General features: G+C 33.3%; 20 protein-coding genes, 2 long non-coding RNA genes and 3 pseudogenes across 37 annotated transcripts; 17 read left to right on the top strand and 8 right to left on the bottom strand.

The window, feature by feature from the left end:
* Positions 1-3,978: 3,978 nt before the first annotated feature.
* On the top strand, positions 3,979-24,419 carry LOC123907653. Of its 2 annotated transcripts, XM_045958004.1 has the most exons (10): positions 3,990-4,129; positions 4,229-4,562; positions 5,395-5,610; positions 19,983-20,389; positions 20,420-20,513; positions 20,672-20,908; positions 21,212-21,391; positions 22,394-22,459; positions 23,219-23,646; positions 23,731-24,419. In XM_045958004.1, exons 2-10 carry the CDS (start codon positions 4,250-4,252, stop codon positions 24,337-24,339), a joined length of 2,550 nt encoding a protein of 849 aa, XP_045813960.1. In that variant the 5' UTR covers positions 3,990-4,129; positions 4,229-4,249; the 3' UTR covers positions 24,340-24,419. The 2 variants fall into 2 exon arrangements, with proteins under 2 accessions (XP_045813959.1, XP_045813960.1); XM_045958003.1 differs by having other exon boundaries at positions 3,979-4,129; positions 19,983-20,513.
* Positions 24,420-27,236: 2,817 nt separating this feature from the next.
* On the top strand, positions 27,237-29,112 carry LOC123907650 (probable rRNA-processing protein EBP2 homolog). Its single transcript, XM_045958000.1, has 2 exons — positions 27,237-27,388; positions 27,911-29,112. The coding sequence occupies exon 2, from the start codon at positions 27,917-27,919 to the stop codon at positions 28,784-28,786; it is 870 nt and encodes a 289-aa protein (XP_045813956.1). The 5' UTR covers positions 27,237-27,388; positions 27,911-27,916; the 3' UTR covers positions 28,787-29,112.
* Positions 29,113-36,668: 7,556 nt separating this feature from the next.
* Positions 36,669-40,608, top strand: LOC123907649 (disease resistance protein RGA2-like). Its single transcript, XM_045957999.1, has one exon. The coding sequence runs from the start codon at positions 36,918-36,920 to the stop codon at positions 40,197-40,199; it is 3,282 nt and encodes a 1,093-aa protein (XP_045813955.1). The 5' UTR covers positions 36,669-36,917; the 3' UTR covers positions 40,200-40,608.
* A 13,002-nt stretch (positions 40,609-53,610) lies between these two features.
* Positions 53,611-60,418, top strand: LOC123907648. 2 transcript variants are annotated; one of them, XM_045957997.1, is made up of 8 exons: positions 53,611-54,310; positions 55,552-56,058; positions 56,239-56,406; positions 56,967-57,062; positions 58,028-58,072; positions 58,311-58,370; positions 59,037-59,470; positions 59,612-60,418. In XM_045957997.1, the coding sequence occupies exons 1-8, from the start codon at positions 53,974-53,976 to the stop codon at positions 60,185-60,187; spliced, it is 2,223 nt and encodes a 740-aa protein (XP_045813953.1). In that variant the 5' UTR covers positions 53,611-53,973; the 3' UTR covers positions 60,188-60,418. The 2 variants fall into 2 exon arrangements, with proteins under 2 accessions (XP_045813953.1, XP_045813954.1); XM_045957998.1 differs by lacking the exon at positions 53,611-54,310 and adding an exon at positions 55,188-55,334.
* A 689-nt stretch (positions 60,419-61,107) lies between these two features.
* On the top strand, positions 61,108-66,843 carry LOC123907647 (disease resistance protein RGA2-like). The gene has a single exon (XM_045957996.1). The coding sequence runs from the start codon at positions 61,511-61,513 to the stop codon at positions 64,853-64,855; it is 3,345 nt and encodes a 1,114-aa protein (XP_045813952.1). The 5' UTR covers positions 61,108-61,510; the 3' UTR covers positions 64,856-66,843.
* Positions 66,844-69,545: 2,702 nt separating this feature from the next.
* On the top strand, positions 69,546-92,499 carry LOC123907645. Of its 3 annotated transcripts, XM_045957993.1 has the most exons (9): positions 69,689-70,145; positions 71,759-72,262; positions 72,418-72,579; positions 72,859-72,960; positions 73,066-73,122; positions 73,234-73,293; positions 73,407-73,739; positions 91,409-91,512; positions 91,621-92,499. In XM_045957993.1, exons 1-9 carry the CDS (start codon positions 69,821-69,823, stop codon positions 92,197-92,199), a joined length of 2,226 nt encoding a protein of 741 aa, XP_045813949.1. In that variant the 5' UTR covers positions 69,689-69,820; the 3' UTR covers positions 92,200-92,499. The 3 variants fall into 3 exon arrangements, with proteins under 3 accessions (XP_045813948.1, XP_045813949.1, XP_045813950.1); XM_045957992.1 differs by lacking the exons at positions 91,409-91,512; positions 91,621-92,499 and adding an exon at positions 73,940-74,673 and having other exon boundaries at positions 69,546-70,145; positions 73,407-73,843; XM_045957994.1 differs by lacking the exons at positions 91,409-91,512; positions 91,621-92,499 and adding an exon at positions 73,930-74,673 and having other exon boundaries at positions 69,691-70,145; positions 73,407-73,843.
* Positions 75,530-79,531, top strand: LOC123907644 (disease resistance protein RGA2-like). Its single transcript, XM_045957991.1, has one exon. The coding sequence runs from the start codon at positions 75,824-75,826 to the stop codon at positions 79,184-79,186; it is 3,363 nt and encodes a 1,120-aa protein (XP_045813947.1). The 5' UTR covers positions 75,530-75,823; the 3' UTR covers positions 79,187-79,531.
* Positions 83,371-91,081, top strand: LOC123907646. Its single transcript, XM_045957995.1, has 6 exons — positions 83,371-83,823; positions 88,242-88,754; positions 88,876-89,031; positions 89,479-89,571; positions 90,445-90,612; positions 90,758-91,081. The coding sequence occupies exons 1-6, from the start codon at positions 83,499-83,501 to the stop codon at positions 90,883-90,885; spliced, it is 1,383 nt and encodes a 460-aa protein (XP_045813951.1). The 5' UTR covers positions 83,371-83,498; the 3' UTR covers positions 90,886-91,081.
* Positions 92,500-94,830: 2,331 nt separating the features above from the next.
* Positions 94,831-97,855, top strand: LOC123904280 (annotated as a pseudogene).
* Positions 97,856-98,625: 770 nt separating this feature from the next.
* On the bottom strand, positions 98,626-102,119 carry LOC123907643 (protein IWS1 homolog 1). Its single transcript, XM_045957990.1, has 11 exons — positions 101,921-102,119; positions 101,322-101,811; positions 100,843-100,956; positions 100,363-100,583; positions 100,139-100,268; positions 99,976-100,038; positions 99,788-99,865; positions 99,570-99,661; positions 99,374-99,436; positions 99,127-99,277; positions 98,626-98,863 (listed from the first exon to the last, which is right to left on the bottom strand). Exons 1-11 carry the CDS (start codon positions 101,938-101,940, stop codon positions 98,765-98,767), a joined length of 1,521 nt encoding a protein of 506 aa, XP_045813946.1. The 5' UTR covers positions 101,941-102,119; the 3' UTR covers positions 98,626-98,764.
* Positions 102,120-108,455: 6,336 nt separating this feature from the next.
* LOC123907638 (UV-B-induced protein At3g17800, chloroplastic) lies at positions 108,456-143,055 on the bottom strand. 3 transcript variants are annotated; one of them, XM_045957980.1, is made up of 4 exons: positions 142,898-143,055; positions 142,660-142,804; positions 110,479-110,756; positions 108,456-109,490 (listed from the first exon to the last, which is right to left on the bottom strand). In XM_045957980.1, the coding sequence occupies exons 2-4, from the start codon at positions 142,792-142,794 to the stop codon at positions 108,674-108,676; spliced, it is 1,230 nt and encodes a 409-aa protein (XP_045813936.1). In that variant the 5' UTR covers positions 142,795-142,804; positions 142,898-143,055; the 3' UTR covers positions 108,456-108,673. The 3 variants fall into 3 exon arrangements, with proteins under 3 accessions (XP_045813936.1, XP_045813938.1, XP_045813937.1); XM_045957982.1 differs by having other exon boundaries at positions 142,660-142,769; positions 142,901-143,032; XM_045957981.1 differs by lacking the exons at positions 142,660-142,804; positions 142,898-143,055 and adding exons at positions 112,479-112,623; positions 112,712-112,877.
* LOC123907641 (protein AE7-like) lies at positions 114,617-155,256 on the top strand. Of its 4 annotated transcripts, none has more exons than XR_006809292.1 (7): positions 114,617-114,743; positions 116,134-116,278; positions 116,620-116,725; positions 116,852-116,951; positions 119,025-119,070; positions 122,643-122,923; positions 155,115-155,256. XR_006809292.1 is itself a non-coding variant. In XM_045957987.1 (7 exons), exons 2-6 carry the CDS (start codon positions 116,152-116,154, stop codon positions 122,741-122,743), a joined length of 480 nt encoding a protein of 159 aa, XP_045813943.1. In that variant the 5' UTR covers positions 114,617-114,743; positions 116,134-116,151; the 3' UTR covers positions 122,744-122,772; positions 122,892-123,119. The 4 variants fall into 4 exon arrangements, 2 of the variants coding, with proteins under 2 accessions (XP_045813943.1, XP_045813942.1); XR_006809291.1 differs by lacking the exon at positions 155,115-155,256 and having other exon boundaries at positions 122,643-122,851; positions 122,914-123,119; XM_045957987.1 differs by lacking the exon at positions 155,115-155,256 and having other exon boundaries at positions 122,643-122,772; positions 122,892-123,119.
* On the top strand, positions 125,582-166,055 carry LOC123907640 (protein AE7-like). Of its 2 annotated transcripts, none has more exons than XM_045957984.1 (6): positions 125,582-125,736; positions 159,474-159,610; positions 159,957-160,062; positions 160,192-160,291; positions 165,055-165,100; positions 165,562-166,055. In XM_045957984.1, exons 2-6 carry the CDS (start codon positions 159,484-159,486, stop codon positions 165,660-165,662), a joined length of 480 nt encoding a protein of 159 aa, XP_045813940.1. In that variant the 5' UTR covers positions 125,582-125,736; positions 159,474-159,483; the 3' UTR covers positions 165,663-166,055. The 2 variants fall into 2 exon arrangements, with proteins under 2 accessions (XP_045813940.1, XP_045813941.1); XM_045957985.1 differs by lacking the exon at positions 125,582-125,736 and adding an exon at positions 157,782-157,931.
* LOC123907642 (protein AE7-like) lies at positions 144,677-155,120 on the top strand. 2 transcript variants are annotated; one of them, XM_045957988.1, is made up of 6 exons: positions 144,677-144,790; positions 148,900-149,050; positions 149,392-149,497; positions 149,625-149,724; positions 154,324-154,369; positions 154,896-155,120. In XM_045957988.1, exons 2-6 carry the CDS (start codon positions 148,924-148,926, stop codon positions 154,994-154,996), a joined length of 480 nt encoding a protein of 159 aa, XP_045813944.1. In that variant the 5' UTR covers positions 144,677-144,790; positions 148,900-148,923; the 3' UTR covers positions 154,997-155,120. The 2 variants fall into 2 exon arrangements, with proteins under 2 accessions (XP_045813944.1, XP_045813945.1); XM_045957989.1 differs by having other exon boundaries at positions 144,678-144,788; positions 148,906-149,050.
* On the bottom strand, positions 150,919-153,957 carry LOC123907637. Its single transcript, XM_045957979.1, has 2 exons — positions 151,612-153,957; positions 150,919-151,501 (listed from the first exon to the last, which is right to left on the bottom strand). The coding sequence occupies exons 1-2, from the start codon at positions 153,674-153,676 to the stop codon at positions 151,488-151,490; spliced, it is 2,079 nt and encodes a 692-aa protein (XP_045813935.1). The 5' UTR covers positions 153,677-153,957; the 3' UTR covers positions 150,919-151,487.
* A 4,908-nt stretch (positions 166,056-170,963) lies between the features above and the next one.
* Positions 170,964-183,593, bottom strand: LOC123907639 (vacuolar protein sorting-associated protein 25). Its single transcript, XM_045957983.1, has 6 exons — positions 183,307-183,593; positions 182,910-183,049; positions 182,304-182,357; positions 182,135-182,223; positions 181,974-182,049; positions 170,964-171,327 (listed from the first exon to the last, which is right to left on the bottom strand). Exons 1-6 carry the CDS (start codon positions 183,363-183,365, stop codon positions 171,206-171,208), a joined length of 540 nt encoding a protein of 179 aa, XP_045813939.1. The 5' UTR covers positions 183,366-183,593; the 3' UTR covers positions 170,964-171,205.
* Positions 183,594-185,752: 2,159 nt separating this feature from the next.
* Positions 185,753-188,126, bottom strand: LOC123907636 (pentatricopeptide repeat-containing protein At1g31920). The gene has a single exon (XM_045957978.1). It carries the CDS (start codon positions 187,724-187,726, stop codon positions 185,909-185,911), a length of 1,818 nt encoding a protein of 605 aa, XP_045813934.1. The 5' UTR covers positions 187,727-188,126; the 3' UTR covers positions 185,753-185,908.
* A 19,623-nt stretch (positions 188,127-207,749) lies between these two features.
* On the top strand, positions 207,750-218,603 carry LOC123904279 (annotated as a pseudogene).
* LOC123907635 lies at positions 208,637-214,083 on the top strand. Its single transcript, XR_006809287.1, has 5 exons — positions 208,637-208,692; positions 208,844-209,151; positions 209,248-209,428; positions 210,152-210,167; positions 213,896-214,083. It is a non-coding gene; the product is annotated as an uncharacterized LOC123907635 (long non-coding RNA).
* A 1,703-nt stretch (positions 218,604-220,306) lies between the features above and the next one.
* On the top strand, positions 220,307-224,972 carry LOC123907634. Of its 2 annotated transcripts, none has more exons than XR_006809286.1 (3): positions 220,307-220,758; positions 221,060-221,484; positions 224,685-224,972. It is a non-coding gene; the product is annotated as an uncharacterized LOC123907634 (long non-coding RNA). The 2 variants fall into 2 exon arrangements; XR_006809285.1 differs by having other exon boundaries at positions 221,065-221,484; positions 224,685-224,971.
* Positions 224,973-225,174: 202 nt separating this feature from the next.
* Positions 225,175-226,492, top strand: LOC123907633 (protein ALWAYS EARLY 3-like). The gene is made up of 3 exons (XM_045957977.1): positions 225,175-225,288; positions 226,118-226,180; positions 226,317-226,492. Exons 1-3 carry the CDS (start codon positions 225,214-225,216, stop codon positions 226,407-226,409), a joined length of 231 nt encoding a protein of 76 aa, XP_045813933.1. The 5' UTR covers positions 225,175-225,213; the 3' UTR covers positions 226,410-226,492.
* Positions 226,493-229,899: 3,407 nt separating this feature from the next.
* On the bottom strand, positions 229,900-253,852 carry LOC123904278 (annotated as a pseudogene).
* Positions 253,853-261,946: 8,094 nt separating this feature from the next.
* Positions 261,947-268,322, top strand: LOC123907632 (extra-large guanine nucleotide-binding protein 3-like). 3 transcript variants are annotated; one of them, XM_045957974.1, is made up of 9 exons: positions 261,947-262,514; positions 263,206-264,207; positions 264,429-264,566; positions 264,681-264,785; positions 264,883-265,062; positions 265,320-265,497; positions 266,299-266,546; positions 266,938-267,110; positions 267,614-268,322. In XM_045957974.1, the coding sequence occupies exons 2-9, from the start codon at positions 263,299-263,301 to the stop codon at positions 268,203-268,205; spliced, it is 2,523 nt and encodes an 840-aa protein (XP_045813930.1). In that variant the 5' UTR covers positions 261,947-262,514; positions 263,206-263,298; the 3' UTR covers positions 268,206-268,322. The 3 variants fall into 3 exon arrangements, with proteins under 3 accessions (XP_045813930.1, XP_045813932.1, XP_045813931.1); XM_045957976.1 differs by having other exon boundaries at positions 262,149-262,514; positions 263,402-264,207; XM_045957975.1 differs by having other exon boundaries at positions 262,512-262,629.
* Positions 268,323-271,546: 3,224 nt separating this feature from the next.
* On the bottom strand, positions 271,547-276,379 carry LOC123907631 (26S proteasome non-ATPase regulatory subunit 13 homolog B). Its single transcript, XM_045957973.1, has 6 exons — positions 276,048-276,379; positions 274,385-274,831; positions 273,118-273,198; positions 272,809-273,005; positions 272,616-272,715; positions 271,547-271,994 (listed from the first exon to the last, which is right to left on the bottom strand). The coding sequence occupies exons 1-6, from the start codon at positions 276,195-276,197 to the stop codon at positions 271,809-271,811; spliced, it is 1,161 nt and encodes a 386-aa protein (XP_045813929.1). The 5' UTR covers positions 276,198-276,379; the 3' UTR covers positions 271,547-271,808.
* Positions 276,380-282,171: 5,792 nt separating this feature from the next.
* LOC123907630 lies at positions 282,172-284,893 on the bottom strand. 2 transcript variants are annotated; one of them, XM_045957971.1, is made up of 3 exons: positions 284,640-284,893; positions 282,846-283,028; positions 282,172-282,568 (listed from the first exon to the last, which is right to left on the bottom strand). In XM_045957971.1, exons 1-3 carry the CDS (start codon positions 284,706-284,708, stop codon positions 282,362-282,364), a joined length of 459 nt encoding a protein of 152 aa, XP_045813927.1. In that variant the 5' UTR covers positions 284,709-284,893; the 3' UTR covers positions 282,172-282,361. The 2 variants fall into 2 exon arrangements, with proteins under 2 accessions (XP_045813927.1, XP_045813928.1); XM_045957972.1 differs by lacking the exon at positions 284,640-284,893 and adding an exon at positions 283,791-284,585.
* Between the last annotated feature and the right edge of the window lie 3,465 nt (positions 284,894-288,358).

Below are 288,358 nucleotides of genomic sequence, written 5' to 3'. Positions count from 1 at the left end.
ACATTTTGATTACGATATTTTTAGTTTTTTCGATCGTAGATGGATAAATAAAGGTAAAATACTTTTTTTTAGGTAAAATAAAGATAAAATACTATCATATCTTGTTTTAAAACTTTTTTAAAAAATAACTTGCTCAAATTAGATTTATATATTTATATATTTATATATTTTAATTCTCAATTTATATGTTTTATAAATATGTAGCGGTGTCCTATGTTTTTTACATTAGCGGTGTCCGTGCTTCATAGACGGAGGGAGTATATATTTTAAAAAAATATACTCTATTCGTCCCAAAATACAAGAGCTATTTTGACTAAATGGTACTATTCATTTATTTTGCTTTGACCATATTTTTTAAATAATATATAGATATAAATATTAACATATAAGATCTTGTTTGATTTTTTTTGATGAGTATTTCCAAAATATCAAGTTTTTATAATTTTTACTAATAGAGAATTAAAGATATTAGTGATCAAAATTGTGTGTTGGCATACGTGCATTAATCAAACTAGCTCTTATATTTTGGGACGGAAGGAGTAATTAAATTATTTAAATAATTTAAAAGTGTAAAATAATGAAAAAAATTAATTGAATCTATTTAAAGAACTCAAATGGTATAATAGAGGTGAGAGGAAGATGAGAGGATATATTGAATGAGAACCATTAAAATTAAATTAATTGGATGTAATTGATTTAACTTATTAAAGAAAAAAAAAATCATGTGTTCTACGTCTCTCTACTATTGATAATACACACATTATCTTCTTAGTTTCACACATCATTTTCTTAGTTTCTTCCCATCTCCTGTTCGCAACATCGCGACCCACTGTTTGTTGACATGTTTACGGTTGTTGCTCAAGACTCAAATTCAATCAACTACTATTGCTCCCATTTTCACACGCAAAATGAAGACATGCTTTACTATATGTTTGAATATAACATACAGTATTTTATATTTTTAAAAGGTTTATATCTAGTTCATTAACCAGTAGAAGTGTACGTGAGCCAGGTTGAATTCAATTTGAGCAAAATCAAAACTTAAACTATATAGGGTACTCGATTTTCATTATAAAAAAATATTTAACGATCAAATAGAAAAACCTTTAGTATTTTCATAAAAAATATTTTAAAAAATCAAAGCACTCATGGGTGAGTGGTATTTTTGTGTTGGATCCGATTTTACCCGGAATCAAATTTTTTTTCATGGATTTTTCATTTGTAAAATTCATATCTACCCAATTACCTGACCCAACCCACTTTTTAGGATTAGATTGGGTTGGTTTTACTAAATCAATCGAATTTGCTCAACTCATGTAGACAGTACACCCCTAATTTGCTATGATGTTTAAATTTAAATGATATGTAATGACTCAATATTTAAATGAAATGTAATGATATGTGATGTTTAAAACCTATGAAAATTCTAATAAGTAAGATACTCGACAAAAAAAAGTGATGTAACAAAAAAAACATGATGTTATTCGTAAATTGTTGTGAATCGCATTAAATAAGATAATGATATTTATTTAAGATATTAGGTTCAAGTGATTAATGAATTTTTCTGAAACGAATTATTTGAAAGAATTCGAGTTCGATTAATTACTGGTGAAAATAATTATTGGTCAAATTAAACTGACGGGGACATATTTGGTGCTTTTGGTGCAAGAATTGTTATGTATAGAATATCTTACCAAAAACAACTATGTATGGAATATTTTTGACAAAGCTATATATTGAATTTTGTTTCTCATAATTTTATTTTTTAAAACCAAATGTATCATCCGCGTGCAACTGTTGAGACTAATCTCCTTGAAGTAACCGAGAATCATTTAAGGAATTGACCACTTCTAACAAGTGTTTTTCCATACGCATCGGTCATGAATCGAACCAATGACTAAATGGTTAAGGGCTCAAATATCTATCACTTGTGTCACACTATGCTGATTAATTTTGTTTCTTATTGTGGTGAAACCACCCATAGTCCGTAGGAAATGAAATTTTGACCTCTTCTTATTGTTGTGAAACCACGTCCTGGTATAACAGATTGAGACTGTCCAATCAATAATCAACAGTTAAGATGACTTTATAATTAATTTTATTATATACAGTTTGAACCGTCCGACCTATAATCAACGACTAAAATTTGTTACTGTGATAAACTGCGTGCTCCTTCTACTGCATGAGATTTAGATTCCTTTTCACCAACTATAACATCCTCACACCTTCATTTACAAATGGGTAAATGCCTATTTATCCCCCTGCAAAATTAGCGATTTTTTATTTACTCCTGTGCAAATTTTTTTCCTGTTTACCCCCTGCAATATGTGCAGATTCTCTCATTTTGTCCCCTAAGTGGACAACTGAGCGTCTGACTGTACATCTTTGCTGACATGACATGCACACGTGGATATACATTTAATTTATATTTATTTTTTAAAATCCATGTCAATTAATTTATTATTTTTTTTGAAAAAAATCCTTAAAATTTATTATTATTTTTTCAAAAAATAATGATTTTTTTTTTTAAAAAAAATTCTTAAAACTTTTTATTCTTTTTGTTCAAGAATTTTAAAAAATAATAAATTTATTTTAAAAATATCTTTTTTATTTTAAAAAATTCTGAAAACTTTATTATTTTTGTATTGACAGTCAAAAAAATTATTAAAAATAACATAATAATAAATTTTTAAGAGTTTGTTTTATACAAAAATATTATTATTTCTTATAGTAAAAAAAAATTATTAAAAAAAACATAATAGTAAAGTTTTAAGGGCTGTTTTTTTTAAGAAAAAATTATTATTTTTTGAAGAAAAAAAATTATTATTCTTGTTGACAGTCAAAAAACATTTTTGAAAAAAAAATAATAAAGTTTTAAGAATTTTTTTTTAAAAAAATATTATTTATTAACTAACGTGGATTTTTTTTAAAAAAACATAAATTTAATGTATTTCCACGTGTACATGCCACATCAACAAAGATGCACAATCAAATGCTCATTTGTCCATCTATGGGGCAAAATGAGAGAATCTTCACATTGAAGGGGGTAACAGAAAAAAAATAAAATCGCGCAAGGACGCAAATGGAAGTTCGCTAATTTTGAAGAGGTTAAATAGGCATTTAACCTTGACAAAAAAAAAAAACGAAGGCATTTAACCTTTACAAATTGACTTAATTGTTGGAGTATTTATAGATACACACGATTCGCACTAAAGAGTTGTCGGTTGATGGGTGGGATGGGTAGCTCAACTGATTCAACTAGTTGAGCTAAAGGTTAAAAGAAATTGGAGCTCCAGGATTCAAGTCCTGACAAGGTGTAAAAAAAAATTAACATACTAACAATTGTCCATTAAAACCAAAAAATTGTCGGTTGTCGTGATCCTCCATATCGTGCTTCTACGCCTTCAACATAAATTCACTTCGGATCAAAAATATTTTCACTTTATCTTTAAAAACATTTTCACTCCGTCTATAAAAACGAATATAGACATATATAAAATATGGTAATCCTACGGTGGACCACTTTCGTAAGTGGTCTACCGTAGACCGGTGTTTAAAATCATATGAAATTCTAACGATTGTCGATAATATTTTTTAAAAATAGAAAATCATGACTCTCCTAATCTTTACGGCTAAAAAAATGACATGATTGATATCAGTTTCATACAAGCTACATTTTTAAATTTTTTTTAATCAAATCAGTATTGATTAAATCATTATTTCAGCCATAAAAATAAAAATGATCATCGACTAATATTTCCAAACAACAATATATATTCATTAAAATTTTAAATAATTTTTAACTATTTATTCACCATAGCCCACTTATAGTATTTTTTAACTATTGATTTACCATAGCCCACTTATTGTAGTGGTTCATATTAGGATTTTCCTATAAAATATAAATTAAAAAAATGACATAAGAATGATAACGTAAGCACTTTTATTTGAAGTACATGTGATCGATGCTTTCATACTACATACAACTAGTAAGTTATAATAATGTAGATATAAAAAAACAATAAACATTGTAAAAATTCAATACATCTAGCTTCATTATAAATAACATCACTTAATTCCTTCCTTCAAGAGCCCAAGTTGTGACATTGATGATCTGTGCTGTAGCCTGGTAATATATAATAATGTGCAAATTAGTCACTTAATTTGATCGTAATTCCAATCAATATAGCTAACTTAATTTCTTCAATGAATTTGTTATATTTTTCAGATTTTTACAAATAAAAGAAGTATGGGGAAATCAACAGGTGTTGCATCGGGTGATATAATTCATCAAGTACTCACTAAAGACAACTATGGAAGATGGAAAAGTGTTATGCAAAACTATCTGCAGGGTCAAGATCTATGGTACGATATTATCGAGAAGAATGTTGATAATGATGATAAACATTCAACTACAAAGGATCCTGATCATCAGACTCCTCCCAAGAAGATGAAGGATGGAAAAACTTTCCGTATCTTTCAACTATCAAAAGCCAGCTTGAATATTAACTTCAACAACCAAAATGGCTTAGAGTCAAAAGCCAACCCTGATATTGAGCAAGGTGATTATCTATAAAATATTCAATGCAAATATATAAGCATATATTGAGCAATGTTATCTTGTACGATATTTGATAAAAAAAAATAATGTTATTTTAGTATTTTAGACAACTTGTGCATATGATAAAAAGTTGTCCCGTAGTTTAGTTGGGGACAACAATTTTAGATTTTGTGGAGTCCATTCTGCCAATTTTTCTAGTTCTAGGATAAGTTTTAAAGTCAAACACAACATAATGGAAGTTGTCATGCCCAATTCCATATTTTTTAATAGATCAAACACACCCTTATGTCAACATAACGAAGTTTATGGTGCGCAAGTGAGACAAGTCTTTTATCATGCATATGATTTTATCAATAAATCAAACGAGATGTATATCTTTATACACACATATTACGGCATGAACTTTGAAGCTTCATTTTTTTTAAACAAAATACTAAACATATAAAATAAACCAATAAATAAAGGGTTTTGTCTTGCTAACAAGTGTCTTGGGGGCAATCTCTCAGCCAATTTTTGATTGGTCAAATTTCTTAATTTTATGAATTCTTTTTTTTCTTGTGTAAATATTTATTTATTACTAAATAGCAATACTATTTTTAAAGTTGTATGTGCATTTATTTTAATGATACTATTTTTAGTAAATTTTAATATAATATATACTATTTATCTTCATATTTTTTATTATATTTATTAATTTTATTTTTTATGAAAAAGAGTAGACATCTATACTATTAAATTATTTTTGCGTGGTTCATATTGGACATGCCTATATCTTAATGTTTCCATTTAGATAATAATTTTGATTAAATGTAAATGTATATGTTTGGAGTTAGGTCTTTTGGGCGTTGTCCAGAGTGTTTCAGAAGTTGAAACTGAGGTATCAAGGAAAATAAAGGATGCAAAAGCTTTGCATATCATTCAACTATCATGTGGACGAGAGATTGTTGATGACATTATTCATTTTGATTCAGCCAAAAAAGCCTGGAATCATTTGAGTGAACAATTCGACAAAGATCAGTCAAAATCAGCCGGAAGATATGCTTCACAAGGTACATATATATATTTACATAGGTTATTGTTGATGCACAAGTGAGTAGGGGTGTACGTGGGCCGGATTGGATTGGGTTTGGCCAAAACCAAAACTCAAACCACATATGATACTTCGGGTTGGGTTTAGTAAAATAACCACCCGTTATAACATTGGGCCGGGTTGGGTAAATCCACTTTTTTCCGGGTTGGATTAGGTTGGGTTGTGGGTTACCCAAATTATTTTTCTATTTTTTTTATATTAAATATCTAAATATTGAATCATCATATTTTTTTATAAAAAATAACTCAATCAATGTATTTTCTTGAAAAATAGGGTAACTTTTTTTCACTATAAAAAATAATCACCCTTTTTTTGTGTAAATCTACTAATTTACGGGTTGGATAGCGTGTTATCCAAATGATTTTTTTGCTTTTTTTAATATCAAATGACTAAACCATGAATCACTATATTTGTTTATGGAAATTATTCAATTTTTTAAAATTTTAAAAAAATAATGCGATGAATTATCATATTTGTTCATAAAAATTATTCAATCTTTTTTATTTTCGTAAAAAATAGTATAACTTATTTTCAATATAAAAATATTTAATAATCAAATGAAAAAATCTTTAGTATTTTCATAAAAAAAATTCAAAAAACATAGCACAAGTGAGTTAGTGGGTTTTTTGGGTTGAGTCCGGTTTTACCCGAAACCCGATTTTTTTAATGGGTTTTTCATTTTTGAAATCCATATCCACCCACTTGTCCGACCCAACCCACTTTTTTGGGTTGGATTAGGTGGGTTTGACCGGATCGACCGGATTTGCCCAACCCATGTACACCCCTACAAGTCAGGTATCTGGTTGATGGTACACAAGTGAGGTCAAATTTAGAAATTTCAACTATGGGCGAAAAAAGTAATTTCTTTCTATAGATATGTGTTCATATTTTTTTTTTCTAAAAAAAATTGCTTTATGATTATTTCATTTTGAATAATGTTTTTATTTTTTTGAATTGCAAATATATATTACCTATATTAATATAAAAAATAAAAAAAGTACAAGAGGAGGTTCAAAATACAAAGAGGTACCGGAAGTACACTCCACCAAAACCCAAAAAACTCTAAGGTAAGACAAGTAAACAAACATACAAATACAAATAAGAGAAAGAATAATAAGTGAATGAATGAATAATAAAAAGACTCCACCATTCCTTCTTTCCCGTCTTTTATGAAGCCTGGTGGTTGTGACACATAAACCTCCTCATCAAGAGGTCCATTTAGGAATGCTGATTTAACATCCATTTGAGACAATGACCACTTCTTCACACTTGCAATTGCAACAACCAGCCTTATTGTCTCAATTCTAGCCACTGGTGCATACATCTTATGATAATCCAAGCTAGCTTTCTGCAAAAATCCCTTTGCCACTAACCTGACCTTGTACTTGGCTATTGAACCATTTGAGTCCAATTTGACTTTAAACACCCATTTCACTGCTATTTGTTGCTTGTTTATTGGTAAGTTAATCAAGTACCAAGTGTTGTTTCTTTCAATTGCCTTAATCTCATCAATACCAGCTTGCTTCCAGACTTCACTTGCTATTGCTTCTTCAAAACTAGCTGGTTCAATGTCTACAAATAATGCAAAATGCACTAAATCTCCTTCCCTATCAATCACATCATCTTTGTAGGTTTCAAAACCTTGCAACCTTGTTGATGGAACTCTGGTTCTCTTTGAGCCACCAACATTATTGTTCATTGTATCTGCAATAACACTTGAGCTTGCACTAGCTTCAGTGTTTGCAGTGGTGTTCTCTCCACCATATTCTTCTTCACTATTGATGAGTTGATTGATGCTAGCACATTTGGCAGGACATTTGCCCTTCTAATCCCAGCTTTCAAGTTCACACACTTTCACATCCCTTCCAAGCTCAACTTTCTCTCTGATTGTATCATATAGTTTATATGCTCCGCTAGGATGATAGCCAACAAGTATCATCTGTCTGCTCTTGTCTTGCAGTTTTGTTCTCTTCTGATCATGAATGTGATTGTAACACATTGAGCCAAAAACTCTTAGATAACTTACTCTTGGTTTCTTTCCACTCCACTTCTCTTCAGGCACTATGTTGTTTAGCTTTTTTGTTGGACATTTGTTCAAAATGTACACAACAGTGTTAACTGCTTCACCCCACAAATTAATTGGCAGATATTTTTCTTTCAACATGCTTCTAACCATGTTCACCACAATTTTATTTCTTCTTTCAGCTAAACCATTGTGTTGAGGAGTATATGGTGCAGTAACTTCATGTTCAATTCCTTGTTCAACAAGAAATTTTCTGAATTCATTTGATGTGTACTCTCCTCCTCCATCAGTCCTTAGGATCTTAATGGATTTTTCACTTTCCTTTTCAACTTTATTTTTAAACTTCTTAAACACATCAAATGATTCACTCTTTGCTCTAATCAAGTAAATCAACATCATTCTACTGAATTCATCAATAAAAGAAATGAATTACTTGTTACCTCCAAGTGATGACACTTCAAATGGACCACACACATCAGAATTAATCACTTCAAGTTGGTTGCTTGATCTTGAAGGTAGCTTAGATTTGAATGAGTTTCTGGTATGCTTTCCCATCATACACACTTTGCACACTTTCTCAGGGACTTTGATGGCCGGTAAACCACTAACCATGTGATTTGTGCTTAATTCTCTCAAGCTCTTGAAATTCAAGTGGCCATATCTAGCATGCCATATCCAATTCTTATCATATGTATCTACTGCACTTAAACGCATTACTTTTGCAGTACTCATATTGATTTGAAAAGTCCCATTCTTTGACAAATGAGTTTTCAAAATCAAGTTTTGTTTGGCATCAAACAGTGTTAGTGAATTGTTCTTCATTTTGACTTCAAATCCCTTTTGAATTAACTGGCCTATGCTTAAGAGATTGCCATCTTCATACCTGGCACATATAGCACATCCTCCATGATCACATGCTTTCCAACATCTCCGTTGATTACCATCTTTCCAATCCCTTCAGATTGCAAGGTTCTATCATCTGCAAATCTGACTTTGCTTTTCCTTGAAGCATCAATTTCTATTAATCAGTCTTTGTGACTTGTGAAGCGGCTGGAAAAATGCGCGGGCGTAAAACGCTCGCTTAGACAGTAAAGTCGCCACCGAACTTTATTTATTCCCGAAGGAAAAGGAAAATATCGATAAAACCTTAAAACAATCGAAAGATGGTCGTCGCAACCATTTCCGGGTTCGGGAGTCGATTATGTGAGGGGAAGGTATTAGCACCCCTCACATCCGTTGTATTCAACGGGAACCTTCTGGTTAATTTTAGGGTTAAAAGAGTGTTTTAACTTATTTGCTTGCCTTTTATTAATTATCAAGGTTATTTACAAGAGGAAAAAAAAATGGTTTTTTATTAGCGTACTTGACAAGATGTTGAATCTTGCTCCTACGTATTCCCCGGTGCGATGGGAAATTCAAAGCTACACGTAGTTCTGGGTAGAAAATGATTGTTGGTTGGTTGATTTTATTTATGAAATTATTTTAGGCCGTGCATGGGCGAAAAATTGTTTGATTGAGAAGACGGACTCGCACTTGGGCGATGATATCCGCTCGAGAAAAAAATAATCAAACGCGCAAGGGCGTGAAAATAATGTTTGATGAGTTGAAATTGATTTTATTGTTTTTTAAGAGAATGACGATTATTCGAATTACGAGTCATACGTCAAGAGTCCAGAAAACCGGGAAGTGGGGTAGTCATACGTCAATCCACTCCCTTTTCATTCATGTTTTGTTTATATTTTTTACAAAAATTTAATTAATGTGAATACACAGAATTGAAATTAAACTTTATTATTTTTTGATGTTTTTATATTTTTGATTTGAATTAAATAACATAAAGCAAATTAAATAAATTAGATGAATAAGTTAAAGAAACAAATGATATCACAGGGAACGCAGAAAGTAAGCAGTCGAGGTGCAGAAAGTAAAAGCAATACAGCCCAAGCGCAGGCAAACCAAAGAACGAATCAGGGGAGATCTAGCCGTCTGATTGATCAGACGGTTTTGATGAGATCAGGAAGCTGCGTACTATCGGCCGTCTGATGGAGATCAACAGCCTGAAAGTGAATGGCGCGTGACTGGTACAGTGAGGACGCGCGCAGGGGATCACAGCCTATATATGTACAACTCCACGGATTACTCCATTTTCCCCAAATTTTCTCTTTCTGTTCTCAGCTTCTCTCTCTCGGTCTCCCTCCCTTTCTCTGCTAGGTTCTTATTATTCAAGAACAAGGATGAAACTTCATCCCTTCCGGTGGAACGCTACCGTGAGTCCCAGATTCCGGTGCGGCGGCTGCCGAACCGGCACGGCGCCGCCGCCGCCGGAAACCCCTTTTTCCTTTTCTTTTTTTTTTTTTAAATTTTTTTAAAATTTCCAAATCTCTTCCCAAGTTCTTAATTACTAATTCTAAACCCAACTAAACAGATTCAAACAAAAAGCTTTAGATCTAATCGTTTTTTAATCTTTTTACTACGAACCCAGTTCAAAAATCAAACAAATACATCATATATACAACAATCAGAGGCTGGAAAATTAAGGAAAAGAGTTACCTGGACTGCAGTGAGTTCCACGAGTTAGAAAACTTTCTCTTGCTACTGGCTTTTTGCGGTTTGGGTAAAGTTGCTGTTTAGATATTATTTTCGGTTCTGGTTTCTCGGTGGTTCTCTCGGAGATTCTTCTGTGTTTGGTGCAAGGTCCGTGTTGCTGAATATGGAGGCGGTGGCTATAGGATTAAGTTTTTTTGTTTCTGGTTGTTGTATAGCTTTTAGTTCTGCGGGTAATTTTCTCACGGTGATTTTTCTTCTTTCCGTGTAATCTCTCCCCCTCCTTTTTTTTGTTGAATGATTGCTATTTATAAGCAAGGAATGAGATTATGGCTCTTCAATTTGATTTTACAAGTGAATGAGAAATTTCCATTTTTGCTTGATTCAGTATCATCCCCTTTTTAATGTGCTTCAATGTACATGATGAAGGAAATTTGGATTTTCCTTTCCTGGGTGATTCATCATCCCCTTTTTAATGTGCTTCAATGTACATGATGAAGGAAATTTGGATTTTCCTTTCCTGGGTGATTCATACGCGGACTACAAAATGGCACCAACAGGTTTCGAACCCTTGACCTTGCAAATCCTTGAGAATTGTTTTTACTACCAAATGGGTTAACACACATATTTGAAACAAAAGTACATCAGACATAATATAACACTAAACATGAGGTCAAAATTTGGGGTATGACAACTTGTCATATGATTGGAGCATCCAGTATCAAGAAACCAATAATCTGCGTGTGTTTAATCATTATTCACCTCATTCAGTGTAGCCATCATTATATTCACTTCATCATCATCATATGATGATTCTTCTTCTTGTACTGCACAAGCCTCGTCAGTATTCTTCTTTTTCTTACTCTTTGTATTTTGACCTTTACCAAACCAGCATTCATCTGCAAAATGGCCAAGTTTCTCACAGTTATATATAGCACTTTAAATTCTTCTTGCTAAACTTCTTTGGATGTTGGAATTGACATAACCTCATCCTCCTTTATTTGAGGATTCAACTTTGTCACTTCCTTTTTCTTGGCTCTCTTTATTCTTGTTCTTTGACCACTATTTCTTGCCACCATCATTCTTTTTTTTTGAATGTGCAAACAATACTTGATCTGCTTTTTTTTTCACCACTTCTTTCACTAAATCTCAATTCTCTTGCTTGAAGTGTCCTTAACAATTCTGTAGGTGTCATAGTTGCTAAATCTTTTGTCTCTTCTGCTGTGCAAACTATGTAATCAAATCTTGGGGTTAAAGATCTTAGAATCTTTTCACAGAATTGTTGGTCAGAAATTACCTCACCATTTTGTGCCATAGAGTTTGTAATCACTCTAACTCTGTTGAAGAATTCTTCAATTTTCTCTTGATCTTCCATCTCCACATGCTCATACTGTCTCCTCAAGGCTTGAAGCTTCACTTTCTTCACCTTTTGACCACCAGTGTTACACCTCTCTAATGTGTCCCATGCCTGTTTTGCAGTTGTGCAAGTTAACATCTTGTCAAAATTTATCTCATCAACTGTTGTGAATTCGTTAATAAAATCACATCAATACGAAACTTGATGTGTGAAGCAATTAAATCAAGCAACCAATATATGAAGTAGATAGAGATGATGATAATAATAATCCAAAGAGCAAGTAAACAAATAAAAAAGAGAGAAGAGACACAAAACATTGTAACAAATATATGCCAAAAAACTAGTAACAAATCTATTTTAAAATAAAACAAATCCAAGTCAGAGTGCCCTCCAAGAAAAGATTTTTTTTTCACAAAAAATCAACAAACCCGCGTATTTTCGCCCGAGGCACAGGAATTTCCGCCCGGGGCGGAAAAACATAAACATTTATCTTTTCCTGCATACAATTATGCCTGGGGCGAAAAAAAAAGCAACTTGAAAAACTTTTGACTTCTTGTTACCAAGATTTCAAGGCATATCCAACAATTCTCCACCTTGCCTTTAAATCGATGGTAATCCCATCAACCACCGTGCTGCCCTCTCCATATTGAACCTCTATTCAAGATCACCGGCCAAGTCCCACTTGAACCTTGACCTAGGCACCATCCTCCACTTGAACCTTCAAGTTGTACCTCACCTTCAACCCTCGGAATGCCTTCCGCCCTCATGAAGATCTTGCCTCCCACTACCATAGGATGTTTGGTAGCACCCACAAGGTTCACCGCACCCTCTTCAGCCCCCAAAGTAGCTAAGTTCGTCCTCCTGAAGAAACGCTTGTTCCCCACTATCACCGGCCATTTAGATAGCCAAACAAGCTTCATCATCCTTCGTCCCCCGGAATGCCTTCCGTCCTCTCGAAGTATTGCTTGGCTCTGAACCCACTCTGGAATTTAAGGCGGTTCCACAAGCTGCAACATCAAACTCCCCTTGCATCCAACTACCTCCAGCAGTCCTACAAGTTCCCTAGTTTGATCACCGTTGCTTTCAATTGCCTCCCTGAAGATCCTCTCAAGGTCCTGCACTTCTTCAGATACAATTGAAACATAACCTACAAGGTCTCCATGGTCGTCCCCCTTTGGTTCAACAATATCATCCTTCTCCCTATCTCCGATTAGATAGCCAAGAGCTAACGTTGACTGTCTACCACTATTGGAAGACTCCACCTCAAACTGAGTTTCCACCAAAGTATACCCAACATGATCTCCACCTTGTAATAAGCAAGACTTCTCCAACTCCTCTGAAACAACCACCTTGAAATCCCCTAACTCTCCACCGTCACGAGCATCATCACTAGACACCACTAGTGCCTCTCCATGCTCATAACCCTCATCTTCCACAACATGCGCGGAATCATCCTTGCCTTTCAACTCCGGACAATCCCTCTTGAAGTGACATTTCTTTTGACAATGGTAACAGTTCCACTTGTCACCGCCCTTTCCCTTAGCGTTCCTACCTCTACCTCCACCTCTCCCACTTGAAACGTTTAAGGCATCCACACCGTTCTCCACCTTCAAGTTATTTAACTTAGTTAGCTCTTTCGACCTCAAGGCTGATTGAACTTCCTCCAAGGTAACAGGGTTTTCCCTGCCATAAAGCATGGTATCCGTAAAACTTTCATAGGAATTAGGTAACATACACATTAGATGTAGGGCTTTATCCTCATCTTCTAGGTTCACCTCAAGGTTGGCTAAATCATCAATAATCTTATTAAATTTCGCCAGTTGTTCCGTCATGGATTTTGTCTCCACCATTCGGTAAAAGAAGAGCTTTTGTTTCAGAAACTGCTTATGTGCCGCCGACTTGGTCATATTCAATGAATCAAGCTTAGCCCACATAGCCGCAGCATTGGTCTCCTTTGCAAATTCTCTCAACACATTGTCTCTGAGACACAAGATGATAGCCCTAACCGCCTTATCATTCAATTCAGCCTTCTCCGCGGCGAAGAGACTCGCCGGCATTCATGCTTCCCCCTTCAAGGTCGCAACACACTTGTTATGGACTAAAACAGCCCTCATCTTCACCTTCCACAACCTGAAGTCGTTACTACCGGTGAACTTCTCAATATCAAACTTCGAACCCATGGCACTTGATTATCGAATGATCCTTGCCCCATGGTGGGCGTCAATTGTTGTGAATTCGTTAATAAAATCACACCAATACAAAACATGATGTATGAAGCAATTGAATCAAGCAGTCAATATATGAAATAGATAGAGATTATGATAATAATAATCCAAAGAGCAAGTAAACAAATAAAAAAAAGAGAAGAGACACAAAACTTTGTTTACCTAGTTCGGTTAATATAACCTATTCTGGGGGAGAGAGCAGCCCTTCGTTCCACTAGAATAAAATAAGTCACTTACAAGAAATTCCAAATTGGGTTACAAGAATTAGCAAACCCTAACTCTACCCAAATCCCGAATTCTTTCCCGTGATGAAGAAACTCAATTTGACCTAAAGTTCATTGAGGATTTGAAACACAGGATTCAATTAACATAATCAAGAACATTCAATCTCTTAAACATACATTGATTACTCATAATTCTAAAGTCTACAATTAAACCATATTCTCACATGCATTCAATTGATCAAATCATTTGTGTAATCAGCTACAAGACACAAAAGCATTAAACACATAAGAAGTTCTGAATTGAATACACTAAACCAATTGGCTTTCATCTTCCATGATCATCATCATCTTCAGCTAAAAGAGTAGAGGAAAGTACGAGATGGAGCTTGATTCTCAATTCTGGATCCCAAAAAGTCCAACCTGCACCAGAAAATAAGAACAAGTATTTATAATAATCGCACCTGCGCCATGCGCAGGCCCCTGCGCCCTGGCGCAAAGAGGCAGTTACAGCTGCGCTGTGGCGCAGGCCTCTTGCGCGGTGGCGCAGCTTCCAGATCAAGAATTCATCTCCCAGGTGTTCATCATGCGCCATGCGCAGCTCTTCTACGCCATGGCGCAGCTCACAGAGTTGGAATCTTCCTCAACAAGGCTCTATTGCGCCATGCGCAGCTATCCTGCGCCTTGGCGCAGGTTCCAGTGGAATTCACCAACAAGAAGATCCAACAATGCGCCATGCGCAGCCTAGTGGCGCCATGGGGCAGCTCACAGCTACAAGGGCTCTAAAATAAGCTCACAATTGCGCCATGCGCAGCCTTGTGGCGCCATGGCGCAACCTCTAGGGGAAAAGAGTCTAACACTGAGGCAGCATTGCGCCATGTGCAACCTCCTGCGCCCTGGCGCAGTAAAAACTCAGATTTTCCCCTGTTTTGCTTGCGCAACACTCAATCTACTATTCGGCTATATTATGATCATTCTACTCAACTTCTTAACATTATTTCCTAAAAATCATCTTAAAAATGCTCAGATAACATGTCATGATGAGGATTCATCACTACCCAAGGTGAACAAAGCCAACAATAAACCTTTGATGAATGATATAAATTGCCTTGCAATCTTTCTTCTTGTTGGCTCTATATGTTGTTCTTTGTGCTTCAATTCCTTCATCACCAACGACTACATAGCCGTTATGAATCACATCCGACACTTCTTGAAAACCAAAGATTGCTTGCATCGGAATATTTCATCGATCCCAATTATCGCCCTTCAATTTTGGTAATTGTGTTGGAATGTTCTGATTCATCTTGAACTATTCAACACCACCCACAATGATGACAAAATTAACAAGTGTACTAGTTTGTCGTTAAGTAATAAAATTTATAAAGTTCGTATCCGCAGGGATTGTTTCATTCTCGACAAAACAATTGAATCGTATTTAGAATGTAAATGTAAGGGGGGGGGGGGGTATGTTTTGCATATATTTGATTATCAAACAATAAACTAAAGATTGCACAAATTGAATCGAATACTTTTTAATAGAGCGAAGCGATTAGGGATTGTTTCGAATCCTCTCTGCATCCCTATTTGGTACTATAGGTTCTAATTCTCAACAACCAAACTCTAATAGTTACGATAATTTAACAAAATAGATTATGTCCAATTCCTTGGCTCATGATCCCTTTTATCTAATAAAATACCCTAATTTCTTTGGCGAAACTAATATTATCAAAAGCGTTATTGAACGTTAAATTCTTAATCATACCAACTAATTCTTTATTCCTAAAGCAATTACAATTGGCAAACAATTAATTTAGTTCCAGTGATAAAACCTAGGGTCAGTAGTGATTTATCTCTTTAGATCAATTCAATATTGGCCAAATAAAGAAAAAGCATTAAACACGAAATTAACTGAATAACTATTAGTTTTGATTGCATAAATAAGAACACGTAGTTACATGGTTCAAATAGTTCTACAGAAAATCATCTAAAACCCCTAATCTGATGAGATTAGTTACTCATAATTAAATTAATAAGCAACATAATAAAGAGAAGAATAAGACCATAAAATTATGTTGCTGCTCGTTGATCTGGTCATTCTCCAGTGATGCGTGATTATTTTCTTTCTCCCAAGTCTGCGTGGACACATCATCATTCAAGGAATTAAATAAGAAGCTGATCGCGTCAGCACGCTTCATAATCTCTATGGCGGTGGCAAATTGCGATGCGATTTGAATTGGATAGTGCCGCGAGAAATACAGTAGCTCCTGGTGTGAGAAGGCTTCAAAGATTTTTTTTTTAAAACTAACCCTGTAATAATTTTTTTTTTCCAAATTACCCTACCTGTTCAGAAAATTTCTGAAATACCCTAGTATTGGCAGAGAGAGAAGGTAGCGCCATTCCCATTGGCGCGTTCAACAAAAGCATTTTTTTTTTTCTGCTTTAGCTTAGGCAACGGTTTTTTAGGTTGCCTTAGGACTTATTAATTGTTCTCTTAGATGGTAACAGGCAACACTTTTGAATCGTTCTTTAAAAATGTTCATTAAAATTCTATTATATAAAAAATATATTACAAACAAAAATTTAAGTCATAATAAATACAAATTTAATTATATAAGAAAATTAAATTGTATACCATAAATAATATTCTATGTACGTCAAGTGATTTAAAATTATCATTGATTTATTTTAAACTAATACTTGCAGAAATTTGATCAGAAAAAAATTATATATTTTATTAAAAGATTGCATAATGAAGGTTTTTTTTTTTTTTAATTTTCTTAATAATATTAATAAGAATAAAATTATCTTCAAATTTTAATATTAATAATAAAATTATGAAAACCAATTTAAGATTATAAATAGAAATACGAATAACCAATTTAAGATTTGTCGTGGTATTCATTAAGATTTGTCGATCTTTGTAAAAAAAACGAAGAAAACAAAATTGTGAAACAAAACAAAGAGAACAAAGGTCGTCCCCGACTACTTGAATATTAAAAATAACCCCTAATAAAAAAAAAGCAAAAAAAATTGTTTTCTATGTAAATTGTAAATAACATAAACAACACATAAAAAAAGGGTAAATGATCATTTACCCCCCTGCAAAATAGTCAAATTTTCGATTATCCCCCTAAGCAGATTTTTTTTCTGTTTACCCCCCTGCAAAAACTAGATTCCCTCATTTTGCCCCTTCAGTGTACGGTAGGACAAGTGACTGTGCAAATTTGCTGACGTGACTTGTACACGTGGAAAAAAATCATCTATATTTATTTTTTAAATTCCACGTCAGATAATATTTTTTTCCTACAAAATTAAAAAAACGAATTTCCTTATTTATTTTTTTTCCAAAATAAAAAAAATCCTACCAAAAAAAAAAAAAATTTTCCTAAAAAATAAAAAAAATTCCTAAAAATAATTTTTTTTCGTACAAAATTATTATTTTTTTCCTAAAATAAAAAAAAAACAAATTTTCTTATTTTGCTCCCAAAATAAAGATCTACTCCCAAATAAATTTTATTTCCAAAATAAAGATTTTAAAGATTTATTTTCAAATCTTTTTGAATTAAAAAAAAACTTCACCAGAATCGTTTGCTTCCACCGTCGTGATCGTATTCGTCGTCAACTTCTTCAATCGCCAGAATCGTCTTCTACTTCGTTATTGTCTTATGCTTCTTTCTATTTTTCTAGTTCTAGGACAAATAGTTTTGGTAGATTAGGAAAACACGAATAAAACTTCTTTTTCTATTTTTTTAATTCAAAGAGATTAACAAAAAAAATAAAGTTTTGTTTTTAAAAAATAAAGATTATGTTTTTTTTTAATTCAAAAAAATTTGAAAATAAATCTTTAAAATTTTTATTTTGGAAATAAACTTTATTTTACAGTAAATCTTTATTTTGGGAGCAAAATAAGAAAATTCATTTTTTTTTATTTTGGGGGGAAGTTTTTTTTATTTTTTTTTGTTGGAAATTTTTTTAAATTTGTTTGTAGGAATTTTTTTTTTGTAGGAATTATTTTAAAAAATTTGTGGGAAAAAAATTTTGGGAAAAAAATTGTTTTTTTATTTTGTAGGATTTTTTTTTAAAAAAATAATATTATCTGACGTGGAATTTAAAAAGTAAATTTAAATAATTTTTCCACTGGTACAAGCCATGTCAGCAGATTTGCACAGTCACTTGTCCTGTTGTACACCCAGGGAGCAAAATGAGAGAATTTATTTTTTGCAGGGGGGTAAACAGAAAAAAAATCTGCTTAGGGGGGTAAACGAAAATTTGCTTATTTTGCAAGGGGGTAAATGATCATTTACCCTAAAAAAAATTATCATCAAATATAACATCAAAGTGAAAAATATATAATAATTATTATAGGGCTCAAAATTTTGATTACGATACCGCTGTACACTCTCGTACATAGGTGTGGGCCGTCCGTGAAAAAGAGAACCCTTGCCTATTGTAACTAAGAACAAAAAAATGTGAAATAAAGCTAAGAGAACATTTTAAGGCTTTAAGGCAACACTTAAAAAGTGTTGCCTATTAAAATAAATAAACAAAAAAAAAAAAACACTGCATGTGTGAACCCGCCATCCACAATGGCACTTTCCATTGATGGACGCGCCATTCCGAATCTAGCGATCACAACAGGTCCCACAAGTAGGGTATTTTGGAAATTTATTTAAAGCTTAGGGTAGTTTTGAGTTTTTTGTATGTGTCAGGGGCCATTAGAAAAAAAATTTAGGCTTCAAAAGTTGCAATATTTTTCTAAATCTTTTCTTTTTGTGGTCTTTTGTCTTCAAACTTTGTATGTCAATTTCTTCAAATATTCTTCTCTTTGACCATGAATTCTTCCTAAAAATTTATTAAACTATTATAAGATTGCAATAAAAATTAACAAATGACTGACTGTTATCACACAACAAGATCAAAAACCAGATTGCTATGGATACAAATTTCTTGTAGATGATTTGTGTAATTGGGATGGTGAAATCAAAAAATGATGATAGAAGAAAAGAGTAAATGCATTGAATTGATAAAATTATGTTTTTACAAGACTTATATACTAGTTACTTAGATAACAAGTAACCGATTCAAGTCTAACTAACTATAGCTAACAAACTAACAAATTATAGTTACCAACCGTAAACTAACTAACTGTACAGACTAAGGATAGATACTCTAACATCTTATAGCACATTTAAATTACACTTTAACAATTTCATGGTAGTAAACAATTATTAAATACTACATTGATTTATAGTTGACCAATTCCTTTCATTGTAGTTAAAAAATTATTCAATGCCCTAAAAGGTAAAATTACACTACATGTCCTTTATCTTATTTTTTTTGTAACACTTTGGTCATTTATCTTTTTTTTTTGTAACATTTTGATCCTTTATCTTTTATTTGTAACACTTTAGTCCTTTATTTTTTTTTATTTGTAACACTTTAGTCCCTTTTTTTGTAATAGTTTGGTCCTATATCTTTTTTATTTGTAACACTTTGATCCTTTATTTTTTATAAATAAATATGATAAGGACCAAAGTGTTACAAAAAAAAAGATAAAGGACCAAATTGTTACAAAAAAAAAGATAAAGAACCAAAGTGTTACAAAAAAATAAGATAAAAGACCTGTAGTGTAATTTTGCCATGCTAAAACAATATTGAATGCTAAATCAATATGAGAGCACAATACATGTGGGAATGTCACGTGTACAATTCACTTTGAAAAAAATACTTTCAAATAATATATAAATAGATTGTAATAAAATTTCTTAGTTTTTTTTTTTTTTAGAATTTAGTTTTTTTTACAAGACAATAGTAAGAGTCCATCTTTAAAATATTTTTTAAAGTTAATACTATTAAATTGACATTTTAAAGAGTGTGTGAGTTTAAACATATGGAGAAGAAAATAATTAGATGAAGAATAACTTACATTTATAGTTTAAACTCTTGAATTTACAATGGCAGACTTGGACGATAGCTTTGGTCAACAACATAAAGAACTGTTCAGGATAGTTACGAGAGGTGGTTTTATTGAAAACATCATTAATTTGATGAAACCTGACCTATGTATAACCTCACCAACATCAGGTAGAACACTTCTTCACGTTGCAGTAATCGCAGGAAATGTGGAGAATGTGAAAATATTAATGACAGAAGGGAGGGAAAGGTTACTACTCATGCAAGATAAAGATGGTGACACAGCTCTTTCTCTTGTTGCTCGTTATACCGGAAACACCGATATGGCAAAGTGTTTGGTTGAGACAAAAAACGGGTCTGGTGAAAAGCTGTTGAATATGCAGAACAAGGATAAAGTTATCCCTATTCTTATGGCTGCTGCTAATGGACACAAAGATCTCACTTCCTATCTTTACATTCAAATGTGTCCAAAAAAAAATCTTTACTCACAAACAACCTACACATCAAAAGTGTTCGATGGAACCGATTCACAGTATCGTATTTTGCTTCTTTCACTGTGTATCACTGCTGAAATATTTGGTAAGCAAATTAATTTACAGGACAAAATTTGTTAGTTTAGTAACCAAATATATTTATTTAAGGTAATTGATAACCGCGAACAGGATCTTTTAGATGTGTATTGATGTGTATAATATATTTTTATTCAAATGTGTGGGTTTGATTTGTCTGTCTATCAGATGTGGCTTTGAAATTACTCAAGCGTTACAAAGACCTACCGAAGGAATCATTATCATTATACAACTTCTCCATCATCTCAAAGTTGCTGAGGGAATCGTTATCATTACCTAAGTTGGATTCAAACCAGAAACCCGCCGTACCTGATAAATTCTCAGCCTTAGTTGCATTGGCTAAAATGCCTTTGGCTTTCCCGAGTGGCTACCAATTCAGTCGTTGGGAACAATTAATTTACGATAGTAAGTTTTTGCATTTTTCGTTCTCAGCCTTAGACAGTTTTATGGTACATGGCTACAGATCCATTAGATTTTGGATCCTTTACGGCAGTTGTATGGTGTAGCAAAAACCGTGTATTTTGTTACAGTAATAGAAATTGTGGATACCTATATCCATTATTTCTGTTGCACCACACAGCTGCCGTAAAGGATCAAAGTCCAAGAGAGAAAGCTTTTGCAACAAATATATGATGGTGGAGAGGATACATAATATATTTATGAACCTCATTGACAAAAACAAACACCCTGTATATATGTTAAATGCAGTTTTGAGCGTAGAAAAGGAATTCAAGGTTAAATATGAAATTCCTGACATCGCAATCATCGTTCGAAGGGTAACAAATATCACAGTTGATAATGACCAAAGACCGCTAAAGACTTCTTCTGTAGTTCGGATTGGCTTTGGCAGACATGTTTTGAATTCTCTTCTCCTTGTAATGCATTATGGTACGTACATTATGTTCTTATAATCACATTTTAACCAGTTGTTGTATTTTTATTTTAGTTCATTAAACAAAGATAAGTCATCATCTAGGCTGGTGTTTCTGCAAACTATTGTTTTCAATATTTCTCGTTTGGCCTGTAAAGCTTTTGGGTAGGTCGACTGCTTAAGGATCGTCTTGAAATACGTAAAGAAACTTGATCCTAACCGCGACCTGCCGATAGAACCAAAATTATCAAAGGAATAAGGAACTTGACCCTAACCGCAACCTGCCGGTAAAACCAAAGTTATCAAGATAAAGAGAAACTTGACCCTAACCGCAACCTTCCGGTAGAACCAAAGTTATCAAATAAAGTGCGACCCTAACTGCGACCTGCCGGTAGAACCAACACTATAAAGTTCTTATCTCAAGAACAATGTTCTTATCACAAGAACAAAGAAAAAGTTCTCAAAGAGAAACTCTCAAATTTGATTATATTCAAAGTTATCCTTTGAGAAGTACATGAGAGTCTTATTTATAGCTTATCCTTATATATTAGGATTTATTGTCCACTACCATACATTCATCATAGGACTTAGAAAATTCTCACTAACATACTTATAAATTCCCACTAGTCACTATAACGACTTAGTGCACCGCTAGGTGCATCTAGAGAACCTAGGGAGCAACTAAAGGTCATCTAAAAATCCTTCCAATACCAAAAACGAAAATTACAATAAAAATAAAGAAAATTGGACTTAATTGTTTTTTATTTAGTCCAATATTATTAGACCACAAATCAGCCCAAAGATGTTTCTATCATGTGAATTGGGTTTCAAGTCGGGCTCAAAGCATCTTCATCCAAAATATTTTTTGTGCATTTTTTATAAGTTTTCTTCCGAATCTTTAGAAAACTCTTCATCGTATCATCGTATTTGGTTGAAATATAGAGAGAAATCAAATTATATTAGTGTAACACTCATGTACTTTAATCAATATTTTATTCTATTTATTCATTGATTTGTAGGTCATGGAATATTCTACGGAATTGCATACTTGTTCATTCAAAGTTTCAAATTCCTGAATATCTTTGGTACGTAAAATCAAACGCAATAGTTTGATTCATCTCCTTAATTATTCCATTAACCTATTAATGACGTGCAATTTAAATTACATAGGAGGTGTTTATTTCGGAGATTAAAAATTTATTCCTAAGAATTTAAGATGGGAATAAAATTACCTATGTTTGTGGAGTATAAGATAATAAATAATAATTATACATGGGAAATTATTATTAATGAGAACTTTTTATTCCTTTAAAGCCTGAAATTTTATTCCCCCATAATAAGCATGGGAACAGATTATTCCAGTCGGTTTTTATGTATAACCGATATATTTTCCACTAGTTGATGCACGTTCTCGTTATAGTGTTGTCAAGGAAGCAGTTTTTTATGTGACAAGTACATAGTATTTTGCCATGTGTCCTACAATGATATCTACTTATTTCAATTATTTATAAAAATTAAAATGAAAGAACAATAATTGTGGGAGTTAAAACACTAACCAGACACCTTTTTTACAAATGTCTGGGAATAAAATGCATATACCATCATAATCTTGGGAATAGATTTCCTCGGAAAGAATTTGGAATCCGAGAAACAAACGCACCCATACAGTATACTATGAGAAAGGCTAATCCTGAATATTGGTGATGATTTACTTATCAAATGTCCTAGCCATCTGGTAACAAAATAATGAGCCTAGTAAATAAGTCCAATTTCCCCTAATGCTTATATTTTGAATTGAGTTTAGTTAACACTCAAACACTGATAAGTTCTTCGAATTGTGTCAGGAGTTAGAAGAATATATGGCATGAAATGTACCCATTATGAAGTTATAGGAATATTGAATTACTTCTGCCAAAGTATTGGTGAATTTAATGATTTACAGCTCCAAAAGGATTCAGATGAAGGCATGTTGCATGCAGCTCAACATGGAATAATTGAGTTCATAAATGCAATGAGAAAGGCTAACCCTGAATCGCTAGAAGCTGTTGATAGATGCAATAGAGGCATATTTTCTTATGCAGTTTTGCATCGTAAACAAAATGTGTTTCAACTCATACATTATCTTCATGGACGGAAAGAGATATTTAGATATCATAAAGATAAGTTTAACAATAACTTGTTGCACTTGGCAGCCCAGTTAGGTCCTTCATCTGATCGTGATACTAGATCTGGTGCTGCTCTACAAATGCAAAGGGAATTTCAATGGTTCAAGGTCACATATCTTATCTAACTATATATTCAAGATATTTTCTATCATCGATTCTTTATTATAAGTTAATTGCTTCTAAAATCGCAGGCAGTGGAGAAAGTTGTGCATCCCAAGTTTAAGGAAGCCAAAAATGTCGATGGTAAAAAGCCTCACGAAATATTCACCGAAAACCACGATGAGCTAGTTAAACTTGGAGAGAAATGGGCAAAAGACACAGCAACATCTTTTACAATTGTAGGTACTCTTATCACTACCATCATGTTCGCCGCAGCCTTTACAGTCCCGGGTGGAAACGATCAAGACACTGGTTTGCCTATCTTCTTGCATGACAACATATTCACTACATTCCTCATAGCAGATGCATTTTCTCTCTTCACATCTGCCGCTTCTGTATTGATTTTCATTGGTATTCTTACATCGCGTTATGCAGAGAATGATTTTCTCAGGAGTTTGCCTTGGAAGTTATTGTTTGGTCTTTGGTTCCTTTTTCTCTCTGTTTGTTCCATGATAGTTGCATTTTGTGCTTCTATTACTATGATCTTAAAGGGATATCGAACCTATAAGTGGTTCATTGTAGGACCAACCTTGTCACTTGGGAGTATTCCTATTATGGTTCTTGTAGTATCGCAGTTGCGCCTCATGTATGAAATTCTTCACTCTACAAGGAAGAATCCCATTAGCAGTATCAGAAACTGATGACAATGTATGTGCTTGAAAATATGCTTACTTCCACATAAGTTTATTTACTCATGAGAGAATGATTGAGATTCTAACTACTAGAGAAAATTTTCTAGCATTCCCTTCTACTGTTTCATCCATTTCCATGAGAAACTCGTTTCTCTGTGATTTTTTTTTTCCATGCAATTAATACTTCTCTTAATATAGGAGGCATTTTTTTTACACAATAAAAATAGTTTATATCTTATTTTACTAGCTTATAGCTTATTTTTCAAATACTATTTCAAGTAATTGTGCCTCAATGGCCATTTCCACTTTACTTTGGGCAGAATTATCAAGAAGATTAATGGACATAGTGGAAGCAGCTCTACTCACACAATGCAATTTCATCAATCACTATAGTATTAGTAACAAACAACATTGTCACAATCCTGAACAATACAATTTTTTAACACCATAAAATCAGAAACCCTAAAAATAACCTGTTGCGAGGTGCCTTCAATAGAAGCTTCATTCGGATTTTGACTGGATGGTTCGCGAACGAGTCGTGAAGGTTTTTGCATAGCATCCATTCGTTGACATCGACAATGGTCTTGGTCTCTTGGACTGGAGTTCAACGAGCGGAATGTCACCGCGTGGCGAATGGGGGACTTCATTGAGTGATAGACTTGACACGGCGGTGGTACCGGCGGCCATTGAAACGTATTCGTGAAGTTTCTTTGCGGTGGAAAATTGGTAAAGGAATGAAATACTATATATAGGAGAAAGAGTGAAGTGATTTTTTACACGTTTGTTTGGTACTCCCTCCGGTCCTATATATATAAGAAACACTTTGGAAATTTTTTTTTTGTCTTTTTTATAAGAAACACTCTTTAAATTTATTCTTTATTAAATAGATAATCCCTTATATACCCTTATTAAATTGTGTAAAATGCAACATATTCCAATGTTATGCATTAATTACACAAACATATTCTCAAGGTTAACTTTGGAATAACACATAACATTTTAGAAATTTTAATAAAAAAATAAGTCTCATTGGTATGTGTGTTTTTCTCAATGTGTTCCTTATATATAGGACCGGAGGGAGTATAAGATAAAGATAAAGATAATGGTTCCCTTTCGAAAAAACAGAGGATAGTTGATAAGCTATCTTATATTGGATGAGTTTATGGTAGATGAGTTTATAAGCTAGCTTTTTTAACTGATTGAATTTGTAGTGTTTGGTAAAATTAGCGATTGAACTAGCTTATAAGTATGAAATGACATAAAAAAATATGTTTGATTAATATTTATTTTTTTCAAGGAAGATGATAGGGGTAAAATTGAAAGAAATGATGATAAGCTATAAGTTCGTAAACTACTTAAAATAGTATTTAAAAAATAAACTATAAGCTAGTAAAATAAGTTATAAACTATTTTTTTTAAAATTGTTATCAAACAGAAACTTTTAGCTTAAGCTAAAAACTCTAAACTATAAGCTATCTTTTTGGCATTCCCAAACACCCAAAGTAAAAGGAAAGAAAGTTAAAAAGTATTGATTTATATTTGAAAAAAAACAAAAGTAACCTTAACCTCAACAATCTTCTTTGATTTTTATTTAATTTTTTATTAATTAAGTTTTTTCTTTTTGGAGATTTTAAACAAAAATGAATTTTTTTCCAATATTAGTCAAAAAGAATTTTAACGAAGAAGAAAAAGTGAGGCCAATAACTTTCACTAGAAAAAGGAGTGTCCATAATTTTTAGGTTTAATTATAATTAGAGTTTGGCTTAATTAGTCTAATAGTCTCTTTTTTATTTTATTTAAAGGATTATTGTAAAACCTAAAATGTCTTTAAGGGACCAAAGAACTAATTAAGCCTTATAGTTTTGGTCTTCTATTTTCACCAGGGATGACAAGTCTGAACCCGTGAGGCCATCTGAACCCAAACCCGAGTTAACTGGTAAAACCCCGAGTTGACTGGAGTTGGGTTTAGGACAACTCAAACCCACACCCGAAATCTGAAACCACGTTCGATTAGATATTAAATTACATAATTACTCATATGTATATATAAGTGTAAAATTAGCTTCAATGTGTTGTACATAATTTATTTACAATTTTACAGTTTTTTTATTGAAAAAAAAAAAAAATCAATGTTGGAATCTTGTCATGAAAAGGGAAAAGACCAATGAATTCGGATCGGGTTCGGGTCATAAGTTAATTCTCCGTGTTCTTGTTGCGGGTTCGGGTTCGAATGGAAAAACCTAAACCCAAACCAATGTGGGTATGAGTTTTTTTGCCACCCGAACAACATTTATGTTTGGGTTCGGGTGGTGGTTTTGCGTGCGGGTCTAGGAAGTGTAAAACCTACACTCATAAATAATCTTAAGTTATTTATGATTGTTTAGATATTGACGTTCCTTAAGATTCTTGAGCTGATGTGAAGGCAAACGTTGCAACAATATCCAAAGGAACATCAATATTAGTTGTGTAAAATCCTGAAAAATTCATATATATGGGGTGTTAATTAGTTAAGTAGCTAACGCAGTTCTTTACTTAAGTATAAAACAATGTAAAATCTTGAAAATTTCATAGTAGTGAACTCAGTTCTTTACTTAAGTAGTAGACTCGTGAAATTTTGAAAATTTCATGTATAGAAGGTGGCAGCTAGTTTAATAAACTTAATTTGCTACTCAAGTACCAAATGGTATTTTTTTTCTACTTAAATAACAGAAGTGTAAAAATATAAAGGCGCCCGAAAAACACAGGGGGCGCCAAATGAAATCCTCTTTGCGGAGGAGCCATCATCTAAATTAATATTTCTGGTAGATTTGAGTCTGGAGGGCCCAAAAGGCCTTTTAAGAGTGACAATAATATTTTGGGCTTTGAATTAAAAACAAAAAAAAAACACTTAAGAGAAATAAAGAATGTGCCAAACAAACAAAACATAAGAGGACTCGGGTATCTCTCAGAAATCAATCACAAAACGGTGTCGTCTATTCCAACTGTGCCTTCCTAAACCTCACTCTAAACCCTAAAAATTTCTCAATCAATTTTCTCAACTGTTCCAACGTAGAAAACGGTGAGTCCCCTTACACGCTTCCATTTTCCTTTTCAACTTCGTATTTTCGTCTTAATTCATGTTTTTGTTGTTACTAAGAAACAAGCTTTGTTCTTAAATTGTAACCTAATTGAGTTTTTTTTTTTTATCTCACTGTGTTGAGCTATGTACCGTGTTGAGCTTTTAGCTACTGTTGTTTGGTTCTGAATGTGTTATTAAGTTGAAGATATTGGGTTCTATTCAATTTTGAATCTTCACTTCTATTTATTTCAATTGGGAATTTGGTTTTCATTTTTGTGGTTGAATTTGCAATTTTACATTATGCATTGACGATTTGATTAATATTATGTCATTTATTCGTCTGAATTCATGTATTATTGTATCTTAAGATTTTGTTTTGAATCTCATGCATTTTCCCTAGGTATTTATGATTTATGTTTATCCTGTAAAATAAAGAGGAAAAAAAATCATAGTTTTGTATGCTAGATTGCAATATTTTGGTGTAAAATGAATTTTTTTCTTCTTTGTTTGATGTTTGTATAGATTGAAATGGTGGGGCCTTTGGTTAACGATGATCCAATGATTGACGGTGAACCCGAAGACTTGGATGAGGAAATATCACAGTCAGAATCAGATTCAGAAGAAGATGTAAAACTAGCTGAACCATCGAAAACTGCAGTGAATAACAGAGATGCTTTATTAGATAAACTTGGAGATATAAGCTGGCCTGAGAATGTGGATTGGAAGCAGAAGCTCTCCATTGATATTGATCAAGAGCAGGAAGTAGATGTGAACGATGATTTGACACGAGAGCTAGCGTTTTACACACAGGCATTGGAGGGAACTAGGCAGGCTTTTGAGAAGCTAGATTCAATGGGTCTCCCTTTCTTGAGACCTGCTGATTATTACGCGGAAATGGTGAAGGCAGATAACCACATGGAAAAGGTGAAAAGTCGGTTATTAGAAGAGAAGCGGAAGATGGAAGAAGCTGAGGAGAGAAGAAAGGCTAGGGAGGCAAAGAGAATTTCTAAAGAGATTCAGTCACAGAAATTGAAAGAAAGGGCTAAGCAGAAAAAGGAAGACATTGAATCTGTTAAGAAGTGGAGGAAGCAGAGACAGCAGAGTGGGTTTGCTGACGGTGCTGAAGGTCCAGATAAGGCTTTCGACTTTGAGGATGGAAAATCGTTTGAGAGATCAAAGAAGAAAAGGCCTGGAGTGTCTCCAGGTGATCGGTCAGGAGGTAAGGCTAAGCAAGCCATTGGAAAGGGAAAGACTAAAAATAGAAGAGATACTAAAAATTCCAAATTTGGTTTTGGAGGCCGGAAGGGATCGAAGAAGCAGAATACAGCTGACACAACTAATGATTTTGGTGGATTCAGTAAGGGTGCTGCTGCTGGAAATAAGAAGAGGAAGAGATAAATACAATCTTTTTTTGTTTCCGTTTTCTCACATCGGGATGTCATGGAATGTGTGGCCATGTTGCATTCTGGGGAACCTTCGTCAAATCTGCAGTTCTATTTCCTACATAGATTATGGTAAGTTGATAAACTTCATTGGCAGTTATAGATTCTTATATATCTACTCCAATTTTGATGCTTTGTTAAACAATTTGTTAGTTTGTGCTGCCTGTTACCAAAAGATTCGTGATAGCTCTTTTAAGTACACAAGCCAGTGTAACGTAGACATATTTGTAGTTCTTATATGTTATGTTATTTATTTATCAATTGAACACTCTTTTTCTTGTACTTGTTTATCCGAGGACTTATATCGGTGCATGTCTTTGTCTCTTTGCTTTAAAATGAAGAATGATGCAATAATTTTAAAATTTCCTCGTTTTTTGTTGCGCCAAAAATTCTTATTATCCTGCTTCTTCCACTCTATTTACCGATAGTAGTATACAACACCATTGCTAATGCTAAGAGGAAACAAGCAAGATTGCAAGGTGCAACCATGTCAAAGATAAGAGTTTTATTGAATCTAGAAGGAATATAGAAATAGCAGGAGGAGAAATACAGGTAGTTGACTATAAGCTCAGTTCTGAATAGCTTCTATGGTTTATGGAAGTTTTTTTTCAACTGAAAAAATACAGTAGTTTCTAACTAAAACCATACAGTAATAAGTTTATAGGTGCTCATAGGGAACTTAAATAAGAAATTCCAACAAAAGAGGTAAAATCATTTACGATAGATGGTTTATGGTTTTGGCTCCTGTAAGAGTTGCTTTGCTTATCTAAATTATGATTATGTATTGATGAATTTATTTTTTTCATATATTTTCTGATATGGCCTCTAGGGATGTAAACTTTATCTGTAAATCCACAAATTTCCTTTACGGTTTTTCTATAAGCTTCTTTTTTACGTTTATCAAGACCAACGGCATCAAAATACATGGTTATTTCTTATTTTTTATGAATACACAATCTTTTTTACACCGTATTTGACAACAGTTTTGTAATGTCCAAACATCATTTTTCTTTCTGAATTTGGGCAACTCTTAATGTGTCTAAAACACTACCTCGTGTACTAAAAATACTTTTGAAACAACGATGCATGTAGTATCTCAAAAGGTTGGGTCGGGACTTCATGCTCAGCCTAAGGGTCTGTTTGGTTCGGCGTAAATGGAGGGGAGGGGAGGGGAGGTGAGGGAATATTTTTAATTATTTGTGTTTGGTTCAATTTTTAAGAGGGGAGGGGAGGGGAGTGGAGGTGAGCAAAATCCCTCCAAATCCAACTTTTTGCTTCCCCCCGATTTGGGGGGATTTGGAGGGGAGGGGAGGGAAGCTCATTAAAATTTTATTAAATTGTCATAATTATCCTCAATTATTTTTATTAATTCCAACATTATCCTTATTATTCTTGATTTATTTTACACTAGTTTTCTTCTTCTCGGTGTCACTGCTACTCATCTTCGCGTCTCTGCTACTCAGTTTGCTTTCACGTTTTCTTCTTTATGTTTCATAATTTTTAATTCCCTGCATCACCTGTTTTTATATATATTGTATACATTCATATTTTTACTTGTTTATTTCCATTGGTTCATCACGTTCTTGTTTTATTTTTTTTGTATATGACTCCTTTTTATCCTGTATAAAAAATGTTCTTTGAGTTGAAGTACAATTCATTGATTTGCACCAATGAATTGTTGTAGTTCAACTCATGTGTGCTATTGTTTATTGTTATGTTCGGATTTTAAGGATAAAAAGGTAAATTAATTTTAAAATCTCTCCCCTCCCTTCGCGAACCAAACATATATTTAACTAAAATTCTTCCCTCCCCTCTCCCTCTTTTGAACCAAACATATATTTAATTGAAATATTTCCCTCCCCTCCCCTCCCTTCCCCCTCCCCTTCATTAAAATCCCTCACCTCCCCTCCCCTCCGTTGAACCAAACAGACCCTAAATGGAAGCACAATGATACATTTAAACCTATTGACTTTGCGCATGTTTATTATGGATTATAATAATGGTCTTGCTGCACCCGATACACTAGTTACCATTTACCGTTTTAAAAATTGATGTTTTGTCTCCCGACTCTCCGCCTTTCTTTTCTACCCTTGAATTTTTGTTTTTGTCCTTGGAGGTACTTCGGTTTGTATGAACCGAATACTTTTGTCATGCTTAAAAAATTCGGTTAATAAAAATTGAAATTTTGTGTTCCAATTTTTTTTCTAGATTTTCTGCATAAATTCAGCATCAGACCCTTAATTTTCACAATTTATTTGAAATACTAAACGATGTCCGATTTGAGTAAACGACCACTCGTTGGAAAGCCTAGGGTGTCAAGATTACAAATATAATTTTTGTTTTGAGGGTTAACTATCCAATTGGTTCAGTTTGACCAAATAATGGGTACTGGTGCAGAAATAGAGCAGAAACTTTTCTCAAACTTGTAGGTAGATTTTCTCACACTATACTTAATGAAATTTAACAATTCTGGTGTCAATCTTATAGTAAATTTTGTCTTCTTTCCACTAGATTAAAAATCATTAGCATACGACATATATTCAGAGAGATATGCTAAATTTACCACAGGTAGCTCTACACGAATTTTCACATAAATCTTTCTTCTTTTCTTAACATTTATGTTATTTCGGTTTATATAAACCAATTTTTTTTTCTATGTTTAAAAATTTTGGTTTGTATAAACCGAAATAAGTTGGCCAAATTTTTTCAAATCACAAGAGCCAAAATGAAATTTTTGGGGTATATAAAAGAAAGGCGGAGTCGAGAGGGAAAACATCTTAAAAATTTGAGGTTAAAATCTTGATTATCCAATCTCCGATTGGATGGTATGGTACAAATAGGTCGATTTTAGCAAGTTAGAGGGTTGTGATTGTGACTACTGTCTAATATTTTAATTTGTATCGTTGTAAGTCATTTTATTTAATGACTTTTAAGTCCTTTTATTTATGGCAACTTCTAACATGAAAGAGTGAGACAAGTGGTGCACGGTGCACCACTTGTCAATATCTCGATAACGGAAATAAATTTTATAAAATCCATCGTTGGATTGAAACTTTATATCATATAGATCATTCATATATATTTTTAGAAAAATTGAACATCATTTGATGTGTTATTGAGACCCATCAAAATTAACGGTATTCAGTAAAAATTCATAAACCGTTAATCTTGATGAGTCTCAATAACATATCAAATGATGTTCAATTTTTCTAAAAATTTATATGAATGATCTATATGATATAAACTTTCAATCAAACGGTAAATTTTATAAAATTTGCTTTCGTTATCGAGATATTGACAAGTGGTGCATGGTGCACCACTTGTCTCACTCTTTCATTTTAGCCAAAGCCTTTATTTAATGAGTAGAAAGGGTAACAGCTTCCTAGATTTAATAACATGTGCTCATATTCTTTTACTTTTTTATTAAATCAAATACGATCCAATATTTTAATTTTCAAATAATATGGTTGTTCTTCAAAAAATAATAATAATATGGTTGTTTGTTTGTCATCGTTTTATTTTAAAGAAAATGTTAAATAATGTCCACGAGACACTAATTGAGCTTACTAATAAGAAAAATTTATTTTAAAATTTGTGCATTCAATACTTAAAAAATATAAAAAGTTATGTTCTTAACATTAATTTTATATTTAATTTTATTTTTTTAGTATACTTAATAAATGTCCGGAGCAATGTTTAGCATATCTATATTACAGTAACTAAAAATATATATATACCTACTGGTACTTTTACAAAAATTGAAACAAGTGTTACATAAAAATATCATCATGATTTGAAGTATAAAAAAATGCAACTTGAATTAATAACCCTAATGTAATATATCATATAAATAACTAATATTTCTACCTTACTGTATTAATATGAGCTTCTCACTTTTAACAATATTCTTAAAAAATTATTTTAAAAATAAATATTTTTTTCTTAAAAAACTGTAACAAACGGCAGTTAACAACTAAACGAAAAATCAAGTTGCATTTATTTATGGCAAATGCTAACTAGTACTTTCGGAACACTCTTTAAGATCTAAATAGTAAGTTTTTTTTTATAGAATATTTATGGGAACGCCTAAAACACATTGAAAATTGTAGTGTTTTTTATTTTTTTTATTTTTATAAGCAATATTAGTTGTTAGTTGTTTGTAATTTAATTTGCCTATTTGTTTTTGTATCTTATTGTAGAGATTGTTAGGTTTTGTACTCCTGATACCTCTTTACTTTTCCGAACTTTCTCCTTTGCCAGGACTTGAACTCCGGACCTCCTGCTCCTTAACCTTTATCTCAACTAGCTCAACTAGTTGAACTACCCATCTTATCTATTGAAAATTATAGTGTTTAATTTTTGAAATAAAATATATTTTTAAAATGGAATGTTTAAATAGTACCCGAGAGCACTCCTTAACAATACCTTTTATTTATTATAATTGACCAAGTGGTGTGCCCTAATGGTTTCCTACATGTTTACAGTATTATCAATCCACAATAAACATAAAAAATGAGCATGATATACAACAATCAGTCATCGATTTAATAGATTTTAATCAGTGTTATAAATTCGCCAAACAAACAAATTTTACGAAGAAAAAATTATTTCTTTATTTTTTTCTTCTGAAATATAATAATTACTCACTAATCATGTATTTTTATGTCATTTTATACTTACAACAACTAAATTTGCCAAATACTTTAATTTCATTCCATTAGTGTTTCAGCTATAATCCATCAACCATCAGCTATAAGTTAACTTTTCGATTATAAATTAACTTTTCAACTATCAGCTAACTTATAGCTTAATTATTTTTACTAAACAGAACCTAAGTCACATTAGAATCGTCAGCAAAATAAATTAGAGTAACCCACTTAAGTTTTAGGACTTGGAGTTGCTCCTTGTAAAATTTCAGATTTCATTCTTCTTTTTTTACCGCCAATTATGGTGCCCACGTAAGACTGTGGTATTGAAACTCTCAAATTAATCGGTCCTTATACTAGAAAAGGATATATCTTTACTATTTAATATTTATTTATTTGTCTTCAAAAAAAATATTTATTTATTAAATTAATATATTTATCAATTAATAATTTTTTTATCTAATGTCTAGAAATTTCACCTTAAAGGAGTTCAAACAGCTCCTACATAATGTATTTAATGTCCCTAGGAACTAAGTTAAACTCGCCAGGACTATTTATCAATTACCATAAAATATTTCATTCATAGACATTTTATTTAATTGTTATATATGTTAGATGAAAATCAGATCATTTTGATATTTTGGTATATGTTTTTGGAGTGATGTGTTTGGGGAGAACATTTGTTCAACTCCCTTCTAACTTGGAAACAAATTCACATTCAAGGGCTTTGATTGTTGGTATGACAATATTATTGTTACTAATGATAATTTAAATCCGAATGTTGCAAATTTTGAGATATTAGATATTTGAATAATCATTGTAACAAAAAAAAAATGATATTTGAATAATCATTCTATTGCAAACTAATAGTCTTTTGCAGAGGTGATTTTTTAAACAAGAAATATAAGCATAAAGGAGGCTCGTTTTCATAATACCCGCGCAAATGGTAGGAAATTTTGTTAATTTGATGAGCATTTTATTTTACCTTCTTTTTTCTAGGTTAGGTTTATGTTTTCTTAGATTTTTGTTTATTTCTCTTTGATAAATTTTAAGCTTAGAAAAAAAATACTATTATTTGATAAACTCCACAAGTTTTTATAAAATTTGATAAATTTTAAACTTTTATAAAATTGAGCGGTGTTAATCTATTCAATATAAGCTTTTAATTTAACTATTAGGTTAGTGAAATACTTCCTCCAGTCCTTATTATAAGGAACAGTTTGACAAAAACACACAGACTAAGGAGACCTATTTTTTTTATTAAAAATTCTAAAATATTATGTTTAATTCCAAAAATAACCTTGGTCTTAATTGATTGTTGTCTCTTGTAATTATCAATATAATAAGCCACTATTCTTAATTCCAATGTAACTCATCTATACACAAGGCTAATTAATTCCAATGTTACATTATCATTTACGTATAGGAAATGTGTGTGTAATTAATGTTAAGCATTGGAATAGGTTATATTGGAGTATACAATTCAATAAGGGTATAAAAGGAATTACTTATTTAATAAAGCATAGATTTAAGGAGTGTTCATTATATAAAGGACAAAAAAAAATCCAAATTGTTCCTTATAATAAGGATCGGAGGGAGTATATTTCTTATAACTAGTTATTACTCTCATCTTTTAATTCTAGTTGTCACTACTTTTTTTGTCTTTTTTAGTCTATCATATATATATGGTCAAATTTTGGCTCGAAATCACCTCTCCAGATAATTTTTTCCATTTCTTAGTATGTTGTATTTTGTTCCTTCTTTGGTGTGGTGTATTTTATTTTCCTATTTTTGTGCATTGTTTATTTGTTTCAGGTTGAAGAATTAATTTTGATCTACCTCAGATTCAATTATTTATTTTGATATCATCAACGCTATCGATCCATAAGCATAGACTCAATATGGACATATTTGCAAGCTTATACAATTTGTCATTTTAAACTATTAATATAGATTTTGTGAGTTTGTTCCCAAATTCATTTTTTTAATTTCTTTTTTAGTTAAAAAACAAGATGTTGCTAGAGTAAGTAGATCACTTTATACAACTCCTAATTAATATAAGAGAAAATGTACGTATATACATTATATTTTCAATGAAGCTAAAAGTATTTTTTTTTTTGGTACAAACAACATTGATTTTTCTTACTAACGAATAATTTTTTGAAATCCTAAAAATCCATAAAGTACTTTGAAATCTTAAAAATCTCTATACAAATCCATTACAATCCTACGTTAAAATTCTTGATTGTAAAAAGTCTTTTAAAAAAAATCTCTTGAAAATCTCACAAAGTCAATATAATCCCACTAAATTCGTTAAAATCTTCAGGATTTGTTTTGCCAAAATTGTTCATCAAAATCTAAATCCAATACACCCCGACGAAAGTAATATAATACCTGTAAGTGTCGCACGATTTAGATGTGCAAGCAGTCTGCAATCTGCATAGACAAAACAGGAAACAAATTTCCTACAATTTATTTTCTCATAATTTTCACACTGATTTACATTACAGCCATCCAATCTATTATTTTAAGTGATTTTATAATTGCATTGATCTAGACCGTCCGATCTACGGTCAACAATAAGGATTCAAAACAGCATAAAAACAGTGTGAATCACTACCGCATCAAATCTGTATCCGACAAAACATAGGCTTTTGTCTTTCAAATAACGAGTCCACCAACTGAAAGGCACAAAAATTAATTTATTTGTTGAAACCATACGTACATTAGAGAAAGAGAAATGGCAAGCATGTTAGCTAGTGGAATAGTACTTGAGCCACTGACAAAAACCAAATTATTACTAAAAGATTTTTGACTTAATTTTATCTTTAAAATATTACAACTAGAAAGGGTTTATCGATGGATGTGATTGCCACATAACGTGCATAATTCTTTTTTTTTCTTCAAATAATATACAGTTGTTATCCATAATTGTAAATTGTTTTATTTAATGAGTAACAATGGTAACGGTCAATCTGATGAACTTAACTTAGTTGACAGAACATTACATTTTATATATATATATATATATATATATATATATATATATATAGACGGGATTCGAGCCATATTTTCTAAACACTGGGTGACAAAAAAAAATGGTAACAGTCACACACGTTACGCTGGAGTCTCGATAAAGCCTTTCAAGTTGCAACATTTTAAAATTAGATTCTCTTGTTTGACTTTGATGGCCAGCAGGCAAGAATGTAGTTGAAACCACGGATTAGGCTTATATGTAAGATTATCAATTAATCATCATCAATTAACAAGTAATAAATCATGATCTACTCTTTTCGTAGTATTTTATTGATTATTAAATCAATACAATCAAGAGAGTGGAAATAGTTGAAGATTAATACGGACAATAGAGAGTAATAGTATCTTCTTCTTCCACACAATTTTTGAACATTATTAAATTTTCACACATAAAACAAAACATCAATGGAGGAAGCCAGAGTTTCCCGTTCAATCGCCGACATCTTACAAAAGTTGAACTCCCTAAAACCTGGAGCAAATTTGCTACCAGGAATTCACATCAGGGGCCTTAAAGACAATCTTATACTAATCCATGAAAAAATCCAGCTCGCGTGTTACTCGGATGAATGCCCCAAATGGCTTCAAAAAGCTGAAGATGTAGTCAAGAATTTGAGATATGTGTTGGACGGTACCACTACCAGTGGCTCAAAACAAGTTGAAGATACTTTGAGATATTTGGTGGACGGTACCAGTGGCTCAAAAAAATCATTTATCAGTCAGCTGGGCTTCAGCTTCAGCTTCAGCCTAAAGAAACGTTTCCAAGCCATGCTCCTTGTCGAGAAAACAATAGAAGAACTCAAGCGCCAGATAGAGGAAGAGGCAAAAGGAAAAGAAGCGGTTGTTAGTCATACAAATGAGGAAAGATACTTTTCATCCGAAATGTTGCTTGACTTTGAGAAAATTCCAGTGTTTGGAAGAGAAAATGAAAAGGAGGAGATTATAGATCAATTGCTGAACCTGAACAATTCTGATGTTGTTCCTCCTGTTATTGTAATTGTTGGTGTTTCTGGATTGGGGAAAACAAAACTTGCACGTCTTGTTTGTAAGGATCTTCGAGTCAAAGCTCGGTTCCAACCAATTTGGTTCGACTTCAACAGCTCTGTCTCAACGGTAAAAGATTTAATTGAGTGTCATCATGAGAAACACGTCTTAATTGTTATAGATAATTTGCAAATTGAGAATGAGAATCATGCTCTCGACAAGTTGCAGCAGAAATTAACGGAGTTGGTTGGCGGTGGTACTGATAGGGCAATACTTATTAGTACACGTAGCAACAAGGTTGCCAACAACATTGTTGCCAGACATGTTTTGCAGTTGCAGGGGCTCAATCAAGAGGACTCATGGTCCTTGTTTCAACATATTCATGGACAAAGCACCACCGAACCTGAATCCAAACCCGAGAGGGATAACATGAGGGATTGTGGTGGAATTCCTCTTCTGATAGTGATCATAGCGACAGTGATGAAGCATCATGGTGGTGGTGGTGACAAATGGACTCTAGAAGCACTACAAATGCTAAAGTTTATCTATTACGACAATCTGCCCACTAATCAGAAGTTATGCTTTGCATACTGTTCATTGTTTCTAGAAGATTATCTGATTGACGCCGAGAAACTAATTCAACTCTGGACTGCTGAAGGATTTCTCGTTGCCTCTAGCAGTGAAACTATTATTGCAGAACAACAATTTGATCGAGCTTGTTTCGATGACTTTGTTCCTTTGGTTTTCCATCAAGCTGAGTTAGAAAACGACCACCACAAATACTGCGGTGTTGTGAGGAACAGCGGCTTATATAGAATGAACAAGTTAATGCATAAACTCGCAAAGCTAGTAACTGCCGATGGCAAAAACATCATATCCGATTCAATGGGGAGTAGAGTTCATGGAGGAACGCTGCGAGTTTCGTTCAATTGCGCTCTAGATCTGTCGTGTGAGGTGCCTGAATCAATGTTTCAGAAAGCAAAGAAACTAACGACCATTCTTTTTCCATACAACACTAACAACCCGCGGCTTCCACACGAGGTAAAGATGACAACATCAACATGTAATAAGATCTTCAACACCTTCAAGGACTCCCTATGCACGTTGGATCTAAATGACTTGGGGATCAAGATGGTTCCAAGCTCTATTGAAGAGATGAAGTACTTGAGATATCTAGATCTTTCCCATAACAACATGGAAAAACTTCCTAGTTGCATCACAACTCTTATCCACTTGCAAACGTTGAAGCTCTCTCAATGTCATGCCCTCAAGAAATTGCCAAAAGACATGGGGAATTTAAGTTCCCTCAACCATCTTGGCATTGAGGGATGCTTGCGCCTAACTCACATGCCAAGTGGAATAAGCAAGCTCACTGATTTGCAAACATTGTCACTTTTTGTGGCCAGCAAGAAACATGTCTCGGGAGGACTAAGATCGCTCACAAATCTTAACAAGTTGAGAGGCTACTTGGAAATTTCTCATCTTGAACAAGTCAAGGAAGCTTCTGAAGATAAAGTTTTGAAAAATAAACAACACATTGAATTCATGACTCTAAGATGGGATCACAAGGAAGAGGACGAGAAGGAAAAATACATTGCCAACGATGAGAAATCACTTGATTGTCTCGAGCCGCATCCGAATCTGAAAGTGCTACTCGTCGTGGGGTACATTGGTTCCAGGTTGTCTGATTGGATCGTTTCACTTCGATGCCTTGTTAAGTTTACCTTGAACAACTGTCCCAAATTCATCACCCTCCCGGCACTGGATGTGCTTCCAAATCTCAAGGTTCTCCAACTTTGGAGATTGGACTCTTTGAATTTCATACATTCCTCTGAACTAGCAATATTATTTCCATCCTTGAAGGAACTTACAATCATTGATTGTCCTCATCTAATAGGTTGGTATGGAAGTCGTGGATTATCTTTCAGTTGCATTTCAAAACTAAATATCCAATATTGTCCTAAATTAGCTTGGGTGCCGCGATATCCCGGCCTTGACGAAGAGCTAGTTCTGGTTGAGTCGAATGTAGAATCCATGAGGAATACAATGCATTATGCTGACGGTACTGAAAGTATTGAAACTTGTAATTCACAAACACAACCCTTCTCCAAATTGAAGTCCATGGTAATTGAGGGTATTGAACAATCTCCACTAGAGAGTAGTTGGCTTAAAAACTTCATTTCACTTGAGGAACTTCACATTAGAGATTGTTCTAATATGAATTCTCTACCACAAGGTTTTGAGTATTTAAGTTCACTTCAATCACTTTCTATTGAAAGATGTGAAGAACTTGTTCTTGATGCTGACATATCCGAAACTGAATGGAAGAATCCAATTGAATTGGAGGGTCTAAGAAACCTTACTTCTCTTACATTAAGTGGTATTCCAAAACTAAAGTCCCTTCCATGGGGAGTTGAAAATATGAAATCATTGAAAGATTTAAGGATTTATGATTGCCATGGTTTAACTCATCTACCAGAAACAATAGGCATCCTCGTTTCACTTGAAAAACTGGTTATTTCTGAATGCAGATGGTTGCAATCGTTGCCCAAAGGAATGGAAAGGATGGAGTCTCTACATACTTTGACTATCATGAACTGCCCTTTGTTATTGCCAAGGTGTCAACCGGACACGGGTGATGATTGGCCACAAATTGCTCATATCAAAAACATACAAGTGAAGCAAACTCCTCAAGAAGGAATGTAGTTTTTTACGAGAATTTTCAAAAGTTACAGGATTCCTCATGATTTCTCTCTCGTTTCTCACTTTGATTTTTGTTTTATTTTTTTATTGATTCTGATGAATGTAATCCATGTTTAAAATGTGTTTTAGTTTGCTTATAGATAGCTTGAAGTAAAGACTTAATAGTGTAGGATCCTGGCTTAGTGAGAGCGGGATTATGCTTGCTGGCCAAGCAAGTTTAGCGTGGCTAAGCGAGCTTAGGAGTTGTTTGTTTTCTGTTTTTCAGTTAGAAGTTTGTTTTAGGGAAGTTATTTTGTTTTGTCTTAGATAGTTATTGCAGTTACTTAACAAGTAACCTCTTTTGTATATAACTACTTTTGCCCCTTGTGGATGAATGCAATTTTATTTTTCCCTTATTATCTTCTTCGTCAATCCAAAATTCATCTCTCTCAATTTGTCCCAACAGATTCTGTTTTTTTGTTCATTTTCATGTTGATCGGTTTTTGATTTTGTCACAATAATCATATTCGTAACATTAAACATTTTGGTTGAAGTTTAGATGTAATCGTCTTGTGTGGCTTTAAAAATGTATGAGTAGTAAAAGGTGTGAGCAACACTGCCATTAACAGGCTCTTCTTTGGATAGCTAAATTTTTCATGAATTACAAGCACAAAGTTGATATAGGGAAAGAAAAGTATATCATATATATGTTACTAATATTTCAAAAAGAGCTTATAGTTTATTTTACTAATTTATAGTTTATTTTTTGAAATCCTATTTCAAGTAGCTTATGAGTTTATAGTTTATAGCTTATTATTTTTTCTTCCAATTTTATCCCGGTCATCTTACTTAAAAATAAATTAAATATTGATTAAACATATATTTTTTATGTCATTTCATATTTATAAACTAGTTCAACCATTAATTTTATCAAACACCACAAATTCAATCAGCAAACTTATAAGTTATCGCTATAAGCTTACTCACTATAAACTATATTTCATCCGTCTCAAAATATAAGCAAAAATGAGTAAAAGAAACTTGATGTATTTGATTAAAAATTTGGACCAAATATATTCACTTCTGTTGACCAACTTTTACTTATATTTTGGGACCGAAGGAGTAGCTTATGGAGATTAAAACTGTAATTAAAACTGTAATTAAACTATAAGCAGTGAAAAAACATTACAACAAACTAGTCTTATTGGAGTAGTTGTTCATTAACAAGGCTATATTCATGTTCTAGTGCCAAAAGTGACATATAACTAGGAACCATGACTATGATTGTGACAATTATTTTTTAAGGGAAATGCTAATGACCGTTTTTTGGGATACTTTTTAACTATTTTAAATAGTAAATTTTGTAAAAAAAATTATGAAAAATGTATGAAGTCAATGTATTGAAAATTAAATTATTTCATTTTTTAAGTAAAAAATTTCTTTAAATAGAATCGTTAACGAGGGCCCTAGGGCGACCCTTATTTTAATATGGATCCTATATATCTCTTGGCATATTAAGGGCTGGGATAAATTTAATTAGCTCTGCAATTTAGATAAAGCTAGTATTGATACGAAGTTTTCACCACCATTATCGATGATCTCTGTCGGGGAAACTGTGGGTAACATATAAGGTAGGTTCTTCCAACCAAATTTTTTCCATATGCATGAATCAGGAACCGAATCCCTCACCACATGCTTAAGAAGACCAAAATTTTTACCAGTTAAACCAATTCATTGTTGGTGTATTAATTTATGTATTTGTGGAGCTTGAATAATGAAAAGAATGGCAAAAAAAAAAAATGAAAGAATAGTAGCTTTCAAAACAAACAAAAGAAAAAATATTTGCCACGGTTAAAAGGGTGGCATTGTTTAATGTGTTGTTTAGCCATGGTTATAACTGTATTCAGATTTTTTTTTCTTAATTTTCTTAGCTACTATTTGCCACGGCTTAACCGTCGCTAATTGATCAATAATTGCAGTTAAAAAGTTTTTACGACATTTTATATTACCGTGATTTTAGCCGAGGATAAAACTTTGTGACGCCCGCCCAAATAAGCCACCCTTAAAATTAAAGCGCTAAACTTATGAGAAAAATGAATATGCACTAACGGTGTAAAATAATTTTACACTGTCAATCAATACTAACCATATTTTCCGCTATGTCACCCCACTTCAGATCACTTTCTTGATATGACATGACAAATGATAGTTTTTTATTCGATGATCATGTAAAATTATTTACACGTTCAGTGCAGCTCCGTTAAACTATAAACTTATTTGCTTTTTTATAGTGTGAGAATAATTGAAAGACAAAGAGAAGAGAAAGAAATTTTAATTTTTTTTAGATTTCCACCCTTTTAAAGATACAGATTAAACTTTTAAGAGTGATCATCTTTAAAAAGAAGTAAAGTATTTTCCATTTCTTTTCTCTCATTTTCTAACCCTAGCCGTTATCTTCAAGGTCAATTTTAACTTGGAATCACCCATCCGAATTGTTTTTTCTTTATCGTTATAATAAATAAGTGTGATTTTTCACATATTTGTTTGTTTTGATTTCCCATTTTCGTACGGTGTATTTTGTTGTTCCGTCTTTGTGCGATGTATTTTGTTTTTGACGAAACTTACACAAACAGTACCATACATACTATTCATCCAGTTGCCCAATAATAACATGACAAGTGGATTAATGTATACACGTCATATCTAACTTAAACGGGGTGAGTTACCTCCGTTATTTATTTATTTTTTTGACAATACCCTCTGTTAGCCTTTAGGAAGAAAAAAAAAAAGCAAAATTGCCAAATAAATCTTAACAACCGTGAATTGTCAACATTAATTTTGAGATTCTCTGTTATATTGTTCTTCAATTTTCTCTTTGATTACCACTAACTGTGAATTATCAAAATCAATTTTTAGATTCTCTATCATGTTCTTCCTCAATTTTCTCTTTGATTATCTTTTTTATATATTATGGTTATAATATGCAATTAGGTTAACCCTAATTTTCTTTATAGTTTAGGCGATAACTTTTTCACATAGTTTTATCAAAAATTAAAAACAATTAGAAATTTGTCAATCATGAGAATCAAACTCAAATCACTTACTTACAATAAAGTCTTTCAACCACTAAGACGTATCAATCAATTCTGATTAAAATTATGTCATCAAAAGTGTTAAGCATCTAGCATTATTATAACTTGGAACAAAATTTTGACTCACATCAAATCAATGGTTATCTTTTTTATATATAATGGTTATAATATGCAACTAGGTTAATCCTAATTACCTTTACATTTTAGGCGAGTACTTTTTCAGATAGCTTTATCTATACCAATAATAAAGGAAAAATTTGAAATTTGGTGTAGCCTCTTTTGTTATTTCCAAATTTACACTTTATTTCAAATTTCAAATCTATACTAATAAATTATTCTTCTACATTTTTTTTTAGAAAATTATACATAGCCTCTTAACTTCTACATGTCACTTAGTTAGAATAAAATCTTTCAACCACCGAGGCATATCAATCAAGCTATGATTAAAATTATGTCATCAAAGTGTTAAACATCTAGCAATATTATAATTTGGAACAAATTTTTGACTCACATCTTTGACCCACGTTAATGGTTATAATGTGGTTGCATATTTCCTGCATAATCAATTATCATCAATCAAATAAGAAAGATTTCATAGGACAATTAAGTCTTTGGGCGAAATCAATTTTTTCATAGTGGAATATCAATTTTATAAGCGAAGCATCACTATTTTTATATATATATATATATATATATATATATATATATATATATATATATATATATATATATATATATATATATATATATATATATATATATATATATATATATATATATATATATATATAGAGGGGAGGGATCAAGTTACACCGGTGTAACATTTGAGTAATGTTACACCGCTCAATAACACTTCAACGAATACAAATTTTACAAAATCCACCGTTGGATTGAAAGTTTATATCATTTATATCATCCGTGTTCAATTTTACAAAAATCTAAAATCGTTTGATATGTTATTGAGACCGATCAAGATTAACGCTTTATATGTTTTTATTGAATACCGTTAAGCTTTATCAATCTCAATAACATATCAAATGATTTTAGATTTTTATAGAATTAAACATGAATGATCTATATGATATAAACTTTCAATCCAACGATGGATTTTGTAAAATTTGTATTCGTTGAAGCGTTATTGAGCGGTGTAACATTACTCAAATGTTACACCGGTGTAATTTGATTCCTCCCCATATATATATATATATATATATATATATATATATATATATATATATATATATATATATATATATATATATATATATTCTTTATCCACCACTCATACTAACACCTTTCACAATATTGAAACCTTATAAAAAAGGGAAATAAAAATTGTAGGATTGTTAATTTGTACTTTCATGTTTATATAATATAATTGATCTACAATTTTTGACATGTGCGTTCGTACGGACATGGTGACTAGTTTATGATAATTGGTCAAGTGGTATTCCCCGGTGGTTTTCTACATGTTTACTAGGGGTGCTCATCGGTGCCGTTCAATCCGTGAACCCGCCGATCCAATCCAACCCAACCTATTATTTACCCGAAAACCCGTTCATTTGCAGGTAGAATCCGACCCAACCCGCCATACTCACAAGCAATCAGTTCCGGTATTGTATTTGAGTTTTTGAACCCGTCAACCCGTGTACCCAACCCGGTCATGTAAATATGTGTTTTTTGGAAATTTGCTACTCTTATTTAGTTTATTAAGTGTTATGATTAAAGATGAATTTTTATATGAAATTAAATGAGGGTGTTATATTCAACTTAATTGTTAGAAATGTGTCACAATTGTGTTAATTGTATTATAGATTTTTTAGAAATTTTTAAAAAATGTATTTTTTTTATTACCAAAAAATGTATTGTAGATTATTAAATTTATTTTTTCGTTACCAAAAAAATAAAAATGTATTTTTTTTCTATCAAAAAGTTATTTTAAAGTTTATGAACAACCCACGAGCCCAACCCAACCCAATCCGTTAATAATTGGGTTGGTTCGGTTCGAATTTTATGATGAAAATGCAGGTTTGATGATGAACCCAACCCAATGAATATTGAACGGATTGGGTAACAGATTAGGCCAAATCTGACCAATCCCAAGTTGCGTATACCTTGTTTACAGTAATATCCACAATAAACATAAAAAATGACCATGATATCCAACAATTAGTTATCGATTTAACAGATTTTAACTAAGGGTTTTATTAACGAGTTTCTCCTGAACACATTTTAAGAATTTTAATTAAAAAATATTTATTTAAAAATTAAATATTTAATTAATCAATAATCATCGTTGATTCGTCAAACAAACAAATTTTACGAAGAAAAAATTGTCAAACAAAAATTAGCATGGAAGAAATGTTGATTTACCCAAAATTATTGTCAAATATTTAAAGAATTACTTAAACACCTTACACCTACTTCTTGTTTACGTAAACACCTTATTACACCTACTTCTTGGTAAACAAGTACTATGGTCTTTTTATACTGTTAAATAAACACGGTATTATATATAAAATTTCTACGAAAACCGTTAGAAATAATATAAAATCATTAATGTGGCTCTATCCTAACAACTTAAGTTTTTGGAATAATCGATTATTTGAGAGAAACCATAAAGGATAAGGCCAACTAGCTCAGTGTCATGTGCCCATGTCGGTTTCCTACTTGTGTTGTTTTTAACGATATATATATACTAGGAAGTACTCCCTCCATCCCACATCTTTAGTCTTTTTACTTTTTTAGTTTTGTCTCAAAACTTTAGTCCTTTAAGAAATCAATGCATATTTGGTAATACTTTACCCTTTGTACCCTTATTAAAGTTAAAACATTAATTAAATATATTTTATCTTTCTTAATAAAGTAAGGATAAAAATGATTTTACTTATCATTTCTTAATCTCTGTGCAAAACTCCAAAAGGACTAAAGTTTTGGGACGGAGTGAGTAACATATAAAAAAAATACCACAATATACAAGAGTCATCGATTAACTATTTATCTTATTTAAGGTGTGATGTGTTAGATAAGTCCAATAAATTAATTAATTTATAACTTATTTAACATAAAAAGTGATGATATACAACAATTAGTCATCGATTTAGGGTCCATTTAAATTAACTTATTTTTGAGCTTATATAAATAATTTATGAAATATAAATTAAGTTTTATGCTATTTTATAAGTTCACATTAGTAAAAATTGTATTTTTATAAGCTATTTTATCATAAACTATCTTAACAAACTTATAATAATACATAAAAATTGCATAAATTGTTTGCATAAACTCAAAAATAAGCTAATTCAAACGGACCCTTAATAGATTTTAATTAGCGTTGATAAATTGATCAAACAAACAAATTTTACGAAGAAAAAATTGTCAAACAAAAATTAGCACGGCATGTTGAGTTACTCAAAATTATTGTAAAATGGACATGTCAAATTAAAGAATTATACTTAAACACCTTACACCTACTTCTTGTCTACTTGAAAAACTTATTCTTGGTAAACAAATATGGTCTTTTTATATTGTAAAAAAAAATGGTCTTTTAAAATTTCTATGGAGATAAGGCCAACTGGCTGAGTGTCATGTGCCCCTACTGGTTTCCTACTTATTAATTTTCGACAAAACTAACAAAGTCGTCATTAAATATTGATCTTATTCAAACTTGATGCAATCTCTAAGTCGCATTAGAATTTAGAATCGTCAGCACAATAGATTAGAGTATTTAATTAGCAATCCACTTGGGTTTTAGGAGAATGCTGCTTTTAAAGTGTTAGGCTAGATTCTTTTTGTGTCAATTATGGTGCGCACGCAAGAAAACAATATTGAGATTAGATTCCTCAAATTAATCGGTCTTTAGACAAGATATTCAGTTTTCAAATTATTTTTACTATTTAATATTTAGTTTATTAAAATAATATATTTATCAATTAATATTATTCGCACCATAAAATATTTCATTCATATACATTTTAATGGTTATGTTACATGAAAATCAGATCATTTTCATATTTTGGTATATGTTTTCATGTGTTTGGGGAGAACATTGTTCAACTCCCTTCTAATTTTGAAACAAATTCACATTCAAGGAAATGATAAATGATTGTTTAAATGATTGTAGGTATGACATATTTAAATATATTATTGTTAATAATGATAACTAGTTTAAAGACTCGTGCATTCGTACAGGTTGACTTTAATTCGATATTTAAGTTTATCATTATATTAATGTAGAAAATTTATTTAGAATAAAATATTTAAATTTATTATAAAATATGTTTAAATTAAATATAAGTGAAATTATTGTGTTATTTTTGGAAAAACTTATTTATTTTATGTTTCAGAGACAAATAATGGTCCCGTATATTTTTTAATCAAAAATTAGAAATTTTATTAGGAACTAGCGGGTCAGGCATCCGCGTTCCATGTCTGCCTGTGTCTAACTTATGTCCAAAAAAAATAAATATATGCCTTATGTTATGGTGAATTTGTTAATAAAAGATTTTTGCTTCTAAAAAAAATATGTATCTTATGTTATGGTGAGTTTGCTAATAAAATTTATGTTTAAATTTATATATTCCTATTTTTATGTATTCAGCTTATTTTTTCTATATTCTTTTCGTAATTTATTTTTATTGACTAAATTTTCTATAATTTTTTTATTGTATTTTTTTCCTATTTAATTTTTATGCATAGATTCATATGTAATATTTTTTTTGCATTGATCTTATTCTTTCTATATTTTTTGGTATTTTTTTTTTGTATTTATCTTTTATAGATTTTAGAGAAATTACAATGAAGGATATAAAACTTGCAACATAGTTAAAAATAATAAGGATAAATTAGTAATTTTGATGGTAGTACTTCGATTTTAATATATTCATAATAGATGTAAATCTGAATATTGCAAAAGATTTGGAGATATTGAAGCAAGTGTTAAAAGATAAGGAAACTAAATATTAGAATATTAGATGTTTGAATAATCATTCTACTATTGTCCATTGCAAGCGAATAGCCTTTTGCTTTAAACAAGGAAAATCATAAGCATATATAAAGGAGGCTTTGGTTAATTTGATGAGCATTTAGGTGAGGTTTATGTTCTCTTAGATTTCTTGTTTATTTCCCTTTAATAAATTTTTAACTTAGAAAAAAAAACTGTATTTGATAAACTCCATAAGTTTTTTTGTTCAAGAACTCCACAAGTTTTTAATGTATAAAATTGGATATATTTTAAAATTTTATAAAAGTTTAACGATTAGATTAGTGAAATATATTATTCCTCTCATCTTTAGGGATGACAATCTGACCCATACCCAACGGATACCCGCAAAAATTATCCACAACGGGTAGGGAAAAAATCCGTATTTTGGATACGGGCACGAGTATGGATAATTACCCGCAAAAATGAACGGGTACGGGTGCGGATACGGGTACCTTAGTACCCACCCCACCCCATACTCACATAATATATATTTATTTATTTTATTTATATTATTATATAATAATATATGTAAATCAATTTAAAACAAAACAACACTATTAAACTATTACTTATTTTTAATAAAAATATTTATTTATAACATAATTATACAAAAATAATGTGAATATTTAACATAAATATGAACTTTAACTTAACATAAGAGGTTAGTAATAATTTTGTTTATAATTTTCATTAGTCAATATTAAAATCTTTGAAATTTTTTTAATTCTGTTAAAAAATGATATGATATTTTATAATTCATCAATTTATTTTTAGTAAAAATGCGGGTAACGGGTATGAGTACTTAGGTACCCATAGGGTATGAGGACGGGAGCAAAAGTTGTTACCACGCGGGTATGGGGATGGGTACATATATTTTTTCAATTCGCGGGTATGGGGATGAGTACTATAATACCCTACCCATTGTCATCCCTACTCATCTTTTAAGAGATTTACTTTTACCATTCTACCAATTTCTCGCGCGTCCTACGCTTTTTCCATTTTACCCTTATAAAAATGATTTTTATTTTGAAAAATACCGTCCGCTATTTAATTATCGGACGTTATAAAGGTATGATGTTTTTGGGGATGTCTGCTACCTAAGTAGCAAACGAGATTCCTAGGGCGCGCGAAAGTAAATTCGTGGCAAAAGTAAATCTCATCTTTTAATTCTAGCTGTCACCACTTTTCTCCTTTTCTTAGTCTATCAAAGATGAATGATTTAAGGTCAATTTTGCCCCGAAATCATCCTTCCTAGCTAATAGATTTTTCCTATTTCTTTGTACGTTGTATTTTGTTCCTTCTTTGGTGTGGTGTGTTTTATTTTCTTGCTTTTGTGCGTTATTTATTTGTTTTAGGTTAAAGGATTAATTTTGATCTAGCGCAAATTCAATTATTGACTTTAGTGTCATCAAAGTTACCGATCCAGAAGCATATACTCAATACAATCATATTTGTAAGTTTATACAATTTGTCATTTTAAACTATCTATACTATATATAAATAGAATAATGAGCTTTATCAGTAGGGGTTCCTTATAATGGTGGGAGTCGTCCATTCAGGTTTGAGGCTGCTTGGTTTACTCATGCTGATTTTCATAGATTAATTGTTGATAAGTGGGAAGTTGATTCTGAGTTGATCCACATGCTCTCAAATCTTACCCCTCACTTAAAAGACTGGAATAAGGATACCTTTGAAAATATTTTCAAGAGGAAAAAAGAGTTACTTTTGAGACTGAATGGTATTCAAAATAGCCCTCACTATGGCTACAACGATTTCCTGGATAACTTGGAAAAAGACCTTCAAGATCAATTGGCCATTACTTTGTACCAAGAAGAGTGCTTATGGTACCAAAAGTCGCGCAGTCAATGGATCACTGATGGTGATCGTAATACCAAATACTATCATTCTAAAACTATCTCTAGGAGAAGGAAGAACAAAATTTTATCGCTTCGAGACACCACAGGAGAGTGGATTGAGGATCCCGAGGCTTTGAAAGATTTGGTGCGTCGGTTATATTTAGATCTTTTCTCAGAGGAAAACATGGTTCGTGACTCGGTGGTGTCCTGGGACACTTATCCTAATAATATTGAGAACCACCATGCTAAGTTAAATGCCACTGTTGACCTTATGGAACGCAAAAAAGCTCATTTTGATATGAGTCCCTACAAAGCTCTAGGGGAAGATGGATATCCTGCCATCTTTTTCCAAAAGTGTTGGGATACAATCGCAGAGTCTCTCTTTCTCTATGTCAACAAGGTTTGGGTAAATCCTTCTCTTGTATCTTTTATTAATAATACTATTCTTGTGATGATTTCTAAAATTGATAAGCCGGAGTTTGTTTCTCAATTTAGGCCTATTTCTCTTTGTAATGTTGTTTATAAAATTATTTCCAAAGTCATTGTGAACAGGATTAAGCCTTTTTTGAATGATATTATATCTCCGTATCAATCGAGCTTTATCCCGGGACGCAACATACATCACAACATTATTGTGGCCCAGGAGGAGATGATTCATACTATGTCACGCATGGAAAAAGCTTATGACCGCCTTAACTAGAACTTCATCAAGAACTGTTTAGAGGAATGCAAGTTTCCAGAAAAACTTATTCAGATTATTCATCATTGCATTATTGGAATGAAGATAAAACTGAAACTTTTATTCCCACTAGAGGTATAAGACAGGGAGACCCATTATCTCCATACCTGTTTGTCATCTGTATGGAGAGACTTTCTCATATTATAGCAGATCAAGTTGCGGCAAATTATTGGAAACCTATGCGTACTGGCAGGTATGATCCACAAATCTCTCATCTACTTTTTGCTGATGATCTTCTTCTTTTTGCAGAGGCTTCAATTGAACAAGTGCATTGTGTTATGCATTGCCTTGATCTTTTTTTTCAAGCATTTGGCCAGAAGATTAACACTCAAAAAACTCAGTTATTCTTTTCCAAGAATGTGGACGAACAACTTCGGGATGATATTTTGCAACATACTGGTTTCTCTCAAGTTAATAGCTTGGGAAAATATTTAGGGGCTAATTTATCTTCGGGAAGAACTAATAGATGTCATTTCAATCATATTGTTCAAAAAATTCAAAAAAACTAAGTGGTTGGAAGCAACAGTGCTTAAGTTTGGCTGGTAGAGTGACTCTCTCTAACTCTGTGCTCAGCACTATTCCGTATTATCATATGCAATATGCGAGCATTCCAAAATCTATTTGTGATGAAATTGAGAAAATCCAATGAAGTTTTGTGTGGGGAGATACCGAGCAAGGTCGCAAGGCCCACCTTATTGGTTGGGATATGTGCTGCCAACAAAAGATACATGGTGAATTAGGAATAAAGAAATGAATGAGGCCTTTATCATGAAAATTCTTTGGAATCTTATTCACAATCCAGATGATCTTTGGTGCAAGTGCTTCTTAGCAATATGGGAGGAATAATGACATCGTTTCATCTTACAGCTGGCAACCCTATGACTCTCAGTTATGGAAAGCTCTTTCGAAGGTGTGGCATAGCTTTCAGCAACATGTGGTGAGACAAATTGGTAATGGTAGAAATACAAATTTTTGGTTGGATAAATGGGTTCCGAATAATGTGGAGCTTCTCCACTCAGCTTCAAGGGATCAAATTGACACTACACTTTCTGTTAGAGATGTTTTGAACGATGATGGAGATTGGGATGTGAGATTTCTTAATGAGAACCTTTCAAATGACATTGTGAGTCAAGTGTTGGCCCTTCCGGCCCCTATTGACGTTGACGGTCCTGATACTTTAGGGTGGGCTGGAACCAACACACACTAGTTTATTGTTCGAAGTGCTTACACTTTGCAACATGCTATTGCTATGCCGCTTGTGGCTGAGGGTGATTGGAAAACTTTATGGGGTTGGAAAGGACCCCATCGTATCCAAACTTTTATGTGGTTAGCTGCCCATGAGCGTATTCTCACCAATGCTCGCAGAAGCAAGTGGGGAGTGGAAATTTCTCCTACATGCGCTAGTTGTATGAGGGAAGATGAAACTACCCTCCATGTGCTGCGCGATTGTGTGCATGCAACTCGAGTTTGGATTCGGCTTGTTCCATCTAATTATATTACTAATTTTTTCTCTTTTAATTGCAGGGAATAGATTTTTGACAACATCAACAAGAAGGGATTTGGAGCTTCCAAGGATGGATGACAAACTACCTTCATGACTACATGTTGGCTACTTTGGACGTGGAGAAATAAATCAATTTTTTAGGACCATTTTCAGCGGCCTCACGACCCGATTCGCATCATTCAGAAATACTCTATGGACATTGATCAGTGTGCATTTCGATGTTTCCTTCAGATTCCTCAACGAAAAGAGACAATATATATTGGTTGGAGGAGACCTCCAGAAGGATGGATAAAACTTAATAATGATGGTGCTTGCAAGGGAAATAACGACATTTCAGGGTGTGGAAGCCTCTTTCGCAATTCAGATGCGAGGTGGATCAAAGGTTATGCAAAGAAGATCGGATCGTGCGACTTTTTTCACGCAGAAATGTGGGATCTATATCTAGGCTTGGATATGGCTCGGAGAGATCATATTTTGCATCTCAATGTTGAAAGTGACTCAAAACTCTTGATTGACATGATTACTGGAAACTGCAATATTGGAGGGGTGAATCCCATTTTGATTAGGCGTATTCGCAATCTTTTGGCTTTGGATTGGCATGTCCAAGTTCGTCATACATGGCGGGAGGGAAACAAAAGTGCTGACTGGCTTGCCAATTATAGCATTTCAATGAGTTCTTTTAGTTGTTCTATAGTGGAGTCTCCTCCGAGTGAACTTCGTAGTTTGCTTTTTGATGATTTATCTGGGGCTTGCATGCCTAGAAATGTTAGACTAGCTCTTTAGCTTTGTTTTTTGTTGGGCTTAGGCCCTCTTTTGTAAAAAAAAAAAAATACACGAGCTTTGGTATGGACTTTTCATAATACCAATAATACCCTTGATTTTTTTTAGTAGCAATAAAAATCTTTTATTAACAAAAGTCACCATAACATAAGACATATCTTTTTTTTTAGCAGAAAAAATCTTTCATTAACAAACTCACCATAATATTGAACATAAGTTAGACACAGGTAGGTGCGGGGCGCGGAACGCGCCTTCCTGACACGCTAGTTGATATAAATTTTGTGAGTTTGTTCCCAAATTTATATTCTTTTTATTTGTTTAAGTTTTTAGTTAAAAAACAAGATGTTACTAGAATAAGTTGATCACTTTTACTACTATATTTATATATTATATTTTCAATGAATTTAAAAAGAAAATTTTATTTTATATTAAGGACAGAAAGAAGTAATATAATACTTGCGAGTGTCGCACGATTTTGATGTGCAGGCAGTCTACATAGATAAAACAGGAAACAGGTTTTCTATAGTTTATTTTCTCAACGTTTTCACATTGTTTTACCGATCTAAATTGTATGATAAGATTGTTTTAAGTGTATGTCAAAAAAGATTGTTTTAAGTGATTTTATATTTGCATTAATCTGAATTGTCCGATCTACAATCAACCGCCATAATTCAAAACAATTTGAAAACAGTGTAAAAAACTGCTGTAGCAAATATGCATCCCACAAAACATAAGTTTTTGTCTTTCAAATAAGAGTCCACCAACTGAAAGGCACAAAAATTACTTTATTTGTTCCAATTTTTTCTTTCATTTCATCATATTCACAATACATACATCAGAAAAATGGCAAGCATTGCTGTTAGTGGAAGTGGGATAGTTCATGAACCACTGACAAAAGACAATTACGATAATTGGAGCTGTCTGGTGAGAAACTATCTTGTGGGGCATGGTCTATGGGAAGTTGTGACTAATTCTAGTAATTCAGGTTCTGATGATTCTGCAAGAGAAGAAGATGAGAAATCGAGGATGATGAATGGAAAGGCTTTGCATATTATTCAATTGGCATGTGGATCTGAGAATCTTACTCATATTAGAGATTTTCATACTGCAAAAGAAGCCTGGAATTATTTTCACACATCATACAACTCAAAATTGAAAGTCAACTCAGATTTGGGGCAAGGTATGTAAGTTAAATTATAAATTCAAAGTACAGTTTTTAGTTTTGGTCAAGTAGTTAATGCCCAGAAATTTCACTAGAAAACTTACGATGTAAAATATGCATTAAATATGATATTGTCAAGTAGGCATGACAATAAAACTCATACTCACGGGTATTTGCCCAAATCATATCCGTTTTGACGGGGAAAACCCGAGTTGACTGGGTTTGGGTTTTCCTCGATTTCAAAAGATGAGTTTGGGGCGGGTAACGGGTACATTGATATCCACCTCGAACCCGTCCCCGAACCCTCCCCGCTTATATTAATAATTAGATTTCACCTCTTTTAAATTAGAAACGCTTAAACAATCTTTTAAATTACATTCATATATTTACTTTTTATTTTAAATTTGAGTATTAAACAAACTATTTTCTCTATTTTTTTTCTTTATTTTAAAAAATATCGTTGAGAAAAAATAATTTTGAACATTTAAATTTTTTTTAATAAAAAAAATACTAAAATACAATCTAAATTCATGTGGAAAGAGGTGTAATGGGGATATCCGAAACCCGATGGGGATACCCGATCCTCGTTGGGTATGGGTTTGGAGTTATCATTTTTATCGCCGTTCGAATTTGAGATGGGTTTGGGGAAACCCGAACTTTATGGGTTTGGGTTTGGGGAGGGCAAAATCCGTCCCTGCCCCGCCCCATTGCCATGTCTATTGTCAAGTTTATAACTTAAGATATATCGTCAAGTTTATGGCTTAAGAGTTAAGATATATGTTAATATGCAGGTGTATCGAAGTAGTTTCTAGATAAAAAAAACCTCGACTCCCTCAGTTCCTTTTACGATTGGGGTATCCACCTTACTTTATGCTGGAACCAATGGAGATTGTTGGGATGTCGTGTTGGGTCTCGATAAGTTAGGGGGATTGAAGATCCTCTTGTTGCTTTGTACTTCCTATGGTTGATCCTTGACTCTCTCTTCTTGAGGGGTATTCTTATTTTCGAAGTGCTGTCTTTGAGGGGTTCTAGTTTGTTAGTGGTGTGACATTCTTGTTCTCTTGTAGTTTTATTTCTTGTAGTTTTATCTAAAGTTCTAGTATAATAACTTTTTTTGACAAATATATTCTTGTTTTTCTTGAAGGTTCTAATAGTGTATTTCCAAACCGATACCTCTTTTTTTTTTTTTTTTTAACCTTCTCTTATATCTTTTTCGTATTAATATATAATATATTTGTCGATAAAAAAAAAAAATGTAGGTGTGTGGGTGGATGATAGTCTCCTTGAATATAAATTGCTCCATAGATTTATTGAGAGCGGTGAGTGGAATGAAGCAAAAGCATTCATGAATAGGGATGAAACAGCTATGTTTTCCACATCTTCTTCAGGGAGGACAATTCTTCATATTGCAGTGATTGTTGGGCATGAGGAAATTGTGAAGAAGTTGATAAAAGAAGGGAAAGACAAGTTACTGAAAATGAGAGACAAACGTGGTTACACAGCTTTAGCTCTTGTTGCTGAGTTGACGGGAAATATAAATATTGCAAAGTGTTTGGTAGAGAAGAAGGGACATGAGGGCATTCGACAAGAGTTGTTATCTATGAAGAACAATGATGGTGAAATTCCTGTTCTTCTTGCGGCCGCTAAGGGAAACAAAGAGATGACTGAATATCTTTATGCTAAAACAAGATTGGAAGACTTGGCTGATAAAAATTCCCACAAGACTGTTTTGCTTCTTACACGATGTATCAATGCAGAAATATTTGGTATTATCTCTAATTAAATTAACGTTTAATTCATTATAATGGTGTGTTTAATCTAATTCGAATGTCAGTTTTGATATCAAATTGTTTCAGTCTCTCTCGATCGCAATTTCAGAAAAATGTGTCTATTGTTTGTTGATCGGATATTTTTGATGAAATGCTATTATGTTTGTTGTCCATTAGGTGTGGCTCTGAGTCTACTCCAACAATTCCCGCATCTACCACTTGCCCACAAATCCGAATCTGGATCTGAATTGGATGGTGTGCAACCATTATATGCATTGGCACGCATGTCTTCAGTCTTCCCAAGTGGTAGTAGATATGGATTCATACACCGATTCATTTACAAAAGTAAGTTTAAATTTTATTCATCTCGATCTTGTTTCATTTGAGTTATACGCAAATTTAAAAAAAAAAATAAAAATTAATGATTTATATTTATAGTGTTAACTTCAATATAAAATATATTTCATTCACTAAAAGTCTAAACCACTTGCTAATACTACATGAATAATAATTTTGTATATGGGAGTTTAACTCAGTTGGTAGGGATATCACACTATATGTACAGGAGCAGGTGTTCGAACACCAGACACTCCACTTATTCACCTCTAAGTGGAATTTTTAACTACTGGACTATTTGACAAAAAAAATATATATTTACTAAATTATTTCATATAACTTATCTTATATATTTATTTTATTATCAATATTATTGTTTTGGACTATATTTTTTCTCTTTTCCATCTATTTTATTATTATTACATTTTTTTTTTAATTTGTGGACAAAATGGTAAATATATACAAGGAGAAACTCACACATCACTATGACTATGAGGTACAGTTTAAGAATATTCACAGGTATGGATTAAGTTGTGGAGACTCAAGGGTTAATCTATTTTTGTTTTCAGTTTTGATATTAAGAGAAGTGCAAAACTTGTATGGAATAACTGTGATTGAAAGAGATGCTGATCTAGAGAGAAAACAAAAGCAAGCATCTTTCGCAGGTATGGATTCCACAACTTCTCTAACTTGAAAACGTTGTAGTATATTTCATGTTATTTTGAATATAGGTGAATAACATGGCATATTACACTCATAATCATTAGTCCTCTTATAAGAAACATTTAAGTTTCAAATAGTACAATAAATTAAATAAAAATTGTTAATTTTAAATTTTCTAAATGAAGAAATATAGTATATATAATTCCAATGCAGAACAATTCAAAAATCCATATCCCATCAATTTCTATTTTAAAAAATTATTAATTAAAAATTCACGAAGACGATGTAAAAATAATTAAATTAAAGAATAGGCTCTGTAGTCAAATGTAGAATTGCTTTTTACAGGTTTTTGTTGCTCTTGATTAGAATTGGTGTTGCCTCTCAATCCCAAAAAATAAAAAATAATTTCCTTTATTGATTATAAAAGTTACAATAATTTGGAATTCTTAATTTTAGAATTGATTTTTCCATTCAAATTAATTGTCCAATATCAAATATCATCCACTTTTTTCGGGTACACTCTTTTTCCGGCTTTACTGATTCGATCAAGTTACCATAATATTGGTACTTTCCACCGTCATTGACGATGACTAATCTTTGCCGGGGAACCTGTGGAGCACACAAAGTGAGTTATCTCCTTCCAACCGAATTTTCTCCGTACGCATGAGTCAGACATCGAACCCTGACTAGATGTTTAAGGACCAAGATCCTTACCACTTGTACCAATTCATTGTTGGTCAAATATCATCTACTTTACTATAAACTATTTTATAACTATTTTTTATTTTTGTTTACAATGAGCTGAGATCGAACCCAGGAGCTATAACGTATTACTCAAATCCCTCACCACTAGACCAAGCCTAGTGGCTTATAACTAAAATTAATTTTAAAGAATCGATTTTTATCACCTCATAACCTTTTTATACTTGAATGAACGACCAAAGCTTATTATCTCTTTCTTCTATAGGATGGATGTGGAATATCTTGCACATGTCGCGAGTACAACTCTTAGGTAGGTATTTTCCAATTCTTAGGGATGAACCACACTATGTTGGTTCCATTATATATAGATATATAGATGATGAAGACTTTTTGGCATCATATTATTTTCCCTTTCATATATATTCTCTCTAGTCACTATTATGAACAAAAAATCACTTTTCATATTTTTTGTTTATAATAGCGACAAGAGGGAGTATATGTGTTGAACAATTCTTTTTCTCTTTCACTTTTGATGATTTTTTTTGCAGGTCAAATACTTGTATATATTCACAGTTCTTTTCAGAATATAGTAATATTAAATCTGCCTGGTAAGTCAACAAAAATTAATAACACTTTTGTCTTCCCTTTTTGGAGAATTATCTGGTGGAATTTATATAGAAAAAATAGTTAAGTAAACAAGTAAAGAAGTAGGTATATACCATCTGCCTTGTCTTGACGTCGCACATGGTGTGCGACGACCTTACCCGACCTCCTCATGCTTCGTGCAAAATATGAGCGAGTCTTGCACAATACATTGACAGCCAATGTGGCCTGTATAAGTCACGTGCTATAAGTGAGTCTTGCACAGTCCTCTTGCTGCATACAAAACATATTGATAGATTAGATTGCTAATTGTATATAAGTGCCATATAATAAAATTTCCGAGGGCCACATGAATTGGAGACCCGACTCCATAGAACTCGATGAACCAGGCCTTGCCCGGCCCAGGTACTATCTAGTTGTGGATGATGCCAAAATTAAGTGCCATTATGTGTGTCATTAAAGGCAATACATATGAAACCCAATTTTGTGCAGTTAATTTGCAGCCCTACTAATTGGTTTTCTGCAAACCATGAATCTAAAATTGCATAACAATAGTGTATCCAAATTTAGTGACGGTCATTATTATTATGTTATGGGTGAAGATAGATTTACCTTAACTTATAAATTGATTTGAGTACTAATTAATTCCTTCCCTCCAATCATGTGATCAGGAATAAGAGAAATATATAAACAGAAAATGACACACCATCTAGTGCTTGAAATATTGAATTGCTTGTACCAAAGAATTAAAATATTCAAGGAATCCGAGCTGAGAGAAGCTTCAGTGTACGATGCAATGTTGCAGGCAGCGAAGTATGGAGTTATTGAGTTCATAGATACAATGAGGAAGGCTAACCCTAGCCTCTTATGGGCTATTGATAAAAATAAAAGAGGCATATTTTCACATGCAATTTTGAATCGTAGAAAAGAAGTTTTCCAACTCATACATGATGCAACTGTAATTGGACCAAAGGAAGTTGTTAGATGTAGCGTAGATACATCTAATAACTCCCTCTTGCACTTGGCAGCAAATTTAGGGCCTTCCTCTGATCATCGCAGATCAGGTCCTGCTCTCCAAATGCAAGGACAAATTCTATGGTATAAGGTACTCCCTCCGTTTCTTTTTACGTGTCATTTTTTACCACTGCACACATGCCAATGCGTTTGATCACTAATATGTTTATAAAAAATATTAGTCGATTACAGATGATACAGATCCTTTAATTTATGAAATGGATCAATGCAGGAAGTGGAGGCAATAGTGCACCCCAAGTGTAAAGAAGCCAAAAATACAGAAAATAAAAAGCCTCGCGAGATATTTACCGAAAGCCACAAGGAGCTAGTGAAAGAAGGGGAAAAATGGGCAAAAGAGACAGCAGGTTCATTTACACTTGTAGCTACACTCATCACAACCATCATGTTTGCTGCAGCTTTCACCGTCCCTGGTGGATACAATGATAGTGGAGTTCCCATCTTTTTGGAGGACAAAATATTTAATGTGTTTATTATAGCAGATGCAATATCTCTTTTCACTTCTTCAACTGCAGTCCTTCTTTTCATTGGAATTCTTACAGCGCGTTATGCCGAAAATGATTTCCTAAAGTCTTTGCCGATAAAGTTACTTTTCGGGCTCATTATGCTCTTTTTCTCTGTGGTGTCCATGATGGTTGCTTTCTGTGCTGCACTTGCTATGCTCTTAAAGGGACATCAAAGAGTTGCAATAATAGCAATGTCATTTGCTAGTATTCCTGTTATTGTTCTTCTGCCTTCTCAGTTGCAACTCTTCATTGAGATTTTCAATTCCACATTATTATCCAATTGAAAATTGGTGTCATTTCAGTGGTAAATTGTTGACTTTTTAACTTTAAGGTTAAGGTTGGAGTTCAAATTCCTTGTGGTAAAGCTGTAAAATGGTTATTAACTCTCTAGAGTATTGTTCTTGGACATCAATGTGCTTTAGAATTCCACAAGTATGAAGTATTTGTCACTGGCCAGTTGCAATACTTTTGGAAATCTATTCAAATATATATTGTGGGGAAAAAGAATTGTAGAATCTGATAGAATTTATGCAGAACCTATGTTTACTCACAAATATTATTACCATCCATGGAAGAATAAAAGTATCCCTGAGAGCTAGTTTTATCCCACGATAATTTTTTAAAAGGTGATGTTAACTTGTGTCCCAAGACACGTGCATGTGAAGCTATCTAAATGCACACATTACAATATTTAGTTTATCAATTTCTGCTCTTAGGACAAATGCCAGCGAAATTGGGACAATTTTTTCACACGTGTGAAATTAAATAGACCAACCACAAAATGCAATTCCAAAAGGTTTAGCGGCGCAGCTTGTTGCCCGTCTAGTCTACCTTTTGTTAACACTAATAAACTACGTACCATCACCAATACTGAAAATCAAACTACAAATGGAACCTTCACAGAATTCCTGCTGTAAAAAAGTGCCACAGTTTCACGCAACAACGAATCTGAACTATTTATTTAAGATCATTTGGCCGGTTGATACTACACTTTTATAAAATCTATACGAAACAATCTCTATTATTGATTCGCGATCGGACAGCTGTAATTGATAACAGCGGCACACCAGTTTCCGTACCAACAACCTAATAAGAGAAGGTAAAGCTACTAGGTAAATATATTAAAATTATTCTTTCTTCTGTCTAGTGCTTCTGTTTCAGGTTGCTACATTACTTATTTCAATTTCAATTAGGCATTAAAGTATCCCTTAGTAAGGTATCCCTAACTACCCTGTGCGGGTAGTTCACTTAGGAGTACCCTTTCATAGGGTAGTAAAAGGTCGCACACGTTACGCGGCAATCACATGTGTCTGACCGGATTCAATAAACCCTTTCAGGTTGCAATTAGATTCTCTTGTTTGACTTTGGTGGCCAGCAGGTAAGTTGTTGAAACCACCAATAAGATAACGCTGTCGTGTCAGATTGCCAATTAATGGAATTATGCTACAGTACTACTTAGTATTTTATTGATTAAATCAATAGAGTGGAAAAGCAAGCTTAATGATTAGTACAGATAGATAATAGAGAGTAATAGTATCTTCTTCTTCTAACACCATTTTTGAATTTGAACATTATTATTAAATTTTCACACACAAAACAAAATATCAATGGATGTAGCCATGCTTTCTCATTCAATTTCCAACATCCTACAATGGACAAACTACTTAAAACCTCTAGCAAATCGTTTATCAGGAATTGACATCAACCAACTTGAAATCATTCTTAAACAAATCAATGAAAAAGTTCAAAAACAGAGCAACTCTAAGTGGCTTCAAAATGTTAAAGATGTAGTCATTGATTTGAGTGATTTGATGGAAGATCTTCGTTATAAGGAAAGTACCAGTGGTTCAACAAAATCGCTTATCAGATCGGGCTTAAACGTTAAGAATCGTTTCAAAGCTACACTTCAAGTTAAGAAAGCCACAGAGGAACTCAAAAGGTTGATTGAAGAAGTGGCAAAGGGAGAAGAACAAGAAGAAGTGGTTGGTAGTAATGTGAATGAGGAAAGAAAGTTTGCATATGAAGTGTTTGAGAAAATTACTATGTGTGGTAGAGAAAATGAAAAGAAGGAGATTATACATCAATTGCTGAACATGAACAAGAACAACTCCGACGATGTTCCTGTTCCTGTTGTTATTGTAATTGTTGGTGTTCCGGGGATTGGGAAGACGAAACTTGCACGTCTTGTTTGTGAGGATGATCAAGTCAAAGCAAATTTTGGGTTCCAACCAATTTGGATCAATGATCTCCACAAAAAGTTTGACGTTGAATCCATAGCAAAACGCGTCACCAACACCGAAGGTAAACGTCTTTTACTTGTTATAGATGATTTGCGTGTTGAGATTGAGCATGATGATCTTGAGAAGTTGCAGAAGAAATTAAAGGAAACCGTTGGTGGTACTGATATCACGATGCTCGTTACTACACGGAGCAACCATGTTGCCAACAACATTGCTGCTGTACATGTTCTAAAGTTGCAGGGGCTTAATCAAGAGGAATCTTGGTCCTTGTTTCAGTGTGTTAATGAGCCAATTATTTCAACCAAAAAAGAACAAAGTACCAATGAATCTGAATCCAAGCTTGAACCCGAATGGGAGATTGTGAGGGATTATGGCGGAGGAGTCCCTCTTCTGATAGTGATCATAGCGATGGTGATCAAGAAGAACCATAGCGGTTGTGGTGGTGACGACTGGATTCCAGAAGCACTACAAATGCTCAAGTTTATCTATTATGACGATCTTCCCACTTATCAAAAGCTATGTTTTGCATATTGTTCATTGTTTCCAGAAGATTACTTGATTGATTCCGAGAGATTAATTCAACTATGGACTGCTGAAGGGTTTCTCCTCAGTACCATTTCCTCCAACAGTGATACTCTAATTGCAGAACAACAATTTGGTCAAGCTTGTCTCAACGACTTTGATCCGTTGGTTTTCCATCAAGTGGAAGAAGAAAACAATCACCACCAATACTGCGGTGTTGTGAGGAACAACATGAACAACTACTTATATAGGATGAACCGGTTAATGCATAAACTCGCAAGGCAAGTAACTGCTCGTGGCGAAAACATCACTATGGATTCGATGGTAGAAACAGTTCACGGCGGAATGCTGCGAGTTTCGTTCAATTTTTCTCTAGATCTGTCGTGTGAGATCCCTGATTCGGTGTTTGAGAAAGCAAAAAAACTAAGAACCATTCTTTTGCCATACAACACTAACAACCCTCGGCTTCCACATGAGGTAAAGATGACAACATCAACCTGTGATAAAATCTTCAACACCTTCAAGTACTCCCTACGCGTGTTGGATCTACATGACTTGGGAATCAAGACGGTTCCAAGCTCTATTGAGGAGGTGAAGTACTTAAGGTATCTTGATCTTTCCCATAACAACATGGAAAAGCTTCCTAGTTGCATCACAACTCTTATCCACTTGCAAACGTTGAAACTTTCTCAATGTCACGTCCTCAAGGAATTGCCAAAAGATATGGAGGATTTGAGTAGTCTCAACCATCTTGACATCGAGGGATGTTTGGATCTAACTCACCTGCCAAGTGGGATAAATAAGCTCACTTCTTTACAAACATTGTCACTTTTCGTGGCTAGCAAGAAGCAAGTCACGGGAGGATTAAGATCACTCACAGATCTTAACAATCTGAGAGGCCAGTTGGAAATTTCACATCTTGAACAAGTCAAGTTCTCTCCGTCCAAAGAAGCTGCTAAAGATGAATTTTTGAAAAATAAACAACACCTTGAGTTCTTGACTCTAAGATGGGATCACGATGAAGAGGACGAGGATGAAAGCGATGTTGACAAAGACAAGAAGTCACTTGAATGTCTCCAGCCACATCCAAAGTTGAGAGTGCTATTAATTGTCGGGTACAATGGTACCACGTTGTCTAACTGGCTCGATTCACTTCAATGCCTTGTTAAGTTTACCTTGAACGACTGCCCGAAATGCAAATTTCTCCCACCAATGGATCATCTTCCACATCTCAAGGTTCTCCAACTTCGGAGATTGGACTCTTTGGAATTCATTGCAAAAAACAATCAAGTTGGTTCCTCCGCACCAATATTCTTTCCATCCTTGAAGGAACTTACAATCGCGGATTGTCCTAAGCTTAAAAGTTGGTGGGAAAAAGACATATGGGGAAATGATAGACCATCTTTCAATTGCATTTCAAAGCTAAATATCCAATTTTGTCCTCAATTAGCTTGCATGCCGCTATATCCTGGCCTAGATGAAGAGCTTGTTCTGGTGGAGTCAAATGTAAGATCAATGAGGGATACAATGCATTATGCTGACAATACTGAAAGTACTGAAACTTCTAATTCACAGTCGCAACCGTTCTCCAAATTGAAGTACATGACAATTGAGCGTATTGAACATTCTCCACCAGAGAGTTGGCTTAAAAACTTCATTTCACTTGAGGAACTTCACATTCGCGATTGTCCTAATTTTACGTCTCTACCACAAGGTTTTAAGTCTTTAAGTTCACTCCTATCACTTTCTATTGAAAGATGTCCAAAACTTGTTCTTGATGTCGACATGTCTGGAACGAACTGGAATAAACCAACTGAATGGGAGGGTCTAAAAAACCTGAGTTCTCTTGTATTAAGGAGTATTTCAAAATTGAAGTCCCTTCCATGGGGAGTTGAAAATGTGAAATCTTTGAAAGAGTTAAGAATTTATGATTGTCAGGCTTTAACTTCTCTACCTGAAAGCATTGGTAACCTCACTTCACTTGAAAAACTGGTTATTTCTGAATGCAGAAAATTAGATTCTCTGCCCAAAGGAATGGCAGACCTCAGTTCACTACATACCTTGAGTATTACGGACTGCCCCTTGTTATTGCCTAGGTGTCAACCGGAAACAGGTGATGATTGGCCACAAATTGCACATATCATGAATAAATCAGTGAGGGAGACTCCTCAAGATTTAAGGGAGCTGTGAAATCAAGCAAAAACTATCGGACTGGCTTACCAAGTAAGCGAATTAGCTAGAAATCATAGGTTTTAATTAAATTATATTTTTACTGATGCTACTATCATGTGAACGTCAGCGGAGCTATGCATGCAATTGAAATAGCTTCAAAAAAATTGTTGGATCTATCTTTCGTTGGAAACAAATGTTCAATTGGTTACTCTTGCTTTCAAGAATCATGATTTTGTTTTCTTGAAGGTTGAGAAACGGGTGGTTGAATTGTGATGAATTAACTTGGAATATGCGTTTCATCATTTATGATATCCATAGAGAAGGATTATGGTTTTGTTCTACATCAATTCTTGTGTTTCAAATTTAATTTGCCATAATAGGTTAGGACTTCCTGATTATTGTTTTTGTTGATGTTTTATTTTAGACAAGAGTTTAGTCTTTTGTTTGCTTTGCACTCTTTTTTCCTTCACCATGATTTTATCCTATTGGATTTTTCTGGTAAGGTTTTTAACGAGGCAGGTGTTGTTTATTTTTTTGGTTGTTTACTTTGGGTTTTGGCCTAGTCCCCCCCAATAATTATAATTTTACTTCTTTTTAGTTTGAATAAATTTTTAGGGTATTACAAATATCATACTTATACCTTACATACCTATTGATAGTGTTTGGAGATTGCTTTAAATTTATAGAATAATGTATCTCCTTTTTACTATTCTACATTATACAGTCTTTGAAGTTTTTTGAGCCTCAATTATAAGAAAATGATGTACTCCTACCTTCTTAATTTTCCTTCGTTTGATAATCAATCCAAATTGAAAGAGATGCACACATTCTACAAGAACTTGCACGAAAAGAACAAGTGATCCATCAAGGCTTTCGTCTGCAATATCAAAATAGAATATTTATCAACTCTCTTACCTGTCTATATTCTCCTCCAAAATAATTCGATTCTTGTTCGAATATGGTTTTGTAGCAAAGACGATACAAACACTGCAATCTTAGACAGTATCTGACTTTCCCACACCCTTTTATAAGCCTTCAACATATCATCATGAATTTGCATATAAATCTTTGCTTCTACCAGCAAGATTTTAACTCTAGGGACAAGATATTAGGGGTGACAAGATTAAGTTATCATGTTCTAATGACTTTTCAAACAATAGATTGAGACAAAATATGATAACTTATCATATCATGTCTCTTATGTCAAATGCTATTTGGATAGAGGAGACATTCATGAGCATCAAATCAACTGTAACATGATGGATTCAAGATATGAGTATTCTCAATATACTTTGATGTCCTAAATTAATGTAATTAGATCATTACATAACATGAAACTACGATATGTATGTTTAATAGTTTCTAAAAAGGAATGCATTGTGCTTGTGACTGTGACTGTGTTAGCTGCAGTAACCATTGGGAGCATGGGATTCATTGTTTCTGAAATGTAAAGTGGCTAAAGAAGTCTGGCTGGAGTTGAGCCTGTACATGGAATATCATAAGTCCTTTTGTGTAGCTTATGGTGGAGGAGGAATGACATAATTTGGGAGAATGTGAACCGGTCCACCATAGAGGTTTCTAGCAGAGCTATAACAGTCCTACAGGACTGGATATCTGTCTGTCAAAGGAGCAGACCAGCAGCAGATTGCTGAAATCATGCGATGGGAAAAGCCAAAATTCGGGACCTTAAAATGTAATGTAGATGCAACTTTGTTTGAAGATGAAAACAGCTTCAGTTGCGGCATGTGTATTGATAATGATTAGGGAGTTATGGTCCAAGCACGGACTGCGTGGTTTATATAGGAACAGCTTCACCAAGTGAAGCTGAAGCAAACAGTTTATTAGAAATTTTAGTAGTTAGTTACTTTGTTCTACAAGTTTATTAGAGAAACGAACAATGTTTGTTAGTTTGAGACCTGTTAGTTTTGTCAGTTTACTTGTTTAGCAAGTAACTGGTTGTATGCATAAGAGATTGTTTGTTTGCATAATTGAGAGTTTTGGTCCAACACAAATAATGAACTAATAAATAAATTAAATGTATTTATACATAAGGCAGATCCCAACAAAGGAAAAGACCCAGGACCAACTACAAGAAAATAAGCAAACATTATCTCCTTAAAGAAACAACCAATACTACTAATTAAAGTTAGGCATTATTATTGATATCAAGGAACAAATGGTTACCGGTATTGGCTTGGGACCTAGGAGTGTGCTCCTTCTTAAGATTTCAAGTTTAATTCTCTCTGGTGCCAATTTAGGTGGGCTAATTTAGCTTCTTAGAAAAATGAACAAATGCTTACTAAATATAAACTTACATAATGGCATATTGTAATCTGCGTGACAACTCTTTCAACTGCTCTCAATTGCTCTATTGACGAATATTAAGAAGCATATTGGCATGGATCAACCAAGAACACATTCTGAAAAGGCATTGAAAATAAAAATATCATTCACTGTTACCATTTGAGAAAAACTTTGTATTTGTTTAACACAAACTTGAATTTGTATTGTTTTTTTTTTTTTTGATAATTTACAATTTTTTTTTGGAAGACTGATAATTTACAAACTTGAATTTGTAAATCTCTCAGTAGTGCCGAATTGAATTATTTTTAATTAATAAAAATAAAGTGATTTTTTAAGAAAAAATATGTAACAAACAAGGCAATAAACTGTGCATAAAAATTGATCAAGTTTTTTTAGATTATAATAAATAAATGAAAAAATCAAGTTGCGATTGTTTATAATTATTATTATAGAAAAATTGGCCAAGTGGTGCCCTGCTGGTGTCTTATTGAGATTAATTGTTATACATTTACGTTAAAAAACTTTTTTACACATGTATGCTTTCAATCAAATCACATTATAGTGTCTTTTGTAAGTAAATTTCTAAAATATCTTAGTAAAAATCTAAATAGCGTGATTTGCTTGAATGCATGTGTAACAAAAATTTACATTGTTCTACATAAATTAAATCCTTTATTTTTTTTAATAAAATATTAAATCCTTTTTCGTATTACATGTTTATTAAATAGTATTTTCGACAATAAACATAAAAAAAGACCAGGATACAGCAAGTCGTCGATTAAATAGATTTCAATTAGCATTGATAAAATTTGTCAAACAAACAAATTCTACCAAGAAAAAAATAAGAAGAATTTGTCAAACAAAAATTTGCAAAAATGAACAAATAAAATACTTATTTGCCTGTTTTCTAGGAGGTCACCTAGTTGAGGATTTATTCTTCAACCAAGAGGTACTCAGTTTGAGACCCGACACCGAAAAAAAATAAATTTAAACACTTATTTTTTTCTACGAAAATCATAAGGCCAACTTGTGTCATGTGCCCATGCTGGTTTCATACTTGTGTTGCTTTCAACGATACTAATAAAAAAAGATCAGGATATACAAGTCATTGATTAAATATTTATCTTATTCAAACTTGTTGCAATTATGAACAAAGTGTATATTTTCTACATTATTATTATACTGTACATATAATTAATTTGCTTCTATTCTATCCGTTAAAATCGGATCTAATGATTTGTTTTACTGTTTTGATAATAATTGTGTAGAAAATTGCCAGCTAAAACCTAAGAAGCTAGAAGCTAATCGTTGAAATTTATATAGCTGATGTGACCATTGAAAGAAAAAAACTAGAAAAAATAAACGTAAGTAAAACGTGGATGGAATGTTTAAATAAGGTTCAAGCTAATGCTAACGTATAGAAGGGTTAAGAAATTAAGAGCATCTCCAATGGTGACAGTGACGACTTACTCTCTATTTGTTAATTTTGTTTAAGAAAAACTACACTTGTTTGGCAAAAGTCTTAAAAAACTACACTCCTTTTGTAAAAGATTTGCTTGACTCCCAATGGTGACCTAGGATTTAATGTAAAAGGCAAGTTTGTTGCAAGGTTTGAATTAAATTGTTGCCTTGCGTTCAATTTCCAACATTTTCTTGATATGTAAATCTTTGTGGCAGCTCTACTAATATCATCACTGATTTACGGGCATAAAATAGTTATATATATCTTGGACAATACTTCTTACATTATTGTTGCTGCTTCAACAGTTGCATTTAAAATCGCAAAAACTTTTAACTTTTTGAATTTGACATCCACAAACTAACATTCATAGCGCTAGAATTAGCACTTACAAAACTTGTCATCATCTTGCCTCAGTATATTTAAGAAAGGGTATTTTTCGATTTTGACGTAGTAGTTTGTTCTCTTAAAACTATTGTAAAATTAATCTATAGTAGATTAATGGTCAAGCTTTGCATTTTTATAGTCAACAGTCAACGTACCCAAAGATTTTGAGTAGTGGAGGCCAATGCACTTGTGTGAAAGCTGCCAAAATTTGTTTCCTTAAAATGAATAAATAAAGAATCTTAAATTCAATTCTAGACCTCCGAATATTTTAATATCTTTATCAATTAAACTATATTCACGTAAACAAGAAGATTGAGATTTGAGACACACACGACTCACAAAAAACAAGACTTGTACGGGCCACACATTAGCTAATGAGTACAAAACTTAATTTTTCTTCTCTCTTTTCATGTTCAATCCTTCCAATTATATAATACTTCCTTCGATCTTTTTTACAAGAGATATTTAAGTCAATAAAATTGATATATCTGGACTCTATTAAAATCAAGATACATAAATTTCTATTAACTTAAATGTCTCTTATTAAAAAATGGGGTAGTATATGGTAATTAGAAAAATCCCCAAATGATAGTGTGGGCCATTGCTTACAAAAGCACAAGTGTAGGTCCTTCCCTGCATACACACACATATAGTCAAAAGTCAACACATACACACATAGTTGCCATTTCCTATTAGTTGCTCTTGCTTCATTATAAACTTTTAATTTGTTGTTCCATTTTTGTCTTTCATTTCATCATTAACATATATATATATAAAATAAAAATAAAAAACAGAGTGTTCTGTTTCTCTATCTGCAGAACAGAACCATTAGAATGGCAAACATTGCAGCTAGTGGAATAGTTCTTGAACCACTAACAAAAGACAACTATGATAATTGGAGTTGTCTGGTGAGAAACTATCTTTTGGGGCATGGTCTATGGGAAGTTGTTATTTCTGTTGCTGAAATGGGTGTGGGATCAAAGGAAGAAATTGAGAAATGGAATATGAAGAATGCAAAGGCTTTGCATATTATTCAACTAGCATGTGGATCAGAGAATCTTGCACATATTAAAGATCTTCATACTGCCAAAGAAGCCTGGAACTATTTTAGCGCATCTTACGGCTCAGAATTGAAAGCAGACTCAGATATTGAGCAAGGTATGTCAAAATCATTCAATATGACTAATTCACAGCGATCTTTTCAATGATATATCCCAATGTTTGAAAGAATATTTCGGGAATGTGGGTTCGGCTCCTAAGTCGTTCTTCTGGGAGGTAGCTGACCTCTCATAAAAATAAATTAGACGTCTCCCGCTTTTAATTTGAGGATCAGTTCGCATGTTCTTTGTGAGTTTTTTTTCTTTTTAAAACCAAAGGTATCCTTCGCGCGCAAATACAGAGAGTAATCCCTTAAAGGCACCTGAAATCCATTTAATGGGTTGACATCTCCCAACAAATGTTTTTCTATATGCACCGGTCGAGAATCGAACCTTGGATCAAATTGGTTAAGGGGCCACACTATGTTAGTTTTGTGAAAATATTTTGAAATGACTGTTTGAGCTAAAATATCATATTATGGTGAGTTAGAAAAATAATTCATTTTTACTTGAAATGGCAAAAATTTATGTTTGAACTCTTTTTGAGACTTACGTATTATATTTAAGCTAAATTACATTTTTTGCCCCATAATTTTCACAAAATAGTGATTTTGGCCTCTTAACTTTCAAAATAATATTTTTGACCCTCTAATTTTCACAAACTTGCGATTTTGGCCACCTGACCAAGTCAACACAATGTGATAAGTCATGCTGACGTGTCATGTGAGTCATTGTCCATGTGGCAAGACACGGTGACGTAGCATGTGAGTCACTTACCACATTAGCGTTGACATGGTCAAAATCAGGGGAGTCATCCTTTTGCAAAAGGGGCTAAAGTTAGGGGCCAAAATTGCAAGTTTGTGAAAGTTAAGGCGCCAAAAGTGCTATTTTAAAAGTTAAGAGGCAAAAAACACAAGTTTGTGAAAATTAGAGGCCAAAAATGCAATTTAACCTTATATTCATATTGTTCGCTCTGGGGCACTGATAAGCGCATAATAGGCTAAGTGCACAGCCACTGAGGATAGGCTCGGTTTGAGCTCAAGAATGGAATTCACACACAAACCTTGATATGAGTAAGGAAGGATAAAAGGAGATATGAGATAAAAGAGAAGGAGTATTATTCACTTATCACTTAATCACAATTGTCAAGTTACAGGGTACGTATATGAGTGTAACTTACATAACAAATCACTAATTAATAGCAACCAACTCAAAACTAACTCAACCAATTTACAATTGTCATTTAACTACCTTCAACTGAATTTTAAAACTCTAACTAACATGTTACTTCTCGTACAAGTAACCAAGTTAGCTCTTATGAATTAAAAACAACAGACGTCACCCTATATAGAAATTCTACCATGCATATTCATACGTTTTGACTATATTGGTATATTGACAAAAGAATTTGATCATAAATGAGTGTCCTTGCTGATTTGTTATGTTGGTCGTTCGGGTGGAGTAGGTAGTTCAACTGGTTTGAGTTAAGGGTTAAAGAGGTGTTAAGGTGTAAAAGTTCTCGGGTTCATGTCCGGGTGAAGGAGAAAAATACCAACATTAACAACTAATTACTTTTTTTTTAAAATTTTGGTTTGTGCGTCAAAATATCATTTGTCATTCAATTACTAGTATGATATATAGATTTTTTGGCTTAAAATATATGCTAATTTGCAGGTGTGGTGGACGATAGTCTCCATCACTATAGATCCCTCCATAGGTTTATTGAGAGTGGTGAGTGGAACGATGCAAAAGCGTTCATGAATAGGGACGAAACAGCCATGTTTTCCACGTCTTCTTCAGGGAGGACTGTTCTTCATGTTGCAGTGATTGCTGGCCATGACGAAATTGTGAAGAAATTGGTGAAGGAAGGGAAAGACAAGTTAGTGAAAATGAAAGACAAACGTGGTTACACAGCCCTAGCTCTTGTTGCTGAATTGACAGGAAACACCAATATAGCAAAGTGTATGGTTGAAAAGAAGGGAGGGGAACTCATCGGACAAGACTTGTTATCTATGAAGAACAATGATGGTGAAATTCCTGTTCTTCTCGCGGCCGCTAAGGGGCACAAAGAAATGACTAGTTATCTTTTTGCTAGAACTAGGATGGAAGACATGGCTAATAATAATTACCACAACGGTGTTTTGCTTCTAACTCGATGTATCAATGCAGAAATATTTGGTAAGTGGCTTTACAAGAATTTTGCGAATTTCCTACTAATATTTCCGAGGAAAATGTGTTCCTCGCAATGCACATGGTGACATATCTGATTAAATTAAAGTCTAGTAAATTTTAATGGAAGCTTTTACGCAATATGTTAATATGTTGTTAATTAGGTGTGGCTTTGAGTTTACTCCAACAGTTTCCGCATTTGCCACTTGCCCACAAATCCAAATCCAAATCCGATGGTGTGCAACCCTTATACGCATTGGCGCGCATGCCTTCTATGTTCCTAAGTGGAAGTAGTTATGGATTCATACGGCGATTCCTTTACAAAAGTAAGTTTATATTAGTTTGTAGATGTATTCACTATTATTATAAATGGAAAGTAAAAACTATGACGTCGAAACTATTTGTTCATTTTCAATGTTACCTTACCTCTTCTGTTCTTGGTGTTAGAGTGCTCCTAAGTTCTTATCTCTTTTAGTTTTTGTATCTATTTGTTTGACTATTAATACATCAATATGCCCCCACTTGGATATGTTTAATATGTATTTAGAGCTAATGGAGAGTCAAGATCACTAATCTTCTTGTTTTTTCTTTCTTTCTTTCTTCAGTTTTGAGATTACCAGAAAAAAAAGTGCAGAACTTGTATGGGATAGCTGTGATTGTAACAAATGGTTCTCTACATGAAAAACAAATCAAAACATCGTTCATGGGTACAGATTCAACAAATTTTATCTAACCTGCAAATGTGTATATTTTCATTGTTTTACTGTATAGTTAAGCAATTCATGTTTTCTCCATTTTATTTTCTTTTTTAGGAAGGATCTTTGGATGGATATTCAATATTTTGAAAATTTCGCAAGTACAACTCTTTGGTAAGTATTTTTCAATTCTTAGAGATGAACCACATTCACAAATTTGACGGTGATCAGTACACATTTGCTGATCAATGTTTTCTTTTTCACTTTTGATGACTCTTTTTTCAGGTCGATTAGTTATACATGTTTACATGTCATTTCAGGATTTAGTAATATCAAATCTATCTGGTAGGTTTTGTAAACTTATTTACATTTCATTTTGCTTCAATGTTGTTTATTAATTAATCTATATAGACTTTGAGTACTAACTAATTTCCTCCATCAAATTATGTGATCTTCAGGAATAAGAGAAATATATAATAAGAAAATGACACACCGTCTAGTACTCGAAATATTAAATTGCTTGTACCAAAGAATTCAGAAATTTAAGGAATCAGAATTGAGAGAAGCTTCAGCATATGATGCAATGTTGCAAGCAGCAAAACATGGAAATATTGAGTTCATAGATGCAATGAGGAAGGCTAACCCTGATCTCTTATGGGCTATTGATAAAAATAAAAGAGGCATATTTTCGCATGCAATTTTGAACCGTCAAAAAGTAGTCTTCCAACTCATACACGATGAAACTGTTAATGGACGAAAGGAGATTGTTAGATGTCGTGTAGATGCATTTGGTAATTCTCTGTTGCATCTAGCAGGAAATTTAGGACCTTCAGCTGATCTTCACCGTAGATCTGGTCCTGCTCTCCAAATGCAAAGAGAAATTTTATGGTTTAAGGTAAGTAACTCATGTCACATAGTATATAATTTTTTCAAGCTGCGCACGCACGCACACATATGTGCGACATATAATTTATGAAATAGATCAATACAGGCAGTGGAGAAAATTGTGCACCCCAAGTGTAAAGAAGCCAAAAATGCAGAAGACAGAAAGCCTCGTGAAATATTTACCGAAAGCCACAAGGAGCTTGTAAAATCAGGGGAAAAATGGGCAAAAGATACCGCTGGTTCGTTTACACTTGTGGCTACACTCATCACAACCATCATGTTTGCTGCAGCTTTCACCGTTCCTGGTGGAAACAATCAAGATAGTGGAATTCCCTTGTTCTTGAAAGACCAAACATTTAATGTGTTTATCATAGCAGATGCAATATCCCTATTCACTTCTTCAACTTCGGTCCTTCTTTTCATTGGAATTCTCACGGCGCGTTATGCTGAAAAGGATTTCTTAAAGTCTTTGCCACTTAAGTTACTTTTCGGTCTCATTGCGCTTTTTTTCTCTGTGGTGTCCATGATGGTTGCTTTTTGTGCTTCTCTAGCTATGCTTTTAAAGGGACATCAAGGAGTCATAATAACAGCCATGTCGTTTGCTAGTATTCCGGTTATTGTTCTTGTACCTTCACAGTTGCGGCTCTTCATTGAGATTTTCAAGTCTACGGTATTATCCAATTGAAATTGCTAATTAACTCTCTAGAGTACTTTTGTTGGACTTGAATGTACTTATTTTGTGTTTGTTTTCATCTAATAAGGAACAAGCATCTAATAGTTGTCGCATGTATGCAATTCTTTGGGACAAGTGAATAAATTGGCAAGATAATTGTAGAAATGGTTCAAGTATTATGGCAAAAAAAATGTGGAATCCGATAAAATTACAAACAGTAATATCTGTTATTGCATTGTTTACTCACAAACATTAAGCTTAAATATTGTGCACAATTTTTTTTATATATATTTTTTCATCTTGGTGAAGGTATTCCCATAATTCCCTGATCGTTCTGAATACACATGCCGTAACTGAAGTTGTTTTCATCTTCAAACGGAGCTGCATCTATATTAGTATATTTTAACTCCCGAACTTTGGTTTCTTAGATCGCATAATGACAGCATTCTGCTGCTGATCTGCTCATTTGACAGACAGATTTCCAGGCCTCGAGGATCGTTTTGGCTCTCTTAGCAACCTCAATGGTGGAACGATTCACATATTCATTCTCCACCATAAGCTCTAATAAAATCCCATGGCAAGAAGGTAGCTAACATAGTCACAAGCACACTGACTGCACTCGTTTTTGAGAAAGTATAAACTATTAAACATACATATCATTAGTTGGTCCAGTGGTGATTGACGTTGGACTTGGTAGGGAGGGACAACATTTGATCCCTGCAACTGCAATCGGAAAGGAGCTGAAACCACTTGATTTCAAAACTGACCTCTAAAACAGATTATGCAGTCCAATAAACCATATATTGGTGATGAAAGCAACCAAAATTAGACACGTCAACTTGTTTTACGGTTAATGATATAAATTAACGTCATATACTAAAATGACTAACGGAGCCAAAGATTATTTTGAATGTGAATCAAGGACTTGACAGGAATAGAGAGACCAAAAGTGGCAGCTCCCCCAATAAATCATGAAGATAGATCAGATGTATTTTTTCATTAATGCGACATCACTGTGGACAAACTAACCATCCATATGTATGTATTTATAAAGGCAACCTAACACTCACCAATCTTTCTAAGAAGGTACTAGTCCGATCAATGTATGTTAATGTGGTTGTCTGTCTCTCTTGCTTGATTTTAATGGCCAATAGGAAAGTAGTTGAAACCACAGATTGTCAATTAATCAATTTATTTACGTACAGTACATGAATTTTATGTAAATACAGACAATAGAGAGTTATAATAGTATATCTTCTTCTTCCACATTATTTTTGAACGTTATTATTAAATTTTCAAACACAAAACAAAACATCAATGGACGTAGCCATGATTTCCCATTCAATCTCCAACATCCTACAATGGATGAACTCCACAAAACATCTAACAATTGACATCAACCAACTTGAAACCAATCTTAAACAAATCAATGAAAAAGTCCAAAATCAGAGCAACTCTGAGTGGCTTCAAAAAGTTAAAGATGTTGTAATCGATTTGAATGATTTGATAGAAGATCTTCGTTACAAGGAGAATAGCAGTAGCTCATCAAAATCGCTTATCAGGTCGGGCTTAAACGTCAGGAATCGTTTCAAAGCTACACATCAAGTCAAGAAAGCCACAGAGGAACTCAAAAGGTTGATTGAGGAAGTGCCAAAGGGAGAACAACAAGAAGTGGTTCGTAGTAATGCTAATGAGAGAAGAAAGTTTGCAATTGCATATGCAGAGTTTGAGAAAATTACTATGATTGGTAGAGAAAATGAGAAGAAGGAGATCATTGATCAATTGCTGAACATGAACAACTCTGATGTTGTTATTGTAATTGCGGGTGTTCCTGGAATTGGGAAAACAAAACTTGCAAGTCTTGTTTGTGAGGATGAGAAAGTCAAAGCGAAGTTTGGGTTCCAAAAAATTGGGATCAATGATCTCCGCGAAAATTTTGATGTTGAATCCATAGCAAAACGCGTCACCACCACCAAAGGTAAAGGTCTGTTACTTTTATTAGATGATTTGCGTGTTGAGATTCAGCGTGGTGATCTTGAGATGTTGCAGAAGGAATTAACCAAGGTGATTGGCAGCCATACTGATACGGCGATAGTCATTACTACACGTAGCAACATGGTTGCCAACACCATTGCTGCTGAACATGTTACTACCTGTGGCAACCAGGTTGCAATCAACATTGCTGCTAGAACCATAGTGGTTTTGAAGTTGCAGGGGCTTAATCAAGAGGAATCTTGGTCCTTGTTTCAGTGTGTTAATGAGCTAATTACTTCAACCAAAAAAGAAGAACAAACTAGTACCAATGAATCTGAATCCAAACCTGAACCCGAACGGGAGATTGTGAGGCATTATGGCGGAGGAGTCCCTCTTCTGATAGTGATCATAGCGATGGTGATCAAGAAGAACCATAGCGGTTGTGGTGGTGACGACTGGATTCCAGAAGCACTACAAATGCTCAAGTATATCTATTATGATGATCTTCCCACTTATCAAAAGCTATGTTTTGCATATTGTTCATTGTTTCCAGAAGATTATTTGATTGATGCCGACAGATTAATTCAACTATGGACTGCTGAAGGATTTCTCCTCAGCACAATTTCCTCCAACAGTGATACTAATACTGCTGAGCAGCATTTTGGTCGAGCTTGTTTCAACGACTTTGTTCCTTTGGTTTTCCATCAAGTGGAAGAAGAAAATGATCACCATCAATACCGCGGTGTTGTGAGGAATAACATAAACAACGACTTATATAGAATGAACAAGTTAATGCATAAACTCGCAAGGGAAATACCTGCCGGTTGCGAAAACATCACTGTGAGTTCGATGGTGGACAGAGTTCAAGGCAGAACGCTGCGAGTTTCGTTCAATTTCGCTCTAGATGTGTCGTGTGAGATCCCTGATTCAGTGTTTGAGACAGCAAAAAAATTAAGAACCATTCTTTTGCCATACAACACTGATAACCCTCGGCTTCCACGTGAGGTAAAGATGACAACATCAACCTGTGATAAGATCTTCAACACCTTCAAGTACTCCCTACGCGCATTGGATCTACATGACTTGGGGATCAAGATGGTTCCAAGCTCTATTGAAGATGTGAAGTACTTGAGGTTTCTAGATCTTTCCCATAACAACATGGAAAAGCTTCCTAGTAGCATCACGAATCTTATCCACTTGCAAACGTTGAAACTTTCTCAATGTCATGTCCTTAAGGAATTGCCAAAAGACATGGAGGATTTGAGTAGTCTCAGCCATCTTGACATTGAGGGATGTTTGGATCTAACTCACCTGCCAAGTGGTATAAATAAGCTCACTTCTTTACAAACATTGTCACTTTTTGTGGCTAGCAAGAAGCAAGTCACGGGAGGACTAAGGTCACTCACGGATCTTAACAATTTGAGAGGCCACTTGGAAATTTCGCATCTTGAGCGAGTCAAGTTCTCTCCATCCAAGGAAGCTGCTAAAGATGAATTTTTGAAACATAAACAATATCTTGAGTTCTTGACACTAAGATGGGATCACGATGAAGAGGACGAGGAAGAAAGCAAGGTTGACAAAGACGAGAAGTTACTTGAATATCTCCAGCCACATCCAAAGTTGAGAATGCTATTAATTTTTGGGTACAATGGTCCCACGTTGTCTAACTTGCTCGATTCACTTCAATGCCTCGTTAAGTTTGCCTTGAACGACTGCCCCAAATGCAAATTTATCCCTCCAATGGATCATCTTCCACATCTCAAAGTTCTCCAACTTCGGAGATTGGACTCTTTGTCATTCATTGCAGAAAACAATCAGGGTGGTTCTTCTACACCAATATTCTTTCCATCCTTGAAGGAACTTACAATCTCCGATTGTCCTAATCTTAAAAGTTGGTGGGAAAAAGAGATATGTGAAAATGACAGACCTTCTTTCAGTTCCATTTCAAAAATAAATATCCAATATTGTCCTCAATTAGCTTGCATGCCGCTATATCCTGACCTAGATGAAGAGCTCGTTCTGGTGAAGTCAAATGTAAGATCAATGAGGGATACAATGCATTATGCTGACAATACTGAAAGTACTGAAACTTCTAATTCACAGTCGCAACCGTTCACCAAATTGAAGTACATGACAATTGAGCGTATTGAACATTCTCCACCAAAGAGTTGGCTTGAAAACTTCATTTCACTTGAGGAACTTCACATTCGAGATTGTCCTAATTTTGAGTCTCTACCACAAGGTTTCAAGTCTTTAAGTTCACTCCTATCACTTTCTATTGAAAGATGTCCAAACCTTGTTCTTGATGTCGACATGTCTGGAACGAACTGCAATAAACCAACTGAATGGGAGGGTCTAAAAAACCTGAGTTCTCTTACATTAAGGAGTATTTCAAAACTGAAGTCCCTTCCATGGGGAGTTGAAAATGTGAAATCTTTGAAAGAGTTAAGAATTTATGATTGTCAGGCTTTAACTTCTCTACCTGAAAGCATCAGTAACCTCACTTCACTTGAAAAATTGGTTATTTATGAATGCAGAAAATTAGATTCTCTGCCCAAAGGAATGGCAGACCTCAGTTCACTACATACCTTGAATATTACGGACTGCCCCTTGTTATTGCCTAGGTGTCAACCGGAAACGGGTGATGATTGGCCACAAATTGCACATATCAGGAATATATCAGTGTGGGAGACTCCTCAAGATTGAAGGGAGTTGTGAAATCAAGCAAAAACTTGATAGGTTTTGTTGAAGATTTTCATTATCGTTTTTGTTGATGTTTTACTTTAAGCAAAGATTTAGACTTTTGTTTATTTTGCACTCTTTTTTCCTTCACCTAGATCCTATTGAATTTTTCTGGTAAGGTTTTTAACGAGGCAAATGTTGTTTATGTTCTTGGTTGTTTACTTTGGGTTTTCTCCTAGTCCCCAATAATTGCAATTTTTCTTCTTTTTAGTTCGAATAAATTTTTAGTGTGTTGCAAATATCATACCTATTTATAGTGTTTGGAAATTTGTGCTCGAAATTTATAGAATAATGCATCTCTTTTTTACTATTCTACATTATACGGTCTTTGAAATTTTTTGAGCCACAATTATATTGAAGGATTAAAATATTTAAATCTTGTTAAAAAAATATAAAAAAACTAGGTGGAAAGATTTGATATGCTTTGATTTATTGTGGAACATGATTGATGATTATATTAATGTGAAGGATACATTTGCAAATATTAAAAAGTAGTGTTTAAAATAGAAAACTTAATAAAGAAATAAAATATGCATTAAATACTTGCCACTTTCAGCAATGTACCAGTACACATCCACATAATAGGTGTACCGACGAAGAATTGACCTTTTGTTAATTCATCGTGATATTAAACAAGTAATTGTAAGAAATAAATGCAACTACCATATAGCTGAAAATAGAGGATTCAAAGATCGCTTTATTTTTTTTTTGTCTTAGATCTAATCGCTTTTAATTCCTTCTTATTTTCAAACCAATTTAATTTCTCATTTCAAACCAAATGCTTATTCAAACCCCCAAATTTTATTTCCACCTAGGTGAATTCTTTGATTGTGGTGATATAGATTAAGGATTAGATTTTAGTATATTGTTTGACGATATTTAGTAGAGTTGCTAAAAAAAAAATTGGTAAGTCAAAAGTATTCTTCGGGCGTAACTATATAGACTAATTCCCTCGAAGTAACTGAGATTTATTTAAGGGGTTAACCTCTTAAATATTTTTCCATACGCACCAATCAGGGATCGAACATAAAACCAAATGATTAAAAGACTCAAATATCTAACACATGTGCCACACTATGTTGGTAGTATCCTTGCTAAATTGTCTACCAAGTTTTTGGCACTATTGTCAATTCATTGTAATTTTTTACATGTGTTCCTTTAAAGATAAGCAACGCTTGTACCCAAAAAAAAAAAAATAAAGTAACATTTAGGTTGCCTCTATTTATTATTCTTTTATTTGTTCTCAATAAACACAATTGAAGATTAGTGGAATCCATTAAAAATAAATCCCACTAATTTGCGGATGTCATTAATCTTCACTTGTGTCTATCTCTCTTTAAATAAAGAATAAATAAATGGATAATAAATGGAGAGAACCCAAATTCAAACTTAAGATTAACGGGATACAATATTTTCAGTAAGTCAGTCAACTTAAAAGGGTAATAAATTTGCCAGGTTTCCATCAATCAATTATCAATCCGTTTTCTGTTTGATAATAATTGTGTACAGTATTTCCTACCAATATTTCCATCCATCAACTCGTACATACGCGGTAGTAATAAGTTTGCTACATTAGTATTAATAAATCTGCTTCTATCCATATTAAAATCGGAGTACGATTTGTTTTGTTTCTTTTTTGACAATAATTGTGTAGAAAATTGCCAGCTAAAACCTAAGAACCTTTGTCAAAAAAAAAACCCTAAGAAGCTAGTCATATAAAAACAAAGCTGATATATGATGACTATGACAAATCTATTGAAAAAGATAGCTTCCAATATTTTCTGAGTTTTCTTCATTGATGAGAGTGTGATTTTAGGTCTTTTTAGCCTAAATTCACTCATCTACATTTTTTTCCTTCGTTTTTAATTTAAATTAGTGATTTTCACATATATATTTAGTTTTTTTAATTTTTCCTGTTGTGATTTTGTCGTCTGAGTGCAGCGTTGTGTTGTTCATCATTTTCGTACCGTATTGTTTGATTTGTCATTTTGTTGGTCGTGTTCGTTTAGTTCATATTGAAAGATCAACTTTAATTGTTTGTAGATTCAATCAATAATTCAGATGTCAATGTTGCTAAACATATCCACGAAATCCACGAACAAGCATTATTCCACGCGTTGCTCAACCTTCTTTCTTCTCTTAGCTTCATTTTCTTCCTTCTTTTTTCTAATGCACAAAAATACTAATCACCCTGCCTTCTCTTGCACAGTTCCACCCATATATCACCCTCCCTTAAATTCCTATCTTTGGCACCTCTTTCATGATTTTTGTTTGTTGAGTTTTGAAATCTGAGATAATATGGAATATTAGTTTTAGGAAGTTCACAACACTGATGATGATATGGTGGTTGTTTGATAGGAGCAGATTAAAGAGTAACCATGGGGGTAGTAGTACTGGTAATGATAGAATAAAATATAGGCAAAGGAATATTAAGGCGGTGATTAATTAATTATAAGAAAATAGGATTAATTAATTACCAACAAAGAAAAAACACGGGTATCACATGATTTCGCTGTTTTCGTTGAAATGGTTTTCGTAGTGGTGCTGAAACATGTAAACATAAGAAAAAGAAAAAAAAAACAAAAGTGGGTCCCCTCCAATTCGTGGAATTCGCAAAAAAACAATAATTTTGGTGCTCTTAAAAGGTTGGTGCCCTCCCAAACACCTTTCGGAATCCCTCTAAGGGTCTGTTTGGTAAAAATAAGCTATAAGCTAGCTGATAGCTGAAAAACTAGCTTATAGCTGATAGCTGAAAAGCTAGCTTATTGAAATTAAAGTGTTTGGTAAAATTAGCTTTTAAAGTGGTTATTAAATATAAAATTACATAATTGATAGTGAGTAGTTTATTTTTTAGAGTGGGTAGTTATTAAATTAAAGGGTAAAAATGGAATAAAGTGTAAAAAGCTATAACTATAAGCTTAAATGCTACTTGAAATAGCATATGAAAAAAAGCTATAAGCTAGTACAAAAAGCTTGTTACCAAACACCTCTAATTTTTTGAAACAAGCTTATAAGCTCATATAATAAGCTATAAGCTAGCTTATTTGTGTTACCAAACAGAGCCTAAATCTATACATGTGCCAAACACAAGGTTATTTTAGAAGTAAGAGACTTCTAAAATAAGAGACGAATATCTCCTCTATTGTGCACGTTGTAGCATTCAGTAAGAGACTTTCCTTCATTATGTTCGGGACTGTATTTTTTCTAGAAGCCTCTGTCATCATATTGTATTCAATGACCCTAATTTCTTCTTGTTGATGGATGCGCGTGAGTGGATCAAGGTTGGTTCCATATATGGGCTTCCAAGCTTATACATTCTCAGCTGGTGTCTGGTGGGTTGAAAACATCATAATTTGATGTGATTTAATAATGAATCATAGTCCCTTAATCGACTATCTTTCAATATCCAGAGCATGGTTGACATTTAGCATCGTCTTTTTCCTCTAATAACGAACATTACTATTAATAACCAAAGCTTAGTCTCAACCAAGATATTGAGTTCACGTGGTTAATGAACTCCCCTTAGGACGAATCGTTCGGGTAGTATCCGAGTTCGATTTTGAAAGAGAATAATTTTTTGTCAGACTTTACTTACCATACAACCGAACTCTGGATTATCGGATACACTTTCCTTAAAAACACTAGAGTGTTAAAATCAAAACAAAAATGCTTTGCATAGTCTCAAGACACATATTGACATGACTTCAATATAATCACTACATATAAAAACACATAAATCAATTATACTCAGTAATTATTGTATAACGTCCAATCAGAAATAAAATAAAATAAAAAAAAAAGCTTTTCAAAGTTTCAATACACACATATTGACTTGACTTTAATATAATCACTATATATAAAACACTGATTATACGCAGTTACAGCATTAATGCAGTAATTATTGTAGACCGTTCGATTAGAAATAAACGGTTAAAATCAAAACTGTATTGAATAAATTGTAGCCGTCTGATTAATTTTTAGTGGCCAAAATTGACTACTACGTAAAACTGCGTGTGGCGGTTACAACGGACAATCCGGGTAATATAAAACATCTATGAGTTTCGTACAATTTTGATGCGCAAGCTTTTCTATAATTCTAACGCATTGTAAGTAACATTTTTTTTTATTATTTCCTCTTAGATAATTATTAGTTGCTACCTTTCTCATCCATAAACTTTTAATTTCTTGTACTGTTTTTCTCTTTCATTTCATCATCCACATAAAATAAAACAGAGTGTTCTGTATCTCTAATTGCAGAACAGAACAGAACAGTATAATGGCAAACATTGCAGCTAGTGGGATAGTTCATGAACCACTAACAAAAGACAACTACGATAATTGGAGCTGTCTAGTGAGAAACTATCTTTTGGGGCATGGTCTATGGGGAGTTGTGATTTCTAATGCTGAAATGGGTGTAGGATCCAAAGAAGAAATTGAGATGTGGGAGATGAAGAATGCGAAGGCTTTGCATATTATTCAACTAGCATGTGGATCAGAGAATCTTGCAGATATTAAAGATCTCCATACTGCCAAAGAAGCTTGGAACAATTTTAGCACATCATACAGCTCAGAATTGAAAGCAGAGTCAGACATTGAACAAGGTATGTCAAAATCCCTCATTTTTTTATTATCTAACATCTTAAAAACAACTTATAAATTCACTACCAAAAAAAAACTTATAAATTAGAGGTTTAATGTGGACCTAATTCATATGTGAACCATTTTAATTTCGGTAAATTTTCATAAAATATTACATCAATTCTTTATTTTATATTTTTATAAAATTTTATTTTATATTTTTGTTATACCTATTTAATATTATAAAAAATTATGCTCAAATATTTTTTGGTTCCTATAATATTATGTTCTTTTAAGTTTAGTACCTGTTAAATTTTAGTAATAATTTAAATCCTCCATAATATTACAGTTTGTAAGATTGGTCCCTATTATGATTTTTTTTTATATATAAAAAGTGGGTAGTTTTAGTCCTTCAAAATATTCAGTTTAAAATGCAATTAGGGATTAAATGTGAATAAATATGTTTGAAGGAGTAAATTTAAAAGCTCGTGATTTTGTAGGGATTACAAAGTTATTTAATCCAAAAAATAGTACTTCCTCCGTTCAAAATATATGATCTAGTTGACCATTACACATATAAATACATAATTTTTTGATCACTAATATCTTTAATTGTCTATTAGTAAAAATTATAAAAACTTGATATTTTGAAAATATTCATCAAAAGAAATCAAACAAGATCTTATATGCTAATATTTACATCTATATATTATTAAAAAATATTAACAGTGCATTTAGTCAAATGAGGTCTTATAAAATGGGACAAATGGAGTAATATGCAGGAAACATGGAAATGGAACGACCCGATCCATTAAGTTTTTCAAAAATTGTTAATTAAAAACATTTCTTATGAATTTTTATTTTTTTTAACAAGCAAAAACTATTATGAATTTTTTAGTAAAAAGAAGTTTTTTATGCGTTGTAAAACTATTATTGTGTATAGGGGTGCTCGCGGTTCGGTTTGGATCGGTTTTGAGGCAAAAACTCATCCGATCCAAAAATAAATTCATTTGCGGTTTGGTTCGGTTTTGGATGACAAATAAAAAAAATCCGATCCAATCCGATCCAATATTATGCGGTTTAATTTGGATCGGTTTTTGGATATCCAAATTATAAATTATAATTTTTTTAATAAATATAAATATTATAAAAAATGCTACAAAATAATAGTTTGACATTTTTGACAAAATAAATATTAAGTTTGATGTAAAATATAACATATAATATATTGAAAATTAATATTTTGGAATGACAATTACCAATTATATTCGAAACATACAAAAAGTAAAAAAAAAATAGATTAAATTAAACTAACATATAGTATTAACAAAATTTAAAATAGATTAAATTAAACTAACCTATAGTATTAACAAAATTTAAAATGAAAAAAGGTTAATGCAATATATGTATTTATACTAATAAAAACATAAATAAATATTAAAATATATGTATGCGGTTTGGTTTGGTTTGAATCGGTTTTAAGAAATCAATCCGAAATCCGATCCGATCCAGCGGTTTTCACAAAAGAACATCCAAACACATCCAAAAAACTTCGATTTTTTGCGGTTTTCGGTTTTTTTGGATCGGTTTTCGGTTTTTATTTGGATTGGTTTGGATTTGAGCACCCCTAATTGTGTATCTATTTTTTTTGTCAAGTAGTCTAATGGCTAGAAAATCCACCTTAAAGGTGAATAAGTGCAGTGTCTCGGGTTCGAACCCGATCTCCTGCACATATAATGTGATGTCCCTACCAACTGAGCTAAGCTCACATATAATATTTTATTGTTTAAATTCAATTAATAACAGAGTTTAAACACTACGCACCGTCGTTAGTGTAAATTAATTTTACACTAACAACCAATAAGAATGAATCATTCTTCCATATTATATTAAGAAAGTGGGGTTTAATACGGTGATGTCAAAAATATGAATTTTGATTGGTTGAGTGTGTAAAGGTGTTTTTAGACTTTCTGCTTATATTCTTTAAATCCTAATATATACTATTAAGGTTATGATCAAATGACACCAATATGTCAAATTTTTTATATGACACCTCCGATAATTCTTTACCGGATAATCGTATCACAAAATCGACCGTTGGATTGAAAGATACTATAACATAGATCATATATATAAAATATAACATTAATCGAAAATCATTTGATACGTCAATGAGATTCGTCAAAATTAACGTCTTATAAACATTCAAAAAATGAGTTAATTTTGATGTATCTTGTTGACCTATCAAATGATTTCCGGTTAATGTTATATTCAATATATATAACCTGTGTTAAAGTATCTTCCAATCCAACGGTCAATTTTATAATACGATTATCTGGTAAAGAATAATCGAATGTGTCATATTTTTAAGTTTGACACATTTGTGTCATTTGATCATGACCCATACTATTACTATTATTACTAGTCCCACACCCGTGCGATGCACGGTGTTATGCGGTATTTATATTATAATAACGTTGAATTCACTTCTTTCAATCACATGCGCAATAACATCTAAAACAATTAAAATAGAGACATATTATTTAGATTAAAATATCAATCAATATATGAGATTTAAATTAAAACGAAAGCTAATAATCATTACCAACTGTTTTTTCTTCTTCAGTTGAATTCAAAATATCTTGGAATGTCATAAAATCAAAATGGTTCAATGGAATGTGTGGAGCATCGATCTTGGTAAATGTAGTAGTGTGCGATGCACGGACATTATGCGTTGTTTTATAATGAAGCGTCAAAAAATTATTTGTATAAATAGTAAATTAATAATTGAAACAATAAATGTTATCAAAATAATATTAGCAATAAAACTTAATTAAAAATATTAACAATATGAATTATATTTGTAATTGCATTTCAAACAATTTATTTGTAGTGTTTCGTAAATATCATGCAAAGTTCCACTACATAAATATCATAAATTAGACAATATGAATGCTAAGGGAAAAAAAATATTGAATATTAAAAGGGAAAGAAATGAAGAAATGAGATGAGAAAGAGGGTTGGGTAGAAGGGTTGTACAATGACTATGATAAAGTGTTAAAATAGAATAAAGAGCATCAAAATCTATATATACTTGCAAAATCAACAATATAGTCTCACTCGTTAAATACAAAGAAAAAGAAAGATACAATAAAATTATAAAATTTCAGAAACATATTATTCTTCTACAACACTAATAACCCTTTCAAATAGAAATTTCACATGCCCATATATTATGAGGAGGGATATAAGACATATATATTATAAAATAATTAATTCACAAAACCGTTTTTATTATAGTGGGAATGTCAATCAAAAGGCTTGACACTAAAAAAACATTAAAAGAGGTGATTGATTCACTTATTATCCACAAAAAGAAATGATTTAAAGGTTATGATTGATTGATACAATTAGGGTTAGGATTAGTGGTAGGAGAACTATCTAGGATTTATATATATAGATTATTATTATTGAAAAGCCTATATTAGATAAGTTAAAGCAGTATGGTTAAAAATATGCGTAGTTAGAGTAAATTAGTACGCACAGTTTAATCACAAATTATTATCGTGACACATGCTTGTACGTATGCACAGTTTTACTATTATGATGAATGATGATGATATGTTTGGGGATAAATTTGAACCCTAATTGTGGAATCGGGATCGTTGTTCCTAATATTCTCATCGCCGTCGTTCAATTCATCTTCACTTCTTCTTTTAGTTTACATTTGTTGATGTGTAATCCTAATTTACCACATGGCATTGCTACATCAGCATTTTTCATGCCAACTAGTTAAAAAATAGGGTGGGAACCAAAAGTGTAAAACAAATTCAAATAGGGGGCAAGAATGTTTGATTTTAAAACAGGGGACCAAAATCACTGATCTTGCAATTGGTTCTTAATATAAGAAAACTTTTACTTTTTAGATACATGGAGTGATTGATGTATGTGGTCCATTTCTTAGACCAAATACATCAACCATTCTATGAATCTAAAATGTAAAAATTTTCTTATATTAAGGACTCGAGTAGGAGGACCAAAAGTGCAATTAAGCCTATTAATTATAATTTATTTTAAACCCATTTGGGGTTGGTCAAGTGGTGTTGACTTGTGTCATTGAAGTATACTTTTCTCAAGGTCTCAAAATGGGCCCCCGCAAGTGGACGGTGGGATTGGTCTCCTTGGATTAGTCGATCCTAAGGCCGGATACCAAGTTTTCAAAAAAAAAATTATAATTTATTTTAAAAAATACTAAAAATATACATGAGACTATAACTTTAATAAATGTCTCATAAGTCCTAGCTCAACTGACAATTATATGTGAGTTTAATTTCAGTAGATTATCCATTCATCTAAAACCAAAAAATAAAAAATAACTTTAATAAATTTTAAACTGCACAATAGTTGGTTGGAGCATAAACTATATGCTTAAAATTTGCAGGTGTGGTGGACGATACTCTCCATGGCAATAGATTGCTCCATAGGAATATTGAGAGTGGTGAATGGAGTAATGCAAAAGCAATCATGATTAATGATGAAACGGGCATGGCTATGTTTTCCACCTCTACTTCAGGTAGGACTATTCTTCATGTTGCAGTGATTGCTGGCCACAAGGAAATTGTGAAGAATTTGTTGAAGCTGAAAAGGAAAGATGAGTTAGTGAAAATGCAAGACAATCGTGGTTACACAGCCCTAGCTCTTGTTGCTGAGTTGTCTGGAAACACCGATATAGCAAAGTGTATGGTTGAAATGAAAGGAGGGGAACTCATCGGACAAGACTTGTTATCTATGAAGAACAATGATGGTGAAATTCCTATTCTTCTTGCGGCAGCTAAGGGGCACAAAGAAATGACTAGTTATCTTTTTACTAAAACTGAGTTGAAAGACATGACTCATGATAACTTCCACAACGGTGTTTTGCTTTTAACTCGATGTATTAATGCGGAAATATTTGGTAAGTGGTGGCATATTTGTTTAAATTAAGGCGAGGTCTATTCTACTGCTTCATAATTTAAAGTCTAATGATTAATTTTAATGGAATATTTTTTACGAAATGTTGATGTATTTTCAAATAGATGTGGCTTTGAGTTTACTCCAACTATTTCCGGATTTGCCACTTGCCCACAAATCCAAATCCGATGGTGTGCAACCCTTGTACGCATTGGCGCGCATGTCTTCTATGTTCCGTAGTGGCAGCAGATATGGACTAATACAGCAATTCCTTTACAAAAGTAAGTTTATATTCGTATTATTTTGTATCGATATTTTTTTTTTGGTACTGTATCGATATGTTCACTATCACTATTATTATAAATGCAAAACAAAAAGTATGACATCTATGTACGAAAAAAAAATAAAAAATATTAGCGTGTTTGGTTACACGGTAAGCTGCCGCAACCGCACGTATGGAACCTCTCAAACATGAAAAATGAGAAGCTAGGGTTTGGCGGGTCAACAAAACGCACATTTGCATGCTCCCTGCCTGGACGTAAAAACAAACACTCATTTGTTCATTTTCAATGTTATCGCCAGAGTGCTATCTAAGTTTTTATCTTCTTTTTTTTTATCTATTTATTTGACTATTAATACATCAATTTATGAATGGAAAAAATATATTTATTATGTATTTAAAGATAATGGAGAGTCAAGACTTATCTTTCTTTAATTTTTCTTTTCAGTTTTGAGAGAAAAAAAAGTCCAACTCCCTGGGATAGCTGTGACTGTAACAAAGGTTGCTCAACAAGAAAAACAACCCAAAACATCTTTCACGGGTACAGATTCAACAACTTATACCTAACTTGCAAACGTTACAGTATATTTTCATTGTTTTACTGTATAGTTATACATTTTTTTTTTACAGAAAGTTTATAACAATGCGGAACGTCCTTTATTATTGAATGTGAAATTCTTTTAGCAAGGAAGTTTAATCGCATAAATAGTCAAATTTTCTAAAATATTAATGACTTTTTAGCAAGTGTACTAAAATTATCGTAAAATAATACTGTAATATTTATAATAAGTTTGCCCACAAAGATTATGAATTTCGACAAAACAAAACAAACTTGGGGTTTTCAGATTGATTGAGCAACAATGTAAAAACTTAAAAACAAAGACTTTTACGATGCAAAAGACAATTATGAATTGTTTCGAATCCTCTCCTTGTCTCTATTTGTACTCTAGGAGTCTAGGTTCTAGCCTCAACAATAAAACTCTAATAATAGTTACGATAATTTAACAAAGTAGACCGAGTTCAATTCCTTAACCCATCCCGTAATTTATCGAATATTGCCAGGGTACAGTTCATAAATCGGTACATAGAGAACCGATGTTTTTTTAAATGAACCAAAATTTGATGTTACACTTAATGGTCCTTGAATTTTCTAACACAATGTTTGAGGAGACATATATAATTTTGAATTTTTGAATTGTCTTTTTTATGATAACTAAGTAAGTTCTCTTGTACCCCTGCATTTAACTTTTCATGAGCAACCCTAAACTTATAATGTTGTCGAACTGGATCCATTATATGTATCATGTATGTATGTTTTCTCTTTTTTATTTTATTTTCTACACTTGAATGAAAAGGTTCTAAATCGTATTCTCTCTTTCTTTATTTTTCTGAATGGCAAAATACATATATAAAGAAATGAAGAAAACAACAATCGAGTCCATTACAACAAAAGAACAAAAGAAAAATAAGGAAAGTATAAGAAATACTACTCAAATACAACAAAAATTCTCTCTTTCTTCTTTAGGAAGGATCTTTGGATGGATGCTCAATATTCTGAAAATTTCGCAAGTACAACTCTTACGTAAGTATTTCTCAATTCTTTGAGATATATAAACCACATCCACAAATATGAGGGTGGTCAACACATATTGTGTTGGTACGTTCATATATGATTTGTTGATCTGACCATTCTTTTTCTTTTCCACTTTTGATGACTCTTTTTTCAGGTCGATTACTTATGCATGTTTACATGAAATTTCAGGATTTAGTAATACTAAATCTGTCCGGTAAGTTTTGTAAGCTTTTGACTCTTTTTCATATAAGACCAACCACTACTATGGGAGGAGGGAAATAGATTTGCTGTACACTGAATCAACGGATAAGATTATTTATCCATATATTTAATTTGGACCGACTGATTTAAATTTAATGGCTAAGATTTAAATTTGATGGCCAATGATATATATTGATTTCATTCTTGTTGTACTATTAATTAATCTATATATATCAACTTGAGCACACTAACTAATTCCTTCCATCAAATTATGTAATGACCAGGAATAAGAGAAATATATGAGAAGAAAAGGACCCACCGTCTAGTACGTGATATATTGAATTGCTTGTCCCAAAGAATTCAGAAATTTAAGGAAACAGAATTGAGAGAAGCTTCAGCATATGATGCAATGTTGCAAGCAGCAAAGCATGGAAATATTGAGTTCATAAATGCAATGAGGAATGCTAACCCTGATCTTTTATGGGCCGCTATTGATAAAAATAAAAGAGACATATTTTCACATGCAATTTTGAACCGTCGAAAAGTAGTCTTCCAACTCATACACGATGAAAGGAGATTGTTAGATGTCGTGTAGATGCATTTGGTAATTCTCTGTTGCATCTAGCAGGAAAATTAGGACCTTTATCTGATCTTCACCGCAGATCCGGTCCTGCTCTCCAAATGCAAAGAGAACTTTTATGGTTTAAGGTATAAGTAACTAATGTCATATAGTATAGTATAGTATACATTTTATCAAGCTGCGCACGCATGCACGCACATGTACGCACATATAATTTATGAAATTGATCAATACAGGAGGTGGAGAAACTTGTGCACCCCAAGTGTAAAGAAGCCAAAAACGCAGAAGGCAAAAAGCCTCGTCACATATTTACCGAAAACCACAAGGAGCTCGTAAAAGCAGGGGAAAAATGGGCAAAACACACTGCAGGTTCATTTACACTTGTGGCTACACTCATCACAACCATCATGTTTGCTGCAGCTTTTACTGTCCCAGGTGGAAACAATCAAAATAGTGGAATTCCCCTCTTCTTGAAAGACAAAATATTTAATGTGTTTATTATAGCAGATGCAATATCTCTTTTCACTTCTTCAACTGCAGTCCTTCTCTTCATTGGAATTCTCACAGCGCGTTATGCTGAAAATGATTTCCTAAAGTCTTTGCCACTCAAGTTACTTTTCGGCCTCATTGCGCTTTTCTTCTCTGTGGTGTCCATGATGGTTGCTTTTTGTGCTTCACTTGCTATGCTCTTAAAGGGACATGAAGGAATCATAATTACAGCAATGTCATTTGCCTGTATTCCAGTTATTGTTCTTTTACCTTCCCAATTGCGGCTCTTCATTGAGATTTTCAAGTCTATGGTATTATCCAATTGAAACTTGCTGATTACTAATTAAGATCATGCATTCATCAAGTGATAATTAACTATGTAAAGTACTTTTGTTGGACTTGAATGTATGTACTTATTTGGAACAAGTATATTACAGTTGTTGCATGTATGCAGTACTTTAGGACGAGTGAATAATTTCACCATCAAATGGTAGAAATTATTCAAGTATTGTGGCAAAAGGTGTGTGGAATCGGATAGAATTTATGCAGGAGATTACAAATATTAATATCTGTTTTTGCATTGTTTACTCACAAATATTAAGCTTCCTTCCATGGAAGAATAAAGGTATTTTAATGAACCATTGACCAGTGTTGTGCACAAAAGCTTTTATATATTCTCATTTTTTTTTTTTTGAAAACAAAGGGGCCTAAGCCCAAACAAGGAAACACAAACTAAGCAACAATAACTCTAGGGGTAGAAATCCCATAGTATCCGCTATTAACAAGTTATTCAAACTAATAGGGCACTGCTCATATACTCGAAGTCCAGGACCATATGATCACAACCCATGTTGACAAGAGCGTCGGCACAAGCATTTGCTTCGCGATACGAATGACACAGTTTGATCTCCCATTCCAAAGCGAGCATCTGACGGATTTCCTTAATGAGTCTCCACCCCATAACACTACCCTCCATTGTGCTATTTAGAGTCTGAACAACAACTTGAGAGTCTACATGCACTTTCAGCTTTGCGATACCCCTGTCACGCGCCAAACGGAGACCGTCGAAAACTCCTCATAGCTCTACTAGATAAGCATTACACCTTCCCAAATTTCTGGAAAAACCATTAATCCATTGACCATGTGAGTTTCTAAGAATTCTGCCACAACCTGATGTGACTCCATTCTTGCTTGCTCCATCTGTGTTTAGAAGAATCCATCCATCTTCTGGTCTTTGCCAAGCTATATTCACTGATGTCTTATGTTCTGTCCCGCTAGTAATATCATTGACATCCGCTCTTTTGTACTGATCCACCCAATTCAAGATGAAATTCCAAGGTTGCGCGGGTCTCAGTCGCGTATCTCCGTGAGCTTCTCGATTACGCCACATCCACAAGAAGTAGTGATTGACTATTTGCAAGTGTACAATTTCGTCAATTGAGTAATAAAAAAGATATCGATCCTCAGGGATTGCGCGATTGTAACAAAGTAATTGTGTCTATAAACATACTAAAATTAGCACACATTTAGGGGGTTTGTTTGAGTAGTTTGGTTTGTAAGAAAACGTTTCGAGTTCAAATAGTAGACGAGTGAGGTTGGATCATCGGAACCACCTAAGCTATAGTAATCACATGCAATCAATTATATCGAATTGAATCACTCAAGCGTTACAACTAGATCAACAATATGGTGAATCTCAATCTCTTGATAAATTCACCCTATCCTTTGTCGATACTCCTCCGATCTCTCGGATGAAAGCTACCGACAACGGAGTAATTGAAAACGCGTTGATCGTGTGCTACACTCTATGTTTCAATCTCTCGACCGGAAACACTCAAATGCCTCATGAATTCATGTCGGATTCTAACTCATATTCTCATACATAATTAGAATCTAAGATCATTGCAAAGTTGATCAAAAATTGAAATGCATTAAGTACAGTCATTCATGAAATAACACTTATAAGAGAGATTCAATTCAATAAGTAAGATTACATCATATTACAAGCTTAAGTTTCATTCCTAGATCCAACCTCTATGAGGGATTTAGCTCCTCATAGCTTCTTGATTCAATCCAAGCTCCAACTTCATGGTGAAAGCTCTCATGCTGCTGAATCCCTTGAATCTATCCACTGGAATGCAAGATCGGAGCTCAATTCTTGCCTAAGATCTCTGAAATGTAGTGATGAACTCTGGATTTTCGAACCCTTTCTCAAAAAAATGAATTTTCAATATATACTGATTGCCGCGCGTCAGATCCATCACGTCGCGCGTGGTTGCTTCTTCTCCCACTACGCCGCGCGTGTAACTGCTCCACGCCGCGCGTGATTAAGTCAGAGGAGAACTGATCTTCAGCCAAGTTATTACGCCGAGCGTGACTGGTTCCACGCCCCCGGCGTAGTTCAACTCCTCCATCACGCCGCGTGTGGTTCTTCTCACGCCGCGCGTGATGATGTCAGTGGCAAACCATCTTCTGATCAAGGTATTACGCCGCGCGTGGACAGGTCCCCACGCCACGCGTAATTGAAGCAGGATGTGATCTTCTCTGTGAGGTTCATTACGCGGCGCGTGATGATTCACGCCCCCAGCGTAGTTGAAATGCATAAATTTCTGCATAATTTCCTGCTTTCTTGTATTCCAAGTAACCTTGCTTCTGAGTTGATTTCTCTTGATTTATTGCTTAAAAACCTCTAAAATAAGTCTAATGTTCCTCAAATAAGCACGGATTATGAGAGTGTGACGATACGTCATCAAGTAGCAACCCGTCGCCCACACAGAAGGCCAGCTCCTATTCATGCTTCTGCCCAGGTTCTGATGCAAATGAATACGGACCCATTCTTTAATGTTAACAGTGAAAAACATGTTTCTAACATCATTTGTTAACAAACTGCACCACACACTCTTAGCTAGGGGACAGTCACGCAGGACATGACTTGTATCCTCCACAATATCAACACAATGATTACACCAAGGCGCACCTATATGCATTTTACTCTTCCGGTAATTTGTAATTAATCGATCATGCCGAACTAACCAATTAAAACTTCGAACCCGTTCGGGGACTCTTAACTTCCAAATATTCTACCACTCTACCTCCCTATATGATTCACAATATCCTCATATATTCTCATGTTTTGCCTACTAACAAAAATCCTTCACCTCATCATTTATAATATGTTGCATTCACAATATCACAATTCACCTTTGTCAAAAAAAAAAAATCTCACAATTCACCTTCCAAGGCTAGAGTAGATTTTTCCTTAAACAATTTTTTATTAAACAGTATTCAAACCCCTGACCACTTACTTAAGAGCTCAAATTTCTTACCACTTGAACTAATTTATTATTGTTAATAAATAATTCTAGCCATTATTTCATTAGTAGTCATAACTCTTTAACATATCAATCAAGATCCTTCCCTTAAGAATTGCAATGTTTCGTTTCGTCCATCGTGAATTTATTCAACTATAGACTAGTATTTTTTAAGCACACTTATCATGTAAAGTCCGACTTCTATTGTTCATTGTTTCCAGAAGATTATTTGATTGACGACGAGAGATTAATTCAACTCTGGACTGCTGAAGGATTTCTCACCATTCCCACCAACAACAATCCAGAACAATTTGGTCAAGCTTGTTTCAACGACTTTGTTCCTTTCATTTTCCAACAAGTGGAAGAAAAAGAAGAAAAAGGCGTATATAGAATGAACCAGTTAATGCACAAACTCGCAAAGGAAGTTGCTGGTGACGAAAACATCGCTGTGGATTCAATGGGGGAAAGAGTTAAAGAAGGAACGCTGCATGCTTCGTTTGATTTTGGTTTGGATTTGATAAAGCAAAGAAACTGAGAACCATTCTTTTGAGCATCTATTACGACATCACAAAGCTTCCACACGAGGTGAAGATGACGACATCAACATGTGATAAGATTTTTACAACCTTCAAGTCCCTCCGCGTGTTGGATCTACATGACTTGGGGATCAAGATTGTTCCAACCTCTATTCAGGAGATGAAATACTTGAGGTATCTAGATCTATCCCATAACAACATAGAGAAGCTTCCTAATTGCATCACAAAGCTTATCCACTTGCAAACATTGAAACTCTCTTACTGTCACGTCCTCAAGGAATTGCCAAAAGATTTGCAGGACGTAACTCGACTCAATCATCTTGACATCGAGGCTTGCTTGGATCTAACTCACATGCCAGCTGGGATAGATAAATTGACTTCTTTACAAACATTATCACTTTTCGTGGCCAGCAAGAAACATGTTGTCACCGGAGGACTAAGAGAACTCACGGTTCTCAACAACCTCCAGGGCAACTTGGAAATTTTGCATCTGGAGCAAGTCAAGTTCTCTCCATCCATCGAAGCGGATAAAGATGAATTTTTGAAAAATAAAGAACACCTTTCAGCAATTGACTCTAAGATGGGATCGCGGTGATGATGAAGAGAGAACCGGCAGTAGCAGCGTTGATGTAGAGAATGAAGAGAGGCTACTTGAACGTCTCCAGCCACATCAAAATTTGAAAGTGCTATTTGTTGTGGGGTACAATGGCAAAACCTTGTCTAACTGGATCCATTCACTTCATTGCCTTGTTAAGTTTACCTTGAGTGACTCTCCCAAATGCGAATTTCTACCGCCAATGGAACGTCTTCCATATCTCAAGGTTCTTCATCTTCGGAGGTTGAACTCTCTTAAATTCATTGCAGAAAACAGTGCTACACCAGCATTCTTTAAATCCTTGAAGGAACTTGCAATTTCAGATTGTCCTGATCTCAAAAGTTGGTGGGAAAATGATGAGTTGCCGAAAAACAACAGACCATCTTTCCCTTGCTTTTCAAAACTAAACATCCGATGTTGTCCTAACTTAACATGCATGCCACTTTGTACTAATCTTGATGAAGAGTTGGTTCTCGTAGATTCCAACGAAAGATCAATGAGGGAAACCAAAACCGAAACAGAAACTACTTCAGAAACCTTACTACTTCCTCTATCCAAACTGAAGTCCATGATTATCGAGCGTATAGAGGAATCTCCACCACAGAGCTGGCTTAATGACTTCACTTCCCTTAAAGAACTTCACATTCGAGATTGTATTAACTTAAAGTCTTTACCACAAGGTTTAAAGACTTTGAGTTCACTCCAGTCTCTCACTATCGAGAGATGTGACGAATTCAATCTTGAAAACTCTGAAGATGAATGGAAAGGTCTGATAAACCTTCATTCACTAACATTAAGGAATATTCCAAATCTAATGACGCTAACAATTGGATTTGGAAACTTGATATCTTTGAAAGAGTTAATAATTTATGATTTTTCTAGTTTTGTTAAGAGTCCCACATCGGTTGAGATATGGCCTGACTAAGTGTTTATATACTAGAGGCAATCCTCACCTTACAAGCCGGTTTTGTAAGGATGAGTTAGGCCCAATATCCATTTCTAAGATGGTATCAGAGCCTCTCCAAGATCCGTTGGGCCACCTGATATCGGGCCACCTACCATTTATATCCGCGTACCAAGCCCACAATAGCGCTGGACGTGAGGGGGTGTGTTAAGAAGTCCCACATCGGTTGCGAGATGGTCTGACTAAGTGTTTATATACTAGAGGCAATTCTCACCTTACAAGCCGGTTTTGTAAGGATGAGTTAGGCCCAATATCCATTTCTAAGATGGTATCAGAGCCTCTCCAAGATCCGTTGGGCAAACTCATATCACTTCGCATGCTGGTTATATCTGAATGCAAAAGCACGGATTCTCTTCCCAAAGAAATGATAAAGATCGCGTCGCTGCATAACTTGGAAATTACGGACTGTCCATTGTTATTGCCAAGGTGTCAACCTGAAACAGGTGATGATTGGCCACAAATTGCTCAAATCAAAAATAAATTGGTGAGGGAGACTCCTCGAGACTTAAGTGGCCTGCTGTGAATTACAAGATTATCAGTCAGGTACTAATACTTGTCAAGATCGGATGACCGAGATTCGTGTCTACCACTGCGCCTAATCCCAAATCCCTTGCACTAGCTGCATTAGTTTAAAAAGTGTAGAGTTTGCTAGTTTTTTCTGGATTTCTTGCATGATGTGTGTCTTTTAAATCTAAATTTGATTGTATAGAAGTAAGAATGGTTTTTCTGTAACATGTTATAGCTATAAATTATTTACCTTGTTTACTATTGATTAATAGATTAATGTTTATCAGAGAATCTATTGATCACATAGTCTTATCCTTGTCTATGGAACCATTTTTTACTTTGAAAATTTGTTTAAGGTTCTGTCTAGATATTTTAAAACGGTCGGAATGGAGTTGAATTATGATATGAGGTGGAATATAATAGAGATTTTATTTCATTGATTAGATATTTTATAACATAAAGTTCACACTTCATTAAAGCGTGAATGAAATATAATGTATGGATCTATCAAAAAAAAATATAATGTATGGTAAGTTTTTTATTGCATTTCTACCCTACGGGTTAAAAAACACTATCTTAAAGAAAATTTTATAAAAAAAATGGTTGCTTCAAGATTATTGTCCTTACGATTTTACTGACGAAATCTACCGATTCTAACAGTGATTTGGATCATTTGCTTTGAGATTATTGACAGTGATTCTGACAATAATGTAATGTGCAAATTGGTGGCAAAATTCGAACAAATGCATATTTTGAAAAATGTGGAGAGCATGACAAGAAATCACCTTCAACAAAGTGTTACACTCAATTTTTTTATATTTCTTTCATTAATATTCATATTACTTAAATTTCTGAATTAAAAATAAAATTATTAATTTCAAGCGTAAGTATTACACTCAATTTAATCCATTGATCCATTTTACATCAAACAATTACAATCCATTGATCCACTTGTAATTTGATCCCTCCAAGTCTCATTCATAGGTATTTGACCATACCACGACCTTCCACACTCAGCTTTGTAGCCTGAAGCTGCTTCTTTTTTGGAGCTCTCAACTGCTGCAATTTCTTATTCATCTGCAGTTAACACAATCCACACGGGTCAAATTCTAGAATTTTACTGATGCAATAGACATATTCTTATCAACATATAGACATCCCTACTGGCATGTGCCTCCATTCTCACACTCAAATTATTTTGGTCCTAACAAAGTAAATACACAACAAATAATATGTTGCATGCAGGAAAAACAATAACATTGCATGGAGGACAGCACTTTTATCAACCAAAGTAAAGGGATATAAAAGGATGGGGAAAAACAGGACTTAAAAACACCAACCTTCATGCGATGCTGGTCTTGTGAACATTGTTTTGCACGTGCTCTAATTTCATCAGGATCAATTTTAGATTGCGGGCGGATCACAAAATCCAAAGGTGTTGCTTCTGGCCTTGATGTAAGTTGTCTGGCAGACGACTGTCCAGACCTAGGCCTGCATTACAATTAGAATTTACCATCCAAATATAAATCAGTGATTCCTGAAGTGAAACTGAACAAAATAAGTTTATAAACATCACTCAAACCGTACTGTGAAAGATCCAAATCAAGATCACCATCTCTAGATGCCATCCCTGCAGCTTTATTTGCTGGCCTGTAAAATTTCAATAAAACTATATAAATCCAACTATTTACAATTTTTTGGTAACAAACCACCTGTTACAATGCAATAAGTAAATCTAATAATGCGTGAACCAGGCAATTAGAAGAAAAATGTATAAGCTTACTTTTTAACCGATGGCCTCCTGTAAGGAACCCTATCATCCTCACTATTTCGCATGTCTTCAAACCGAGTACTCTTATTAAATATAGGTCGGCTCTGAAATCATAAAAAATATGACAATAACATAAGATAATAGTAAAATAATGTCTTCCGAAAACAGGAATTTATGGTGATAGTAAAGCTCAAAAAAGATAATGTCAACACAAGTTTTCTTCTACTTACCCATTTATCAACCAATTCCTTGGCTAATTTCCTATTTAGATTGATTTCTTCATCAGACCTTGATAAAAACATAATAACCTGTCAAAACAATGAAAATGTCAGTCTTAAGATATTACATCCAAATTCTAATAAAAGCCTACATGTAGACACCCCCTATTGATTTGTTCACATCATCAACAGAAACCCACCTTTCCAAGACCACTTTTCTTCAGCTGTTCTCTTCTATCATACTGCTCTAGGTCTATAGGAAACTGCATGACAAGAAAAATGAATACAATGCTAAATATTAATAATCTTGGTAAAAAAAAATATAACTGCATCTAAATCAATATAATGGTATCAACTCATTACATCATTCAAAATCTTCAAAATTGCTGTCCTTATGTTAATATTTGGCAGACTTCCATCAGGAAGTGGCTCAAGCCAATTCTTCAATAAAGCTAGCACTCCGTGATCTAAAAACTCTAGTTGAAGTTGTTTCCTGTGAAATAGTAAGTGAAAAGTTAATACAACAACGAGAAAAGAAAAAGATTAACAAAACACCAGTCTAAAGTAGAAGGAAATCAACAGCTTACTTTGAGAGGACTTCTGTAAGAAGAGGCAACTTCCTGAGTTTATTGATAGCGGGCTTGTTATGGCGATTAAGCTCAGCATCCTCTTCTGCTGTAAGCTCGAGCTCAGCCATGACATTCTCAACTAATAAAGAAATTTCTGCAGGACTCCTTTCATTCTTCTTCTTTTTCTTACCCACCTTGAAAAGATCCTTCATTTCATCCTCCTCATCACCTTCCTCTGCCTAGAAAATCACATAACAGAAAAAAGTTATCAGAAAACTCGTGATAAATATTGCAAGAAATCCTATAATTGACTTTGTACCCAAAATAAAACCTATGACTAAATTATAACCGAGAAAGCTTGACCACAAAAAAAACATTGCATATTTCATCGTCCAACATTCTACTTGTAATGACAATGTTATCAAACAAAGTGTATCTAATTTCAGTAAAATTTAAGCAGGAAATCTTACTAAAAAATTAAGGGAATAAATCACCAACCTGTGGAGCATCACCAGGAGACCGTGGCTCATCGTAACCATACAAAGCAGGTTCCACTCCAGTGTCATCTATAAAGTTATCATCATCCACATTTCTGTTACCCTCTTGATCATCCTTGATGACAGAAACATAAAAGTAAAGCAACATCAGATACAATTCACAACCAAAAGTGTAGTCCAAACCATCACCAGCATTAGAAAAAGATAAGCAATGTGCCCAATAAAAACACATAACTAATAATGCTTCAAAGTAAGTTGTAAGTTGAAACCACTATACTCATACACTTAAAATCCCCAATCTCTCAAATATACAATTTGAAACTATAAAAATATCTAAAACTTGATTATTATATGATAAAGAATAAATTTTTAAGATTAGGCATGAGACTTAAGTCTGATAAGTGATTATTAGATTGATAAGCATCAAAATCAATAAACTTAAAACTGAATAATAATGAAAAATCACAAAGAAAAAAATACCTCAGAATCTCCTCCGGCAATTGTATCCCACATCTCCTTAACTTCACCATCATGATCATTCCCACCTTTACCACCAAACCCGTTCTTCGAACCCCCAGATTTTGACCCACTCTTTCCGCTGCTACTTCCAACCCTCTTTTCCCCTTTCAGCCTCTTCTCCTTCTTCCCTGATCCAATATCCTTCCCTTTCTTCCTCTTCCTCCCTTCCTCCTCATTAGCCCGAAAACGGTCCTCCTCCAACTCATCCTCAAGCTCCGGTGGCGGAGCCACCACCGACTGTTTCCCGGTATCACTCTTCTTAATCAGTCTTTTCCTCGGCTTCGATTTCGATGGATCCGTGTCGTAAACCGGAGTCTGTGATCGATCCCGACTAGGAAAATCATCAACGTCTTCCTCGAAATCGTCGAGCTGTTGTGGCTCCGGTGTCGCCTCGCGATCGGATTGAACATCGTCGTAATCCATCAATGGCTCACCATCCTCATCACGATAACTACAAATATCACATGAAAATTAAAGGAAATCGAATTAAATCAAATTGAATCTGAAAAAACAAAACCCTAGTACAAATACGAGAAAAATTTTGAGATAAAAGAACTCACGGGTTGTCTTCATAACCCATGGTGACTGCGGCGGCAGTTACACGGTGGTGCGATTGAAAACTGGGGATTGCGGCAATTACACAATGGCTTGCGATTGAAAATTGATATAGAATTGGCAAACAGTGAATTATATCAAATTTATTTTGACAGCAACTAGGTATATATAGATAGGATATAGGAGTATAGGATAACAAATCTTTTATTTATCAAATAGAAAGATATATGCTTAACCAAAAACATTATTAATTTTTAAAATTTTAACTATTAAATTTTTTTTTATTATATTTGGAGTTAAAATTTAACGAAAATGACCAATATAGCAAAAATAGATTTTGCTGGACTATATTGATTTTGTGAGATTTTAAAGATTTTTTTTACAAGACTTTTTATGATCAAGATTTTTAACGCATAATTTGAATGGATTTTAAGAGATTTTTTTCAAAAGACTTTTTACAATCAAGATTTTATAATACTTTATATATTATGAAACTTTTGTATATTTGAAAAATTTTAAAAGAATCAATAAATTTTAATAAAAGAATTTTTTTTTTTTTTGGGAATACAAATATTTTAAACAAAAAATAAAAAATCGTTACTTTTTTTTACGTATATGTTTCTAATCACCAATAAAAAGGTCACCATCATTGATGGGAAACAGAAGCAGATGAATGTGACGAAAAAAATTCGTTTCGTTTGCTGTAAAAATTTGTAATGAATCAAAAGTTTGTAAAAAAGATGTAGAATTTGTTAAAATATTTTTTGCAAAAAAGCATATTTTATAGGTAATGCAGAAGAAGAAAAAAAAACTGATACAATGATGATGAAAGTAAAAAGTCTTGTAGAGTTTGAAAAAATCTCAAGGCTTTTAGTGAGATTGTTGAAAAAGTGAACAAAAAGAAAAGAATAAGAAAACAGTGATGATGAACCGAGAAAGTAATAAAGAAGAAGAAGAAATTTGATACAGTGATGATGAAAATAAAAAGTCTTGGAGAGTTCAAAAAAGTTTGAAGGCTTTTGGTGAGATTGTTGAAAAAGTCTATCAAGTGTATTTTCAACTAAAAAGTCTCTCAAAATCCATTCCAAAGAAGAATCCATTAAAATCGGTAGACTTTTGAATACCAATAGACATTTTAAAAGTAGTAACAAATCTCAATTGAATACCAACGAATTTTGTTGCCCTGAAAAAAAAAATCATGTTTGTCTTAATTGAATACCACAAGATTTACTAAATTTTGTAAAAGTCTTGATTTAATACCTCAAGATTTTTTGTCATAAAAAAATCTTTTAAAATCCCATGAAATTTCAATCCAATACACCCCCCTTATTGTCAAAAATGAGGTGGTGGATGAGGCCCGCAAGTCTAAAAAGGAGTTGCTTCTCTTTAAAGTAGATTTTGAGAAAGCTTATGATTCTGTTGACTGGGTTATCTGGATGGTGTTATGGGGAGAATGGGTTTTCCAATCCTTTGGAGGAAGTGGATTAAAGAATTTGTGTGTACGGCTACAGCTTCTGTTTTAGTCAATGGTAGTCCGATTGATAAATTCCCTCTTGAGTGGGGTCTAAGACATGGGGGATCTGTTATCTCCTTTTCTTTTCTTATTGGTTGCGGAGGGTTTACATGTGTTAATGGAGGCCATGGTGGAGCGTAATTTGTTCATGGGGTACAATGTTGGTGAGCTAGCCCCCGTGTATGTGTCGCACCTTCAGTTCGCTGACGATACGTTGTTGATGGAGACAAAAAGTTGGGCGAATGTCCGTGCTCTGCGGGCGGTCCTTGTGCTGTTTGAGTCTATGTCGGGTCTGCAGGTTAACTTTCACAAAAGCATGCTGGTTGGGGTTAACATCTCTGATTCGTGGTGAGGTGAGGCGGCGTCAACTCTTTGTTGTAAAGTGGAAAAAATCTCTTTCCTTTATTTGGGTCTTCTTATTGGGGGTGATCTGAGGCGTTTAGGTTTTTGGGAACCGGTTCTGGATCGTTTAAAGAATCGTTTATCGGGTTGGAGGAGTCGCTTCCTTTCTTTTGGTGGTCGTTTAGTTCTACTTAAATCCGTGTTGACCTCATTACCTGTCTATGTTCTTTCCTTCTTTAAAGCTCCCTCAGGTACTATCTCTTCTATTGAATCTATTTTGATTAAATTTTTTTGGGGGGGAAGTGAGGATTTTAGGAAAATCTCTTGGATTAACTGAAAAACTATTTGTTTACGTAAGGAGTACGGGGGTTTGGGGTTAGGCAGTTGAGGGAGTTTAACTTGGCCCTGTTAGGCAAGTGGTGTTGGAGGATGCTAGTGGAGAGAGATGGTTTATGGTTTCGAGTGTTGGCAGGACGTTACGGGGTTGAGAGAGGTAGGTTGTGTGAGGGTGGAGCGCGTGGGTCTACGTGGTGGAGGGAGCTTACACGTATTCGGGATAGTGGAGGTGAGGCAGGGGGTGGTTTAGAGAGCATGTTTCGAGGAAGGTGGGGGATGAGTCCGACACTTTTTTCTGGACTGATCTCTAGGTGGATGAGACTTCGTTGAGGGAGCAGTTTGGTCGGCTGTTTGACCTGGCATAAAACAAACCGGCTTCAGTGGCTGAGATGTTTATGCAATATTGGGGGGTTAGATGGGAGGTGTGGGTGTGGCGGCGTCGGTTGAGGGCGTGGGAGGAGGAGATGATGAGAGAGTGTCAGTCTTTACTTTTACCATCTCTTTGCAGGATCATGTTTCAGATAGGTGGCAGTGGCAGTCTGATTTGGATGATGGTTATACTGTTTGTGGTGCTTATCAGCTTTTGACGACACATGATGTAGTTTCTTTGGATGTTGTGTCAGGTCTTATTTGACACCGTTAGGTTCCTTTGAAGGTTTCCATTTGTGTTTGGCGACTCTTGCGGGACAGGTTGCCTACCAAAGCAAACCTGGTTACTCGAGGAATTTTATCTTCGGCGACCCACCATTGTGTTTCTGGTTGCGGAGAGGTTGAGTCGGCTCAACACTTGTTCCTTTTTTGCAGTACTTTTGGTGCCCTTTGGTCCCTTGTCAGCTCTCGGATTGGCTCTCATTTGGTGACTGCTCAACTCTTTCCGATCATTTTGTCAGTTTACAGCTTCAGCAGGTGGTCTTCGAGCACGACGTTCTTTCATGCAGCTCATTTGGCTTGCTTGTGTGTGGGTGTTGTAGACCGAAAGAAATCACAGATTGTTTAGAGGCTCAGCAAACACAGTGCATCATATGTTGGACAAGATCAAGACTTTTTCCTACAGGTGGCTAAAAGCGACGAGTAGTACTCTAGCTGTGAACTGTCATAGTTGGTGGTCTAGTCTTATGTTTTTGCTTGGGCCTTGTTTAGTTTAGTTTCTTTTGGTTCTTGTACTTTGACTCTTTTGAAATCTTTCTTAGTCTCTCTTGGCACGTCTTGTGTTGAGAAGACTATTTTGTTTATATATATATATATATATATATATATATATATATATATATATCATTTTGGTTTGTTTAAAAAAAAAATCTTATTGTAAAAAAAAATCAAATAGATAATCTTTTCTTCGTTCTTTCTATTTAGATATATTTATCTCAACGGACTAGTATAATATGAGTCGCTTAGGACTTAGGAAGTCATTGAAAAAAAACTATATTTACTTTTCATTAAACGTTTTCTTTTGAAAAATGAATTGGTCCATGTTATTTGTTCAGTATTTTATTATTATAGTAGTGATTTGGACTTTGAAAAATTTTCACCTGTTCAAATTTACAAGTTTACTTCCGCTGTGTTTTCTTTAAATGTTTATTAATCAGTCACGTCGGAGATTAATAACACTCCTTTTGAAATAAAATAATCAACGATTTTACAAATAAAATCAATGGAAATCTAGGATATTACATATCTAATTGGTCCTTACTCTTTGAATTGTCTCATGATTAATTTAGCCACTAATTTGGTGCAATTTGAGTTAACGATTTGAGGCACATTGGTCCAATTTAATTACTATATTTAATTGATCCAACAAAGGATTTGGAGGAAACTTTTAGTAGAGTTTTCAAGAGGACATTTGCCTCTTGGGTGACGCAGGCCTCAATCACTTTTTATGTGCGGAGATTTTGTTAAGTCAAAGAAGGGTGGGCGTGTAAGTCATTTGATATGATTTTTTTTTTTTGACACATTTTTTTTACACAAAGTCATTTGATATGGTTACGTACTAGTAATTGGTGTATTTGGAGATTGAGGAACAACATTATATTTTGAGGGGATGTGGCTGATGTCTCTATGTTGGTTGATAATATTACGGCGATCTCATGGATTTGGTTTAGTGGCCGGGCCGGTCGTAAGTCTTTTCATTCTTTCTCTAATTGGTGTGCTAATCTTATAGCTTGTTTACAAGACTTGTAATATTTCGCCTTGAATTATAAGGGTTTGAGTACTCGTTGTACTCCTTTATAATTCAAATTTGCTTATAAAAAAAAATGACATTTGCCACCATATGTGTATTAGTTATTGGTCATTTTTAATATTTAGTTATTCATTTAGTGTTTTATATCCTTATTGGGATCTTCACCAATCTTTCTTTTATGTATAAATTTTCAGGTTGTCACTTAAGATTTGGAAGGATCTTTACCAAATAGGTCTTGATAATTTTTTTATGTAGACATTACTCCCTCTGTGACACTATATAAGCAAAAAACACATTTTTAGGTTCATTGCTTTATTAATATATTTGCAATATAGACTAAATTCATTAATAAAGCAATGAACCTAAAAATGAGTTTTTTTACTTATATAGTGTTACGGAGGGAGTACTTTCGATTTGTTAGACATATATTGAAGTGTGTTAAAAAATGTGACCAATTATTATTGGAATGTGTTAAAAAAAGTGTTAAATTTGATCCCAGAAAAAAAAAAAGTGTTAAATAAATAGTGTAACCCTAACATTTCTCTTTAAAAATATACCGCAAATGTTATATAAATTTAATCAATTTATATCTAATGTATTTTCTCTCTATTGATAAAAAAAAATCAGTGCATTGTTTTTGAAAATGTATAATGATAAACTTACTCAAATTCAAGTAAACAAAGTTAGAACATTAGGAACTTTAGGAATATTAGGAATTTGTGGTGCTATTCCGACTTCGTGACGGCTGTTAAATTAATAACTGAAACGGTTGATGAGTGACACCACTATGCAGCCATCATTAATAACATAAAGGACACCCTGAATAGGAATTGGCAGGTTACCATCCTCCACCCTTACCATGAAGGCAATGCCTGCGCCGACTTTTTAGCTAAGCAATTCCTTAACTGTCCCGCCTGCTGATTTAAATCTTTATCTGCTAACTAATGTTGGTGGGGTTTATTTTACTAGATAGTTTTCTTTAATTTTTTCTCTTTTGTCTTTGCCTTCTTATACAAAAAAAAGAAGTAAACAAAGTTAGAAACCAAACCCCCGAAACAAAATAAAGTTTGTCTACTCTCTCTTGACTCTCTAATTGATTGAAATTATTGTGAGTCCTTTTAGTTTAGAAATATGTCGCATATAAAGTGGTGAAACCCACATCACATGAATTTTACGTCAATTAAAGAGTAGTGTCAAAGAGTGTTGAAAAGAGACACTTACTAGCACTTCTCTTGTCTAGTTGTCTTGTATTCAAAAATATAATACTTACTATTTTGGGAATTAAAAGGACTCTTAAAAGACAAAACAAAAGTTTGAAGATTCCAAATTATAAAAAATGTGAATCAAAGTAGAAACTCTTTAAATTAATAATGTCAGGATCGGATAAATTTATTAATTTAGAGAGTTATTAATTTATCGATAAATTAATAATTATTAATTTAAAGAGTTTTTAAGTAATTATACTGTACATACCAAACAAAAAGGCAAATTAGTCTATGCCTCTTAGGATTACGTTGCAGTGAACCTTGGGACTCAACGTAAATTAGTAACTACGGTGTACATATGCATTGGAAATCAATAATGACTTTTGAAGTACAGTAAATGTAAACAAGAGGAACAAATGTGTTCAATGTATTCTTAAGCAAGTTTGGCATATATAAATTACATGAATGTGTTAGAGTATTCAAATAGACTTGAACTTACAGACAATTGTTGAATCATATTTCAATAGAGTGTAATATTTTTTTTTTCCTAGTTTCTATGAATCATTAATTTATGATTTTCTTGGGACCGAAAATTATAAAGGGATCTACTGAAAAATTATTATCTTATTATTTTATTGAGTTTTTTCAATTTTTTACATTGGCCCAAGTCGGGACCGGACAAATTTATTATTTTAGAGAATTTATTAATTTACTCAAGCGTGACTAAATATTGCTCTTATTTTCGTTATAAAAAAATTACATTATGAAAAATAATATTGCTCTAACTTGGAAATATTTAGACGTGTTGCAGACGCATGAAATCCCCTTAATTGTTATATAATTTATAGGTTGGAGAGGCTAAGATGTAAATAAATACTCCTCAGTGCATATGAGAGTTATGCCTCTGTGCATCCATTTATTAAACGATGTGAATCCATGGATAAGAAAAGAAACATTGCATGAGATTCCAGGCCATTATTTGAAATTTAAAATAAAATAAAAAAAAGTTAAAATTTTACACAAAAATTGATATTCTACATGAATTACAGAAGTCCATTCTTCCATTGATGAGAAAATTATCCTGCAGTTTTGTCTAATGCACTGTACATACATTTACTACATTTGTTATGCTTGTGGTTTTTCTCAAGTTATGAAATATTGCAACTTCAATAGGCAGAGCCTTCTATTTTTCCAGAAAAGAATACTTGAAATCAACATAGTTTTCTTGGTCCCATAGGAATGATCCAAAAGCAACGGCTTCCAAAACAAGCATACTCAAGTCTGAGATGGTAAGTGAAAAAACTTCATCATTAGCAGTTTCAATCGAACCATCCTCAGAGACGCGAATATCAGGCCTTCCAAAGAGAGCCTGAGTTTGCTTTTCGATCAATGATATAGCTTCCTTGGAGCGCACAGTAGCGAGTCTCTGAAGTGTATCTGGATCCAACTTCACTACATAAGTTCTCAATTTGTATGATTTGCCTTCACTAGTATCCATGTAATCCGCTTCATTATAACCTTCTTCATCAGGATAAATCCTAATCAAGGAATCAGAATCCCAGAGCTTATTTGGTGGTGACGGTTCATCAAAAGTTATATTTTCTTTACCACCGTCCTTTGGAAGTATTCCCATTGATCTATCAAGTTGAAACCGCTCATCAACCCGTTTGAGAAAATATCCGTACATTATAGAAGCAGCATATAATTTTCCCAGTTTGATTTTGCTAATCTGAACAATTGTCTGGAGAGGACCCACAGTCCGTTCTCCAAGCACCTGAGATAAGTGACTCAGTACCATCTCAAATACCTCTGGAGAATGAATAGCTTCTAGCTTAAACTCTTGATTTGGCCATAAATCCACTTGAACATTAGGATCTGAGGTTGCTGATATTTTTGGAATCATTGAAATTTTGTTATCTTTAAATCGGTTTACGATTGAGAAGTACATTATCTCTTCCAATGTTGTACGCTTTTCTTTCTCTTTAATTTCAGATATCCTCCTAAAATTCATATTTGACAAGATTAATCATATTTGAAATAAATAAATAAACAAGTAACCACTTTGATGCAAATATATTCTACTTTAAGTTGTTTCAATCTTCCAGAGGTTTGCATACGAAGGGTAAAGAGCACGCAATTCCTAATTAATTAGTTCAGGAGTATTGCTTACTCGTCAGTATGTGTGCGCACACTTACACATGATTGTAAATTAATAATAATATAAGTAACTAGCTCCATAATGCCAAGATGAAAAGATCTTACTAGCATGAACTATGAATTATTATACTAACTACACAAGAGTGGGCATGCACGTGTGTAGCCAATCTCATAAAGCTGGCAGGAAAATATCGTTCATGTAAGCACTAACTAAGCACTGTATTAAACAAATTGACATTTCATGGAAAATATGGAATAATACAGTGTTTGGAATTTGGATATGCCGCTAACTTTTCAATCTCACATTCCAATTCTAATTCCAACGTGTTTTTCAAAGCTATAAATTACATAGCCTAACTAATGCACATTGTGACTGTGGTTCCATTGGATACCAAACACACGCTAACTAATAATTGATCCAAGTTTTGTTTTACCATTCTTATATTACTCGTGGCTGCCTTCTTTTTAAGTCGCACACACACATAAACTTTTAAAAGTAGTTTATCCAAAAAATAAAGCATTTTTCATTACACTAAGGCTTCAATCATTAACCATTTATGCATGTCGGTAAGAAAATTAAAAACTCAAGAAGAAAAAAGTATGTTACATAGTATGATAATTTTTTTTTTTGGAATTACATAGTATGATAACTTAATATGTGCCCAGAGCAGTAAAAAAATTTAAAACCATGAGAAGAGCTTCCAAGATTAATCACGGCTATGGTTGCAATAGTTGTTCAAAAAGCTCTTTGATTTTCTTAAGTTTTCCTTTCCACATAGATAGTTCTTGTCAAATCATGGGAAAAAGGAAACAAAGGATTGCTATACTTACTTATAAAGGGAATCCTCATATGAAGTAGAAGATTCTTCTTTGTTGGCATCTCTTTCAGCCTGAAGTTTCTCTAGCTGCTGATCAATGGTTGCTGAAATTAAATGAGGATGGGTTTGCAAAATTTGTTCCAATAGCTGACAAACTGGTGACTCAAATTGGAGAGGAGGGGAAGGCACAAAATTATCACTTGAATTTGTAGACGCTCTCACAACTAAACCTTTAGCTCGAAAATTGTAGGGTTCATAGCAGTGTTTAGCATTGTAAGATGGAGGACAACTCTGCAAAGAAAATATATTTGATAGTTGTTTAGTTATTTAGAATAACACGAAAATAATCATTACTAAATCACAATAACTTAGCCACAAAAGCTTCTTCAAAAAAAACTTAGCCACAAAATCATAAACAGTCGCTACAATAGGTGATATGAGTGGTTATCGAATTGAGTTCCAAACTGTGAATCAGAAACCATATTTTCCAAATCGTTAATCAAATCTAATTATGAATTGTAAGATACATAATAAAATATGACATTTTTAGGTAAAACAAGTGACATACGCGGAAAAAAAAAAAACAACAATGTGATAAATGAAAATAGAGCAAATGAGGACCAACGACAAAGGGACCAAAGAGAAACGAAAATAGATTATCTTTCTCATCTAAATGAATTAAGACTCCTGCTGACATTCAATATTCATGTCCAAAATATATATACACAATGGTCTGTATTAGTTAGGTTCAGGCTTGTTTTAAATCGAGATACGACTAGCATGTAACATGAGATACTGAAAACCATCATGCAACAAGCAGGTGTTAAACTAGATGGAAATTTATTGCATTTAAATGCTGCCATGGTATGTACATAGGAAATTTTGACCTCAATTCTTTAATATTGGTACAGAATGCATATGCAATTATGAATTCAATTTTGTGGTTAAGTACTTAAGTGTTGCTAAATCAGCCTTCAACTTTAAGTGGGACGATGTGTGACTTTCATCAAGTTATATTTTCACTATAAAATGATAATTTCACTCAAAAATGCTTATATTATTCTTTATTTCCATATCACAAAATGACATAAATTTAGTAATATGTGACCAGTTTGAAAAGACAATAAGCCATACTAGTCTATAAAAGAAGCTCATATATGAATCAAACCCAGCATCTTGTTAACTTTAACAAACTTCATTGTGCAAGTTGTAAGGCAACTATCAAGAAGTAAGTTTAACCATGATATAAACATTGATGATTAAGCTATGAAGCACGGACACTTGACACGACACGAACACTGACACATCGACACTGGTAATAATTTGAGAAAATGACATAATTCAGTGTAATCATAAGTGTCGATGTCATGTTGACACGTGTCCGACACCGGACACGCCTAATCCGAGGAGTGTCCGCGCTTCATAGTGATTAAGTTATTTTGTGTAGTGTAGGTACTCAATTTTAATGGAGAAAAGGGTTCAAGAATAAAACAGTCTAGACTAAAACATCGACATAGGCAGAAATCAATATAGCCTACCTAGTTATAAGTTATAGATGGATGAAATCAATATTATAACATTTTTTCAAAGAAGCTTAAATACATGAACTAAATCATCAAAATTACACCACTACAAGATATTCAACTCACAATCATCAGAACAGTCATATACCAAGAATTCATTTTAATTAACACCTAAATTTTGAGACATCACAAATCGCCGATTATGCAGAAAAAAACTCATAATATTTTCCAATTCAGCATGTAGATTACAAGAATTCAGCATGTTAGTTAGCTTCTAAGGGAAAATATTAATTCAGCACTTTTAACTGCTTTCTTTACCGAACTTGCAACTAACTTAACTGATACAGCAATGAAATTCTATCTTCAAACTTCAGACATATTTGATCATAATAATGTTTAATCTTTGATTATGCGTATAAATTCATCATATTTTCCAATTCATCATGTAGATTACAAGAAAGTAAAGATTAAATGAAGTAATTAAGCTTACCTTAAGAAATCCACAACCGGAAAGAAAAGTCTTGGCGTCAGAAGCATGCAAATGGCGGAATTCCGGTAACCGGAGCGATGAGGAAGATGGAAGCACCACTACCATAACGTCGCTGATTACACCAGAAACTTGCATTTTCTTGCAACTTTTTTTAGAATTAAAGTAAATAAAATTAATTAAATAATAATAATAATGAAAGAGAAAAGAAAAATAAGAGTTGAGAAAGTAGTTACCGTTTTGTCTTTGAACTCTGAAACTTGTGAGTGAGAAATTGGTGAGGAAGACGAGAAGAACACGGATAACGCAATGCGAAAATGTGTGTGTGACTGTGAGTGTGAAAATTGATTTTTTTTTTATTTCGTTTTTATTCATGAGAGAGAGAATATTAGACAGAAATCCAACTCCTCGTTATTGGGCACAATTAATAAAAACGTTTTTTTCTTACTATGAGCTGAAAATCCAACTGATAGTCGAGTTGAATTATCTCAATTTTTAATTATTTTTATTTCTTTTATTATCAAAGTTTTAAAATATTTTTGGTGCGTAAAAGTAATTTCACCTCATTTAATGTCACATTTTTATATTTATATTTTCAAAACTATATAGTAATGAAATAAATGGAAATAATTGAAAATTGAGAGAATCTCAACTCTATAGCGTACTACCAAATTTCTCACAACTAGACCGAACTCAGTGCCTTCAATTAATAAAAACTTTGTTTGCATAAATTGTTTTTTTTTGTTTTGTTTTTTTTTAAGAATTTTTATTTTGTTTTCTTTTATTTTTATTGTCTTTTGTTAAAATTGAATAATTGGTCTTTAACTAATTTATTGATTTTATATCGATTCATTAACTAATTCATGCATATGACTATTCAAGGTATTAGAATTGTTGGTTTGATTTTAAGAAAATACTCTTATGCGGTCACGTGACCAAATAATTTTGGAACACTCACAAAACAATATCAAATTATTTAATAATTTAAGAAAATATTATTTAATTATATTTTTTAAAAATATTTATTTCACTTTTGTGAGTGTGCCAAATCCAAATTATTTGGTCACATGACCAAGTAAGTGTATCTCTAATTTTAAGTTATCTTATACTCTTGAAAACTTTTCGTAGCGGATTGAACAATATCACTAGGGACGGAGTTTGATGATTCCCCCCATTTTTTTTTTAAATTTAAAAATGATCCTTGTATAAGATTTTTGCTTAGATGTCAAATTTAAATTTTCATAGATTTAACTTTCTTGCCAACGTCAATATTTTAATAACGTTTTCATTTAAATTTTCAAAAATGTTTCATGGTGAAAATTCTATTGTGCCCTTGGTGAATAATAAAAATTACAACACATATCCACGCCATGCTTGTCGGCCTGTGCAACCCATTGTGATATGGTTTTTTGTGTTTTTTGGTATTGTGGAATTTGGTGGAATATAATTTTAGGGATAAAATTTTCCTTAAATATAGGGTTATATGAAGAATACTAAAGTTCTTGTTTTATTCATCATGTTTATGGATTTATATATAAATCTACATAAAAACAAATCATATATTTAAAAAAAAAAAAACTAATTCGGTGGGAGAAACAAAGAGTGAGATGGATAAAATGTAACGTTGATGTTGAGTTTGTAGTTGGGTCTAATGTTACTTCTATGGATCTTGGTTTTCCTGATACCAATAGACATTTTGTGGCTGATTTGACTCAATGGCAGCAACATTTTTATTCCATAGTGAAAGGAGAAGCATGAACACTATTACATTTTATGAAAGAGGCTATCCATCGTGCATTTAAGCGAGTTCATTTTGAAAGTGACTCAAAATTGTTGATTGACGCTATCCATTCGAGAAGACAGAGTAATTCGGAATTTAGTTTAATTGTTAACGACATTATTCTTCTTATGTCATTTTCTTATGTAAACTTTGAGGTTAAATTTGTTAGAAGACAAACAAATTTAGTTGCTTATACACTTGCTAGGACGGCCAATGTTTGGGCTAATTTCCATAAATTTGAGATTATATGTATTGAACAGTTAATACTTAATAAGATGAATTAAGTTTGTTTGGTTAAAAAAAAAATAATCCTAAAATAAATTCTAAACAAAACTTAAATATTCTAAACACAAATATAAATTATAAACCCTACTATAACTTTTAAAATCTTCAAAAAAAAAAGAAAAATACTCAACTCACCGCACCACCCTTCCACCGTCGTCCACCGTCGTTGTCTCATCTCTCTGATTTCTTGCTCCCTCTAGCAGGTCTCTTTCTACCGCAAAACCCCCTTTTTTTTTCCTCAGTTTCTGATTTCTGATTTTTTTTTGTTAACTTTTTATTGATTTATGGTTATCTCTATAACTCTATTGTTGACTGTTGTTGGTATTGAATGTGTTGAGTTGCTGATTTGTTATTGAATGTTGATTTATTGCTGTAAGGTGTTGTTATTGTTATTAAGTTATCGAAACTGCTACGTTGATTGATCTATTCATCTATTGTTATTGTTATTGAAAATCTCTATTGATGAAGCTGATTCTACTACTTTTATTGTTGAGTTGCTGATTTGTGCATAAGCTATGTTGTTATTCAAAAGAAATGTTGATGAAGTTAAATTCCTCTGTAACCGTGCATAAGTGAGGTTGGGAACGAACATGTATGAAATTGAGTTGTTTATTGTTATTTGCTTTATTGATTTGATGAGGTGGGGAATGGTTTTCCATAAGTTGCTCAAAAGTTCATATTTATTGATTTATTGTTGTTGTTATTTATTGTCAATTTTTCCATAAGCTGTGATTTGGGATACTGTGATATCATCTATACTAGGAATGATTTGGAATAGCCAAGCTCTGAATTGAATATGTGGAATGTTAGAAAAATCGATACTAAGGGCAGAACCAAAACCAACTTTTAATGGCTCTAGGGCAAGATTAGAAAAAATGATATATTGTTTCTTCTTTCTGGTGGCATCTTGAGAAAACCGTGTTTGCACATGATGCCTCCCTGGCAAAGCTCCGTTGATAATGCGCCAAAACATCATTTGGTGTCTAGGAATAGTATTCAACTTCCAAATTCTGTTCCACACTTTCCCCTGTTGATCCTGATTTGCTACACCCTCCCTCTCTCCCTGTCCTTCCAGTGCTTGATGATCTGATAGCCTGATTTGATAGTGTACTGACCATCTTTACCCAATCCTGGTCCATATCCACATCAACGTATCCTGAACATTCTCATGAATAATAGGTAATAGCTTGATCATGTCCCTTTCAAACTCTAGGAATTCTTGATCTATAATCCTCTGATTCCCAATGAAGAGGCTGGCCTTGCATCAGATCTCTTACACAAACAACGTTGTTAATCCCTGTATCAGGAAAGAGGATTTTATGGCCATTGAGATTAGGCAACGTTTGACACCTTTATCTGCCTTTATTAAAGATGTCCTTGGAATGCCATATGCTACGCCAAGCATAGCTTGGGTTAGAACCAATTTTAGCTTTCAATGTCTTCTTGTAGATAGTATTTTGCTTAGTAATTTTAGCAAGCAAGGAATTGGGGTCGATATGTAGTCTCCAAATGTTAGCAATAATGCAGGATCGTACAAAATGAAAACTTGTTATACTCAATCCGTAATTTCAATTTCTTTTGACCTAATTTCAGGCTTTCAGTATTTAAAAAATGGTGTCGGGATTAATAAATGCAAACCCTATCATATACGAAAAGAAGCAGCGTCAACAACGTTCTACTCAATCCCTTCAAGGTGATGAATACACTGTCGAACCAATTGATCAACTAGAGGTTTTTGATATCCTTTTTTCTAATTTCTGTTTCACTTTCACTTTCATTGGATTTAGGTCTCTTTGGATAGACAACTTATTTTGAAGTGCTTATTAATAATCTATTTGTATACGACAAGATAAAATAAATTCAAACTATTTTTGTATAATGTATAAGTTGTTTTCATAAGCCATCCTGGAGAACTTATGAAAATAAGCTGAAAACAGCTTATGAACATGTCATAAGCTGTTTCATAAGTTCTCCCAAACAGGGTTGCAAGTACTTATGTCAGTAGATAAATAGGCCCTTATCTGCCCCAAAAATAAACAAATCTTGATTTAATGTTAATATTTCCTTAATAATTCTCAAATCATATAAGAGATATCAAGGATCCTGAGCATCCATACTCTTTGGAAGAACTCAAGGTGATAACGGAAGAAGCTGTTGAAGTCAATGATCAGAATAGTTATGTCAGGTACTAGGTTTTTTTGGTTTTTCTTTTTTTATTCTAGTATTTGGTTTATTGAATTTCGGTTCATACTTGGTGTGAATTATGGAATGTCTAATGTGCTTGTTTTATTGGATGGTGATTTTGATTTAGGGTAACATTTACTCCAACAGTGAAACATTGTAGTATGGCACCGATTATAGGTCTTTGCTTAAGGGTCAAGCTCTTGAGAAGTTTGCCTTCGCGGTACAAGGTAATATTATTATTTTTTTAAATTCCTTTTCCTGAGTTTTGTTCAATGATGTAACTTAGTTTACTAATAGATAGATTGTTTTTGTTGGATATTCCGCCTTCATTGCGGTCCGCCCCCATCTGCCTAATTGCGGCATTTGAGTTGCCTTCATTGCAGCCTCCAACACCTTCATTGTGTTGGGTGTGAAGGGGTGGATTTAGTCCCACATTGCAAAGAGATATGGTCTGTGTAGCGTTTATATAGCTTTGGCAACCCTCACCTTACAAGCCGGTTTTGTGAGGATGAGTTAGGCCCAATATAAAATCTAAGATGGTATCAGAGCCTATCCTAGATCTATTGTTGGGCTTCCCGCATCGTCCACGCTTCAGGCCCATTGGGCCTGAGCGTGAGGGGGTGTGTTGGATATTCCGCCTTCATTGCGGTCCGCCCCCATCTGCCTAATTGCGGCATTTGAGTTGCCTTCATTGCAGCCTCCAACACCTTCATTGTGTTGGGTGTGAAGGGGTGGATTTAGCCCCACATTGCTAAGAGATATGGCCTGTGTAGTGTTTATATACTAGAGGCAATCCTCACCTTACAAGCCGGTTTTGTAGGGATGAGTTAGGCCCAATATAAAATCTGAGAGTTTTGTTACGTGATAAGATGTGTTCAAATATAGTAATGACATTTGTTTCACTTGTGAATTGTTTAGAGTAGTTAGAGAGAGGCAGATATATTTATTGTTTAGAGTAGTTAGAGAGAGGCAGATTGGTTGTTCACGGTGGTGTTTAGAGTAGTTAGAGAGAGGCAGATATATCTTGTGAATTGTTTGGTAGGGAAGAGAGTATGAATTGTAACTTTAATATTGCATGGTGCTTGACTGCTCTGTATATCTTGTTCTTGCTCGAATAATTTTTTGGGTCCTTACATATTATGTGGGAGAGGCAGCACAGTTTTTTTCTTATTGATGTGAGTTTGTTGTTTTTTATCTTTACAATTCACTGAGAGAGGGAAACAAATGGTGCAGGAGGGTCAGAATTCCTCCTAGAACAGAAACAATAACAAAATATCCCCTTAAAAAAGAATATCAGTCTTTGTTTTTCTTAAAGACAAATAATATTTATGGACGCAAATCCATGCACAAGACGTGCAAAGATTAGAATGTTACACAGTCGCTGCTAATGCACAGAAAACACCAAAACTATGATATCAGTAAGCAACCAATATAGACACCCAACAACTAAACAGCCTGTGGCATCATAACTCACTTATAGCTCTTTAAATTTCATGCTGTCATGAGATCCACTTTTGTTGCAGCCCAATTTCTACATGTTGTCATGACACCCAAATTTCATATTTTAGTCACTAAAAGTATGAACACCGTGACTGCCCTCTGCTGCTCCTATCTTGCCTGCACCATTCAATTTCAAATTCTTACCCCACAAAGCATGGTCACATCGGTTGCACTAAGTGTATATTGCAGTGCTTTTATATTCTCCTATACAAACAGGTTTGATTACGATAAAATGACAAAATCGAATCCCCTTGATCCCAAATCCTGAAAGAAAACCTTCAGCTAAAAACCAAACAAGATGCTCGAGACATAATACATGCATTATGCCATCAGCAACCAAAATCCTAGTTCTACTCTGAAGGGTCGAAGGCTCGTGATACCAATTGTAACGGATTTGTTACTTTGGATTATTTGGGAAACCGAAATAATCCTAGTTCTACTCTGGAACTCCAATGGAATTTGGTGAAATAGAGCTAAATGTAAAGATAAATTGAGAGTTTTTGAGAGAAGATATTTGTTGAATTGTTTGATCGATTAAGTTTCAAATGAGGTACAATGCCTTTAAATATAGCCACAAAGGCTACAAAGGTAAATTGACATAATAAAAAACTAATATTTAAAATACTAATAACCTAATACTTATATTTCCTGTTACAATGATAATATATACTGTCAATCTATTATTGCCTCCATATTTTTTATACAGAGAATACATTCCATGTGATTACCGATTGCATGAAAGATTCAACTGATCTTTGAAACCCCTTATGTTTGTCTTGATGATATTTTAATTTTGTTAGGTGGACATCAGAGTAGCACCTGGATCTCATGCAACTGAAGCTACAGGTTTTTCTTCATCTTTCTTTCTTTCTTTTCTCCCTCCGTGGTTATGTATAACCCATGTTTTCAGTGAGGCTTTTATTTGTGTACCGAAGCCTTCTCTAGTACTTTACATGTTTGGTCTAGAAAAGTTGTACAAATGTGCCAAGGGCACGGCACGGGTAAAATGTGCACAACTTCTTTAGTACTTTACGTTTTTGTGATTATGGAATTCTATGAAGAAGTGATACGATCATGAGTTCCCTAAACATGTGGAAGGAAACTTATAAAAAAATGCATAAAAAAATATTTGGATGAAGATGCTTGAGCCCAACTTGAAGCCCAATTCATATGATAAGAAGCATCTTTGGGCTGAATTGTGGTCTAATAATATTGGACTAAATAAAAAAACAATTAAGTCCAATTTTCTTTATTTTTATTGTAATTTTCGTTTTTGGTATTAGGAGAGTTTTTAGATGACCTTTAGTTGCTCCTTAGGCTCTCTAGATGCTTCCTAGTGGTGCACTAAGTCATTATAGTGGCTAGTGGGAATTTATAAGCATGTTAGTGGGAATTTTCTAAGTCCTATGGTGAATGTATGGTAGTGGACAATAAATCCTACTATGTAAGGATATGCTATAAATAGGACTATCATGTATTTTTCAAACAACTTGAAGTTTAATATAATTTGAGAGTTCTCTTGTGAAAAAAAAAAAACAAAAAAAAATAAAAATAAAAAAAGAAAATATTGAGAGAAAAGAAGAAAAGAAAAATGAATGTAAAGTGAAGGAAATTTATGAGAGGAAAATAAACGAGAAAGTTGAAAAGGATGACAACTTTGAGAAGATTGAAGGAAAAAAATTCAACTTGCAAAAAGAAAGGGAATATCCAAAAGAGAGATTTTTTTTTACTAATCCTTTAGTTATTTATGCAGGTTTGGATTTGAGGACAAATCCTCTTGAAGAGGGAGAGAATGATACGATCACGAGTTCCCTAAACATGTGGAAGGAAACTTATAAAAAAATGCATAAAAAAAAAAAATATTTGGATGAAGATGTTTGAGCCCAACTTGAAGCCCAATTCATATGATAAGAAGCATCCTTGGGCTGAATTGTGGTCTAATAATATTGGACTAAATAAAAAAATCAATTAAGTCCAATTTTCTTTATTTTTATTGTAATTTTCGTTTTTGGTATTAGAAGGGTTTTTAGATGACCTTTAGTTGCTCCCTAGGCTCTCTAGATGCTTCCTAGTGGTGCACTAAGTCATTATAGTGGCTAATGGTTATTTATAAGCATGTTAGTGGGAATTTTCTAAGTCCTATGGTGAATGTATGGTAGTGGACAATAAATCCTACTATGTAAGGATATGCTATAAATAGGACTATCATGTACTTTTCAAACAACTTGGAATATAATCTAATTTGAGAGTTTCTCTTGTGAGAACTTTTTCTTTGTTCTTGTGATAAGAACATTGTTCTTGAGATAAGAACTTTATAGTGTTGGTTCTACCGGCAGGTCGCGGTTAGGGTCGCACTTTCTTTGATAACTTTGGTTCTACCGGCAGGTCGCGGTTAGGGTCAAGTTCCTCTTTTCCTTGATAACTTTGGTTCTACCGGCAGGTCGCGGTTAGGGTCAAGTTCCTCTTTTACCTGTTTTCAAGACGATCCTAAGCGGTCGCTTATCAGTTGGTATCAGAGCTTCGGCTCTTAAAATCAGGTTTGATCTATCATTTTTTTATTTTGTTAAAAAAAAAGAGTTGAAAAAAAAAATATGGAGGAAGAAAAGCATGTCTCCATGAAACATTTGGAGAAGTTATTATTTCAAGAATTTCAAAAGCTTCATGAAAAGTTTGATCGCATAGAGATGAATTGTAGAAAAAATTATAAAAAAAGAGATGGAGAAAAGGTGATAGAAGATAGAAGAATGAAAAGTGAGGGACAAACAAAAAAACATATTGCAAATTTTGATGTATTTTGGGGTAACTTCCAAAATAAAGGGATTGGTAGAGAGAAAGAAAACAAGAGAGCAAGGAGAAACTTGAAAGTGAAGTGAAGGGAGAAGAGATTATTGAAAAAGAAATTGAGAACATTTTTGTGACTATCGAAAATGTCACCTTTCCTAAGAGTGAGCAAGAAAAAGAAGAGGTTATTGAAAAAGAAATTGATAGCGTTTTTGTGGCTACCGAAAATGTCATCATTCCTTTTAATAATGTTTATTTTACTTCTTGTACTCTAGAGTCTTTATCTCCGGGAGAAGTTAGTGAAGAAGATAGAAATCTTACTTTTGAGAGAAGTAAAGAAAAGGAAGTAGAGAAGATTGAAAATTGTGAGAGAAAATATAATGATGTTATAGAAGTGGAGGAGAAAGAAAATATTGAGAGAAAAGAAGAAAAGAAACATGAATGTGAAGCGAAGGAAATGTATATGAGAAAAATAAATGAGGAGGTTGAAAAAGATGTCAACTTTGAGAAGATTGAAGAAGAAAAATTCAACTTGCAAAAAGAAAGGGAATATCCAAAAGAGAGAATTTTTTTTACTAATCCTTTAGTTATTTATGCAGGTTTGGATTTGAGGACAAATCCTCTTGAAGAGGGAGAGAATGATACGATCATGAGTTCCCTAAACATGTGGAAGGAAACTTATAAAAAAATGCATAAAAAAATATTTGGATGAAGATGCTTGAGCCCAACTTGAAGCCCAATTCATATGATAAGAAGCATCTTTGGGCTGAATTGTGGTCTAATAATATTGGACTAAATAAAAAAACAATTAAGTCCAATTTTCTTTATTTTTATTGTAATTTTCGTTTTTGGTATTAGGAGAGTTTTTAGATGACCTTTAGTTGCTCCTTAGGCTCTCTAGATGCTTCCTAGTGGTGCACTAAGTCATTATAGTGGCTAGTGGGAATTTATAAGCATGTTAGTGGGAATTTTCTAAGTCCTATGGTGAATGTATGGTAGTGGACAATAAATCCTACTATGTAAGGATATGCTATAAATAGGACTATCATGTATTTTTCAAACAACTTGAAGTTTAATATAATTTGAGAGTTTTCTTGTGAGAACTTTTCCTTTGTTCTTGAGATAAGAACTTTATAGTGTTGGTTCTACCGGCAGGTCGCGGTTAGGGTCGCACTTTATTTGATAACTTTGGTTCTACCGGCAGGTCGCGGTTAGGGTCAAGTTCCTCTATATCTTGATAACTTTGGTTCTACCGGCAGGTCGCGGTTAGGGTCAAGTTCCTCTTTTACCTGTTTTCAAGACGATCCTAAGCGGTCGCTTATCAAGAAGTACCAAGGGCACGACACGGGTAAAATGTGCACAACTTCTTTCTTGAAGCAATACACCTATCACGCTGCTGATGTACCTTTTACAGAAAAATTGCCTTATAAATATTTAGATTTATTTGGGGTGGAAAATATGATTTATATTTGCTGCTTCATTTTATTGGATAATTCTGAAGGAGCAAATCAATGAATTGCCACACATTTCTTTAAATTTGGCTAATGATTTTGAATTCTCAATTATGAATCATAGATCATAAATTGGACATTCACACTTATTATATTCATTAATCTTGGTCAAAAATATGTTTGCAGTTAACAAAATACTGAATGATAAAGAGCGTGTAGCAGCTGCACTTGAAAACCCAAACCTTGTGGTTATGGTTGATGAATGCCTTGCGCCATCTTATGATTGAAGGAGCTTTCTTTATTCCCAATTCTACGAGTATGTCGATGCTTTTGAACCTGTGCTAGTAGTTGCTCAATTTTATTTGTATGATATTTTTGTTTAGATTGCTGAGTACATATTTTTCACGCAATCTGTGCCTACTACATTAATTGTAGGTTAATAGGATTATAGGAGTACACAGTTGAAGGTTTTGATAGTTGTGTGAGGGATCATGGTCTTTGATTATTAGCTCTAGTGAAGAAAAGGAAAATTCTTTTTAAAAGTTGTCAGCTTATGTTTCATGGTCATAGATTATAGAGCTGTTGAGTTTATACTCAATTTCTGTCTACATTCTTATAATAGATTGAAGTTTATTTAAAATTAAAATATATCATTTTGCAGAATATAATTTCTCTATAGTACCTTTTTTTTTCACTCACCATGTTTAGAATGATATATCTTGAACTATTATGGCGATTACTGGTACAACTGGCCATGGTTGAATACTTAACCCACTATTTTATGTCTCCATGAAAGGAAATATAAGAAATGTAAAAATGTATGCACAATATTACAGTAAGTGCTGTAGTCCGTAGATGATGTTCTTCAATAGAAATAGGACAAACCATCATTTAGTTCCTAAAAGTGTAACACATTGTCATAACAGTCCCTGACTTTCATGAAAACATAAATCAATCCTCCATGCAGGACTTTGTTAGTCATTTTTGTCCCGGATGATAAGTAGGGATATTAACTCTTTGAAAATTGCTGACATGACCATTTTGATGTGTCATTAGGGACCAAAATGAAAGAAAGACACAATTATTTTCCTCCTTAAAAACCCAAAATCTGAATAACAGAAACCCTATTTTCTTCATGTTCCTTGCTTTATAGCCCAAAAACATTTATTTACACTTGCATTGAAAGAAGAATCTTGACTAAAGTATAAGAAGTAAAATCAGCAACATTATATTTGATTGACTGTCCTCCTTGGGGCATTGTATAGAGCCTCTAGATTGGCTTAACTGTTAATGTCATAATATAAACAAGAAGCAGAATAAGGGGTAGGGGTATTGATTGCTCAATTGATACTCACTACTCAGTTCAAGTAGTGTGAATTAAATGCAACAGACTTTTTTATGATATGGAAATTGGTAATACTAGTGGTATAAAGCTTATGTTATTTCCAATGCTCAAAAGGAACAAGAGACCATGAGGATTGAGGACTGACCTACAGACCTAGTAGTACATTTACACTTAAAAATTCTGGTTCAATTATCTAAGTAGCACAAAATAAAGATACTGTCACACCTCTTACTTTGGTTGCAAGGAATGATACTGAGTGCCAATGCTTTATTCCAATGCCTAATGTTGAAAACATGCCTTCTCAAATTCACCGGATGAAACCTTTTCTCCGATGCCTAATGTTGAAAACATGACTTCTCAAATGCAAAAGGGTGGTACAACCATGTAAAAGGTCTAAAATGTGTTTAATTCTAAATCTGCAGCAAATAGTAGTAGATGTGCTTGCAAAAAGTGCAATTTCTATTAGCAATGATTCAATCTCTCAATGTGATTCAAATCTGCTTCTTGGTCGAATTCCAGGTGATGAACTTCCAAGTTTAACAAATAGCTCCTTTATGTATTAAATATGGACACTATCGCAGTACTGATGCAGAAACTGAATATCTGGAAACAGAAATTGTTTCTAATAATTGAAAATCATGGAGTGATGCGTCCACGAAACTTCTCTAATACACATTATGCCTTTCTTTCCGTTTGGTCTCCGTGGCCGACCCAACACATATTGAGATCCGAGACAAATTATAAAATGAGGCTTTTTAATTCTATTATAAAATTTTATTTGTCAAGTTTTTTGGGATGCAAAATCATCTATTAAATTGTAATAATATTGTTGAATATTTATTTTTCAATCAATAACAAAGTTTATCCATTTAATATTTGTTGAGAGACATTGTTGATCTTGCGAATATATTAATCATCTTTGATGTTTTTCTCTATTTGACAACTTTTGAGTATAAAATGAGAAAGAAAAGTATAACCGAGCCATAGAAACATATACTTAGTATGTATAATCATAAAATAGACTCACATTTTAGCTTAACCAATGTTATTTTATAGGAAATATAAAACTACAGTATACTCAGTACCAAGTCTAGGCAAAGGCCTATTTTTCCCTCCCACGAGTATATTTTTGCAAGGTAGTTGCCCTTCAAAATGGTCACGTAAACAATTTTTAAAGAGCACATTAACGTCAAATACCAAAATGATAATGAAGTGCAGAGTTGAAAATTAATTTGTATTTTGTATAAGTCAAAGACTGGTATGATAACACAGTATAATTTCAAGGATCAAATGGTGATTTGCCTATAAAAAAATATAATGTACAAATACTACACCATCTTTTGGCACAATTTGTTGAATCTTGTGCTTATATCTATTGTGACTTGTGTTCATGTTCAAAATTTTGCTTTTTTTAAATTTTTTTTTTTTAATACGCAAATATTGAATTATAATTAAGTTCAAAATTTTGTAATTAATAGGTTATACTGAAAATTTTATATACGCAAATATTGAATTATAATTAAGTTCAAAATTTTGTAATTGATAGGTTATACTGAAAATTTTATTGTAAACCCTCTTTGAAGTTGATGGTTCTCTCTAATCTTTTATGAGAATGTGTCTTCTCTAATTTCAGATAATTTGGGAGATGTTAAGTAGACTTCGTTTGCCGACGTGAATATTTTAATAATATTTTTTATATAAATTATTTAAAATGTTTTATGGTGAAAGTTACTATTGTGCCCTTGGTGAATAATGAAAATTACAGCAAAACCATTCAACTCCTCTTCAATCCTTCTCTTCACACGGTCACACACGAACCGCGTAGCAACACATATCCACGCCATCGTCTGCCGGCCTGCGCAACCCACCGCACCACCCTTCCACCGTCGACCACCGTCGTTATCTCAACTCTCTGATTTCTGCTCCCTCTCTTAGGTCTCTCTCTTCCGCAAAACCCCCTTTTTTTTCCTCAATTTCTGATTTTTTTTTTTGTTAACCTTTTATTGATTTATGGTTAGCTCTATAGAATGGGTAGCCAAACAGCAAACAGCACCTGTTCTAACAGAAACCTAACAGGTTGAAAAAACCACACAGAACAGAAACAACACAAAAACGAGTAGCATGCACTACAGGCAATGCAGGTTCTTCTTCCTCTTCCCCACTCAGCAATCCTTATTCGCAGTTCTTGTTTGAATATAAGGCGCTTCTCTCTCGCAAACAACCATTCTCAATCCTTCAAACCTGCCTTTCCTTTTCCTCCTAATAACTACCAATGCGACGAGTCTCAGCTCCTTCACTACCTTACAAAAGGGTTACTTCACGAAGCACGAAATATGCTTCACTATTTTCCATATGGAAACCTCCACCGTCGTGTTGTTCGTTGGACCTCTTTGCTCACCAACTATGCAAAACATGGTTACCTAGAAGAAGCTCGAAACCTGTTTGACATAATGCCTCACAGAAATATTGTCACTTACAATGCAATGTTGTCTGCATATCTGCAATCTGGTATGATTGATAAGGGTCGGAGGTTTTTCAATGATATGCCGGAGAGGAATGTTGTTTCTTGGACTGCAATGGTTAGTGGGTTTGCTGATGCGGGGAGGATTGAAGATGCGAGAAAGGTGTTTGATGAAATGCCTGAGAAGAATGTTGTTTCGTGGAACTCGATGGTGGTTGGGTTGATTAGGAATGGTGATTTGGAGGAAGCGAGAAAAGTTTTTGAAAATACCCCTTTTAAAAATGTGGTGTCTTGGAATGCTATGATTGAGGGTTATGTTGAAAATGGTAGAATGGACGAAGCAAGAGTTTTGTTTGATCAAATGGGTTATTGGAATGTGATCACTTGGACTAGTATGATATTTGGGTATTGTCGTGTGGGTGATGTGGACGAGGCTTGTTGTTTATTCCGGAGTATGCCTGAGAAAAATGTTGTTTCTTGGACTGCAATGATTGGTGGGTTCACTTGGAATGGATTCTATCGAGAGGCGTTGTTGCTTTTTCTTCAGATGATGACACTTTCTGATGCAAAGCCTAATGGGGAGACCTTTGTTTCTCTTGTCTATGCATGTGCTGGCTTGGGGTTTCCTTGTCTTGGCAAGCAATTGCATGCTCAGATGATTGTTAACAGTTGGAAGCTTGATGATTATGATGGTAGGTTAGGGAGAAGTCTTGTTAGGATGTACTCTGTGTGTGGGCTGATGGACTCTGCACGCAGTGTGTTTGAAGGTGATCTGAAAATTTGTGATGATCAGTCTTTCAATTCTATGATAAATGGTTATGTTCAGGCTGGTCAGTTAGATAAGGCTCAAGAGTTGTTTGACTTGGTCCCTATTCGAAACAAATTTTCCTCGACTTGCATGATTTCTGGGTATCTTAGTGTTGGACAAGTATTGAAGGCATGCAATCTCTTTGGTGACATGCCTGAAAGTGATAAAGATCCCATTGCATGGACTTCAATGATTTATGGGTATGTCCAAAATGAGCTAATTGCTGAAGCGATCAGCTTATTTGCTAAAATGATGGCTCAAGGTGCTTCTCCTATAAATTCTACTTATGCTGTTCTTTTTGGAGCCGTGGGATCTGTTGCATATCTTGATTTGGGGAAGCAATTACATGCTATGCAGTTAAAGACTGTTTGTGATTATGAATGTGATGTGTATCTTGAGAACTCTCTGATTTCGATGTATGCAAAATGTGGGGAGATAGAGGACGCGTATAGGATATTCTCAAACATGACTGGTCGAGACAAAATTTCGTGGAACTCCATGATCATGGGCCTTTCGGATCATGGAAGAGCCGGTGAAGCTTTGAAGATGTACGAAACCATGCTTGAATTTGGGGTATACCCAGATGCTGTTACTTTCCTTGGTGTCCTAACAGCATGTGCTCATGCTGGTCTTGTTGATAAAGGGTGCGAGTTGTTTAGTGTTATGATCAATGATTATGCACTTCAACCTGGCTTGGAGCATTATGTTAGCATGATCAATCTTCTGGGCCGATCTGGAAGAGTGAAGGATGCAGAGGAGTTTGTGTTGAGGCTACCTGTTGAACCAAATCATACCATTTGGGGGGCATTGATTGGAGTGTGTGGTTTGAGTAAAATAGATGTAGATGTTGCTAGGCGTGCAGCCACACGACTGCTTGAGTTGGATCCTCTGAACGCACCAGGTCATGTGACCCTTTGCAACATTTACGCTGCAAATGATTTGCACATTGAAGAGACGATTTTAAGAAGAGAAATGAGGATGAAAGGTGTTAGGAAGACACCTGGATGTAGTTGGATATTAGTGAAGGGTAGAGTTCATGTTTTCTCGTTGGGAGATAGATTAGAACCACAAGGAGAATATATGTTGCTACATATTTAAGAAGAAGAAAAAATATACTTTTAGCCTAACATATGTACATAAAAAGGTTGTTTTTGGCACACAAAGATGTAACTGTAAAGTGATAACTGACAAAGGTAACATCCTTGTTATTTCGCTAACACCAAGAGTAGTTGCTTAGGGTACAAATTAGACGCCTCTTGAATTCTCACGTCTCTGTCAAATTCACCACAATAATTATGAGTTTATCGTTTTGGCTTGAATTTATTTCATATTTACACCAAATACAAATCTCACATTGTATTTGGTGGATCGTCATCTATCATGAGTTGAGACTTGAGATCCTCTTTATTTTTCAAAAGAAATGGACGACTTTATTTTAAAAAGTAGTACTAGTAACTAATTTGAATCACAAATATTCAACTTTTTTGAAAATTTCAAAATTTAATTGTCTTAAGTGTCTCTGTGCAAAACAAAAAGCACGAGGTATTGTAAAAACCATCACATTTGTGATTTGTCCACTGTCTATGCATATCAAACAATTTAATCTAGCACAAAGTTGTTGGCAATGAGCATTGATCGTCAAATAATATACGGACAAAGAGTTATGAGCAAGAATCATGATCTATCCGGAGTATATGAATAATGTAAGAGTGTTGAATTCCCTCCTCCCTCACTCTCTCTCACACATCGTGAGATTTCCTTGGAATTAACTTTCATAGCCAAGTCACATTATTACAAAATACAAGTAAAACATTACTGTTTGCTCCATTCCTAAGCAACAATGATTATGGACCAGTATAATAATATTGGCCTCCTGGTGAATTTAATTTAATATGAAAACTGCTACTTGTTTTTACCAAGAAATTTTGTCAGTGACACTAGTAATTCAAAATTTTAATGAGAACCAGACTTGTCAAGTTCTTCCAAAGCTGCCCACAATTTTGGATCATCATAATCCTTAATCAGAAAGGCAGGTTTTGCTCCCATCAGTAAATCCTCTGGATTTCTGGTAGATATACCTATAACAGGCATCCCAGCAGCCACTCCAGCTTTGATTCCTGAAACAGAATCCTGTGACGACGAAACATGTCCGTCAGAAGCAGAATAAGAACAAAATCCATAGCAAGACATAGAAAAGAAAACACAGACCTCAAATATAAATGTGTGATCCTTAGATGCTTTCAGTGCTTTAAGACCTTTCAAGTAGGGTTCTGGATGAGGCTTGGCATGTTCACATTCACCACCAATAATAACAGCCTCAAAGAAATCTGCGAGACCAAGTATTGAGAGCATGAGTTCTGCATTTACAGCGGAATATTCATTTTTAAGACAATCAAAAAAAAGATGACATTTTTTTAAGCAAATAAGTAGAGATATCTCTCTTTCTAACTCACTGGTTATCTTTTGCTTAAAACATAATTAAGGAAAATAAGTGGAAGACCCTCTTGTCCAATCAGAAAATCAAGACTCACTCCCTTAAGCAAGTGCACCACACTTGCTAGAGGAGGCTTATCAGCTCGCGCCACATATCTCATTCACTTTCTCACTTTCCCACTTTCCCACTCTCCCTCTTTCAACCCACTTTCTCACTTTTCTCTCATTCAGCAGAGGGGGTGGTATGCTTGTAGTTGAAATATGCTTTGCATTGTTAGATATTTCATGTATCTTAACACAAACAGCATAAGGTTTTGAGGATAGTTGCTTCATAAGGCGGTATTAGAGGCGCAAGAGTCGCCAGATGATTCATAACCATAATTAATTTTGAAGTTTTTTTTTTTTTTTTTTTGAACGGCTCTATAAGGTGTTAGTTGAATGGTACGAGCTTTAACTTTCTAACTCCGAGAGACGTGTTGTTGGGAGATAGTTTGTAATTGTTTTTAAAAATATTACACAATAGTTATAAATTAAAAGTGATTTTGATTAAAAATGTATCTCTCAATTATTTCTTAAATGGACATAAACTGTTCACTTTTTTATGATTTAACTATTGTTATGAATCTTAGGGTTGGAAAATAAAAATTGCAAGACTACATAATCATAAAGTGAAAGTTATACTCTTTTAAGTTTTGGCTAACTTTGGTTGCAAGTCTGGTATATATTTATACTCTATTTTAAGTTTTCATCATTTTATATCTGTTGTTTTCTGTTCCTCAATCTTTCAAATATGATCATAGAACTGTATTAGGCACACATTTTTCTTGGTTACTTTTATGATATAACTATTGTTGATGGATCTTAGGGTAGGAAAATAAAAATTGCAAGATTACATAATCTTAGAGATATACTCTATTTTCAGTTTTGGCAAACCTTTCTTAATTGATCATGTGATTATTAAATTATGCTTTGTACAAGCCTTGTCATCATTGATTCAATTCTATGAAAAGCTCTGTTGCCTTTATAGGTCTAGATCTTCTTACATCACACATTTTGTGTCTCTTATTAAGTACACTACTTATCATACAAGTATATTTGTTCTTGGCTACTGCATTTACAGATGATTTGCATGCATTTAACCTCTAATTTACCGATAACTTTGTTTTCATTTAATCTGTTGTCTCTGATATATGTTTTTGTCAACCATTTTTAGCTGACAAAGATGATGAATATGCTACTGATGAAACCGAAAAAGCTATGGAAGCTAAAGCTCAGGTCCTTGAAGGATGGGCTCGTTATGGTGAGCCTACTTTTGGAGAGTTGTCTGCAGATGGATTTTGTTGTTTGATGTAGGGAGCAATGAGGGTTTTGAATGATTTGCCATGAGATTTGATGCTGTTGAAATACTGTATGGCTATTCCATAGGTTAAATACTGTAAAAAAATATATCTGTTAATTTTGCTGTGTGATGCTGATAAAATACTGTATGGTTAAATACTGTAAAAAATATATATGTTAATTTTCACTCTATGATTACTGTTAAGATATAGATATATTTCCATAGGTTAAATACTGTAAAAAAATATCTGTTAAATTTCTGCGTCAGATTTGGTATAAGATTTGATGCTGTTAAAATACTGTATGGCTATTCCTTATTTCCTTAGCTTAAATACTGTAAAAAATATATCTGTTAATTTTTAGAACAAAATTATGGCAATGAAAATCTTCGGCAGTAAATTTTAGAACAAATAAGCCATACAGTATTTCAACAACATCAAATCTCATGGCAAATCATTCAACAAAGAGGATAATACGGAGTAATGTTTCTTCATAGGGATTTTGATATAATTCACACGACTTTTTGTTCCTTTTATATCATATTTTCAATTTGAGTTTCATCATAGTATTATTAGGTGCCTAAATTTCTAATATATATATACACACACTAGATTGTGAATTGTGATTTTTTTTTCCTTCCTAATGGATATATACCGATTTATTTTATAATATGTAAAATAAATAATCATTCAAAAGTACACATAAGTTTAACGATATAGATTAAAACTACATGTATAATTATTTTTTATGACTAAAACATATCACTTTTTTATAGGACTAAAAACAATTTGATAATTTTATATCACCAAAAACATTTATCTCTTTCATGTATAGGGAATGATTGCTAATTAGGATGCGAACACAATTCATATGTTAAGTAGCGAATATTTTTTTCTTCCAAACTAGCGAACATTGTTTTTCTAAAATTTCTTTTTTTGTAACGTCCACTATTTAAGTAACACATGAAATAAAAATAGTAATGTAAGAAGTTTCCATCACTTACATTTTGGGCTTGGTCCAATTTGTCTCACAAGAAAATCCCGAAATTTTTTTTTACCCAACATTTATCTCTTTATCTCAACATATTTTAAATTTTTTTTTTTACCCTTTACCCCAATATTTATCTATTTTTTTTATTATTAAAATCATCATGGTCAACCACCAATCCACCATACTCCCAAATCATGTTTCTCTGTTAAATCCATAAAAAAACCACACAACCTTCATCAATCCACTATAATCTTTACCACCAATCCAACAACCCACTCAATCAAAATCAAACCGCTCGTTCTTAAGTCAAGCACAAACGAGAAAATTGAAAAAGGGAAAGAAAGAAGAAAAACGCAAACTCAACCACCACCACCATCTAAAACTGAACAAAAACAAACAAACCAAAATAGAATCGAAAGGAATAAGAAGTAGAACAAGAACTCGCGATTTTGGCAAACAGTTTTGCCTTTTAGTGACAGTTTTGTCTGTCACTATAAGCCAAAAATCTGGATCTCGTTATCCTATACCCACCTATACCGGTACTCTTTTTCAAATAATACCGGAACAGTTCTTTCTCGAACTAATCCGGTTCACTATTTCAAAGTAAATTTAATTTTTAGTGGCAGTTTTGTCTGTCACTATAATTCAAAATTTTGGATCTCGTCTTCCCCTATACCCACCTATACTAGTACAATTTTTTAAAGTAATCCGTTTCATTATTTCTTACCGGAGCACTTCTTTTTCAAACTAACGTGGTTCATTATTTCAAAGTAAATTTGGCTTTTAATGCCAGTTTTGTCTGTCACTATAAAAATAACAAACAATAAAATTATTCTACCAAAAAATAAAGGGTAAAAATGGAAATAAAATTATTTTTTAGGGGTAGAGGTATAATTGTTGGGATAGAAAAAAAATCGAGTCCCTGTGAGTTTGACTCAGTTGGTAGGGATATCGCACTATATGTGCAGCCCGGGTTCGAACCCGGGACACTCCACTTATTCACCTTTAAGGTGGATTTTCTAGCCACTAAGCTACTTAACAAAAAAAAAAAGGGTTTTGCTAACGAGTGCCCCCTGGGCACTCTTTAAGCATAATATTTATGGAAATTATTCATTCAAAAAGTAGAACATTACAATTTTCAATGCGTTGACTTCACGCATTTCAATAAAAATTTCATAAAAAATTACTATTTCAAGTGCTTAAAGAGTGTCCCAGGGACACTTGTTAGCATTTTCCAAAAAAAAATTATGAACACTTCGCTTGGACTACAAGATGAACGTTGACCAATATTTTTCTATAATTTAATTTTTCAAAAGATTTTTCTATAATTGCAAATTTGCACATGTTAAAAATTTAGAAATAGTAAATTTGTATTAGAATTTATTTATTTTATATTAAATGTGTGCCTGCTTCCAGGGAGTAGATGAATTCGGCAAAATCGGTCAATCCGATCAAACCCATCCAATTTAACCCAAATTAATATTGGCATCACGGAGTATCAGAGTTATACTATAAAGTTTTTATTTTATTTTCAAATTTATACAAAGGTATGCACATAATATGTTTTGCTGTTGTGACCAATGCATTTTCTCACATCATTCCAAAGGTGACTTTTAGTTGAGGAAGTGTTTCGTATTTATTATTAGGTGTTCAAAATCAAAACTCTAACTCTCATATTCTTGTTTGTCTCATTCTTCTTATAAATCATCCATATACGGCTTTATATATAAAGCTATAAATAAAATAAATTTCTAAATCATATTTTCTACAAAAAAAAATTAATCATATAAATTTTAAACAAATCTTAAATATTTTAAACTGAAATATAAATTTTAATATCATCTTTTTTTAACTATAAATCTAAAATATATTTAAATATAAAATCTTCAAAAAAATATAGTATCAACATTTTATTTATTTACTGTTAGAATAAAAGATTTGATTTATTTAATAAAAAAACAAATCATACTAACAAATAAAAAAAAACAATTATATATATAAGAAGCGTAGAATTAGAATCAAAGGAGTTTCTCTATCAAAAAAAAAAGTATTCTCTTTCACTTCCACAAGGTATGCATACATACTTACACATTGTATTCTTAATATTATTAATTACTTTAGCATATCATAGATCCTGATCATTCATGCCTATCGAATTTATGGTTAATTTGTTCACATGATCATGATCATGTGCCTAAGTAAGAAACCCTAACTTCCATCTTCTTATTGTGGCAAAAGTATAATGATAAAACGTCGTTATAACTTTCCACTACGTGTTAAGATATATCAATTGTACGATGATTTTAAAAGGTCAAGATCTTTTATTTGATATAAGATCACATAGACTATTATAAGGGGAATGGATTCTCTCAAGTGTAAATCACACTTGAGAGAATAAAGTGTCATCTATCACCATCCAATTCACTTTATTTAAATTTTATCTATGTTTCTCTCTCTTGATCAATGGTGGCAAACCACAATTTATTCTCTCAAGTGTAAATTACACTTGAGAGAACCATTCCCTATTATAAGTACAAGTTAGTTTCATTGTATTTCACAAGTCAAAAAGACAGAACACATGTATGACATCACCTAAAAGTGGATGCTTTTAGCAACTTTAACAACATAGTACGAGACACTCTTTACAACCGAAGAAACATGAGTACTATTTTTTAATAGATAATTGTTGAAGGAATAATTTTATTATTTAATATTATTGTGCATGTTAAACAATTGACCTCATACATTAATCTATTTTTTTTATCTTATATAAAAGAGTTGTTTATTTAATAAAGAAAAGAAGTAAGGAACGACAAAAGGGGGTTTTAACTAAGCAGAAAAGAAAAGACAATGTCGACGACGCCGAATCAACCGGAAAAGGTCCAATCTGATGCCAAACCAGCATATCCATCTCCCGATCAACCGAATAAAGAAGAGGAGGAAGAAGGAGAGTGCGGACTTTGCCTATACATGAAAGCAGGCGGTTGCAAAGACGCCTTTATTGATTGGGATAATTGTGCCAAAGAAGCAGAAGACAAAAACGAAGACTTTGTTGAAAAGTGCTCTCAGGTTACCGCAAGGTTGATGCAGTGTATGAATGCTCATTCCAATTACTACTACCCAATTCTTATGTCTGAAAAGCACGCCGAAGAACAAGCTGTTATTGAATTGGAGAAAGAAAAGCAAGATTCATCTGCTAATGCCTCCCCTTATGAGTCTAACCAAAAGTGATTTTCAATTTTTTATTTTAATTTAGTATTTGTTATCAACAACAATTCATTGTTTTTGTTGTGCAGTAGCTTCACATTCTATTAGTTTAATATTGGTACTTGACATTATATTAGTATTAATAAGTGGAATTATTGATAGTTAATCTTCTATCTAGAAATTTCAATAATTTTTTGTTTTTGTTTTTATGATATGCCGTATCCGCACTGGTTATGTATCAGATCTTTTGATTTATGTGCCCTCGATAGGTAGCTAAGGTGATTTTATGGAAGAATAATCCTTTACAATGCATACTCCTAGTGCTCTGTTTCGATAAACAACTTATTTGCATTTTATTTTATAGGCAATAGATAAGTGCTTATAAGTCCCGTGAACATAGCTCAATTGGTTGAACATCGTAGGTTTCGAATCCCGATCATCCCACTTATCCACCTTATGGGTGGAATTTCTAGTCATTTGACTACTCGACTAAAAAAAAAAAAAGATAAGTGCTTATAAAATGTAAATAAGCTGAAAATTGTCTTTAGGTTTTGACTTTCCCAGACTTAGCTTCTCTTCAACAATTTATTTTTCACCACATTGTTGTTTTTTTTTTTTTTTGAAACAGCAAATTTTATTAAAAGAGCATCCTCAAGCAACAAAAGGTGTACTAGAGGAGCTAACATAAAAACAATACAATAAGTAAGTGGCTAGCAGCATCTTCTATTCTAATTTTTATACTTTAACAAAGGAAATCAGAAATTTGTGACCCTTGAGATAAAATATCCCCAGACCTAATAATGTCACTCTGTTTTCTAATCTCAGTATTGGTGTTGCAGCTTAATTCTATGTAGTGGTGATGTTCATATTTTCCTGTAGTGTTATGAGAGGTGTATACCATGTATTAGACAATGAATTCCTGTACTATTATTTCTTCACCTTAGCATTCCTTATGCTTGGGTTTATTAATATATTAGCTTTTGCCTTTCCAAAAAAAAAAAACATGTGCGATGGTCATCGCCGGATAATAGTAAGCTTAATTTTGCCAAAGGAATTTTTGTAAACCCCTCCTTTGTCTATGGAAACCTCATGAGGTAAAATTCTACTCAACTTTTAATGAGGTTATGTGTGGAACAAAGTGAAAGAAGTGATTTTGAAAACGAAAATCATAAAATTAAGCGAAGCTTGAGGCGTTCAGATTATCGAAGAACAGTTACTAGTTCATTGTAGTATAAATAGCTATTTTTTATTCGAATCAAGGGTCACAAATTTTATGTGTATAAAAATTAGAATAGAATGTGAATTTCTTGTGCGATGACCATCATGATACAAGTGAGGAAATAAAAGTCAAAATAGAAACTATTATATAACATGAGGTTTCTTTAATACATCGACGGATAATAGTAAGCTTTGATTGGTGAATATGCTCAAATCTCTAGAAAGGTAAATTGGTATATAATTACAACACAAAAATCTTACTCCCTCCGGTCCTAAATATAACATGATAATTGAATCAACTCTAAAGTTCCTGGACAAATTTTGTCCAGGGAGGTGAGAAGACTTGTTGTAACAAAAATGGTTCTAAAATCCCTACCTTATATTAAAGTTTTGTTGATAACAAAAGTATTAAATGCACAATTGGTAGTACTAATTGTTATTCTGAAGTGTGCAGGATCACAAAAATAATTTTTGTAATCTCTCAGAATATCAGTAGAATTTTTTATGAAGATAAGTTTTGAAGACTCTAAGAAGCAATAAAGTTAAACAAGTTCTGAAGACTAGATTATGTATTGATGCAACAGTTTGCCACTCTTTTGAGAGTTTATTAACCAGAGCGGAGTACGGAGTCGTGATCCAACTCGAAATCAATTTAAACGAAAATACATTGAAACGTCTGGTTGGATGCAGGTTGGGTCTGGGGTTAACAATTCCAAGAAATTGTGCATCGACGGTTTGTTACCAATTCTTCAACGTGGAGGGGTTCAAGTGGCAAAATTACCAATTCTTCAACGTGGAGGTTTGATTCGCTTAATTAAGGGTCATCTTCTTCAACGTGGTCGTGGTCATCGCAAAAAATCAGTAAGCTATGGAAAAATCCCTCGATGATACAAGTAGCAAAATACGCAATCGGATAATTGGCAAATTTTTGAATTATCAGAAATTTGAACCCCTTAATTAACAAACTGTTTACTGTGGAAAATGGTAAACAACCGCTAGTTTCGATTAAAAGCTTGAGAGATCAACTAGTAAATCTCAGGACAATTTTGTACTTGTTTTTTATAAAGATTTGGTTTTCCACAAAGTTTAAAACAAGTTTTACCAGAAAACAAACACTAAGTCTTTGATTCGAATCGCCTCAAAACAAAGGGAACTTAGCAATTTTCAGGATACAATAAATAAAACTTGACTGAAAAGTAAATTGCATTAATGATAAAAGCAACTACAAGATAAATGGTTCACAAACATACATCAAAAGATGTATCGATGCAACAGTTTAACGAAACCCCTCCTTTGACTAAATTAAGCGTTAAATTTAGTCTATGGAAACCCCTCCTTTGTCTGATTTCTGAGTAAAATTAACAAAATTAGAATAGAAACAAAATTAATGTTTATGGTGAACCATTAGTATAAACATCTTTTGATTCTGTATTAAAGAAACCTCATGTTAATTTTCTATCATCGCAAAATTTAACATTAGATTCATTGGCAAAATTACAATACAATAAGTTTGTTCGAAGATTTGGAATTTTGTTTATGAAAATGTGAATGTAGATGAAAAACAAATGAAGGGAGAAGATGAATGAAGAAAACCAAATTGTATGTTGGTGGTACACCATTAGTAATGGTGGACTTGTGCAAAACTAACAGTTTTTGAAAAAATTAACGGAAAGGACCATTATGACTAATAGATTACTGATATCCGAGTAAAAATGGAAATAAAATTATTTTTTAGGGGTAGAGGTATAATTGTTGGGATAGAAAAAAAATCGAGTCCCTGTGAGTTTGACTCAGTTGGTAGGGATATCGCACTATATGTGCAGCCCGGGTTCGAACCCGGGACACTCCACTTATTCACCTTTAAGGTGGATTTTCTAGCCACTAAGCTACTTAACAAAAAAAAAAAAAAGGTTTTGCTAACGAGTGCCCCCTGGGCACTCTTTAAGCATAATATTTATGGAAATTATTCATTCAAAAAGTAGAACATTACAATTTTCAATGCGTTGACTTCACGCATTTCAATAAAAATTTCATAAAAAATTACTATTTCAAGTGCTTAAAGAGTGTCCCAGAGACACTTGTTAGCATTTTCCAAAAAAAAATTATGAACACTTCGCTTGGACTACAAGATGAACGTTGACCAATATTTTTCTATAATTTAATTTTTCAAAAGGTTTTTCTATCATTGCAAATTTGCACATGTTAAAAATTTAGAAATAGTAAATTTGTATTAGAATTTATTTATTTTATATTAAATGTGTGCCTGCTTCCAGGGAGTAGATGAATTCGGCAAAATCGGTCAATCCGATCAAACCCATCCAATTTAACCCAAATTAATATTGGCATCACGGAGTATCAGAGTTATACTATAAAGTTTTTATTTTATTTTCAAATTTATACAAAGGTATGCACATAATATGTTTTGCTGTTGTGACCAATGCATTTTCTCACATCATTCCAAAGGTGGCTTTTAGTTGAGGAAGTGTTTCATATTTATTATTAGGTGTTCAAAATCAAAACTCTAACTCTCATATTCTTGTTTGTCTCATTCTTCTTATAAATCATCCATATACGGCTTTATATATAAAGCTATAAATAAAATAAATTTCTAAATCATATTATCTACAAAAAAAAATTAATCATATAAATTTTAAACAAATCTTAAATATTTTAAACTGAAATATAAATTTTAATATCATCTTTTTTTAACTATAAATCTAAAATATATTTAAATATAAAATCTTCAAAAAAATATAGTATCAACATTTTATTTATTTACTGTTAGAATAAAAGATTTGATTTATTTAATAAAAAAACAAATCATACTAACAAATAAAAAAAAAACAATTATATATATAAGAAGCGTAGAATTAGAATCAAAGGAGTTTCTCTATCAAAAAAAAAAAAAGAATCAAAGGAGATCCCTTTGCTTTGTTATTCGGAGAGTATTCTCTTTCACTTCCACAAGGTATGCATACATACTTACACATTGTATTCTTAATATTATTAATTACTTTAGCATATCATAGATCCTGATCATTCATGCCTATCGAATTTATGGTTAATTTGTTCACATGATCATGATCATGTGCCTAAGTAAGAAACCCTAACTTCCATCTTCTTATTGTGGCAAAAGTATAATGATAAAACGTCGTTATAACTTTCCACTATGTGTTAAGATATATCAATTGTACGATGATTTTAAAAGGTCAATATCTTTTATTTGATATAAGATCACATAGACTATTATAAGGGGAATGGATTCTCTCAAGTGTAAATCACACTTGAGAGAATAAAGTGTCATCTATCACCATCCAATTCACTTTATTTAAATTTTATCTATGTTTCTCTCTCTTGATCAATGGTGGCAAACCACAATTTATTCTCTCAAGTGTAAATTACACTTGAGAGAACCATTAATAAGTACAAGTTAGTTTCATTGTATTTCACAAGTCAAAAAGACAGAACACGTGTATGACATCACCTAAAAGTGGATGCTTTTAGCAACTTTAACAACATAGTACGAGACACTCTTTACAACTGAAGAAACATGAGTACTATTTTTTAATAGATAATTGTTGACGGAATAATTTTATTATTTAATATTATTGTGCATGTTAAACAATTGACCTCATACATTAATCTATTTTTTTTATCTTATATAAGAGTTGTTTATTTAATAAAGAAAAGAAGTAAGGAACAGCAAAAGGGGGTTTTAACTAAGCAGAAAAGAAAAGACAATGTCGACGACGCCGAATCAACCGGAAAAGGTCCAATCTGATGCCAAACCAGCATATCCATCTCCCGATCAACCGAATAAAGAAGAGGAGGAAGAAGGAGAGTGCGGACTTTGCCTATACATGAAAGCAGGCGGTTGCAAAGACGCCTTTATTGATTGGGATAATTGTGTCAAAGAAGCAGAAGACAAAAACGAAGACTTTGTTGAAAAGTGCTCTCAGGTTACCGCAAGGTTGATGCAGTGTATGAATGCTCATTCCAATTACTACTACCCAATTCTTATGTCTGAAAAGCACGCCGAAGAACAAGCTGTTATTGAATTGGAGAAAGAAAAGCAAGATTCATCTGCTAATGCCTCCCCTTATGAGTCTAACCAAAAGTGATTTTCAATTTTTTATTTTAATTTAGTATTTGTTATCAACAACAATTCATTGTTTTTGTTGTGCAGTAGCTTCACATTCTATTAGTTTAATATTGGTACTTGACATTATATTAGTATTAATAAGTGGAATTATTGATAGTTAATCTTCTATCTAGAAATTTCAATAATTTTTTGTTTTTGTTTTTATGATATGCCGTATCCGCACTGGTTATGTATCAGATCTTTTGATTTATGTGCCCTCGATAGGTAGCTAAGGTGATTTTATGGAAGAATAATCCTTTACAATGCATACTCCTAGTGCTCTGTTTCGATAAACAACTTATTTGCATTTTATTTTATAGGCAATAGATAAGTGCTTATAAGTCCCGTGAACATAGCTCAATTGGTTGAACATCGTAGGTTTCGAATCCCGATCATCCCACTTATCCACCTTATGGGTGGAATTTCTAGTCATTTGACTACTCGACTAAAAAAAAAAAAGATAAGTGCTTATAAAATGTAAATAAGCTGAAAATTGTCTTTAGGTTTTGACTTTCCCAGACTTAGCTTCTCTTCAACAATTTATTTTTCACCACATTGTTAAAAAACGCGTTAAAAAACATGAATAGTTTCAAGAGCTAATCGACGGGAAGGGTAATTATTTTTCAGTTGGACCGAATTGGATATAATCACTTGGGACAAGCATTCAGAACTTAGTGATATCTTCCTAAGATTCATAACAATATTACATTTTATTGTATTTAAAAGAACTCGCCATACATTTATTATGACATTTAATTGTATACTATTTTTCCAAATCGTTAATCAAATCTAATTATGAATTGTAAGATACATAATCAATAAAAATATGACATTTTTAGGTAAAACGAGTGACATACGCGGAAAAAAAAAACAACAATGTGGCAAATGAAAATAGAGCAAATGAGGACCAACGACAAAGGGACCAAAGAGAAACGAAAATAGATTATCGTTCTCATCTAAATTAATTAAGACTCCTGCTGACATTCATGTCCAAGATATATATACACAATGGTCTGTATCAGTTAGGTTCAAGCTTGTTTTAAATCGAGATACGACTAGCATGTAACATGAGATACTGAAAACCGTCATGCAACAAGCAGGTGTTAAACTAGATGGAAATGTATTGCATTTAAATGCTGCCATGGTATGTACATAGGAAATTTTGACCTCAATTCTTTAATAATGGTACAGAATGCATATGCAATTTTGTGGTTACCTGTTGCTAAATCAGCCTTCAACTTTAAGTGGGACGACACCAAGTTACATTTTCACTATAAAATGATAATTTCACTCAAAAATGCTTATATCATTCTTTATTTCCGGATCATAAAATGACATAAGTTTAGTAATATGTGACCAGTTTGAAAAGACAATAAGCCATACTAGTCTATAAAAGAAGCTCCTATATGAGTCAAACCGGCATCTAGTTTAACTTTAACAAACTTCATTGTGCAAGTTGTAAGGCAATTATAAAGAAGTAAGTTTAACCATGATATAAACATTGATGATTAAGCTATGAAGCACGAACACCTGACACGACACAAACACTGACACATCGACACGGATAATAATTTGAGAAAATGACATAATTCAGTGTAATCATAAGTGTCGATGTCGTGTTGACACGTGTCCGACACCGGACACGCCTAATCCGAGGAGTGTCCGCGCTTCATAGTGATTAAGTTATTTTGTGTAGTGTAGGTACTCAATTTTAATGGAGAAAAGGGTTCAAGAATAAAACAGTCTAGACTAAAACATCGACATAGGCAGAAATCAATATAGCCTACCTAGTTATAAGTTATAGATGGATGAAATCAATATTATAACATTTTTTGAAAGAAGCTTAAATACATGAACTAAATCATCAAAATTACACCACTACAAGATATTCAACTCACAATCATCAGAACAGTCATATACCAAGAATTCATTTTAATTAACACCTAAATTTTGAGACATCACAAATCGCCGATTATGCAGAAAAAAACTCATAATATTTTCCAATTCAGCATGTAGATTACAAGAATTCAGCATGTTAGTTAGCTTCTAAGGGAAAATATTAATTCAGCACTTTTAACTGTTTTCTTTACCGAACTTGCAACTAACTTAACTGATACAGCAATGAAATTCTATCTTCAAACTTCAGACATGTTTGATCATAATAATGTTTAATCTTTGATTATGCGTATAAATTCATCATATTTTCCAATTCATCATGTAGATTACAAGAAAGTAAAGATTAAATGAAGTAATTAAGCTTACCTTAAGAAATCCACCACCGGAAAGAAAAGTCTTGGCGTCAGAAGCATGCAAATGGCGGAATTCCGGTAACCGGAGCGATGAGGAAGATGGAAGCACCACCACCATAACGTCGCTGATTACACCAGAAAATTGCATTTTCTTGCAACTTTTTTTAGAATTAAAGTAAATAAAATTAATTAAATAATATAATAATAATAATGAAAGAGAAAAGAAAAATAAGAGTTGAGAAAGTAGTTACCGTTTTGTCTTTGAACTCTGAGACTTGTGAGTGAGAAATTGGTGAGGAAGACGAGAAGAACACGGATAACGCAATGAACGAAAATGTGTGTGTGACTGTGAGTGTGAAAATTGATATTTTTATTTCGTTTTAATTCAAGAGAGAAAGAATATTAGACAGAAATCCAACTCCTCATTGTTGGGCACAATTAATAAAAACGTTTTTTTTAGATGAGCTGGAAATCCAACTCATTCATAGTTGAGTTGGATTATCTCTATTTTTAATTATTTTAATTTCTTCCATTATCAAAATTTTAAAATTGATATTTTTGTTTTATTTTTTTTTACGAATTTTTATTTTCTTTTGTTAAAATTGAATAATTGGTCTTTAACTAATTTATTTGGTTTTATATCGATTCATTAACTAATTCATGCATATGCTTATTCAAGGTATTAGAATTGGTGGTTTGATTTTAAGAAGAAACTCTTATGCGGTCACGTGACCAAGTAATTTGGAACACTCACAAAACAATATCAAATTATTTAATAATTTAAGAAGATATTATTTAATTATATTTTTAAAAAATATTTATTTCACTTTTGTGAGTGTGACCAAATCCAAATTATTTGCTCACATGACCACATAAGTGTATCTCTAATTTTAAGTTCTCTTGTATTCTTGAAAAATTTTCATAGCGGATTGAACAATATCACTATCACTGGAGACGGAGTTTGATGATTCCCCCCATTTTTTTAAAAATGATCCTTGTACAAGATTTTTTGCTTACATGTTAAATTTAAATTTTCATAGATTTAAATTTCTTGCCAACGTGAAAATTTTAATAACATTTTCATATAAATTTTCAAAAATGTTTCATGGTGAAAATTACTATTATGCCCTTGGTGAATAATAAAAATTACAACACATATCCACGTACGCCATCGCTTGCCAGCCTGCGCAACCCATCGTGATATGATTTTTTTGTTTTTGGTATTGCAAAATTTGGTGGAATATAATTTTAGGGAGAAAATTTTCATCAAATATATGGTTATATGAAGAATACTAAAGTTCTTGTTTTTTTTTTTAACAACTAAAGTTCTTGTTTTATTCATCATGTTTATGACTCTATATATAGAGCTACATAAAAACAAATCATATATTTTTTTAAAAAAAACTAATTCGGTGGGAGAAACAAGGAGTGAGATGGATAAAATGTAACGTTGATGTTGCGTTTGTAGTTGAGTCCGGTATTACTTTTATGAGTCTTTGCTTTCGTGATACCAATGGATATTTTGTGGCTGATTTGACTCAATGACAGCAGCCGTTTTATTCCATAGTGAAAGGAGAAACATGGACACTATTACATGTTATGAAAGAGGCTATCCATCGTGGATTTGAGCGAGTTCATTTTGAAAGTGACTCAAAATTGTTGGTTGACGCTATCCATTCGAGAAGATGAGGCAATTCGGAATTTAGTTTAATTGTTAACGACATTATTCTTCTTATGTCATTGTCTTATGTATACTTTGAGGTTAAATTTGTCAGGAGACAAACGAATTTGATTACTTATACTCTTGTTAGGGCGGCCAATGTTTGAGCTAGTTTTGATAGATTTTAGATTATATGTATTGAACATTTAATAATTAATACTTAATAATATAAATTAAGTTTGTTTGGTTAAAAAAAAAATTAATCCGATAATAAATTCTAAGCAAATCTTAAATATTCTAAACACAAATATAAATTATAAACTCTACTATTATTTTATTTCAAATAAAATGCTTAACTATATTTAAATATAAAATCTCCAAAAAAAAAATATTGAGGGCATTATTCTCAACTCACCGCACCACCGTTCCACCGTCGTCCGCCGTCGTTGTCTCATCTCTCTGATTTCTGCTCCCTCTAGCAGGTCTCTTTCTACCGCAAAACCCCCCCTTTTTTTCCCTCAATTTCTGATATCTGATTTTTTTTTTGTTAACTTTTTATTGATTTATGGTTATCTCTATAACTCTATTGTTGACTGTTGTTGGTATTGAATTTGTTGAGTTGCTGATTTGTTATTGAATGTTGATTTTGATACAGGTGTTTGGATATTAGGGATTAGATCCGGTAATACCCTGTAACTATACCAGGAGTAGCAATATTTCAGAATACCACTCGTTGATGTAGAAACGATGAACACAAATAGAGATTTTAGGGTTAAGAAGAATTTGTTGAAATATTGGATTCCTTATTCTCTTGGCCACAACGGCTTATAAATAGCAAGCTGGTTACAACATCAACCAATCATTGCAGAGGAAATAATAATACGACAAAATACATAAAGGGCAAAACAGTAATGTATTATTTGCTTCAAATTGTAAAATAACTAAAATTGTAAAATAACTAATTATTCTATGACAGATTTATTGCTGTAAGGTGTTGTTATTGTTATTAAGTTATCGAAACTGCTACGTTGATGAAGTTGATTGATCTATTCATCTATTGTTATTGTTGGTGTTATTGAAAATCTCTATTGATGAAGCTGATTCTACTGCTTTTATTGTTGAGTTGCTGATTTGTGCATAAGCTATGTTGTTATTCAAAAGAAATGTTGATGAAGTTAATTCTTCTGTAACCGTGCATAAGTTGGGGAATGGTTTTCCATAAGTTGCTCAAAAGTTCATATTTATTGATTTATTGTTGTTGTTATTTATTGTCAATTTTTCCATAAGCTGTGATTTGGGATAGTGTGATATCATCTATACTAGGAATGATTTGGAATAGCCAAGCTCTGAATTGAATATGTGGAATGTTAGAAAACTCGATACTAAGGGCAGAACCAAAACCAACTTTTAATGGCTCTAGGGCAAGATTAGAAAAAATGATATATTGTTTCTTCTTTCTGGTGGCATCTTGAGAAAACCGTGTTTGCACATGATGCCTCCCTGGCAAAGCTCCGTTGATAATGCGCCAAAACATTATTTGGTGTCTAGGAATAGTATTCAACTTCCAAATTCTGTTCCACACTTTCCCCTGTTGATCCTGATTTGCCACACCCTCCCTCTCTCCCTGTCCTTCCAGTGCTTGATGATCTGATAGCCTGATTTGATAGTGTAGTGACCATCTTTAGTATATATATCCACATCAACTTATCCTGAACATTCTCATGAATAATAGGTAATTGCTTGATCATGTCTGTAACGCCCCGACTTTTAGAATTATTCGTTTATTTAGAATTTAGTTAATCCTTGTCTATTTTGTTAGGAATTAATGGTTTAGATGTGTTTGCGTGATTATCTAATTATTTTAGTATGTTAAATAATTAGTTGACGGAAATTTGAAGTACACAAGATGAAGTAGGAAAATAAATGATTTAGAAGTAGTTAGAGAAATTGGGCCTTGTAGCATGAATTGGGAGGTGATAAAATAATAATAAATATTAAATAATAAAACAAAATCCTCATAACTTGGAGAGATAAAATAACCTAGGTTTTTTTCTATAAATAGGCTAAAGTAGTGACAAATTAGGATTGCCCACTATTTTACCGAAACAGAAAAATAAAATAGAGAAGAAAAGAGAGGATTCACGAGAGAAAGAAAGAGGAGAAAAACCACGGAGATCACTACTAGACGACAGGTATGTTCAACTCACTTAGGGAATTCTGAGTTTATAGTTGTATGAATGCAGCCGTACTTTCTTTCTCGGGTTATCAATTGCTTGTGTTATGGGTGTTGTGTTGTTTTTACTACCATATGTGTGTTGTTTTCTAATCATGTTGTGTGCCATATGATGTTGCTATCCCGGTGTGTTGTCTTGATGTTTGAAAATTTGTATCTTATGTACTGATAAGGTTGAGTGTGTTGCCGAGTTAATAGTCGAGTTATTCTAAAAGAAAAGAAAAAAAAAATATAAAAACTCAAGAAGTCACAAATCCGGGTTTGAGTTTATTAATTCGAGGGGTCGAGTTTTTTATGGGTTTTGAGAGTCATGATTGGCCGTAAAACAATCCTGAGTTTTCTGAGTCGAGAAAACATCATCACAGGGAACTTTTGGGAGTTTTTAACGTTGTTATTGTTCAATTTTAAGGAGATACTCTAACCTCTTTTAACATGCGATTCGATTGCCGAATATTAAAAATAATTACGGGTATCTCTTTAAAATCGAACGACGATCAAAACGATATATAGAACGTTGAATATCGTTGAGAAACGAGAGAGAAATAACCGGGTCGGAGTCCGGGTCGCACGACCCGTTTTACAGCAAACCGGGTGAAGAAGGAGGTGAACAGTGTCACTTCCCTTCGCCCAGTCGCAGCCCCGGAGAGTGGTGGCGCGTGAGACCTTTAGAGGACTCCAATTGTTTTATTTCTTTTTACAGTAAAATAGTAAATAATTTTACGAGAATTTTGGTACCACTTTGATAATTTTTGGACACTCGTAGCTATTTTTAATTAATTATTTGTAGTAAAAATGTGATTAAAAATATTATAATTTCGTGAAAATTTCCCAAAAAAATTATGTACAGTATTTTGAATATTTAGAACCCTTTGGTGTGATTCACTCTCTCTGGTTCCTAGATTTGAAATTATTTTATAATTGTTGTCTATTAAATTGAGTTAATTTTCTAATTAAAATTGCAAATCAGTTTTTAATTAAATTACTTTAGTCGGGGCTGTTTCGGGTATTAGTCGGTATCTGTTAAGAAGAGTAAACTAATTAGTTTGACTAAGATTGGACTATCGTTGGTGTTGTCTTAAATCGTTGTTCATTTTTAGTAGCAGTGTCGTTTTAGTCATGTTGTTGTAGTTGGTTATTAATAAGTGTTGAGCTATATTATTAATAACGATGTTGAATTATAATATTATAATGATTATAATGTTGTTGAAGTATCATTATTATTATTATTACTATTATTATTATTATGAGGTAGTCATGAGGTAGTAAAGATGTCGTAATGATGTCGTAATGATGTCGTATATATATTATTATTATTATGAGGTAGCCATGAGGTAGTAAAGATATCAAAATGATGTCGTATATATTATTATTATTATGAGGTAGCTATGAGGTAGCAAAGATGTCATAATGATATCGAATTATATATTTATAATGATGTAGTAATGATGTAGCAATGAAGTTGATGAATCGTTGGTAGCGTGTGTGTATTAGCTTGTTGAGTTGTGGTATCTAAGAGTTGTGTTGTGTGAGTATTCAGTCGTCCAAAAGGATAATATGTTGCTTGTTGTTACTATGTGTTTGGCTACGTCTTATATTATTATAGAATTCAGTTAATTGTGTGACGTTGTTACTCACCCCTTTTCTGGTTCGCCCCTATGATGTGCAATCGTAGGTTTTCAGGTAAACAATGATGCTTAGCTGAGAGTCCGGAGATGGCATTAGGAGCTGTCTTCCTTTGCGTTTTCAATAATTGAGTCGCTCTGCTAGGAAGTCCTATGGGGAAACTCTAAATTTTATTTTAGTTGTTTTATTGCTTTACGAATTTTTAAATTGAACCGTGGTGTTTACCTTAGTAATTTGAATCTTTCGGACAAATTAGTTTTGTTTATGAGTTTGTTTCCGCTGCATTTTTATTAAAGAGACATTTTACAAATGAAATTAAAGGGTAAAAATTAAGGGTGTTACAATGTCCCTTTCAAACTCTAGGAATTCTTGATCTATAATCCTCTGATTCCCAATGAAGAGGCTGGCCTTGCATCAGATCTCTTACACAAACAACGTTGTTAATCCCTGTATCAGGAAAGAGGATTTTATGGCCATTGAGATTAGGCAACGTTTGACACCTTTATCTGCCTTTATTAAAGATGTCCTTGGAATGCCATATGCTACGCCAAGCATAGCTTGGGTTAAAACCAATTTTAGCTTTCAATGTCTTCTTGTAGATAGTATTTTGCTTAGTAATTTTAGCAAGCAAGGAATTGGGGTCGATATATAGTCTCCAAATGTTAGCAATAATGCAGGATCGTACAAAATGAAAACTTGTTTTACTCAATCCGTAATTTCAATTTCTTTTGACCTAATTTCAGGCTTTCAGCATTTAAAAAATGGTGTCGGGATTAATAAATGCAAACCCTATCATATACGAAAAGAAGCAGCGTCAACAACGTTCTACTCAATCCCTTCAAGGTGATGAATACACTGTCGAACCAATTGATCAACTAGAGGTTTTTGATATCCTTTTTTCTAATTTCTGTTTCCCTTTCACTTTCATTGGATTTAGGTCTCTTTGGATAGACAACTTATTTTGAAGTGCTTATTAATAAGCTATTTGTATACGACAAGATAAAATAAATTCAAACTATTTTTGTATAATGTATAAGTTGTTTTCATAAGCCATCCTGGAGAACTTATGAAAATAAGCTGAAAACAGCTTATGAACATGTAATAAGCTGTTTCATAAGTTCTCCCAAACAGGGTTGCAAGTACTTGTGTCAGTAGATAAATAGGCCCTTAACTGCCCAAAAAATAAACAAATCTTGATTTAATGTTAATATTTCCTTAATAATTCTCAAATCATATAAGAGATATCAAGGATCCTGAGCATCCATACTCTTTGGAAGAACTCAAGGTGATAACGGAAGAAGCTGTCGAAGTCAATGATCAGAATAGTTATGTCAGGTACTAGGTTTTTTTTGGTTTTTCTTTTTTTATTCTAGTATTTGGTTTATTGAATTTCGGTTCATACTTGGTGTGAATTATGGAATGTCTAATGTGCTTGTTTTATTGGACGGTGATTTTGATTTAGGGTAACATTTACTCCAACAGTGAAACATTGTAGTATGGCACCGATTATAGGTCTTTGCTTAAGGGTCAAGCTCTTGAGAAGTTTGCCTTCGCGGTACAAGGTAATATTATTTTTTTTTAAAATTCCTTTTCCTGAGTTTTGTTCAATGATGTAACTTAGTTTACTAATAGATAGATTGTTTTGTTACGTGATAAGATATGTTCGAATATAGTAATGACATTTGTTTCACTTGTGAATTGTTTAGAGTAGTTAGAGAGAGGCAGATATATTTATTGTTTAGAGTAGTTAGAGAGAGGCAGATTGGTTGTTCACGGGTGGTATTTAGAGTAGTTAGAGAGAGGCAGATATATCTTGTGAATTGTTTGGTAGGGAAGAGAGTATGAATTGTAACTTTAATATTGCATGGTGCTTGACTGCTCTGTATATCTTGTTCTTGCTCGAATAATTTTTTGGGTCCTTACATATTATGTGGGAGAGGCAGCACAGTTTTTTTCTTATTGATGTGAGTTTGTTGTTTTTTATCTTTACAATTCACTGAGAGAGGGAAACAAATGGTGCAGGAGGGTCAGAATTCCTCCTAGAACAGAAACAATAACAAAATATCCCCTTAAAAAAGAATATCAGTCTTTGTTTTTCTTAAAGACAAATAATATTTATGGACGCAAATCCATGCACAAGACGTGCAAAGATTAGAATGTTACACAGTCGCTGCTAATGCACAGAAAACACCAAAACTATGATATCAGTAAGCAACCAATATAGACACCCAACAACTAAATAGCCTGTGGCATCATAACTCACTTATAGCTCTTTAAATTTCATGCTGTCATGAGATCCACTTTTGTTGCAGCCCAATTTCTACATGTTGTCATGACACCCAAATTTCATATTTTAGTCACTAAAAGTATGAACACCGTGACTGCCCTCTGCTGCTCTTATCTTGCCTGCACCATTCAATTTCAAATTCTTACCCCACAAAGCATGGTCACATCGGTTGCACTAAGTGTATATTGCAGTGCTTTTATATTCTCCAATACAAACAGGTTTGATTACGATAAAATGACAAAATCGAATCCCCTTGATCCCAAATCCTGAAAGAAAACCTTCAGCTAAAAACCAAACAAGATGCTCGAGACATAATACATGCATTATGCCATCAGCAACCAAAATCCTAGTTCTACTCTGAAGGGTCGAAGGCTCGTGATACCAATTGTAACGGATTTGTTACTTTGGATTATTTGGGAAACCGAAATAATCCTAGTTCTATGAAATGATACTAAAATTGAATAGGAAATAAAGCTAAGATAGGAATCATTCTTATTGAACTTAGATCAAATAGTTGCAATACAAAAGGAATTTGAGATGTGAAAAGAGAGTTTGGGAGAGAAGAATAACAACTTCACCAATCACATAACTCACAAAATACTCCTATTACACTATTAATAGTAACTCATTTCTCCACATAGTCCCATTATTTGGGCTGAAGTTGACTAACTCCTATTTGGGCCTACCCAATATGGTGGGTTCATTACAATACCTTCCCCTTTAAAACCAACCTTGTCCTCAAGGTTGTAAAAATTGCTCATAACACAAATTTTACCCGGATCCCATTGTTTGAATGGTGACCACATAACTGCCGTATAGTTTCTCAAATGTCCACCATCTATCCTCATCAACATGATGGAAAAAACAATGGCAAGATTGCCAGGAAACAAATCAGTAAAATGATTTTTGTGAATAACTAGCTGATCCTTAGGAGTGTAATATATTGCTGGAAGATATGCCTCACTAATACCTTGTTCATGACCATTCCAAAGTGCGGTGCATTTATGATTAAAACAAAACCAAGTATTTGCAAACGTCTCAAGAATCCACTCCTGCACAAGTAGCAAACTCTCATAGTCTGAAGCATATTCACTGCCTAAAGATATGAGTGGACTTATCCATGTTGTGAAAGTAAGAATGTTGTGAGTAGTAACATAACCACCTTGGCAAATTTGCTTTTGTTCTAAGTCCCTGCAAGCCTTTTCAACAACAATACAATAGTTTCCTCTTATAAACCATTCACCACATGCATATTGATAAGTGTATCCCAAAAACCATTTCACACCACTTCGAGAAATGTTAGATCCACAACTGTGACACTTTGTGCATTTTGGGAATAAATAGAACCCAATATTAACATTCTTATGACAAGGTAGAAGTTGCAGACAATAACAAATATGACATGTCCCTTTCTCTGTACCACTAGCAAGAGACAACAAGTTGTTATGGGTATATGTAAACCACGCAAGAAAGCCATAAACCCAATTTCCATTCCGGAGTTTAAAGGGAAACTTCACTCCACAAATGTGAGAAAATTCAAGATATTTATCAGCAACAACACACTGATATATTTGAAAAATTCCACAGTGTGATTTTGGCGGCACTCTCTTATTATGCATAAACACATGGCTTCTACAATGTGGTGAAGTACAAAACAAATTACCAGGATTCGACTGTTTCATGTCATAATCCTTGCCCTCATCTATGAGAGGAGGCCCAAGCAGAGGTAGCAGACTAATAACATAGTCTGGTGATGGCATATTGGTTTCCAAAGCAACCCGAGCAGCAAACACATCCTCGTGTGGTTTCAGCAGTAGACTCATTGTGACATTGCGAGAAATTGAGAGCATCGTTTGTGTTGTGATCTTCAGACCAACAGAGCAAGTAAGAGCATAACTAGCATCTGACAGTAACTTCATTGTTGATAAGACGGAAACCATGGTATAAAGATTGTTGTCAAAAATATTAATAACCACAAGTTGAGACAAGATGCTCAAGCTCACAGATATCAAACCAGTCACACTATATCTATTTCGATAAAAGCTCCTAAAGCCAATCAATTTGGGAAACGTAAGTGTAACAAATTCCTGCAAAACCACCACTATGTGTTCTATGTCGGGAGGCTCAGGAGGTGGTGGAAGAACAGCGGTTGCTCGCGTCACTTGCAATTCCCCTTGGGTCGATTGAAATTTGTGACCACCAGGTTTTGGCGACGGTGGAAACATTAAGTGGTTCTCAATGGCTACACCATTAGGTGGTTCAAGTGATAGTTGAGGGTTCCATAATGCACAATCTGGTGGTTTTGGTGGTGGTGAATGTGTTGGGACATTTTGTCGAACATAAGATAGGCATGTTTGAATTGAGGCAGTCAATGACACCATTGTGTTCTCCTCCAAAATTTTATCACAGTGCAATTGAAACTTAGGTTCCAGACAACTAGCTTGTTTATTCCCTATACTCATAAAATGCAACACAGGAGGAATTTCACAGTGCAAAGACAAACCTTGATTTCTCACAACATCCTTGTTGCTGGCATCGACATGCTCTGAGTCAGATATTGTAGAGTCTTCATTAGGGAAGAAATGCATGGCAATCAAGTCCTGGGAAGAGGAAAATATTGTCGTAACTGGAAGAGCTTTGATCAACGACGATTCTACGATTTTCCCGATGCAATCACCGATTGTATTCACCATGGATTTCAGTTCACTTTGAACCATAAACTCATCTGCTCGTGGGATTTCTTCTTTCCTCTGCACATTATCAGCAGTTGATTTGTCGATATCGTCAGCAACAATGACAGGCAAATTTGCAACCAAACTGTCCAAATACAGCGTCGACGGTTTTGCAATTGGATTTTCTCCGTTCACCGATTTGGAAGAAACAATTTCTTTGTGCGACAGGTCCATGGTTCTTGTACACAACAATAGTTTAATTTCATGATGAGATTTAGCTAAACGCTTATCAATTTCATGAAATGATGCCGCCTTGGGTGAATTGAGGTGAGAGTGAATCGGTTGTATCAGCGTTGAATTGGATGAGTTCGTAACACCATGGGAAGAGCTCCGTGAAAAATATTTTCGTCGTAGATCGGCCTTAGCTTCAATACGGTCCCAGACAGTGTAACCGGGTCCGTCCAAATACGCTATTTTCGCCCATTCAGCATTATACTCTGCTTCGATGTCTTTCCAATGAGCTCCTACGGCATTCGCCCATGTATACTCTGCCATGGTGAGAATGAAAGCACCAATGAAATGATACTAAAATTGAATAGGAAATAAAGCTAAGATAGGAATCATTCTTATTGAACTTAGATCAAATAGTTGCAATACAAAAGGAATTTGAGATGTGAAAAGAGAGTTTGGGAGAGAAGAATAACAACTTCACCAATCACATAACTCACAAAATACTCCTATTACACTATTAATAGTAACTCATTTCTCCACATAGTCCCATTATTTGGGCTGAAGTTGACTAACTCCTATTTGGGCCTACCCAATATGGTGGGTTCATTACATTCTACTCTGGAACTCCAATGGAATTTGGTGAAATAGAGCTAAATGTAAAGATAATTTGAGAGTTTTTGAGAGAAGATATTTGTTGAATTGTTTGATCGATTAAGTTTCAAATGAGGTACAATGCCTTTAAATATAGCCACAAAGGCTACAAAGGTAAATTGACATAATAAAAAACTAATATTTAAAATACTAATAACCTAATATTTCCTGTTACAATGATAATATATACTGTCAATCTATTATTGCCTCCATATTTTTTATACAGAGAATACATTCCATGTAATTACCGATTGCATGAAAGATTCAACTGATCTTTGAAACCCCTTATGTTTGTCTTGATGATATTTTAATTTTGTTAGGTGGACATCAGAGTAGCACCTGGATCTCACGCAACTGAAGCTACAGGTTTTTCTTCATCTTTCTTTCTTTTTTTTCTCCCTCCGTGGTTATGTATAACCCATGTTTTCAGTGAGGCTTTTATTTGTGTACCGAAGCCTTCTCTAGTACTTTACATGTTTGGTCTAGAAAAGTTGTACAAATGTGCCAAGGGCACGGCACGGGTAAAATGTGCACAACTTCTTTAGTACTTTACGTTTTTGTGATTATGGGATTCTATGAAGAAGTACCAAGGGCACGACACGGGTAAAATGTGCACAACTTCTTTCTTGAAGCAATACACCTATCACGCTGCTGATGTACCTTTTACAGAAAAATTGCCTTATAAATATTTAGATTTATTTGGGGTGGAAAATATGATTTATATTTGCTGCTTCATTTTATTGGATAAATCTGAAGGAGCAAATCAATGAATTGCCACACATTTCTTTAAATTTGGCTAATGATTTTGAATTCTCAATTATGAATCATAGATCATAAATTGGACATTCACACTTATTATATTCATTAATCTTGGTCAAAAATATGTTTGCAGTTAACAAACAACTGAATGATAAAGAGCGTGTAGCAGCTGCACTTGAAAACCCAAACCTTGTGGTTATGGTTGATGAATGCCTTGCGCCATCTTATGATTGAAGGAGCTTTCTTTATTCCCAATTCTACGAGTATGTAGATGCTTTTGAACCTGTGCTAGTAGTTGCTCAATTTTATTTGTATGATATTTTTGTTTAGATTGCTGAGTACACAGTTGAAGGTTTTGATAGTTGTGTGAGGGATCATGGTCTTTGATTATTAGCTCTAGTGAAGAAAAGGAAAATTCTTTTTAAAAGTTGTCAGCTTATGTTTCATGGTCATAGATTATAGAGCTGTTGAGTTTATACTCAATTTCTGTCTACATTCTTATAATAGATTGAAGTTTATTTAAAATTAAAATATATCATTTTGCAGAATATAATTTTTCTATAGTACCTTTTTTTTTCACTCACCATGTTTAGAATGATATATCTTGAACTATTATGGCGATTACTGGTACAACTGGCCATGGTTGAATACTTAACCCACTATTTTATGTCTCCATGAAAGGAAATATAAGAAATGTAAAAATGTATGCACAATATTACAGTAAGTGCTGTAGTCCGTAGATGATGTTCTTCAATAGAAATAGGACAAACCATCATTTAGTTCCTAAAAGTGTAACACATTGTCATAACAGTCCCTGACTTTCATGAAAACATAAATCAATCCTCCATGCAGGACTTTGTTAGTCATTTTTGTCCCGGATGATAAGTAGGGATATTAACTCTTTGAAAATTGCTGACATGACCATTTTGATGTGTCATTAGGGACCAAAATGAAAGAAAGACACAATTATTTTCCTCCTTAAAAACCCAAAATCTGAATAACAGAAACCCTATTTTCTTCATGTTCCTTGCTTTATAGCCCAAAAACATTAATGTACACTTGCATTGAAAGAAGAATCTTGACTAAAGTATAAGAAGTAAAATCAGCAACATTATATTTGATTGACTGTCCTCCTTGGGGCATTGTATAGAGCCTCTAGATTGGCTTAACTGTTAATGTCATAATATAAACAAGAAGCAGAATAAGGAGTAGGGGTATTGATTGCTCAATTGATACTCACTACTCAGTTCAAGTAGTGTGAATTAAATGCAACAGACTTTTTTATAATATGGAAATTGGTAATACTAGTGGTATAAAGCTTGATGTTATTTCCAATGCTCAAAAGGAACAAGAGACCATGAGGACTGACCTACAGACCTAGTAGTACATTTACACTTACGAAATTCTGGTTCAATTATCTAAGTAGCACAAAATAAAGCTACTGTCATACCTCTTACTTTGGTTGCAACGAATGATACTGAGTGCCAATGCTTTATTCCAATGCCTAATGTTGAAAACATGCCTTCTCAAATTCACCGGATGAAACCTTTTCTCCGATGCCTAATGTTGAAAACATGACTTCTCAAATGCAAAAGGGTGGTACAACCATGTAAAAGGTCTAAAATGTGTTTAATTCTAAATCTGCAGCAAATAGTAGTAGATGTGCATGCAAAAAGTGCAATTTCTATTAGCAATGATTCAATCTCTCAATGTGATTCAAATCTGCTTCTTGGTCGAATTCCAGGTGATGAACTTCCAAGTTTAACAAATAGCTCCTTTATGTATTAAATATGGACACTATCATAGTACGGATGCAGAAACTGAATATCTGGAAACAGAAATTGTTTCTAATAATTGAAAATCATGGAGTGATGCGTCCACGAAACTTCTCTAATACACATTATGCCTTTCTTTCCGTTTGGTCTCCGTGGCCGACCCAACACATATTGAGATCCGAGACAAATTATAAAATGAGGCTTTTTAATTCTATTATAAAATTTTATTTGTCAAGTTTTTTGGGATGCAAAATCATCTATTAAATTGTAATAATATTGTTGAATATTTATTTTTCAATCAATAACAAAGTTTATCCATTTAATATTTGTTGAGAGACATTGTTGATCTTGCGAATATATTAATCATCTTTGATGTTTTTCTCTATTTGACAACTTTTGAGTATAAAATGAGAAAGAAAAGTATAACCGAGCCATAGAAACATATACTTAGTATGTATAATCATAAAATAGACTCACATTTTAGCTTAACCAATGTTATTTTATAGGAAATATAAAACTACAGTATACTCAGTACCAAGTCTAGGCAAAGGCCTATTTTTCCCTCTCACGAGTATATTTTTGCAAGGTAGTTGCCCTTCAAAATGGTCACGTAAACAATTTTTAAAGAGCACATTAACGTCAAATACCAAAATGATAATGAAGTGCAGAGTTGGAAATTAATTTGTATTTTGTATAAGTCAAAGACTAGTATGATAACACAGTATAATTTCAAGGATCAAATGGTGATTTGCCTATAAAAAAATATAATGTACAAATACTACACCATCTTTTGGCACAATTTGTTGAATCTTGTGCTTATATCTATTGTGACTTGTGTTCATGTTCAAAATTTTGCTTTTTTTAAATTTTTTTTTTTTTAATACGCAAATATTGAATTATAATTAAGTTCAAAATTTTGTAATTGATAGGTTATACTGAAAATTTTATATACGCAAATATTGAATTATAATTAAGTTCAAAATTTTGTAATTGATAGGTTATACTGAAAATTTTATTGTAAACCCTCTTTGAAGTTGATGGTTCTCTCTAATCTTTTATGAGAATGTGTCTTCTCTAATTTCAGATAATTTGGGAGATGTTAAGTAGACTTCGTTTGCCGATGTGAATATTTTAATAATATTTTTTATATAAATTATTTAAAATGTTTTATGGTGAAAGTTACTATTGTGCCCTTGGTGAATAATGAAAATTACAGCAAAACCATTCAACTCCTCTTCAATCCTTCTCTTCACACGGTCACACACGAACCGCGTAGCAACACATATCCACGCCATCGTCTGCCAGCCTGCCAGCCTGCGCAACCCACCGCACCACCCTTCCACCGTCGACCACCGTCGTTATCTCAACTCTCTGATTTCTGCTCCCTCTCTTAGGTCTCTCTCTTCCGCAAAACCCCCTTTTTTTTCCTCAATTTCTGATTTTTTTTTTTGTTAACCTTTTATTGATTTATGGTTAGCTCTATAACTCTATTGTTGACTGTTGTTGGTATTGAATGTGTTGAGTTGCTGATTTGTTATTGAATGTTGATTTATTGCTGTAAGTTGTTGTTATTGTCATTAAGTTATCCAAAAGCTATGTTGATGAAGTTGATTCTGTTATTGTTAGTGTTGGTGTTATTATTGAATGTTAAGAAGTTTCACATCGGTTGCGATATGGCTTGATTAAGTGTTTATAAATTAGAGACAATCCTCACTTTACAAGCCGGTTTTATAAGGATGAGTTAAGCCCAACTCAATTTTAAGATTGAAAAGCTGTATTGATGAAGCTGATTCTACTATTTTTATTGTTGAGTTGCTGATTTGTGCATAAGCTATGTTGTTATTGAAAAGAAATGTTGATGAAGTTAATTCTTCTGTAACCGTGCATAAGTGAGGTTGGGAACGAACATGTATGAAATTGAGTTGATTTATTGTTATTTTTGCTTTATTGATTTGATGAGGTGGGGAATGGTTTTCCATAAGTTGCTCAAAAGTTCAAATTTATTAATTTATTGTTGTTGTTATTTATTGTCAATTTTTCCATAAGCTGTGATTTGGGATAGTGTGATATCATCTATACTAGGAATGATTTGGAATAGCCACGCTCTGAATTGAATATGTGTAATGTTAGAAAAATTGATACTAAGGTAAGGGCAGAACCAAAACCAACTTTTAATGGCTCTAGGGCAAGATTAGAAAAATATGATATATTGTTTCTTCTTTCTGGTGGCATCTTGAGCAAATCGTGTTGCACATGATGCCTCTCTTTGCAAGCTCGCTCCTGACCGTTAAAGCTCTGTTGATAAATGGGCCAAAACATCACTTGGTATCTAGGAATAGTATTCAACTTCCAAATTCTGTTCCACACTTTACCCTGTTGATCCTGATTACCCTTTTAATCACATCCAAATTAACTTATTTAGAGTGAGCTTAAGAAAGCCCATCCTGATTACACTTGGTATCTTTAGTATATATATCCATATCAACTTATCCTGAACATTCTCAGGAATAATAGGTAATTGCTTGATCATGTCCCGTTCAAACTCTAGGAATTCTGGATCTATAATCCTCTGATTCCCAATTAAGAGGCTGGCCTTGCATCAGATCTTTGACACAAACAACATTGTTAATCCCTGTATCAGGAGAGAGGATTTTATGGCCATTGAGATTAGGCAACCATTGATCTTTCCTCACCTTTATCTGCCTTTATTAATGATGTCCTTGGAATGCCATATGCTATGCCAAGCATAGCTTGGGTTAGAACCAATTCTAGCTTTCAATGTCTTCTTGTAGATAGTATTTTGCTTATTAATTTTAACAAGCAAGGAATTGGGGTTGATATGTAGTCTCCAAATGTTAGCAATAATGCAGGATCGTACAAAATGAAAACTTGTTATACTCAATCCCTGATTTTAATTTCTTTTGACCTAATTTCAGCATTTCAAAAATGGTGACGGGATTAATCAACGCAAACCCTATCATATACGAAAAGAAGCAGCGTCAACAACGTTCTACTCAATCCCTTCAAGGTGATGAATACACTGTTGAACCAATTGATCACCTAGAGGTTTTTGATATCCTTTTTGCTAATTTCCATTTCTGTTTCGCTTTCACTTTCATTGGATATAGGTCTCTTTGGATAAACAACTTATTTTGAATGCTTATGAATAAGCTATTTGTATACGACAAGATAAAATAAATTCAAACTATTTTTGTATAATGTATAAGTTGTTTTCATAAGCCATCCTGGAGAAATTATGAAAATATGCTGAAAACAGCTTATGAACATGTCATAAGCTGTTTCATAAGTTCTCCCAAACAAGGACACAAGTACTTATGTCAGTAGATAAATAGGCCCTTAACTGCCCAAAAACTAAACAAATCTTGATTTAATGTTAATATATCCTTAATAATTCTCAAATCATATAAGAGATATCAAGGATCCTGAGCATCCATACTCTTTGGAAGAACTCAAGGTGATAACGGAGGAAGCTGTTGAAGTCAATGATCAGAATAGTTATGTCAGGTACTAGGTTTTTTTTTTTGTTTTTCTTTTTTTATTCTAGTATTTGGTTTATTGAATTTTGGTTCATACTTGGTGTGAATTATGGAATGTCTAATGTGCTTGTTTTATCTGATGGTGATTTTGATTTAGGGTAACATTTACTCCAACAGTGGAACATTGTAGTATGGCAACGATTATAGGTCTTTGCTTAAGGGTCAAGCTCTTGAGAAGCTTGCCTTCGCGGTACAAGGTAATATATATTTTTTTTTTAAATTCTTTTTCCCGAGTTTTGTTCAATGATGTAACTTAGTTTACTAATAGATAGATTGTTTTGTTACGTGATAAGATATGTTCGAATATAGTAATGACATTTGTTTCACCTGTGAATTGTTTAGAGTAGTTAGAGAAAGGCAGATATATTTATAGATACGAATGTGATGAACTGCCCATTTGCAATGGTCATTTATGACATAACACAATGTGGTAGGGAAGAGAGTATGAATTGTAACTTTAATATTGCATGGTGCTTGACTGCTCTGTATATCTTGTTCTTGCTCGAATATTTTTTTGGGTCCTTACATATTATGTGGGAGGGGCAGCGCAGTTTTTTTCTTATTGATGTGAGTTTGTTGTTTTTTATCTTTACAATTCACTGAGAGAGGGAAACAAATGGTGCAGGAGGATCAGAATTCCTCCTAGAACAGAAACAATAACAAAATATCCCCTTAAAAAAGAATATCAGTCTTTGTTTTTCTTAAAGACAAATAATATTTATGGACACAAATCCATGCACAAGACGTGCAAAGATTAGAATGTTACACTGGCTGCTAATGCACAGAAAACACCAAAACTATGACATCAGTAAGCAACCAATATAGACACCCAACAACTAAACAGCCTATGACATCATAACTCACTTATAGCTCTTTAAATTTCATGCTGTCATGAGATCCTCTTTTGTTGCAGCCCAATTCCTACATGTTGTCATGACACCCAAATTTCATATTTTAGTCACTAAAAGTATGAACACCATGACTGCCCTCTGCTGCTCATATCTTGCCTGCACCATTCAATTTCAAATTCTTACCCCACGAAGCATGGTCACATCGGTTGCACTAAGTGTATATTGCAGTGATTTTATATTCTCCAATACAAACAGGTTTGATTACGATAAAATGACAAAATCGAATCCCCTTGATCCCAAATCATGAAAGAAAACCTTCAGCTAAAAACCAAACAAGATGCTCGAGACATAATACATGCATTATGCCATCAGCAACCAGCCCCCATCCACTTCCACCAATCTTTACCAAGCCTTCCCCAACAGTTCGTGGAGCTGCTTGCTCATGCCACCAGCCTGACAGTCATGGTGCATTTACGCTTACGCCCATCGCCTCTAAACTCCAGACCTGGCCGAATGGGTTAGCGTCACATGCCCATTCCTCCCTATCATGAAACATTACACAGAATAATATATGGACCCATGTGCCTGATTACTCCCATCCGTGAGCAGATGATGCATTAATTCACTGCTGTACCAACTCCATAACAGACCAAAGGGTTAGAGCACCACTGTTTGATTGCATAATTGAATCATACTCGATAATTTGATGTATATTGCATTATTTTTTACGAAATATTATCATATTCCTTAGTTTCCAAATTGCCCAAACACCTGCAAAACAGACCACTTTTAATAATCCAATCTTTGGCTTTGTATCCTTCCTCCATTCACCAGAATATCAGTCTTTGATTATCAGATAAAGCCAGATAGATCTTCAAGTAACCAATGAGCTGAAAGCCTGAAACTCAAACCCTCAAAGCATTTGAGAAAAAAGCCTATCCCAAAATATTTAAGAAGGAAGACCTCTAGCTAAAATTTAGAATCCAGGCTGGAACTATGAAGTCATATATATAATATCTAGAGTTTAAGCTTCGGTTAGTGTGCCTCTAAGCCAATCCCCTCTTAGCACCAATGCTCTATTAATTTGAAATGATGTTACTTTGTGAGATTTACTTTGATAGGAACATATTCTATCACTGGTATATTTGTTACTTGTGTGATATCCTACATTTGCTACCATCTATCGGGCATCTCAACCATAATCAACAATTCCACACTTTGTTTTTATCTGGTCTATTACATTTTCTATTATTTACTAATTGTATGATTGTAACAGGAAATATAAGTATTAGGTTATTAGTATTTTAAATATTAGTTTTATATTATGTCAATTTACCTTTGTAGCCTTTGTGCTTGTATTTAAAGGCATTGTGCCTCATTTGAAACTTAATCCATCAAACCTTTCAACAAATATCTTCTTCTCTCAAAAACTCTTAATTTATCTTTACATTTAGCTCTATTTCACCCTTTTCTTTGTCTAAACTTGGAAAAAGCTTGTTGTCAAAACTCTATAATAACTATCCATTTGTCTATAAATATTTGGTACTTTCATATCCTTTCCATCATTAATCTTTACTAGCGTATGTGTCCCAATACTTTAACCAAGGGCCACTAAATAGAGATTGAGACTCCTCATAAACAAGATTCATGATCCCAATTTTAGAGCCAAAGATAGCAAGAAGGAATAATAAAAATCTGGAGCATAAAACCTGACTTCTTTTTCTTCAAACCTTTGAATAATTAAGTGCTCATACAATAACTCTCCTATGGTATGTTTAATTCCACTAGCTTTAGATACAAAATCAAATCTTCTAATACTGTCATTTGTATAGTAGTGAATATTTGCCAAAACATATCTACAACCATCATTAAAAAGATCACTCAAGTAGCTCCAAATGTGGACATGTTGAAGCTCAACTGCCCTGTGAAAATTGCAAGTAGCAGCCTCCAAATCTTTTTTGAACTTAGCTAAGCACAACAGAGCTCCTTGTTGGTATACTTGAGTAAAGCACTTGTTAATCAATTTAATCCCAACAAAAAAAATGCCATTTCTATGATAGTAACAGCACGTTGCAAAACCAATTTGCTCCTTTCAACAAAAGTTTGCCTATATAGACCAAGTACCTTTAACCAATATCCTTTCAACATATTTCCATGAGCATTACCTTTCGAATTGTATAACTGACAGTGACTATTCATCGTAAAAAGGTATGACAAAGTGATATCTTCAAAGATAATCAGCCCATCTTCCAATGGTTGCAAATCAAGAAATGTTTTAGTTCCAATATAATGATAAGATTTTTATCCTTGACATATGTACTAGACAACTCACTTCCAACAATAAGAGCTCAAAGATTAGGCCTCTGTCGCGCAGCTTGTCCACAGAAGTCTCAGTTCAACTAGTTGTTACCAATTCTTTTCTCCTATCAAGAGAATCATGTTGGCAATCTAATTCAATTAGTTCACTACCTGCTGCACCTTCTGAAACTTCAATACATTCTCGATCTAGTAAAGGTTCAATTACTTTCATGAGTGGGTAGTCTGAGACTCTAATCAAAATCTCCAATGACCATTTCAATTTTTTGATATATCTACCACTCATACTTACATCTTTGTGTACCTTTGCTTTTACACATTCATGTTGTTTGTCATCTATCTCCCTCACTAAAATCTGAATACTCGTATCGTATGCTTCATTTCATGGTCTAAAGTAAAAGACTCGGCACCTAATATACACAAACTTTTTGTCAATTTATCTGCCATTTCTGATGCATTAAAGCTCCTAGGTACCTTGTTAACGATGGGTATAGTAATCTGGATCTGAACATGGGTATGGTTATTCATCATAGGTGTTTTTGAGATGGGTTCAGCTCTAAAACATGGTATGTTTCTCATAGCCACAGTGGGTTCTGAGGTCTCGTGGATAGCAGGAAATTTATCTTCAAAGTGTTTGAGTGTGTGGGGTTAGACATTAACAGCTATTTGTGTATTATCACCCAATCTAGTTGTGAAAATTTTCAGACAATGTTCAAGATAGGCAGTTACCTGGGAATTAACCGTAAAATTCTGGGAAGAGAGCATATTGCAATTTGGGGATGAAAGATTTTGACAACAAACCCTATCTGCATCCATGACCCATCCTTTCTGGCGAGGTGACGGATTCTGAAACAATGGTTTAACTGTGTTTGGGATCCGAAATTGGGGTTTGCTGGGTTGGCTTCATTGGTTGCCAAAAATTACGTACAACTCCCTGAAGTTCTTCGCATTCTTCTGTTTGTGTTATTCCGATGCCGTTCGCCGAAGAGCCACCCACATGATGTTGTAGTTGCAATCGATTTCACAGCATGGTTTCTGAATAGCAATATTGAGAGGAAGTTGGATTTTGTTGGTTTGTTATTGTGGAGTTCAATCTTGGGGTTTGTAGGTTAAAAAGATTGTTGTGACTTGTGAATCTCCAGCAACTTCCTGAACTTGCTCGCATCTTCCTCATCCATTTCTATCACTACGAGTCGGATGCCCTTGTGCTTCATTGCGTGATCTACTGTAAAAGACTCATCACATATCAAACATAAACCCATTGCTATCTTGTTTTCCACTTCTAGGGCACTCAAAATTTTCTTCGGAGCAGCCATTAAGAGCGCCGGATCGAAGGCTCGTGATACCAATTGTAACGGATTTGTTACTTTGGATTATTCGGGAAGCCGAAATAATCCTAGATCTACTCTGGAACTCCAATGGAAGAATGGAATTCGGTGAAATAGAGCTAAATGTCAAGATAAATTGAGAGTTTTTGAGAGAAGATATTTGTTGAAATGTTTGATTGATTAAGTTTCAAATGAGGCACAACGCTTTTAAATACAACCACAAAGGCTACAAAGGTAAATTGACATAATAAAAAACTAATATTTAAAACACTAATAACCTAATACGTATATTTCCTGTTACAATGATATTATATACTGTCAAACTATTATTGTCTCCATATTTTTTATACAGAGAATACATTCCATGTAATTACAGATTGCATGAAAGATTCAACTGAGCTTTGAAACCCCTATGCTGTTAATATTTTATTATGTTTGTCTTGATGATATTTAAATTTTGGTTAGGTGGACATCAGAGTAGCACCTGGATCTCATGCAACTGAAGCTGCAGGTTTTTCTTCACCTTTCTTTCTTTTCTCCCTCTGTTTATGTATAACCCTTGTTATTAGCGAGGCTTTTATTTGTGTATCGAAGCATTCTCTAGTACTTTACATGTTTGGTCTAGAAAAGTTGTACTATTTTTGTGACTACGAGATTCGATGAAGAAGTACCAAGGCACGGCATGGGTAAAACGTGCAAAACTTTTTTGAAGCAATACACTTATCACTCTGCTGATGTACCTTTTACAGAAAAATTGCCTTATAAATATTTATATTTATTTGGGGTGGAAAATATGATTTATATTTGCTGCTTCATTTTATTGGATGATTCTGAAGGAGCAAATCAATGAATTGCCACACGTTTCTTTAAATTTGGCTAATGATTTTGAATTCTCAATTATGAATCATAGATCATAAATTGGACATTCACACTTATTATATTCATTAATTTTGGTCAAAAATATGTTTGCAGTTAACAAACAACTGAATGATAAAGAGCGTGTAGCAGCTGCACTTGAAAACCCAAACCTTGTGGATATGGTTGATGAATGCCTTGCGCCATCTTATGAATGATGGAGGTTTCTTTCTTCCCAATTCCCAATTCTACGAGTATGTAGATGCTTTTGAACCTGTGCTAGTAGTTGCTCAACTTTATTTGTATGATATTTTTGTTTTAGATTGCAGAGGACATATTTGTCATGCAATCTGTGCGTACTACATTAATTGTAGTTTAATAGGATTATAGGAGTACACAGTTGAAGGTTTTGATAGCTGGGTGAGGTATCATGGTCTTTGATTGTTTGCTTTAGGGAAGAAAAGGAAAATTCTTTTTAAAAGTTGTCAGCTTATGTTTCATGGTTATAGATTATAGATCTGTTGAGTTTATACTCAATTTCTGTCTACATTCTTATAATTGCTCTGTATTTTCTCACGATTATTGATTGAAGTTTATTTAAAATTAAAGTAGATCATTTTGCAGAATATAATTTCTCTGTAGTAACTTTTTTTTTACACACCGTGTTTAGAATGATATATCTTGAACTATTATGGCGATTACCGCTACAACTGGCCGTGGTTGAATACTTAACCCACTATTTTAACGTCTCCATGAAAGGGAATATAAGAAATGTACAAATGTATATTATAGTAGGTACTGTAGTCCGTAGATGATGTTCTTCAATAGAAATAGGACAAACCATCATTTAGTTCCTAAAAGTGTAACGCATTGTCATAACAGTCCTGACTTTCATGAAAACATAAATCAATCCTCCATGCAGCACTTTTTTAGTCATTTTTGTCCCGGATGTTAAGTAGGGATGTTAACTCTTTGAAAATTGCTGACATGACCATTTTGAAGTTGACTTGTTAATGTGTCATTAGGGACCAAAATGAAAGAAAGACAATTATTTTCCTCCTTAAAAACCCCAAATCTGAATAACAGAAACCCTATTTTCTTCATGTTCCTTCCTTTATAGCCCAAAAACATTTATGTACACTTGCATTGAAAGAAGAATCTTGACTAAAGTATAAGAAGTATAATCAGCATCATGTATGTTTGATTGGCTGTCCTCCTTTGGGCATTGTATAGAGCCTCTAGATTGGCTTAACTGTTCATGTCATAATATAAACAAGAAGCAGAATAAGGGGTATTGATTGCTCAAATGATACTCACTACTCAGTTCAAGTAGTGTGAATTAAATGTAACAGACTTTCCAATGCTCAAAAGGAACAAGAGACCATGAGGACTGACCTACAGACCTAGTAGTACATTTACACTTAAAAATCTGGTTCAATTATCTAAGTAGCATAAAATAAAGATACTGTCACACCTCTTACTTTGGTTGCAAGGAATGATACTCAGGGTCAATGCCATTGTCCAATGTCAAATGCCTAAAGTTGAAAACATGCCTTCTCAAATAAACCTGTAGATGAAACATTTTCTCCAATGCCTAATGTTGAAAACACGACTTCTCAAATGCAAAAGGGTGATACAACCATATATAAGGTCTAAAATGTGTTTAATTCTAAATCTGCAGCAATAGTAGTAGATGTGCATGCAAAAAGTGCAATTTCTATTTGCAATTATTCAATCTCTCAATGTGATTCAAATCTCCTTCTTGGTCGAATTCCAGGCGATGAACTTCGAAGTGTAACAAATAGCTCCTCTATGTATTAAATATGGACACTATCACAGTACTGATGCAGAAACTGAATATCTGGAAACAAATTGTTTCTAATAATTGAAAGTTATGCCTTGTTCAAAAAAAACAAAAAAAATTGAAAGTTATGCTGTGATGCATACACGAAACTTCTTTAATCTTTTATGAGAACGTGTCTTCTCTAATCTAAATTTTTGTTTCATAAAAATAAGTTTGAGACAGTTTTGGAAATTTTAGATACATGATAAATCAACCAATTTGAGATATGGTTCAACCGAGCAACTAACCAATGAACAAAGATAATTTTCAAGAGAGTATATGCAAGTCAAATGATTAAAGTAAAAAAAATAAACCTAAAAATCGTTTATTGAGGAACCAAAAAAAGATTATGATTTTCTTATAATAACCAATCGTTGCACTTTGGGAGCAAATCAATTAAATTTATTTTATTCCATAAAAAATTAATTTAATTGTTAGATTACTTTACCACCACGCTTCAAACTCGTTAGGTTTTTTTTTTCTTCAGCATCCATTCCCGCATTAAGCAAAGCTCAAATGTTGCATGTATCCATCCCTAATGAACTTATCATAGAAGTTCTATCATTCCTTCAGGTAAAATCTCTGATGAGACTAAAGTGCTTGAGCAAATAATGGAAAACCCTAATCTCTGATCCCACATTCGTCAAACTTCACCTTAAGTGATCGGCAAGAAACAAGCACCTAGCACTATTCTCGCAGTTTAAGCAAAAAAGCTGTAATTTCAGGGTCGCACATTTCCCAATGTCTCGTTTATTGGAGAACACATCTGGCACTATCACGGTCCCTTACTTCCGAATTAACGAAAACCGTGTTTACCTCAATGTTGTTGGTTCCTACGACATATTGTTAAATACATTATCTTGTTTTATTTATGGAACCCAACAACCAGGACATCATCTAACAAAATAGAGTTTTATGGCAAGGACTGTTTTTGGTGGAGTTTCGTGTTTGGTTCTGATAATTCAACCGAGACTTATAAGATTGTGGTGTTTAATACACATAGTAGTTGTGAGGTGGAAGTTTTTAGTTTTGGTGATAATGTTTGGAAAAATATTCGAAGTTATCTGTTGGATCCTCTTGACTATGTTCCTAATTTTTATCAACGTGTGTATGCATATGTTAATGACGGTTTTTTTTTTTTTAATGACAAATTGTTAGTCGTTAGTATATTTCAATGTTATGTTAGTTTTTCTCCTTGCCAGGACTTACCCTGGACCTCCAACTCCTTTAACCCTTAGCTCAACTAGTTTATCTAGTTGAGCTACCCATCCCACCCCTTAATGCCAATCTTAATTGGTTGGCCATAGGAAATGAGTCCCAATTTGTGATCATCTCGCTTGATTTGAGTTCGAAATACCGTCAATTGCTTCTCCCTCAAGGAGTCTTAATTGATTAATTGGTTATAATTGGTTGTGCTGACTCTTGCTGTGTTGATGGACTCCCTTTGTTTTTGTCATAATTTTAATGGAACAAATTTAATTATATGGCAGATGAAGTAATTTGGAGTTCAAGAGTCCTGGATTTAGTTCCTTAAAATTAGTTATCAGGGTCTTCTAATGTGTTTATAATATCATTTGTTCTCGATCGGTATTGTTCTCATTATGTCTTTCTGAGAATGGTGATACATTGATATTGTATTGACCGTTAAATATGCTTGGATCTTATCCTTCAAAGGGTGAGGTTGCCCTCACATATTTATACACTTCACATCTCGGGAACCTAAGCAATGTGAAACTTCCAACACAACAACACAACAACCAACATATTCAACATTGACATGGGATACAGGTAAGCAACCAATTCTCTATAATTCGAGAGATAATCCAGTAGAGAAAATTGAATATACCAATAGTTTTCCGTGGTTTGTTTCCAAGGAGTATGTTGAAAGTTTCGTTTCAATTTGTTGAAAGTAAGTTTCTTTTCCATTATTTACTTGTTTGAATTTATTATGATGTGGATTGAAAATTCTTTATGTTGTTTTAAAGTCCTTGTCAATTCATAATCATTTTTTTTGGCTTCTAATCTATACAGTACTATATACTTGTTCAAACTGTAGAACCATTGTTGTGTTGATCGATAGCTTATTTTGTTTATTTCTTTTACAAATATGATGTGGTAATGTTGAGAGTATTTCATTTGTTACATTGGCATATTTTCGGTGCTTATAATTGTTGAGAGAAAACTTTACTATTTTATTTATGTTTATTTGGCAGGTTATGGATCTAGTTGATACATTGTTTATCACTGTCTTCGATAGTTTGGACCAAGATTGTAAGATCTCCAAATTGTAATTTTATTTATACCAATTTTTGGCTTCGGTAATTTTTTACGATGCCTTGTCACAGCGATCGAAGATGTATCTTCGATTGTCATGACAAGGCATCGTAAAAAAATGTCATGACGGCTTGAGTTTTAAGCCTTAGGAACGGAGGGAATATTTGATAACATTAGGAAAACGTCACTTTTCCCACGAGATGTTCAAAAGCTGATCCACGATGATGTCAAGTATAGACTTAGGTTATAAAATGTGAAACTCTCCCCCATGCACTATTTCCATTTTTATTAAATAAAAAATGTGAATATTTAGTTTAACTAGTTTGTTTGTTGTCTTTTTTAGTTATTTTTGAATCACATTTATATTTACTTAATCTGGTTAACTTTTGATTACATTACTGGGAGATATTCATGGAATTTTTATGGTCATGAGATTTCATGAAAATTAACACTCCAAGGTTAATCATTGGATCCGGTGAGGGTGGCTGTTGCGGCGCGAAAAAAACCTCGAGTGTAAACATTCGAAAAACAGAGTTGCCACCGAATTTTATTTATTCCAATAAAGGGAAAGAGAAATATCGAGAAAACCTTAAAAAGATGGTCCGAGAACCATGAGATGAGTTCGGGAGTTGGTTATGCGAGAGGAAGGTATTAGCACCCCTCAGGCTCTCACATCCGTTATACCTAACGGGAACCTTTTAGAGGGAAAAAGTTTGTTTGCTTTAATGTGTTTTGAATTAATTGCTTTTATATCTGTTTCGTATTTTATCAATATGGGGGAAAAAATTTGTTTTTTATTATTGTGCTCGACAAGATGTTTGAATCTTGCTCCTACGTATTCCCGGGTGCAGTGAGAAACTCAAAGCTACGTAGTTCTAGGTAAAAAATGTTTATAGGTTGGTTGCTTTTAGACGAATGGTGTCTAAGTTGCATTCTCGTATTTAAACGCTGCTTGCATGCTCGCACTTTGGAAGCTTAAACATTGTTTGTGTTACGGAGAAAGGACAAAAACGTCACCTGTTTTTGCGAAAAGAGTTTTGACGGGCCGCGCAAGGGCGGAAGAAAAAATTTGAGTGTGTTTAGTTATTTTTAGGAGTTTTTAAGAAAACGCCCGAGAGTGAGGATGATTAAGTCGTTTTCGAGTTAATTTAAGGAAATCAAAAGAAAAGGACGAAGGTGAGATGAGAAACAGATAAAAGGCGTATCCGGTGATTATTATTGGCAAACATGTAATTAAAAGTTAAGTGGGGATTCCTTAGAGTTTTTTTTTAAGACGAGGATTACCCGAGCCGTGAGTCATACGTCAAGGGCTCGGATGAATCCGAGGGAAAGGCATACGCCAGTCACCCCTTTTCATCTTGATTATTATTAAGTTTTAATCTTTAATTGTTGCGCAAAATAATAAGGAGTCATATGATGTTTACTGCCTTCAAATGCCTTGTTACATTGTTAACCAAGATTATGCAACAAAGCCAAGCACTTATCACAAACAAAACCTCAAAATAAAAGATGATAGCTTGTTTCGCCAGCTTGATCTTAGATATCGTGCACGATAACAAACTCAACAAGTCAGATGGGTATAGTAAGATCTCACAAGAATATCATTTGAAATTTCTCAAGATTCAACAGATTAACAAACAACAATTATACAGAAAACTTAATTCCTTCATCATCTGTTGAAGTTCCTTTAAAGACCACAAGCTTCCCCTTCTGTTCTAATAGTTTCAATGCCCGATTCAATATAGTCCGGTCTATCCCTTGAAGTTCTGCAATATAACAAAAACAATGAGAGCCAATGTCAAACAATTGCAAGGTCAAGCATACAAGAAGTAACAATATATATATATATATATATATATATATATATATATATATATATATATATATATATATAATCATAATAAAAAGTAAAAAACACTCTAAAAGGACAGCTGATAAATTTATAAATGTAAGTTTGTGAAGTAAGTCAAGGGCTATTTGACAATAACTACAACACTCAACGTGAAGGAAATGTAAGCCACTTCTTGTTTCACGGCGAGGAATGGGGTCAATAAGCAAGTTTACTTGGCACCATATGATGTATATAGTATCTATCATGAAATTACATGCTAAGTTATGTTACTTAGAAACATATTCGCTTTTGAATTCAGACAGAGTTCATCACAAAGTTCTCCCATAAGCTACTTGAATACAATGCGTATAGCCTGATGCAGACACTAGAAGTGATGATGTGTGCAAGTCTATATTTACAAGGTAACATGGCAATCACCAATAAAACATGTCCATTATTTTGAAATTGGTTCCACTTTATTTATATAACTGTGTGTCAGAGACACACTTCTACTTGTATTTTAAAATTTCTCATTTTTATTTTTTGAATTTTTATATCAAGATCGAAACACCACAATAATCAGATCAAAAGTATTTAATTATGTTCACAATGACTTGTTCTAACCTTTAGATTATTGACTCACTCTTTAGGTTTAATGTCATGCTTTGATATTAATTTTATACCAGCTTTTATGTGATTGTAACAGTCGAGTGTGTCTGATGATTTTCAAAATCTGTTATATGATATCCCTGAGTCAATGTCTGATGATTTTCAAAATCTGTTATATGATATCCCTGAGTCAATGTCGTACTAGATTGTGTGTGCTGTTCATAAAAACTAAAACCTCTTTCCATATTTGATTTTCAACTCAACTTAAATGTTAGAAAAGAAAATTTGAATCCTCACCCACCATATTTGATCCTACTTCCCATCTTTCCATCAGAAAAATAGGAAATGAAATTATTACTATTTTAAAGTAATCATAGAGAATCGGATCATACATCAACTTACATTTGAGTAACTTCATAAAGTTTAAAAACTTCATGATTTACACTTTATTTCAATTTTGTTTATATTTAAAATAATCACAACTCCTCCACCATAAGTAAAACTGTTCCCTATATAAGCACACCACGGGTGCCACTGCTAGTGAGTTAATGACATATCATTTGCTGACATGAGATTATCTTTGTAGTAGTCCGTTTCATTTTATTCTTAGCTTGTTAACACAGCCTATAATGGTTAATTGTCTGTGTTGTAGTATATTGTTCTTAGATTACATACTAGTCTATACCCTAAACCTTATACGGCACTTCATGAATAAATCGATTCAAAAATATTTAACCAATAGTATACCAATAAACTAGTAGTCTATACCCTATTTTCACCGTATACGGCTCTTCATGAATAAATCATTTCAAATATTAAACAGCGCAAGGTTCTATCATCTTTTCTACCATTTTCTTAGTCTGTTTTTGTTAGGCCCAGTGAGAAAGAATTAGGTCCGATTAGTGAGACTTTGGTGCATGATGGGAGAAAGGGGTGCAAGGAGTGGATTGTGTATTCTGTAGAGGCAAGAAAGGAATTAGCAACATGAATGAATGACGTGGTCAGTAGTTTGTTAGAGTCTGTTAGCAGCTCCAAGGATATAAGGAGATAGTGGAGGATAGAGAATTGTATTGTATTATGGTTAGTGTTGTAAATAAATAGTAAATATTCTATTATTAGGAGTAATCTTCTATTAGTAATTTGTATTTGGCCCATGAGCCCATTAGGTTAGAATAGCCTATATAAACACATTAGTGATTGTAAATTATTCATAACTTGAAATATAATAATATATTCAGTTTTCACATGGCATCAGAGCTCTCGTTCTTTGAGGGCCTTGCTTCCGCATAAACCCTAGCCGCCTTCATTGCGGTCATAAACCCTAACTGCCTTCATTGCAGGATTAGGATTTGTTACTACTGCCTTTATTGCAGTTTCAGCAAACAGTTGCGAAATCACTGTTCACGTGGTACTGTTCATCCGCGACACTGTTCACGCGCGTACTGTTCATAGCAGTACTGCGCGTCACTGTTCATTCAAAAAAAAAAACTTGGATTTTTTGCTATTTTGTTCTCCTTATTAAGACAATCACATGACATCGGTCAATATGTCAAAAAAAGGATTTGTTCCACTCAACCAAGATGAAATAAAGAGGTTGAAATCTTTTCTTAGTGAATTGGAGACACCAACAACGGTTACAACTTCTCTGACATATTCAGGTATGTTTCCGTTTCCACTTTCTCTTGGTAAGTCTCAATTTTCTGTTGGATTTAATGCTTCGGATAAACCCTATAACCAATATTGGATACTGGATTCTGGAGCCACTGACCACATGACACCCTTACCCACACAATTTTCCACTTATTCACCTTGTCTCAGTAACAAGAAAATATCCACAGCAGATGGTACCCTTTTAACTGTAGCAGGTCAAGGAGATATCCAAATAAGTCCATCTATAATCCTACGAAATGTCCTTCACATTCCCAAATTGTCTACTAGCCTAATTTCCATACAAAAACTCACCAAAAACCTATCATGTAATGCTATTTTTTATGACAATGCTTGTGTTTTTCAAGATAAGCATTCGGGGAGGACAATTGGAAATGCGAAAGAATTGAATGGTCTTTATTACTTGGATAACCAAAATCTCCCCCCAAATCCACTCAACAACAACAACTCACTTTTTTCGGAATCAATTAAGACCAACAGGGAGAAAGTCTTTCTATACCACCGTCGCCTTGGTCATCCTTCATTTAGAGTCATGAAACAAATATTTCCTTCCTTTTTTAAAAATTTAGATGTTGAGAGTCTTTGTTGTGAGGTGTGTGAACTTGCTAAACACAAACGTGCCTCTTTCCCGGTCAGTAACAAAGTGAGTACTTCTCCATTTTATTTAATTCATACTGATGTGTGGGGTCCTTCTAATGTTCCAAATATATCGGGTGCTCGATGGTTTGTAACCTTCATCGATGATTGCACTCGGGTTACATGGGTCTACTTACTAAGACAAAAGTCCGAGGTTACCTCTGTGTTTCTACATTTTTTCTCATTGGTAAAAAACCAGTTTGGAGTGAGTATTAAGAGGGTCAGGTCTGATAATGCCAAAGATTACTTCAATCAAGGACTTAATTCCTTTTGTCAAAAAGAGGGTATTATTCATGAGTCCTCTTGTGTCAAAACACCCCAACAAAATGGGATTGCTGAGAGAAAAAACAGGCATTTGTTAGATCAAACACGTGCTATATTATTCCAAAATAAGGTTCCCAAGAAGTATTGGGGAGAGGCGGTTTTAACCGCATCGTATCTCATAAATCGTTTACCTTCTAGTGTCCTTGCCTCTAAAACTCCTATGGAGGTTCTATCCTCATTTTATCCTGATGTGTCCACCTCTTGTAATCTCATTCCTAGAATATTTGGGTGTAAGTCGTTCGTCCATATCCATAGTGATGGTAGAGGGAAACTTGATCCTAGAGCCTTAAAGTGTGTCTTTATATGGTATTCTTCCACCCAAAAGGGTTACAAATGTTATCATCCACCGTCTCATAAATTCTTTGTCTCTCGAGATGTCACCTTCCATGAACATGAAAGTTACTTCATTCAAACTCATCTTCAGGGGGAGAGCACAAGTAAGGAAGATGAGTCTCTTATACTCCCTGACCTTAATTTCGGGCCAGAAGTTGAGGCTGAAACTAGAGGTGACAATGTTGAGACTGAAATTGATCTTGAAAATATTGAAACTAAAGTTGACAATGTTGAGACTGAAATTGATTCTGAGAAAGATGAAAATGTTGGTGTTGATGTGAGATATGGGAAGAATTTAGTATACACAAGAAAAAAGACCATTCCTGAATCTACTCATATCCATGAGTCCGATCCAACATTACATGAGGTAACTTTCCTTGACCCTTCAAACTCTAGTGATTCAATTTCAGAATTTTCTCATACCCAGGAACCAGAATCTAGCTCAACCATACAAAGGGAACCAGAATCCATTCTGATAAAACATAAAAACCCAAAATCCAGAGAAATAACACCAGTAGACTCTAAAGATTTACATCTCCCAATTGCCCATAGGAAAAATACTAGAACCTGCACCAACAAGCCACTTTACCCTCTATCCAATTACTTATGCTTTGAACAATTATCAACTACCCATAAAGCCTTCCTCACAAGTCTAAACACTACCACAATACCTACTTCCGTGTCTGAGGCATTGTCTGACAGGAAATGGAAACAAGCCATGGATTTGGAAATGGAGGCACTTGATAAGAACAATACTTGGGAATTGGTCTCTCTACCAAATGGAAAGAAACCTGTAGGGTGCAAATGGGTATACACTGTAAAATACAAGGCTGATGGATCTATTGAGAGGTACAAGGCAAGATTGGTAGCCAAAGGGTTCACTCAGACTTATGGAATAGATTACTCTGAGACATTTGCTCCAGTTGCAAAAATGAACACTGTTAGGGTGATATTATCTTTAGCAGCTAATTACAATTGGAACTTGCAGCAATTTGATGTAAAAAATGCTTTCCTTCATGGAGAACTTGAAGAAGAGATCTACATGGATGTACCCCCTGGATATCGTGAAGATATTGCTGCCAACACCGTGTGTAAGTTAAAAAAGGCTTTATATGGACTAAAGCAATCACCACGAGCTTGGTTTGGAAGATTCACCAAAGTTATGGTTGGTTTGGGCTTCAAACAAAGTCAAGGAGACCATACTTTATTTGTTAAACACTCTAAGTCAGGGGGAGTCACAGTGTTATTGGTGTATGTGGACGACATTATCGTAACAGGCGATAATGAAGAGGAGCAGCAAATGTTAAGTCAACACTTAGCCAAGGAATTTGAGATTAAGACCTTGGGAAAATTGAAGTATTTTTTGGGAATAGAAGTGGCTCACTCTAAGAAAGGAATTTTCATATCCCAACAAAAATACATTACCGACCTTTTGCAAGAGACTGGCAAGACAGCATGCAAGCCTGCATGTACACCAATTGATCCAAATATAAAGTTGGGGAATGCAGAAGAAGATGTTGCGGTTAATAAGGAAAGGTATCAAAGATTGGTCGGCAAACTAATATATTTATCACATACTAGACCTGATGTTGCTTTTGCTGTAAGCTTGGTCAGCCAATTCATGCATCAACCAAAGGAGATTCATCTACAAGCTGCACTCCGAATTGTTCAATATTTGAAAGGAACTCCAGGTAGAGGAATTTTGTTCGAACGAAATGGAAGTGTGGGACTTGAAGCATATACTGATGCTGACTATGCAGGGTCAATTGTGGATAGGAGATCAACTACAGGATATTGCACTTTTTTAGGTGGAAATCTTGTGACTTGGAAGAGTAAAAAACAAAGTGTGGTATCCAAATCTAGTGCTGAAGCAGAGTTCAGGGCAATGGCACAAGGTATATGTGAATTACTATGGCTGAAAAGCATCTTGGAAGACTTGAGGATAAAGAGTGATGAACCAATGAAACTCTATTGTGATAATAAATCTGCTATTAGCATAGCTCATAATCCAGTGCAACATGATAGGACCAAACATATTGAAGTTGACCGACACTTCATCAAAGAAAAATTAGATAGTGGTCTAATTTGCACTCCATATGTCTCTTCCCAAGGCAACCTTGCAGATCTTCTAACTAAGGGGCTGAACGGCAATAACTTTGAAAGAATTGTTTCCAAGTTGGGAATGATAAATATTCATTCACCAGCTTGAGGGGGAGTGTTGTAAATAAATAGTAAATATTCTATTATTAGGAGTAATCTTCTATTAGTAATTTGTATTTGGCCCATGAGCCCATTAGGTTAGAATAGCCTATATAAACACATTAGTGATTGTAAATTATTCATAACTTGAAATATAATAATATATTCAGTTTTCACTTAGGAAGTTATAGCTTCCTAAACGGAGCGCAGCTCTGGGCAGAAAAGGGTGTATTCCTCATCTGTAAACATTTTCTGATTCCAATTAATAATAACTCAGTCTCTTTTATTTCTTCATTGCTTTATTTTTCTGTTACTACTGTTCATCTGTTTGGGCATGTAACAAACTGGTCCGACCTACCGGATTATTATCGGAGGAAAACCAGTGCTCCAGGGTTGAATGCCAAGGAAGAAGACCGTGGTGAATTGGGGTCAGAACCTGGGTTCCAGATCCGGGTCCACAAGTAAACCGGGTCAAGCTGGAGCGGGTCGAAGTAGTGAATCTGATTGGGTTTATGTCAAGGGATACGGAAAGTGGATCTGGGGGTGGAAACAAGTTTGGGCCTAGTGGGCCTAAAGGTGGGAAAGGAGACCTGGAGGATAAGAGGAGGGGTGTCCCTACTGTCCCAAGAGATAGGGGGTTTACACACTTATCTTACCAAGAGTTGATGGACAGTACGCAAAAGGGCTTGTGTTTTAAATGTGGGGGCCCATTCCACCCAATGCACAAGTGTCAAGACAAGCAGTTGCGAGTCTTGGTGTTAGCAGACAACGAGAATGAAGACGACGCAGGGAAGGTGCTGGCGATGGAAGTTTCCGACGAGGAGGGAGGTCGACGGCGAGATGAGTATGTTGAGCCTCAACAACTTAGCCACAACACAACAGAGCCAATCACAAACCATGAAGCTACAGGGAACCATTAAGGGAGTACCGGTGTTGATATTGGTATTGATAGATAGCGGAGCAACCCAGAATTTCATTTCACAGAAATTGATTCATAAGTTGGGTTGGCAGGTGGAAGACACGCCGGAGATGACGATTAAGATGGAGGACGGGTTTCAAACAGCGACAAGGGGTAAATGCTCTGATGTGGTTATGACTGTAGGTGAAGTGAAAGTGTCAGTCAATACGTATCTGTTTGAATTGGGGGAACTGGATGTTGGTGTTGGGTATGGAGTGGTTGAGGACTTTTGGGGATACAGTAGTTAATTGGACAAAGCAGACCATGAATTTTTGGCATGGTGGTAGGTGGGTGACTTTGCAAGGTCCGGGAGGTCGAACGGAGGAGCTGAGGACCCTTCAATGCATTCTTAGGAGGCAGGGTCATGGCTGGGGAGGTAGGTGGTGTTCTATGGCGCGCCAGGTAGGGGGAGAAAGAGGGCAGAAAGCTTTGAGCCAAATGCAACAAACAGAAGTGTAGCTTTGCTCGAAATTCTGTAGAGTACTTGGGACATCTAATTTCGGGGGAAGGTGTAGCTGTGGATCCAAACAAAGTGGCGAGTGTTACGACGTGGCCAACTCCTAAGAATGTAAAAGGGGTGAGAGGATTCTTAGGACTTACCGGCTACTATTGTAAATTCATTTGTGACTATGGGAAGTTAGCTAGACCTTTAACAGAGCTTACGAATAAGGATGTGTTCCATTGGGGGTTAGAGGCACAAGCTGCTTTTGATGCTTTGAAGGGTAAATTAACATCAGCCCCTGTACTTGCTCTTCCTAATTTTGATAGGCCTTTTGTCATTGAGTATGATGTGTCGGGTGGAGGAGTAGGCGCAATCTTAATGCTAGACAAAAAGCCGGTAGCTTATTTTAGTAAGGCATTGGGGGTAAGGAATCTAACCAAGTCCGCTTATGAGAAGGAATTGATGGCCGCGGTGCTTGCTATACAACATTGGAGACCGTATCTTTTGGGCCGTCGTTTTGTGGTTTCTACCGACCAAAAATGTTTGAAGCAATTGTTACAGCAAAGGATTATCACCATGGAACAACAAAATTGGGCAGCTAAGTTGCTTGGCTATGATTTCAACATGTTTACAAACTGGGAAAAGAGAATAGAGGTCCAGATGCGTTGTCTAGAGTCAATGAAGGGAGTGAGCTGAATAGTTTGATGTCTTTTCCCATTTGGCAGGACTTACAACAGGCACGAGAGGAGACTTTACATGATGCTAAGTTAGTGACCATAATGCAAGAGTTGCAGCATATCCTGATAAGCATCCAGGTTTTAGTCTTAAACAGGGTGTACTGTTTTATGAAGGGAGGCTTGTGATATCTACTGAATCTGAGCTGATACCAGAATTATTAAAAGAGTTTCACATCACGCCTCAAGGAGGACATTCAGGGTTCCATCGGACATACCGTCGTCTGGCTGCAAATGTTTATTGGCTGGGCATGAAGAACAGAGTTCAAGCATTTGTCCGTGCGTGTGATGTGTCAGAGACAAAAGTATTTAGCATTGTCCCCAGGAGGGTTGTTACAACTGTTAGTTGTTCCGGACTGTGTGTGGGAATATGTCTCAATGGACTTCATTACGGGGCTTCCCAAATCAAAAGGATTTGAGGCTATTTTTGTGGTGGTGGATCGTTTGTCAAAATATAGTCACTTTATTCCTTTGAAACATCCCTATACGGCTAAGGGAATAGCGGAAGTCTTTACTAAGGAAGTGGTTCGTTTACATGGAGTACCTTCATCCATTGTTAGTGACCGTGACCCTATTTTTGTGAGCCATTTTTGGAAAGATTTATTCAAATTGCAAGGGACTTGTTAACAAGTCCCACATCAGTTGCGAGATGGCCTGAATATGTGTTTATAAAGAAGAGGCAATCCTCACTTACAAGCCGGTTTTGTAGGGTTGAGTTAGGCCCAACTCTCAATTCTAAGAGGACTCAACTCAAAATGAGCTTCGCCTATCACCCCGAGACCGATGGCCAAACGGAAGTAGTGAATAGGTGCCTTGAGACATACTAGAGGTGCTTTATTGCATATCAGAGACTACCTATCACACATCTACAGGTCTGACACCGTTTGAGGTGGTTTATGGGCGTGCTGCTCCAACTATTATGAGGTGGGGACTTGGAGAAACACGAGTGGAAGCTGTGCAGCGTGATTTGGTAGAGCATGACGAGGCTTTGAAGCAGCTGCGTGCTCATTTGCAGCGTGCGCAAGACAGGATGAAAGAACAGGCAGACAGGAAGGGAATGGAGAGAAGTTTCGAAGTAAGGGAGTGGGTGTTTGTTAAGTTGAGGGCTCACAGACAGCAATCGGTGGTGGCACACATCAATGCAAAACTTGCAGCTCATTATTATGGTCCGTATGAGATGTTGGAAAGGGTGGGAGCAGTGGCTTATCGTCTCAAACTTCCTCCAAGTGCAAAGGTTAATCCGGTGTTTCATGTCTTGCTGTTAAAAAAAGCTGTAGGGGATTACCAAGGTGAAGATGAACTACCAGATGGGATGACAGGGGATCAGCCAGAAATGTTTGAACTAGAGAGGGTGTTGGCTACTCGTGGTATTCAGAACAAGGGAGAAACCATTCTGCAGGTTCTAATTCAATGGAAGGGGAAGTTGGCAGAGGAAGCAACATGGGAAGATGTGATTACCATCAAAAGTCAGTTTCCAAAATTTAGCCTTGAGGACAAGGCTAATCTTATAGGGGGAAGTATTGTTAGGCCCAATGAGAAAGAATTAGGCCCAATTAGTGAGTCTTTGGTGCATGATGGGAGAAAGGGGTGCAAGGAGTGGATTGTGTATTCTCGTAGGGGCAAGAAAGGAATTAGCAACGTGAATGAATGACATGGTCAGTAGTTTGTTAGAGACTGTTGGCAGCTCCAAGGATATAGGGAGCTAGTGGAGGATAGAGAATTCATTCTGATATTTTGTGTATTGCATTATGGTTAGGAAGTTATAGCTTCCTAAATGGAGTGCAGCTCTGGGAAGTAAAGGGTGTATTCATTATCTGTAAACATTTCCTGATTCCAATTAATAATAACTCAGTCTCTTTTATTCCTTCATTGCTATATTTTTCTGTTATTACTGTTCATCTGTTTGGGTACGTAACAGTTTTGAGAAGGTTTCATTTTATAGTACAGCACCCAAACTTGCAGTGGCAAAGGTCAAATGTTAGATGAAAGACAATAGAGCTCTGACATCAAAGGACCACTTGTACTGAGTTTCAGCAATTAATATACGCACAATGATGATTTAAACTAGTTTAACATGGATGATTTCCAATCATAAGAATAAAATCATTTAGAATATATGGCAGAAAAGTTATGTCAAGTTCAAGCCTAGAATTTTCATTGACATATATATTGGTATTACTATTTACTAGTGCCTTCTAACAATGAGATTAACGTAACATTTTAACATTGAGCTTATATTTTACCAATTTGGAGGGTTGGCCATTTACATTAACACAAGTAAACAAGAAATGTGGCATGCCATTGCAGCTCAAGTCTTTCACTTGAAGAATTTGTTTATAAAACAGTTTTAAACAACTTTTGTAATGGTGTCAAGCTCTTTAAATTGTTAATGGATTTGTAAGCCCTTTAAATTTAACATCTTGTATTTAATATCATTTTATTGCTTGCACACTTTCCACCATCACTGTTAAGAAAGATAAAAATAAAAGTATAACCATTTTTCAGTACTATTTCACTGACTCCTATACTAAGGGTAATATCCAAAAACACATTTTTGGCATACTGGTTCTCTATCATGATGACTTTCATCTTATCTTATGACAGCTATAATGAACCAGATTGACCTATCTGAAAATATAGTACTAAACACAACCTACAGGCAACATTCAACACGTTACCTGTTCCTTGAGATTCAGTCCCAAAGCGTATTTCCTCTATCGTCACAACACCATCTTCCAGTCCATTATCTTTTGCCTATCGATATTACAGTAAATTCAATCACAAGGCAATAAATACATATTTGCATTAAGTGAATATCAAACTAGACATTTAAACTTACAAACTGTAGTAAAATGTCAGCCCATTCTTGAATCCGATGCCAGAGAATAAGACATTTTCTATGTCCTTTATCCATCCATTCTGCTCGTCCTGTCAAACAGAACACAAAAATTAGACACTTTCCCCCAACCCAATTACAAGCATTGCAAATCCAAAAACATGAAGCATACCCTCAGAAACTAAGGCCAAAAGAAAAGCTTCTCTGGCTTCAAACGTAAGAGATCCTGCACTATCGAAAATCAGAAAACAATCATTCAACAAAAAGGTGGAAATAAACAAAAACACAAAATTAAAGGCCTATTTGGATAAACAACTTAGGGCCCGTTTGAATTTGGCTTATTTTTGAGCTTATAAAAATAGCTTATGCAAATAAATAAACTTTTATGTTAATTCATAAGTTTTAACTAACAAAAATGGTATCTTTATAAGCTATTTTCTCATAAACTACCTTGAAAAACTTATAATAATACATAAAAGCTTATTTATTTGTATAAGTTGTTTTGCATAAGCTCAAAAATAAGTCAATCCAAACGGGCCCTTACGCTACAAGTGCTTATGGATAAGCTATTTCTATAGCAAGAAGAAAAATGTTGTCAGACTAATTTTATATAAGCTGTTTTCATAAACTACAAGTGCTAAATAGTCTCACAAGTCACAAGTGCTTTTGTCAGTGTATAAGCTCAAATAAGTCAATCCAAACAGGTATTTATAAATAGGACATATCGACTCAACAAGTACCACCAGAATCATCAAGAAAGCATGAAATTCAAACTTACTTTCAATTACAGTGTTTGTAAATAAAGGAAACTCTTCTTCAAGTCCAATTACAAAAACCTTCTGTGTTTTACAATAATCTAAAATAAGCTCTTTCCATAATTGTATCTGTTTCTCTCTAGTATCCCTTACTGGCTGCAAACTGAAAAGCAGAAACCAAAATCACAATCCTAATCAATCACTTTATTACTATCAACAAATCATAACAGCAACCATTATTATGCACTAAAATTTGCAAATAAATGAGTGGAAAAAATTGAATTACACAAGAATGTTACTAAACCCTAAATAAAATATGCACAAAAAGGGGAATTAACCAACAAGATTCTATTTTTGAAAATTTGAAAAGTAAAAAAATAAAATTAGAAGAAAATAAGTGAAGAAAAAAAATGGAATTACGTGAAGTAAGGTGGGTAATTGAAGAAATGAGGTAATTTGAATTCTCCTAATTTCTGCATCTTTCAAGTGTTTTCAATTTCAAAAGCTCGAAATTTTTATCAATCAGTTGCAGACACGTGACGAATTTTGTATTGTGTCACGTGATTGAGTTGATTTCGCGGGTTACATTAACGAACGAAAAGAGGAAAAGGGGGAAATTGGAACTCTGTAAATCCTAGCACGATGATAGTGGAGGAAGAAGACGATGAAAGGGGAAAATTTTCTACTATTTCGTTTTTGAAACAAAATTTCGTTTTTTTATAAGTAGTAAACAAAAAGTTTTTTTTTTATCAAAAAAAGAAAAAGTTGTTTTTTTCTTTTAAAATAATATAGTATATAACATTTTTTTAGTAAACATCACATAATTCATACATACAATTTGATCTAAAACTCAGTGGAAGAAAAACTGTAATTATCCATTAAATTGTTAATTTATGAGCATTCAAGGGTTGATTGAAAAATTGTTTTTTTTTTTTATAATCAAAATTTTATTATAAGGGAGTGCAAAGGGGTACTCAAACCCTTACAACAAAGAGCACTAAACTAAGTGCTCAGAATACAAGACACAGGATTTAAACACCAAAAAGGAAAAGGAGTACAAGTCCTACGCCCATACCGACTAGTGAACCACATTTGAGAAACTATTGAAAAATTGTTATTTTGATGAACTATGTATCTTGGTTTTATAATTTTGAGAAATTACGCGTAATTTTTTTTAATGATTAAATGAGGTGTCACATTTTATTCTCATTTACTAAAATTGTGTCACATTTTTTTTCTCATTTACTAAAATTGAAATTCACTTTTTACATTTTCTATGGCTTTTTGTGCTTCACTTCTGCACATAAGGTATGATCAGGAACAAATAGTTCCTCTTAAATATATTTATCCATCACCTTCTTCATTTTCTTCGCAAGAGTTTTCAGTGGCAATGTTTTGCGCTAAATAGACAGTCGTTAGCTGCGATTATTGGAGTGAGATAGATAGTTGATGCTGGAAACTGGAAAGTATCTTGGTCTCTCTTCAATGATTGGACAGAATAAAAAGATGCATTCAACTTTGGCAATGGCAAGGACCATATGTGAATGTGAATAAGTTCCTGACAGATCCATGATAGGTCGCGGCGCAATCCTCATTAAATTTGTGGCCATCAATCTGATCCTACTTACATGAGCATGTATCTTATCCCAACCTCGCTTAGTGATGAAATGGAGAGAATGTTGAACTCGTGGGATTGAATAGTGGTGATTCAAGAGGAATTCGTTAACTTTCGTGGGATAAACTCACAATACCAAAAGAGTTTGGAGGTATGTCGCTTAATTAGTAATTTATATGCTTTTAATATTGCTATCTTGAGTAAACAAGTTTGAAAATTTATGCATCAACTTCAATCTCCGGTGGTTGCTCGGTTGTTCAATGCCCTGTATTTTTGGAATGGACTTGCATGTGTTGGATGCATCTAATCAAAGCCGGCTAACGCGCTAGTCAAAGCCGGCTACAAGTGGGGTATAGGCTCAAAATAATCAATCCCTGTTTATGGATTTCTTTGGCTCTGGGATGGTCATATTTTACAGACAAATTAGAATGTTCCAGCACTTCTGTCACTGACACTCTGACAGTGAATAATCTTATGCAAAATGGGGCCAAAACTTGGAGTAATGATATTATTGATCAGCTTTTTGGCCCTACTGAAGCAAGTTTGATTAAAAAAAAAAAAAAAACTTCAATGGTTGAAGTGAACATGACTAGCTCGTATGGGCTCATAATGCAAGTGGAATTTACACTGTCAGATATGCATATAAATTTCTAGCCGCAATAATCGTTGGCATGTCTTCGCTGAAAGAGCAAGACAAGTGGAATAAAGTCTGGCAGTTGAAAGTTTCCCTTGTGTGAAGCTTTTTGGTCGGAGATGTTGCAAGAGTTATGTACCAACAAGGGAGGGCTTCCAAGATTGGTGTCCAGTGTCCTGATACTTGTTTCCTATGTGATAATATTGATGCAGGTACAGAAATCTGGAGCTATTAAGACAGTCTACGAGACCACGACAGTGCTCCTGTCAACCCAGTGCAGCGGGAAGCTCTTCCTGCAGAAACTGGTAAGCATAATATTGATGCGGATTTTGTTGAGCATCAAGCCATCACTACCTTTGGCATGTGTATCCGGGACGAGCAAGGTGTTTTACTCTTGGCTAGAACTGATCAGGTACCATACTACATCCAAGGTGTTGAGGGAGAGGCATTGGGACTCTTTCGACTTTCGAACTCTTCAATGAGTGCTTTTGAGATGAATTCAAAATTGGCAGTTGATCAATTATGTAATAAACATGGCAATATGTCTGAGTGTAGACAGATTGTTTATATAAGCCAGGAACTTTTGTGACTTAATTTTGTTATCTTGTACTCAAATATAAGAAGGAAAAAATGAGTTACAAAAGGAACTTGAAAATATATACAGACATAACAGCAATAACAAATGTGTGTGGGAAACGTGAATTGAGGCAGGAAAATACCGCCCTTAATTTCTAAACGAACCCTTAACAACAAAATCATAAACATAATGAAATTCACCAATAATCTTTACAAGAGCAAGTTCCATTTTTAAAATGGTGAAAACGATGACGATCTCTTATAGTAATTTCCCTTTCATAGATCATGGAAATGTATTTAGTGTAAGTATGACAGTCACTACACATCCTAAGATTTCTTGTTATTCTCAAAGGAGATCCTTCAGATGTATGTATCAATCCAAAAGCAATTGCTAACTTCTGACTATGATATTTCAATCTCTCTTTCTTTTCTTCTTCCTCTACATCAAGCAAAATTTGTGATGTGTCTGGTATATACCCTTCAAACTTCAATTGCCATTCCATTTGGTGAATCATGTCATAGATGGTGTTCCATTGAGGTATAGACCTGTCTTGTGAAACAAACTTGTATACCTTCCTCTTTGCTTCGATTAAACTAAACCCGGGCGTTTGCACCAAGCTTTTTTCAGCCATTTTTTTTCTGATCTTGGCTACATCATCCCACTTTTGCACCTTTGCGTACATATTTGCTAGCACCAAATAATCACCAGGATTGCTTTGATTCAACACGAAAAGATTCTCGGCCGCAATCTCAGCAATTTCTAAGTTAAGATGAACCTTACAAGCACTTAGAAGGCTCCTCCAAATCACGTCATTAGGTTTAATTGACATGCTCTTTATGAGTTCATAGGCTTCCTTTAACATCCCAATTCTTCCCAAGAGATCCACCATGCAACCATAATGCTGAACCGTTGGATTAATCTTCTTCTCAAATTGCATGGTTTTGAAACATTGTAGACCCTCGTCAACAAGACCGGCATGACTACAAGCACTCAATACACCGACAAAGACAACATGATCTGGTTCGAAACCTTCTTCCACCATTTGTGTGAAAACTTTAAGAGCTTCTTTACCATGTCCATGAATCGCAAGCCCGGATATCATTACAGTGTAAGAAAATATATTCTTCTCCGACATATTTTCAAACACACGCAAACCTTTCTCAAGACATCCACACTTGACATACATATCAATTAATGAAGTTTCCACAACAACATTGAGTTCACTAATGTTCCTCAACAAGATCCCATGTATACACTTTCCAAGATTAGGAGAACCCAAATGAGTGCAAGCAGAAAGCACATTCACTAATGTGCTTTCTTCAACCCTACACCTTCCTTCACTACTCATTTCCCCAAGAAGCATCAAACACTCATGCCACATTTCCACACAAGCATAAGCCCCAATAATAGCACTCCACGAAGCAACGCTCTTCTCACCTATTTTATCAAACACATCACGAGCACAATTTATCGCTCCACACTTACCATACATGTTAACCAAACTATTTTGCACAAAGACATCACCTTCAAAACCGATCTTAAAAACATGTCCATGAACTTGAATTCCTTCGTCACACGCGCCTAATAAAGAACAAGCCTTTAAAACAAAAGGATATGTGAATTTATCAGGCTCAACACCTTCTTCAATCATCTCAACATAAAGCAACAAAGCTTCTTCTAATTTCATCTTATTAACATTCCCTCTAATCATTGTGTTATAATCAAAGCTACAAGGTTCATCAATTTGATTGAAAATTGAACAAGCATAATCCATACTACCCCATTTTGTTAAAGCACAAGTTGCAACAAGATTACTCATACAAAATGAATCAAAGAAAATACCCCATTTCAAAACATGGGCATGAACTTGTTTAAATTCTTCCATGTTTTTGCATCTTTTGAGTAAACATAACCAACCCTTTTCATTGAAACTATTGCTCAATTCAATGCTATTAGGTTGATTATTTGGTAGCGACAAAAAATGGGTTTGGCTTAGGACAATTGTCCTAGTCATTCTTTCACTAACACCACCATGTTATGTTCAACAAATTGAAAATACACTATGAAACATATGTAATAAAATTTGAAAATAAGCAAGAATGAATGAGCTCGAAATCTGATATCATAGAAATTTAAGAAAAGATATAGTCTTTCACCAGATATGATACATGTTGAAATGAAATTCAGCTGGCTAAAATTCTGAAGTATGTATGAAGCTTTATTGGTGTAGTTTTGGATGGTTTTCTTTTTGAGCCAAAAAAGAAAAAAATGTGGAATTTGAGAAGAGTGTGTTTTATTTATGTTTGAGAGAGGGTTTGAGAGAGGATTTGAGTGTGATTCATGAAATTTGAAAGAGCATTTTTGAGACCACATACAATGTTGCATTATGGGAGGGATTATGGGACAAAGGATTTCTGGATAGGATAATGTTTGGTCCCATTAAGCCTTTTTGCAAGTTAGAAGACCTCTCATATGTTGCCATGTGTGTATGTTTGGATTTAGATACTATACTTCATACCCTTTTACGATTTAATAATTTTCTCTTCAAATTTTTAGATAATACTCTCACTTTTCAATTGTATCCCTTAATAACTATTACATGCATTATTTTCAAGAAACAAACTTATAACTAATAGAGATAATTTAGTAAAAATATTATTTCTTTTAACAATATAATTACATTTTGGGAATTATAATGATGGTTGGATGATTGAGGTGAGGCCACGTGGATGGATGTGTTAGTAAATGAAGATTAAGGTTTTGTTTGGATGAGAAAATAAAGGAAAGATTGGTAAAGAAAAGAAAATAAGTGGAAAGTGAGATTATTTTTTAGTTGCTTGGTATGAGTGAAAGTGAATAGAAAGTAAGAGAAAAGAAAGATATATGTTTCGTAAATGACAAAAATACCCATATATCCTTCTTATATATAATGGTTGTAATATGCAACTTGGTTAACTCAAATTTGCATTGCAGTTTTGGAGGAAACTTTTTCACTATCTAATTCATTTAAAAAAAAGAGAAATGTGTCTACCATGAGATTCGAACCTGGGATCACTTGCTGTGAATAAAATCTTTCAACCACTATGTCATGACTTTTAACAGGAGTTAAGGTCAGTCACTGAAAAATGTTGGAGTGTATATTCCACAATTAGTATTTTCGCATGATCAATTATATGTTGCTCTGTCAAGAGTCATATCGAGAAATGGTTTGAAGATTTTAATCGTTGATGATGACGGCAACCTTACAAATATCACTTCAAATGTCGTTTATAAAGAAATTTTTCGTAATTTGTAAGATTGTTTGTACTTTCGTATTTATGTAAGTTTATAGAAATAAATTAGACAATAAATATTTTCGATTTCTACGCATATGAATTACTTTGTTTATGATTTTATTTATTTATTTTAGTTACTTTGTTTATTATTATTTTTATTTATTTCAGTTACTTTGTTTATTAGTCAAAATAGATATAATATGATTGATCTATAATTATTGACTCGTGCGAACGCACGAGCATGGTGGCTAGTTTAATATATGTGTAATGTGTAATTATAAAAAATAGACTACGTTTATGTAAAAAAAAAAAGATAGACTACACGTTAATACTCCATTTAGATTTTTTTTTTTTACGCAAATGCTCCATTTAGAATTGGAGGTTGTCAAGTGTTGGTTGAGACTATTCGTACCAAACGGCAAGGCAATTCAGAGTTTCTTTCAATCGTTAATGAAATTATTCTTGTTATGTTATCATGTGTGAACTTTGAAGTTAAGTTTATTAGGAGACAAGTGAATTCGGTTGCTCACACTTTAGTTAGGGCGGCCAATTCCTGGACTAGTTTCCATAGATTTGAGATTATTCTTTCATGTATTGAACTTTTGATAATTAATGAAATGCAGTGAGTTTGTTTGGTTCAAAAAAAAAAAGAATCGGAGGTTTTATTTATGCTGCATATAATTATTTATAATTATCTAGTTAAAAGACCCGTGAATTCTTATTCAATATTTAAGTTTGTCATTATATTAAGATAAAAAATTATTTAAAATAAAATATTAAAAATTTGTTATATAAAATTGTTAAAATAAAAGTGAGACTATTGTGTTATTTCTTGTAAAACTTATTAAATGAATAAATCATTAATGAAAAATATTTATTCAATTTTTTATGTGTTAGTGATCAAGTAGTTTTTAATAAAAAAAAAATTATAATTTGATTAGGAATATTTAGGGTAATTTAGTAAATTTGATACTCTATCCGTTTTTTTTTTTAATTGGAAGAAGGGCTCGAGACATAAATAGCAGCAAAAACCGGGTTTATTAAGGAACAGCTCATGATGTTCATATCGATCTATTGTGCTCCTTTTCATTTGGCATTGAGTTGACCCCATACAGTAACTGCCCTAACGGTACCGTTTAATTTCGTACACAAAAATGACATATACTACTATTCGGATCCCGATTTAGCGTTCCTATGTAACTGTCCATTTGGTATTTAAAGGGTACAATTTGTCAATTACTTTTATCTTTTTCAAATAATGTTATATATTTGCAAACCTAAAGTTTTTTTTATTTTTTTTTGGTACATAACATATTAAATTTTGTTTTTTTGTTGTACATAATATACCGTAATAAATTTATTGAAATGAGAAAGTGTGTGAAAAACTAAGAATTTATTAATGAATTAAAATTAAGATATAATAGGAAGATAAAACGTCATTCAAAGACCGGCCAAATTGAATGAAATGGTACCATATATCCATCCATGTGCTAACGCAGATCCACACATTATGAGCAAGCAACAATTAAAAAAGAGATTGTTAATGTCAACTTGTCCAATAAAAACGATACTGGACTGTCTTGCCATTTTTTTCTCACTTAAATTTTCTATTTTTCTCTGTTTGTTGCTCTTTATTAGATAAAAACTTGATGATGCTGAAGCTTAAATAATTTTATTTCTTTCAAAAAAAATTAAAAAAGGGATCACCTGCATGATAGGAGGACGAAAAGCAGGTCCACGCTCTGCCAAGACCTAGGATTGCCATCACCAAAAAATCTTTATCAACAAAAGATCATGAGTTGTCCGGATTGTATACGGAGCAATAAGACATTGGAGCCCGATGATCATAATTAAACATGCATCTATCATTAAAAGTTATCTTTAATTTTATTTTATATATAAAAAAAGAGCTTGTATAATATATATTACTAGCAATTTTTTAATAGAATAAAAATAAAAATAAAAAAACCAAAAGACAAATACATTCTTAGGTTCATGATCGCTCCAATGTATCCTTTCTCAATAGTCTTCTATGGTAGGGAGCGTTGTTCATATCTTATTTCCCCCAAAATTTAATGTTACATATTTGCACATCAAATCTTGAATTCGCCTTTGTATACAGAGCAATGAGACATTGGAAAGGTAATGATCATAAATATGCATTTATCTTTAAAAGTGATTTAAAAAATCAAAAAGACTAATACATACTTATGATCATGACCCTTCCAATGTATCCTTTCTCACTAAACTTTTATGGTTGGAGCATTGTTCATATCTTATATCTTCTTCCCCCAAAATTTAATGTTACATAGTTTGCGGATCAAATCTTGAATACGCCTTTGTATACAGAGCAATGAGCCATTGGAAAGGTGATGATCATAAATATGCATCTATCTTTAAAAGTGATTTAAAAAATCAAAAGACTAATACATACTTATGATCATGACCCTTCCAATGTATCCTTTCTCATCAACCCTTTTTGAATCGGAGGACAAGACTAGAGAGAAAGTAAGTAAGGTTTTGATGAAAAAGAAAAAGATCGAAACTGAAAGTCTGAAACAATATTAGAAACTACCAAAAATAATCATAGCAATTTCCCCACAATAAAGCAAACCCATATGATATGAAGCATGTACTTATAAACAAACACACACACTGATAGATATATATATATATATATATATATATATATATATATATATATATATATATATATATATATATATATATATATATATATATATATATATATATATATATATATGGGGTTTTCTAACTTAGACCCTAGTTAGGTCTAACCTTTTGAGTTGGACAAAAATACCCATTTTTTTTTTTTGAAACAATAGAGCAACTGGGGCATGTATGTAATTTGCATCATAAAATAGCGCGCCCCCCAAAATAGCGCGCCCCCCATGCAACAACAACAACTATTACATTTTTTAAATTTCTTCCAAATTTCGACCTCATTTTACGTGCGAATCGAACGCCGATTTCAAAAACTAATACCGGAAACCTTTGTAAAATTGAAAAACGATCAAAATCCATATAAGGAACGTCGAGTTTCGTTGAGTATTGAGGGAGATCGAACCGGGTCAAAAACCGGGTCGCGCGACCCGTTTCTGCATAAAACGGGTGGGGGGGACGATGAACAGTGCGCGTCGCCCACGCCCACTCTCACCGGAGGCGTGTAGGGGCGCGTGCGGCCTCAGGGAGGCTCTATTTTTTTTTTATTTTTTCATAATAAAATAGTAGATAATATTCTGGAAATTTTGGTATATTGTATGAAATTTTTGGAGACATGAAACTATTTTTAGTTAATTAAATGATTAAAAAGGTAATTAAAAATATTATAATTCCATAAAAAATTTCCAAAATTTTATGTAAAGTACTATGAATTATTTAGAACCCTCTTGTGTACCTCACTCTCCCTAGTTCAAGTCATGAAATTATTTTCACAAATTCCGCTGATTATTTAAAACCATTTAACAAATAATAATAATAATTTCATAGATTTGTACTCTGAAACCAATTGTTTTTTTATTTGTTTCTAATAAAATATTAGATAATATTCTGGAACTTTTGGTATATTTTATGAAATTTTTGGAGACCTGAAACTATTTTTCGTTAATTAAATGAGATAAAACGGTAATTAAAAATTATTGTTTGCTTCTGAAACCATTTAGCTGGTACTATGGTTTCAGAGAGTTGTACTTTGAAACCATTTTACTGGTAGAATGGTTTCATTGAGTTGATTCTTAGTTATTTGCTTATGAAACCATTTAGCCGGTAGAATGGTTTCAGAGAGTTATATTCTGAAACCATTTTGCTGGTATAATGGTTTTAGTGAGTTGATTGAGTGGTGCGTGTTAAATTACAACACACAAGTAACGTACTTAGTACGATGCACATAATTTAAAATGCAATAGAACATATAAATAACGAGATTAAGGAAGTGAAAAATTATGTTTATATATTACTATGAAACCATTTAGCTGGAAGAATGGTTTCAGAGAGTTATACTGTGAAACCATTCTAGCAGTAAAATGGTTTCAGAAGCAAACAATTAAGAATCAACTCCCCTGAAACCATTCTATCAGTGAAATGGTTTCAAAGTACAACGCTCTGAAACCATTGTACCAGCTAAATGGTTTCAGAATGGTTTCAGAAGCAAACAATTAAGAAATTACTCACTGAAACCATTCTACCAGTAAAATGGTTTCAGAGAGTTATACTGTGAAACCATTCTACCAGCTAAATGGTTTCACAGTATTATATAAAGATAACTAAAGGTAGTGAAAAATTGAGTTTTTTTTTTTGTGTCCAAATCAAACGAACCAAGTCTCTATTTGTAGACAAAAAAAAATTATGAATTTTGGTATAAAAATAAAAAAATAAAAAATTAATTTACAACGAAATAATTGAGTTTAAAGTATTAAATGAAAAAAAAACACGCCAACCACCCAGCAGTTGACACGTGTCCTGCTTTTTTTAAAATAAAATTTTCTCTCTCCAGGCGCAGATCTAGTGTGGTGCACGTGCTGGCTTATCATGGAGCTGGATGATCTAGACTGTCTGATTGATCCGACAGCCATGATGAGATCATCTCTTGGCCGTCTGATGGAAATCAACGGTCTGTAACGGTGGTCCTGCGGTAGGCGCGCGACACTGGATCAGCGCCAATATTTTTTTTTTTTTTTTAATAAAAAGAAAGGGTATTTTTGTCCAACTCAAAAGGTGCACCTTGCTAATTTAGACCCAACTGGGTCTAAATTAGCAGCCCCCTATATATATATATATATATATATATATATATATATATATTAAATGAATTGGAAGTTGCTTGACCATGAAGAAATTTAGCACGTATATCCAATCTATATAAGCCTTTTACTAGATTAATAGATCTATGCATAAAAATAGAAACAAAACAAAAACAATAAAAAGATTATAGAAATTTAGTCTATAATTTATTTATAGGAATTGTAAGATGTATATTAATAGGCATAAAAATAGGAACATCTACTACTAATCTCTGTATCGTTCCAATTTTATCGGATGTCCTTGAAGGGACACATCTACTACTAATCTATTAATTACTCTCCGTTTTTTTTAAGTGTTCAATTAGAATGATAACACCAACTGTCAAATAAATAATAATGATAACACCAAATTAAGAAAGTGGATTTTTGCACTCTATCTTCCTATTATACCCTCATCTTAATTCACCAATAAATTCCTATTTTTTTGTACCTAGTACCCATCTTATTTAAATCTTCAACGAACCATTATTATAGGTAACCAATTCTGTTTAAATCTGAATATAACAAGGAAGCAACAAACTTTCTTTTTTTTAAAAAAAAAACTTTAATTTTTCTTATATACATACATATACATATATATATATATATATATATATTGAAAAAGATAACAATAATTGACAAAGGGTATAATTGACAAATCGTATCCTTAAAACACAAACCGCACAGTTCACTAGAAACGCTAAATACGATAAAACAGGACACTTTTAAGAAAACGGAGGGAATATATATTAAAATTAATTATAATAAAAGATATCCTAATCAAGCATAAAATTTGAGGCAAATAATAAGAGACATCCTAATCAAGCATAAAATTTGAGGCAAAGATTTAATGACCTAGTTGTTGCATATTTAACTTTATTTTCCTATTTATTAGGATAATGTTGCATATAAATCTTTATTTACATACTCCCTCCGTTCCTTTTTCTTTGTCGTTTTAGAAAAAAAAAACTTTTTAAATTGTTTGTCGTTTTGATAATTTAAGGTTATATTTTGTCTATTATACCCTCATATAAATTCCAAATATTTAGAAGTAGTTGTTGCAACCGTAAAAGATTTAATATATATTTGAAAAACTAAAGTTTTTTTTGTACATAACATATTAATTTTTTTGGTACATAATATATTAAATTTATTAGAAAGATAAAGTGTGTGCAAAAAAAAAAAGGAATTTATTGATGAATTAAAATAATGGTATAGTAGGAAGATAAGATGCAAAATACACTTTCTTAAATTATTGTTTTTTTTTTGCTTTCTAAAACGACAAAGAAAAAGGAACAGAGGGAATACTATTTATCCATATCTATACTATATATAAAGAGAATACAAGAGTTTTGGTGTGAACTATTGATAATACCAACAATACCCTTGATTTTTTTTTTTTTAAAATTCTTTTATTAACAAACTCACCATAACAAAGGAACATCTCTTATTTTAGCATCAAATTTTTTTTATTAACAAACTAATCATAAGACTTTTTTTTTACATAAGTTAGAGACAGACATGTGCGAAATGGCCCGCTAGTTAGGATAATTCACGCCTGCCAGACCCGCTAGTTATGATAATTTTTTAATCTGCCCTCCAAAAACATGGGATGCTTACTGTGAAGTGTTGCTTATAAGTTTATCCATTTATTAGAATAATTTCTCAAAACATAGGGACTTATCAAAAACTTGCTTCCAATTGAAGGTCAATGTAAAAAGTTTAAGATTATCTACACATCACATTCCCATAAAAAAATTGAATGATATTTCAAATGATATTGATAAAAATCATGTTTTTGTATTGTTTTATTGTGTCTGTCTGTGTGATCCGCTTTTTTTATTCTGCTAATATGAAAATATGTCATTCAATATATATATATATATGGACATCATTGTCATTAAGTTGAAACCTAGAGATTTCAAAATTATCTAATTTTTATAGTTAAAAAAAATTAAATTATAAGAAGTATTACTCAATCCCTTACAATTTAGCAATTTAGCAAAAGTTTATCATGTAGATCCCTTAAGGCATTCTCAAAACCAAAAAATAGCCTTAATTTGATATACTAGAGAGGACACATTAATTTGCAATCTCTCTCCTAAATAAAAACCAAGCTGATGCCATCCACACATTATGAGCAAGCAACAATTAAAAAAGAGATTGCTAATGTCAACATGTCCAATAAAAATGAGACATTGGAAAGGTAATGATCATAAATATGCATCTATCTTTAAAAGTGATTTAAAAAATAAAAAAGACTAATACATACTTATGATCATGACCCTTCCAATGTATCCTTTCTCACTAAACTTTTATGGTTGGAGCATTGTTCATATCTTATATCTTCTTCCCCCAAAATTTAATGTTACATAGTTTGCGGATCAAATCTTGAATACGCGCGCCTTTGTATACAGAGCAATGAGACATTGGAAAGCTGATGATCATAAATATGCATCTATCTTTAAAAGTGATTTAAAAAATCAAAAGACTAATACATACTTATGATCATGAGCCTTCCAATGTATCCTTTCTCATCAACCCTTTTTGAATCGGAGGACAAGACTAGAGAAAAAGTAAGTAAGGTTTTGATGAAAAAGAAAAAGATCGAAACTGAAACAATATTAGAAACTACCAAAAATAATCATAGCAATTTCCCCACAATAAAGCAAACCCATATGATATGAAGCATGTACGTATAAACAAACACACACACTGATATATATATATTCAATGAATTGGAAGTTGCTTGACCATGAAGAAATTTAGCACGTATATCCAATCTATATAAGCCTTTTACTAGATTAATAGATCTATGCATAAAAATAGGAACAAAACAAAAACAATAAAAAGATTATAGAAATTTAGTCTATAATTTATTTATAGGAATTGTAAGATGTATATTAATAGGCATAAAAATAGGAACATCTACTACTAATCTCTGTATCGTTCCAATTTTATCGGATGTCCTTGAAGGGACACATCTACTACTAATCTATTAATTACTCTCTCCGTTTTATTTTTAAAGTGTTCAATTAGAATGATAACACCAACTGTCAAATAAATAATAATGATTACACCAAATTAAGAAAGAGGATTTTTGCACTCTATCTTCTTATTATACCCTCATCTTAATTCACCAATAAATTCCTATTTTTTTGTACCTAGTACCCATCTTATTTAAATCTTCAACGAACCATTATTATAGGTAACCAATTCTGTTTAAATCTGAATATAACAAGGAAGCAACAAACTTTCTTTTTTTTAAAAAAAAAACTTTAATTTTTATTATATACATACATATACATATATATATATATATATATATATATATATATATATATATATATATATATATATATTGAAAAAGATAACAATAATTGACAAAGGGTATAATTGACAAATCGTATCCTTAAAACACAAACCGCACAGTTCACTAGAAACGCTAAATACGATAAAACAGGACACTTTTAAGAAAACGGAGGGAATATATATTAAAATTAATTATAATAAAAGATATCCTAATCAAGCATAAAATTTGAGGCAAATAATAAGAGACATCCTAATCAAGCATAAAATTTGAGGCAAAGATTTAATGACCTAGTTGTTGCATATTTAACTTTATTTTCCTATTTATTAGGATAATGTTGCATATAAATCTTTATTTACATACTCCCTCCGTTCCTTTTTCTTTGTCGTTTTAGAAAAAAAAATCTTTTTAAATTGTTTGTCGTTTTGATAATTTAAGGTTATATTTTGTCTATTATACCCTCATATAAATTCCAAATATTTAGAAGTAGTTGTTGCAACCGTAAAAGATTTAATATATATTTGAAAAACTAAAGTTTTTTTTGTACATAACATATTAATTTTTTTGGTACATAATATATTAAATTTATTAGAAAGATAAAGTGTGTGCAAAAAAAAAAAGGAATTTATTGATGAATTAAAATAATGGTATAGTAGGAAGATAAGATGCAAAATACACTTTCTTAAATTATTGTTTTTTTTTTGCTTTCTAAAACGACAAAGAAAAAGGAACAGAGGGAATACTATTTATCCATATCTATACTATATATAAAGAGAATACAAGAGTTTTGGTGTGAACTATTGATAATACCAACAATACCCTTGATTTTTTTTTTTTTTTTAAATTCTTTTATTAACAAACTCACCATAACAAAGGAACATCTCTTATTTTAGCATCAAATTTTTTTTATTAACAAACTAATCATAAGACTTTTTTTTTACATAAGTTAGAGACAGACATGTGCGAAATGGCCCGCTAGTTAGGATAATTCACGCCTGCCAGACCCGCTAGTTATGATAATTTTTTAATCTGCCCTCCAAAAACATGGGATGCTTACTGTGAAGTGTTGCTTATAAGTTTATCCATTTATTAGAATAATTTCTCAAAACATAGGGACTTATCAAAAACTTGCTTCCAATTGAAGGTCAATGTAAAAAGTTTAAGATTATCTACACATCACATTCCCATAAAAAAATTGAATGATATTTCAAATGATATTGATAAAAATCATGTTTTTGTATTGTTTTATTGTGTCTGTCTGTGTGATCCGCTTTTTTTATTCTGCTAATATGAAAATATGTCATTCAATATATATATATGGACATCATTGTCATTAAGTTGAAACCTAGAGATTTCAAAATTATCTAATTTTTATAGTTAAAAAAATTAAATTATAAGAAGTATTACTCAATCCCTTACAATTTAGCAATTTAGCAAAAGTTTATCATGTAGATCCCTTAAGGCATTCTCAAAACCAAAAAATAGCCTTAATTTGATATACTAGAGAGGACACATTAATTTGCAATCTCTCTCCTAAATAAAAACCAAGCTGATGCCATCCACACATTATGAGCAAGCAACAATTAAAAAAGAGATTGCTAATGTCAACATGTCCAATAAAAATGAGACATTGGAAAGGTAATGATCATAAATATGCATCTATCTTTAAAAGTGATTTAAAAAATAAAAAAGACTAATACATACTTATGATCATGACCCTTCCAATGTATCCTTTCTCACTAAACTTTTATGGTTGGAGCATTGTTCATATCTTATATCTTCTTCCCCCAAAATTTAATGTTACATAGTTTGCGGATCAAATCTTGAATACGCCTTTGTATACAGAGCAATGAGACATTGGAAAGCTGATGATCATAAATATGCATCTATCTTTAAAAGTGATTTAAAAAATCAAAAGACTAATACATACTTATGATCATGAGCCTTCCAATGTATCCTTTCTCATCAACCCTTTTTGAATCGGAGGACAAGACTAGAGAAAAAGTAAGTAAGGTTTTGATGAAAAAGAAAAAGATCGAAACTGAAACAATATTAGAAACTACCAAAAATAATCATAGCAATTTCCCCACAATAAAGCAAACCCATATGATATGAAGCATGTACGTATAAACAAACACACACACTGATATATATATATTCAATGAATTGGAAGTTGCTTGACCATGAAGAAATTTAGCACGTATATCCAATCTATATAAGCCTTTTACTAGATTAATAGATCTATGCATAAAAATAGGAACAAAACAAAAACAATAAAAAGATTATAGAAATTTAGTCTATAATTTATTTATAGGAATTGTAAGATGTATATTAATAGGCATAAAAATAGGAACATCTACTACTAATCTCTGTATCGTTCCAATTTTATCGGATGTCCTTGAAGGGACACATCTACTACTAATCTATTAATTACTCTCTCCGTTTTATTTTTAAAGTGTTCAATTAGAATGATAACACCAACTGTCAAATAAATAATAATGATTACACCAAATTAAGAAAGAGGATTTTTGCACTCTATCTTCTTATTATACCCTCATCTTAATTCACCAATAAATTCCTATTTTTTTGTACCTAGTACCCATCTTATTTAAATCTTCAACGAACCATTATTATAGGTAACCAATTCTGTTTAAATCTGAATATAACAAGGAAGCAACAAACTTTCTTTTTTTTAAAAAAAAAACTTTAATTTTTATTATATACATACATATACATATATATATATATATATATATATATATATATATATATATATATATATATATATATATATATATATATATATATATATATATATATATATATATATATATATTGAAAAAGATAACAATAATTGACAAAGGGTATAATTGACAAATCGTATCCTTAAAACACAAACCGCACAGTTCACTAGAAACGCTAAATACGATAAAACAGGACACTTTTAAGAAAACGGAGGGAATATATATTAAAATTAATTATAATAAAAGATATCCTAATCAAGCATAAAATTTGAGGCAAATAATAAGAGACATCCTAATCAAGCATAAAATTTGAGGCAAAGATTTAATGACCTAGTTGTTGCATATTTAACTTTATTTTCCTATTTATTAGGATAATGTTGCATATAAATCTTTATTTACATACTCCCTCCGTTCCTTTTTCTTTGTCGTTTTAGAAAAAAAAATCTTTTTAAATTGTTTGTCGTTTTGATAATTTAAGGTTATATTTTGTCTATTATACCCTCATATAAATTCCAAATATTTAGAAGTAGTTGTTGCAACCGTAAAAGATTTAATATATATTTGAAAAACTAAAGTTTTTTTTGTACATAACATATTAATTTTTTTGGTACATAATATATTAAATTTATTAGAAAGATAAAGTGTGTGCAAAAAAAAAAAGGAATTTATTGATGAATTAAAATAATGGTATAGTAGGAAGATAAGATGCAAAATACACTTTCTTAAATTATTGTTTTTTTTTTGCTTTCTAAAACGACAAAGAAAAAGGAACAGAGGGAATACTATTTATCCATATCTATACTATATATAAAGAGAATACAAGAGTTTTGGTGTGAACTATTGATAATACCAACAATACCCTTGATTTTTTTTTTTTTTTAAATTCTTTTATTAACAAACTCACCATAACAAAGGAACATCTCTTATTTTAGCATCAAATTTTTTTTATTAACAAACTAATCATAAGACTTTTTTTTTACATAAGTTAGAGACAGACATGTGCGAAATGGCCCGCTAGTTAGGATAATTCACGCCTGCCAGACCCGCTAGTTATGATAATTTTTTAATCTGCCCTCCAAAAACATGGGATGCTTACTGTGAAGTGTTGCTTATAAGTTTATCCATTTATTAGAATAATTTCTCAAAACATAGGGACTTATCAAAAACTTGCTTCCAATTGAAGGTCAATGTAAAAAGTTTAAGATTATCTACACATCACATTCCCATAAAAAAATTGAATGATATTTCAAATGATATTGATAAAAATCATGTTTTTGTATTGTTTTATTGTGTCTGTCTGTGTGATCCGCTTTTTTTATTCTGCTAATATGAAAATATGTCATTCAATATATATATATGGACATCATTGTCATTAAGTTGAAACCTAGAGATTTCAAAATTATCTAATTTTTATAGTTAAAAAAATTAAATTATAAGAAGTATTACTCAATCCCTTACAATTTAGCAATTTAGCAAAAGTTTATCATGTAGATCCCTTAAGGCATTCTCAAAACCAAAAAATAGCCTTAATTTGATATACTAGAGAGGACACATTAATTTGCAATCTCTCTCCTAAATAAAAACCAAGCTGATGCCATCCACACATTATGAGCAAGCAACAATTAAAAAAGAGATTGCTAATGTCAACATGTCCAATAAAAATGAGACATTGGAAAGGTAATGATCATAAATATGCATCTATCTTTAAAAGTGATTTAAAAAATAAAAAAGACTAATACATACTTATGATCATGACCCTTCCAATGTATCCTTTCTCACTAAACTTTTATGGTTGGAGCATTGTTCATATCTTATATCTTCTTCCCCCAAAATTTAATGTTACATAGTTTGCGGATCAAATCTTGAATACGCCTTTGTATACAGAGCAATGAGACATTGGAAAGCTGATGATCATAAATATGCATCTATCTTTAAAAGTGATTTAAAAAATCAAAAGACTAATACATACTTATGATCATGAGCCTTCCAATGTATCCTTTCTCATCAACCCTTTTTGAATCGGAGGACAAGACTAGAGAAAAAGTAAGTAAGGTTTTGATGAAAAAGAAAAAGATCGAAACTGAAACAATATTAGAAACTACCAAAAATAATCATAGCAATTTCCCCACAATAAAGCAAACCCATATGATATGAAGCATGTACGTATAAACAAACACACACACTGATATATATATATTCAATGAATTGGAAGTTGCTTGACCATGAAGAAATTTAGCACGTATATCCAATCTATATAAGCCTTTTACTAGATTAATAGATCTATGCATAAAAATAGGAACAAAACAAAAACAATAAAAAGATTATAGAAATTTAGTCTATAATTTATTTATAGGAATTGTAAGATGTATATTAATAGGCATAAAAATAGGAACATCTACTACTAATCTCTGTATCGTTCCAATTTTATCGGATGTCCTTGAAGGGACACATCTACTACTAATCTATTAATTACTCTCTCCGTTTTATTTTTAAAGTGTTCAATTAGAATGATAACACCAACTGTCAAATAAATAATAATGATTACACCAAATTAAGAAAGAGGATTTTTGCACTCTATCTTCTTATTATACCCTCATCTTAATTCACCAATAAATTCCTATTTTTTTGTACCTAGTACCCATCTTATTTAAATCTTCAACGAACCATTATTATAGGTAACCAATTCTGTTTAAATCTGAATATAACAAGGAAGCAACAAACTTTCTTTTTTTTAAAAAAAAAACTTTAATTTTTATTATATATATATATATATATATTGAAAAAGATAACAATAATTGACAAAGGGTATAATTGACAAATCGTATCCTTAAAACACAAACCGCACAGTTCACTAGAAACGCTAAATACGATAAAACAGGACACTTTTAAGAAAACGGAGGGAATATATATTAAAATTAATTATAATAAAAGATATCCTAATCAAGCATAAAATTTGAGGCAAATAATAAGAGACATCCTAATCAAGCATAAAATTTGAGGCAAAGATTTAATGACCTAGTTGTTGCATATTTAACTTTATTTTCCTATTTATTAGGATAATGTTGCATATAAATCTTTATTTACATACTCCCTCCGTTCCTTTTTCTTTGTCGTTTTAGAAAAAAAAATCTTTTTAAATTGTTTGTCGTTTTGATAATTTAAGGTTATATTTTGTCTATTATACCCTCATATAAATTCCAAATATTTAGAAGTAGTTGTTGCAACCGTAAAAGATTTAATATATATTTGAAAAACTAAAGTTTTTTTTGTACATAACATATTAATTTTTTTGGTACATAATATATTAAATTTATTAGAAAGATAAAGTGTGTGCAAAAAAAAAAAAGGAATTTATTGATGAATTAAAATAATGGTATAGTAGGAAGATAAGATGCAAAATACACTTTCTTAAATTATTGTTTTTTTTTTGCTTTCTAAAACGACAAAGAAAAAGGAACAGAGGGAATACTATTTATCCATATCTATACTATATATAAAGAGAATACAAGAGTTTTGGTGTGAACTATTGATAATACCAACAATACCCTTGATTTTTTTTTTTTTAAAATTCTTTTATTAACAAACTCACCATAACAAAGGAACATCTCTTATTTTAGCATCAAATTTTTTTTATTAACAAACTAATCATAAGACTTTTTTTTTACATAAGTTAGAGACAGACATGTGCGAAATGGCCCGCTAGTTAGGATAATTCACGCCTGCCAGACCCGCTAGTTATGATAATTTTTTAATCTGCCCTCCAAAAACATGGGATGCTTACTGTGAAGTGTTGCTTATAAGTTTATCCATTTATTAGAATAATTTCTCAAAACATAGGGACTTATCAAAAACTTGCTTCCAATTGAAGGTCAATGTAAAAAGTTTAAGATTATCTACACATCACATTCCCATAAAAAAATTGAATGATATTTCAAATGATATTGATAAAAATCATGTTTTTGTATTGTTTTATTGTGTCTGTCTGTGTGATCCGCTTTTTTTATTCTGCTAATATGAAAATATGTCATTCAATATATATATATATATGGACATCATTGTCATTAAGTTGAAACCTAGAGATTTCAAAATTATCTAATTTTTATAGTTAAAAAAATTAAATTATAAGAAGTATTACTCAATCCCTTACAATTTAGCAATTTAGCAAAAGTTTATCATGTAGATCCCTTAAGGCATTCTCAAAACCAAAAAATAGCCTTAATTTGATATACTAGAGAGGACACATTAATTTGCAATCTCTCTCCTAAATAAAAACCAAGCTGATGCCATCCACACATTATGAGCAAGCAACAATTAAAAAAGAGATTGCTAATGTCAACATGTCCAATAAAAATGAGACATTGGAAAGGTAATGATCATAAATATGCATCTATCTTTAAAAGTGATTTAAAAAATAAAAAAGACTAATACATACTTATGATCATGACCCTTCCAATGTATCCTTTCTCACTAAACTTTTATGGTTGGAGCATTGTTCATATCTTATATCTTCTTCCCCCAAAATTTAATGTTACATAGTTTGCGGATCAAATCTTGAATACGCCTTTGTATACAGAGCAATGAGACATTGGAAAGCTGATGATCATAAATATGCATCTATCTTTAAAAGTGATTTAAAAAATCAAAAGACTAATACATACTTATGATCATGAGCCTTCCAATGTATCCTTTCTCATCAACCCTTTTTGAATCGGAGGACAAGACTAGAGAGAAAGTAAGTAAGGTTTTGATGAAAAAGAAAAAGATCGAAACTGAAACAATATTAGAAACTACCAAAAATAATCATAGCAATTTCCCCACAATAAAGCAAACCCATATGATATGAAGCATGTACGTATAAACAAACACACACACTGATATATATATATTCAATGAATTGGAAGTTGCTTGACCATGAAGAAATTTAGCACGTATATCCAATCTATATAAGCCTTTTACTAGATTAATAGATCTATGCATAAAAATAGGAACAAAACAAAAACAATAAAAAGATTATAGAAATTTAGTCTATAATTTATTTATAGGAATTGTAAGATGTATATTAATAGGCATAAAAATAGGAACATCTACTACTAATCTCTGTATCGTTCCAATTTTATCGGATGTCCTTGAAGGGACACATCTACTACTAATCTATTAATTACTCTCTCCGTTTTATTTTTAAAGTGTTCAATTAGAATGATAACACCAACTGTCAAATAAATAATAATGATTACACCAAATTAAGAAAGAGGATTTTTGCACTCTATCTTCTTATTATACCCTCATCTTAATTCACCAATAAATTCCTATTTTTTTGTACCTAGTACCCATCTTATTTAAATCTTCAACGAACCATTATTATAGGTAACCAATTCTGTTTAAATCTGAATATAACAAGGAATCAACAAAATTTCTTTTTTTAAAAAAAAAACTTTAATTTTTCTTATATATATATATATATATATATATATATATATATATATATATATATATAGGGGGCTGCTAATTTAGACCCAGTTGAGTCTAAATTAGCAAAGTGCACCTTTTTAGTTGGACCAAAATACCCTTTCTTTTTAATTAATTAACCAAATTACCATCAATGGACGCGGATCCAGTGTCGCGCGCGTACCGCAGGACCATGGTTACAGGCCGTTGATTTCCATCAGACAGCCAAGATCTGATCTCATCAAGACTGTCTGATCAATCAGACAGCCCAGATCATCCGAATCGATCAGATTCCAGCGCGTCCACCACACTGGATTACACCCTGGAGAGAGAAGAATCTACTTTTTAAAAGCAGAACACGTGTCGCTGTCTGATTGGCTGGGCGTGATTTTTTTCCATTTAATACTTTGAACTCAATTATTTCGTTGTAAATTAATTTTTTATTTTTTTTTTATACCAAAATTCATAATTTTTTTTCTCTACAAATAGAGACTTGGTTCGTTTGATTTGGACACAGAAAAAAAAACCCAATTTTTTACTACCTTAATCTCATTTTTCACTACCTTACATCAACTCACTGAAACCATTCTACCAGGAAAATGGTTTCAGAGTGCAAATCTCTGAAACCATTCTACCAGCTAAATGGTTTCAGAAGCAAACACAATTAATAAATTAGTCACTGAAACCATTCTACCAGTAAAATAGTTTCAGAGTACAACTATGTGCAACCATTCTACAAGCTAAATAGTTTCAGAAGCAAATAACTAATAATCAACTTACTGAAACCATTCTACCAGCAAAATGGTTTCAGATTACAACTCTCTGAAACCATTGTACCAGATAAATGGTTTCAGAAGCAAACACAATTAATAAATTACTCATTGAAACCATTCTACCAGTAAAATGGTTTCAGAATACAACTATGTGCAACCATTCTACCAGTAAAATGGTTTCAGAAGCAAACATTAGTTTTTAATTACCGTTTTATCTCATTTAATTAATTAAAAATAGTTTCAGGTCTCCAAAAATTTCATAAAATATACCAAAAGTTCCAGAATATTATCTACTATTTTCCTGGTATAATGGTTTCAGTGAGTTGGTTGAGTGGTGCGTGTTAAATTACAACACACAAGTAACGTATTTAGTAGACAAAAAATGAGATTAAGGTAGTGAAAAATTGCATTTTTATTACGATTTGTATTTTGTACTATTTTAATGTATGTAATTTTAATGTGTGTGATGACAATGTTTAGGATTTGAATTTAAGAATTTGTGACATTATGAGTTTATGAAATTTTCATATTTTTTATGATTTTTTTAACTATATAGAGTCCGCTTCAATAACTATATAGAGACCGGTTTATTTCACCGATTTAATCCGATTTGTCATGCGGTTCGACCAGTGACCCACTGATCTGACCAGTGAACCAGTGACCTAGTGCCTTGACCGGGTCGATCACCGGTCCGGGTTTTAAAACATTGCTCCCACCAACAAAACCTACCCAACAGCTGATACCTTTTTTTTTTTCTTCACCGCTTGCCACCATCTTCTTGTATCATCTTCTTTATATTTGTAAAGTTATCTCAACGATGTCATTTCTTTTTCGGTTGTAAAATTATTTTTTTATGTCAATTTTTTTATAGTAATTGACGTAGAAACTTTTTATATTTCAATTTCAAACTCTTTGTCAACGATGGCAAAAAGTGATAGCAAATAAACTTACAAATATAAAGTTAGCATAAAGTTTTAAAACAATATCGATTTCAGGAATAAAGATAATAAATCGCAAAAAAGAATGAAAGTTTATACACCTCTGAGTAAATTAAGTCGAATTGTGGTGAAGTTGTTAACATGAGACATTGAAATGTGAAAGATGTTTTTTTTTTAATAGATTTCAATATTGTTGAAGGTGTTATAGTATGAGAATGTATATATAACTTTATAAGTCACATGTGATAATAACTTTCCAAATCTCACATGATAATTATTCTCTAAATTTATGATCCGGTAGAAAAAAAAAAATTGATCAGGAAAGACATAAAAATATTTCGTGATGAATAATATAGTCGACAATAATTTTGATATGATACACTTTTAAAATTGACGGTGCTTATTAATTATTGCACATAATTTTAATTACAATTGACATACTTGCCATAGTGGTTGGAAATATTGTCTTGCAAGGATTGCGTATCTTCAATAGTAGCTATTGACGATGCTGAGGAATTTTAACAATTTGAAACATTGAGGTTTAAGTGGTTTTGGCGATTATTGCAAAGAGTTTAATTGATATGCACCGACGGTGTAAAATAGTTTTACACCATCGTCCAATAAACAATCATTATTTTGCCATGTCATATCAAAAAAGTGGGGGTGAAGTGGGGTGATGTGGCGGAAAACATGGTTGGTATTAGTTGATAGTGTAAAATTATTTTACACCGTCAGTGCATATCAATTAAATCCTATTGCAAAAATATTGATCATTGTAGAGGAGATAGTTGGAGGGGTTTGGTGAATAATATGCTTCCTCCTGGTGCTTCTGTTCCTGATGATGTTACTAATTCTGATTACTCTATAGCTTTCGAATATTTAGGTCCACCGGTTCCGTATGAAGTACCAAAAATCGAGCCGTTAGGTGTGAAATCAAGAGCAGTTGAACGAATCCCTTTGCCGATGTCTCGTATTACTGGTGTGACAGGCTCTCCTAATCAGAGTCCTAGGGTGTCGGGAAGTTCAGAATCTGTGGTTTCTGTGTTACTATACTCGGATCTTTCTTCTGGTTCACCTTCTGCTTCGCCTGCTTCGGTTCATAACCCTTCAAATGTTGGTACTAAGCCGGTGATTAATGAAGCGAAGAGGGTGCCGGTTGTGACTTTTAATAAGGTTGAAAGGTCTCAGATGAAAGAGTCAGTGGAAGTTGTGAAGCCGGTGTATCCGGAATACGTTGGAGTTGTGAAAGAAAAGAAGAAAAAGAAAATAAGCGTTTGTTATAGGTGTAGAAAAGGGAAGTGGGAAACTAAAGAGTCTTGCATAGTTTGTAATGCTAAGTATTGCAGTAACTGTGTGCTTAGGGCAATGGGATCGATGCCTGAAGGGCGTAAATGTGTAACATGTATCGGCCAGCCTATAGACGAATCAAAGCGTTTGAAATTGGGTAGATATTCGAGGGTGTTGTCTCGACTATTGAGTCCTCTAGAAGTTAAGCAAATTATGAAAGCAGAGAAAGAATGTTCGGCTAATCCGCTTCAGCCGGAGCAGTAGAGTGTCCCTGAATTACTTGGATTCGCTTTACCTCCACGTAAGCTGAAGCCTGGTAGATATTGGTACGACAAAGAATCCGGTCTATGGGGAAAGGTGATGATTTGTGCTTTATTACTGAGAATATTTCTGCTTCATTTTTCCCTATGTCTGGAATGTTACTTTTTTAGCTGGCGTAGAATAGAGTATTTCAATTTCAATTATTTTTTTTCAAATCGTAAGGTTGACTTATAAAATTACTATATTTTGATTTGTAATCAAAGAGCAGGCTTTGACTTCTGTTGTTATTAATTTTATAGGAAGGGGAAAAACCTGACAGAATCATTAGTTCAAATTGAATATCTCTGGCAAACTTAGCACTGATGCTAGTAATGGTAACACCGAGGTCTACATGAATGGTCGAGAGATTACAAAACTCGAATTGAGGGTACTCAGGGTAAGGCTTACAAAATTATTGCCACCATTCTAATCTTCGGATGATCCTTATCATTATCGTGGCTCTTTTGCATGTCTCTTTTGCATTATTAATACTCACTATTGGGTTTACGATGAGGGTCGTTATGAGGAGGAAGGTCAAAAGAATATAAGAGGAAACATTTTGGAGAAGGTATATTCACTTAAATAATTGTAGGTGGTAACATATTTAAGTCGTATTAAGGAGATAAAATAATACCGAGAGAGACGTTTACCTTTTTTTTGACAGTCATCAACAAGATTTGTTTGTGCCCTGTTCTTTCTACCTTTTCCTCATGGACAGCCACATGATTCAAGAGACGAGACTAGTAATTATACCACAATTCCTAAATATGTGGAACAGAAAAGAAACTCAGAAGCTTCTTGTTCTTGGAATTCAAGGATCTGGAACTAGCATTCTGTTTAAGCAGGTATGTCTTTTATTTCTAATGTTTATTCCTATGTTTCATGAATATGAATACAATACGAAGGTACGTATGAGTTCTTCCATACCAATTTTAACACACACAACAACAACATATAGAAGAAAAGCAATACCACCTTTCTCATTTCCTTTATCAAATGCTAGTGTAGTGCTTTAGTGGGGTATGATAAACCTTTCTATTTCACCTATTCATCAAAAGCAATACCACCTTAGTTTTAAAGATCAGATTCACTTTCTTCTTCTTACTTTTCTATAAGGTACACTCTCTTCTACTTTCTATCACTAAAAAGTTAAAAACTCATTTCTAAATTCTAACATTTGGGTATGCTTCTAAATTAATTTTCTTATGATAGCATTTAATAACAAAGTAGTTGGACTCCTGAGTTTTTCAACAATCAAAAATACTATTTATATTTATGACCGTTCTTGTTTGGTCATACTATAATTCAAAAGGTTGAAAACATTGTTTTTGTTTGGTTTTTTAGTTTTTGTCTGTTTTTAACTGTAGCTATTTCACATCTTCATCAGTATTATGTTGTTTTTTTTTTTGTCTCAAGTCATGTTTAGATTAGATTATATACCCTGATTTGAATTTTGTTTATTTTTTATTTGATTTTAAATCTATTTGTTTTTTATAGTATATATAATCTCTATTCTTTCATATGTTGAAATCTATTTAGTTACAAATTTTGTTTATGTGATATTTTAGACGGAACAAGGTTTATGTTACGAACCGGAAATTTCGTAACTTATAAAATATTGAAGAAAAGGATTAAAAAGCAGGAATAATGAAAACAACGTATTATTATCTGAAAATGAAAGATAAATGCAAGAGGATGAATATCCTAATGCCCACAGAGCAAAGCTCCTTCAAGGAAAGAGAAGACTCTTTCCTTGCCTAACCATAATGGTCCTAATAATAATCTTCCATAATCCCCCTCACACTCCCCTTACCTCACTATATATACTACTAAGAGGCATAATAAACTTGCCAACTCAGCACCTTATCTCACTCACTAATTATTCATAAAACCTCATTATACTCTTTATTACAAGCCAACTCAGCTCCCTATCTCACTCACTAATTACTCATAAAACCTCATTATACTCTTTATTACAATAATATCCCATTTTCCTATATTACTCATACTTGGTCTCTATCAATACCCACCCCTTCAAAACAACCTTGTCCTCAAGGTTGGACATGATTCCTATTACTCTTCTTGCTGCTATGCGACCCTTCAATTCACTTGAGAAACACATAGGAATCAAGCCATGGAAGACAATGAGGTCGATCATCACTTGCACCCAAATGCTCGAGGACCAAAACTTCCCTCTATCATATACCAACATAAGCAGCACCAAAATGCTTTTGAGCCAAATCTTTCCTCTGTCAAGTACTAAATTAAGCAAACCATAGATTGAAAGGAAATTTCTCAAACATTGATAAGCAACTCCAGTCATAAAGGTATTGAACTTCCCTGGATCCCATGGTATTGCCATTGTTGATGAATTTAATACTGTAATTACAAACATAGGAGCGTTAGAGGTAGTATATTCCTTTTTCCTCTCAAGAAATTTGATCACAAGTAAAACTCCATTTGCAACCATTTGCATAAGAACCTTCTGGGTGCAGTAGTAGTTGAGAATCAGATCATTGCCTCTCGAATCCCCTTGGAAGCTTGACAAGCCCCCTTCAAACAACCAAGTCACATGCACCGTTTTACAACTGCAGCACCCTTCTTCTGAATTCAGAGAGATTAATAGGTCACCAATCACAACTGGAAGAATTGAATGATTCCCGCTAATCATTAATCTCGGTACATACAGATCACCTACTAGCATAGATCTCTTGCAAAGGGTTGTATTATCACTGATCGATTGAGTAAAGGCCCATATTCCAAAAACCAAAACACATATTTCAGTTTGTAGAATTTCTTCCACATTTGTGAAACTGCAACGATGGTCAGGGGAAATCCTCCAAGCTCTTAAACCATTTCCCTCACTGCTTTGTCTCCAGTTACCCTCATCATTATGTTCGGCATGCAATATTGAAGAATATCCACTAGCAAGGTTTGTTTTATTGTGTGCATCACTCTCCTTAGCCTGATTTGTCATTGAGGGGACCCAACTTGCCAATCCAACATCTCTCCTGAGAAGAAACAGTATCCTATAATCTTTTGTCAACTCACATAGGAGTAGAAATGATGTCACAGGGGCAGAACAATTATATGCTAGTGTACAATCCATGACAAGAAAATCAAACCAAGTAAGGAGCAAATTTATGTGTTGCTCATTGTGAACATTTCCATCATTAGCAGTATGATCCGGATTACAATCAATTGCATACTTAAATGTCTTGCAAAAAGAGTTGTCAGAAACAGAAAAACTTTCTTTGACTGAACCATTCCGACTATAAATCTTAACCTTGGAAAACCTTTCAAAATACTTCTCATCCCATACACAAGTTAAGAGTGTAATCCTTGTTTCTAAGTACTTTGGTGAGAGAACTTGATTTAAAAATATCCAAGTTAAGAAACCCAATTTGAAGTCTTCTGAATGCAAAGACATCATCTTAAGAGCAAAGTCTACATACCCCTTCTGTCCATATCCTTTATCATTGACGTTTGGCACAAGCCCATCCCCATTAACACAAATCCTCACAACACATCCATGTGTCACATTTTCATTTAACAACAAGGGTGAGTCAACATATTGCATATATATGAAGTGCTCAAAAACTTCCACGTACCTCTCTTGTTGTGGACACCCACTGAGAAAAGAATTCCACCTTATTGACTTTGGGAAAAGTCTTTCACCCACCAACAAAGCCTTAGTAATGAGAACTTCAATATCTAAAGGGCAATAGTTACGATTCTCTCCCTTCTCCTTTGACAGCCATGCCACAGTCTTTACAGGTAAAACGAAAGTCGACGACCCCGGAGTTGGTGATGCCACCACACGTTGAATGATTTCTCGCAGTTGTGTAGTCGCAACTAGATTAAGTATCTTTTGGATATAGCCGACTGTGATGAACAAATTCGGGTCAGGCGGTTTTGGCGGAACTGTTGCAAACTGTTTTCCGTCTAGCGATTCCGGCGAACCTGACCGGAGGGTGCATGCAATAGATTGGCACAGAAAGCATCTCGTCTGCGACTCGAGTTTGACGAAAAACGTGACTTGGATCGGACCCATAGGGTTTAGCCCATGAATAAGGTTGACATGGACTCTTTTCTTTTGACCCGGTAAGTTAAAATTTGTTTGGGTCAGGCCCATTAGGCTTACAATTGGACTCAAATTTCCAAATACCGGTTCTACCCCTCTATCTTCCTTCTCCATCAATTTCGTACGAGTCATTGAGGATCTCTTCATCGCCGACCCAACGATGCTCACACTTGAATCGGGGACCGGTGACACCGATGGTGGTGGTATCTTGACCATCGACCCATTCACATCCACATACTTGTTCGCCTCTGGTGGCTTAGGTTGCGGACGTCGCCGTGGGAGGACCACCAATGGTTGATCGGAGACCGACAGGTCCGGCGGCTCCGGCGGTGGTTCAAGAGCAAACACTTGCTCTGCTCTTCTGTGCATCTCACACATCTTCACACTCAATTTGCTGTTAATTGTTTCCGATTTTTCGGCTCTCACCATCCAAGCAATCGGATCTGTCCCGGTAAACGATGGAAGTTCCACCTTAACAGAATGGCAAAACTCCGTCAACGTCTCACCTCCTAATTCTCCAGAACTCGACTCTTTCGTCTTCTCCGGCAAGATCTGAACCACCGCCGTCGTGTTAGCGACCACACTGGCACCTTCTTCCTCCACCACAGACTTACCAAAACACTTTTCCATCATCGCGATTAAACTCGTGTGGCTCTCCTTCATCGCTTTCTGAACATCAACAAGTGTTGATCGGACCTCAGAAATTTCTCCTTGGAGAGCTTCGACCCTAGCTTCCATTGTCTTCACTGGCTCAACCATCGTAAATCCGGCAGGTCGGACCATTGTTACGAACCGGAAATTTCGTAACTTATAAAATATTGAAGAAAAGGATTAAAAAGCAGGAATAATGAAAACAACGTATTATTATCTGAAAATGAAAGATAAATGCAAGAGGATGAATATCCTAATGCCCACAGAGCAAAGCTCCTTCAAAGAAAGAGAAGACTCTTTCCTTGCCTAACCATAATGGTCCTAATAATAATCTTCCATAATCCCCCTCACACTCCCCTTACCTCACTATATATACTACTAAGAGGCATAATAAACTTGCCAACTCAGCACCTTATCTCACTCACTAATTATTCATAAAACCTCATTATACTCTTTATTACAAGCCAACTCAGCTCCCTATCTCACTCACTAATTACTCATAAAACCTCATTATACTCTTTATTACAATAATATCCCATTTTCCTATATTACTCATACTTGGTCTCTATCAGTTTAGTAGCTATTGACGATGCTGAGGAATTTTAACAATTTGAAACATTGAGGTTTAAGTGGTTTTGGCGATTATTGCAAAAATATTGATCATTGTAGAGGAGATAGTTGGAGGGGTTTGGTGAATAATATGCTTCCTCCTGGTGCTTCTGTTCCTGATGAAGCTTCTAATTCTGATTACTCCGTATCTTTGGAATATTTAGGTCCGCCGGTTCCGAATGAAGTACCGAAAGTGGAGACGTTAGATGTGAAATCAAGAGCAGTTGAACAAATCCCTCTGCCGATGTCTCGTATTACCGGTGTGACAGGCTCTCCTAATCATAGTCCGAGGGTGCCGGGAAGTTCAGAATCCGTGGTTTCGGTGTTACTAATCCCGGATCTTTCTTCCGGTTCGTCTGCTTCGGTTCATAATCCTTCAAATGTTGGGTCTAAGCCGGTGATTAATGAAGCGAAGAGGGTGCCTGTTGTGACTTTTAATACGGTTGAAAGGTCTAAGATGAAAGAGGTGGTGGAAGTTGTGAAGCTGGTGTATCCGGAATACGTTGGAGTTGTGAAAGAAAAGAAGAAAAAGGAAATAAGAGTGTTATAGGAATGGAAAAGGGAAGTGGGAAACTAAAGAGTCTTGCATAATTTGTAATGCCAAGTATCGCGGAAACTGCGTGCTTAGGGCAATGGGATCGATGCCTGAAGGGCGTAAATGTGTAACATGTATCGGCACCCGTTTAGACGAATCAGGGCGTTTGAAATTGGGTAAATATTCGAGGATGTTGTCCCGACTGTTGAGTCCTCTAGAAGTTAAGCAAAGAAAGAATGTTCAGCTAATTAGCTTCAGCCATAACAGTTTGTTAGAATAGAAAATATTATAATATTATTTGTTGAGAAAATATCTCGATTTGGTTTGTTTATTCTTAGCCCTATAATAAAGGGATTTAGTTTATATTTAAATTTATTCACTTGGTTATAAATACCAAGGTAGTATCATACTATTTGATTAATGTAAATAATGTAAATATTGTAATTAGGGTTGTTGACATCATTATCAATAATAATTTATTGTTCCTTATTATTTTCTCCTATTCTTTCACTTCCCCAAATTTCAACACAGTTGAGTGTCAATTGATTCCCCCTGAACTCCTGAAGCTTGACGAGATGGCAGAATTACTTGGATGCACTTTACCTCCATGTAAGCTGAAGCCTGGTAGATATTAGTACGACAAAGAATCCGGTCTATGGGGAAAGGTGATGATTTGTGCTTATTACTGAGAATATTTCTGCTTCAATTTTCCCTTTGTATGGAATATTAGTTTTTCCACAGGCGTAGAATGGAGTATTTCAATTTGAAAATCTTCTTTTTCTTTCAAATCATAAGGTTGACTTATAAAATTACTATATTTTGATTTCCATTCAAAGAGCAGGCTTTGACTTCTATTGTTAAATTTTATAGGAAGGGGAAAAACCTGACAGAATCATTGGTTCAAACTCGAATTTCTCCGGCAAACTTAGCACGGATGCTAGCAATGGAAACACCAAGGTCTACATGAATGGTTGAGAGATTACAAAACTCGAATTGAGGGTACTCAGGGTAAGCTTTACAAAATTATTGCCACCATTCTAATCTTTGGATGATTCTTATCATTATCGTGGCTGTTTTGCATTATTGAATTCAATGAAATAACTGTCTCCTTTGAATTTTCAGTTGGCAAACGTGCAGTGTCCACGTGATACTCACTTTTGGGTTTACGACGATGGTTGTTACGAGGAGGAAGGTCAAAAGAATATAAGAGGAAACATTTGGGAGAAGGTATATTCACTTAAATAATTGTAGGTGGTAACATATTTAAGTCGTATTAAGGAGATAAAATAATACCGAAAGAGATGTTTACCTTTTCTTGACAGGCATCAACAAGATTTGTTTGTGCCTTGTTCTCTCTACCTTTTCCTCATGGACAGCCTCATGATTCAAGAGACGTGACTAGTAATTATACCACAATTCCTAAATATCTGGAACAGAAAAGAAACTCAGAAGCTTCTTGTTCTTGGAATTCAAGGATCTGGAACTAGCACTTTGTTTAAGCAGGTGTGTCTTTTATTTCTAATGTTTATTCCTATGTTTCACGAATATGAATACAATACGAAGCTACGTACGAGTTCTTCCATACCAATTTTAACACACACACACACAACAACATATAGAAGAAAATGAAATTTTGTAAAATGAGACTAATATGCATATGTAGATGTAGGTTTGACAGTAAAAAGAACTTGAATTGTCTAAGTAGTAGGCCAATATTGGTACTTAATTGATTAAAATTAGTCACTTCAATTTATAATGTGTACAAAATGAATCACTTGATTATAGGGATTGATATAAATACTTTAGTTGGTTCAAATTGAGAGTATGAAAGAACATTTTCCAGTCCCGGTGTTTAATATTGATTTTCATATAACATGATAGAGGAGCCTAGATATTTTTCTAAATAGATTTTCATATAACATTCTTCATGCTTGGTTCGTTAGATTGTTAGGAATCAGGTTAAAGTATTAGAAATTTTAATCTTCATTGGTTGAACCTAGATATTTTTATTATTGATTTTGCTATATTTTCTATAGTCCTTTAAAAGGACTCCTTTTTATTAGTGGAATTAAAGAGGATCTGTGTGAACCTTTCCATATCCCTTATTTTGGAACTTTTTAACAGTGAAAAGGAAAAATCAACTTCATTAGACTCATCAGCTATTAGTACTAGTAGGTGCTACAATATATTGAGTGGATGAACATAATTACATTCCTTAATAAACTAATAAGTGACTCTTTTCATTAAGAAAGAGTGCACATCTATCAGTGTTCTGTGGCGGCGGTACTTTTCACCACGATAACTCTGTTTAGCCCTGCAATAAAATCTGGCTCTTGGTAGGTAGCGAAGCGTTTACAGAAAATATTAGTTACGTTTTATTGCATACGACACATACGTACATGGTTTCTATTTTATTTAAGAAATAACTAATCTGCTGCAAATTATTGGCATTCTGAATATAACTTTGGTCTGTGTTAATGTTAATGTTAATCCTATGGCTAACATTTATAGTCATCATCCTGCAATGACATCAGAAAGCAATGGTGAAGCTAGCAATACTAGTGAATGCGTCTATTCTCTCAACCCAAGGCTAAAACATTTTTCCGACTGGCTCTTGGACATTATAGCCACTAGACCTTTAGTTGAAGAAGTGTGGAAAGATCCGCCAATACATGAAACCTTAAAAAGAAAAGACGAGCTTCACTTCATTCCAGGTGTTGCAGAGTACTTCTTAAGCCGGGTAATTGCCTATCTAATCATCCTTGAAATCAGGGTCTTCTTAAACCTACGGTGTTTTTAAAATGGCTTAATTAGTCTTTTGGTCCCTTAAAGATATTTTAGGTTTCACAATGGTCCCTTAAAGAAAAAAAGGTTCGGATTGGTCTCTTAAAGACACATTTGTTTCTCAATTGGTCCTGTCCGTCAATTTTTTACAAAAAAACGTTAGTTTAGTTGACTGAATTGTGGATGTCATTAAGTGTAAGTGGTTCACCAAAAACCTTATTAATTTTTAAAATTTTAACCATTTGAATTTTTTGTTATATTTGGAGTTAAAATTTAACGAAAATGACCAATATGGCAAACATATATGTCTTTAAGGGACCAATCCGTGCCTTTTTTTCTTTAAGGGACCAATCCAGGCCTTTTTTTCTTTAAGGGACCATTGTGAAACCTAAAATGTCTTTAAGGGACTAATTGACTAATTAAGCCTTTTAAAATTTATTCTTTAGCTATTATTCATTCTGAATATTACAATTTACCGATGCTATAATTAGGCTTATTTGAATTGTTTTATTTGAGCTTATCTACTGTCATAAGCATTTGTGAGACTGTTTGAGAAAGCTTATGGAAACTACTTATGATAAGTCATAAGCTCCTTTTAACTTATTTCCACAAGTTCTCTAGGATAGCTTATGAAAATAGCTTATATGAAAACAATTTAACTTTATTTTACCTTTTGGTACAAAAAATAGCATATACATAAGCACTTTGTATGCTAAGCACTTAATTAAGCTGTTTATCTAAATATGGCCTAAGTTTATGGCTATCATAGTTGGAATGGTTATTGTTTTGGTGGCACAATTTTCCTTTTCTACATTGACAAGATTAGTGGTATTGACATGTAATCTTTTTTTGAAGAAAATGTAATCTTGTATAGCTAGATAATGTGCTCTTGTTTATTGCAGGCTGTTGACATATGTAGCAATGAGTATGAACCTTCTGAAAGGGATATACTATATGCAGAAGGAGTTACTCGAGGAAATGGTTTGGCTTTCATGGAGTTCTCACTCGATGAATGTTGCCCAAAGTTTGAAGCTTATACAGATAACCTGGATGCTCAGTTGCCACCTCAGACCAAGTAAGCATATTGAATCAGCAACATTTGATACCTAGCAACCACATTTTTCCCTGAACTGGTCTTTGTGCCTTTTAAAAAGTGATTGAGGCTAACTATTGTTTGCTTAATTAAGTGCATATGTATAAGTTTTTCTGTAACAAAAGATTAAATGAGTCAAACTATGTTCATATAAGTTGCAAGCTGTTTTCATAAGCTATCTTGGACAACTTATGTAAATAAACTAAATATCTTATGGATGCCATAAGTTGTTTTTATAAGATGAGAAATTATTTTGCCACCCTACCAATTTTCTCGCGTGCCCTACGAATTTATCAAATGCCCCCGTCCGCTACTTAGGTAGCGGATACCCCCCAAAATGTTGAAAAGGTGACCATCTCTTATAATAATTTCCCTTTCATAGATCATGGAAATGTATTTAGTGTAAGTATGACAGTCACTACACATCCTAAGATTTCTTGTTATTCTCAAAGGAGATCCTTCAGATGTATGTGTCAATCCCAAAGCAATTGCTAACTTCTGACTATGATATTTTAATCTCTCTTTCTTTTCTTCTTCCTCTACATCAAGCAAAACTTGTGATGTGTCTGGTATATACCCTTCAAACTTCAATTGCCATTCCATTTGGCTAAACACCTCCTTCAATCATCTCAACATAAAGCAACAAAGCTTCTTCTAATTTCATGTTAGTAACATTCCATCTAATCATAGTGTTCTAATTTCATGTTAGTAACATTCCCTCCTTTCCTTACCCTTTTACAATAGTTAAATTACTTGCTACCCAATTTAAATTTTGTCTTTAAGGAGTAACGAAGTGAAGTGTTCACCTTTGCAATATAATTTCATTTACAAATTTTTGGATATATTTATTACATTTTTTAAAAAATATGTCTTGTATTGATATCTCTAATTTATGTTAGAATATGAAAAATTAACTTTGAATACATTGCAAAGGATAATTTAGTAATAATATACGTATATTTTAGAAAAATTTGTTACTTAACAACTATTTTTAATATGTGATATTTTTTTGTCGATATTCCTATAATAGTAACAGACAAAGGGAATTTTATTTTTTTTGTACAAATTGTAATTTTTATTTTTTTGCCATGATGTACAAATTGTATTTAGATGTGATGAAATACAATAAATAAGAATAAATTAATAGTTTTAGTCAAAAAAAAAATTATTAGTAAAAATAATTAATGCTTCATTGATATTTTAAAAGGATAATTATTTTGGGATAGAAAAATATTTTATTGAAAAGTTGTGTTATATTTAAATGAAAAAATTATTCTTGTGAAGCAAATACATTTTTTATAAAACAAATAATTTTATATTTTTAATTAACATTAAGAAAAAATAAAATAAGTAATGACCAAAATATTTTAAACACATTTTTCATAAAAATTAAAAATAGAATTATTTAATAATTTTTAGTTTAGTAGTCTAGTTGCTAGAAATTTCACACTTAAAATGAATAAGTAGAGCGTCCGGGGTTCGAATCCCGACTCGTGCATAATATATGCGATATCTCTAGTGGCTAGAAATAATTTAATTTTTTTTGTCAAGAAATAATTTAATTTTTGTTTTGCTAGTAAATAATTTAATTTTTTTTGGTACAAAATAATTTAATAATTTAAATGGTATTAAAAAAAATTAACCTCAAATGATATAACCTATATAAATTGTATTCGCGCGTGATGCATAAAAAAAAATTTATATTTGCGCGTGTGATTTCTTCCTCGCTGAGAACCCGCCACACTCGACGAGACTCCAAGAAACCCACACTCCGGTGATGTAACAACCCGACTCTAATTAATATTACTAGTATTAATTAGAGGTTCCAACTAGAAGATTAAAATATAAGGTTTAAGGATTCATTGGAGAAATTGTAGTGAAAAGAATGACAACATTATGAATTAGTACAAGTGAGGGGGCAAATGAGTAATTGGCAAAAACTATATGTGTGGATATATTAAATTATAGCAAAAGGGAAAAGAAGTGCACAGAACCATTCATCTTCTTCTTGCCTGCGTGAGCTCTTTCTCTCTTTTCTCCCATGTTAGCTTGAAAACCCTCTTAGCCACACACACTACAACTCGCCTCTTTCTCTCAAAATTCTCTTCTCAACAGGCATCAATAAACATGTTCAACTTCTATTTTTCTTACCTTCCCAAGCTAAACGAAATTAGCTCAAAACCCCCCAAAATTCCAACTTCTTTAATTTCTAGTTGCATGTGCAATTAACTTCACAAATTGAGACTTTTGAGTGTTGGGAACTAAGGTAAGAGGAGTTAAAATTCAGCTAATCCCTTCCATTTTTATCAGATTCGAACTCACCCTCACCACGTTGACCAAAGATCTAAATTCTCCATTCCTCTTGTGATGATGCTTTTCATGTGCAAATCCCTACCCAAATTCGTGTACTGGAGCTAAGGTAACAAGAATAATCCCATCTTTCATTAGTTACTTTCTCTTCAGCTTTTGTTTTTAATAGACAAGGGTTCTTGCAATTACTTCAAATTGTCTAATTGGAGCTTTTACATGTGTAAAATTCCTTGTAACAACAAGTCTTAGATGTTGGGATTTAAGAAATTATTATGGAAACGTGATTTAGAAACCTTAATGAACTGTTGTTGCTGTATTATGGGCTGGTGTTATTGTTAAAACTGATTTGGTATGGTGAGAATGGTTATGGCTGAATTCTATGGAATTTTAGTTAAATATTCGTATGACAGTACAGGTGCTAATCGAGTCATAGCCGTTGCTGTGTAGCCCAGACTTGTGTAATTGTTGCATTTTCGGATTCTACACCTAATTCCCTTCAGTTTGGATATAAATTTGGTATGTTTTGGATTAGAAATGGATTCGGAAAACGCGTTTGAAGTTGGATATTGATGCTGGAAACTACTTACGGGTTTTGGCATGGATTTTGCAGAATAAGCTAAAATGTGAGTTTAAGTTGGGTGAAGGATTCCATAACTGATTATGTATGCTTAGGTGGCTGAGTAAGAGTTTGGTTTGAAGTTGGAATGCAAAATTTAGAGGTTGGAAGTCACTAGCAGTTTTATGCAGAAAATCTATCGCGAGTTTGCTTATGCGAGCGGCACCATCGGATGTTTCTAAGCGGACGAGATGGCTCGGTACTGCTAGCAATTTTCAGGTGAGTTCCATAGATAGAAATCCTTACCAATATAGTCTCCCCACTATTCTCATGGAGAATTGGGTTTATGGGTAGTTAGAATTAGAATGAAAGATTGAACCTTGATGAGATTACCCTCTTAGATTAAATCTCCCAAATTGTATAGATTTGATGTATGTTGTTTATGAATTTTGGTGACTTCCCTTGCCCTTGTTGTGCCACTAATTGATGGCCTAATTTGTCACTAAAATTGATCTAAGTTAAGGTTAGGATTGTACCTGAAAAATTGCACAAAACTGAGTTTGGCAGGAAACAGAGCACCAGGGCAAATCTGCCCTCTGCGCCTGGGGCACAGCCTCTGCGCCTGGTGCGTGGGAGACAGAATCTCCCCTCTCCTCTTGCGCTTTAAGTGCCCCTGTTGTGCTTTAGGTGCATCCGGCAGCCCTGTTTTATCTTGTTATGTGTTTTCGGACGCTTGTGGGACACCGTAATGTCCCTAATGGACTAAGACTAATTAGGAATGAAAAATGTAGTTGTTAGTTTAACCAATTGCATAAGTTTGGGTAGAGAAAACAAATAGAATACCTTGGATTAGATGTAATATGAGTTAATTCAGGACAGATAAGAATTTGTGCAGTTGATCTTGAAATGTAGTGGACTTTGGACCACAAGCATTGGATTTCCTGACGCAGTACGGAAGCGCTAGGTTAGCAAAACGCTAAACCTAATGGATAAAGACAAGCCGCAAACACAAACTTGTCAAAATAGGGTTTCGGAGTCCACCGAAAGAGTAATTTGGAGTCCACCAAATTTGAGAAAATTCTCTGTAATTTTATTGAATGAAAAGTTGCCTTCAAGGCTACAATAGTTTACCTTAAATAGTAGTGAAAAATAAAAATAACAAATCTTCTAAAAGATTGTAAAAATAAAAATAACAAACCTAGCTAAATAAAAATAACAAATCTACCTAAAATATAAAAATAACTAATCTAGGTGAAATATAAAAATAAGAAATCTACCTAAAATATAATAAAACTAAATCTAACTAAAATAATAAAATACTGAAGAAATCCTCCTACATCAGTCTCCTCTACCTCAAAAGAACTCGACCCCGAGTTCTCATCTTGATAAGGAGCTTCCCTTGCAAGTTGATTCCTCCAATGAACAAGAGACCACCCTCCTGGATCCCATTGAGTGAAGTGAGAGGACCCGTCTTGTGCCAACACATCCAAATTACCACCGGGGTCCCATTCCTCAAAGATGGCATACAAAGTTGGAAATTTATCACAGAAGGATGTTTGACCCACCTTAGTTAACATGTATGAGTTAGTGTCACTAACATCAAGTTCACTAATTAGGTAATAATAATGGTGCTGAATGAGGGAAGTTTGAGAACTCCAAGTATCAACTTCAAGTGGCTCATTCTCACTTATTTGAATCTCGGTTGCTGCATCCATGATCCTTTCAAACGCAACCATTGATTCATTGTGATATTTAGACGCTGGTACTATGCAATCTGTGACTGGCGTCGCCTCTGTTTGGACACAGATTAAAGGAGCAGATTGCACATTGGGATTGATGACGTTTGAAACCATAGCTGATTTGGTGTTATCGATTTCAAAATCCACGACTTCATCGTGTTGGGAATCTCTAATAACATCGTGAACTTGCTCGACTTCATCGGCCTCTTTATTTTCATCTTTGGATTCTTCACCTTCAACTGAAACATCTGGTTCAACAACTACTTCAGTTTCTTTCGGTTTGGATTTATCAGCAGAATCGTCAAGTTTCTCGGGATGAGATGGTTGGTTATCATCTAGGGTTTCATTAGCTATGTGACGTAGTTGAAAATTGTTGGCATGATTGTTGTTGTTGGAATTATTGATGAGGCTCCATGCTTCATCGAATTTAACCTTAACATACCAATTAATATACGTTATCAAAACAGAATGTTTAGCAATATCTTTAATCGTCTTACGCAAGTTACCTGACATTCTGTAAGCATGTCTCAAAAGGTCGGACAAGGAGTAATTTTTGTTGCAACAAAACGGACAACGATATGTCGAATCAGAGATTTTAAACGTGTAGTAATCATCCTTCAACCTTTTGTAGTATCTACGCTCATAGTATTCCAAATCAGATTCACCACGCGTATGTTCTGATTTTATGTAGGTAACAATAGTTTGGTTGTTATTACGAACCCTAATAACCGGAATTCGTTCTCCTCCCCTATTCGGATTGATTCTGTTGTTGTTAACGTTGTTGGATAACGTCGTCATCTGTGTTGTCAGAGCGGTGATGGCCCCGGTTAAACCCGCTATGGCACCATCAAACTCTGTTTTCGTCACCGGTTGATCTCCCATCTGATCACTTCACGAAAGAACAGGGGAAACCTGCTCTGATGCCAACTGACGCAGTACGGAAGCGCTAGGTTAGCAAAACGCTAAACCTAATGGATAAAGACAAGCCGCAAACACAAACTTGTCAAAATAGGGTTTCGGAGTCCACCGAAAGAGTAATTTGGAGTCCACCAAATTTGAGAAAATTCTCTATAATTTTATTGAATGAAAAGTTGCCTTCAAGGCTACAATAGTTTACCTTAAATAGTAGTGAAAAATAAAAATAACAAATCTTCTAAAAGATTGTAAAAATAAAAATAACAAACCTAGCTAAATAAAAATAACAAATCTACCTAAAATATAAAAATAACTAATCTAGGTGAAATATAAAAATAAGAAATCTACCTAAAATATAATAAAACTAAATCTAACTAAAATAATAAAATACTGAAGAAATCCTCCTACATCATTTCCAATGCTAAATGTTTATAATGAATAAAATGTTAAGTTGTGGTCTATAAGGCACCAGAAAGACTTCCTTATGTAGGGGTTGGAGCTGGATTGAAATTCTACATAGAATTTCACGCAACGATAAGATGAGGTATGACCGTGCTTTAGCCCTGATATGATAGGGAATTTAGCCGGGTATGTAGGGGAATGATTCGAGACTACTCACCTCGGATTATTCCGTAAAATCAACTCAGATAAGTAACTTTGTGTGTCACACTTTATTTGCATTATATTGAAAATAATTGTGAAATGAATATTTATATGTTTATGTAATTGATCAACTGTCAAGGCAATAAGATATTAGTACCACCCTAAGATAGGTGGGACTCACTGAGGCTTTAAGTCTCATCCCACTCCTTTTATTTTTTACAGACAAACAGATTATACAAGACATGAGTAAGAAGAAGCTGAGGATTGAAGATGATAGATGATATATGCTATTAGCTTCTGCCTTATTAGTTATATTAATCTGTTATGTGTATTTCACCGGATTATCTCCGTTGTGTAATGGAAATTCATTTCTTGTACCTAATGATGGATTTATGTATTTATGAATTTTTCGAACAATTTACTTTGTAATTTTATTGTATTCGGATTCCATTATGTATATCTCTGTCAATATTCTAGACAATTGACATGGGGTGTTACAGGTGAGCACTCCGGCGAGCACTCCGACGGGTAGATTTCTTCCTCGCTGAGAACCCGCCACACTCGACGAGACTCCAAGAAACCCACACTCCGGTGAGCACTCCGGCGAGCACTCCGACCGGTAATTTTTTATTTTCTTTCAAGTTTCAAATGTTTTGAAAACTTGTTCTTTCTTTTATATTTCATTTATCCATAGTTTTCATGATCTTTAAAAATATACTTTTCTTTTTTTTATCCATTGTTTAGATAAAGTATGGGATCCTGGAACAAAGAAGAGATAACAATGTTTTATGAATCTTATAGAAACCAGGGGAAAGACTGGAAAAAGGTACGGAATCTATAGGTTATAGCAACTACATGTTAATCTCTTCTTTATTCAAACTCTATTTAACATTTACGATAATTCTTTTGGCATTCAATTTCGTTCATTCTTTCAAAACAGAGTTTATGGCTAGTTTGGGACCTAATTTTGGGTTGCCATAAAAAGCTGTTAACAGCAGCAATTTAAATATTACAGTGATGTCTAAGTTTGCCTAAGTTGTGAACAATTATATGAAACATAAATAATCGGTTCATAATCTCAATATTTAACGAAATGAATCCCTAAATTCAGAAATAAAATTCAAAGACATTTTATAATTGAAATAGTCGCCGCGATGAGTCGTCACTGCTGCAAATTGAGTCTTTGTCTACAAGCCATAGTACTGCAAATTTCCGCCGCGATGAGTAATACTGTCGCGCGTGTGACCCGTAGTCCATACAAACAGAGTATAGAGAGATATTATGCTTTCAACTATTTATTTTATTTTGTATTTAATTGTTATTCAAGCTATCAGATTCATCTGACGGCTGGAAAAGGTGCAGCAGAGGTAGCTGCTGAGGATCCGGATCGACTTACTTATTTAGAACTTGATGGAATGTTATTTAGTTTTTATTTAGAACCTATTTTGATGGTAAATGACAATATATAGTATAATTATTAAGAGTCCCTTTAATTTTGTCTATTTTTATATTTTTTAGTATTTATGTATGTTGTTGGAATTTATGTTTATTTTGTACATGGTTTTTTGGTTTTCACGATAGCGGTCATCCCGCTACCCGTTATAGCGCCACTATCTGAGATTAACAACATAGGTTTTGTTTGTTTTTATTTCTAGGTTGCCGCTGATGTAGGCACTAAAACAATTGATATGGTAAAGAGTTTCTATCATTTGAATTGGGTGAGTATTATATGAATTTTTATTCGTTTGTTTTATATGAATTTCTTATTTAGGGGACCAAAATTATTGACTGATAGAGAACCCAAGTAGGACAGAATGGAGATTTTGACGCTACCCGTTGTTTTGTAAATTGTAGGCATACCTTTCTCTGCCTTCTGGATTAACTTCTGTTGCTGGACTAATTGCAACGATGGAACGCCGTGGAATTTTTCTGGTAGGGTTCGAATAAAATGAAATATTTGAAATCTTAATTCTTAAAACAGTTTTTGATGTCAAAAGTGACTGGAAATTTACAGGAAGAGACAGACGATAGTGAACATGCTCAAAAATATGTGGAACGTGATATCTCAAACGATTTTTCCCAGTCGTCGTTGGTTGCTTCAAATGAGGTAAGGCTATGTTGGTTGCTTCAAATGAGGTAAGGCTAATAGCCTTACCTCATTTGAAGCAACCAACGACGACTGGGAAAAATCGTTTGAGATATCACGTTCCACATATTTTTGAGCATGTTCACTATCGTCTGTCTCTTCCTGTAAATTTCCAGTCACTTTTGACATCAAAAACTGTTTTAAGAATTAAGATTTCAAATATTTCATTTTATTCGAACCCTACCAGAAAAATTCCACGGCGTTCCATCGTTTAGTCCAGCAACAGAAGTTAATCCAGAAGGCAGAGAAAGGTATGCCTACAATTTACAAAACAACGGGTAGCGTCAAAATCTCCATTCTGTCCTACTTGGGTTCTCTATCAGTCAATAATTTTGGTCCCCTAAATAAGAAATTCATATAAAACAAACGAATAAAAATTCATATAGAATTTAATTTATATGCACCGTCGGTGTAAAGTTATTTTGCACATGCGGCCAATAAAAAACCGACACATCATGTATGGTCATTAATAACACATGATGTGTCACATTCATTAAATGACGTGGCAACGCGTCATTGGATGCATGTGTAAAAATAATTTACACCGACGGTGCACAACAATTAAACTCATTCATATAATACTCACCCAATTCAAATGATAGAAACTCTTTACCATATCAATTGTTTTAGTGCCTACATCAGCGGCAACCTAGAAATAAAAACAAACAAAACCTATGCTGTTAATCTCAGATAGTGGCGCTATAACGGGTAGCGGGATGACCGCTATCGTGAAAACCAAAAAACCATGTACAAAATAAACATAAATTCCAACAACATACATAAATACTAAAAAATATAAAAATAGACAAAATTAAAGGGACTCTTAATAATTATACTATATATTGTCATTTACCATCAAAATAGGTTCTAAATAAAAACTAAATAACATTCCATCAAGTTCTAAATAAGTAAGTCGATCCGGATCCTCAGCAGCTACCTCTGCTGCACCTTTTCCAGCCGTCAGATGAATCTGATAGCTTGAATAACAATTAAATACAAAATAAAATAAATAGTTGAAAACATAATATCTCTCTATACTCTGTTTGTATGGACTACGGGTCACACGCGCGACAGTATTACTCATCGCGGCGGAAATTTGCAGTACTATGGCTTGTAGACAAAGACTCAATTTGCAGCAGTGACGACTCATCGCGGCGACTATTTCAATTATAAAATGTCTTTGAATTTTATTTCTGAATTTAGGGATTCATTTCGTTAAATATTGAGATTATGAACTGATTATTTATGTTTCATATAATTGTTCACAACTTAGGCAAACTTAGACATCACTGTAATATTTAAATTGCTGCTGTTAACAGCTTTTTATGGCAACCCAAAATTAGGTCCCAAACTAGCCATAAACTCTGTTTTGAAAGAATGAACGAAATTGAATGCCAAAAGAATTATCGTAAATGTTAAATAGAGTTTGAATAAAGAAGAGATTAACATGTAGTTGCTATAACCTATAGATTTCGTACCTTTTTCCAGTCTTTCCCCTGGTTTCTATAAGATTCATAAAACATTGTTATCTCTTCTTTGTTCCATGATCCCATACTTTATCTAAACAATGGATAAAAAAAAGAAACGTATATTTTTAAAGATCATGAAAACTATGGATAAATGAAATATAAAAGAAAGAACAAGTTTTCAAAACATTTGAAACTTGAAAGAAAATAAAAAATTACCCGCCGGAGTGCTCACCGGAGTGTGGGTTTCTTGGAGTCTCGTCGAGTGTGGCGGGTTCTCAGCGAGGAAGAAATCTACCCGTCGGAGTGCTCACCGGAGTGTGGGTTTCTTGGAGTCTCGTCGAGTGTGGCGGGTTCTCAGCGAGGAAGAAATCACACGCGCAAATATAAATTTTTTTTTATGCATCACGCGCGAATACAATTTATATAGGTTATTATCATTTGAGGTTAATTTTTTTTAATACCATTTAAATTATTAAATTATTTTGTACCAAAAAAAATTAAATTATTTACTAGCAAAACAAAAATTAAATTATTTCTTGACAAAAAAAATTAAATTATTTCTAGCCACTAGAGATATCGCATATATTATGCACGAGTCGGGATTTGAACCCCGGACGCTCTACTTATTCATTTTAAGTGTGAAATTTCTAGCAACTAGACTACTAAACTAAAAATTATTAAATAATTCTATTTTTAATTTTTATGAAAAATGTGTTTAAAATATTTTGGTCATTACTTATTTTATTTTTTCTTAATGTTAATTAAAAATATAAAATTATTTGTTTTATAAAAAATGTATTTGCTTCACAAGAATAATTTTTTCATTTAAATATAACACAACTTTTCAATAAAATATTTTTCTATCCCAAAATAATTATCCTTTTAAAATATCAATGAAGCATTAATTATTTTTACTAATAATTTTTTTTTTGACTAAAACTATTAATTTATTCTTATTTATTGTATTTCATCACATCTAAATACAATTTGTACATCATGGCAAAAAAATAAAAATTACAATTTGTACAAAAAAAATAAAATTCCCTTTGTCTGTTACTATTATAGGAATATCGACAAAAAAATATCACATATTAAAAATAGTTGTTAAGTAACAAATTTTTCTAAAATATACGTATATTATTACTAAATTATCCTTTGCAATGTATTCAAAGTTAATTTTTCATATTCTAACATAAATTAGAGATATCAATACAAGACATATTTTTTAAAAAATGTAATAAATATATCCAAAAATTTGTAAATGAAATTATATTGCAAAGGTGAACACTTCACTTCGTTACTCCTTAAAGACAAAATTTAAATTGGGTAGCAAGTAATTTAACTATTGTAAAAGGGTAAGGAAAGGAGGGAATGTTACTAACATGAAATTAGAACACTATGATTAGATGGAATGTTACTAACATGAAATTAGAAGAAGCTTTGTTGCTTTATGTTGAGATGATTGAAGGAGGTGTTTAGCCAAATGGAATGGCAATTGAAGTTTGAAGGGTATATACCAGACACATCACAAGTTTTGCTTGATGTAGAGGAAGAAGAAAAGAAAGAGAGATTAAAATATCATAGTCAGAAGTTAGCAATTGCTTTGGGATTGACACATACATCTGAAGGATCTCCTTTGAGAATAACAAGAAATCTTAGGATGTGTAGTGACTGTCATACTTACACTAAATACATTTCCATGATCTATGAAAGGGAAATTATTATAAGAGATGGTCACCTTTTCAACATTTTGGGGGGTATCCGCTACCTAAGTAGCGGACGGGGGCATTTGATAAATTCGTAGGGCACGCGAGAAAATTGGTAGGGTGGCAAAATAATTTCTCATCTTATAAAAACAACTTATGGCATCCATAAGATATTTAGTTTATTTACATAAGTTGTCCAAGATAGCTTATGAAAACAGCTTGCAACTTATATGAACATAGTTTGACTCATTTAATCTTTTGTTACAGAAAAACTTATACATATGCACTTAATTAAGCAAACAATAGTTAGCCTCAATCACTTTTTAAAAGGCACAAAGACCAGTTCAGGGAAAAATGTGGTTGCTAGGTATCAAATGTTGCTGATTCAATATGCTTACTTGGTCTGAGGTGGCAACTGAGCATCCAGGTTATCTGTATAAGCTTCAAACTTTGGGCAACATTCATCGAGTGAGAACTGTTGAGACAAAATCCTATTTTGATGTTTTAAAGATAACAACCCTTAATTAAATTTTAATTTGATTCTGATCATTTTGTGATCTAACAAGTGCTCTTGAGTGATTTAATTTAAGAACAGATGCAAAGGATTAAAATTAACCTTATTTCACTCATAAGAAAAGAATCAAACATGCTTTAGACAAATCTGCCTCAGAGATTGATCTCAGATTGGTCTCCAGACTAACATGTTCAAAAGCATAAGCACTTATTCAAGTCAACTTTGCGCAAGACAAGAATGAACTTTTAAGTTGGACTTATTTAAAGATCATAACAGTTCAAATAAGTCATTTAAGGAAAGGAATTGATTTTGGTTCTTGAGCTTACTCGAATAAGCTTCTTTAAGGTATAATAACTTCACATCTTGCAACAGGGCTTTATGTTCTCCAAGAACATCATTAAAGAAGATAATCTAGACCAATGAGAACTCAACAACAAGTACTAACAGCTTGCATAAAGAATCATATCTGAACCATAGTACAAGAGTATGACAAGGGTGGCTACATTCTTCCATAAAATTCACTATTCATGTGTACTATGAAGGACAAGTGAATAGTTTCTACTCTATGTATTTGTTGAGCATTTACAGCTGTTTGACAACTTGCAACAGCTCACAAATTCGTTGGACCTTATCCACACCATTTCAGAGAATGGTCTCCAACGTCCTGCAGAATGATCTCCCAGGTTTTTGCACTTAGGTGGCAATCTTATCTAAAGGCATTCAAATTCTATTTCCACACATGGGAAATACATTTGCAACGGATATACACTCAGAGACAACCCATTTACAGTTGGCCAAAGAATATTTCTGACCAACAAGTACAAGTGACTGTCAGAGACCATGAGAAGAACGATCTCCTGAAGCATCTGAAGGACAGAATCACATGGGCTGGTTTGTTTGTCTCTCAACGGCTATTTCTCCACTCACAACGAATATGTGTGATGTCCAAGCAACAAGGGAGCATCTCCATCTATAAATAGCACGTTGGTTTAATGGGAAGAGCAAGAACTTGAAGCACACAAAGCAATCTAAATACATTCCATCTCAAGCAATCAAGCTCTTCTTTTCACTCATAGTCTAAAGCTCCTTAGAAATCTAGGATCATATATTTGTAGAGTACTTTGAGTGTATCAATTTGTAAGCTTCACATCCGGTTAGGTGTATAAGCTTAGATCCAAAAGAATCATTGTTAAATCTTTAGGATTCTCTCAAGTCAATTGGGTATAATTGATTGAGGTTACCTTGTAAAGGTAGATCAGCTGAATATAGCTGGATACTTTGTGATCTGGATTTAGGTCATAAAGGGTTCTTTGATCTGGGCTTAGATCAAAGGGAAGTTTCTGTAATCTTGGTCTAGATTATAGTGGATAATCTCACGCAAGTGGGGACTGGAGTAGCCCATACTATTAAGGGGTGAACCAGGATAAATTCTTTGTGTGATTCTCTTCTCCCTTACTCTTTTATTTTGTGCAAACACTATACACACTAATCACTTGATTATTTGCACTTACATTTTAAGGAGAACGTTCTCCAGTTGATCTAACCATCAAGCTTTTGTAGGCTGTTATTGTCTAACTTTATTTTGCAGTAGAAAATTTTAAAGGGTCACAATTCAAACCCCCCTTCCTTGTGACAAACCTTGTTACTTCAATTGGCATCAGAGCACTGCCTCTAAAGTCTAAGCATCTAACAAGTGCTTGAGGAAAAGATTCAGGAAGGAAGTAATGTCTAAACCTGCAAAATTCATCTCAGAAGGAGGATCATCAACTAGACCACCTCTTTTTGAAGGAAATGACTACTATTACTGGAAAGACAAGATGGAACTATTTCTTAGATCACAAGACATCAACATGTGGACTGTTGTAGAAGTTGGAGACTATACTCCACTGGTCAAAGATTCATTCACACCAAAACCACAGCTTGAGTGGACAACTCAGGAATCTGACAGGGTACTACTAAACACTAAAGCTCAATTATTTATTAAAAGTGCTTTGTGCAGGGAAGAATATGACAGGATCATGGAATGCAAGACGGCCAAAGAAATGTGGACTACTCTTCAAACACACCATGAAGGAACCAGCCACATAAAAGAAACAAGAATTGACATAGGAGTACGAAAGTTTGAACTGTTTGAAATGAGTAACAGTGAAACTATAGATCAAATGTATGGAAGGTTTACAGTTATCATAAATGAGCTAAACTCTCTTGGTAAAAAATATACCACACATGAGAGAATAAGAAAGCTACTAAGATGTCTACCAGAAGAATGGAGACACATAGTAACTGCAATAACTGTAGCAAAAGATCTTAAGAAAATGGATCTTGAAGATTTCATTGGATCTTTAAAAGCTCATGAAGCAATACTTCAAGAAAAGAAACCAGCAAATAACAAAATGATTGCTCTAGAATCACAAGTAAAAGAGAACCTTAAAAGAGAAATAACATGTGATGAAGAGAATCCTCTTCAACAAGATGATGAGGAAGAAATGGCTTTTCTCTCAAGAAGAATCCAAAGGCTGATGATGAGAAGAAATCAAATCAAAAATTCATTTCCACCAAGAAGAAATGAAACTGATTTAAGCCAAGTAAAGTGTTACGGATGCAATCAAACTGGACATTACAAAAATGAATGTCCAAAGCTGAAGCAAAGAAAACCTCCCTACAACAAATCCATGATGGCTACATGGGACGATCTAGAAGAATTACCAGAAGAAGAAGAAGCAAATGTCTGCCTAATGACCAGAACCAACTTTGATGAGGTAAATCTTGAACCTTGTTCATCATGCATGAAAACTGAACAACTATTTGATAATCTCTTGTATGATTCACAAATTACTGCTCAAAAGTATGATCAACTTAAAAATGAACTCACTGAAATTATTAAAGAAAGAGATGAGTATAAATTTAAACTTACTAAAGTCATCAAAGAAAAAGATGAGTATGAAACTAAAAATAAAACCTTAGAAGACACTTTAAAAAGAGTTCAAAATGATCTAGATAAAGTATCTAAGTTAAGTAAAGAAGAAATTATTGTTCAACAAGAAAACTTAGGACTAAAACAGAATATTTCACTTTTAGAAAAAGACATAGCCAAATATGTAAAAGCAACTGAAACCTTTGAAAACATCCTAGGTGTTCAACAAAGAGTAATTGATAAAAATGGAATAGGCTTCAAAACTCATCAAACAATTTATGATAAAGTTTTCTTACCTAAAAAAGATCAAAAAGTAAAAAAACTGTTTTGTTCCTTCTGTCATAAACATGGACATATAAGATACTTTTGTTTTAAGAAAAGATCAAAAAATTCTGTGAGAGATCATTCTCCAGATAATCTCCAAAACTGGTCTCAAAGGAATGCATACACAAAACCATCTCATAAGAGAATGCATTTTAAAAACACTAACCAACAAGGACCCAAATCCATATGGGTACCAAAAGTCTTACTAAACTCAAATGCAGGAATGTATGCTAGCAGTCAAGAAAAAGCCATGGTACTTGGACAGTGGCTGCTCAAGGCACATGACTGGAGACAGACACAACTTCCTTTCCTTTGAAGAAAAGGAAGGAGGAACCGTTACCTTTGGAAATAATGAAAAAGCTAGCATCAAAGGTAAAGGTATAATAGGTAAAATTAATTCTGCTAAATTAGAAAATGTTCATTATGTAGAAGGTCTAGAACATAACTTAATAAGTATTAGCCAATTGTGTGATAGTGGTCTTGAAGTCATTTTTAAAACTCATACATGTGAAATTAAACAAATATCTTCTGGAAAAACACTTTTTAATGGATTAAGAAAAAAGAATGTGTATGTCATATATCTAGATGAACTGCCTGTTGAATCATGTTTTGTATCTCTTGAAAAGGATAAATGGATTTGGCATAAAAGGGCAGGACATGTAAATATGAGGACAATTGCAAAACTTTCTCAACTTGATCTAGTAAGAGGATTACCAAAGATAAGTTTTGACAAAGATAAACTATGTGAAAGTTGTACAAAGGGAAAACAAGCTAAAAGCAGTTTTAAACCAAAAGACTTTATTTCAACTAAAAAACCTCTTGAGCTACTTCACATAGATTTGTTTGGACCTGTCAAAACTACCAGTCTAGGTGGTAAAAACTATGGTTTTGTTATTGTTGATGACTATTCTAGATACACATGGGTTTTGTTTTTAAAAAATAAAGATGAATCTTTTGAATCTTTTAAAATCTTTTGTAAAAAGGTTCAAAATGAAAGAGGTTCAAATATCATCTCCATAAGAAGTGATCATGGTGGAGAATTTGAAAACTCCCACTTTGAATCATTCTTTGATGAAAATGGTATTTCTCACAACTTTTCTTGTCCAAGAACTCCTCAACAAAACGGAGTTGTTGAAAGAAAAAATAGAACCTTACAAGAAATGGCAAGAACTATGATAGACGAATCCAATGTTGAAAAATACTTTTGGGCTGAAGCTGTCAACACTGCTTGCTATATCTTGAATAGAATGTCTATTAGAAAAGTTTTGAACAAAACCCCTTATGAACTTTGGAAAGATAAAAAACCAAATGTTTCTTATTTTCACATTTTTGGGTGTTATTGTTACATCTTAAATATTAAAGACAATCTAGGAAAATTTGACTCTAAGTCTGATAAAGGAATCTTTTTAGGATACTCTTTAACATCTAAAGCATATAGAGTTTATAATCTAACATCAAAATCTTTGGAAGAAAGCATGCATGTAAAATTTGATGAATTTGATGATATATCATGTGTAAGAGAAATAGATGATGAAGATGAGCAAAGCTCATCAAAAGAACAGGTTGCAGAACAGGAATCACCACCTCAAGAACCTCCTAAAACGTGGAAGATTGTAAACAATCATCCTCAAGAACAAATAATAGGCGATACTGCAGAAGGTGTAAGAACCAGAAGATCATTTCAACTTAATAAGAACAATCTAGCTATGATCTCTCAAATTGAGCCAAAATCCATAGAAGAAGCTATCATTGATGAATCATGGAAAATTGCTATGAAAGAAGAACTTTCACAATTTGAAAAGAATGAAGTATGGAAGCTAGTACCAGCTCCTGCAGATCATTCTATCATTGGAACTAGATGGGTCTTCAGAAATAAAATGGATGAAAATGGTAAGGTAATTCGCAACAAAGCAAGACTTGTTGCTCAAGGTTATAATCAACAAGAAGGTATAGATTATGATGAGACTTTTGCACCAGTAGCAAGGTTAGAAGCAATTAGAATATTACTTGCATATGCATCTCATAAGTGTCTTAAACTTTTTCAAATGGATGTGAAAAGTGCATTTTTAAATGGATTTTTAAATGAAGAGGTTTATGTCCATCAACCTCCTGGTTTTAAAGATGAACACAAACCTAATCATGTTTTTAAACTTACCAAAGCTTTATATGGACTTAAACAAGCCCCAAGAGCATGGTATGATAGATTAAGCTCATTTTTAATTGAAAATGGTTTTTCTAGAGGAAAAATTGATACAACACTTTTTAGAAAAACAAATGAAAATGATTTATTAATTGTGCAAGTATATGTTGATGATATTATATTTGGTGCTACTAACGAAAAAATGTGCGAGGATTTTTCAAACCTTATGCAAAGTGAATTTGAAATGAGCATGATGGGAGAACTCAGTTTCTTTCTTGGCTTGCAAATCAAGCAACAAGATGATGAAATCTTTATTAGTCAAGAAAAATATATCAAAGATCTTCTCAAGAAGTACAACATGAATGAAGCAAAGATCATGACTACTCCAATGCATCCATCAACAAATTTAGACAAAGATGAAAGTGGTAAAACTGTGTCTGAAAAAGAATATAGAGGAATGATTGGATCACTTCTATATTTAACTGCAAGTAGACCAGACATTGTATTCTCAGTTGGTCTTTGTGCAAGATTTCAAACATCTCCAAGGGAATCTCACCTTACAGCAGTCAAAAGGATTTTTAGATATTTGGTGGGAACACCAGATGTTGGTCTATGGTACAAAAAGGGATCACATTTTGACCTAAAAGCCTATTGTGATGCTGACTATGCTGGTGACAAACTTGAAAGAAAAAGCACAAGTGGTGCTTGTCAATTTCTTGGTGAGGCTCTTGTAAGTTGGTGCTGCAGAAAGCAAAACACCATAGCACTCTCAACAACTGAAGCAGAATATGTATCAGCTGCAAATTGTTGTTCTCAAGTGATATGGATCAAAAACCAACTTGAAGACTTCTCTCTAAGGTACACAAATATTAAAATTCTTTGTGATAATACTAGTGCTATTAATTTATCAAAGAACCCCATTCAGCATTCTAGATCCAAACATATTGAAATTAAGCATCGTTTTATACGTGACCATGTTTGCAAAAAAGATGTTGAATTAATATTTGTTGATACGGAATCTCAATTAGCTGATATTTTTACAAAACCTTTAGTTGAAGATCGTTTTAATTTTATCAAAGAAAATTTAAACATTATAAAAAATCCTAGCTAAGCTTTGTTGAAATTTCTTTTGGAGAACGCCAGGAGAACATTCTTTCCCTGAACAAAAAGTAGAACATGAGTTATTTTTAAAATACATCAGAATCTCTTAATTTTTTAATTCTAAATTAACATTTTTTTCAGACCTTTGTACTTCTCTTATGTCTCACACGCAAATCTCTCTCTCCTTAGTGTCATTATTATTATCTCTCTCTCTCTCCACTATTCATCAAACCCTCCTTGATTCTACTCTCTCACTGTTCATCTCTCAATCCACACCAAAAATGGCTCGATTAAAGAAATCTGGAAACAAGAACAAGAAGGATAGTTCTTCATCCTCCTCCCAATCACCAAAACGCTCACCTCCACCTGCTTCTTCCAATCATAAGTCAGGTACTAAATCATCTTCTTCCACCTCTTTTAAATCCCTTCCAGATCATAAAAATGAGACAGAAATTCAATCCAACCCTTCAAAAATTCCTCAAACAAATCAACCTACTGATACATAACAATCACCATCAACAAATGTTCAAGTTTCTGAAGTAATGATTGGAGAAATTTCAGTTACTTGTAAAACCGTCACAACAACCATTCAACCAACTCAATGCTCCCAAACAATTGTTGAACCTCAAACCTCTCCTCCAAAGAATACTACTACTCCTCTACCAAAAGCCAATTCTTCCAGGAAGAGTATACAACTTTAACGACCTTGTCAACACAGACCATGACCTTACCCAATTCACCAATCCTCTTGGTTGAACCACATTGTTCAACATCAGAGAAACACATTACCCAAACCTTATATCAGCATTTTACTTCAATGTTGTTATTCCCTCTGACAGAAACTCCATAGTCTCTGAGCTTAAGAAAGTTAAGATCAAGATAACTGAAGAACTGCTTGGAAAGCTGTTAGAAATACCAACCACAGGTCACAAACTGTATGGAGAAAGCTGGTTCTCCATGGCAGGAGTGAGTAAGAATACCGTCATGACTGAGATTTATGAACCTGGAACCAATCTCACAAAAAATCCACCCTCATCCAAACTCAAACATGTGTTCAAAATGTTGCACAACATGTGTTTGCACTCCATCTTTCCAAGGAAAGGAAGCAAGGATAAGGTCACAGAAAATGACATGATGATAATGTATCACATGTTCAACAAAATCCAACTCAATCTGCCTTATGTCATGATTCAACACATGATATACACCATTGAAAACGAGTCTAGGAAAGTCACTCTCCCTTATGGTATGTTCCTAACCAGAGTGTTCAATAAGTTCAAAGTCAGTTTTGAAGGAGAAGATGGAAAGAATTCTTCAACCACATTCTCTCTAAAGAATGTTGGAAGGATGAAATTCATAGGAGATATTGAGGATCACACTGTTGGTGATCAAGGCCAGAAAAGAAAAAGAGAAGATTTTGAAAAGGATAGCAATCTGGACCTTCTGGCTGAAGTTGTGACAACACAGGAAGACCATCCAGAGATCGTTCTCCCAGTCTCAGCTCCTAGTAAAAAAAAACCCAAGAAAATGTAAGTGAGAAAACCACCTCTGCTCAGTTTAATCCCTTTGTGTCTCTAGAATTTGATATCCTGTCAACACTTCCATATTCTCACCATTGATGACCTCACCACAGATTTTCTGAAAAATTTTCTTACAACTCCTTCTGATTACTCACACATGCATCAGCCTATCTACACTGATGCTGGTCCATCTATGCCATCCTTTCCTCATAATTTTGCTTCCCTAAATTCGTTTTGCACTAGTTATCCAACAAACGATTCTGCTGCGTACCAAAGCTCTGCCAATATCCATCCCTTTGACACCAGACCCACCAAAAAGTCAAAAATGGAGAAAGATGTTTCAAGTACCAGAAAGGACATGGTTAAGATGTTTGAAGCTATCAAGATCAACAACACCTTGTTAAGCTACGTTGTCCAGGAGCACCAGCTCTTTAGGACCTGGCTTATTGAGGAATTCTGCCCTGCTATGCGTGTTACTCCACCACCAACCAATCCTCCTCCACAAGTTCTTGACTTTCCAGAACTTGAAAAAGACTCCAACTCTGATGACTCCCCACCTGCTGATCCATAGTCGCTTCTTGTGCTGCCTCCTACCTCTTTTTGCTGTTGACAAAAGGGGGAGAATGAATTCTGTAGTATTTAGGGGGAGATTGTGATATTTTAAAACGCTTTTGTGATATGCTTGGTCTGTTTTAAAACTTGTCTGCTTAATGTTATTTTTATCAGTTTTAGAATTTGTAGATATGGTTGGAAGTTGCTTTGGAATCAACTTCTGATTATATGTTGTTTGAATTCTAAAAACTTTGATTATGTTATGTTTTTGAATCACTTTTGATCATTAATCATGTACTGATAAACTGTCATATGCTTATGTATGAGTTTGATTAATGAATGTTATGTTTGATTCAAATGTATGTGTTTACACATTTTTACTCAATTTGCATTTGCATATTTTATAAAATGATAAAGAATGCTAAAATTGAGGGGGAGCTTTATATGATTAAATCACAAGTATTATTACTGAATTTGGTTTAATCAGAATCACAATCAAAAATTAATTAAGGTTTTGTCATCATCAAAAAGGGGGAGATTGTTGAGACAAAATCCTATTTTGATGTTTTAAAGATAACAACCCTTAATTAAATTTTAATTTGATTCTGATCATTTTGTGATCTAACAAGTGCTCTTGAGTGATTTAATTTAAGAACAGATGCAAAGGATTAAAATTAACCTTATTTCACTCATAAGAAAAGAATCAAACATGCTTTAGACAAATCTGCCTCAGAGATTGATCTCAGATTGGTCTCCAGACTAACATGTTCAAAAGCATAAGCACTTATTCAAGTCAACTTTGCGCAAGACAAGAATGAACTTTTAAGTTGGACTTATTTAAAGATCATAACAGTTCAAATAAGTCATTTAAGGAAAGGAATTGATTTTGGTTCTTGAGCTTACTCGAATAAGCTTCTTTAAGGTATAATAACTTCACATCTTGCAACAAGGCTTTATGTTCTCCAAGAACATCATTAAAGAAGATAATCTAGACCAATGAGAACTCAACAACAAGTACTAACAGCTTGCATAAAGAATCATATCTGAACCATAGTACAAGAGTATGACAAGGGTGGCTACATTCTTCCATAAAATTCACTATTCATGTGTACTATGAAGGACAAGTGAATAGTTTCTACTCTATGTATTTGTTGAGCATTTACAGCTGTTTGACAACTTGCAACAGCTCACAAATTCGTTGGACCTTATCCACACCATTTCAGAGAATGGTCTCCAACGTCCTGCAGAATGATCTCCCAGGTTTTTGCACTTAGGTGGCAATCTTATCTAAAGGCATTCAAATTCTATTTCCACACATGGGAAATACATTTGCAACGGATATACACTCAGAGACAACCCATTTACAGTTGGCCAAAGAATATTTCTGACCAACAAGTACAAGTGACTGTCAGAGACCATGAGAAGAACGATCTCCTGAAGCATCTGAAGGACAGAATCACATGGGCTGGTTTGTTTGTCTCTCAACGGCTATTTCTCCACTCACAACGAATATGTGTGATGTCCAAGCAACAAGGGAGCATCTCCATCTATAAATAGCACGTTGGTTTAATGGGAAGAGCAAGAACTTGAAGCACACAAAGCAATCTAAATACATTCCATCTCAAGCAATCAAGCTCTTCTTTTCACTCATACTCTAAAGCTCCTTAGAAATCTAGGATCATATATTTGTAGAGTACTTTGAGTGTATCAATTTGTAAGCTTCACATCCGGTTAGGTGTATAAGCTTAGATCCAAAAGAATCATTGTTAAATCTTTAGGATTCTCTCAAGTCAATTGGGTATAATTGATTGAGGTTACCTTGTAAAGGTAGATCAGCTGAATATAGCTGGATACTTTGTGATCTGGATTTAGGTCATAAAGGGTTCTTTGATCTGGGCTTAGATCAAAGGGAAGTTTCTGTAATCTTGGTCTAGATTATAGTGGATAATCTCACGCAAGTGGGGACTGGAGTAGCCCATACTATTAAGGGGTGAACCAGGATAAATTCTTTGTGTGATTCTCTTCTCCCTTACTCTTTTATTTTGTGCAAACACTATACACACTAATCACTTGATTATTTGCACTTACATTTTAAGGAGAACGTTCTCCAGTTGATCTAACCATCAAGCTTTTGTAGGCTGTTATTGTCTAACTTTATTTTGCAGTAGAAAATTTTAAAGGGTCACAATTCAAACCCCCCTTCCTTGTGACAAACCTTGTTACTTCAAGAACTCCATGAAAGCCAAACCATTTCCTCGAGTAACTCCTTCTGCATATAGTATATCCCTTTCAGAAGGTTCATACTCATTGCTACATATGTCAACAGCCTGCAATAAACAAGAGCACATTATCTAGCTATACAAGATTACATTTTCTTCAAAAAAAGATTACATGTCAATACCACTAATCTTGTCAATGTAGAAAAGGAAAATTGTGCCACCAAAACAATAACCATTCCAACTATGATAGCCATAAACTTAGGCCATATTTAGATAAACAGCTTAATTAAGTGCTTAGCATACAAAGTGCTTATGTATATGCTATTTTTTGTACCAAAAGGTAAAATAAAGTTAAATTGTTTTCATATAAGCTATTTTCATAAGCTATCCTAGAGAACTTGTGGAAATAAGTTAAAAGGAGCTTATGACTTATCATAAGTAGTTTCCATAAGCTTTCTCAAACAGTCTCACAAATGCTTATGACAGTAGATAAGCTCAAATAAAACAATTCAAATAAGCCTAATTATAGCATCGGTAAATTGTAATATTCAGAATGAATAATAGCTAAAGAATAAATTTTAAAAGGCTTAATTAGTCAATTAGTCCCTTAAAGACATTTTAGGTTTCACAATGGTCCCTTAAAGAAAAAAAGGCCTGGATTGGTCCCTTAAAGAAAAAAAGGCACGGATTGGTCCCTTAAAGACATATATGTTTGCCATATTGTTCATTTTCGTTAAATTTTAACTCCAAATATAACAAAAAATTCAAATGGTTAAAATTTTAAAAATTAATAAGGTTTTTGGTGAACCACTTACACTTAATGACATCCACAATTCAGTCAACTAAACTAACGTTTTTTTGTAAAAAATTGACGGAAAGGACCAATTGAGAAACAAATGTGTCTTTAAGAGACCAATCCGAACCTTTTTTTCTTTAAGGGACCATTGTGAAACCTAAAATATCTTTAAGGGACCAAAAGACTAATTAAGTCATTTTAAAAACACCGTAGGTTTAAGAAGACCCTGATTTCAAGGATGATTAGATAGGCAATTACCCGGCTTAAGAAGTACTCTGCAACACCTGGAATGAAGTGAAGCTCGTCTTTTCTTTTTAAGGTTTCATGTATTGGCGGATCTTTCCACACTTCTTTAACTAAAGGTCTAGTGGCTATAATGTCCAAGAGCCAGTCGGAAAAATGTTTTAGCCTTGGGTTGAGAGAATAGACGCATTCACTAGTATTGCTAGCTTCACCATTGCTTTCTGATGTCATTGCAGGATGATGACTATAAATGTTAGCCATAGGATTAACATTAACATTAACACAGACCAAAGTTATATTCAGAATGCCAATAATTTGCAGCAGATTAGTTATTTCTTAAATAAAATAGAAACCATGTACGTATGTGTCGTATGCAATAAAACGTAACTAATATTTTCTGTAAACGCTTCGCTACCTACCAAGAGCCAGATTTTATTGCAGGGCTAAACAGAGTTATCGTGGTGAAAAGTACCGCCGCCACAGAACACTGATAGATGTGCACTCTTTCTTAATGAAAAGAGTCACTTATTAGTTTATTAAGGAATGTAATTATGTTCATCCACTCAATATATTGTAGCACCTACTAGTACTAATAGCTGATGAGTCTAATGAAGTTGATTTTTCCTTTTCACTGTTAAAAAGTTCCAAAATAAGGGATATGGAAAGGTTCACACAGATCCTCTTTAATTCCACTAATAAAAAGGAGTCCTTTTAAAGGACTATAGAAAATATAGCAAAATCAATAATAAAAATATCTAGGTTCAACCAATGAAGATTAAAATTTCTAATACTTTAACCTGATTCCTAACAATCTAACGAACCAAGCATGAAGAATGTTATATGAAAATCTATTTAGAAAAATATCTAGGCTCCTCTATCATGTTATATGAAAATCAATATTAAACACCGGGACTGGAAAATGTTCTTTCATACTCTCAATTTGAACCAACTAAAGTATTTATATCAATCCCTATAATCAAGTGATTCATTTTGTACACATTATAAATTGAAGTGACTAATTTTAATCAATTAAGTACCAATATTGGCCTACTACTTAGACAATTCAAGTTCTTTTTACTGTCAAACCTACATCTACATATGCATATTAGTCTCATTTTACAAAATTTCATTTTCTTCTATATGTTGTTGTGTGTGTGTGTGTTAAAATTGGTATGGAAGAACTCGTACGTAGCTTCGTATTGTATTCATATTCGTGAAACATAGGAATAAACATTAGAAATAAAAGACACACCTGCTTAAACAAAGTGCTAGTTCCAGATCCTTGAATTCCAAGAACAAGAAGCTTCTGAGTTTCTTTTCTGTTCCAGATATTTAGGAATTGTGGTATAATTACTAGTCACGTCTCTTGAATCATGAGGCTGTCCATGAGGAAAAGGTAGAGAGAACAAGGCACAAACAAATCTTGTTGATGCCTGTCAAGAAAAGGTAAACATCTCTTTCGGTATTATTTTATCTCCTTAATACGACTTAAATATGTTACCACCTACAATTATTTAAGTGAATATACCTTCTCCCAAATGTTTCCTCTTATATTCTTTTGACCTTCCTCCTCGTAACAACCATCGTCGTAAACCCAAAAGTGAGTATCACGTGGACACTGCACGTTTGCCAACTGAAAATTCAAAGGAGACAGTTATTTCATTGAATTCAATAATGCAAAACAGCCACGATAATGATAAGAATCATCCAAAGATTAGAATGGTGGCAATAATTTTGTAAAGCTTACCCTGAGTACCCTCAATTCGAGTTTTGTAATCTCTCAACCATTCATGTAGACCTTGGTGTTTCCATTGCTAGCATCCGTGCTAAGTTTGCCGGAGAAATTCGAGTTTGAACCAATGATTCTGTCAGGTTTTTCCCCTTCCTATAAAATTTAACAATAGAAGTCAAAGCCTGCTCTTTGAATGGAAATCAAAATATAGTAATTTTATAAGTCAACCTTATGATTTGAAAGAAAAAAAAGATTTTCAAATTGAAATACTCCATTCTACGCCTGTGGAAAAACTAATATTCCATACAAAGGGAAAATTGAAGCAGAAATATTCTCAGTAATAAGCACAAATCATCACCTTTCCCCATAGACCGGATTCTTTGTCGTACTAATATCTACCAGGCTTCAGCTTACATGGAGGTAAAGTGCATCCAAGTAATTCTGCCATCTCGTCAAGCTTCAGGAGTTCAGGGGGAATCAATTGACACTCAACTGTTATGGCTGAAGCTAATTAGCTGAACATTCTTTCTTTGCTTAACTTCTAGAGGACTCAACAGTCGGGACAACATCCTCGAATATTTACCCAATTTCAAACGCCCTGATTCGTCTAAACGGGTGCCGATACATGTTACACATTTACGCCCTTCAGGCATCGATCCCATTGCCCTAAGCACGCAGTTTCCGCGATACTTGGCATTACAAATTATGCAAGGGGCAAAAGTTAATATGCATAAGCCTTTTCTTATGTATGGTGCATAAGTCATTCACAGCCATCCGATAATTTTACACATGTAATAATCATAACTGAAGAACTTTCTATTTTTGCTTGCTCAATTTCGGCCACATTTTACATGCGATTCGATCACCGATTTCGAAAACTAATACCGGAAACATTCATAAAATCGAACGAAGATCAAAACGGTATAAAGAACGTCGAGTTTCGTTGATTATTGAGGGAGAACGAACCGGGTCGACGAACCGGGTCGTCGTGAACCGTTTCTGCAGAAAATGGGAGAGGAAGATGATGAACAGTGACGCCCGTCCACGCCCACTCTCACTGGCGGCGCGTGGGGGCGCGTGCGGTGCCAAGGAGACTCCAAAATTTTTTATTATTTTTACATAAAAATAGTAAATAATTTTCTGAGAATTTTGGGACCAGTTTGGTATTTTTCTGAGACCTGGAACTATTTTTAGTTAATTAAATGAGGTAAATATGCTTTTATAAATATAAGATATTAATAAAATTTTCACAAAATTTTATTTAGGGTATTTTGAATTATTTGGAACGGTTGGGGATACCTCACTCTCTTCGGTTTTATATCGTCTTAAAAATTTAAATTTATTTCACAATTTTTATTAAGGGTTAAATATGTTTTTGGAGAACAGCTCTTTGAAACCATTCCACAGCAAAAATGGTTTCATACCGTTATACACTGAAATCATTAGTCTAGTTAAATGGTTTCATGGCGTTATACACCGAAACCATTATTATAGTTAAATGGTTTTATATGAGCATTAGTGTCAAGATGTTATACACTGAAACAATTAGTCTTGTCAATTGGTTTCAAGATGTTATACACTGAAACCATTTGTCTAGTTAAATGGTTTGATATTGTTATACACTTAAACCATTATTATAGTTAAATGGTTTTATATGAGCATTAGTGCCAAGATGTTATACATTGAAATCATTAGTCCTTTTAATTGGTTTCAAGATGTTATACACTGAAACCATTTGTCTAGTTAAATGGTTTTATACTGTTATACACTGAAACCATTATTCTAGTTAAATGGTTTCATAGCGTTATACACTGAAATCGTTAGTCTTGTTATTTGGTTTCAAGATGTTATACACTGAAACCATTAGTCTAGTTAAATAGTTTCATAGCGTTATACACTGAAACCATTATTTTAGTTAAATGATTTCATATGGGCATTAGTGCCAAAATGTTATACACTGAAACCATTGTTATTAAGTAAAACATCACATAACCATTTTACAAAACCATGCTACATAAAGCAAAAAATCATATAAAGCAATTAGGGTTAGTTTAGTTGAAAAAAATTTGGATAGTATGCATGAGATATTGGATTCGATCATTTTTTTATTGTAAAGAAAAATCGATATATATATATATATATATATATATATATATATATATATATATATATATATATATATATATATATATATATATATATATATATATATGTAATTAATGTATGAAATTTTATTTATATTGTGATTATGATTGATAAAACTTAAAATTAAATTGTATGTTTGACAAGTATGCTTTATATATACATGAACCATTCGTTATTATGTTGGGCTTCGAGGGGGTGTATGACGAAAATTAATTAAAAATGGATTTTTATAAGATATACTTCAAAGGAACAAAAATTATTATTTAATTGGAAACGGGGGGCGCGCTAGAAATTTGGGGGAGGGGTGCGCTAGAAGTTTGGAGGAGGGAAAAAAATTGGGGGCGCGCTAGAAATCTAGGGGAGGAAAAAAAAATTAAGGGGCTCACAAGAAATCTAGGAGAAAAAGGAAAAAAAAACTGGGGGTGCGCTAAGCAAAAGGGGGGCGCGCAAGTAATGAGATAGTATATGGGGGCGCGCGAGTAATGAATTGCCTAATTTTGGGTTTGGGCTGACATTTAGTTGACTTTTGGTGTAGGAAGCAAATATGATGGATGTAGGAAGCAAGTTTATGCATGGTGCATAAGTTTAGGCTTATGCACCATAACCACACCCTTCAAAATATAGTAGCATTTTATTTTGGTTTTTAACACTCCAATTTTTAGGTGAATGCTTTCCTGATAATTGAGAATTTAATCATAAAATAAGTAAAATTTAGCTAAAATGTAATTTCGCTATCCAAAAATTAATCTTAAATTCTTCCAACCGATTTATCATTTAATAAAATTCATTAATCACTTATCTTTGAATACCAAAAAAAAAAAAGTAAAAGTATCTTCCTATTTTTACAACTATCTTGTGTGTCAAAAAAAATTACAATTATCTTATTCTTTTTTGGTAAAATAGATGGTCAACTTCTAACAAAAATATATAAGACGGGAAGTAGCTACGTATAGGGGTGTACATGGATTGGGCAAATCCGGTTGACCCGGTTGACCCGGTCAAACCCACCCAATCCAACCTAAAAAAGTGGGTCGGGTCGGGCTAGTGGGTGGATATGGATTTCAAAAATGGAAAACCCATAAAGAAAATCGGGTTTCGGGTAAAACCGGACCCAACCCAAAAAACCCACTGACCCACTAGTGTTATGTATTTTGAAATAATTTTTATAAAAATACTAAAGATTTTGTCATTTGATTATTAAATATTTTTATATTGAAAATAAGTTATACTATTTTTTATGAAAATAAAAAGATTGAATTTTTTTTATAAACAAATATGATAATTAATCGCATTATTCATCGTTTAGTCATTAGATATTAAAAAAAGTTAAAAAAAAAAACTATTTGGATAACACACTATCCAATCCGTAAATTAGTGGATTTACACAAAAAATGAGTGATTATTTTTTATAGTGAAAAAAAGTTACACTATTTTTTAAGAAAATAGAATGGTTGAGTTATTTTTATGAAAAAATATAATGATTCGACATTTAGATATTTAATATAAAAAATAGAAAAATAATTTGGGTAACCCACTACCCAACCCAAACCAACCCGGAATTTAGTGGATTTACCCAACCCGGCCCAACATTGTAACGGATGGTTATTTTACTAGACCCAAATCGGAGTACCCTATGTGGTTCGGGTTTTGGTTTTGGCCAAATCCAACACAATTCGGCCCACGTACACCCCTAGCTACGTACGTGACTTCTAACAAAAATCATACCTTATAAGCAGGGGCGCTTCGGGTTTTAGGAGGCTCTGTGCAAAATATAAAATGGTTCCTTAATATAAAAATTTTAATTTTTTTTAAAAAAAAAACTGTCGATTTAAATTGCGTATAATATAAAAAAATCATTTTTAGGTTTGTAAACATATAGATTATAAATATTAAACCAATTGCATTAAATCAAATGGGATAAGAAATACAAAATAATTATCTTTGTATATAACGTCAAAAAGGAATCTCCTAATCTAAGGTTAAATTTTATGCAAAGATTAAAATGGAATAAATCTATATTTACGAGTATAGATAACTAATCTATTGATACTCATATGATATTATATGAACATTAACAATATATAACTATTAGTTTATGGCCTAAAAATTAATCTATTAATATACATCTGATATTTTATAGGAATAAATAATATATAAGTAATATTATAGAACCTCAAAATTTTGAGTTGAGGCCCTCAAAATTTTGAGGCCCGATGCCGTCACACACCTCGCACATGTGTGCAAGCCGCCACTGCTTATAAGTTATATCCTTAACATATCAACATTTTTATTGTGTTATGGTAAGTTTATTAATAAAATATTTTTGTATCTACTAAAAAAAATTAAGAGTATTATTAATATTATGAAAAGCCGACACCAAAATTTTTTTATCCTCTATATAAGTATAGTTTTACTCAAGGTTATCAAAACCGGACCGGATCGGCCAGTCGAACCGGTCGGACTGTGAACTGGTCATGAAAACGGTTCGGTTTTGAGCAAAAAACGGATAGGAAACCGACCGTCAAAAAATGCGTGAACCGGGGTCGAACCGGCGAACCGGCCGGAGCGGTTCTGCATATTTTATTTTATTTTATTTTAAAAAAAAAACAGGGCAAAACAACGTCGTTTTAACTTTTTAAAAAAAAAATCTGAAACAAAACAACGACGTCGTAGGAATATGAAAGGTTTTTGTTTTTCATCTGTTTTTCATTTGGTTTTAATTATAAATTTTATTTTATTTTGACTTGTGATATTTTATCTTTTTAATGTGTAAAATTATGAAATATTGAGCAATTATTCATATATTTTTATTTATATATTAATTAAAATATATGTTTAATTAAAAACGGTTCGACCCCGGTCTGATCAATTGAACCTTGAACCGATAAGCTCGCCGGTTCAATGACCGATCCGGTTATGACAACCTTGGTTTTACTAGATGTCATCCTCTTTCTTTTGCATGCTCATATATATGTAAAATTTGAGACTATGCAATGGGTATTATGTTTATAATTTTGTTTTTTTTTTAAACAAAGCATTACTATCTTATTTCCAAAAAAACAATAAGTACAACCGATCCAAAGGATTCAGGTGAGTTTATATCAAACTAGCCCACTATTACAAGATCAAAATCTACTATGCTACTCTAGGCACAAGGTAGTAACGTTAACATGGATATTAAATTTCCTGCGCAAAGTGCATCTCAAACTAGCCCACTATTATGTTTATAATTAGATATAAAAAGTTTAAATAAATATGTAATAGAATATAGATTATTTTGATGTACCAAAAAAAAAATATAGATCTTTTTGATAAAAAAAAAAAAAATAGAAAAGAGATAGTATATAACTATATATGTAACTAAGTGAGTTTGTTAAAATAAAAAAGACTTAAATGCAGTTTTGCCCCCCCTGTTTTGATTAAATCAGAATTTTACCCCCCCTGTTTTAAAATGCGGACTTTTACCCCCCCTGTTTTATAATTTTTTGGATTTTACCCCCCCTAAAATTCTGTTTTCGAGTCACAACTTTAAAGCTTCGCACACAACTCAATTTTGATCAATAATTCACCAAAAGGATACCGAAATGACCGTAATCGAGTTATCTTTCCACATAATCAAACCCCACTAAATTTGGAGTTACAGAGAGAGATTAATTACCATTTTAGTGAAGGTGTGTCCAATTACTAATTCTGCAGAAATCTACTTGTGATCTTAAAATTCAACATCGTCTACCGAACCCATCGTAACTCCAAAATCAACGAAATTGAAATGCCAACAAGGGTAATTTCGTTAGATTTCCATACATGTAAATAGTATTAAAAAATGAGCTACAGGTTGAGAGGAATGACAAAAATACTAGTAGTAGTTTCATACGATAATTAATTTGAACAGACCTTCACTAAAACGGTAATTAATCTCTCTCTGTAACTCCAAATTTAGTGGAGTTTGATTCTGTGGAAAACTAACTCGATTGCGGTCGTTTCGGTACCAGTTTGGTGAATTATTGATCTAAATTGAGTTCTGTGCGAAGCTTTGAACTTGAGGCTCAGAAGCAGATTTTGTGCAAAATTTTAGTGGGGGGCAAAATCCAACAAATTATAAAATAGGGGGGGTAAAATTCCGCATTTTAAAATAGGGGGGTAAAATTCCGCATTTTCCAAAATAGGGGGGGTAAAACTGCATTTAAGCCAATAAAAAATATGTAACTAGTGAGGGGGGTTTTAACAATTAGTATCATATTGTATATAATTCATTCACTAACCATGACTTAAATTTGAATAAAGGAACTAATTGGTGGGCTAATCCAAGCATCAGGAGAGATGCTATCACTGCACATGGTTTAAAGTTTATACTACGTGCGTCCTTAATTATAAGATGATCACTACATAATTTTGATCACTAATATTTTTAGTTGTCTATTACTAAAAATTATTAAAATTTAATATTTTAAAAATATTCATCAAAACAAATTGAACAAGATCTTATATGCTAATATTTACATTTATATAGTATTAAAAAAATACTATCAAAACAATGTAAATAAATAGTACATTTTTATCAAACAGGATTTTATAATTAGGAAGAACTCGGAGAATTATTAGAAACCATTCTGATGCAACTTTTAACTCATTGTCAAACAAATTCAAAGGAAGAGGATTGGGAATTAGGATGTCAAAAACAACAAATAGATTTATCTCATGATTTGCTTGTCAAAAATTTGTGGCCAAAATTCCCTGCTACTTCATTCTTTAGTGCTTGATATGAACTCAACATGAATACCTTAATAATACTTCCTTTAAGCCCAAAACATTTTTTTTTTCGGCTTTTCACCACCAGTTGAATCTGGTTCGGGGGTCAGTTTTGGCATCAAGTGGTTCCAGCCCCCTCCCGATCGCAGTTGTGAGGGATCGAACTGCGGTCCTCCCTACCAAGTTCAGCACCAATCACCACTGAACCAACTAACGATTGGTTAAGCCCAAAACATTTTGTTCCAATGTCATGTCATTCAAAACACATGGAAAATAAATCTGCAATAAATAGATTTTGCAGTCATTATAACCAAACACAATAAATAAAAAATTAAATTCATTATCTTTTGTTGACCGAAAATGCCGCTATATAATTCTGAAAAATAGTAACCAAGAAATATACCTTATATGTTATAGTCATCCCCTAATAAGGATGATTTAGTGCCCTTTGTTTTCACTTTTTATAAAAATGAATTTTATAGTGTTACATGTTGGATATTTTGGATATTTCAAAAGTTTAAATTATAATGTGTTTAATAATTATTTTCTACTGTTTGTCAAAAAAAAAAATAATTATTTTCTACTTATTCTTAATTGATTTTAGTTTGATAAATATCTTTAGTGCTGCAAAGAAAATGTGCATAATTTGAGAGAAAACTATTTTGACTTAGTCTCTCCATTCATTTATTTGGTTCCTATTATTTCTAATGCTGATGATTTAATCACTATTTACATTTCTATGTAACAGCTCACTAATAAAAGGATATATATATCTTTTTTCAACCTTAGGATTTCCTTTCATATAGGAGAAAGTTGTTTTTTATACCTTACGAATACTTTGTTTTGAAGCATTGTTACAGATATACTTATCCATTCTTAATGTTGGTAAAGAACAATGTTTTTTATTATTTTTTTATAGTAATTTTCTAACGATTTTTTTTATACTGTTTTATAATTATTTCTTGTTGTGGTGTATTAGAAGTGGTCTAATATTTTGTTAAAATTTTTGTATTTTATTATTTATGGAGTTTTTGGTTATTGAATTTTCACGGTTTTTTTTTTCCAATCGAGTTTTCATATTTTATTCTATTGTTCATGTTAATGTGTTAAGATTATAAAGATTAAAAAGTAAATTGCATCTAGAATCCGTCCCCTCCCCCTCCGAACCAAACATATATGTAGTTGAAATTCCTCCCCTCCTCTATTTTGAATCAAACACATAAATAATTAAAATTCCTCCCCTCCTCATCCCTCCCGTCAATTAAAATTCCTCCTCTCCCCTCTCTTGTTTTGAACCAAACAGACCCTTAGCGATTAACATTATGAAACATTATGGCATATAAAGGTGAAATCGTTTTGTTAAGAGAGTGAAATTAAGTAGAAACAAGAGTTATATATATATATATATATATATATATATATATATATATATATATATATATATATATATATATATATATATATATATATGACGTATATTATGAGAATGATAAAGATATATGAGAATATGAGAATAAATATGAATCATTAAGATTTAAATGAAAGGTTGAGATTAAAAAGTGACTTTTGTATCTAATTACACATTAACCATCTTTCTATCTAACCCACTTGGGGTTGGTCGAGTGGTGTTGGCTTGGGCCCTTGGAGTATGCTCCTCTCAAGGTCTCAGGTTCGATTCCCACTGGTGCCAATTTCGGTGGGCTAAGTCCATACAGAGCAAAAAAAACTCTGGCTTTAAATGGGGCCCCCGCAAGTGGACGGTGGGATTGGTCCCCTTGGATTAGTCGGTCATAAGGCCGGATACCAAGTTTTCAAAAAAAAAAAAAAAAAAACCATCTTTCTATCTTCTTCTTCCTCGTTCTCATGTGCCACACTTTTGCTTTTCTCAACCTCTCGCGTTATTCATCTCCTCTCTGCCATCCACCGACAAATCCGGCCAACCTCCTTTTACCATAAATTTTGTTCACGTTCTATCTCTGTTCCGGCCAACCTCCTCCGACTGTGAATCACTATGTTCCGGCCAATTTCTGTCGTCCTCTGGCGATCAACTCTCTGTTCCAACTCACTCCTCCGTCGATCAACTCTCTCTCCTGGAGAAGCCACTCACGCTTCATGTTCATCCACATGACAATTTTTTGTAACATGAATTGATTTCAAACATCATCTTCTTTTTTTTTTTTGTGGGGCAAAGTTGATATTTTTCTTTTGTTTTTCATTCATTGTTCTGGGGTTTTAGATTTCATATATTGTTGTAAATTGTAAACTTATCTTAAACAAAAAAAATGTTGAATTTGACAGTTAAGGGATCAGCACTATACAAAAATTCTATTATCTCAAATTCTCCTTTTGATTTTAAAGCCAACGTTTTACCTAAAAAAAAAGACAAAGGAATAGATCTCGCAGACCGACACAACAAAAGAGATGTGGAACACCATATGGTCAGCGGTGGCGACCGGGGTGGAGGTGGTTCAACGGCCACAGATCTGGTCGTGAAAGGATTTTCGTTGCACGCTATGTGGAAGGAGAAGAGATGAGGCACACATTAAAGTTTTGTGGAACATTTTAATCTAAGCCATTTTAAGGAGAAGAGATGATGGTTGTATTTTGGGGGAGTTGCGCAATATTTGCGGATAATTTCTTAGTTCAGTGATTACACGCCTCCGATTAATTAGTTTCCAGCCATTCGTGCCAACATTACATGGGTGTTGTTTGCTATAGATTTTTTTTTAATCAAACATTTCATTAACTAGTAAACGTTCAATACATAAGAGAATAATCTCAAATCTACGGAAACTACCCCAAGAAATAGCCGCCCGAGAAAGAGTATGAGCAACTATATTCGTTTGTCTCCTAACAAACGTCACTTCAAAGTTTATGCACGATACCATAATTTTGATAATGTCAGCAACAATTAAACAAAATTCCGAGAGTACGAATAGCTTCAGTCAACACCTGTGAGTCGCTTTCAAATTGAACCATATTCAAACCTCTAAGATTGGCTTCCCACATGGCCTGCAGGAGCGCCCAAGCCTCTCCTTCAACCGTTGACAGAGTGACCTGTTGTCTTTGCGTGAAGCCAGCCACAAAGTTACCATCATGATCCCGAAAACAGGCACCCATCGTTACTACATTGGTTTAAAAAAAAAAGCAGCATCAACATTACATTTCACCCAACCAATGGTGAACCGCAAAAATATAGTTCTCATCATGCTTCAAATGGTGAACCACAAACCAATCATTCCACGCTTCGTATGCGATTCGCACGACTTGGTTAGGTAAGCTGAGACTGTCATTCCAAACTACACCATTTCGGTGCTGCCAAATGCTCCAAAAAAGCATCGTAACTCTACCCATAGTGGCTCGGTCTTCATGTTGGCACATTGCAAACACTCTATCTGCGGCCAGACCCTGTTGATACACATTATTATCCAAGACATATAGCAGGCCAGCAGCCTGTCAACATTCTCGAGTTGCAATGCAGTTGAAAAAGACGTGGAGGTCATCTTCAGTCGTATTCTCGCAAATAGGGCAGTGTACATCACAATTCACACGTCGTTGAAATAATCGAACTCGCGTCGGAAGGTAACCTCGACATAAGCGCCATAGTAAATGTCGAGCTTTGTGGGGCGCTTGCGCATTCCAAATATCATTCCAATTACCCTCCAAATGGAATTTATGATCCCGCAAAATATAACGCATAGCTAACTTGTACCCGGATTTAACGGAGTAGCAGTCTTTCTTTCTTCATTCAGACAAGTTTGTTTTCATGAACTGACGTGATGAGTGGTGTGTTAATAATTAAGTTTGTCGTTGGACCTGGAAATAGGGTTCAGATTTTAGCAATATCCCAAGCCTTATAATTATCCAATAACAAATCGTTGACAAACAATTGGTACACACCTTCCTCTTGTGGAGAAGGAACTCAACGTTCATCAATACCCCGCAACCACGGGTCCTTCACAATATTGATTTTATCCCCACCACCTATACTCCACCTACAACCAAGCAACAAAATTTGACGAGCTTTCCAAATACTATGCCAAGCAAAACTTGGGTTATAACCCAAAGAGGCTTCAAATAAAGAAGATCGTGGAAAATACCTTGCTTTAATTACTTTGGCAACCATTGAATCCGGATTTTGAACAATGTTTCACGCTTGTTTCGCCATCATAGCCATGTTAAAAGTTTCAAAATTACAAAAACCTAAGCCCCCCTAGCCTTGGGACATGTAAGTCTCTCCCATGCCAGTCAGTGTATGCCTCTCCCGTTATTACTACCTCCACCACACCAAAATGCATTTAACATTTTTTTCAATATCTCCAATAAAGGAAGAAGGAAGTATATACATACTCATGACATATGAAGAAATAGCCTGAAGTACCGATTTGATCATTACCTCTTTACTGGCCTTTGACAACGCTCTTCCTCGCCAAGAATTTATAGGCTTCCATATACGGTCATCCGTATCCCTTATTTCGAAACTTTTTAACAGTGAAAAGGAAAAATCAAATTCATTAGAATCATCAGCATATTCTTTTACGAATAAGAATTTCGTAGGTCCTACAATATATCGAGTGGATGAACATAATTACCTTCCTTAATTACCTTTAATATTTTGACCTTGCTTAATTCATTACAATATACTAGTATGTTACATTTAATTACCTTCAATATTTTGACCTTGATTTAGAACCATGCAAAGCAAACTTGTTGACCATGCTTCAATTACTCAAAGACACATTAAGGATAAGTTGCCTTTGGATTCGATTGTTGTGTCGAGCACACTCTCAAATAAGCTATAAGCTATTTTTTAAAAACTATTACCAAACAAAATTTTTAGCTTATAAACTATAAGCTAACTTATTGGACTTTCCAAACATAGTCTATATTATCTCAATTCGAGTAAATTAGTAATGATCAGATATTCTTCTTTTAAAGTTTTATTCTCTTTAATTTTAAAATTAAAGAATTCATGGGGAGTCTACTTGTTGAACAGAAATATTCTGTTACAAGGTAATAGAAATGAATGAACATAATTGTGCACCCTTTGGTTCATGTAAATCATGCGTTAGATGATCATTGCTTGGACCTCAAAGTAGTAAGTAACACATTTGCATTTACCTGGGTCAAAAGTATATTTTGACTCAATTGATTTGATGTGAAAAACGAATGTTATAATTATAAACATACTATAGAGATTTAATGAGATTAATTTATATACATCAAAAAAGTGTAAAATTATTTTTTACATATATATGTATTCAATCAAATTAAATTATAATAACGCTTTTCAAAATTAGTTACTAAAATAATTAATTCCCCAAATATCCATGATATGTGTCTGTGGAAGAGGGTAGAATTAAGGGAGGGGCTAAAGCTTCTGTTTGGTGGAGGAATTTGTGTGATGTTAAAAATGGGGTGGAGACATGGACGGATCCAAAAATCAATCACATGGAGGGTCGAATTTTCTTTTTTTAATAATAAATAATAGAGTTAAATATATTTTTTGTCCTTATAAAATAACGAGTTTTTATATTTAGTCATATTAAATTTTAACTGAAAACATCCTCTAAAATATTATAAGATAAAATCACAATAATTTATTTACAAACATCTAAAACAAGAATGGGTAAATTAAGAGGTGTCATTAGCAACTCATATACATTCTCCTAAAAGTTATACATATATGCATGGGGGAGGTGAGTGTGGGTAGGTGGTTCGATAACAATGTTAGGAGAAAGGTGAGTAATGCGAAAATTTTGCTTTTTAGAGCATTTTTAATGACTATTTTGAGTTTTATATAGGATTAATAAGTGGTTCATTCAATGCTACGCTATATTTTTGCAACTCATACCTATTATGTTTCAACTGTAAAAAAAATTATAAAGTACCATATATTTTATAAAAATAATGATGCTATAATACATTAATACAACTAAACATTGATGATGATACCATATCTTATTTAAGATACTTTTGCAAATGATACGACTTGTCACGTCAAGTTCCTCCGATGGAGAGAGAAAAAAAAAGGAACAGATCATCCTTTTATGAAACTGACTAAGATACTTTTATTGGAGATGGTCTTAAAAAGATTGATGGTTGGATGGAGAACCGTTATCTATTCGATTTATAGACTTTATGAATTAGCGGTGAATAAACTAAAGACAATTTTATTCGTATTGAACAATTATTATCAACCAAACTCCATACTCTATGGTACCATGTTTGTTCATGTAGAACAGTATAAAATAATTGATGAGATTATGGAGCAACTTTTTTAGATGAGATATTTTTCATATCTAAGTCAAAAAAAGTAATTACGTGGTGACTTTGCTTTTAAATTGTCAACGAGTTGGAAGTTTTGAAGTTTGAAACTCAAATGATAGTAATAAATGAGGTGGAATATACATCACACTCTCCATTTTATAAAGCGTGTATGCCACGAATCTCTGCTTCAAGAATCTACTGCTTTTCATTTCTTTTATCCTTTTCTAGTACTACAGTACTTTTAGAAACAAAAATAGTTGTACCAAAAAAATAAAGATAGTTTCACTTTATCTTAAAAAAAGTTTGTATTATTAATAAGAAGTAAAATTTAAGTGGTTAGTGTCTCGTGAGCTTAGTTAGTAGGAACATTACATTATATATATGTAAGGGATTGAGGTCGAACTCTAATCTTCCCACTTATCCACCGTAATAGTATAATTTCTAACCACTAGACTATTTGACAAAAAATTAAATTTAAGCGGTTAATAAATTTTATAAAAAGATGGGTTGTTTGAGATAATTTAAGTGTAACTTTTTAGTGGAAGAATTTTTTGGTTGAACTTTATTTATTTTGCTGTTGAATTTTGTATTATTAGTATCTAAATTTGTCAAACATTTTCTTAATTTATTTTCTTTTATCATTTTATTATTTGTCTTTATCTTAATATTTTACACTAATTTAATCAATGAAAAGGAAAAAAAACACTAATTACGCAATTTTATTACTTGTGGTAGGCTGCATTTGACATATGTGAATATTCACACAGGATGAATGAATTTGAATTCCAAATTACTCGAGGAAAAATCACATCCAACAACATCATATTTAATGAAAAAGTATTTTAACTAATAAATTAGTAATTGAAATTTTAAAAGACAACAAATATTTTTATTCTTCCATCAAGTTATTTTGTTAGAGTATAATTTTCGAATAGGAAAAAATAGCCTCCAATTGTCGATATAAATACATATCGATAATTTACATAGACGACAATTCACTTCCACATTCACACGCAATATATATATATATATATAGAGTCAGGATCCGTTGACACCAACTAGTTTGACACCAAATGTTACACCTCTCAATAACGTTTTAACCGATATAAATTTTATAAAATCCACCGTTGGATTAAAAGTTTACATCATATAGATCATTTGTGTAAAATTTCAGACAAATCCAAAATCATTTGATATGCTATTGAGACACGTAAAGATTAACGGCATTTAAAAAAATACAAAAACCGTTAATTTTGATGTATCTCAATAACATATCAAATGATTTTGGATTTATTTGAAATTTTACACAAATGATCTATATGATGTAAACTTTCAATCCAACGGTGGATTTTATAAAATTTATATCGGTTAAAACGTTATTGAGAGGTGTAACATTTGGTGTCAAACTAGTTGGTGTCAACGGATCCTGACTCATATATATATATATATATATATATATATATATATATATATATATATATATATATGGGGTTTTCTAACTTAGACCCTAGTTAGGTCTAAGTTAGCAAGGTGCACCTTTTCAATTGGACCAAAATACCCATTCTTTTAATTTTTGAAAGAATAGAGCAACAGGGGCATTTCTGTAATTTTACATAAAAAAAAAATACTGACACGCGCCCCCACCTTCTTAAAAATTAATAGACGTGGATCCAGTGTCGCGCGCGTACGGAAGGACCATGGTTACAGACCGTTGATTTCCATCAGACAGCCAAGATGTGATCTCATTAAGGCTGTCTGATTGATCAGACAGCCCAGATCATCCTACCCTCTTGTCTGCGCCACACTAGATTATAAGCTGGAGAGAGAAAATTTTACTTTTGAAAAAGGCAGCCACGTGTCAGCATATGAATGGGTCTGCGTGATTTTTTCCATTTTATGCTTTAAACTCGATTATTTCGTCGTAAATTAATTTTTTATTTTTTAATTTTTATACCAAAATTCATAATTTTTTTTTCTCTACAAATAGAGACTTGGTTTGTTTGATTTGGACACCGAAAAAAAAACGCAATTTTTCACTACTTTAAACTCGATTATTTCGTCGTAAATTAATTTTTTATTTTTTATTTTTTATACCAAAATTCATAATTTTTTTTCCTACAAATAGAGATTTGGTTCGTTCGATTTGGACACCGAAAAAAAAAACGCAATTTTTCACTACCTTAAATGAGATAAAACGATAATTAAAAACTAATGTTTGCTTCTGAAACCATTTATCTGGTACAATGGTTTCAGAGAGTTGTAATCTGAAACCATTTTGCTGGTAGAATGGTTTCAGTAAGTTGATTATTAGTTATTTGCTTCTGAAACCATTTAGCTTGTAGAATGGTTGCACATAGTTGTATTCTGAAACCATTTTACGGGTAGAATGGTTTCAGTGAGTAATTTATTAATTGTGTTTGCTTCTGAAACCATTTATCTGGTACAATGGTTTCAGAGAGTTGTAATCTGAAACCATTTTGCTGGTAGAATGGTTTCAGTAAGTTGATTATTAGTTATTTGCTTCTGAAACCATTTAGCTTGTAGAATGGTTGCACATAGTTGTATTATGAAACCATTTTACTGGTAGAATGGTTTCAGTGAGTAATTTATTAATTGTGTTTGCTTCTGAAACCATTTATCTGGTACAATGGTTTCAGAGAGTTGTAATCTGAAACCATTTTGCTGGTAGAATGGTTTCAGTAAGTAGATTATTAGTTATTTGCTTCTCAAACCATTTACCTTGTAGAATGGTTGCACATAGTTGTATTCTGAAACCATTTTACTGGTAGAATGGTTTCAGTGAGTAATTTATTAATTGTGTTTGCTTCTGAAACCATTTATCTGGTAGAATGGTTTCAGAGAGTTGTAAACTGAAACCATTTTGCTGGTAAAATGGTTTCAGTAAGTTGATTATTAGTTATTTGATGAGATTAAGGTAGTGAAAAATTGAGTTTTTTTTTCTGTGTCCAAATCAAACGAACCAAGTCTCTATTTGTAGAGAAAAAAAAATTATGAATTTTGGTATAAAAAATAAAAAATAAAAAATTAATTTACGACGAAATAATCGAGTTTAAAGTAGTGAAAAATTGCGTTTTTTTTTCGGTGTCCAAATCAAACAAACCAAGTCTCTATTTGTAGAGAAAAAAAAATTATGAATTTTGGTATAAAAATTAAAAAATAAAAAATTAATTTACGATGAAATAATCGAGTTTAAAGTATAAAATGAAAAAAAATTAACGCAGCCAATTAAAATGTGACACGTGGCCTTTCCTTTTTAAAAGCTTTCTCTCTCCGCGTGTGGCCTTCACCCACGCGCGCCTGTCGGCGCGTGTGATGCACGCGCTTGGCTTTTGTCAAATAACGCGCTGCCACGTGTCATGGGGGGGAAAAAAGAAGTGGGGGGTGCGTGTACTGTTGCGTAAAATTACAGAAATGCCCCTGTTGCTCTATTCTTCCAAAAAAATAAAAAATGGGTATTTTTGTCCAACTCAAAAGGTGCACCTTGCTAATTTAGACCCAACTGGGTCTAAATTAGCAGCCCCCTATATATATATATATATATATATATATATATATATATATATATATATATATATATAATGGGAAAAACTAACACGTGTCATTAAGACACTTGTTAGTGTACAAAATTCACTTGTGTTAACGTGAGAAGATTAATAAATACTGTATTTGTTAAAACTTTACTCTTCTTTGAAACCTTTCCCAATCCCTAATATATCCTTCCTTTTGCATTTTCTTTGAAACTTTCGTTAAGGAACCTCAAAAATCGTCATCCACCCGCACCTCAGCCTAATACTTTCTGACCATTACACCCAGGTTTGACATTATCATCTTCTTCTACTCGTCTTTTATATATTTTTTCCATTTTTTCCTTTTATTCTCTTCCTCGCAATTTTTTAGGGCATCAATTTTTTGAAGTTTAGAGCATCAATTAAATTTTATGTTTTCCCCTATATTTGTTTATGAGATGCAATACATTTACATTTACTTCATACTATTGAATGTTTATAAAGACAATTAGTTGCAAACCACATTTGCATGATTTAGATAGATCGCGATAATTTATAGTTCGAGTCCCTGCAATTTCACACAAAAGTTAATCTTAACAGTTGATTTTGAATTAGACAGTTCAAACTGTACAATAATTTTACATAGTGAAACAATTTCAATCATCGATCTAAATCGAACATCTGAAAGCTATAACTGATCAAAACACAAGAGTGAAACCAAATCCAATTTAGACAGAATAAAAAAATTCATTTTAATTATAAAAAAAATAAATAGATTTATTCATATTTGAGTGATGTTGTTCATGTGTACTGTAGTAGGGTGAGAGGTAAAAGGCGCGTGGGGGTAATAATGTGGGGGGTGTAAGTGTGAGTATGACAGTAGCCCCCACGAGTTCCGTTGTCTTCCTCTTCACGACCAATTTTTGCTTTAATTTAATTAACTATTTGGAGGAATAATAATTAAGATTAAGAATAGATCAACATCATATCATATAAGCACACATAGAAAAAAACAGTACACATAGATCATGACAACATATTTTATCACAAAAAGAAAATCTCACCAACATAGATCATATATTTTTTGTTTTCAATGACAAACTCACATATTTTATTTAAGTAGTACATGTTTGTATAGCAGAATGAAACCGCCCCAATAGATAGATAAACGATTGAAATCATTATAGGATGAGAAATATGAGAAATGACTTAAAAAGGATACGGATTATACACCGTAGAAATTCGCTACAACCACGCAGTTATAGAGTTTTTAGCCGCCCGTCATATATAAAAAATACTGTCTTTAAACTAGGATCGCTTGATCTTAATCAGACAATCCATAAAATTTGATTACACGACTACACAATTATATTGACTTTAAAAGGATATAAGTTCCATCAAATACATATTTTATATCATGGTGTTGAATATTGACTCATAAACAAGGAATGAGATTAGTTCAAAATTTCGTTAAACCTAACTGTTTTGTTGTGGGGGCGAAAGCTCCGACGATATGTGTGAATCATAATTTCATATATATTATTTCTCTTTTACAAAATTATAGTAATTCTCACAAATCCACAATAATATGAAACATATATTAAATATCTCTGCAACATCTCTATTAAATATTGGAATAAACATATTAGAGAAGAAGCACAAAAGCAACAACTCCAAACACTTGAGATTATTAACATTTTTAACAATGGGGTCCTAAGTGTGGGACCCATTTTCACTACTACTACTACTACACTATACTACTTACTTCATCTTCAACTTCTGCCTCTTATACTTTCTGAAGCTAGCCACCATTTTTCTCTTTCTATCTCTTTCTCATTTCCTTTATCAAATACTTCCTAGTGTAGTGTAGTGTAGTGGTTTAGTGGGGTTTCATAAAAACCTTTCTATTTCACCTATTCATCAAAAGCAATACCACCTTAGATTTAAAGATCAGATTCACTTTCATCTTCTTCCTTTTCTATAAGGTACACTCTCTTCTACTTTCTCTCACTAAAAAGTTAAACTCTTTTTATTCAAAAATATTATCTTTTTCTTTCTTCTTCTTATTTTTCAGTCTTAGCTCAAAATTTCAACATTTGGGTATGCTTCTAAATTAATCTTCTTATGACAACATTTAATAATAAAGTAGTTGGACTCTTGAGTTTTTCAACAATCAAAAAAACTTGTATTTATAATTATGACCGTTTTGTTTGGTCATACTATAATTCAAAAGGTTGAAAATATTGTTTTTTGTTTGGTTTTTTAGTTTTTGTCTGTTTTTGACTGTAGCTATTTCACATCTTCATCAGTCTTATGTTGTTTATTTTTTGTCTCAAGTCATGTTTAGATTATTATTAGATTATATAACCTGATTTGAATTTTGTTTGCTTTTTATTTGACTTTATTCTTGCTTATTTTTCTTTCAATTCAATTTTAATTTTTCAATATATATTTGAAGCTATTCAACTATGAAGGCTTTCAATTTTCAATGTTTTGGTTGCGGCTGCTTCATGAATCATGACTGTGACTTGTTCAACATAACCTAAAACTTCTTTATATAGTAACACAATTCAACTATGATTTTTTCAATCTATTTGTTTTTTAGTGTATATAATCTCTATTCTTTCATATGTTGAAATCTATTTAGTTATAAATTTTGTTGATGTGATATTTTAGAGGGAACAAGGTTTAGTAGCTATTGATGATGCTGAAGAATTTTAACAATTTGAAACATTGAGGTTTAAGTGATTTTGGTGATTATTGCAAAGTATGGATCATAGTAGAGGAGATAGTTGGAGGGGTTTGGTGAATAATATGCTTCCTCCTGGTGCTTCTGTTCCTGATGATGTTACTAATTCTGATTATTCTATAGCTTTGGAATATTTAGGTCCGCCGGTTCCGTATGAAGTACCGAAAATCGAGCCGTTAGGTGTGAAATCAAGAGCAGTTGAACGAATCCCTTTGCCGATGTCTCGTATTACTGGTGTGACAGGCTCTCCTAATCATAGTCCGAGGGTGTCGGGAAGTTCAGAATCTGTGGTTTCTGTGTTACTAAACCCGGATCTTTCTTCTGGTTCGCCTTCTGCTTCGCCTGCTTCGGTTCATAACCCTTCAAATGTTGGTACTAAGCCGGTGATTAATGAAGCGAAGAGGGTGCCGGTTGTGACTTTTAATACGGTTGAAAGGTCTCAGATGAAAGAGTCGGTGGAAGTTGTGAAGCCGGTGTATCCGGAATACGTTGGAGTTGTGAAAGAAAAGAAGAAAAAGAAAATAAGAGTTTGTTATAGGTGTAGAAAAGGGAAGTGGGAAACTAAAGAGTCTTGCATAGTTTGTAATGCTAAGTATTGCAGTAACTGTGTGCTTAGGGCAATGGGATCGATGCCTGAAGGGCGTAAATGTGTAACATGCATTGGCCAGCCTATAGATGAAACAAAGCGTTTGAAATTGGGTAGATATTCGAGGGTGTTGTCCCGACTGTTGAGTCCTCTAGAAGTTAAGCAAATTATGAAAGCAGAGAAAGAATGTTCGGCTAATCAGCTTCAGCCGGAGCAGTTGAGTGTCAATGGATTGCCCCTAAAGCCTGACGAGATGGCAGAATTACTTGGATGCCCCTTACCTCCACGTAAGCTGAAGCCTGGTAGATATTGGTACGACAAAGAATCCGGTCTATGGGGAAAGGTGATGATCTTTGCTTTATTACATAGAATGTTTTCTGCTTCAATTTTCCCTTTGTGTGGAATATTATTTTTCAGCTGACATGGAATGTATAGTATTTCAATTTCAAAATCATTTTTTTTCTTTTCAAAGATTAGGCTTTGACTTGTATTGTTATAAAATTACTATATTTTGATTTATAATAAAAGAGTAGGCTTTGACTTCTATTGTTATTCATTTTATAGGAAGGGGAAAAACCTGACAGAATCATTAGTTCAAACTTGAATTTCTCTGGCAAACTTAGCACTGATGCAAGTAATGGAAACACCGAGGTCTACATGAATGGTCGAGAGATTACAAAACTTGAACTGAGGGTACTCAGGGTAAGCTTTACAAAAATATTGACCCCATTCTAATCTTCGGATGATCCTTATCATTATCGTGGCTCTTTTGCATTACTGAATTCAATGGAATAACCGTCTTCTTTGAATTTTCAGTTGGCAAACGTGCAGTGTCCACGTGATACTCACTTTTGGGTTTACGATGATGGTCGTTACGAGGAGGAAGGTCAAAAGAATATACGAGGAAACATTTGGGAGAAGGTATATTCACTTAAATAATTGTAGGTGGTAACATATTTAAGTTAAATTAGGGAGAGTAAAATAATAACGAAAGAGACGTTTACTATTTCCTTGACAGGCATCAACAAGATTTGTTTGTGCACTATTCTCTCTACCTTTTCCTCATGGACAGCCTCATGGTTCAAGAGACGAGACTAGTAATTATACTACAATTCCTAAATATCTGGAACAGAAAAAAACTCAGAAGCTTCTTCTTCTTGGAATTCAAGGATCTGGAACTAGCACTATGTTTAAGCAGGTATGTCTTTTATTTCAAATGTTTAGACCTCAATGTTGCATGAATATGAACACAATACCAAGGTACTTACGAGTTCTTCAATACAAAACACGTACATATACAACATATATATACTATAGAAGAACATGAAATGTTATATAAATATGACTAATAAGTGAACTTAGTTGATATTAAAGCAATAACATTTTCAAGTCTCAGTGTTTAATATTGATTTTCACATGATTTTCCACTGTGGCGATCTTGTAACTGCTGAGCAGGCCAAATTTTTATACGGGAACAAATTTACCGCTCAAGAGCTGGAGGACGTTAAGCTGATGATACAGAGTAACATGTATAAATATCTTAGCATTTTACTTGATGGAAGAGAGCGCTTTGAAGAGGAGGCTGTTTCTAGAATGAATGGACAAAGTTCTCCTGCTCAAATTACGGAAGCCGGTAATGTTTTATGTCATGTTGATTATTTATTTCTTAGTTTCCAATTTAGTGTCGCCGTTTAGTGAACACGAGACTGTATGAAGAAAATTCGACGCTTCAATTTTCATGAATTATATCAATTGCAAACTAAACTTCTTAATGTTGCATTTGTTAATCTCCTTGCTTACTCCAAGCTTCCTAACCTTAAACAAAGAATGATGGTGGAACCTATATATTTTTATTATCGATTTTGCTATATTTGCTAGAATCCCTTTTATTAGTGGAATTAAAGGATAGCTCGGTAAACTTAGCAACTGAAATTCTGTGTCAACCTTTCCATATCCCTTATTTTAGAACTTTTTAACAGTGAAAAGGAACATCAAAATCATTACAATTGTCAACTATTATTCTTTAAAGAATAAGAACTTCGTAGGTGCTACCATATATCTAGTGGATGAACATAATTACATTCTGTAATAAACTGATAAGTGACTCTTTTCATTAAGAGTGCACATCTGTTGGTGTTATGTGGTGATACTTTTCACCACGATAACTCGGTTTAGCCCTGCAAAATATCTGGCTCTTGGTAGGTAGTGAAGCGTTTACAGAAAATATTCGTTACGTTTTATTGCATTCGACACATACGTACTTGGTTTCTATTTTATTTAAGAAATGATTAATCTGCTGCAAATTATTCCGGTTCTGAATATAGATTTGGTCTGTGTTAATGTTAATCCTATGGCTAACATTTATAGTCATCATCCTGTAATGACATCAGAAAGCTTTCAGTGTTTTACCGTATTTCATTCAATCTTTATTCAGGTAGCAATGGTGAAGCTAGTAATACTAGTGAATGCGTCTATTCTCTCAACCCAAGGCTAAAACATTTTTCCGACTGGCTCTTGGACATTATAGCCACTGGAGATTTAGATGCATTCTTCCCTGCAGCGACACGTGAATATGCACCATTAGTTGAAGAAGTGTGGAAAGATCCAGCAATACAAGAAACCTTCAAAAGAAAAGACGAGCTTCACTTCCTTCCAGATGTTGCAGAGTACTTCTTGAGTCGGGTAATTGCTTATCTAATCATCCTTGAAACTGGCGTCTTCTTAAAACTACGGTGTTTATAAATTTTATTCTTTAGTCATTGTTCATTCTGAATATTACAATTTACAGATGCTATAATTAGGCCAGTTTGAATTGCTTTATTTGAGCTTATCTCCTGTCATAAGCACTTGTGAGAGTGAGACTGTTTGAGAAAGCTTATGGAAACAACTTATGATATGTCATAAGCTCTTTTTAACTTATCTCCACAAGTTCTCTAGGATAGCTCATAAATATTTAAGTTTATTGGCTATCATACTGGGAATGGTTATTGTTTTAGTAGCACAATTTTCCTTTTCAGCATTGGCAAGATTAATGGTATTGACATGTAATCTATGTGCTCTTGTTTTTTTTCAGGCTGTTGAGATATCTAGCAATGAGTATGAACCTTCTGAAAGGGACATACTGTATGCAGAAGGAGTTACTCAAGGAAATGGTTTGGCTTTCATGGAATTCTCCCTCGATGATCGTTCTCCAAAGTTTGAAGCTTATACAGATAACCTTGATGCTCAGTTGCCACCTCAGACCAAGTAAGCATATTGAATTAGCAACATTTGATACCTAGCAACCACGTTTTTTTCTGAACTGGTCTTTGTGCCTTTGAAAAAGTGATTGAGACTAACTATTGTTAGCTTAATTAAGCGCTTATGTATAAGCTTTTTCTGTAACAAAAGATTAAATAAGTCAAACTATGTTCATATGAGTTGCAAGCTGTTTTCATAAGCTATCTTGGACAACTAATGTAAATAAACTAAAAATACCTTATGGCTGTCATAAGTTGTTTTTATAAGCTCTCTCTAAGTGTCACAAGTGCCAATCTCAGTAAATAAGCTCAAATTAGTCAATCCAAGCAGGCCTACAGTTCAAGTGAAAAGGAGCTTGATTTCCGTTAAGTAATGTCTCATATTCGAGTTTTGTGAACAGAAAATTAGGCACGAGAGAGCTTTGTCTCCTTAAAAGTTGTTGATATTCAGAACCATGTCAATTATTTTTATTTAACACAAAGATTAACAACATTTATTTGATGTCTCAGGTACCAACTCATAAGGGTGAATGCCAAGGGCATGAGTGAAGGTTGCAAGTGGGTTGAAATGTTCGAAGATGTTAGAGCAGTCGTCTTTTGCGTTTCCCTAAGCGACTATGATCAGTTATATCTTGCACCAGACAGCAGCGGCAGCGGAACTCTTCTCCAAAACAAGATGATACAAAGCAAGGAGCTATTCGAAACAATGGTGAGACACCCTTGTTTCAAAGACACCCCTTTAATACTTGTTCTTAACAAATACGACATCTTTGAGGAAAAGATGAAAAGAGTATCCCTAAACGCATGTGAATGGTTCAACGATTTTTGTCCGGTACGAGCGCACGACAACTACCAGTCACTAGCACATCAAGCTTACTTCTATGTCGCGATGAAATTCAAAGACCTTTATGCATCCATCACAGGAAAGAAACTTTTCGTTGCGCAAGTAAGGGCAAGGGAAAGAATAACCGTTGATGAAGCGTTCAAGTACATAAAAGAGGTTCTTAAATGGGATGATGAGAAAGATGAAAATTACTATGGTCCACCTGAGGATTCCATTACAGACATGAGTTCCTCTTTTTATGTTAGACAAGAGGGGTAAATATATTGTCTTTTGAACAAAGTTATTGTTTTTTTGGCTATTGAAATAGGTTGTTGAAAAAGTGTAACATGTTTCTATGATGTTTTTAATGTACTAAAAGTGAAAAGTTGTTGGTGATGGTTTTGTTTTGGTATGGTAGAGTTCTTTTTAGCCTGAAACCTTTGTCGTGTATATGCATGTTTGCATTCTCTTAACATGTATTGGCACTGTTCATTGGTTCTGACAAATTTTTAGACTTGTTTGGAGACCTTTACTCCGGTAATAATAATTGGGAAAGGAGACTAGTAATACCAGAATAAAAACATAAGTTCAATAGATTTTTTTCAGTCATGCTAGCTTATTCTTTTTTATCATATTATAGATATAGAATTTTCGCTGTTGTTTAATAGTGATTAATTTCTGTCAAAGAATCTATTTAATACATAAGATGAATTTTCTCCTTCCAATCGAGTTTTCTCCATATGCAAAAATCAGGTATCAAATCACTGACCACTTGCTTAAGAAACATCTCTTAACACATGGACCAAAATGGTTGGTGGTTTTTTTTTTTTTTTTCTTGAATGGCAATATATACTCCAACGAAGGACGTACTCGAATGAGTACTCGAGTGAAATACAAAGCAGCCTAAAACAAGGGGGGACAGAGGGACTCCCCAACACCCAAGATCACAACCAGCAAAGAAAAAAACCCCAAACCACCCACCAGCTCCGGGACCAGGAAGAAACAATAAGGGAGGAAAACTAGTGAGTAGAACAACCAATAAGAATCTCAGGAATCTAAACAGAACACACCTACACCATTCTATCGAGTCTAACACGAGATAAGTTGCACCTCTCATTTATAGAAGGAGTCAGGCCTACCGGGGTTAATTTAACTACAACACAATCAATTGTTTAATGATGAAATTTTATTACCTGTTAATGTAAATAAACTACAAAAATTTAATCCAATTAGAAGCAAGAAACAATCCCACACTCTTACACTCACCAGTCATATCTGTTGAAATAGTCATATCTATTGAAATGTATATTGACAGTATAAATGTCATAATTTTTTTGGCAGATTATATACCAGCTATTCAATATTTAATAATACTCATTTTATAAGCTAGTATTCAATTTAGAGTGGCCTAAATAAATAGGAAAATGTAGAGAAGTGTATGAAAAAAGTACTAGCAATTATTATTTGTTTGTGTGAAGGAGATATTTTAATTTCTTCAGAGATTCTTTGCCATGAAAATCATGTCATATGATATGACATGGTGACACAAGTTGTCATATGATACAATTATTTGAATTTTGAAGACTTGATTTACCTTAACTCTTACCTTAGCATTTCATTTACATCAAACTGTGTTAGAAAGAAATAAAAAAGAAGCCAAAGTTCTAGTGAGTACTACTAGTGGTGACTGGTGATAAGCCCTTACATTGAAGGATCCAATAAAATTAACTTAGTAGCTTCCATGTGTGTATCACGTGCCATTCCTCAGTGTGTCTTTTGTTTGTACACTTCTGGCTCTGAACTCTGTCAATTAATATTATTGCTCTTACATAGACTTTTGCTAAATACTGAAGTGCCCATGTGACACATTAAAGATGGTACACCAAGCATTAAAACAGTTTCAATAAATTTAGTTAGATGGAATATTACATTTTATACATGTATCGGTTGAAGTTCAAATTTTGGACACTCGAATTTATTCGAGTCACTTTATTACCTAGTTATCTAAACCTATAACTAATTTCATGTAGAACTAGTTAAATTATTTCTAATGGTGTGTACTTATTTTTTAAGTATTAATACTTAATAGATAGTGATTTTTAAATAAGAATTGATATATATGAACTGTTTAAGATGTGCTAAGTTGGAGGGATTGAACGTTTATTAAGTACTATTATTAAAAATTATATAAATAAGTGGTGTATATACATGTGACTCAATTAAATCTTCAAAAAAATGAGTAGTTCTATTGTGATCATATTAATGCATAAATTGGGAACCAAAGAGAAATTTCAATCATTCCTTCTCAATTCTCATCATTATTCTTTACAAGTTACTAGCCTTCTTTGTGTTGTCACTTTATTGGTCTTTTTTGTATGGGAGAGAAAATGAGAAAAAGAGAAAGAGTGAGAAGAAAGAAAGTTATGGAAAATAGAGTGGATCAGTAGTTTTTTTTTTAATGGGATTAATAGTGTTGTTTGGTATAAAAGAAACAAGAGGGAAATAAAAAAGAATTGAGTTTTATATCGAAAAAAGATAAATAATTTTATTTTTAAAATGACAAAAGTAGTCATTAATAAAGGTGTTGGGGCCACATTATTTTAGAGGAAGAGCGCAAGGATAAAAATGGAACAAAGTAAAAAAAATTGGCTTCTCTTCCATGTTTCACCGAAAACAAACACATCCTATAACTAGAATTTGCAAATTAAATGACGCTTAAAAATTACTATTTATGCCGGTTAATTTCTCAAAGAAAATAATAGATTTATCGATAAAACTTAGTCATCTCAAAATAGTGGTAGAAATTTTATAACTATAACATGGTACTAAAAAAAGGAAAAAATGTGTCCCCTTTAATTTTTTGCAGTATATGCTCTAAAAAAATCATGCTTCAAAGTTAGTTCTCTTTTAATTTCTAGTAGTACATTAGAATATTTATCTAAAAAACTTATCCCCTTTAATTTTTTTGTGTATCTATTCTAAAGAACTCATAAGTGCGGAATTTTTTCTTTTGTCAAGTAGTCTAGTGGTTGAAATTGTACGATAAGTTCTGTATCAGGAATTCGAACTCCGACTGCACATAAAGTATGATGTTCCTACCAACAGAACTAAGCTCACGAGACAAATCGTCAAATTATAAATAAGTGACGTATATACTTTAGACTCGTTAAATATTTAAATGTGAAAAGTTTCATTGTAGATGCTCTTAAATACTAAGGGCTCGTTTGACCCAACTTTTTTTAGAGGTTATGCAAACCGCTTATCAATATAAATTAAGTTTTATGCTATTTTATAAGTTCACACTAGTGAAAATTATAATTTTATAAGCTATTTAATCATAAACTAACTTGACAAACTTATAATAATATATAAAAATTGCATAAGCTGTTTGGTTAAGCTCTAAAGAAGTTGTGCCAAACAAACCATAAATGAGTTTCATTGTAGTTCCAAAATTTATAGATAAACCCAACCAGCCTATGCCGCAAGCACTGAGTTAACCAAACTATACTAATTTGAACATGCAATTCCGTACTACCTTGTTGTCTTCACTAGTAATTGGTTGTCATTTTATCACTAGTGACTTGACAACACAAGATTTATAACATAGATTAAGCATGAAATTTGGCAATAGAAAATAGTCGCTTGGCTCAATTAAATGATAAGAACTTCTAAAGTTCCAGGTACATAGTTCTATCATCACTCTAAGATGTAAAAACAACTAGTTCGGAACTGATGCGGGTTGCTATTTCCAGCAATCATTCAAAAGCAGCAGCAAAAGGAAATGAAGCGCATAAGTTGGCTATATGCCCATGTAACTCGGAAGTCTCTTCGTCTTTTGTTGCCTCAGGATAAATCATTACATTTGGTAGAAAACAAAGAAAATTATGATCCAATTAGATCAGGCGTTTCAGCCTCGATGGACAACAATGCCGTGTGTACTTTCCCTGTCCAACTGTCCAGTCGATCCCTCAATGATTTTATCTGTTGAATACCCAGAACTCTTGGTTGCACCCAGGAAACATGTACTGTGCCGTCAACTTGATCAATTATACCCTCAATCAGATGAACCTGCAACATTTTTTTTCATATACACACATTAAAAATTTAACACAATTGCTCGACATAATATGATCTTTACAAACAATAAGCCTCTTGATAAAATAGCAGTGCTTTTTCTCAAACATAAGCAATTTCCAAAAAAGCCCTCTAGAGAATCACTAAACAGGAAGAGAAAGACCAGTTCAAACAATATGTGAAAACAACAAATTTTCAACATTAACAGTGGATGGTAAACATAGGACAAAAAGCAAAAAAAAACTACCATGTCCAAAATACACATAAAGCATTTTTCAACTTTGAATGGTAAAATGTGCCAAAAGATGGAAGTGCTCATTTGCAGAATAAGAAAAATGCATCATCAATTGTTGCATGGGTGTCAAGTTAGCAACTAGAAGTCAAGCAGAAAAAACCAACTAGTTTCTCTAGGTAAAAACCAAGAAACAACATAATTCTTCAGGTGGAAACATGACAACAGATAAACAATAACAAGAATGACTCAAAAAGAAACAAGGAAACTGTCACCATTTACCCAAACCCATGAGTTGAAAGTGAACCACATCATATGGTTACTAAGAAAAACATAAAAACATCTTCAAAAAGCAACATTCGATAACTTCAAGTTGAACTTACAGATAAGCTCTTCATAAGGAGATGCTCCACATCCTCAATAGAAAGTTTTGTGCGCTCAGAAATTACACTCAAGGGAATGGTTCGATCTTCCGAAGGCCGGCTGCAAATAACCACAATCATTTTAGTTGGAAATAAAACAAACAGTTTCAAATTCATCAACAAAATTTTGATGACATATCTAATGAATATATACCTGAATATAATTTCCATCAGACAGAGAATGTTAATCTTTTCCAACAGCTTCTGTTCATTTTGAACTAGTGCTGGTTGAGCCCTTAAAGCAGCATTATGCACCTGGCATAATTCTTGATATCGAACCAAATCACCAGAATTAAATGCCTGCAGAATATAGTAGAGCCATTCTACCTTTGTTTCCAGGAGGCTCTTAATCTGTCGAAGGTATAGTAAATTGTGTTATCCAACATAGTAACTAAAATAGATGAGTGGAGTTAATAAACTTGAAGGAGCAAGCCTTCCAAAATAATAATCAGCAAATACTCACAATAGGATGGGCAAGTAGCTCTCCAAAGTTGTAGATATTATCTCCCAGTAGGGCAGAAAGGGACAAGTCAAATGCCAAATCCTAACAGAAGACAAAAATGGTGCATTAACTAATATCATATCTGCGGATAAATAGAAAATAAACCATAGACTACTATCTCCTGTAACCTATAAAGCAGAAGGACGTGCAATTAAATGAATAAAAAAACAGATTCAGTTCAATTTTACCAAAATAAAAGCATCGCTCTGTATTAGATTTCAGTAAGGTCACATAGTAACGGAAGATCAATTAGGATAACCTTTTTATTGGACAATATACGAAGAACCGCGGTCAGAAGCACTACTTATCCTTAATTACCATCAAGACAAAGGGAGCATATTGGATTGACCTTGAACTATATATGAATAAGCGCAGTTAGAAGCATCACTTATCCTTAATTACTATTAAGACCTAGGAAGCATGGATCACTCAAATCCATATTGTGTCACATTCATGTTGGACACAGATTACAGATTAATGTTGGACATTTCAAGGACTTTCCATTAGCTGATGTATTTTCTTACCCTTTTTATTTTTATATCAACATACACATAGGAATATTTACAATAATGTAAGTTAACTTTAAAACATTGATTCTCATTTCATTGAAGATTTTGATATTATCGTATTGATTGATTAAATAGTAGTATTTGGTGTTCTATTACTGTCATGATGTATCTTACAATTTCAAAATTTTGCCGTAGTTCATATCTGTTTTCTGTCTTGAATTACTGAATATGTACCCCCTAGATAAAAACAACTTTTTAACTAAATGTTACAGTATACTTCAGCTACAGCATCCTCTAAGTTTCCATGATGTAACTAACCAAATCCAAAATCCAGATCAATAAAAGGGAGAACCTCCCCCAACAAATGGATATTTAGCTACTGTGAAACACATGCTCATGTGTCACATATACACAAGTTATTTCATAGTTGTTAATTTTGATGATAAAAATATGACTAAAACCTTAAGTTAAACAACAGCCTAATGTAAATTAACCAACACCTTGAGTTCTACGCATTTGGAAATCCATCACTTTATTATATTACCCTTGGTTTCTCCATTCTCTCCCCACATATTTTTTATGTAGAAAAGACAAGGTGCTAATTGAGTAGAGAGTAACTGTAACCAGAGTAAATCGTAGCCATTATTTTGCCACGAATTGAGACAGCATAAAAGGAATAAATAAATAAGTAAAACATTTCAGACAGTTCAATAACATACCAATTTGAATGAGTCAGAGAGTGACTCCACTGCTGTGTATGCCAAATAGAGAAGGGCACTTTTGTAGAACTCAGCAAATTCCTGACGGGATTTGTGATATTGAGAAGATACCCAGTAATAGCTAGCATAAACAGTTGGATCAATATCTGTCATGCTGTCTAGTGTGCTCTTTCCATTTTCGAGAAGATTCTTGCATTCTTTTTGATCACCTTGTTCAAGCTTAAATAAAGCGATTTGCATCTTAATGTATAGGATAGGCTCTTCTATACGCTGCTCTCTAGTGGCTTGCAGTTTCTCAATGACCCCTTCAAGATAACCGATGGCAGCTTCTCTCTCAGGATACTGTCGGGAAACCAACACAGCAAAATGAGCAAGCTTGAGAAGGTTGATTTTGGTCTCAAAATCTGTGATGAAATTGTTATATAATTGTATCAAAGCATCACCAGCCTGAAAGTTCAAAGCAAGAATAATTGGTCAAACAAATTAACTATAAACGACAATAAGAACATACTGCAGAGTAAATTATCGGAGTAGAAGTAATGGAAAATTTTATTATATCCAAAAAAAGAAATAACAATGTGCACAAAATGTGTAACATCATTGATGCTTCAAATACAGTAGGCTAATAGATGAGTGGCAGCATTAGTAAACCAATCACTAACACCGAAGAATGAAGCCAAACATAAGTTTAACACAAATTCTGTCATAGTATGCATCTCATACTAAAATCAAATGACAATTTGGACTTCATTCTTAATTTTAAATTTTCAATTGTAATGAAATATTCAATTGTATTCTAAACTAAGATTGAACGATGGTTTCCAAAGATAGTAAAGATTTTCTAGTTGAAAATTTAAATTTCTTCTGAAGCAAAGAAGTTGATAAAATTAGACAGACTAAGGATGTAAGCTTTGTGATAAAGATCCTCATTGCAAAGAAAGCCACTCAACAAATGGGGAAAAACTCACACCAATTTATAATACATTTGATCCCCCGAACCATTTATCTAGTTAAAAATGAAACATCTACATTGTACTCTGATCATTAACAGTCTTTAACTTATCAATCACATCTTCGAGTACAAGTGAAACTTTCAACATAAGTTATAAACTTCAAAACAAACAACTACAATGCTTGAGCAACGTTAAAAACAAAATACACCAAAAAAAACAAAAAAGAAAGTCACCCTAAAAACTTCATCCACCATTCACATCACTCCCCACAAAACACTGAACAACAAAACTCCAAATCTATTTAATTAATAAAAAAAAAACCAAAATTTCAGTTTCCATCAAAACCCTAATTCTAAACACCCCAACACCCAAAATTCAATTTCATAAACAATTCAATCAAAATCACAACTCTATGACCTACCTAACATCCTCGGATCCAAAACAAAAAACCTAAACCCAAAACAAAAACAAAAAAATCCCATCTTTACCACAATACCAATACCAGCTCAAAAAAACAAAACCCTAAATCAACAAAATCGTCACCGTCTACACTCAACTCCGAGATTAAGTTCACCGCAACAACAACAACAACAAAACATAAAAATACAAACCCTAATCTTAAAAAAAGATCGAAATTAAAAACAATAAAACTAAGAATTAAAGTATTATAGCAATTGATAGTGAAAAGAGTGTTGAACGAAGAGTGAGACCTGAAAAACGGCAAGAGCGAGGAAGCCATCGAGCTTTTGAGTGAGCTGGTGCCATAGCTTTTTCTGGTACAGATCCGCAAGAGAATTGTACCAATCGCCGAGTTCAGGATGTGAACTACGAAGAGATTCAAGGTATTGCAGAGCAGCCATGGCGATTCAAGAGAGAAAAATCTGAAACTCACGAAGAAAGAAAGAAAGATTGTGATTTTCTTCTATGTTTTTTGAGGTCTTTGTGGATTTATATTTTTTATAATAAGATTTCTTTTTGTACTTTTTTTATTTTACTTTTTATTTTATTTTTTATCTTTTTTGGTAGATACTTTTTTTATTTTATTTGTTTTGCTTCGGCGAAAAGAAATGAATATTAATGGAGGTTCGGTTTGTTAGGACGACGTCGTTTTTGGTATTTAGTTTTTTTTGTCATTTTGGGCTTCAAGCCCATATTTCTTTAGACTCATTTGTTATTTTTAGGATGTTTTTGGATTTCGGAAGTAATTTTTGTAATGAACTACAACTTCGAAACGAATCTTCTAAAACTTTACTATTGACTTGTTTCGAATTCTATATTTTAAAAACTAATTGGGATTTTAGAACGTATTTTCTAAAATGCTTTTGTTCACTTTGTTTTAGATTCTATCTTTCAAAATTAACTACAATTTCGGAAAGTATGTTCCAAAACACTTCTATTGACTTATTTCGGATCATATCTTCCGAAATACAAGGAGATTTTGTATTGTACAATTCGAATCAAAGTGGATCCAAAATCAAAGGCATTTTCGAGGTTTTGAAGGGACTGGGAGCAATGTGGGGGTCTAAAGATCAATTTCCTTTGAGAATTTTATCCTATATATACTTTTACAGTTATCTTCTTACCCCCGCTGTTTGAGTGAACTTTTGATTTTATCCTCTCTTTTTTTTGGCAAAATTTTACTGCAGGTTCTTTGTCTTATTTTTTTGTAACACTTTGGTCCTTTATTTTTTTTATGTAACACTTTGGTTCTTTATTTTTTTTTTGTAACACTATGGTCCTTTATTATTTTTTTTTTGTAACATTTAGGTCTTTTATTTTTTATAAATAAATAAGATAAGGACCAAAGTGTTACAAAAAAAAAGACTAAAGTGTTAAAAATAAAAAAGATAAAAGGACCAAAATGTTACAAATAAAAGATAAAAGATCAAAATGTTACAAAAAAACATAAAGAACCAAAGTGTTACAAAAAAATAAGATAAAGGACATGCGGTGTAATTTTGCCTTTTTTTTCATTCAAGTTCATCAAAGCCAAAAGTGAGTCTTAAGTTTCATAATTTTCGGCAAGCTTGAAGTAAGTTTACCGAAACTAAATTTTTTTTAACCAACCATTTTGAATAAGTTTATCAAAACCAATCATTATTATGATATTATGCTGAATGAGATCAGAACAAACTCTTGAAAGGTATCGAGTGAAATATATCTTTCAAATTATTTGAAATTTATCTCTCAATCTTAATGCAAAGGAAAATTTTAGAGAATTTATGAGCATATAAAGAGACTTGAAGAGAATTTTCAACAAGTTTTGAAACCCCAAGATAATCTTAAAAGAGTCGACTTTCATCATAATTTTAGTCCCGGATATTTTTATGTTGAAGATAAACTAATCTCTGATTCGTTATAAAAGAGGGAATAATTTTTTCCAATATAAAAATGTCACTGACTAATTTTAGTTTTTATTTTTGTGAATTGTCTCGCCTGAAATTTGTGAATGATCAAAATAGATCTTCATTCTGTTTTAACATGTTAAATTTGTCCCGCCTGATATTGTTTCTTTTTTTTTTATAAGAAGTCTGACATTGTTTCTACTTTTGATTCATTAACATGTGCCCTAAAGACACATGGTGTTAATTATACCCTCTAATTAACACCATGTACATTACTTTTTTCAAGTTTGCATTTATGGGAATGAGAATCAACCAATTGTTAACGGGGTTAATTTGGTAAATTTGTTATTATCTTTCATTTATTTATGATGTATAATTCTCCTTAATACGTGTAAAATGACCAACTATGACATTTTTTGTTGGGCAGAGGGAGTACATCACTCTCAAATTATTTTTCTCAATATTATGATAATAATAAAAATACATCAATATAGTCGGTACTCAATAGTTGATAAAGATAAATTAGTAAAATTGTTTTTCCTCTTTTATTAATTTTTTGTCAAGTATTTATCATTTTATTTAATATGTGTGAGTGAAAGAGTCAATTGTAGAAAATAAGTAAACATATCAAAATAAAAATCTCCCATGATTCCTTGCTTGCCCACCACTCTATAGAGTGAATGCTTTATCTTATTCAATCAAGCTTTCATATAATTGACATTTTAACTTAAATAACATAAAGTGCATCTATTATTTTACATGTGAATTCTGACTTGTGTGACAACATCATAAGTGACAATTACTAAACCCACCAACAAAAACAAACCCAATCCAAAACAGTCCCACCAAACCAAACCATCAAATACATTTGATCATCACAAACAATCATTTACCTTGTGACTTCATTCCAAAGCAAAGTGTCATTATCCTTTATTCACAACTATATTAACCCCTTTACCACAACACAAGAAAAAGCAAGAACAACAAAAAAAAAAAAACAAAATGGTGAAACAAGTGAGAACTTTCCTCACATGTTTTGTTCTTTTGTTTCTTGTCATTGCTACTTCTTTGATATCTATAGTTCACTCAAGAAACACAGTGACAGTACCTATGGTCAAAGTAACAAGAGAGGATCAAGCTCGCGAACCGCGAATGAGTTCGAAAAGGAAGTCATGGATGAATCATGGAAGCCATCGTGGTGGTCCTAGGAAACATCTTGTGAATCCAACATCAGGGGATTCTTTTCAGTTGGCTCGTGAGTTTCCTGTGTAGTAGTTTTGTTTTATGCTATATGACTCAGTGAAGTTCATGTTTTTCAGTGTTATTATTCAATAGTACCATTTCCAAAAAATTTATTCCTTGTGTAAGTGTCTTGTATATTTGATAATTTGCTAATATTAAACATAATTAAATTGTGCTTTATCTTTGTTCTTTCTGTTATAAATTTAAATTATGTACTCCTTCAGGTCATTTTATATGAGATAGTTGACCTTTTAAGATTAGTTGAATAAATTATGTATCCAGTTTATAACATAGATTAAATACATTATTTATTTAATAAACCTAAAAAATTGAACGGTCTCTTATAAAAAGGACCGAGTATATCAGAGGAAAAAAAAAACACTGATTTAGTGGAAACAGAGAGAAGCAATCAGATTATGTGTGATCTGGATTTGTTTGTTACATAGTCGGTAGAAAAAGGTCAATAATTCATCAATAGGGTTGAAAAGTCGTTTGCAGCATTATGCCAAAAAAACAACTATAATTGTTGACTCAACAAAAGAACAACTATAGTTGTTGACTTATATTTGGATAAGTTTAACTAGCTAGCTAGTTAGTGCCAAAAAATGAAGCCATCTTTCTTTTTTTTGGTTGTGCGCTAATGCTAATGATCGTTGATGCAATTCATATTCTATAAAAATGTGTGTTCGAGTTTCCAATGACAATAATATATTAAATATCTCTAAAATCGTTGTTTCATTTTCTTAAGTCTAAAGTTTCTCACGTTCAAGTTAACTAATGAGATCCAACTCACTTAAATTTTTAATCGTATTAAAAAAAAAGTGTTAATGGAAAATCACCCATTGTTTATTTATTGCTATTATTAGGTTTGCAACTATGGTGGGAGCCATGACTCTCACTCCCATGCTTCATGGGCCACAAGTTTCACATAATTATACATGATCCCACATAAATAAAGTTTTAACTTAGTAGTATAATTTAGGCTTAATCAGTAAAATAGTCGCTTAAAGACATTTTTGGTTTCACATTGGTCCTTAAAGAAAAAAAGTCTGAATAGGTCGCATAAAGAAAAAAAAAAAGGTCCGAATAGGTCCCTTAAAGACATCTTCGTTAATCAATTTTTTTCCCTTAAAGACCTTTTTTTAAGGGACCAAACTGATTAACAGAGATGTCTTTAAGGGACTTATTCGGACCTTTTTTTCTTTAAGGGACCTATTCAAATTTTTTTTTTTTTTTAAGAGACCAATCTGAAACCAAAAATATCTTTAAGAGACCATTTTACTAATTAAGCCTATAATTTATTGTAAAAAAAAAACTTGGTATATAATTTAGAAAGAAATCAAATAAGTGGTTGGCAATTTTATTGACAAAAGCGTTAATGTGATGTCATTGACTTAATTAAACGAACCAATCTTTTGGTTATTTTTTATTAATAGATTAAAAAAACTAATTTTGCAAAGTGATAACTCAATTAAAGTGATTAATTTTTTAATGAGCATCCTTATGATGAATTGTTCGAAAATAATTTATGATAAAATAATTTTTGTTAAACTTTATTTATCTCACAGTTGAGCTCTCGATTATCAGACTCAGGGCCGGCCCTGTGGGTGTGCAAGGCGTGCCACCGCGCAGGGCCTCAAACATTTAGGGGCCTCCGATTGTTTATATCGGTTTATTAAAAAATTTATATATGTAAAAAAAATTAATGACTTTGTTACTACAAAAAATATTTTATTACCTAAGAAAAAGAAAATTTAATAGATACACTTTTAATTTTATAAGTAACTTGCGGTTGATTGTAAAAAACGAAGCAACATTACAAGAAATTTTTTTTTTCCGAAGGAAATGTAAAGTTGATAATGATATTAGATTGAAGATGTATTTTAATGTTATTGATTAAAATATATTGGTTTTACATGTTATTTACTATGATGACTATTTTTTATGTTATTTATAATTTAAATAGAGAATGACTTTATTTTAAAAAAAATATATTTTTATTAAAGATTCATTTTTAATTTTCAAACAGGGCCTCCAAATACTCGGGACCGGCCCTAATCAGACTCCTCCCTAAAAACAAAAGGTTAATAAAAAAGTAAAAATAAAAAGTGGTTGTTGGTCTTGCAGCTGATGCCACTAAACAATGTAGCATCTAAGTTGATAACACATAGTGCCCATATTAAATTATTGTACCAAGCAGCTCCATTTGGGGTGATCTCAAAAAAAGTATAGTCACACACTCACTCTAGGGGTTGAACATTATATTAGATTATAAGTATATTATACATCCAAACATGACTCAGCATGAACTTTTTTTTTGGACTAAAATGACTCAGCATGAACATTGTTTCTAATAACATTGTTTTTGTCGGTAGAAGACAATGAAGCAATTATTATCAGAATCTCCCACACAACCGTAAAGTTTTAGATTTAAATTCAGATAAAAGTATTCAACCTAATACTCTCTCTGATCTTTATTATAAGAAGAAATTTACTTTTTAAATTTATAGAATGATTTGATGTATCTGATTCATATTATTTATTAGATACATCCAACATTCTATGAATCTAAAAAGTAAATTTCTTCTTATAACAAGGATCGGAGGGAGTAATATCAACATTTGTCACTAGAGAGATATAGGTATTACATATGACTATACAATGACATGATTCTGAACCAAAATATCATTCATGATCATGGTTTTGACTTTTGAACATAGTATGGTTCTGATAGTTTGGTAAGATTTTAAAAGCATATTTTGGGAATAAAAAAAGGAATAGAAACAGTGACTGAAGAATCAAAATATGCTATAAATGTAGACACTTTGTAAACCAAGAAAAATCAGTTAAAAAAAACAAAAAGTTTTACATAACAAGTTAATCAAACAAGTTTTACAGTTTTTTATTCGTGAAAAACTTAAAATAGTCTTTGAAAAAGAGAACTCAAACGGATCCTAATCCTATGAATAAGCATTTCTTGGTTACAACTTATGTGACCTTCTCTATGAATAATATAATACCAGAATGGAAAATAAACATGATTTTCAACATGAATGATGTCTTAAACGACTAGCGATCCTCTATATATTTCTCGAAAGAAATGAAGAGGTTCATTTCGAATATAGTTTTGAATGTGTAAACGATATAATGAAACACATTGCTAAAACTAGTGACAATGACGTTGATTAGACCTTCATACACCAAAAGGAAAACAAAAATAAGCTCAAACTTAACAGTGGACCAAAAGTAGAAAATCGAATTATATTACTCAAGTCATCATATATTAAACCAAGTAAAACAGTACCTTTAATTATTATACATTATGAGTATACATATGCAAATTCAGGGGTATATAACATTGAGCTAGTGAAGGATGACAAAAGATGTATACCATATTTAGGTTGATAAGATAAAAATTATGCCACCAAAATACCAGTTTAGATGCCCGACTCTTCAAGAAGTTTTAGAAGATTATGCTCAGGAGCACTAAGAGACGGTAGGATCATTCGATTAGAGCGTGATCTTCGTGGCCGAGTAGTACTACCACCACCTTCAGGCTCAAGGGTCCCCCCTTCTTTCATTACTGGCAGGTCGCCTCTTCTATGCACGGTAGCAGATGCTCGTTCTTTCCATATTCTTCCATCCTGACGATCGACGAATAAGACTTCAGAATCACAAAAGCTAAAAATGATAACAATCAACTAATAGCAGCTCACTGTTCTGTAATTAGTGTATTTAATCATGCTTGATTGTTTATATGCAAAGTTTATATGTGAGAAGAAGTATCGCAAGTCTATATGTTGAGCTTTCTAAATAACTGCTCTAATTAGTAGTCTTAAAGGAATAGTTAGTTGAAATAAAATCCTCCTCTAAGCTATCTGATTACAAAGGCATAATAAGAAAACTAGATATTTGTCTTACATTAAGAATAGAAGGTTCTGGCAACGGACACTGAATTGGTCTATCATGGTCAAGGGGTTCAACTGGATGTTCAACAGGCTTAAACTCCACAGCCACTTCAATTCCATGAGAAGTTGCAGTGGTATCACTTGCCGCTACAGCAGCCGCCGCCTCTGAGTTTGCAGGCACCACTTCCTCATCATCCTGCATGATATTAAGTCAACACACAATGCAACAGTAATCAGCAAGAACATGTCAACAATTAAAACTCGCACACATAACTTACCAAACAAATAAACATAGGGTCTGTTTGTATTGACTTATTTGAGCTTATCAATTAGCATAAGTACTTGTGAAACTGTTTGGGAGCCTATAGAAACAACTTATGGCATGCCCACAAACTGTTTTCAACTCATTTTCATAAGCTCTCCAAGATAGCTGATGAAAACAACTTATAGCTTATATGAAATCAGGTTGACTTTATTTTTTCTTTTGTTATAGAAATAGTTCATACATAACCATCTGAATGATAAGTGTTTATGCTATAGCTGCTACTTGTAACCGCTGGATTAATCTACCAGTTGAAAGTGAAGCAAAATCAGAGGAGAGAGAAACGTGACAACAGCCAGTCGTCTTCATCCTCAATTTTTTTCTTCCGATTCTCACATAAATTAATAACACATGGTACTACTCATCACTTTCTCATCGATGGTGATTAGTGAAATTGAATCCCAATTTGTATTGAATTAAATTTGAGAACAATATAAACCCCCAATTTGACACAATCAAGCAATCTGTAAACCCAAAAATCTGCAACTAAGTGAACAATACAAAACAAAAGATGAGCCATAATTTCTTAATTTGAGCCTTAGTGATTCTACCTCCTCAATCTACATCATTAATTTATGTGAATTATTACATGCCATTAACTTTCTCAACGATAAACACGTGCCTTATCATCAGTACCATTTTATGAGTTCTCACAGGTCACAACTTGAACTGTTGTTAGAGCTAGAAACGGTGGAAGAAACTCAAGAAAGACTGTGGAGTTGATTGGGTGACTCAGGTGAGAGAGGATATAGATAACCCTTTTACTCTATGTTTTTTGTTTTTATTATTATTATTAGTGTTGCCTTTATTTCTCAGCCGTCGGATATGAGCAGCAGAGATGGCAGTAGAAAATACTGCAGTAGAGGATCGAAATCCCTAAGTTAATCTCTTTATCCAAATAGAGCCATATTTCTTCTTCTTTTTTGGTCAAGTAGCATAGTGGTCGGAATCACACGCTTTAGGGGGAGTAAAGAAACCGATGTTCGAACCATGGCCCCTCTAATAATGTCTCTAGTAGCTACAAACGCTACAAACTGAGCTACACTTAGGGCTTAGGGGACAATAGAGCCATATATTTCTAAACCCAATTCCACATGCTACTAAGTTTCCAATCCAACACCAAACCTCATAAATAGTTCATTAAAATCAATAAGACAATATGAATCAATAATCATCTAACTTAATTGATTTTCTTCCTCAACTACATAAAAACTATTGGACCCCTCAATACAACAGGAAGGGATCAAAGTCAAACAGTCATAAGCTCATAGTAAATTGTTTTAACCAAATTTGATCCAATAGCATAAAAACAAAGAACAAGACATTCAAGTTCAACATGTTCAAATACAAAACCAATATTAGAACATTTTACAAAACTTGCTACAACAAATTGGATGATCATAAAACTAAAAATAGAAAGACATGATTTAAAGTTTTTGGTTTGCAAGTAAAGTTTTGATGAGAAAGAAAAATAGAAGGTGTTACCAAGCGAGCACTTTGCGTCCGTCGATGGATATTTCTTCCAACAGAGAATCTTGAAAACAAACCCACCATTTTTTCCAGCTGAAAAAGCAATACCCAGGTAGCAAAAAACGATTTTGTGGACGTTGGCTTGATTATCTAGTCAAAGGGTCGATTTATCTTCCAGTATTTAATACCAGTGCTTGCATGAAACGGGTTCTGATCCGGGTCAAATTTGGCCCGAAACCAGATTATGTTGCTTCTGGAGAGAGAGAGAGAGAGAGAGAGAGAGAGAGAGAGAGAGAGAGAGAGAGAGAGAGAGAGAGAGAGAGAGAGAGAGTTGAGGAGAGGAATCGTTTAGTTGGCGTGAAGGATGACGATGGGTTTGGTTTGTTGAGCTGTGTGTGTAGCGCGGATTTCATTCGTAAAAAACAAAATATAATGATTAATAAATGATACTCCCACTTTCCAATATTGTTAATTTTAGGCAAAATTACATTTCAATCCTTTATTTTTTTTTTTTTTTTTTTTTCCATTTTTATCATTTTTGTATTTGAAAAGATAAATTTTAATTTTTAATATATTGATTCTACATTTTTTTTTGTTAAAAACTTACTATTATTTAAATCTTTAAAGATTGATTCACAGACACTTTTTAACATTTTTCATTTTAAATATGGATTTTCTTATTATGAGCAAATTTGCACATGTTAAGAAGTTCAAAATAGTTAGAAAAAAAAAAATCAAAATAGTAAGTTGTTTTGAAATTTGTGCATTTTATATTAAATGTATAATTTTTTGATAAATAATTATTGTTTTTCAATAAAACATTACTATTTTTTTTTAAATTAGTCTAGTGACTATAAATTACACTTTAAAGTTGATAAGTAGGATGGATGCAATTCGAACACCATGGTCTTACCAATCGAGTTAAGCTTATGAGACAAATATTACTACTTTTGGTTGATTTAATATGTGCAATATCAGACATGTTAGACAAAACCTTTAAATATCAACATTGTTGTCATTTTTAACAAAATTTGTCTAGAAATTCATAAATTCATCATGTCCATCATCATCTAACAACAAATCATCGATTTTTTTTCCCAACTATCCTTGTCATAATTTTTTTACAACAATGCCCTACTTTTTGACAATATTCCCGTAATACTCTATTTCTCTTAGATAAGAAGAGAGCAAGAAGACGAAAACACAATAAATTCAAACACTCCTTCATCTATTTCTCCTTTCATCCATAACAACGCCATTGCATTTTCGGTATACTAGTAGTATTATTTATTTTTGTTTGAAGTAAATGTATACTATCTTGCAAAATTTTGCTTTACTAAGAAAAAATAACTATTCTTGTGAGTAAAATTTGAGTTAGGATCCTCTCCATTTCTAATTATTTCCATTTCCTCCATTATTATATAGTTTTGGGAATATAAATGCAAAAGTGTGACATTAAGTGGGTCCAAATATCATTTATACACCCAAAAATATTTAAAAACTTTGGTAATGGAAGAAATGGAAAGAATAGAAAATGGAGAGGATCCCAACTCGTAAAATTTAACCCAACTTGTTCTACCAAAAAAAAAAAATTTAACCCAACTTGCAAATGTCGATATTGTTAGGTTGAATATATTCATCCGAGTTCAAATATGAAACCACTTTAATTGAGTGAAACTTATGCATGTCTCATCACTTTACGTGAGACATATTTTTAAAGCGATAGATCTACATTAATTTCAATCAATTAAAAAATAAGTGTTATAATTCATTAAAAAAAATAGTGTTAGATATAATGTTGAAAAGGAAGTGTTCTTAACAATTCTATTTTTTTAATATGTACACGAAATGAAAATACCACTTAAAACTCTCACAGACAACTATGAGATATATTAAGTTCAAATTTAAACGAAAACATCAAATCAAATATAAGAATAATATATGAACATTGAGTTGGATTGGAGCTCAATAATGTAAAACACATAGAGCAAGTACTTACAAATGATGATAAAAAGAATTAATTTGTAATTTTATCTTTTACCAATTAGATTAAACTCTCTTGACAGCTAAAGATTTGAGCTGTTTGCAATTTTCCCAAAATTAAATTTTAATATAAATAATTTAGAGATTATACTTTAAAAGTTTTTTTAAAAAAAGCATAAATTGTAGTTGAAAATACTTTTAAATTAAAAACTATGCATATTGTTCCACTTAACTTAGTTGGTTGGAATATTGCATTTCATATGTAGGAGTTAATGTTCGAACACTAAGCAGTAAACATTTTACTTATCCATCTTAAGGTGAAATTTATAGCCACCATGTTATCTAACCAGAATAAAAAAAATATGCATATCTATATCTATAACATTAATAAAGGGAAAACATCTCTTTTGGTGTAGCCTTTTTTTGAAAATCCCAAAATACCCTTCAGACTCTTCTTTAATACTTTCCAAAACCATACTTTTCTTTAACTTCCATAACCAACAAATAACATTTTTTATCTTCTCTTCTCTCTATTTTCTCTGCCCTCTTTGTACGTATCACTATTTCTAATTTTCTTCTTCTTCAAATTCGGGAAAAGGATGAAATATCCATTTCTCCCGTTCTTGAATTTTTGTTTCTATTGATAGACACACACATGGTTTAAATTTGAAAAGGAGTGAATTTTCTCTCTTTCTGATAATTTTTCTTTTTGTTTCTATAATTACTCTAGAAGGAAGTAAATCAAAGGCACAATCAGAAGAAACATGGTTTGTCCATTTTGCCATAATGCATATTCACTCGATTTCTACATCGTTCATTATTCTGTTATATTACTTTTTCTATTTCTTTATCCCATTATATCTAAAATTTAATTGTTTTTACATTTTTAATTTCTTTGCAAATTTTGTTCAAATTCCATGAAGATAATTCATTTATGAAAATTGTATGTGTTAACTTTTCTATGTTATATTATGAAATGAGGTCTTAATGTTGCATCTGTTCCAGTAAATTAAATCACTCGCCGAAAGGATACTCTTTTTATTTACTTTTTTTCTTCGCATTACTTAATTTTTTCAGTTTGTGGTACATTGAAATAGCAAATAAAAAAATATATAATAAAAGAGAAATATGAGGAATAGGACCAAAACAATCGGCAAGGCAACAATGAAAACTTGATTTAGCAAGAATGGAAAACATTTGAAAGAGGTGTTTTATATTGTTTCAATTGTCTCTTTTTTCACTGAAATTTGTTAACATTCAATTGTAGGAGGCGATTCATTGAAATTGAAATGCGGTGCAGTTGCCAGCATCAATGCGGCAAACAATGTCTCACTACGCTGGCCCTTGAGAATTTAAGACGACCGGAATAAAGAATACAAGATGGGAAAGGACTTGCCCGCACCGTATTTTCATCATTTTTGTTTATTGAGAAGAAAACTACTTCTCTTTCACTCTCTTTTTGTTTCTGATTATTTTGTGTGGTTGTTTTCTTTAGATTTTACAGGTTCTATGAGTTGGTTTCAAATTAAAGTTTGTGACTTATGCCGATTGCAAGTACTCAAAGTGTATCTATTCTTCGCATAAATTTGTTTAGGGATAGTGGATTTTTTTCTACTTTGGCTTAGTAGTTAGTACGATAGGTAATGAAACACTTTGGATGCAAACAAACAAACAACTTAATATCTAAAAAATATCATAGGAAATATTGCAAATTGCAGTGCTTTTTTAATTGAAATTAAACTGAACATGTG

Source organism: Trifolium pratense, linkage group LG2, assembly GCF_020283565.1.
Source record: "Trifolium pratense cultivar HEN17-A07 linkage group LG2, ARS_RC_1.1, whole genome shotgun sequence".
Lineage (NCBI taxonomy): Eukaryota > Viridiplantae > Streptophyta > Magnoliopsida > Fabales > Fabaceae > Trifolium > Trifolium pratense.
The sequence above is the reverse complement of the archived record's forward strand: the minus strand, read 5'-3'. Positions and strand labels throughout refer to the sequence as shown.

Excerpts from the sequence above, each read along its gene's own strand:
- LOC123907645 (XM_045957993.1), top strand. The coding sequence starts at position 69,821 with ATGGCAAACATTGCAGCTAGTGGAATAGTTCTTGAACCACTAACAAAA. Across the intron at positions 72,263-72,417 it reads TATCAATGCAGAAATATTTG|GTGTGGCTTTGAGTTTACTC; the intron begins GTAAGTGGCTTT and ends GTTGTTAATTAG. Across the intron at positions 72,961-73,065 it reads AATCAAAACATCGTTCATGG|GAAGGATCTTTGGATGGATA; the intron begins GTACAGATTCAA and ends TTTCTTTTTTAG.
- LOC123907636 (XM_045957978.1), bottom strand. The coding sequence starts at position 187,726 with ATGACTAGGACAATTGTCCTAAGCCAAACCCATTTTTTGTCGCTACCA.
- LOC123907633 (XM_045957977.1), top strand. The coding sequence starts at position 225,214 with ATGGGATCCTGGAACAAAGAAGAGATAACAATGTTTTATGAATCTTAT. Across the intron at positions 225,289-226,117 it reads AGGGGAAAGACTGGAAAAAG|GTTGCCGCTGATGTAGGCAC; the intron begins GTACGGAATCTA and ends TTTTATTTCTAG. Across the intron at positions 226,181-226,316 it reads GTTTCTATCATTTGAATTGG|GCATACCTTTCTCTGCCTTC; the intron begins GTGAGTATTATA and ends TGTAAATTGTAG.
- LOC123907647 (XM_045957996.1), top strand. The coding sequence starts at position 61,511 with ATGGATGTAGCCATGCTTTCTCATTCAATTTCCAACATCCTACAATGG.
- LOC123907640 (XM_045957984.1), top strand. The coding sequence starts at position 159,484 with ATGGTGACGGGATTAATCAACGCAAACCCTATCATATACGAAAAGAAG. Across the intron at positions 160,292-165,054 it reads GCTTGCCTTCGCGGTACAAG|GTGGACATCAGAGTAGCACC; the intron begins GTAATATATATT and ends AATTTTGGTTAG. Across the intron at positions 165,101-165,561 it reads TCATGCAACTGAAGCTGCAG|TTAACAAACAACTGAATGAT; the intron begins GTTTTTCTTCAC and ends ATATGTTTGCAG.
- LOC123907631 (XM_045957973.1), bottom strand. The coding sequence starts at position 276,197 with ATGGCTGCTCTGCAATACCTTGAATCTCTTCGTAGTTCACATCCTGAA. Across the intron at positions 273,199-274,384 it reads TCTCTGACTCATTCAAATTG|GATTTGGCATTTGACTTGTC; the intron begins GTATGTTATTGA and ends GTCTTCTGTTAG. Across the intron at positions 272,716-272,808 it reads CTGATGGAAATTATATTCAG|CCGGCCTTCGGAAGATCGAA; the intron begins GTATATATTCAT and ends GGTTATTTGCAG.
- LOC123907637 (XM_045957979.1), bottom strand. The coding sequence starts at position 153,676 with ATGGCAGAGTATACATGGGCGAATGCCGTAGGAGCTCATTGGAAAGAC.
- LOC123907650 (XM_045958000.1), top strand. The coding sequence starts at position 27,917 with ATGGTGGGGCCTTTGGTTAACGATGATCCAATGATTGACGGTGAACCC.
- LOC123907643 (XM_045957990.1), bottom strand. The coding sequence starts at position 101,940 with ATGGGTTATGAAGACAACCC. Across the intron at positions 100,957-101,321 it reads TTGCCGGAGGAGATTCTGAG|GATGATCAAGAGGGTAACAG; the intron begins GTATTTTTTTCT and ends TCTGTCATCAAG. Across the intron at positions 100,584-100,842 it reads CTCCTGGTGATGCTCCACAG|GCAGAGGAAGGTGATGAGGA; the intron begins GTTGGTGATTTA and ends GTGATTTTCTAG.
- LOC123907649 (XM_045957999.1), top strand. The coding sequence starts at position 36,918 with ATGGAGGAAGCCAGAGTTTCCCGTTCAATCGCCGACATCTTACAAAAG.
- LOC123907653 (XM_045958003.1), top strand. The coding sequence starts at position 4,250 with ATGGGGAAATCAACAGGTGTTGCATCGGGTGATATAATTCATCAAGTA. Across the intron at positions 20,514-20,671 it reads TATCACTGCTGAAATATTTG|ATGTGGCTTTGAAATTACTC; the intron begins GTAAGCAAATTA and ends TCTGTCTATCAG. Across the intron at positions 21,392-22,393 it reads TCTCCTTGTAATGCATTATG|GTCATGGAATATTCTACGGA; the intron begins GTACGTACATTA and ends ATTGATTTGTAG.
- LOC123907644 (XM_045957991.1), top strand. The coding sequence starts at position 75,824 with ATGGACGTAGCCATGATTTCCCATTCAATCTCCAACATCCTACAATGG.
- LOC123907642 (XM_045957988.1), top strand. The coding sequence starts at position 148,924 with ATGGTGTCGGGATTAATAAATGCAAACCCTATCATATACGAAAAGAAG. Across the intron at positions 149,051-149,391 it reads TGATCAACTAGAGGTTTTTG|ATCATATAAGAGATATCAAG; the intron begins ATATCCTTTTTT and ends AATAATTCTCAA. Across the intron at positions 149,498-149,624 it reads GATCAGAATAGTTATGTCAG|GGTAACATTTACTCCAACAG; the intron begins GTACTAGGTTTT and ends ATTTTGATTTAG.
- LOC123907641 (XM_045957987.1), top strand. The coding sequence starts at position 116,152 with ATGGTGTCGGGATTAATAAATGCAAACCCTATCATATACGAAAAGAAG. Across the intron at positions 116,279-116,619 it reads TGATCAACTAGAGGTTTTTG|ATCATATAAGAGATATCAAG; the intron begins ATATCCTTTTTT and ends AATAATTCTCAA. Across the intron at positions 116,726-116,851 it reads GATCAGAATAGTTATGTCAG|GGTAACATTTACTCCAACAG; the intron begins GTACTAGGTTTT and ends ATTTTGATTTAG.
- LOC123907639 (XM_045957983.1), bottom strand. The coding sequence starts at position 183,365 with ATGCAGAAATTAGGAGAATTCAAATTACCTCATTTCTTCAATTACCCA. Across the intron at positions 182,358-182,909 it reads TACAAACACTGTAATTGAAA|GATCTCTTACGTTTGAAGCC; the intron begins GTAAGTTTGAAT and ends TCGATAGTGCAG. Across the intron at positions 182,224-182,303 it reads TTTGGCCTTAGTTTCTGAGG|GACGAGCAGAATGGATGGAT; the intron begins GTATGCTTCATG and ends TCTGTTTGACAG.
- LOC123907638 (XM_045957980.1), bottom strand. The coding sequence starts at position 142,794 with ATGCAATTTTCTGGTGTAATCAGCGACGTTATGGTGGTGGTGCTTCCA. Across the intron at positions 110,757-142,659 it reads CCGGTGGTGGATTTCTTAAG|AGTTGTCCTCCATCTTACAA; the intron begins GTAAGCTTAATT and ends TTTTCTTTGCAG. Across the intron at positions 109,491-110,478 it reads TATGAGGATTCCCTTTATAA|GAGGATATCTGAAATTAAAG; the intron begins GTAAGTATAGCA and ends TATGAATTTTAG.
- LOC123907646 (XM_045957995.1), top strand. The coding sequence starts at position 83,499 with ATGGCAAACATTGCAGCTAGTGGGATAGTTCATGAACCACTAACAAAA. Across the intron at positions 89,032-89,478 it reads ACAGCAATTCCTTTACAAAA|TTTTGAGAGAAAAAAAAGTC; the intron begins GTAAGTTTATAT and ends TTTTCTTTTCAG. Across the intron at positions 90,613-90,757 it reads TTCGCAAGTACAACTCTTAC|GTCGATTACTTATGCATGTT; the intron begins GTAAGTATTTCT and ends CTCTTTTTTCAG.
- LOC123907648 (XM_045957997.1), top strand. The coding sequence starts at position 53,974 with ATGGCAAGCATTGCTGTTAGTGGAAGTGGGATAGTTCATGAACCACTG. Across the intron at positions 57,063-58,027 it reads AAAGCAAGCATCTTTCGCAG|GATGGATGTGGAATATCTTG; the intron begins GTATGGATTCCA and ends TTTCTTCTATAG. Across the intron at positions 59,471-59,611 it reads GACAAATTCTATGGTATAAG|GAAGTGGAGGCAATAGTGCA; the intron begins GTACTCCCTCCG and ends GGATCAATGCAG.
- LOC123907630 (XM_045957971.1), bottom strand. The coding sequence starts at position 284,708 with ATGGTGGGTTTGTTTTCAAGATTCTCTGTTGGAAGAAATATCCATCGA. Across the intron at positions 283,029-284,639 it reads GGACGCAAAGTGCTCGCTTG|GATGATGAGGAAGTGGTGCC; the intron begins GTAACACCTTCT and ends AATATCATGCAG. Across the intron at positions 282,569-282,845 it reads CAGAACCTTCTATTCTTAAT|GATGGAAGAATATGGAAAGA; the intron begins GTAAGACAAATA and ends GTCGATCGTCAG.
- LOC123907632 (XM_045957974.1), top strand. The coding sequence starts at position 263,299 with ATGGATCATAGTAGAGGAGATAGTTGGAGGGGTTTGGTGAATAATATG. Across the intron at positions 264,567-264,680 it reads TTGAACTGAGGGTACTCAGG|TTGGCAAACGTGCAGTGTCC; the intron begins GTAAGCTTTACA and ends TTGAATTTTCAG. Across the intron at positions 267,111-267,613 it reads CAGTTGCCACCTCAGACCAA|GTACCAACTCATAAGGGTGA; the intron begins GTAAGCATATTG and ends TTGATGTCTCAG.